Source organism: Paramisgurnus dabryanus, chromosome 7 (genome assembly GCF_030506205.2).
Source record: "Paramisgurnus dabryanus chromosome 7, PD_genome_1.1, whole genome shotgun sequence".
In the NCBI taxonomy this organism is placed as follows: Eukaryota; Metazoa; Chordata; class Actinopteri; order Cypriniformes; family Cobitidae; genus Paramisgurnus; species Paramisgurnus dabryanus.
In genome coordinates, this window is record NC_133343.1 from 29905775 (window position 1) to 30194132 (window position 288358).

Sequence of the window (288358 nt, forward strand, 5' to 3'; positions counted from 1 at the left end):
CTCTCCAATACAAACAAACATCACAAAGCTTTCTTATTTACTGTAATGTGTTTGATTAAAAAATATATTATTATTATTATTATTATTATAAATGTACACATGTTGCATGGTTTTAATTTTTAAATAAATTCTATATAGCTTACTAAGTGGTTATAAAGCACCATATTTGGGTAGTTAACCAAACGCGTAAAATGATGGACAGGGTCCGCGTTTGTTTATAATGGGCTAAAATTCCTGTGACTGTATAGGCCAATCACAACACGTGTGTCACTGAGATCTGTCAGAGATAAGTGGCGCCATTTATGTGCGTTATAAAACAATGTGTGGTTTCAGATCTACAGCTTTACGCGTCAATCTAATGTTGGGTCCACTGGAGGTGTTACCCCAGATGTCTTTCATTCCTCTCACCATCGCCAGAGGTCGCCTGGAATTTGTCAAGGATCAAACCAACAGTCCGAGTGAGTGAGCGGAGCGCATGACTACAACACACACACACACAGAGGGAGAGAGAAAGAGAGAGAGAGAGAGAGAGAGAGAGAGAGAGAGAGAGAGAGAGAGAGAGAGAGAGAGAGAGAGAGACGCAACTGGGCAAACAGATAAACACGTCACCTTCACCATTCAAACCAGTGCTGAATCTCTGTAAACACTGGGATGTATCCATGACAACTCCCATATAATTACAAACTAGACAGTGTTTACTTTGTACTTTACCTCTTAGAGTTAAGTTGTACTGTATTTTTTATTTTTACCATTAAAATCTGCCATTAGGTAAATCTACTGTAATAACACATGTCAAAATATTGGTTTTAATATATTTTACTGCAACATGCATATTATTTACAGTTTCAGGTACAGAAACCAATTAACATGTTTATTTACCTAACATGTTTACAGCGTGCTTAACCCTCTATAGGCGCGCGTAAAATATCCCCCAAATATCGTCCCAGCATCCCTGTACGCATTTCTTTATGGAGCAGAAGCCCGTGGACGGATGTGAAGGGAGCGCATGTAGAGAGACTCAACCCCCTTTTTCTTTCACTCGCTCTGTTGCTTTTTGTTTAGGTTAACAATAGAGTGAGTGAGTGAGAGAGTGAGAGAGAGAGTGTGTGTGAGAGAGAGAGAGAGAGAGAGAGAGAGAGAGAGAGAGAGAGAGAGAGAGAGAGAGAGAGAGAGAGAGAGAGAGGACCGAACACAAGCGCGAGCTGCTCTCCATGCCTTCAGTCTAGCGGAACGGGCGATGGATGTGAGATTTTACCCGGCACCTCCTTCAAGCGTGGGCTCGTGTACTTTACCCACCGACACCAGCCTCTCCTCCCTGGACTATTACCACTGCAACAAGGTAATTAAGTACACCATGCTTCTTTACGCGTCAGCTTACTTTCCTAGAAGAGCAACCTGCATCATTCATTTTTGTGTAGTTTAATGCATTGCAATATGCAGATGATGCTATATGTAGGATGCCAGTGGGTAGTGTTTTAGTTTTGAGTGTTGGATCTTGTGAAACCTTGGTCGTGCATCCCCGAACAGGACATCACATGGTGCTGATGGTGATGGACAACAACTCGAAACTTAGTTCGGTGTTTTGAGAATGATGCACTTGCATCTCGTTGCTGTCGGCAGTGCCTCGAGATCATGGATTTAGTTAAATGTGACAATGCACTTGAAAAACATCAGGTTGAGCAGAGTTAAGTCTATTAAAACACACCGCAAACCTTTATTCCCGAGGGAAGATGGTGCGCGCGCTCGTAATACTGTACGCGAAATATAAGAGCAGTGCAACAAAACGGACGCATGGATGTGTGAGAATTGTAACGCAGTCTTTTTCTTTTCTTTGTTTATACAACTGCATCCCTCTGTGACGTATTGACAATTCCACGTGTTAGGAGTAACGACCAGTTCATTAATTCTTTTAGGCGCGTTAATTATTTATTAGTGAAACTCGCGGTGTTGTTTTCTGGCAGTGCAATGAACAGGACTGCACGAGCAAGTGCTTTTGTGCTGTCGGCGGGCTGTCTGGAATTAAACCAAAGGCTAATTAGTTAGTGGTTATAGAGCAAACGACAGCGCGTAATGCATTTACCTACAACAATAACTATTAAACCTGCACAATACGCATTTGTGGTTTGTGCAAAGTTGAAATGATGCTGCGGTTCGCTATAGTGGGACTACAATGTAACGGGTCGTTATGCGTGAGATACTGACTTAAAATACTGCTTGCATTAAGAAATATTCTGTCCAGAATAACATCAGACGCGGGTGCGATATTTCTAATAAAGTTTACGCGTCTATCTAAGAGTGTGATACTGTGAATTAAAATAGTAAGCCTGCTGAAATTGTGAACCCTATGGCTTTGTTGAGACATTAATTGATGGTTTACTGTAAAATATGGAATTAAGTATTGGCTTGTGATAGCTACTATTTTATGTTTGCTTGTTTGTTTTTATGTGGTTTAGTTTATTCCATTTGTTGTGCTATTGGTCACAAAAGTGCAGTGTTCAGTTTTTGTGCCATTGCCAGAGTACAGCAGTAATCAAATAGTACGTGTTTGGTAACTATTTGTAAAGCTTAATGCTTATTTGAGCACCAATCCTGTTTTAGGACCACATAAATTATATTATTAGACTCATATCATTATGCTATAATCTCCAAGATCCAATTAGAACTAAGAATTACAAAGCCATTATTGTAAAACTACAGTATATGTTCCACAACTTTATACTCCTAAAATATAGATCATTTTTAAACCCACAATCACAGAGAAAAACATTTTGGTGAAGATCTGCGATGCTTTTGACATAGCTTTTAAAGTCAGCTATCCTGACAGCGAGTAACTCATAATTTGCTGATGGCTGTTTATAGAAGGTTGTCACAGAGTTAAGCTTGTGGCTCAGAGCATATGGAAAAGATCAGCCGGCAAATGGAGAGCAGAGTAATCCAAGCCAACTCCATACGTTGAAAAATGATCCTTTGCAAGTGGACATTATGAAACAAAATTTTAGGGGGAAAGCCTGTGCTCTCCTGCCACAATGGCCCTCTTTATGTGCCCCAGCCTTAATAATGCAGTATTCTCCAACATTCTTGAGAGGCCCCGATTGAAGGTCACGTATGGAGGTCTCGCATTAATATGTAACGTCTGAGAGTTCACGTAAAAACGCGCGGCGGTTTACAGTGGTACGGCGCGAACCGGAAATTGTTCAGAAAACTAGGCCATCCGTGATAAGTGAATATCATTTCCTGCTGCTAACATACAAACACACTACATACTGTATGCTTGTGGCTGTGCATTGCATTTGTCATACTAGAGGTAGACTGGAAGTCATTTATTTTCAATGTTCAGTACAACGGCTAAATGAATGAATGAGTGAACGATATCGAAATACTTCATATTGTGTAACCATCCTTTTAGTAGACACATTACACCCAGTTCCTCCTCCCATAGCAGGAACCTTGGTTTAAGTGCTCAGTGATGTTTGATTTATTACCAGCTGAGCATTCGTACTATCGGTTAACATCATGTATTATTAGATAACTAAACCTCATGCTATTTTATCTCAGTAGCCCTTTGAATGGTGTCTTTTTACTAAACAATAAAGTCCTTCATGTGGTGTTGCTTCCACACCTATAGATGTCAGTATGTAGTCCAAGATCATGCCGAAATGAATAAGTCAGGCGAGACACAGAAATGCAATAGTGCACACTAAATACTAAAATAGTATATGAAACAGTATGCAAAGATAAACCATTTCGTTCAATGAGTGATTTTCATCATGACATTTTGAATTAAATTATGTGTAAAAATTTTTTTGATCAAATAATATGTCACAAAAATGGTCACACTGGAAATGTCAGGTTGAGTGCAATGCATTGTGGGATACAGTTCTGTATGGAGTGCATTTACATGCACAGTCTTAGACCAATTATGCTAAAAAAACTGATAACGGGTGGGGTCATGTAAACGTGTAAAACGGTTTTCTTTTATTGGGGAAAGCCCATAAATGGCTTAAGCAAAAACATTCGGCACAGGTAGTTTTTTGCTCATTCACGTTGCATGCATTTGCGTTGGATGCATTTCGCGTTGCATGTAAACACCTTAACTGGCTTTCTCGCAGTTTTGTTAATGTGCGCGACGTGTGAAAGATAAACGTCACATGCAGAAGCGCAAAGTAACACAAAAGTCTGCTGTTTTCTGCATTTATTGATTTTCAAATAAACAGGTTGCTATAATAAGCAGATTTTTGATAGTTATCCGCTTATTTTGTGTATATAGACGCACTCAATGTGCACATTTTGCGCAGTTTAGCTTTGCATTTTGCCTGATTCAGATATAAAAAACTTGCATATAGTATAGTACTGCTTCAGACATAGTAAAATTGTATTTTTGCACATTTAAGACTGAAGATAAAGTATATGCTCTTCAGACGTTTGCCTTTTTTGTCTGCCTTTTAAAATACCTTGTAAAAATACAGTTTCCAAATTACGTTGGTTTTGAATAATATGAACCATGTGTTGGGGCAGATGCCTGGTGTTGTAAGTAGTTAAGAACAAGTCACTTTAGAATAGGGAACCAACTTTACAGCTGTCACAACCTGACAATCGATAATACATTAACCAGTGCCATCATATTGCCTTGCAGCAGACCTGACACATCCATACCCCCAAATCAAACACAAGCGTTACGCTAGTGGTTACTCATTGGTGCTTCAGTTCTTTAGCATGTAAGAGTTTTAATGGAAATGTGCAGGATTAAGGCTTGTACAATCTTCTCTCATGTCTTCATGCAGAAGTTTCACTTGAGCTGTGACTCATTCTCACTTTAGCACACTAAGTCTGTATCTCTGGTTTTTCATGAGTGGGTGTATTGTTTGTTAAGCATACGCTCTGTGCATTTCTCTTCTAAAGGGCATCTCTTCATAAATGCATGTTTCACCCAGAGAATATTTGTCGAATGCATTACGGCTTGCGCATTGCCCCGGGCTCATTTACAGCGTTTAAAATTGAAGTTGGATAGGTTAAGAGATGATGGACCTCTTTCCCGTCTTTTTCAACATTTCTGTATTAAAAGAGTTTGCATGCTCAACGTGACTCATATATGAGTTTTAAATTCAACCATACCACTTTTGACTTTTAGATGAAGTAAATCTTTAGCGCTCGATGTCAAACAAAGTTTGATTTTCAATGCATGCCTGTTCATTTTCAAAATAATCCAAATTAATGCCGTGATGGATGCATATACAGGTAGATACAGGTAGTTATGTAATATTAAAACAAAATGTCCAATCGTTTTTAATCGAACTTAACCTATTTTGACATATGCGGTCGCTGTAAGATAAAATACTCGTGCTGCGATATAAGATTAGCAGTTATAGTTCAGAAGAATTTGAGATGAGAAAGATTAGTAAAGATGTCCAGACATCCACAGGCCTATAAAACTAAATCTGACTTTCGTCTCTACATCAAAGAAAAAGATACTTGAGGCATTAAGTGGCAGACACATAGTTTATCAGATCCCTGTAATTGTGGGGCTGTTACATATTACCAGTTATGAGACTGCAGAAAGGCTTGATTCATTTTTATAGAGAGTTTCAGCTTTAAACTTATGATTTTGTCTCTCTCTCTCTCTCTCTCTCTCTCTCTCTCTCTCTCTCTCTCATCACTGCTTAAACTGTCTAAAAATAACTTGGAGGCCTAGCAATTACTGGAAATGGGTGCAGAGTGGTACATGTAAGAGTACAACTGTCTTTAGCTTAAATAATACTTTAAACTAAAATGCACCAGTGAGGCATTCACAGTATATGCACTGGAAATTAGAGATTTTCCAAGAAGAAAATTGCACTTATTATTTTTGTGCACGCTGTGTTTATAAAATAGACTACGTTTTAAACTACGTTTGTGTGGGTACGCATGTGTATACGTGAAAATGATTTAATGCATGATGTCTTAAGGCCTGGTCTTTGGAGCATATGATTGGATAAGAACCAGCAGGTGTTGTTAAATTCAGCATGTACAGTCAGGATTTCCTTTAGCGTAAAAGTGTATATATATATATATTGTTTACCTAATGTCAAATATTAACCAGCAATATGCCACACTTGTTCAGATTAGCACATTAGAGAAAACCAAAAATAAATTACAGTCCGTGCAATACGAAAAAAGAACCAGATTGCATAAAGCAAATGCAGATGGTAATTATTTTACAGTGTACTGTGTGAAAATTGTCCTTTTCCCTTGACTCAACTATAATGGAGTTTCGTGATAAAATGAGATGTCAGCCCAGCTGAGCTGTGTTTTCTACACGACTGAGTTAATTTTGTGTAAAGAGACGTCCAGGGTCTAATGTACAGTAAAGCAATCTTTCTAATGGGTAAATGCTTGAAATTTGCATATGCATACATTTTTAGTTTGAGTTTGTGCTCCTGTATAACTCAGTGGTTGAGCAATGTGTTACCACTGCAAAAGGTCATAGGTTCGAACCCAGGGAACACACATACTGAATAAATGTATACATTAATGCAATGTAAGCATATATAGCTATATAAATAGATCAATATATTAGGGCTGTCAAAAGATTAATCGGTTAATCGTTATTGGTATGCATTAATTTCTGATAACCGCACACCTAACTTGTCAAATGTCTTAAAATAGGCACCAGAGCAATGTTTGTGGTAACCGTGGAGGAATAATTGACTCCGGTCATTTGAATTATTTGAAAATAATGCACACTCCGCTTCACGTCATGCCGCATTACACCTTGGGTGTGCATTATTTTCTTATAATTCAATGGCCCGTCGTCAATTATTCCTTATGTATAAACATTTATATAATTTATATTATATATAAATATAAATATTTTATATATAAATATTATACATTTTTCTTAAATATATACATGATTGTGTGTGTTTTTATATATAAATAATAATTATGCACAGTACACACACATTATGTTTTATTATACACAAACTTTTATTTTGGATGCGATTAATCGCAATTAATCTCTTGACAGCCCTAATATATATATACAATGTATATATAATTTTTAATCAAAATCCATTGAAAGCTTTAGGTTTATAAAATATAATTAAATATTAAATGTAAATAAAATATCTAAGATTGCACATCATGTTATGTCATCAGGCAGATTTTCTCAAAAGGTCAGATGTTATTTTATTCTCAGATCCTGCTGGAGGTTTTTTTCATGCCAGCTTGAACGCTGATGTCATAAGAGTATGTCAAATGTATGATGACTGTCTCAGAGCTTGGACAGCACATGTGTCAGTGTCAGGTCAAGATGTAAAATGATGAAAGAGTTCAGATCTGTCTGATGTTGGTGTGACATATGTTATTAAATGTAGATGGAGTCATAGTGACGGTGCACATGTATCACTTTAAAATGTCTCTGCGGTGAGTGAGACCTTTTCAGATCCATTCAGCACTGAACGAGTCAGAACCAGAGAACTGAATCACAAACCTACTGTGAGATATGAAAGTCTTTACAGTATAAAACTGCTTACCTGATAAATATTCATTACATTCACAATCTGTTGTAAACCATACGCTTCATGTTATTGTTAATTTAAATTCATATCAGTAATTGTGTGTTATAACACTGTAATAACACTATAATAATGCGGAAAAGAGTAAGAACCACTGCAGTTTTGACTTTAATCATCATTTCTACATGTATTGTGAACATTTCAGTCCAGTGTTTGTTGAATTTCAACAAAAGCAAACCTCGGGAGTGACATAAAGTCAACCAACAGCAAATGGAACAGACATAGAGCATGACAAGACAACCCATTATCATGAAATTAACTACCTATAGTCACATAATTTCGTGTGTTTTCCGTGATACTGACAAGTTTTTCCACCTATTTGTTACTCAACTGTTTTGTCCTATTTTCAAACCATTGTCGCTTTGGTTTAGGGTTAGATTTACATAAAATAACATCTTTACCCAAACCCAACTCTAAGCCTAATTCCAGGTGACAATGGTTTAAAAATAAAAAATGATCAAAAATAAATAATGAAAATAAAAGGTATAAACCAATATTTAAAGTCATATCCTTACGCAAACACCAAATCTAACCCTAAACCGAAGTGTCAATGGTTTGAAAATATGACAAAACAGTTGAGTAACAAATACGTAAAGGCGGAAAAACGTGTCAGTGTCACGGAAAACACACACAAAATTATGTGACTATGTACGTAATTTCGTGATACAGGGTTGGACAAGACCCATGAAAGATGTTTTTCAAAAAATGCAGGGTTTCTTTGCAGTATTGAAGATCTGAAAACACTGCGTCTTTTTTGTTATGTTGACCTTGTTTTTCCCATTTTACTTTTCAGTAAATAAAAACAGCATTTTTATTAAGAATTTGGCAGAAATGTTGTCATTAGTAGTTTGACAGAATGAAAAAAAATATAAATAGTAAATCTAGAAAAACTAAAAAAGGGACCATTGAAACGTTTTTCTGCGGGTGTATATCATTGTGGTAGTAACACTGTTTCTGTGATCTTGCTCTCCAGATTGGCCTTTAAAAAAAATACGGTCACCCACTTAGAAAATGTAATATCGCTGAATGCTAATAATGGCTGTACATTTATTTTCTTACACACTGAAACAGCTGAGGATATTGGGTGACCATTTTGCTCTTTATCTAGTATTTTTTTCCCACCCTGAGATGAAAAAATTCTGCAGCGCGATCATATTCTCCAGCAGTAATGTAGTGAATGTTGCTGCAGTTTTGTGAAATGCTGTCAGTAGCTGTGGGGGTGCAGGCGCAGCAGCGCGCTAATTGGCCTTGGCAGAGAGAGAGAGAGAGAGAGAGAGAGAGACAGAGAGAAAGAGAGAGAGAGAGAGACAGAGAGAGAGAGAGAGAGAGAGAGAGAGAGACAGAGAGAGAGAGAGAGAGAGATGGAGGTTCAATCCTCTGAATGGCTGCGTGCTGAATAGAAACTGATTCAGTTGTGTAGCTGGTAAATAATAATGATGTCTGATCTGTAAATAGCCTGGGACACTGTCTGATATGACCAGCATTAAACTGACAAAAATATGTGATCGTAGGTGTTGTAAAGATCATCGCAGAGAAGTCCTGCTGTGGTTTGATATTTTAAAAAGTCAACATGAAATCAACCCTGTGTACTTTCCTAATCTATGTTACTAATAATATATTTTAAAAGGTGTTAAATGACTTACAGTATTTGTGAGCACTTTTACATTTCATTGAGATATATTTCCAAGAAAGTAAGTAATGGTCAAATTTAATATAAAAAAGCATATGATCAAAGGGCATAATTAATGAGACCAATTCTTTCTGTAATACCAAAACATATTCAGAAGTTAAACAGGTGTTATAAGAAAACTGATCTGGCTAGAGGAACACATTCATAAGAATTGCATTTTCGAGTCAATTTGGATAAAAGCTTTTGCTTAATAAATAGAAGTAAATATGCCAAAATTTGTATGTTATGTTTTCTTAAAAGGATAGTCCACCCAAAAATAAAACTTCTGTCATCATTTACTCAATCATGTTTTTACAAACAATGTTTTTTATTGTGATGAACACAAAAGATATTTTAATAAATGATGGTAAGCACTAACCCAGTATCACGAAATCACATAAATTTGTGAGTTTTTTCCGTGACACTGACACTTTTTTTCCACCTTTTTGCGTGAACATGTCACGGATTTTTATTTACGTGTCATTGTCATGTATTGGTTACTCAACTGTTTTGTCCTATTTTCTTACCAATGTCGTTTTGGTTTAGTGTTAGATTTACATAAAATGACATCCTTACCCAAACCCAACTCTAACCCTAATGCCAGACGACAATGGTTTAAAAATCATAAAATATAAAAAATAAATCATAAACCAATACTTAAAGTGACATCCTAACGCAAACACCAAATCTAACCCTAAACTGAAGCGTCAGTGAAAATAGAACAAAACAGTTGAGTAAAAAATACGTGACAGTGACACGTAAACAGAAATATGTGACATGTTGCCGCAAAAATTTCATACAATGGTTACAATCAACTGTGTGCTTAACATCATTTATTAAAATATCTTTGTTTGTGTTCATCAGAAAAGAAATTCATACAGATTTACAACATGAGAATGAAAATGATGACAGAATTGTCATTGTTGGGTGCACTATCCCTTTAAATGTAGAAATGAACGAAACTGTACACAATAGCAACATGTATATGCATTTATCACATATGCGACCCTGAACCACAAAACGGTTTTAAGGAGCCCGGGTATTTTTGTAGCAATAGCCATTCCCTCCAGAAAAACATGATTATGCGATCACATAATGTAACGCATAATTAGCCATATTTATGCGGGGACGCATTTTTTCAAATACGCCGCACTTTCACAGCATAAATTGCAGACTTTCGTGCGCAAAATATGCAGGGCTTGCATTATTTCATAATTCCCACATTTTTGTAAAAATCACATATATCTTAGCAAAAAACTGAAAAATGTTGCATTTACCTCACACAAGCGCAGCCATGTCCCCTGTTGCCATGGGAACGTTATGAAGTGACGTGATTGTGTGGCGTGAACATCATTGAAAAGATGCAAAAGCTGAAAACACTTTTTGCAAGTTTCCGCAATTTTTGCGGCATAAATATCCCGCATATTTCATTGCATTTTTTAAGAAAACTTGCCGCAAGATCAAGGATTTTTCCCTGCAACAATAAAAAACGCAGAATTTTTCTGGAAGGACTGAATAGCCAACAACACATTGTATGGGTCAAAATTATAGATTTTTTTGTGCCATTTTTCAACTTTTATTGAGTAAAGATCATGTGCCATGAAGATATTTTGAAAATTTCCTGCTGTAAATAGTTAACAAATTATTTATCTGTAATCATCTGGACAACTTTCTCAGTGTATTGATTTTCTTTCAGATTGCAAATTTTTAAATAGTTGTTTCTCTGCCAAAATATTGTCCTATTTTCTAACAAATCCAAAAATGTATCCTTATGACGGCATTAGAGGTAAATTAAGAATCATATCGAATGTGACCTCAAAGTGTTGAGACGAAAGTAAGGCCAGGCTTAAAAATGACATTATATTCCCTTTGATGAGAACCTGTCAGTTCTTGATGTGGGGCCGGTGTTTCCTACCCATCAGCACCTTACTAAAACAGCGGTATGCCATCCTGCTCGGGTCCACCTGGCCTCCCCCGTTCAGGATGTGGTGGGTTCAGCAGTAGCTGCACCCCCGTAACGCACGCGCATGTTGGCGACGTCGCATTTCGTCTGCATGAATGAGGTGGGGGTTGTAGATTCGGCGATCAACATTATTGTTCAGGTGGTCGATAATGTCAGTCAATGTGGTTTAGAGACCTGAAAACGACCAGATGTATAGCACAGCACATTTGGACCTTCACTTTGAGAGCCAGAAGTTTATTATTCTAGTCCGCTTGACGTAACTCAAACATTGTGAACAGAAAAGGCACATGAGAACTCTTACAATAAAATTTAGCTTTAAAATGTCGTTTCATCCTGGTTTTACTGTTTTAATGGATTTTAAAGTGCATGAATTGGAAATAAAAAAGTAACACTTTTAGCCTTTTAACGGACCAAAAACATGACGGCTAATTCAGAGTGAAATTAAATAAAACAAACTGTAGCAGACTTGATTTTATTTTATTAGCTTGTATTTTGATTATAAAAATATAATCTATAGCAAGGGTTAGGGTTAATGTTAATTGTAAAAAAACAGATCTATAAAAAAAAGAAAAATGTCTGCATGTTCAGTCAGAGAGCGATTGTTTTATATCCCGTCATAAAATGGCTTCTTGTATAAGTTTGAAATAGGAAATATGTTTGTGGCAGCTAACCAAACAGGATGGCATCGCAGAGTTCGCACAGTTTCATCGTCACCCACGTGTGTGCGGTTTCCAGTTTTGCTCTGTTGGTTGGTTAAGAGAAGGTTTGAAGCCCTGATGCACAGACAGCACCTTTGTATTTCTGATACATGTGGATTGACTGATTTTAGTCGTTGCGGATCTGTGTGGATGTTGTTTATATTGGTCAGATGTATACAGTTAATTTCCTGTGTGAACCAAGACCACGGTTCAGGGCCAGATGAGACGGATTTCGTTTCGTTTCTTGTGTTATGTCAGCAAATGTGATTTAAACAAAGATGATATCTGCACAAAGAAACACATCATTCAACAATGAACATTTTATTATTCAACGCAGCATTTTTATATTATACATTACATTATCTGAATACATTTGGATGAACGGTTGAAGGGGAGGAGCTTGATGTGATCATAACAGGTTATTACATTTTGCTGAAAGAAAGATTACAGACAAGTATGGGCAGATTAATAATGCAGGGATGTGTATTAAGGAAGTAAATAAAGTCAGGTGTGATTTCACGTTAACCTTTGAACACATAATAAGTCTATTTTTGGTAATTTCTCATTGACTAACCGGTCTTGTTTCTTTGGAGGTGATCTACAGGCTCACTGAGGGGTTTTTTAAAGGAAGTGTTACATAAATACAATGAAAGCGTTAGCTGATTATTTTTAGAGGACGCTACTGTGACCTTATTCATCTGCGGCTTTCAACAGAGACCCACAAAGTTTTAGTCTCTGAAAACCTTTTTATCTGAAGTTATGAATGCAAAATGTTTTATGACTTCGAACGAATGCTGTGTTATATTGTGAATAGCTTGCTTCCCACCTGATAACGGCACAGATACTTATGTCACATCATTAAGTCAAACAGGATATTCTAAGAGCAATATCAAAATATCTATATATGTGTTGTTTACATAATACAATAACCACACCGACTAAAGAATATAAATATAAATGGAAACTAATGACAGCATGTTTTTTTTTTTCATTTATTAGAATAACATGCACTGCCAATGTGCATTATGTATTTGCAATGCAGTAAATAGTGTACATTTCCGTGTTAACTCAAAGGGTTATGGTGTGGTTTTGTGCGAACAGCTATTTTGGGAGTTTGCAGTGATCTTTTAACATAGCATGACCGTGTGAAATAGACACTCATCAAACTATTTGCTCAGGAAATAAGACGAGAGAGAGAAAGAGAAAGAGAGAGAGAGAGAGAGAGAGAGAGAGAGAGAGAGAGAGAGAGAGAGAGAGAGAGAGAGAGAGAGAGAGAGAGAGAAGGTGCACGGGCAGGGCAACAAAAACACATTTGGTTGAAGTTTTACGAGCTATAAGCACAGGAAACTTTGACAAGGCCTGGAAGTGTGTGATATTGTTTCAGCCCTGATTATCCTCCGGTTTGACAGGGCGATGCGAAGGCCAATTCACCTGAGACCGCCAGTTCAGAACGAGCCGTGGATGAGAAGCTAAAGACTGCGAATCTACCGCAGGTCTTGCAGAATGAACTAAACTGTGACCAACAATCTTATCCCTGTGAGATTTGAGGCACTACTCTTAAATATCTCTGCTTAATCTTGATTTTATGGTTGCATTTTTATAACTGAGTCATTGTGATGAAAATAATGATGCAATATTGTCACATTTACACCGCTCATTTTTATTAAGCCCTTTGCATGGAAAATGCATCTGGGATTTGTCCTGGATCAGTTGAATTTTGGTTCATTCCCACTGCCAATGATATTCCAGAATCTGTGCATGCATTCTCACACATACCGTAAAGATCCCGTAAAGAAACCTGACGGATTTAAAGTTCTGCACTTTGTAGGTTTTTTAAGTTTGCTAATTATCCGTGATATTTTTCTTGAAAAACCACACGCATGCATTTTAGTTTATAATAAGATCATAAGGAGCGCATGATGCGTGATCTCAGCTTCAGTCCAGTTTGCAGACATTTCTCATCATGAATGTAAATCTGCGTTTGTATCAAAGAGCTGAACTTTTTGATGCGATGACACGCACGTCCTCACTACGGCACGCTCCTGTTTCTGTTACTTCTGTAAGTCCTCTTTACGGATCGATCCCAGATCATTTACAGGACATGTTTGTGTTCACACAGAAGCCTCTCTGACAATTTTACGGACATTTTCTGCGACCAAAGTGCTGTGGGAATGAGGTTTTACTGTCATGTGTCAAGACATTTCAAAACAGTTTGTAAATCTCAATAAATGATCTACAGCAGAATTCATGAGAATCGCGCCGTTTGTAATGGTTATCTTCAGTTTGAAAGTATCAGATTGTGTGTTAAACTGGAGGACATGAGATAAATAAACAGTACAGGAGTACAGCGAGGAATGTAGCACAGCTGTATTGAGCGAGAGGTTGGACAAACACAAGCAGTTGTCTGAGGTTCCTATGGTTCGTCTTGAACAAACAGCGTTAAACCCGACGGCTTTAAAACAACCCTCGACTCTTCTCAAACACATGCGAGAAATACACATTCATGCACTGTGGACCCAAAAAGCCTTTCGACACCTACGAATGTCTGAATGTCAAGCCATGAGATACAAAAGACCAAAATGAGTGGCATTTATTTTCAAGACCATACTGGGCTCACTTTTCTATATATTTTTTACTAGGACATTTTGGTTTGAAAAGTATAACATTAATGCGCTGAACTTCACCTGTGTTTACTCTGTTATACACCTGTGAGAACTTCATTCATACACTGACTAACAAATCACACTGACACCAGTTCAGTAAAACTCAAGTGAAGTTATCTGTGAGAAAATATCATTAATATTTTATTATTTAATGCAATTTTAGCTGACTACATCATTATCAGAATGGATATTAAATAATGTTTGTGTGCGAGCTTCGGCCTGAAGTCAAGTCCTCCTCAAATTTGAGATCAAATGTGTAAATAACTAATGAATTTTTCAAGCATTTGGTCCAGGGTGCACAGACATGAAGGGCAGTTTTAGTTTATAAGTGAGTGGTACAGTAAGTGTGAACCATCGCAACACTAAATATTTCCACTGAAACTAACAGGAAGATATGTGCAGGGTTTAGCCGGAGAGTGTGATGTCTGTCAACCTCTGACCCCGTCAGCTTTACTTCAACATCTCATGGTAAAAAAAATATTTCTACACTGTACATTTTAGTTGTACAATTGTAGTTTTAAAGCTGTTTACAGTAACGTACTGTAGATTTAAATTGATGTTATTTACTGGCAACAAATGAACATTAAACATTAACACATTTTTATCTTTACAGAATAAAACTAAAATAACAGCCTTTTGTTAAGCATCCCGGGAAACAAAAATCCTCGTCAATCTTTTTCTGTTTTTTGGTTCCCACGCTTTGCATGAGGCTGTTTTATTCTGTAAAGATAAATGTTTAATATTTATTAATCTTTGAACAAACTGTTGCCAGTAGATAACATAAATATAAATCTACAGTAAGTTACTGGCAAACAGCTGACAGTAATATTGTCATTTCTACAGAATTTTTTAACACTTTCGAAATGTTAGGAAAGGAAAATCACAATTGAGATTTATTCTCCTAATATCTTACTTGTTTTTGCCAGCAATTCATTTTAACAATAAAAATGACCTTGTGTTACATTTATTTTTCCCAAAAAAATCGTTTGTCCTTGTAATATTTCATCAAAATTGAATAACTTGTTTAGAGAGAAGACCCCTTCCATTGAGCCCCCCCCCCATCATATCAGCATCCAACCTTCACATTATTGTGACACATGATATATGTCAGCAATTGTTACATTTGTGTCTTTATGATTCAGGGTGAAATATCAGAGGTAGTGTGTGTGCGTGTGTGTGTGTGCGCACTGATGTATTGTGTTGTTGTAGTTGAGATAATGTATCCCAAAGCAAACACAGAGATCTAATGTTTGACACAAAGACATAAAGTCTCTCTCTCTCTCTCTCTCTCTCTCTCTCTCTCTCTCTCTCTCTCTCTCTCTCTCTCTCTCTCCTCTCTCTCTCTCTCTCTCTCTCTCTCTCTCTCTCTCTCTCTCTCTCTCTCTCTCTCTCTCTCTGTGTGTTTATGTGAGAGATTGGAGGGCCGTGTGGGTTGCACTTGGTAATCACATACACCATAAAGAAAATATGGCAGAGGAACTGACGTCTGTGTTTATCACAGCGTCTCCATGTTGGAAAAGCAATTTGATTTTGTTTCCGTCATTCTGAGAAAGGTGGGAAGCATTTAGGAATTTTGAGTGGAAGAGCGTCACCGGAACGACAGACATTATGGATTTAATTCAGGGATAAATTTAATTAGTATGTGTGTTTGGGTGACAGACAGTTTTATTGCTCAGATCATTTGCTCTTTTATATTTCTGACTTTAGCGTCAACTTTCGATTTCCTTTGCAAATCTGAGCACAGTGTGAGAAATTGTTGAGATCTCTACAGGTGACGTGAGATTTAGCGAAAGTCTTTATTTGCTTCAACTTGGTAAAACATCTGAGATGTTAAAGAGATTTTTTCTTTGGGTTAAAGTCTGCTAGTCATATGGCCTGAGGATAAAGAGCCCAGGGCTGGTAAACCCATGACTAGTTAATTGACTCAATCTGTGTGCGTTGGTGTGTGTGTGTGTGTGCTTGATTTGTAATCATTTAGTTGCTTTAATTGACTGCAGATTTAGAGGCGGGACGTCTAGCATGTATATTACTTCATTCTGTTTGAGGAAAATCCCCAGATTTTATCACATTTTTCCTTTAGTCTTCTGCTCAGATTTCACTCAGATACGAAACTCCAGGGCTGCTAGTTAGCATCAGTGTTTTACAATTAAACGGCAGGCAGGTTACTGTAACTGCAGGACTCTAGTAACTGTAGGCAGCGTGTTTGCAATTATTTCAAACCGCAGGGACTTACGGCATAAAAACCCCTCGCAGTTTCATTTCTTTGCAGCCATTTCATTTAGCAGCGTTTGCCTGAACCTCTGACCCGCAGTGAAAATGAGATAAACTGTTTGTTTTTCCAGACGTGGTTACGACGCAGAGTAAACTTCAAATTAAAAGTGCCAAGTGAAAATGGCATCCTCGCAGCTGGTCTCAACCCGGTCCTCCTTCAGACTGCTTTTGGCAGGCTGTAGCTAAACACGCTGACATCTTTTAACAGTTTTATAATTACGTTGGCTAATCGGCGAGGCCACAAGACGCTTTGGTTCGGACTAACCAGGCGTGTTTCCGGTTTAACTCGAAAATAAACTTACTTTAAAATAAAAAATGCTTTTAATTTGTTCGCCTGCTGTCAGTCGAGATTAGAAAATGTAGGGGGAAGCGTAACACGCAGCATAAATTCACAGATGATGAGGACCGCTCTTATTTTAGGGATTTTTTGCTGGAGTAGGCTCAGGTATACCTTTGCATGAAACGTTCATAATCCATCTGGTTAAATGCCAGTATGCAGAGAGAACTGCAGAGAGAGACTTGATTTATTTAATATACCTGCAGGGTGAAAGTGCAGCCGAATGTTTGTATTGGTGTGTTCTAGTTAGGAGTTTTTAAATGAGTTTTACTTCCTCCTTCATCTTGACATTTCAAAGGAACGAGACGTTCGGAGCTCTGAGCCGCGTCTTACTGTAATCTTTCTATTCCTTTATTTTTATCTGTGCTATTGATATTGTGGTCGGGTTATAAACATTAATGAGAGCAGACTTCTTTGGGAGAATATCGGTTCAACTATGAAGTGATAAATTGGACTGGTTAAACTGGTATTTCCTACAATTAGTGTTTCTTAACTGGTTTCCTTTAGATTTGGACCTAGATTGATATTATTGTGCAAAAGTAAACAAAAATGTCCTTCAAATTAAACATTTAATTTTATGAATATTACCATGAATTGCATATGCCAAAAATATGATAAATGAATTGTAAAAATATTGCTTTATTGCTCAGGCAAAAACGAATTGTGGTCATTATAAATTTGACGTCAGCACAAACCCATGAGCCATCAGAGCCGCTGTCCTGCAGAAAATTCTGTCCCTCAAATATGTTGAATGATTATTAATGGTTTTTTTCCAGTCCGGTGTTGCTCAGTGGGAATATTTTACAGATTAGCAAAAGTGACTCTTAACACAAGAAACATGAATGACAGACATGTGAAAATAAACACAGACTCTTTTTTTTAGTGCCCAGTGTTCCAAAAGTGAATGGAAAGAGAAAGCTTGGATCTAAAACAATGCCCATGTTTTCAAAAAGACTTCAGGAATTTTAAGAGGCAACCAAAAGTGGAAAAACATCTTAGAAATTATAGATATGGAATTGGCACAAATGTGCTTCAACAAACATCGGAAAGTACAGTACATTCAACAACGACAGCATTAAAGGGCACCTATTATACAAAATCCACTTTAACAAGGTGTTTGACATAAATGTGTGTTGGCAGTGTGTGAACACAACCACCCTACAATGAAAAAAATAAAAACCCCTTCTTTTTTAATCCCAATTTAATCAAAACATTCTCATTAGACATGCTGTTTTGATTCTCTTAGCAATGTGATGTCACACTGATAAAGCCCCGCCCACAGTCTTGCATTATTCTGCCTTTAGTGAGTTGGACACTGTCTGCTATTTTTTTTTCTTTGCGAAATCAGATCAATTTTATCCAAAGTATCTCTATTGATAAGGGAGCGAAGCTCATTTGCATTTAAAGGTACACACAAAAATTGCATTTTTACTCCCACCCAAATTGAGTCATTTTGAACATGCTTTAATAAATGATTTTCAGCTGAAACTTCACAGACACACCTGAGACTTATATTTCATCTTTTAAAAATGGGCATATTATGTGCCCTTTAAATGACTTCACAGACTATTCATCAAATATTCAATTCATAAGTTCATTTTAATGACCAAAGAAATTAATTAAACATGTTTAACATTCATTTACTCCCATTAAGACATTTCTTTAGCTTAATATTTTTATAGTTTGCTTTTGATATGCTGTAGCATATGTTTCAATTATAAGATAGCTTTGATAATGACATTTATCCACACAAAGAGTGCAAATGAGTTTACTGTTATTACTTCCATCTGGATTTCTTTCATGAATAAATGTGCTATTAAAAAGATCTTTTCCCCCACAGAGGTTATCCATCATTTACAGATGAATGAAAGTTTTGACTGTGATTATATCTGATTTTAATATAATCATATTGAACTCTGTTACCAGCAATACTTTACAGAAGTTTCAATATTGTAAAGATTTGTTCATCTCTAATATTGGATGCTTTTGTATTTGTCCAAACATACAAAAATTTAAATTAATTAATAATAGTGTGATCACCCTGATAATGCAGTTCACATTATAATGATAAAAATATATCATCATTTTATATTAAAGAGAATAGCGGAGTTCACACCACAACTACAGGTATGACAATAAAAATCAACATCAATGACAAGGTTGAATCAATGTTGAAGAAACTATTTTATTTTATTTTGAACCTTTATTTTAACCAAATTTCAACATTGATCTTTAAGCCTTTTATTAATCTTTTGCAACAATTTAGCATCGGTTTAGCAACCATTTGGGTGGCATCTTTAAACACACATCAAGACTAAGGGGCCCTTACACAATGTTTTCAACCATAAACGAGAAGGTTTTTAATGTGGTTTGGTTGTTCATTGACAGTTTTGGGGTCCTGAAAATGCAAACTTTTGATGATGGGTTTCTCTATATGTAAACTAACCGTGAATACAGCATTTTTGTTGTCGTGGATGTTACATTTTTTTTAAAAAGCGAAAGGAAAAACATTTATGGTTTTTATCTTATTGCTGTTGTGTAAATATAGCCTAATGTGACTGCAGATGAAATAATGTCTTAGTCACATGTTCCAGCAGCTCAAATTAAAACTGACACATGCATACAGTAGCTAAGTGTCCATTGAAACATTAAGCAAATCTTTTGAAAATTTGCAAAAAAAGAACAACAAACAAATACGAATTGGGTGCGTTTCCATCAAGTTCGAGCGAATGTCGGTGGTATTGGTAACCTAGTAACCAAGAGTAAATAAAACAAGGCATGCTTAGAAAATAGAGACAGGGCTGCATTTAGTTACAATTTGGTAAGTTATAAATTAACTAGCAGTGCAGGTTGTAATTGCTAAACTGAATGCTGTGCACGGAAGAAGGAATGCAGAGTTTTTGATGCAGGCACTAACAGCAAGGGCATTAAGACGACGTCGAGCTCCATATATGATAAAGACAATGACAGCTGAAACAGCTAGATGATCAGTCACGTGGGTTTAATGTTCACTACTTTAGAATTTATTTAGCAAATGCATTTCCATCTACCATTATCCACATTTACTCTTTTTTGCATAAGTCAAAAACTTCTCAAGCGAGCGTCATTTTAAATTTTTGAGATTTGGCATTTCCATCACATGTTTCTTATGTGATACTTCGAAATGCCCATAAAATCAGTGTGATGGAAACCCAGCAGTATCAGTAAGTGTAGTGTTGACATTTTAGAGTTTCTGTGTCCTCTGACCCATTTTGGCCAAAATTCCGTCACCTCATGGCCCAATAAAATAATCTGGTCCACTATAATTGTATATATCCATAATCTTTACACAATTCTGGAATGGTATGTGTGGTAAGCATGGTGCAATCTCTAGTTTGTGATGTTCTGGTTAGGGGTTTGTGAGATAAGTAATACACTAATGTTTATCTTGTATATGCAGCTAAAGATGGATCACATCCAAACACCATCATGTGTTTAATAGAGATGAAATAAGTTGTCTGGCACAGTTTTTCACAGCATCTAGTGTTTTATACATCCTAGGGTGTTTTGTGTAAACCAAAAAGCCAGCTTTCTGTACTGTGTATAACCTGTGTGTCCATCCCTGTGTTTAACAGATGCTTTTGGACCAGTGGATGATGTTTCATGAGGCGTTTATGATGTAGCTTTCTCTGTTTTTGTATATGAAATCCTTCGCTGGTTTCAAAGCAGCCCTCGTCTGGAATACCGTGGTAAATCAGACATCAAAAGCATCTTAAAGCGGCTGTCTTTCACACAGAGAACAGCACTCAGAGTTATTCAGAAAGGAGACGTAAAGAAAAAATGAGAGAAAGATCAAATAAAAAGCAGCTATAATGCGCTACAGTGGATGTTTGCCAGCGCCCAGAGGGCATGTGTGGGGCGAAGCTTTCATCTACTTAAACATGCAATGACAAATATACACAGAGAACTCACTCGAATATCCGTGTTTAAGGTATAATTTACTGAAAATAAAGCTCACCTGTATGAGTAAAGGACAACTGAGATGTTTACACACAAACAGTGACCAGAGATAATATAAGACTAAAATAAGACTACAGTGTGTTAAATGTAGGTAAAGTTATGACACTTTAATCTATCACGAAAAACGATATATCTTGAAAACGTCTAAGAATGTAGTTTGTTATATTTACAAAACATTTTAGTAGTAATAATATTGCAGTGACAGTAATTTATTAATTTGTGACAAGAGTATGCAGCGAACAGTTGACACTTAGTGGCCATTGTTGGTAAAACCACTAAAAGTGTAACACAAACCTCAATTTTTGTATAAAATAAATACTTTATTGCATTATTTTATTTATTACAATAAATGTTATAATTTTTTATATTTTCACCTCCAGACACTTCCGTGAAAAAGTGTCTTTTACATGCAAAATATTAAAGTAAACTCAGGGAACAGTGCCAGTTAATGGGTTAATGTTGCATGAACGTTCGGTTACATCTTCTTTAAGGTGTTCATGTACAGCGTTGTGTGCGTGGAAGAGACCCAGGGAAAGAGGTTTAGATGTGATGATGGACAGATTTAGAGATAAGGACACACAAACCGCAATAAAGTAAAAACACAGCAGACACTGTATGTTCAGGATGTGATGCGTGGATGGATACAGAGAATGTGGGATTAGAACGGTAACAGCTGGTGTACAAAGCCAAACCCTTTAACAACCCACTATGCCCATCGTAAGCAGATGTGAGCCCAATGTGACCTTCATCTAGCACTGATATCTGTGTTTCCAGCAGCATCTATCTCATTAAACACTTCTTTATGTGTCCTTTGTGTTCTGAAATGAAAGCTGCTCATTGGTGGAGGCGAGTCGGGTCATCGCAGTACCAAAGCTTATATGGGCAGCTCACATGTTTAGAATTCATAGAAACTGGAAATGTGACCGTCACATGGTCACGTTTTAGCTCCTAGATGTGTTGTTACAGTCGCCCTGTTGATGAAAATGATTTTTCTTAAAGGAAATGAAACTGTTACCCTTGCTAAACTCGCCGCTACAGTGCTAAGAGTGTTGCGGGTGGTTGCTATGACGCTGATACATTGTTGCTTAAATGTTACGCTTGTTGTTATGGTGGCTGCTATACATGTAAGTCTGTATGTATTATGTATCAGCTGTATTAGGGTACTCATTTATTGGACATTTATAGGATTTGTTTAATTATCCACCAGGTAAATCAGAGCTTACTGTAGGTACATTGTTGTGCATTTTCCGGTTGTCGTGATTTCACAAAGTATGTTTTTTTATTGGTCCTGGACCAACGTTTTAATCAAAGAAACCCCAAATTACCATTTATAATAGTTCTTAATCCAATCCTAAACCTAAATCTAACATACACCCCAATCCTAATCCTGCAATCTGATTGGTTAATGAAAATGTTGATCCAGGACCAACAATGATGTTGATCGAGGATCACATCCTACTTGGTGAAATCACATTAACCGCATTTTCCTTGTGTGTTTCCTTTTCCTCGTCTGATAATAAATAATGAATAAAAACAAATAAATAATAGGTCTAGCAGATGTGCGTGCATGGATGTAGTAAGTCTGTGTGCACCGTGTACATATTAGTACATTTAAAAAAAGTGACATCTAATAAGATGAGGAGCTTCAAAGTTTAATTTCACTCATTGATTTGAATCTTTGACGTGATCATACTCAGTCAATATAACTTTAATATAACTTTGTTATAACAGTTTTGTTACAAATACATTAAACTTATGATTGTTTTGTATACACTACATAACATTTTAAATTACTGAATTGTTTTTTTGGGGGGAACCTTCATTTCAATCAGGTTTTATCATTTCTATTAGAAGTCTATAATGCATTTTTTTATGCCTTAATTGAATAAAAAAAGAATTTAAACAGGACCCCCAAGAATACTACCCCGGACCCCCTGTTGAAGTATTATTTAATACTGTATTATATTTTCACTAATTGTTCTTCACATTATGTAGGCTGATTTTATGTAGAAAACCGTAAGTCAACAAAAAATTACTTAATCTGGGTTTCTACAGGCAGTTGCTTGAACGGTGGGATAGGAAACACACATTTAAAGATGAACAGACAGAATAAATGTAGCGTGTCATTTTTGATTTTAACGTTCTGAGATGTCTACCTGTGTTCAAAAACCACACACCTGTGAGCGCAGTCAAACATACCCAGAGGCCATTTCATTATTCAGTATTACAGTATATCTGCAGGCAAACATCAACAAGTATTTGGCGTTCTGTTGATATCTTGTTCTACAGGGACTTGCGTGAATTAACAATGTGTTAAGAAGCAACAAGCTGACACCAGCAGCCGCGGTCGTTACAAATGCATTGAGTTATTTTAGTAATCCTCTGTGATTAGAAACGATAATTCCAGCTAAATCATTTGGTGAATTTACACGTTTTGTTTTATTAAGTCTATTAATTATAGCGAACCTGAAACGCGGCACGGCTTGATTCGATTGTTTTCCCCGCCCGCTTCAGCAACCGCAAATTTGATTTATTTGGCCGGTTGGAATCCGATTACATTCCTAGAGGAAACTAAAGCAAGATGCCAGCTAGGGAGCAAATGACGTCTTAATTTGAAGCCTGAATGTTTTGAGTTTTTATGCAGACTAGTCTCAACAAAGTGAAGCCTTTATCCACACATCCATGAGACGAGACCTTGACCCTTCGGCTTTGCTTTTCTTACCCACCCTCGCTCTTTGTTCTACTCTTTGAACGAGTAAACAATTGTGAGAAAATGTTTACAGACTAAACATCTATAGCATACAGTACACATCAGGCTATACTGTGACATGTTAAGTTGTTTTTGATCATTGTACATCACATTTATACAAACAGAGGATTCTGAACGCTTATTAGATTTCATGTTAATGAACAACGCATGTTTTACAACATGAACATCAGTCTTCATCTCTCCCAGACAGCCGTATTCATTGGTTTGATGTTAAAGTTGATACTATAGCTGGATTACACGCACTTACACAATACACATCTGTTCATCTGTCTGAGTCCTCTTTACTTTCAACAGCAGATTTACAAAAGCCATAGCTGTCAACAAATACCATAGTTTTATGATGTATATTTTGACATAATACAGAGATGTTTTTACAATGCTATCATAGTACTACCATGTTTATTTGCATATGTTTTGTAGTTTTTTGAGCATGTACAATACTAATTCTTTCAAGGAAATTGGAGTAGCATGTAGAAGTAATTCATTTATAGGGTCGCAATGCAGAAAACACGGACAGAATTACAGAATCGAGAAATGAAAACGGAATTTATACTCTATAGTGTGAAATTTTATGGAATTTGCAAATTTTGTATGAATTATTTATTAAAAGCCATTTATTCTTAACCAGCAAAATGATTGAAATGTGTGGAAACATTTCACTGTTAGCGGGACGAAACACGGTCACCGTCAGCTATAAACATTAAAGGATTAGTTCATTTTCTTTAAAAAAAATCCAGATAATTTACTCACCACCATGTCATCCAAAATGTTGATGTTTTTTTTTGTTCCGTCAAGAAGAAATTATGTTTTTTGAGGAATGTTTTTTCAAGAAATTTTAATGGACTTTAATGGACCCCAACACGTAACAGTTTTAATGCAGTTTAAAATTGCAGTTTCAAAGGACTCTAAACTATCCCAAACAAGGCATGAGGGTCTTATCTAGCAAAACGATTGTCATTTTTGACAAGAAAAATAAAAAAATGCACTTTTAAACCACAACTTCTCGTCTATCTCTACTCGTGTGACGTGCCAGCGCGACCTCACGTAATTGCGGAATACCGTGGAAAGGTCACGTGTTACATATATGAAACGCACATTTGTGGACCATTTTAAACAATAAACAGACACAAAGACATTAATTAGTATCATTCAACATACAACAATGTTGAAATGGTCCTCTTTCTCCAGACTTGTAAACACTGGGGCGTCATGACGTATTACGTGAGGTCCAGCTGGCACATCACACGACCGGAGATAGACGAGAAGTTGTGGTTTAAAAGTGCATATTTTAATTTTCCTTGCCAAAAATGACAACCATTTCGCTAGATATGACCCTTATGCCTCGTTTGAAATTCTTTGAAAATGAAATTTAAAACTGCAGTAAAACTGTTAAGTATTGGGGTCCATTGAAGTCCATAAAAATGAGAAAAATCCTGGAAAGTTTTAAAAACATAATTTCTTCTCGACTGAACAAAGAAAGACATCAACATTTTGGATGACATAGTGGTGAGCAAATTATCTGGATTTTTTTTTAAGAAAATTGACTAATCCTTTAATTCTGAATAGATAAAACCATGTCGAAGAGATCATCTTTAACCAAAAAGTCTTAAAAAAAACATAAAACAAGTTAAATGCAGAAGCTGGCTCTAATTTATTTTAATGGCCATCAAGCAGTTTTTTATCTCTACTGTTCACAAAATTTGACAGCCCGTTGTCTGACAAAAAGATTCAATGTTGGATTTACTATTAAATTCTGTAAGCATTACCCAAATATTAAAACTCTATCAAAATGTACTTTTGACCCATTTATATAACCATTTTTTATTGTATAATAAGTTTAATCATTCTGATTACATAAATTTAATTTTTGAATTTACAGAATAGATAAAATTTTTTACAGAACAAAATGGAATAAAAAAAAAGAGTTCAGAAAAATAAAACGGAATTTGGAAAACAATAAAACTGATTTCATTGGGTGCTAGATTTACATTCAAATTTATGCATTTAGCTTTTATTCAAAGTGCATCCCAGGTGCATCACCTTTTTATCAGTATGTGTGTTTTTTGGGAACCCACGATAACCTTTTACGCTGCTAACGCAATGCTAAGCTTTATATGTTTGATACCATTACTGTCCTACAGTGCCTCTTTTAAGCAAAGACATCATACTGTATGGTTTTATATACTATTGTATTTTTAAACACTAATAAAAGAGAAATCTTTTGGCATTTTTGTGTTTCTGTTTATTTGTTCTTCTCCATGACTGCAGGATGAGAGGGAGACGGAGAATTCAACCGCATGCTTCACCGAACCCATAATTCCTGTTTTGATTATTTTTTTCTGGTTGAATGGTGGATGAATGATTGGACATGAATTTTTTGGACAGACGTCTCTCTCTCTCTCTCTCTCTCTCTCTCTCTCTCTCTCTCTCTCTCTCTCTCTCTCTCTCTCTCTCTCTCTCTCTCTCTCTCTCTCTCTCTCTCTCTCTCAAATCTCTTGTTTTTTCACGTGTTGATGTATTTTCTGTTAAAACAGGGAGTTGGGGCGGGATGAATCACATGATGTTTTTAAAGAGTTTTACGTCACAGCTGTGAACATCTTGTATTTCTTTGCTCAATTATTTTAGCGTTGAAACACAAATGAACATCTTTCCCTGTTTGTGTTTGATTGATTGTCTACGTCTGTGTCTTTTCATGCAGTTGTGTGTGTATATACTGTATGTATACACTTTGAAGCGCTCCAGATGTCATCACACTGAGTATGCCTGTGTGTGTGTGTGTGTGTGTGTGTGTGTGTGTGTGTGTGTGTGTGTGTGTGTGTGTGTGTGTGTGTGTGTGTGTGCCTAAAATGGGTCACTCAGTCTGTATCTCCCAGCATATATATATACACACACAGACATACAATGACCTCAGTGTTCCACCCTCATAAAACTTCACCAGGTGTCCCTCTCGAAAACCATGGCCAAATAATTACAGTAACACACACAGATGAGCTCACAGACGTGAGATGATGGTGGTCAACTGATATGGCACTTTGTTAAATCACATCATCTTTGGTACTGTATTTTTAAACGATCGGCATCCGTAACTTCCTATTCGCCCAATAAGCAACAATAATTGTCATCACAGAAGTAGTCTGAGATTTGTTTTGGTGTCACATAAATGTTCATGGCATTAACTGAACTGTATACATATCATATATCAGCGACCCTGCTCTCTACATATCAATATCAGCCTTTGAAGGACTCGTATCAGTCGGCCACCATTAAACACCACCGTACTGTACACAGAGACCCAAAGGACCTTGGGCAGACACAAAAGACTCGACCTCCAGATCTCGCTGGCGCTCAATAGAGAAGTGGAATAAGAGCTTCCGTTTTTGTGTTTTATGTCCATCGGTGAAAAATAGATTCAACTCTCAATTCCCCAAACGTGATTTCCTGCGTGCAGCGTTATTCATTATTAACTCACATTTCAAATCATCTTGTGTTTCTATTGACTTGTGCTGTTTGTGACCTGCTGTATGTGGTAAAACCGTCGTCTGGCTGTGAGCAGAGACCGTAAAATGATATCACACACACACACAGAAAGAGAGAGAGATTTCTATAGGGTAATGTCATTTACTCTTACATTCCTCACAAAAGGTACGATGGAGTACCGTTTCAGATGGTACCATCACTATTAACATTTTTATGTGTCGTCGTGCACAATAAAAACCATAACCATTTTAAATGTCTAACTATATTTTGCTATATTTATGCATGCATTGTGTGGTTTTAAGTTTAAAATGTATTTCTGGAGTTTTAAAACATGCACGTGCGGTGTGCCATTCTTATTATAAACGCTCTTGCGCTTTTTAAACCTTCAGCAGTTTCTCACTCGTCTGTAAATCGCACTGCTGTCCAGTGACCCACAAGCATTCAAAGAGCCAACCGCTGGTTTCTCATTCATACACCATTAAACAATCACTTATTTCCACAAAAATACCACAGACACACTTCAGTGGTGACAATTTGCATTTAGAGAACTGTTACTGGGAAGGAACACTTTGGTTGTGTTGTGAAATATTACTATATTAGAGTCAACAGACTTGAGCAATGTTACCAAAGAAAAACTGAATGTTTTTAAACTGCGTGTTCTTGATATTGTTAAGAAGAGCTTGGAGATGGGGACAGGTCATTTCTGAGATGTGTGGAGTGATGTAGCGTATATCAGATTGAACGTAAAGTGATGTGAACAAATTCCTCGTACGCACAACATTTCCTGAGTGACTCCTCAGAACCTTTGGTTTAGTGAAGGTGCCGTTGGTTTGGCACAGGTTATAACCTTTAAGCACAACACGGTAGCAGTGTTTGTGAATGGCAGGAAGCGCTTGTGTGTGTGGAGGAAAAGCCTGTGGAGGGTATGGGTAAAAAAAGGGGTAAAAATAGGGCATTGGGCAGAAGGCAGGAAACTAGCAAACTGTGGCCTCATGGAGGAATGTGTTCTGCTGTATTGAGATAAGAGGTTAACACACACACACACACACACACACACACACACACACACACCCCTTCAAAATGTCCACACATGTCCAACAACCCTTCAAAACTACCATCAGAAAAGATCCATTTGGTGATACCATTATATTTAATGGTATTCTTTAAAGAACCTTATAAATCACTCACGAGTAGATTATGTACAACGTCAACGCAAACTGACACAGGGCAATGCGAATGAAACAAATCGAAAGGCGCGATTGCCGTGAAAACATGCGCTATTCAACTTAAACGCACCATTGCGCAAGTTGAAAATATTCAACTCAAGCTAAAATTTGTATGAAACAAAGTTAAATCCCGTGAGTAATCGAGAGCGAGGAACAGCATTATGGGGTGTACACACCGAACGCGATTTCAACAATTTGCACGAGTAGATTACATACAAAGTCAAAGCAAAGATGTGAAAATACGCAAACTGGCACGGGTGATGTGAATAAAGCAAATCAGATGGCGCGAATGTTGCAAAAACACGCGCTTTTCAAATCAAACGCATCTTCGTGCAAGTTGAAAATATTTAATTCAAGTGAAAAATTTGCAAGACACAAAGTTAAATCCAGTGAGTAATCTAGAGCGAGGAACGCAATGCTTTGCGTTTGGTGTGCACACAGCATTATGGGACGTACACACCAAACACAAACTCAACGATTTGCGCGTGAAGATTACATACAAAATTGTGCAAGTATATTACATACAAAGTCAACGCAAAGATGTGAATACTGGTGCAGGGTGATATGAATGAAGCAAATCAAATGCAATTGCCGCAAAAACACGCATTATTCGACTCAAATGCATCTTCGTGCAAGTTGAAAATATTAAACTCAAGCAAAACATTTGCATGACACGAAGTTAAATCCAGTGAGTAATCTAGAACTAAATGCTTCGCATTTGGTGTGTATGCAGCATTATGGGGCGTACACACCAAATGCAAATGTAACAATTTACGTGAGTAGATTACATACAAAGTCAATGCAAAGACGTAATAGATGTGAACTGGCACAGTTGCTGTGAAAACACGCGCTACTCGCCTCAAACGCGTCTTCACGCAAGTTGAAAATATTCAACTCAAGCAAAAAATTTGCATGACACAAGTGAAATCCCACAAGTAATCTAGAGTGAGGAACGCAATGGTTTGCAAATTCAGCGATTTACGCGAGTAGATTACATACAAAGTCAAAGCAAAGAAGTGAGTAGACGCGACCTGGCGTGGGCCGATGGGAATGATACAAATGAAACGGCACGATTGCTGTGAAAAAACGTGCTACTCACCTTAAACGCGTCTTCGTGCAAGTTGAAAATATACAGCTCAAGTAAAACATTTGCATGACACAAAGTGAATTCCACAAGTAAAAAGCAAGCAAGTAAAGAGCAAGGGATGCAATGCTTTACATTTGGTGTGCACACAGCATTTTGGGGTGTACACACCAAACGCGAACTTAGTGATTTGTGTGTGTAGATTACATACAAAATTGCGCAAGTATATTACATACAAAGTCAATGCAAAGATGCAAATAGACACAAACTGGCGTGGGCTGATGTGAATAAAGCAAATCAAACAGCGCAATTGCCACAAAAGCATGCGCTATTCGACTTTTTTAACGCATCTTTGCGCTAGTTGAAAATATTCAACTCAAGCAAAAAAACTGCATGACACAAAGTGAAATCCCACAAGTAATCCATGAAAACACTCGAAAACACTCGATATTTGCCTCAAATGCATCTTCGCGCAAGTTGAAAATATTCAACTCTAGCAAAAAATTCACATGACACAAAGATAAATCCAGTGAGTAATCTAGAGCGAGAAACGCAATTCTTCACGTTTGGTGTGAACGCAGCATTACAAGCTATACATTTTTATCAGTATGTATGTTCCTTGCTTTCAAACCCATGACTTTTCTGCTGCAAACACAATGCTTTATCACTGAGCTATACAGGAGCACACTATAAGGGAATTGTAGGATATAAATGTGGTAATAAAATAATGCCAGTCAATGTACTGTAAGACAGTTAATCTCAACTAGTGCATTATACTTTTATATTAAAGTAAAGATTCAACACTGTACCTGTATTTAAAGTTAAACATTAAAATGCATTAATATTCTAAACTTCACAGGCCCAACAATATGCAAAATTATTAATTGGCTCAATAGGAAAGTGACAATTTTGTAAATGTATAAACAACAGCAGAAGCCTGACTAACAGATGGACCAAACTCTGAGCCAAATATTGTCTTTAGACATACTGTATTACAAGTGACAAATGAATTTGGCTGAATGCACCATGCTTGTTTTGCATTAGTAATGATGCACATATATGTTTAGTGCCATTTCAATTATTTGCATTTTTCTATGCCTTCCAAATCTGTGACCGCTGCTGAAAAGCACTGCTGGTATTGTGTTAGAAGCGCAAAAGGTCAGGGGTTCGATTCCCAATATGCATTTTGATAAAATGTTCACGTTCCTTGTAAAAGTTGCATCTGCCAAATGCATGCAAATGTAAATGTTACAAAAAAAAACATCACTATGCACAAAAACTGTAATAAATAATTGTAGTGGTTATTCTGTATACAGTACATACACACACAGATAGATGCAAACATGTCACTATGTTCAGGTAGATATTTAACCAGGATCTGGAATCCCCCAGAACGAGTTTTCTGCATTTGTCTATGTGTGTGTCTGTGTGTATATTTGTGTGCGTTTGTGTACACACTGCAGTCTGACCTCAGTGACCCTCTTATCTTCTCATCTCAACTGTATTTTCATGTGGTGAAAGCTAAACATGCTGCACTTCTCTGGCATTTGGGTCTGGAAATGGGAAATGAATGTTGATGTTGTGTTGTGTGAAAAATGGGAATCCAAACCTTCTTTTATCAGTTGAGCGTTTGATAAGAAGCCATCAGCGACACTAAAGTCAAACCGGTTTCATTTTATTGGGGGGGGGGTAAATCATTTGCTAAATTATAACCACCTTGTCTATCTCATGCCAAGTAAACAGTTAAAGGAGTTTTCGTTGTCTCTGAACGCTGTTTGACTGAACACTGACCCGATCTCTCTTCAGGTGTCATCACGTCATTTGCTTAAACACTTAAAGATGCTTTCACGCCTCGCTTCTAATTCATTTACGCGGCAATTTGTTGTTTTTTAATTTGTAGGCGGGTGTAATTCTGTCATGTTTGTGGTGATATTATTATGTGCTAATAGACTGTAGCGCTAAAGTCCCGCGGGGGACACGACGACCACGAGACATCTGCCTTTCTCGCTCTCTCTCTCTCGCCTGCCCTCCGCTCACGGCGTCTCCGTACGCTCTCCTTCCTAAGGACTTTATTTTACTGTAAAATCTGCTGTCCATGTGTGTCTCTGCCTCTTTACCTCCGTGTGGTGATAGACCCTGCGGCACACCATTACTGGGCTAATGAGGGCTGTCGACAGTCAGCGCTAGACAGACACGCTAACCAACACTGACACACTCATTATACAAACTGGCAAGCACTGAATGAAGGACTCTCTCTCTCTCTCTCTCTCTCTCTCTCTCTCTCTCTCTCTCTCTCTCTCTCTCTCTCTCTCTCTCTCTCTCTCTCTCTCTCTCTCTCTCTCTCTCTCTCTCTCTCTCTCTCTCTTTCTCTCTCTCTCTCTCTCTCTCTCTCTCTCTCTTTCCTTCTTTCTCTTGGCTCCTTGTTCCTTCCAAGCACCCGGTCGCAACTCTGAGCTGTAAGAGCATCTTTGCTGAAATGATACCCAGCTAATACGTCACATGTTTAATTCTTGTTGCTTACACAGAACATCAGCCTGAGGCCTTTACACCGACAACTATTCACAAACAACTTGTGTCCCAAAAGCCCTCAGGCAAAGTTTTACTGCTTCAGGTCACCTTTCATCCCAAAATCAAAAGAAACTGTGTCTGTATACTGTACTGTATCATCCTATGAAACTATAGCAATAATGTATGAGGAGCTCAGATGCAAAAGCCACTAGAAGCCACCTCCATCAAATGCGTTTACATGCACAGAATAAGCGGATAACTCTCAAAATATGCTTATTATAGAAACTTGTTATTATGCGGTTATATGAAAATCAATAAACCAGCTATGCATTTGGAGATTTGTGAGTTTTCCCGCAAGCAGTGACATCTCCTATAGTAGTAGTTGCACCATGCATTTGGAAAAGCGAGGCGCTAGAGAGCATTATTCGTTTTGAATGCAAAATTCAATTTCACCACTAGATGGGGGTAAATCCTACTTTTTGTCCCTATAAGCATAATCGGCTAAATGGTACATTCACACAGGACGAAAGCGTTAACGCTTCTCAATTACTTTCAATGGGTGACGTCATGCGTTGTCAAACTGAATTGTGGATCGGTCAATGTCACATCACTGCCGTTGCTCGCGGCAGAAGTTGAAAATTTCTCAACTTTTCAAGTGCAAACACGTGCGTCAGCCAAATCAGATCGCCTTATGCAAATTACGTAAAAACCAACAAATTACGTTTATGCAAGGCCGTAGCATGTGTTGCGGCCACTGTGATTGGCTGTTGGCCACGCTTCAGACAAGCTTTCCGTCAAGGGTTTTCGTCCCGTGTGAACGTACCGTAAGACTTTGCATGTGAACGTACTCAACGATATTAATCAGAATGCTATCGGCAGGTGTTATACGTAATATGTGAATAGGTACGCAATCAATCACAATTAACAGCCAATCAGAACAGTTATTTGACAGATTATTGAATGAGATCTCCGTGTATGTGGACCTGTCCGCTGCGACATCACAGAAATTGTTTCTAAAATAGAATCTACTGTCGCACATCATGGCATCGCATCGCGACCAGTTAGGAAAAAAACTCAGATTAACATGGAAAAGATCCCTTTTATCACATGTTGTCACGTTGCGTGTCGCTAGATTATATTTAAAAACTGCTTTGTTGTTCTTTCCTTTGAACAATTGTGATTATATAAATATTCTATATCGAAGTGCTACATAAATAAAATAAAATGTAATAGGTAGTACACGTATTAAGAGTCAAAAATGCTAATTTACAAGAAAACATGTCAGGCGCACTTAGAGGGTTTTGCGTCTGAACTCTTCATATCATGACAAACAAATGAATATTTGCTTAATTTTAATTGACATTAAAAATAAATGTTGTCTTAATTCGAAATAAGACTCTGGCATGTTCATGGCACAAGATGCACATCTGCACAACTCTATGTAAGTGTGTGTGTGTTGTGACTGGGACTTTCTCTTTGCTGGGTTGAAAGGTAAACACTACATTGCCGGTTATTGAGCTGCCAGATAATCCGTCCAATCAGGGCGCAGGACCGTTGCCACTGTGAACAAACAGGGAAAGAAGGAGCTGTAAATGAGTGTAGGGTGGGATGTGAAGGGAAAACAGTGGACACCGGGCATCCGGCCAAAGACCCAAGCAGAAACTGATACCATACTGGCAGAGTTTATGACTGGAGAAGCAGCGTATTAAGAGTCCTGCTGATATTCAACACTACATTCTTCTCAGACGTCCCTCCAAAACTAAGCCATTCACAGATATTATTGTCCTTTATTTAACCAGGAGAACATTTTCTCTTTATCAGAAGTGTCCTGACTAAGACGGACAGGCACAAAACCCAACACAAATTTAAAAACACAAATAGATTTTTCCTTTAACAACTCAATCAAAGATTAAAAGTACTCAATGACACAGAGATAAATGTATCTGTACTATATGTTTCAATACTAAACTCATGCAAACTTTACTACAGGTACTTTCTATAAAAAACGAAAATAGTAACTGGCTTGAGGTTATTGACTCTGTTATCTGTAATCTATAACTTTATCCTCTCTATCACCATCTCTGTTGAAAACATCAAACTGACAGATTTTCTTCAAAATCGTACCCCACACCTCGAATTATAAATCATTATTAAAAGCTTACTGTTGTGATTCAGGTTAAGGTAAACAGATGTAATTACTCAAAACTAATATTTGTTTATTTTTAGACAGAAGTGTTACTAATTGAAGCTTAAATATAAATTATTACATTAAATTAATCAAATTAATTAAAACTTTTTCTTGATTCATACTTTTTTACATCTTTAAAAAGAAGTACTTTGGTTGTACTATGGTAAAGTGATGGGAACACGGTAACCATACTGCATATTTATTAGTATTTTTAATGGTCCTCAAAGAATATCCTGGTATTACCATAGTAACCATGGTAATGTTTTGTGGTATTGTTATAATGGTTGTGTAGACACAGTCTGGAGTATGTAACATTTGTTAACATGTATCAGTAATGTGTATCATCTACACACACACACACAACGTTCAGTGTGTGTAGCTGCTGACGCGAGACTCCCGACAACAGCTGCCAGGGTTTTGTTACCTGTAACACAAACCAACGCATGTTGTATCATTTACAGCCATTTTGCATTAGTGGCCCATGTGTGTGTGTGTGTGTGTGTGTGTGTGTGTGTGTGTGTGTGTGTGTGTGTGTGTGTGTGTGTGTGTGTGTGTGTGTGTGTGTGTGTTTCTACATAACATTCCCTTTAGATTAACTGAATAGATGTGCTCATGAAATTCTCCAGTGACTGGAATGTCAGGCATTACCAGGACCCCTTCATCAGATAAAGACAGTCTCTATATTGTGTGCTAACACACACACACACACACACACACACACACACACACACACATGCATACATACACATATGCACACATAAATCATTCTTTTAAAGTCTGTGTTAATGACTGTGTGGTACCACAACAGAGCATTTACACAATATCTTCAAACACACAATCCATTGTCTTAAACTCTTAAAATGTGTATGAATATCATTATGGCTTTATTCCAAAACTTAATGAGCTCCCAACATTTTTAGGCATCATACTGTATTCATACTATATAAGAAACGATATACTACAAGAATAATGCTAATATCTGCTGCAGCGCCCCCTCTGGTCACGCTGAGAATGCGACATCCGCTGGAATTGAATTGTGAATTGCATCCTCCCACATTTCGTAACTCACAATTTATGGCCTAATGAGGTTTTTCCCCGTTAGGATGTTGCCTTTAAGGTCGCTGCCTATGTAGACATCAAGGCAGGCAGTAGGTTATAAAAGTTTTGTTATGATATAAGCTCACAAAGACCTGTTTGCCCGCTGTTAGAATGACTGCCTGGTGTTTTGTGGTGACCACAATATCTTAGCATGCACTTTCAGTATCACACAGAGCGTTTGCTGTCGCGGTGCACAGGTTAAAAAACAATGAATCATCTTTTCGACAGCGATCTCCCACACTGCTGAATGTATAGAGATGCACCGAGATACTGCACTTTCAAAAACGCCACTAACACCTATTCTGAGTAAAAACTGACCTTAGATCAGGGCTAAATAACTTTGTCTTGGAAAGAGGGTGTGAGATGGTTTGCTCTTAGTTTATGTAATTGCATTACTCATAAAGTAAACACACGCTTGCCAGATTCAACATTATTCTGAGCAAAACTGTTAAAGTGTTATTTTTAAAGAATTAATTCTCATGCACACACACACACGCATCCAAATGGCTTTATTCAATGTTATTTGGCTCATGTAACCAATCGTGTTTCCTTGCATTTCATATGAGGATTATGAATATGCATCTTTATGAAGTTTCCTAAACTGTTTCACCTATGATAGGCTTTATTAAAGAGACGTTTCACTTCTGCCGACCAGCTGGTTAGAGATGATCTTTATGGAAAATGAGTTGAAATGAGTTTAAATGTTTTGATACATTCATGCATCCGTCCACCTTTGATCTGAAGCTAAATTTAATTAGATTTAATTGGTTAATATTAATATAAATGAAACGTGTGTGCGTGTGTGTGTTATGTGTGATGTCAAATACATGTTGATCATTCTGTCAGCCTGGACGCTAATTTACTGTGTTGTTCAACTCGAGACATCTGCTGTGGAAAATAAAACCCCATGAGTTTTACACACACACACACACACAGGCACACACAACACACAACACAAACACACACTATGAGATCATACAGTCAGGTCCAGTACTCACAGGCTAAAACCGTCTCCAGTGTTGTCGCCAGTCTAAGTCTCTGGCTACAATAATAAATATGTGACATGTTAGAAAGGTATTAGAGATTCGTACAGAGATATATCAGCTATTTTTGTGTTTACAATCTGCACAAATCCTTACTTGTCATAATAATTGAAGAGCTCAGAAACAAACCCCTCATGTTTTCTTGTAAATGAGCATTTTTTAATCAGACTCTTAATAGATTTTGCCAACAAAGCTTTATTTCTGAATGACCCGAGGCCGGGATTAAGTGGATTTGAAACATTGGATGAACATATCATACGTGCCAAGAGTATTCGGTTAATTGAATTATCTTATTTTTGACACAGATGGCGTTTAGCGCCTTTTGCATCTGAGCTCTTCAATTCTTGTTATTGTCTTTCTTCCGTTCGACTCTGTTAAAGGATTTCTTCAGACAGTATTTATTTGTGCTTTCAGACTGTAAGGTGTTATAAGGTTATAAAGGTTTTCTGTATGACTATTCACTGCCGACTCAACCGCGTCTCTGATCTTCTGCTCCTTCATTCTATTTTATCAAACACAAAGTGAAAACTTTACAGTTGCACAAACAAATATACAAATCTTGACGCCTTATGTTCAACAAAGTTTTATCATAAAAATAAATGTCCTAAGAGGTTATTTGTCAGGCTGTATAGGCTGTATATAAAGAACATTTAGTGTATATCACATGAAAGGTTCTTGGGAAAATGGTATTCCTGTAAATAAGAAAACAGATGTTTTGGGAATCAAAAATAAACAAAGAGCCTTTGTTAGCACCTTAATTTTTAAGAGAGAGTATCTAGAGTTTTTAACAGCCCTTCTGAAATATCCAGCTAAGACCATTATGCATAATGCAGCATAAGCTGGTGAACATGTTTAAGCTGGTCTCCCAGCTTGGTTTTAGCTGGTTTTGCTGGTGTAGCAAGCTGGTCTAGCTGTGTTTTGGTCATTTTTTTAAGCTGACCCACCAGCTACTGCCACCTTAAACCAGCTAAAACCAGCTTCCAGCTTATGCTCTCTATACATTATTCTCATGTTGTATAGATATGTTGTATCTGTTTTTTTTTCTTTAAGGAAGTCCTGCCAATAGGCAACCATGTTTGCAACACCTTCAGACAATTATTTCAAACTAAAATCATATCTACTTGAAGGGGGAAAGACAAATATTTCTAAAATTGCATGCTAAAATCACAATTAAGCAACTTATTTATGACCAACAATTTAACCAGACAACAAGTATTGCATAACTTTTGTTTCTAAGGGTGCACTCATATCATACCTAACTAGGGTTGCCAACTGTCCCGTATTAGCTGGGACGTCCCGTTTTTTAAGCCTAATTTATTTGTCCCGTATGGGATGTCTGTGTTCCATTTTTAAATGCTATGCTGATCAAACCAGTGACTGATACATCAGGCTGTATTACAAAGTTTGGTCTCAATTCTAAAGAGATCGCCCAGACCTGCCTAATAAAACGCCTCAATCTAAAATTCCCCAATGTGTTTCCAACTTTGTTAGGAAATTCTCGTGCTTCTGATTCCCAGCCTGTAAGTGTATTTTAATTAAAGTTTTTGATGTTGAAACTACATCTTACAGAATCTACGTTAGTTTTAGTTTGTCACACGTAAAATGAAAATGAAGGGGTTTTGATTTAGACACATATAAAGGTAATGGTTCAATTAAAGGACCTGCTGTACATTAACAAACTATACATAAACTTACCGTATGTTGCCAAGGCATAAGAGTTATGAATTAATATTTAATTAGGTGATTAGCTATCATTTTGACAAACGGCTTAAATTCAATGTATACAAAAAAAAACATATCCGCAGTACTGTGGCAGGCCATCTTTGGTTCTGTATTTCAGAGTGAGAAAATTGGCAACCCTATACCTAACCCAACCAAACAGTGCCCGAGCACGATTTTCCCCACTCCCTATGCACTCACACTGTACTTTGACCGATCCAAGCCCGGGTTTTAATGACACACATGCCTATTAGGGACGTTCATATCAGTTAATTTTCCCGACTGACAACCGCAGCGGTTGTCCGCAGCGGACAACGGTTGTCTGTGACTTGGTAAAAACAAATCATTTTATTTCATTTGAATGTGCAAACAGCAGCGACAGATCAACAACAGAACCAGGATTCATACATTATCAGATATTCACGCAACATTACCTTATCAAAGAGCACGCGATCAGCCCAGATGATTAATATCCAATAATTGGGCAGATTGTCTCTTTTTCATCTACCACAGTGGCCATTTCTAAAGCAGGACGCATTTCAAAAAGTTTTGCTTTTGCGTCGTCTTTCTCCGTTTGTGCAAAAAGAGACGCCATTAGCGAAGGTCTGTCCGGATGTGGGCGAGACGGAGACAGACCGCGCGTCTCCGTTCAGCTTCCAAACCATATTCAAACACGCACACAAATGATTTCTCGTACAAATGTTTACTTTATCAGACCATCAGGGCAGCAATAATTTGTGTCATTAACAGGACATTAACAGATTAAAGATAGAAAAGTGGCGAAATGTCTGTCAGCATTCGGTTCGATTTGTCATTTTAGCTACTGAGCATGCACACATGTTGTCAAGCGCCTCATGTGACTTTATTGATTAATGATTGGTTATTTGAACTGGAAGGCGGGACTTCCATCGGCAGAGCGGCCATATTGATCATTGCATTGTCCCCTATTCATATTAATAGGAGTGCGTGGTTCTTTAAAGTTCTCCGGTGTCCTTTTTTGTGAAGTGTGTGTTGATTTGGACAGAATAAATGATAATAATTTTCAGCAGTCTGTTATCTGTCTGATTGAATCCAAGCGGGTTTGTTCTAACTTGGGAAAACAATGTTTTTGTTACTTGGCTTCATTCAAACTCCACTGCGTCTCAAATGTGTGTTTGGCAGCAGTATTTGGACGGCCGTTCACTGGAAACAGCACTTTTGATTTAGACGACGAGCAGATGGCTGTAAGGAGATTGCTTTCATGTTAAGAAATGACTTTCCTTCTTTTGTGTGGCCTGCAAACGGAAGATTATTTTAATGCAAGCGTTCTTTGTGTTGTTACCGTGCAGGGGAGGGTGAAATACTGGAACAGCAGAGAAAACTTGACTGTGATTGGAAACCTGTTAGCAAATTTATAAAGAAAACATGACTGCTCTACAGGTCATGTTTTATTTCGTATATCAACTTTGTCTCGAATGTTTTTCTCTTCATAAAAGACACTTTCCATTGAACCTCATTACTGTCTAGGAGAAACATATTAAAGAGATTTTTCTCTGGGTTATAAATGACTCTCAAATTTATTTTTCGAGCATGTGTCATAATGTAAAAACCAAAATGTTGATTGACAGTCAAAATGAGTTTCAGTTTGAATGGTTTGAGCAGTCAGTATCACCTTCTGAGTCGTTTTGAACGTGAGATGAGATAGCCGCCTGTGATTGGCCGGTTTGAGTGTTGTGTTGGGATGTGTTTGAAATGAAAGTAACACGATTGGCCTTCGTTTCTTTCGCTTTGAGTGTGAATGTGATTGACAGGGACTGAAACGCTGATCCAAGCGATATGTTTGCACGTGCAGAGAGATTCAAATGAGACCAAACGTTCACGCTTTATCCTGGCATCACAAGCAGTACAGTAATACCGCAGTAAAATCAGAACACCTTAGCAACTGTAGCAGAGCCCTGGCAACCACCACTAGATCTAGATGAAGACTTATTTTTGCATATATTCAAAGCAGATTGATCTAGTTTTTTGTTTTTTTCATTGGTTTACAAACACAGCTCTTGGAGGTTTGTGAAGATGTTGTGTTCTTCACAGAATTCGGCTGTAGTGTGATGACATCATCAGTCACATGACTCGCATCACTCAATCTCTTTACATTGTTTCTACAGAAGACCTTCATCATCATGTAGAGCTCAGATACTCAATATGTGTCTGTGTGTGTATCTGTGTGCGTCTGTGAGTATATGTGTGTGTGTGTGTGTGTGTGTGTGTGTGTGTGTGTGTGTGTGTTTGTGATGGTGTGTGTGTGTGTGTGTGTGTGTGTGTGTGTGTATGTGTGTGCATCTGTGACTGTGTGTGCATTTGTGAGTATGTGTGCATTTGTGAGTATGTGGGCATTTTTGAGTGTGTGTGCATTTGTGAGTCTGTGTGAATCTGTGAGTGTGTGTGCATTTGTGTCTGTGTGTGTTTGTGCTTCTGTGACCGTGTGTGCATTTGTGAGTTTGTGTGCATTTGTGAGTGTGCGTGCATTTGTGAGTGTGCGTGCATTTGTGAGTATGTGTGCGTGCATTTGTGAGTGTGTGTGCATTTGTGAGTGTGTGTGCATTTGTGAGTGTGTGTGCATTTGTGAGTGTGCGTGCATTTGTGAGTATGTGGGCATTTTTGAGTGTGTGTGCATTTGTGAGTCTGTGTGAATCTGTGAGTGTGTGTGCATTTGTGTCTGTGTGTGCTTGTGCTTCTGTGACCGTGTGTGCATTTGTGAGTTTGTGTGCATTTGTGAGTGTGCGTGCATTTGTGAGTGTGCGTGCATTTGTGAGTATGTGTGCGTGCATTTGTGAGTGTGTGTGCATTTGTGAGTGTGTGTGCATTTGTGAGTGTGTGTGCATTTGTGAATCTCTGTGCATCTGTGAGTGTGTGTGCATTTGTGAGTGTGTGCATTTGTATCTGTGTGTGTTTGTGCATCTGTGACCGTGTATGCATTTTTGACTGTGTGTGCATTTGTAAGTCTGTGTGCATCTGTAAGTGTGTGTGCATTTGTGAGTGTGTGTGCATTTGTGAGTGTGTGTGCATTTGTGAATCTCTGTGCATCTGTGAGTGTGTGTGCATTTGTGTCTGTGTGTGTTTGTGCTTCTGTGACCGTGTGTGCATTTGTGAATCTCTGTGCATCTGTGAGTGTGTGTGTGCATTTGTGAGTGTGTGTGCATTTGTGAGTGTGTGTGCATTTGTGAATCTCTGTGCATCTGTGAGTGTGTGTGCATTTGTGTCTGTGTGTGTTTGTGCATCTGTGACCGTGTGTGCATCTGTGACCGTGTGTGCATTTGTGAGTGTGTGTGCATTTGTGAGTGTGCGTGCATTTGTGAGTGTGCGTGCATTTGTGAGTATGTGTGCATTTGTGAGTGTGTGTGCATTTGTGAGTGTGTGTGCATTTGTGAATCTCTGTGCATCTGTGAGTGTGTGTGCATTTGTGAGTGTGTGCATTTGTATCTGTGTGTGTTTGTGCATCTGTGACCGTGTATGCATTTTTGACTGTGTGTGCATTTGTAAGTCTGTGTGCATCTGTAAGTGTGTGTGCATTTGTGAGTGTGTGTGCATTTGTGAGTGTGTGTGCATTTGTGAGTGTGTGTGTGTCTGTGTGTGTGTTTTTGCATCTGTGTGTGTGTGATGGTGTGTGTGTCAGTGTGTGTTTGTGCATCTGTGAGTGTTTGTGTGTATGTATGTGTGTCTGTGTGCATCTGTGAGTGTGTTTGTGTGTGCGCGCATCTGTGTGTGTGTATTTGTGCATCTGTACGTGTGTGTGTGTGTGTGTTTGTGTGTGTTTTTTAGGGCTTCAAATTAGGATAACAGGAAAATGGGGGTGGGGGTGCTATTTAACAGAACACCTGCACTACAATACTAGTGCTTCTTTAAAGCTCTCTCTCTCTCTCACACACACACACACACAGTCAATGCATCACAAACACACACACACACACACACACACACACACACACACACACACACACACACACACACACACACACACACTCACAGACGCACACACAAAGCACAGAAGCAGTAATACAATTGTCCTTATTTCCATAATGAGCTGGATTCTGTGTTGGATGCGAGGACTCGTGTTTTTTTCCAACACATATGATGATGATGATGATGATGATGTTTCTCTGTGCAACACAATCAGAGATGTTCAGCATGATAGGTGTTTAACTTAAGTTTTGAATATAAGCAAGATTTCATTTTGAGTTGAAAAACATCACAAAGGTTTAAAATGGTGCAGAATTTTCAGTTTGGGGTGAATTGTTGGGTTATGTTGCCAGATTAACATTTATATTCCTGCTGGTCACAGAAATGTATTGCACCTGTAGTGAGCAGAGTTAAGTGCCTGCCAGTGCTACACACAAACACAAACATGGGCTGGTGTTGTTTTTATATGCGCTTAAACATAATATTACACAATCACATTAAAGCTCACACACATGTGCATCTTTTTTTTTCTTCAAACTTTATACTTATATTACAGCGTTATGTTCTGCAATTTTATTATTCCTCCGTCTTGACATTGTGTGTTGTCCGCATTTGTGAGGCTGCTTCACAGAGCTGTCTTGCAGTGTTGCCATGTCCACATCTTTTTTGGGCTTACATACAGTACTGTATAGTTGTGGCGCTTAACCGGTTTTGGCTGTGGCTCATGAAGTTTTTTCTGCACCGCACACCCTGAAGACATTTTCCCTTCTAAGCATTATTGTATCAAAAGTGAGACCTAAATAAATACTGTACGCAGAGTTTCTGTAAATGCGGTTGTGTGTGTACAGAACAGGATTAAGCATTAAAGGTGAAGTGAGCACCGAATTTAGCTGCAGTGTGAAAAAAAGCCCAATATGCTTTTTTCAGTCCATAATTGCAGCTTAATCTCTGGCCAATGTAATTTGCATTGTAATAATATCTAATATTCAAAAATGCACATTTGCATAGCAGCCGGTGCTTTGATGCCTTCCACTTTTGTTTATTTATAGCTTTGCATTGCATAAAAAAATGAATAGACTATTAGTGGTTTTCATACATGTGTGTGTTCTCTCAGTTCTCTGATGAACGCTGCATGGTTGTCACATTGCAAAATGTTAATTAGTATATGTAATCCATTTGGTTGGGTAAAGGAAACCGAGGAATGTGATTGGCTGAAGGGATCTGTCAAAGGTATTTGTAATTGGCTGATAAATGGCCTTTCTTTGAATGATTAATTGTTACTTATACCATTATTTTTAATCATTTGAATCGTTTTATGTAAGGATAATGTAATTTGAATGTGATTGATTTTTACTTCACATTAGATGTTGTAATGTTGTGATTTATCTTGCATGGTTTGGTTTGGTTTGGTTTGGTTAAAAGTATTTGATAGACTGTTTGTTTCTGTCGTGTAAGAAACCAACTAACAGGAACTCTGCTAATGCACTTCCTTCTAATTTTGTGCCAACTGCTAAATGTGTGATGGTGTGGTTTCATTTTAACCATTTCACTTTCTGTAAACTTTTAAAGCTCATGTTATTAAACTTCCAGTCAAACGATGCACCTTAACCTCATTCTGCTCGATCAGAAAACCTCCCCTCAGCTCGATCCTTGCCCACGGTTTACAGTAAAGTTTGCTAAAAATGACAAATTGATTACAGACACGTGCGGCGGTTAACAGGAAAACACAAGGCGCAGAAAACCCCGAGTTTGTTGCTAAGTTTAGCAGCTACACAGAGAGATACGAATCAAGAGAAAACGCATGACAACATCCCTGCGATCCCTTCAGCCGGTCTGTCAGCAGTAAATAGATGTCTGTAGATTCACCTGATTCAGAGTCATATTTCAGATTCATCAAAGTCTTCAGCCCAATCATTGTGTGTGTGTTTGGCACAGTCTCTTGTGTGAATCATTAGATGTTGGATTACTCCGATTCCCAAACCCAGACTGCCAAATCTCCTGCAGGGAGTGTTTCCTCTGACAAGCCTCGCACACAGCCGGAGCGACGACATTACACACAGACACCACACACACACACGCGCAGTAGGATCAGGCCAGCGTGACTGACTGAAATCAGTTCAGATGTCATTATACCTGCTGTGCTCAATATGTTATTAGTGCTATTTAAGATAAACATCACTATTACTGATGCTCATACTGTAGTTAACTTTAGAGATTTGACACTGACCTTAAACCACAATACAGTAAGATAGCAGAATATCATTGAGAATTGGGCGTGAACTCTCGTAAACCACCTTCAGGTAACATTACACACCTGTAGAGGAGAGAGGGGCACAAAGTAATGCTATTTGGCTCTATTATTAAAAACATATTTGAGTTAGACAAATCCATTTATTACACAATCAACACACACATCTCTGCTACAAAAGAACACTAAAAGTTTGTTTGTGGGACCTACCGTTATCGTACAATTACACCGAAAGTGACAGGACGTTAGCCCATAGGTGAGGTTTTGTGCAGTGTGATTTGTAAGAACCTTTGTGTTGCCAAAAAGTTTCTATGTAGACTAGAAAAAGTTCTTTAGACCAAGAAATAAACATTTTTTTTTTTGAGGATTGCATGTTCAAACACCATTTGCAAAAATCTTTTTAATGTCAATGTTATTTATGTGTGAAGCTTTTATTGGTTGTGTAATGATGATGAGTGAGTTTCCTGTGCTTCTGAGACTGAAGGTCTTGTTTGGTCTGTTTTTCTTTCTTCTTCTTCTTCATCTCTGTCTCTGTCCATCTCTACAGAACAGATACAGTGTAGGAGATCGAGGTGTTAGACTGTACAGCGCTTTACCTGTGAGACCTGACCCTGAGGGAAAACGACTGCCCTCTGTAGGGGTGAGAAAAAATCCCTACCTCTCTCTCTCTTTCTCTCTTTGTCTATAGCTCTGTCCTAAAACCTTAAGCTTGAACCCTAAACCAACACACCTGAAGAAGCTATTTGAAATCTACAGGATTATTTGAAAATGACAGGCATGTGTGTTTGTTGGACACTTACCCTTATCTACTGCCTATAGTACATGAGACCCTGGGTAACAAAATCAGTCGCACGGGTATATTTGTAGCAATAGCCAAAAATACATTGTATAGGTTAAAATGATACATTTTTAATGGCAAAAATCATAAGGATATTAAGTTAAAGCAACACTATGTAGTTTCCATGTAAAAATGACTTACAGCTCCCCCATGTGGTTGAAAAGCGCAACAGTGCCTGGTATCAGACACTCTTCTGCAGGCAGGGGGAAGGGCGGGGCTGTGTTTCCTACCCTCCACCGCCACTTTCAGAGTGTGCTTGTAGCAGCTAGGAGGCTGCTCAGGCTGCAGCAACAGTAAAATTTGTCCAATTAAAAGTTGTTCTATCACTGAAATTATTTTAGAGACATTATTTAAAGGTAAAAAAAACTACATAGTGTTGCTTTAAGATCTTTAACATTTTTCTCAAAAATGTATTTATCATTAAAAATATGTGTTGCTTAGGACTTCATCTGGACAACTTTAAAGGCAATTTTCGCAATATTTTACATAGATTCCAGATTTTCAAATAGTTGTATCTCCTCCAAATATTGTCCTATCCTAACAAACCAAACCATTCATCAATGAAAATCTTATTTATTGAGGTTTCAGAGGATGTATAATTTAGAGGTCGACCCGATAGTGGATTTTACCGATACCGATAACTACGTTGGTCCGTACTTGCCGATAACCGATTAATCGACCAATAGTTTTTACAATGGATACTGGATAAACTTGAAAGGACATTTATATTTAACATAACTAAATAGCATTGACTCACTGGAACAGTAGACAGAAAAAAGTTTAAGCTGTGAGTTTATCTACTCGGCACATAAAGAAGCATTTGGGGAAAAACTTGACTATGTATTCTCTGAAAGACATGATTTTGCATGACACATTTATATTTCAAGAGAAATGAATTGCATTGTTGTCCTCAGTTGTCCATCAATGGAAAGCTTATTTATTCAGCTTTTGGAAGATGTATAAATTAGAGGTCGACCGAAAGTGGATTTTACCGATACTGAGAACTAGGTTTTTCCGTACTTGCCGATAACCGATTAATCGACTGATGGTTGTTTTAAATGGATACTGGATAAAACAAACAAAGCACTCAAAGTGAAACAGTGCTAAAATGTATTACACAAGTAATAAAACAACAGCACTGAACCATTAAAATGTGCTTTTTTATAAATAAAAATATATAAATGATATAAATAAGTATTGAAGTAAATACTTTTGTGAAATAATCCCACTACTGACATAAATTGTACTTTATTTGCTTCTGTTTAAACATTTAATAATTATCGAATCAAAATAACAAAAGATGTATTGCAGCCATGATAGAAAAATAACCTAAATCATATTTTGATTTGTTTGATATGTTAATGTAGCCGACAGCTGCATATAGTTGACTTTCTCTCATTATTAACTTAAAATATGCAGCTTAGCCATTTAAATCATGGAGAAAAGCAGCCAGCTGGATATAAACTAATGCAAATAGATAGTTATAATCATGACATTAAACATTTTGGTTGGATTTATCTGTGTTTATTTTTGTGAAACTGTTTGAGGAACTACTAATATTAGCGTCGGTCAGCCTTGAAAACAAACTGTTGTTTTTCTGCTAACGCTGCATAGTCAGTCAGCAAATTAATTCCTTCATAATGATATGAATTAATGGACGAAACTCGGAAAAACTATCGGCATGGATTTTTGCTGATAGCTGTTTGTTCCACCAATGAATTATCGGTGCTGATTAATCAGCAAAAATGATTAAACGGTCTATCTCTATTATAAACCTCAATTTCAAACATTGACCCAAATGAGTAAATGACTTTCAAGACATCAAATAATTAACAGAATGTCAATATAGTGACCAACTATCAAGAAACAACGTAAAATATTACTGAGAACATAAAAGATTTCACTCTCTGTTGTTTTGATAATAAAGCATTACTCTATATTATGCAATTATCTATTTATTTATGCAATTATTTATTGATTTGTCTTAGCTTTATCTGCCATGTTGGATGGCATTTGTTTCACTTAGCTCATAATCAGAATGCATTCTGGGATTGCTGAATCTGTTAAAGATACAAGCACATCAGTTATAGAATTTGATCTTACATAACAGCATAATCTTGCTTAAAAAAAAAAACTTGCATTAATAGTCTAGTTACTATAAAAAATGATGTTTTTGGTATAAAACAACAGAGCTTTATTGCATTGTGTCTTTTATTATCTCGCTAGCGCCCTCTGTTATCTGTGGCTCTGTCTGTTTTTGGTGGTTTTGTGGTTCTCAGTGTCACATGATGAACCGTGAGCCCAACAGTTCTGACACGTCCACATAGGGCCACATTTCACACCCGACAATACCTCCTACACACACACTGAAAAGTCAAGATAAAAGAAATTGGTGGTACATGACCAAATACCATAGTACTCTAAAATTACCATACTCATGTGCCATCTTCACATGACAGTACAAGGTACTTCAATAATGACCGCAATCTTTCTGGGACTTTTTTGTTAGTCACTATTTGATAACATGTTTATTTCTGTTTTACCATCTCATATCAGGCTGCAGAATACAGTTTGTGCAAATCATTTCTGAAAACCGAAATGAGTCTGTTTGTTAAACCGTTTCATGAGAGTTTTGCACATTGTAAAGGTCACTGAAATGTGAATGTTTATCATGTTTTAATATATTACAACAAACTGTGTGTAGTGAGAATGAACATAAATACATACAGAGATTAAAAACCTTCTTTAAAGAGCAGGCGGCAGACATCGGTTTAATTCTGTGCACATGCACACAATGTTTGCAGCTGAGCAGTCACTGGTTTTCTCTGCACAAACAAAGCGATTGTTTGCAATGATGCACACGCACACACACACATATATAAAGAATATGACTCACTAACAAATATGAGCACGTTTGACTCACAATTACCCAAGTTTCCTTTCTCACTTTCCGTTACTTGAAAGGACATTTATATTTAACATAACAAAATAACATCGACTCACTGGAACATCTAGACGAAAAAAATAACGCTGTGAGTTCATCTACCCAGCACATTTGGGGAAAAACCTGACTACACAGCAAAATCCCCAGTGTTAAATTAACACTGCTCCGTGTTTATATAATCCACACCAAGATTGGTGTTAAAAAAACACTAAATTAGTGTTAAAATTAATAAGATAATGAAGTGATTGAGTCCTTAATAGTGAACACCTGCTGGTCATTCCGTGTCAAAAATTCCTGTCTTAAAAATTTTAACTTTTTCTGGAGAAAGGAATACTAAAATGAGGAAGAAAGCCAAAATATTAATTGCAATAGATAAAATGCCTAGAGTTTAATGAACACTATCATCATCTCTGTTTGAAAACTAAATTACAACTTGCTTGCAGAGTTACATGGATGATAGGTTTAACTTCTAAAGAACTGCTGTAAATCTGGTTAATAAAGTAAGTCACCATTGTGCCGATTTCTGGATGAATTCTCTGAAGGACGTGATTTTGCATGACACATTTTATATTTCAAGAGAAACTAATGGCATTTTATCCTCAGTTAATGATCAGTCTATGCAAAATGATTTTTAACAATTGAAAGAGTCATGAATCTGTCGAATGAATCCATTGTAAGAAACTCGATGTGTTTATTAAACGTATTTCATTATTTTCCAGTTAGTTAAAGTTTCATCCCAGCGTCTTGACACTTTCATAAATAAAACTAGAGAAGAAAAACACATTTTTACAATGCCCAGGGTTCTGACGAGTCGTCTAAAAAAAGACGTGAAAGTTCTTTGGCTGAGTTTTCCGGATGCGCGCGTACATTTACATATGAATGGTTTTAAAATTATCTGCCTTGTATCGAGCGTCTCCTCAGCAGTCTTTAAGAAGTCTAACCAAACCGTGGCATGATGGTTGAGCTCAGAAGAACCACTTTAACAGTTCTGAGAGGAAACGTGCCGTTTCTCCTCGGCCCCGTGCGTCAGGTGTTGCGGTGAGGGGAAAGAGCGAGGTTTTGGCTCTTTGTTCGGTATCTTTATATCTCCACACACAGGGTTCAGTTAAAAGTTGGTTCAGTTAAACATCCGCTCACTTGCTTAAATAACCAAACCCCCCCCCACACACACACACACAAACACACACCCACCTTTACCTTTCTGCTTCCTCTGGAAGTGAACAACACATACACATAGTTAAATACAGAGGGGTTTATTTCTCTTAAAACCACCAGTATGTACCAGTTTGCATTAACACTGGGACTTTTCTGCATTTCACTCGTTCTCCCCTCCTACTTCTTTTTGCTCACAGGTTTCTCTTTCAGAACTAATCATGAGACCTGAAGTTGAGAACAGTTAAGATATTAAAGAGATATGGTTTGTGATTTTGTCTTTCTTTTGGGAATATTTGCCACATGGTGCCATTTAATCTCTAAGCCAAATGTTAAGCGCACAAGGACGCGCCTGGCGATGTTAAACCCTCTGAAGGGACGGCAGGATTAACCAAATGAGATCTCAGATTTCCCGCCTCTGTTAAATATGTGCTAATGTAATGTTTTCATGCTAGCTCCCACGAGAGCGTGTAATCCAGAAAACGCTGTGAACGACAAACTAGCAATATCAATCGATGCCAATTTGTGGCCGTTTTCAAAATGGTTTCTGACCTCTCTAATCCTGGTTTTATAATCTCATGTGATTTATAGGCGTCTCAACGGCATTAACAGCTTTCGAGGGAGGAGATTTATTACAACGAACGTCCAGTTTTAATCTGTATATTAGTCGATATGAAGTACTAAACATTTTACTTTTGTACATATTTCCTAAATGAAAAAAAAATATTCAGTAAGTGAATAAGTTGGACCTGTTTTCATGTTATGACCCCATAAGGGGCCATGGGCCCTGCTGAATAAAAATAAATAAAACCATTACAGAAAATTCTAATGGTTTCCATTAAAATACCAATAGGAACCATTAACGTTTACCATTAAAACCACTACACTGTACTGTGTTTTGGGCCATATTCCATTAGAACCAATAAAATTCCCAATAAAACCAATAGTATTTCTGTGATGGTGTCTATATATATATATAAATATAAAAGCAAGTGTTTTTTACAGTGATGTACATAAGGGGAAAAATGCTATATACTATTTACAAAAGACGAACAAATAAACAATAAAGAGGGATTATGGGCAGCGACAAACATAAAAAATGCCCTACCTAACATTACGATAAAACAAGTATTGATTGACAGCTGTGGAAGGGTTTGAATCATGGCAGCTTATTGATGTGTCAGGAAAATGAAAGTTGTACATTTTTATTTGGAAAAGTGACTGATAAATCACAAAAAAAAACACAAACATTATGTACTGTATGTCAATATTTTGATTTGTTATCTTTAAAACACAATTTAAACAGGATAATTGTCGATTGGCCCTATAATGAAAATAAGCTTTCTTTTATAATAGCTTTCTAAATCTTGTATTGCATACACAGCGTGAGTGTTTACTCTGACATGTGAAATTGTCTAGTAAACTTATAGCGGAATAAACATTCAATTTATAATTTCAGTATAATCCAGTGAACTACTTGTTATTAATGCTTTAGTTTATCTGAATGCACAAATCATCTAACGTTCTTATTCGCTGATCTGTGTTTGATTGACACACAAACATTGTTTAATGACTTTCTGTTGTGCATGCATTTGTATGGATTATCATCTGGCACGTTGTATATTTAATTCTTCCTCGTTCGCCGCTCGTCATCTTCTGCCACAAATCTGACAGATTCCCACTTTCTCCCTCTTCCTTTATTTCTTCTTCTCGTTTTCTTTGCGGCCTGATTCGGAGAGACTCGCATAGTCAATTACGTTAGAGTTTGAGAGATGGAGCGTGCTGGAGTTGCCATATTTTTGTATGATATTAATATTTCATAAGTGCCATTCTCTGCTGAATATCAGAGAGAAAGAGAGAGAGAGAAAGAGAGAGAGAGAGCCTATTAGATTCAGCACTGCCAGAATATTATTCATTCTCCCGTGCAGACGAGCGACTTCCGTCATTATTTCTGCCGTTCCCGATTTCTGTCGGATTGTGTCGTGGTTCGGGCGACAACCGAACTGTTTGAAATGTTCGGTCCGAGTTAGTTTGCCAATTGTATTTGTTGCCAGACTGCATTGAGTGAAATAGAAATAAAAAAACTTACACATTTTCAAAGCACCTTTTGTGTTCAGGAATGCAAACTACTCACCTTTAGACTCATTTAACCTTTTTTTGAAGCTACTTGTTCATTAAAGTATTCCACATTTTAACCATAAAAAATATAAACAAAAGCATTACAAATATTTAAAAGAAAATATCTAAAACATTTCACATCTGTCTTCCTGTTTTCCCCTCATAAGTTTGCGCCCCTACTGTACATAATAATGCAGCAAAACTACTATGTTGTCTGACAAGTGCATGCAGTCAAATAGTTTTTTAGTGTTTTATTATTACTAATATAGCAAACTTATTGATTATCCATTGATCATCATAATACTGTGTAATGTTGATTATGGAAACAAAAAGCATCTTGAGGTTGTGCAATATTTTTTTTACCCATGGTAAAAATGAACAGACTTTTTTGTTATTTATTTCTGCATTATGTCATGGTTGAAACTTTCAAAATATGTGACACTTATGTCAAAGTCAGTGGTTGGTTTCTTTATTGAAACACCCATACAGTACAGTGTTGTATACACGCACATGCATGCACATGCAGATGTATGAATGTAGTCTGCAGGTTTTTCTGAAATTCAAATGTAAAAAGATTCTCTGTCTCTCTCTGCCATCTATTAGTGCACTGTAAATATAACATGAGCTCTGGATATTACTGTGTGTGTGCACATGTGTGTGTGTGTGCGTTATTATTTTATTCCAGTCTTTCTTGTTTATTGCTATTGCACATGACCTACTTCCAGCTCTCCATAGTCAGTACGGATCACTCAGACGTGCCCTTCATCTCCACGCTCGTCCCTGCAGAACAATTACACGGCAAAAGGCCCAAATGGAGATGTTTGCACTAAATAACACGTGTGTAATTAAGCGCTAATGAGCTCTTGTCAATGTGGAATGTGCAATTAGACTGCTAATAGAAACGTCTGGCGTTTGAGAGAGAGAGAGAGAGAGAAAAAAAGAGAGAGAGATGAGGTGGTGGGGTGCATGAGGACAGGACCAGTATGCTGTATGCTGGGCACGGTATATATACTACATACTACAGTGGATTATTAAAACACAGCAAACTTTATACTCCACCCCACAATGCAATGCGCTCAACTTAGCCCTCTATTCCTATTCGGCAGATGCCTTAATCCAAAGCAACCCTTAGTTCATCACAAGGTATACATTTTTATCAGTATGTGTGTTCCCTGGGCGCTACTAATGCAGTGCTCTACTACAGAGCTATACCTGGAAGCATTATTTTAACATGATAGACATTATGCATTGAACAGCAGTACATTTTTAAAAATAACAGGATAGTCCAGGACAGAAAGTAATTTAAACATCATCTGTCTCCATGCAGAGAAGATAAAGAGCTAAGAAACATCACGTGAATGAGATCAAATGAATGTTTCTTTCACTATATATTCACCTGAACACACACGCACCGGTTCAAACCCTGATCTCTGAGTATTATTGTGAATGATGCCACACAGCTGTATGAGGAGAAACTCACTGTTACACATTAACAGCCATTAAATGAGTGAAAAACATCCTGATGGAGTGACGTGAGCCACAGAGATGTTAGCAAGTAACCCTAGCAACCACCCACCACACCTTATACCATGTTATCCTGGTGAAAACTATGGTAACCTAGGTAATATAAAGCTACTGTAAGTGAATGCTATATGTCTGGCAAAAATAACTCTCTTAGTTAATGAAGTTGTATAAGAATACATAGAAATACAAATGTCTCATGAGCATAAGTGTCATCACGGTGAAAAAAATAGGATCTGCGGATAATATACCCCTCTATTATACCCCCACAACACACACACACACACACACACACACACATAGAAACGTACTGCCAAAGGGTGTAATTTTTGTAGATGTCTATAGTCTGCTTTTGGATATATTTGCATGTTAATTAGGGAAGGCCTTTAGATATGCTTGTGCATTTCGTCAAGAAGACCATAAACAAAATGATAATAGCTGCCTTACTGTGTATGTGTGTGTGTGTGTGCACAGGCAGTGTGATGCTATAATACTGTATTATTGATGCGGCAGTATGGAATATATAAATGCATGATGGCTCATTAGCTCTTGTGACACACACACACGTATAATAATGCATGTGATGTATAAAATGTCAGTGAAGTCATCTAAGCATGCTCTATATGTTTGTGCATAAGATCTCTCTGTGTGAAGGTTTGATTTAAATGTTTATTTCTGCATTCTGATTCCTTATATTAGCCATTTTTATGGTTTTAAATGTAATGTCAGGAAATTGTGTTCACTGTTTTTTTCTCTCTCTTAAAGGGATAGTTCACACAAAAAATTAAAATTCTGTCATTTTCTCATCCTCATGTTGTTCTGTATGAATATCTTTTTTTTCTGATGGACACAAAAGAAGATATTTTGATAAATGATAAAGAAGATATTTTGATAAATAATGGTAAGTACACATCTAAAAACAAATATTATAGAAGTATTGTGATAAATGATGAAGACGATATTTTAATAAATGATGATAAGCACACAGTTGATGCATTTGTTTTTCCTACTATACTTACACAATAGTGTGATTACAATCATTTATCAAAATATCTTCTTTTTGTGTTCATCAAACATGAGGTTTAAAACAACATGAGGATGAGAAAATAATGACAGATTTTTTTTTTTTTTTTTTTGGGTGAACTATCCCTTTAATTTAACTGTTGACAGTTCTCAGTGCACAAATATAACATGTAAGTGCATTCTTAGGGGTACCACAGGGGGCGCTATAACAGACACCTGCATAAGCTTGTCTTCTTTTACTTTCAGGTCATTATAGAGCAGCAGTTTATAAAGAAGAATAATGTTTATATTTTACTCCCTGAATAAAACAAATGTGTTTTAACTACACAGATGTTAGAAAGACGCTCTATCGCCCCCTTGAGAAGCGAAGTTTTCATCATAATCACAGATGAACACGTGTACGCATGTGTGTTGGTTAGTGGGTGTATGTGAGATGTTCTTGTATAATCAATGGTTCTGTATTTCCATCCCCTGCGATCCCCCATCTAACGTTTATGTCACACATAGACCACATGTGAAATTCCCACAACTGCTTGAATGACTGTCTGCTCAGAGATACAGCGGCTCACATTCATAACCGTACTGTCTATAAAGACATAGGAAATAAACCCATAGACACATCTGTTTGAATTCAATAACAGTGGACTTAAGGGTTAATAACAAAATATTTGTTAACAAGGATGTTGTGTAAAATAGAACAGAAATATTTGTATTTTTATACTAAATAAAATATATTTATAATTTGTATTTTTCTCAACTTTTTGAATGTTTTTTAACAAAGCTTATCAAAATGCATTCTCAGAGGACACATGCCATCCATTAGACTTTGGCCAAATTAAGGAAATGTTTTTATTGAATGTTGACTTTCAACTCATTTGTTATTTACTTTTTTCAATTTTCTGTATTGTCTTATATGCAAATCATTTTCCTTAATTTCAGCTGTGTGACCAATCAAACTTTTAATCTTCTTTCTCTCTGCCCACAGTTTGATGGTGACAATATGTACATGAGTGAGAACAACCAAGAGTTTCTCTCCCCGAGTCAGGTAAGATTCAGATTGGATGTTTCAAAGCCAAAGGAGAGGTTCTTTGTCTATTTTTCTTTATTTACTTCTTTTTTCTTGTTTTTAAAGGTGACATAAAATATAAAACTGTATTTATCTAGGGATAGATAAATAATAAGAGTTGTTTACATGGTAATGAAATTTCGTGATCCTCAAACACGATTGTTTCCTCCTTCTTTTGTAAACCTCATGCATGCAAAAGACCGCTGGAAAACAGACCAATCACAACATAACACTGACTGTGACGTTACAGTCCAGATGTACGGCACAACATTAAATTAAGTACAATGTTGTTACAATGCTAAAAACAAAGTTGTGACTGCTGAGTTAGCGCTATATGCTAGTTAATGCTATATGCTAGTGTTTAGTCTGAAGTTCTTCTATTGACGTTATAGTTACGCTTTGCAGGTCCATACTGAAAAAACACAAACTTACCGCTCAGAAACGTACAAACGAACAAAATGTTGTTCTGTTCATGAGAAACATCTGTGATACTGACGGTTTAAAGTGAACAAACTTTTGCACTTAAGTTAAGGATATTTGCATTTAAACGTCTTATCGTACAAAACAACAGTGGTGAAAGATTTATACTTCACTATCATTATGAGACTTTTAGAGATAAGAAGCTCAACAGCCTTTAAGATATATTGATTCATTCATTCATTTATCTCTCTCTCTTTCTCTGGCTGTGTCCGAAACTGATAACTTCCGTACTATATAGTAGGCTAAAAGCAGTAGGCGAGGCAATTAGTTTGTCCAAATTCAAAGTATGCCAAAAACAGTTTGCGAAAAGTACCCGGAAGACCTACTACTTCCGGCAAGATCCCAAAAAATTAATTTGATGGACACTTTAATATCCCGTAATCCCCGGAAGAGGAATTATCCAAAGAAGAAGAAGGAGATGCATTGTTTTATAAAAAAAATGTAAAAAAGTGGTAACACGGCTTTATTCAAATGCAAATTGCGCCAGTTTAACGTCATACCAATCAATGACTCTCTTGTTATGGTGACGTTTGTCAGATGATGTATCAACAGGGTGGATGTAGTGCATCCAAATGCATTCATACTATCCTTCATACTATATAGTACTTAATGTTTTATTGCTCGATGAGTAGGTACTTCATCTAATTTAGTACCTACTGACACAGTATAATTGAGATTATCAAAGGAATAATGTATTATGCATTTTATCATTAACTGTATTAAAGTAAATGAAACTAACTATAAATGAGTGTTTATGGATACATTTCTTACCAAAGTTAAAGGTTAATTCACACCGATCCAAGAAATGCAAACAAACTCATTTACTCTAAATTATAATGTCAGTGTTTGTTGAATCAGTATGAATTAACCTTAAGACTCAGAAGTATATTTTTGGTTCTTCAAACAACACTATATAAAGTGTTGCACAAAACAAAGCACTTGACATAATTCATAAAATTATCTAGCATAAAAATGATTTCATAGTAAATGCGTTTGCATTATATGAAATACCTTGAATCATCCGGTTTAATTCCTACACTGGATTGGCTGAAGTCTTTTTGAGACCCAGAGAGTCTAAAATTCAGATATTGTAGGATATCTGTGAAGTTTCTATTAATCACAAAACTGCAGACGTATATTCATGGCGGTGTCAGACATTTGAACCCCACTGCATGTGTTATATGTGTGTGATTCATCTTCATTCTCTTTGATTCTATTCAGAGTCGTTCTAGTCAAAATAAATCATAAAATGATCCCGGTTCATTTTTGAATGGCCACACATAAGTCAGTCCATCTCACGGCAGCCCTGGTCTCAGATCAGACGTCTCACAGGTCCCAGGAGTCTTAACATTCACGTTGACTGAACTGTCCTCTGGTGACCTTTGACCTTGTCTGATTATAGGGGAGAGATCGTCTCCGTTTGGCCCCTAACAAGCCTTCTGCGTGTCCGGGGTCACGTAGGATTGCCACGGTAACCACCGTGAACAAAAGAGTCTGGAGTCTGCTGAGGGTTGACCTCCAGCCAACTGAACCGATCGATAGCGGGTGAACAAGAGTAGAGAGAGAGAGAATAGATTGATTACGAAGAAAACCCCTCAATGCCTTTGTGACATCCTGATAATTTTTTATTTTACATCCTCGTGGATGAATTCCAATGCGAGATCATATCGATAATAGTTATTAAAGAATTAACTTCTGTCAATATTTATACACCTTTATGTCATTCAAAACCACACAAAAGTCATACGGACTAAACCTTTATGATAGAAAAAAGGTTTGAAACGACATGATGATGAGTAAATGATCATTTTTGGAATTGATTGATCCATTAAGCATGATCTCATTTTGATTTGAAAGTTAAATCTTCCTCAATCACTGTGTCAATTTACTCATCATCTATCGTTTCGAAGTTCATCTCTATGTGATCGAGCGGCACAAATGTTAGTCTTTACATTTGCATTATTGGCGGTGGAAAGTAGCTGGGACATTTCTTTAATGCACTTGCTGTTTGAGTATGCAGGAGACGTTGCGGTCAAGATTATAATCTCACTATTAGAGTAACAAGGTTTTATTGATTGCTTCCCAGAGCTTTGGTTGCCAAGTAGTTCTGTGATTAGAAGAACAGGAGAGAAGAGAAGAAAACTGTCTGTCTGTCTGTCTGTCTGTCTGTCCGTCTGTCTGGTACTTCAGATCAGGAGCAATGCTGTTTACTGCTAACAACAAGGGTTCAAGAGGATCAGGAGGAGAAAACTGAAAGGGTTGAAACGGCACATACTGAAATATGATGTGTTTACCATTAAAACTAACTACAGGACTGTAAGGTGTTGAGTGTTTGTAGCAGCTATAGGCTTGTTTGAGATGCGGCAACTGAAATACCAATGCATGCATTTACATGAAGATGTTTATAAGGAGAATCAACCAATGTGAAATGTTAATTTCTGGAAAGAAAATGTTGGGATGTATAAATCTAAGTCTAGTGTTAGTACAAATTATTTTCTGCTGTGTAAAATATAAACCTATCCTTCCAGAAAACGCAGTTTTTTTGTGATTGTTGTCGGCGAAAATCCTTGATCTTACGGCGCGTTTTCTTAAAAAATATTTATGCAATTTTATGCAATGAAATTGCGTGAACTTGCAAAAATTGTTTTGCAAGTTTTCATTGATGTTCACGTTGCGTAATTACGTCACTTCCTAACACTCCCATGACAACAGGGAACATGGCTGTGCATGTGTGAAGTACTGCAAATGCAACATTTTTCACCTTTCTGCTAAGATGACTTTTTCCTACGAAACTGCGAGGATTATGAAATCATGCAAGCCCTGCATATTGTGCGAGCAGCAATCTGCAATTTATGCGGCGAATGTGTGCCGTATTTAAAAAATTTGCCCCCCCCTGCATAAATATGCAGACTTTGGCTGATTATGCATTAAATCATGCGATCGCATAAACGCGTTTTTCTGGAGGCACTGATGAACAGCTCACAGTACAAGTAATTCTACACTAATACAAAAGTTATTAAAATATAAATGTCATAAGTCAATAACAAGTTAAAAAAAATATATAAACTACTACAGGTAAAATTAAGAAGTCATCAGCTGACATCCCTGGGCCAATGAGCATTAAGCTGTGTCATCAGCAAATCTTTTCCCATCATGCTTTTTGTCAACGCAGTCGGTGGAGAGCGGAATCTAAAGAGCCCTTCTTGCCATCGCGAGAGTTTTTTGGCACACTTTAGTATGACATCAGAGCAAGTCAGACATAACTTGGACACTTTTTTAACTAGCATGCATCTCGCGGCGATCACCGGTGATTAATTCTGTGCAGAATTCACTCATCTCACACGAGCCTACTGCCTCTCTTCAGTTTCGTCTGCCCCAAAGGTTTAGCACAGATCCCTAACACCATAATGTGAAAACTATTGGGGATGTAACAATACATGGATATGGATCAATATAATCAATCCATATCCACACATAAAATATCGATATGAGCTACCTTTATTTTGACACTCTCTGTGTCCTCATTCTTTGAAGTAACGTCCATCTACGCATTTTCACCAAAGCGCGCATTTTCGTTTATTTTTATGTGCTCGTGTCAGCATGTGAATGCAATGCAGCAACAAAGCAGTTGTAGCAGCGAAAACAGCGAAGACATTCATCAGACATCGTGGGTTTGGAAATATTATAATTGGCTGTGACGCGTACGTGCCAAATACATTGTATACTTCACAAGGTGCGCCCACATACACTTAAAAACAAATTAGTTGGGCACTTACCCCTTTAAAATTGGTCTGGGTCAAACTGATCTAACAAGAAAACAAAACTATTTTACAAGGTGGAGAGTTCAATGTGAAAAGTACGGTTATTAGAAAAAGTAAGAAGGAAGCTCCACCCCTAACCCCACCCCTAAATCCAGTTACAAAGCTGATCATACTGAAATGTAAAAATGGGGGAGTACAAATTTGAAATTGGCTATCTCCTAAAATAGATATAAATTGTTGTGAGATTGTGTTATCTGGGCTAACAACAGTGCAACAAGTCATGTCTATAAATAAAAATATATATTTTACGAGGTGCCCAATTTTTTATTATTGTAGTATTAATTCGTACAACCACATCAGTACATTTTTGTATAATTTGCTTGCCCAGTGATGTTGGGGTTAGGGGTGAATTCTCATTATTGTTTTTTATAATAGTTTTACAATTTTGTACGATTCATTTAGATAATTGATACGATACATTTCCATTGGATCAAGCTATTCTTTCTATAGAAATATCACACACTAATCATAGACTGAAGCTTTGTGATAGAAAGATAACAGCATACGGTTTGAAATAACATGATAGTAAACAAAGACAAGATTTTGTACCAATGAACCGCTTTATAAAATAGATATAAATTGTGGTTGTATCTATAAATAAAAAAATGGAAAGATCAGAGTATAACTTTGATATGAACCGTTTTAAAAGTCAAACATATCATAACCGAGGTCTCTGATTGGAGTTTATGTTCGGCTGCGAAGGCTTGTGATTGGCTGTGATGTCATTGGTTGTTTTTCTTTGATTAAAACATTGAAATGTGAACAGTGAACTCTCTGTATAGATGGTGTATGTATGTAAATGTGTGTGTGTGAGAGCTTCTCTCCCTGCTGTTCTGAATTACAGCTGAGTACATTACTGTGATTTATAACTTCCTCCCGCTGTTTAGATTGAAGAGAGAGAGAGAGAGAGAGAGAGCCCGATCGCCCTGCCCCCACGGCCCGCTTACACCCCAGATCCTTTGTGAAATGAAAACAAAGCACGGGGCTGCCAAAATATTTCTATAGACGATTGCTGAGCAAGCAGAGATTCGGTGAGGAGGCAAAAGATGAGAGCGATGGCTGGCCAAACAGATTTGATGCCACAGCAAAAACCTCTCACAAAATCTCCCAGAATTCTCTGCACATTTGAGCTCAATCTCACCCAGGTCACCCTAAAATTTAAAAAAAGTGAAATTGAATATTATTTTTAGAACTGTTATCGACAACTACACAGCCCTCATCCTCAAACACAACCCAAAACTGTAATGTAAGTGCTTCTCATCTGACCTGCACAGATCCACTGCTGTAGTCCATGTAGAGTTAGAGAGGATAGATTGTGTTTTTATTTATGTACATTGATTTCTTTCTGTTGATTTTGGGCAGAAATATGAGCTGGGTGTGTTTTCATGAGATTCATTCGTCTTTGGCTGCTTAAATAAACAGGCGAGTGTTTGTTTAAGTTGCTGTGGTTGCCAAATCCTCCGATGTTTCGTCCTCATCTGTTCTGTTAGTAAGAGTGATGTCTGTTTGAAACACTTCTTAATACAAACCTGTATTAATCCTCACAACATCTCTCTTCTAGAAAACGGATAGATAAACATTTTCTCAGTCTGTTTGCATCACACAATTCCTTCTCAAAGGAACGCGTGCCATAACACATGCATTAGCAAGAGTACCCATCTCGTTGCCAAAAACAACGAGGTATTTGTGTATTTGCTGTAATACAATGTGTTTGCATGATGGTTCATTATTTTCCACATACTGTATATTATTGTTGCTTCTCTATGCCCTGCCTTCCTTATACCCTCTGATTTTGTACAAAGCTCATCGTTCTGAAAAGCGCAGTGTCCTCTGATTGGCCAGCTAATCTGTACGTTGTGATTGGCCTGAATACCTCTGACGTCAGCCGGAAATGTGATGCTCATTACCATCTCACAATGCAACGCTGAGAAGGAGTTAATATCGTCTTTACTACCTTATCAATACGAGCCAAATCTGATCCAGAAATGCAGATGACCAAGCTGATCGATCAACTTTACCAACGCGGCTTGAGCAGAACTTAACAGATTGGTAAAGTAAGGATACTAAAACATAAAACCAGGTCTGCATTTGTGATTGTAGAAACAACAAGAAGCTCTACTCTACACTGCTCAAAATGTCAATTTAGTTTAAATAGGCAGTAGTTAATTTATTAAATATGAAAACATCGACTACTTTCAGGCTGTGTGTCAGAAGTGGGTGGAGTTATGATAATGAGCATCATGTCCACATCAACAAGGCGAGAAAGTAACTTTTGCCTACAATGTGTGTGCTTGTTGTAGTGCAAGAAAAGAAATTAAAGTTGTAGACAATAACTTGGATTATCGTTTTCTTTGGGATTTGTACCTTTTGCATATCGTTAACATTTCCTAGCACACCAAAAGAACTGTAATATTGTGTATCGGATAATCGGTACAGTTAAATGGGACATACCATGAAAATCTGACTTCATGTTTAAGTGTTATAATTGGGTCCCCAGAGCTAGAAAATGTGAAAAAGATCAACCCAGTAAATTAGTTTTGGTAAACCATTCTCTGCAAGCATGTAAAAAATAGCTCATTGAAATTGTGCTCCCCTTGTGATGTCAGAAGGGGATAATACCGCCCCTTAATCTGCTCTATCCAAACACAGCACTGCAATTTAGTGCAGAGATCAGCTCATTTGCATTTTAAAGGACACACCCAAAACGGCACATTTTTGTTCACACCTACAATACAAAGTGACAATTTTAAGATGTTATAATAAATTATCTGTGGGGTATTTTGAGCTAAAACTTCACATACGTACTCTGGGGACACCAAAGATTTATTTGACATCTTAAAAAGTCACATTGTGAATTGTCCGCTTTAAACAAAGTGTTTTGTTAAGGTAACAAATGAATAGAGAGTGAATGGATGGCGTTGTTTTGAAGTGTTTTTTCGTTCTTCCACCTTTTGTTAGTACTAGCATACTACATAACTTGCTAAGGTCTCCATGGTGGTGTGTTCTTAATGACAGCTTTCCTAAAATTATATCCTAAAATAAGAAATACACCAATGTATCACCATGCTTATAGTGCAATGTATTGCAACAAGCTGCATCGTAACACATATATGTATATCACCAGATTATTGCAAATGCGCAGTACTTTTATAGGACTGTGTCTCTCTCTCTCTCTCTCGCTCTCTCTCTCTCTCTCTCTCTCTCTCTCTCTCTCTCTCTCTCTCTCTCTCTCTCTCACATCATTAGTTTCATCTCTCTGTTATTGTGTCTCTTCCGGTCCAGTGTGCAGTAATAATGACCTGAGAGTGTTTCAGCTCATCTCATCCAGCTCAGAGAAACATACAGAGAGAGATTTAGTTTTATATTTATTGAGTCATCATACTATTTACAGCTTATATATGAATCATATCAGTTTTTCATATTGACAGAGACACAGATTAATGTACATATTTGGTGTGATTAAGTCGTAGTTTACCTGCAGACTTCTTTATATATCAATACTTCCTGTCTGCTAATTATAATCTCCATTTCTCAGAAGAGTCTTGAGTTTAATGAAAATGAAATCACACAAATATAACCCAGTAAGATGCGGTGAAAAAAAAACGACAAACACATTTGTGTTGACTGAATGATTATTAGATTGATGATAAAATAAAGAAAGAAAATAGCTTTGCTGATGATATTTTATTATCTACCCGAGGTCACACAGAGATTAAAAATGAAATCTGTTTCAAATATTTGTCCCAAAAGGATTTGTTGTTGACCTAAAATATTTTCAGATAAATATAAAGTTTATATAAAGAGTTTATTCATATAAAATTCACTTTGATATACAGTACAGTACCCTCCAAAAGTATTAAGTACAATACAAGTATTGTTTTCTGTGGATGAAAGACATTTGTAATGAATATGTTATATATACTTTTTATAATTTTATCAGCGAGAGAGGTATTTAAGCTGATGTTGTGTTTTAGTAATGTTATGTTGTGTGTGTGTGTGTGCGTGCGTGCGTGCGTGCGTGCGTGCGTGCGTGCGTGTGTGTGTGTGTGTGTGCACATTCAGTAGTTACAGACAGTGAGATACAAAAGACCTCATAAAGTATTTCTTTCTTGACTCGTCTTTTCTTTAAGGTGCTATTGAAGTGTAAAAAATCGCCTCTTATCAAACTCCGGTGTAAAGATTTGTGAATATTTCAGACTGTAAATTGTCTCAGCTTGAGCATATGGTGTTTGAATGAACACATTGAAGGTTAAATGTTTCTTCTCGTCCACATGCTCTCAGTATAATGTGGACTATAGCAGATGGCGTGTAGGCTGTATAGACATTCACTTTATTTATGGGTGAATAAGACTGTGTGTGCGTGCCACTGTTGCAATTAGATTTCATTTAGCTGTTTATTTATTCATTATCTCTAACTATATCCAATTTTCACTTTCGATACTGAAATCTCTGCACTTATTTTTACAGCACATTTATTCCGTAAACAGGTTTATCTACAGTAGTGTACATGAAGACATATCTAAGACCTAATTTAACTTATTATAGATGCTTTTTTATATTGTTGGATGAATAAAAATGCAGTTTGTTTGGTGCTTACCAGTTAAAACTCATGGGTACTGAGATGCGATTGTTTTTTTGTCGGGCTGCACGATAAATCGCATGTGATTGTCATGTGCATCTTGTTAGGAAAGCCGGTTCTTTGATAAGTAGTAAATCGCCATCACCTGCTTTCAGATGGAGCCACATTTACTACACAAAGCCGTAGTTTACTGACAATTGGGGCAATTTCGCATTAATTATTGTGGCCGTATCGCATGCGATATGTATGCGATATGGCCCAGCTTGTCATAGAAGTAAGTGTTGTGTCTGTGTAGTAAATGATGCTTCATCTGAAAGCAGGTGATGGCGATTTACTACTAATCAAGGAACCGGTTTTACTGACGAGATGCACATTCCTATCGCATGCAATTTATCGTGCAGCTTAAATTTTTGGGTCCTTGTGTAGTTCTGGGGGTTTGGTTACTACCAAGTCAAAAGAGCTCCAGGTTTCTATGATATTTTCATGTCTAGATATGACACTGGTCCTTCAAAATGATATTTTATACACCCTATTAAATACATGATATACACCTGTTAAATCACCTGCATGTGAGTCTGATCCATAACAGCACAATAAAAAGCTCTCCTTAACAAACTGGGTTATGTCTGTATTACAGATATTTTGGAAAAAAAAATTCGGAGTATAAGCAGAGTCAGTCCCCATGAAATCAAAACTGGAAATTCTTATTTTTTATGTGATAATAAACAATTTATCCATGTTGGAATAATTGTTTTCCCACACATCATTCTCTGATGACTTCAGCTAGACGGCTTGGGTGGAGAATCCGTTAACCCCGCCCCCTCCAACTGTCAGTCTGCTTTGACTTCTATTTCTGAATAAAAATGCCTACTTTTCTATATCCAATCAATTCACAGTGGAAACGCAAGCCACGCCTTCTATTTTCCTTCTTTAATTTTCCAGTTCCCTCGGAAATACGTCACAATAGGGAAGTAAAGTCGATTGTGACTTTAAGGTTCATTCACACTGATGTGTACAGGATGATGACAATGGGTTTCATTTATGAAACATTCGTTAATATACGAGTAAATATGTGAATGATTTGCATGTAAACAGACCTTTTCGAAAACTCTCCTGCCGATTCATAAATACTTCGTAAACTTCAGATTTGATAGTTAAATGTGTGCATTTTAATGAATTTCAATCATTTGTTAACAGGGCACGCATGCACACTCATTCAAAATTAGCATAATCCCCACCTATGCACCTATGAAGCAGCAGCGTGACCTTAAAGAGCACCTATTATGGGATACACGTTTTTAAACATCATTTTGTGTGTAAGTGTGTATTAGTACATGCTAACGATATTCAAAAAGTACATACCTCAAAGAAAACGATGACGCGAGTTATCGTCTCTAACGTTCGAGGACTACAAAAAACACTCGGATTGTAGGCAACAGTTTACTTCCTGGGATTAGTGACGTAGATAAGACCAACATTATCATAGTTCAGCCCTCTCTGCTTTGCTTGGGTACGCCCTCAAAGACGAGGGTGGGGAGCGCCGAGTCAGAAGAGAGCTAAAATGGCGGAGGTTGGGAGTCCCTGCTTTGACTCTGTTTGCAAACTCTTGTTTCATTGTTTAAGCGATTAAATCTCTCGAGTAGACGCTGTCTCTTTAGATGCGAGGGAAAAATAGCACTTTATGGACTTACACAGAGGACATCATGTTTAATACGGTTCCGGAAAAATCCAGTCAGAAGTTGTTCACGGAGTTTTCACAATAACTGCTTCTCATGAACCGAAGCTGGACGTCTCCTTCTGAAAGTTGGATTACTGTGCACTTCTGGATCACAGGCTGTAAGTATTCACGTTTATTATTTGCCTTTTACTGTACATTACGTAACCGGTAACCGGAGATTAACATAATGTGCGTGTAGAGCTAAGCTTGCAAGCTAATTGTCTTGTGTTGTAATACTGTATTTCATAAACAACGTACCATATTTACACACGTGTATGTTGAATTATGCAGACTATCGTTTTTTTATCGATGTTGGTTAAGACATGTTTACAAACTTGCTAAGTTACCAGCTAAACTGTTACCGGTAAAATTTGTTCTCATGATCAAACTCAAGAAACTATAAGTACAGATGATTTGTTTAAAGTTATATGTATTTTACTGTTGTTTTTACTTGAAGCTTTCTTAGATTTTGAAACGAAGTAAACACGTAGCCTAATGTGTGTTGCTAATGTTGGGCCATGTAACATGTAATACATTTACGTTTTAATGAATAGTCTAACGAGTTATAGTCGTTGTACTCTATTGTTATAATATGTCTTTTTGACTGAATACATGTTTGTTTTATTTGTCTATATCTTAGATTCGCAGCTGGACACATCCTTCTACACTGTATGCAAACATGCAACATCATAACACACAGTACAAGGAGTCAGACTGGCATATGAGGAGCAAAGGTGTGTAACACAAATGATGTATTTAGCTAGTGAAACCACTACCAGTCTTAGATGTATAACTGATGATGACAAAGTTTTTTTTCTCTGCATAATCATAGGAACCCAGACAGTAGCATCGTTTCACAATGTTTCCATCACCATCATCAGTGGATGCCTTTGCCGTCCGTAGCCTGAGATTTCAGATTTGCAGCAAAAAAAATTGATTTTCTCATTTATTGGAATGCTATGCAGGTATTTAAGTATTTTAGTAACTGTGTTAAATAAAGTAGTATTTACTTTTACAATAAATTTATGCTTGCTTATATTTTTACAGGTTGTACCTTGCAGCCATCCATTACAATGTCACCAAGCCGTAACAAAAGCAGGAGAGGGAAAGTACAAGGCTATGTTCCCAAAACACACAAATGACATACCGTAAGCAGTAATGTTTTATTTCAAATACATTCATAATTAAAAACTTAATGTATGAAGCAGGGAAATAAATGATCAAAACAAAAGATTTATTGACCGCAATATTTCTACAGTTATGTGGATGATGTGATCAGGCTTGTGTTTGCTGAGGTATTTGAAGATAAGCTGAAGGAAACCCCGATTCCAATGGACCTGGCATCACAGTTTGAGAGACCTTCAAAGGAGGACGTGATTGCATGCCATCTTCAGTGCAGGGGTCGTCGGAAGCCAACATTCCGATCAGGAAGCTCCAAGCGTATCTGGAGAACAACACACGACAGGATGATAACCCTAAAGTGTCATCTTAGATAGCATCAGCTGACAAAGCTTTGATATGCCATTTATCTGAATAGATAGCTGTAAGAAGTGAATTGAACAATTTTGAAAGAAGAGCACAATATGGTTACTAAAGTATGTTTATTTGTATATTGTTTAACATTTAAATATATATTTGTAATAAATAAACTTTTGACTTTTATATTTTCTTTAAAGTTACATCTTTTGTTCTTTTGGGTACTTTGTTACTATAATGATACTTTAGTGTTATTGGTTTAAAAATGTAATAAAACTTACTCTAGTCCTGCGCCTCAAAGGCTTATATTCGGTACAATAAATGTTCTGTGTGTAGGGATTTAGACAATTTGTGCAAAACCTGGATGATGAATCACGCAGGTAAGAGGCCCTGGAACATGTTGCATTCTCCTTAAAACCTAGTAAGTAAAAACATAGCACAGTCTTTCATAATAAAGTTTACCATAGTAAAATAATGTAGAACTAACATTCATTTCAATTAATACTTTTTTTGTGCTACATTTGGTGTTTCCATATAGTTTGCACAGTAAAATAGTATGTAAGCAGTATTTTATAATTAAGTTTACTATAGTAAAATAATGTAGAAATTACCAAGTGAAATCGTTTTATAATCATTTCAACAAATACTTTATATGTGCTACATTTGGTGTTTCCATATAGTTTGCACAGTAATACAGTATGTAAGCAGTCTTATAATAAATTTTACTAGAGTAAAATAATGTAGAAATTACCAAGTGAAATCGTTTTATAATCATTTCAACAAATACTTTCTATGTGCTACATTTGGTGTTTCCATATAGTTATGTAGTACGTTATAATTACCTTTTGGATGTCTTTGCAACACATTTTCGTCTTCGTTTAGCATTCTGGCAGAGCTAAGGACACCTAAAAAAGTTAAATCCAATCGCATTCATTGACGGAGATCGTTTGTATCGTAACGGCCTTCTGAACTCTCTGGATCGAGCTCGAAGTGGTAAGGCAGTACAGACACCATCGTTTATAGAGAAATATAACGCTTGTTTACGATGCCTCTGAGGCTGTGACTCTCAGTCAGAATCTGTGTCAACCCATGCGTAGTCAGGGGCGTAACCTTTCAAACACAAGCCGAACCCAGCTGACCAATAACAGTTGAGTAGTCATCTGACCAATCCGATTACACTAGACATTTTGGGAGGCGGAGACAGGAACTAAACCGAGCGTTTTCCAGACAGTGGGAAATCGGTGAGGTATGTAAGCAATTTATAAGACTCACAATGCATTAGTTCAAGTTTTAATAACATGTATGTACTATGGGATATTGCAATAACGTGCTAACGTGCCAATTTATTAGCATAATTGGTGCTCTTTAAATATTAACATATTACGTAATCACGTCAAAAGGTCATGCGTTAAATATGTAAAACGCACACTTTGGACCATTTTAAACAATAAACTGACACAAAGACATAAATTAGCATCATTCCACATACAACAATGTCTGAATGCTCCTCTTTCTTCACACTTGTAAACACTGGAGCGGTAATTTCGCATGCGCGACCTTTCGGCGATACGTAAGGTCACGCTGGCACATCACACGGCTAGTGCAAGACAAGAAGTTGTGGTCAAAAAGGGTATTTTTTGGGTGAAAATGAGGATGGTTTCACTAGATAAGACCCTTATGCCTCACTTTGGATAGTTTGAGCATTTTGAAGCTGCATTGAAACCGTAAACTGTTGAAGTCCACTAAAGTCCACTATATAGAGAAAAATCCTGGAATGTTTTCCTCAAAAACTTAATTTCTTCATCTTGGATTACAAGGGGGGAGTAAATTATCTGGATTTTTTTATGAAAGTGTAATAATAAAAATTAATTTATTCATTTAGTCATTTTTAATGTAAAAGAATAGCAGAGTCCATATCCCAACTATACTGATAAGACAATACAAATGAATGATATTAGGAGGAGTCATTTTTCCACCGGTGAGCAATAAATCATTGACAGACAATCAAAATCCTTGCAAATTTAAAGTGTGTGTGGATTTAAGATGTGAAACCGCATCACAAGCTTATAATAAACATTAATATCCTCTATTAGTGTGGATGCTAATATCATTATAGTTACCATGCATGGTGTGAATGAGCCTTTAGTAATAGCTTGACTCTTATTATTAGCCTAACTTCTTTACTTTAAAACTTCTTTAGTAACTCTACAACATAAACATCTTTAGTATGATTCATTTTTAGCTTTGAGGACCCCAAAATAAGTTTTTTGTCAGCATAAACTAACTTCTACATATAGTTTTACCCCATAAACACAAACACACAAAGTCTTTCAGTCATAGCAGTGAGTAATTTATGATGCTGGTCTGTCTGTCATCCAAATAAAAACAGATGACGCTCTAAAACATCATCTTTGATAAAGCCTGTCATCCACACACACACACACACACACACATTCAATGGGAATCAGATAAATGTGTGTGCCTTTGTTCTGCAGGGTTTGTGGGGGTTTTAGGTTAAAACTCATAGACATCAATCATTGAATGTTGCTGTAGGCTCTACAGATAAGTGCTTATTAGAAAAATCTGTCATTATGCTTTTAAACACACACTGAATTACATTTGCCTCGCTACACAAAAATAACTTTTAGAGTTTTATTATTTTCACCTGAGTAAGTGTTCCTCTAAGACATATTACTAATTCAGAAATATTATTTTACACAAGAGCTGGAAGTTTGCAGCAGGCAGGGCATATTTAAGATTGAATAGATGTGAATATTAATATAACGTTCAGAGTCATTTGTCTTCATTGTACTGTATATCACAGGACAGAAGTACAGTATATTATAGTTTACACAGATACCTGCTCTGAGAAAGTTTTGTGGAAATGTAAGCATCACAACTTTTTGATTTTTTTTTTTTTAGAAAATGTCCAAATGTAGTTGTGCAGATCTAGTGGTCTTAATAAGGCAGATCAGAATAGATTTACGGCTGAATGACATCTGTTGTGTTAAGACTGAATCTCGCTCATATATGGTGGAGCCCAACAGCGTACAATGGCTTTAAATTGATGCCAGAGATAGTTGGTTGCCTTCCCAATCTAAGAACTCTCTTTGCATTATTTCATGGTTTATATAAACCAAGCGTTCATCTGTTTAGAAGAACAGAAGGCGTTTGGGTTTGTGTGCGTCTGATATGATCATATGTGTACTGTGATGGAGTGCGTTTGAGTCAACAAACCAGTGCCAAATGTTTTCAGCATCCCGAGCGCACGTCGTAAATATTCCCAGGAACTCAATATAAACGCCATCTTGCATCCAATTTCACTTCTAATATCCTTGAAAATTGGACACAGAGAGCTGGAGAGATGAAAAAGAGAGAAACAAAGCCAAAGTCAATGTGTTTTCTGACGAAAAGCAAAACATTTGTCTCATTACAGACCCTGACTGTGTAGACTTGAGTTTTGAAGAACAAGTTATATCTGAATTAAACGTGTAATACACACAATTGCATTCTGAAGTCAGCCTGATGAATTATGTATTTTTTCCAAACATTCAACTGGGCTCGTCCTTGGGATTTACATTTTATCTTCAAGGACGTTCTGCTACTTTTGACAAACATCTAAACCAAATCTCTTCTCCCCTCTCTTTACAGAATTCAGTGTTAACATTTTATCCCTAAAATCAGCTTGAATAATCAAATAGATTACGTATAAACCAGCAACTCTCTAACCACTAGGCTACAACTGCCCCTACAACTTACAAGAATCATACAACCTCCTTGACAAATAATTTTTTTAAACTATATATACAATAAGTTATATCCAATGTTATAAGTTAGCATATTGTAATGATATGAGTGACATGGCTATATAGCCTACATACTTGTATCCTTAACACGTTTCTCGTCTTCTATGTAGTTTACCTGTCCTGGGCACCTGATGTCTAAAGGGGCGTATACACCAAACGTGAATTTAACGGTTTGCACAATTAGTTTAGATACAAAGTCAATGCAGACACGAATAAACGCAAACCTGGGCAGGGCAATGCAAATGGCGCAAATTGGACGGCATGATTGCCGCAAAAATGCGCTATTTGATGCACCGATGTATCGGCCGCCGATATTTATCGGCCAATTTTTAATGAATTTGAAACCTTCGGCATATCAGCAATAGCACGAGAAAGGCCGATACCGATTGTTTATTAATTAACTGCATAAAGAAATCCATTATATGTAAAAAATGAGTTAATGTTGTTAATAAAATAAATGCTGAATAGCAAAAACCACCTTTGAAGGTTGTCATGTTGTCTTATTATATTTGTTTTAGCTTAATTTGTGCCTCTCTTATTATGTTGGTCAGTTGAATGTTAATTAGATTCAATCCATGTTCAGTAAAAATAATTTGATGCAGAAATAAACTAGCAAATAGACCAACTGTATAGTATTGTATACAAGTGTTTAATATCGGCATCGGTAACGGCCAGAAGTTGTCTGTTTAAATCGGTATCGGCCCAAAAAAATCCTATCGGTGCATCCCTACTATTTACCTCAAATGCGTTTTTGCACAAGTTGAAAATATTCAATATACACAAAGTTAAATCCCGCAAGTAATCTAGAGCGAGGAAGGTTATATTTCACGTTTGGTGTGTACGCAGCATTACACACCAAACGTGAATTCAACAATTTGCGCAAGAAGAATACATACAATGTCAATGCAAAGAGGCAAATTGATGTGAATCGCACAAATTAATCGCTTAAGTTGAATATTTTAAACTTGTGCGAAGACACCTTTCAGATGGAAAGCGCAAATGTTGAATTCGCGTTTGGTGTGTACGCCCCATTAAGTTGTGTTTGACTTCACGTGAGGCTGCTTAGACATCGGTATATTAAACGCATGGTGACAAAAAAACAATTGATGCGGCGTGCAAATAGCCCCGCACTCACGAGTGTTAAGTCTACCTTCCGTAGGACACGCACGCGCACTGGCACGAGCGGGCACACTGGCGCATACCAGGCCAAGACCTTCAGCCCATGTGCCAGGGCTCAGCCCCGGACGGCCCCAGGCCAATTTAAACCCTTGTATTCAGTACAGAACACATTTAAAAAAATGTAACATAATTAACATAAATATGTCTTAAAGACACATCATGGTATTATTAGTGTGTACCATAAAAAAGCAAGGTAAATATGAGTGTTTGATATAGTAATGCATTATGGCTATAAAGAGGTTAATATACTTTCCATGTTTTAAAGGTGAATCTTTATTTGTGGCTGTGTTTGAATTCTCCTGAGGATTCAGCGATTCTCTCTCTTCACACAATACCCCGCTCGACCCAATGTTTACAACACACTATTTAGTTTCCTTCCAACAATTATGAGGAAATTGAATTTCAGGAAATGTTCATTTTCACATCTATTGCTGCAGACAATAACAGGGACCCTGAAGCCAACAAAGACATCTGTCTTCAAAGGGACCTATAACTATATAGATGATTAATATCCAACCCCAGCAGCACAAACGCATGTCACAGCAAAATACTTTCTGCAATAGTGTGAGATTTGGTCAAAGAACATGATCTTGAATGAACTTTGGATCTCCTCACTGAAGTCACTTGAGACAGTGAGAAAAAAATATCATCTTATTAATATCTCAGTTGTCTCTTCAAAGCTGCATTAAGACTGAAGGGGTACAAGTTGAGGACTTCACATCTTTTGTTTATCAGATTTTTCAACTCACGGTTGTAGATGTTTGCCTCCTGAGAAAAAGACACCCTGCAGTAATCACACATCTGTCTCCTCTAGAGTTTAAGGGCCAGATTTACTAAACGGCGCAAATAAGCGCGAGAGCGCAATTCTAAAAAAGCGTCAATGGAAGTGGTAATATATGTGGGTTATTTACTAAAAAGGCACAAATTAAATAACACAGGCCCAACAGTTGATTTCCATAATGACCAACCACTCTACTAAGAGTAGCACAAATGTGTTCAGGATCACAAATAAGCAGAGCTGATGAGGTGCGGGTGATCTACTTACACCTGATGAGCTTGAGTTCAGCACCACAGACATCTCAGCTGAACTTTAGGGTGTGAAATCCCAGCTAACGAACATGGCTTTGTACGTTTTAAAAAATCTTGTACCATACACTCTCTGATCTCTGATTTCAGGCACAATTGATTTAAGACATGCTTTTTGGCATTAAATAATGGTGCAAAAACCAGTAATATCACACGAGCAAACATTAGTAAATCACGTTGCGTAAAATCTTTTAAAAAATCTCCACCCATCAATTTTGCGTCTAAAAGGGAAACTGCTCGAAATCGCATATGCAATAAGATCATATGCAAAAATAACTAGACCACACCTTTACAGCGCTAATTATCCACTGTGCGTCTTTTGTAAATCCCGACAGTTGTTTTTATCAACATGATAGTAAATCTGGCCTTTAGAAGAGATCTCATTCATGTCTCTGCGTTGAGAACTACATGGAGTACGAAATGAAATGTTCCTCTGGGCGCTTACAGTCTCTTTCTTAAAATATCGCTTAGCGTTTTAGCCTTGTGGAGAACATCAGACAGGTAATATATTTAGGAGATCTTTATGATTTGAGTAATGCACAGCAACAAGGTGAAATCTGACGTCCCACAATGCTTTTCTGTCCTCTTCCACGGCCGCATATTTGCTAAAAGTATTTGTTTGCAAGATAAATGGCCGTTCTCCAGGCGAAGATGACAGGCAACACAAAGATGATATTGAATTGATTTCTGAAATGTTGCAGAACGGACTGTTTGATGTATACGGGCAGACATGAATCATAAAAATTCTATTAAAAAACCTCTTGAATGGTTGACAGCGGAATATTATTTCTGATGATTAATTTGAGTCAGTCATTATAGACGAGCTCCAGTCAAATCGCCTCCCACAAAATTGCTTCTCATTCCCTCTTGAATACCTCAGCAATCTTTCTCTCTCTTTCTCTCTCTCTCTCTTTCTCTCTCTCTTTCTCTCTCTCTCTCTCTCTCTCTCTCTCTCTCTCTCTCTCTCTCTCTCTCTCTCTTTGTAATGTAACGTTACATGCTTCCTCAATCACATTCAGAGTTAGATTGACACAGCCGACGAGAGGATTGAGCATCAATACGGCCGGTGTGGAAATGAGAAAACATGAGAGCTAATCAAAAACATGCCTTTCTCTTGCAGAAGTTGATTGTGATAATATTGCATTTCCACCAACTTTCCGTGATATTAAAGCCACGTTTCCAAAGAAAGTGATTCATGCTTGTTTCACTGCATCATGTTTATGTGTCTCTGTTCACAAAGTCATTATTAGGGTTTGCTGGGATGAGCAGCTGCATAGTAACAACCACTCTGAACGCCTTAGCAACCGCATAGCAACACCATGGCAACATCATGGCACTTGCATTACCATCATACAATGTTTCAATCTAATTATTCTCTCTCTCTTTCTCTCTATAGCAGAATTACTCAGGTCAGGGAGGGGGGACCGGGAATGGAGGTGGTGGAGGTGATGAGGATTATGAGATTCCCCCTATAACCCCTCCAAATCACCCTGAGCCGCCTCTACTGCACCTGATGGACCCTGAGTCTGGTTACCTGTGTCACTCTCTGCCTCACAACGGTCTGATCAATCCGTACTCTTACCCCGAGCTGCCCGCCCTGATGATGTCCAACATGCTCGCCCAGGACGGCCACCTGCTGTCCAGTCAGATGCCCTCGGTGAGTCAAATGCTTCGACTCTGTCCCGAACTGCAGTAAGCTGCCTGCCTAGACAGCATTTTTTAGACAGTACATACAGTTTTTGGACATGTACCGTGTACTGGCACGTTAGTTTAAACAGCACCTATTACATTGCTAACAACAACGTTATGTTGTGTATTTGCTGTAATACAATGCGTTACCCAGCCCCTAAGGTGACATTGGAGTAAAAAAATCTAAAGTTTAGTTTCGCGTGCTCATGTGAAACCTTCATGTGCAGAATTTTTTTTTAAGTTTAGTTTTGCGTGCTTTCATGTGCGCGCGCGATAGTTTCACGTGCGCACGCGAAACTAAACTTTAATTTTTTCTCCATGTCCCCTTAGGGGCTCTGTAATGTGTTTGCATTGTTTAGGGTATATTATTTTCCACATAGCGTACATAGTTGCTCCTCAATGCCCTGCCTTCCTGAAACGCATTGATTTTATACAAAGCCCATTGTTCTGAAAAGTGCAGTGTCCTCTGATTGGCCAACTAATCAGTACATTGTGATTGGCTTGAAAAGTTGGAGACAATAACTCACGTCATCATTTACATTTTGGATCTGTTCCTTTGCATATTGTTACCAAACTAATACACACTTACACACCATAGGAAATGTAAAATTCTGAATAGGATAATAGGTGCTCTTTAAGGATGGGTGTGCACATGGCTCCACATGTATGTGCATTACAGACGCCTTGTTTTGGTCAAAATTTGAAGCAGAACTTGAACATTTCAGATCGTATTGCGGTGAACTATGTTGTATGGAAACATTGAGAGTTGTTATATTCAGTACTGAAAGGATGGAAAAGGTCCACCTAATTAAAATTGATGATTTCACCCAGCATTTGTGTTTGTGCCAAGCATATTTGTCTTGCTTTGTTGCAAAAGCTTAGCAACACGGTTTGCTCATCAGTGTATTGTTATTTTAATGACATGCTAATGTCAGATGGTATGGAGGACTTATTCATCAAATTAGAAGTACAGATTTTCCCACAATAGTTTATAAATCTTGCATCTATACTTGTTCAGATTCACGGCCCAGTTGCCTTGTAAAAGTGATTGGCTGAGGACTTTCGTTTTATAAAGCTGTCATAGTGAACGTTGGGATTTCTCACATTTATTTTCTACGTCTCCTCAGAATAGATGAAGCGATGGCTCTTTATTGACAATGAAACACAATCGATTGTTTTCTCATCCTAACTAACTGACCACAGCAGACCTTTGACTCTACTTACAATTCTCTAATTGCATTGTAAGACAGACAGATGATAATGACTGAGACGAAGACACATCTATCTTTCTGTGGTGGCCACTGTGTCAGCAGTGATGCTAAAGGAATTATGAGTAAATTCATCAGCATCCTTATTCTCTGTCACTCCATATACATAGTTGTTAAAGTTATATTAGTTGTATGTTGTTGACTATTGCAAATTCCATTAAATCACTAATGTGAGAGACATCCCAGCAAGTCATTTCACCATCTAGGTTAACTGAAGACCAGATATAGTCCGGCTATGAGTGACCCACTTCTAGCCAAAATATTCTTGAATTTGGTTACTTTTGCCAGAATAACTTGCAAGTCAACAGTGATTACAAGGTGTTTGCTTTCCTTTATTGAATGTATTTCATTTACTGGTAACACTTTACAATAAGGTTGTATTTGTTAAGAATTAGTTAATGCATTAGCAAACATGAACTAACAATGAACAATGCTTCTACAGTGTTTATTAATCTTAGTTCATGTTCATTTTTGCATTTACTAATACATTTATAAAATCAAGAATTTAAACTGTTAACATTAGTTAATGCATCATGGACTAACATAATTAATACATGCTAAACAACTATATTGTGCAATGCTTGTTCATGTTAGTTAATGCATTTACTAATGTTTACTAAAACAACCATATCTGTATTGTGAAGTGTACCCATTTATTTTTGGGCTATGGTTAGACATCTATTCAATTTTAACTTTCAATCCAAATTTCACCTTGTTTTAGCCTAGATGTATGAGTTGTGTTTGGACGACTATTAAATGACTTCTTTCAAATGCAGATTTGCTTGCTGGGTTATACCAAAAGGAAAACATAAAAAATCAATTAAATGTATTAAAGCAACACTATGTAGTTTTTTTACCTTTAAATAATGTCTCTAAAATTATTTCAGTGATAGAACAACTTTTAACTGGACAAATTGTACTGTTGCTGCAGCCTGAGCAGCCTCCTAGCTGCTACAAGCACACTCTGAAAGTGGCGGTGGAGGGTAGGAAACACAGCCCCGCCCCTCCCCCTGCCTGCAGAAGAGTGTCTGATATCAGGCACTGTTGCGCTTTTCAACCACATGGGGGAGCTGTAAGTCATTTTTACATGGAAACTACATAGTGTTGCTTTAAGAAAATATATTCTGCATAAAAGACTTGCCTACAAATGTACAAATATTTATGCTCCTAAAATAATTGTGACATGTTTTTTATTAGAAGTAAGCTCATTTTCCTTTCCTGTATTCAGTTTATTACATCAATAGTATGCTGTAATAAAAACTATAGTTTGGATGGGAATATTTTGTTTGAGTTTCATCTTATTACTCATGACATCTGTAATTTTAGGTACGGATTCATACAGGACTAAAATTCAAGCAGCTTTAAAAAAAGGGTTTTATCCAATCTTCATTGGTTCTGTTTATATCACCTCTCAAATATGGGTAGTTTTTTTTTTAAATGAGCAAAAAGCTGAGATAATAGCATTTTTCTAAAGGACTTTTGTTAGAGATTCAGAGTGATTTTTTTTTTACAGTTTTTGGATCAGTGGATGCTTTAATGTTTTATAAGCTGGGTAAGAGCACCACCTACTGGATAATAGCGGAAATATGGATTGTTGTAAAAACTCGTCATTGACAGGGAAGCGTTTTCTCTTAATTAGCAGAAAAATAGTTAAATACTTTTGCTTGAAATCTGCTTAAAGGACAAGTTCGGTATTTTAGACTTAAAGCCCTGTTTTCAGATTGTTTATGGTCAAATAGAATGGTTTTGACTGAAATTTCGACATTTTCGGCTGCCCTGAGAATTTTCGCGTGTTTGTGTTTCAGCTCAGACCTCTACAATGGGTCTATAGGTGCACTGGAACAATCCTTCCTAAAATGCATTAAACTTTCGTTTACAAAGACGTGAAACTCACCGAGTGGTCAGGGGTGTTCACTGGTATGCTCACACAAAAATCGCTGCAAAAGACGCATTCCAACAGGTTTTATCGTAGTTTTTACCAACTCCATTGACTGTATTAGACGTCCTGTGAGGTACGGTATTACTCCGCGCCGGGAACTTTGTTTCTATTCTTGCAATTGGCAAAGGCGGATTAGCGCCACCACCTGGGCTGGAGTGTTTATTATTCAAGCTCTAAGCGGAAGAATGTACGGGTGTGAGGCGTTTGGGGAAATAGGTCCACAAGTTAACAACGAATGCTAAAACAGCTGTTGGAATGCGTCTTTTGCAGCGATTTTTGTGTGAGCATATCAGTGAACACCCCTGACCACTCGGTGAGTTTCACGTCTTTGTAAACGAAAGTTTAATGCATTTTAGGAAGGATTGTTCCAGTGCACCTATAAAGCCATTATAGAGGTCTGAGCTGAAACACAAACACGCGAAAATTCTCAGGGCAGCCGAAAATGTCGAAATTTCAGTCAAAACCATTCTATTTGACCATAAACAATCTGAAAACAGGGCTTTAAGTCTAAAATACCGAACTTGTCCTTTAATACTGGTCTCAGACCATTCAGAACTGTGGATCACAATCAAACTTGCTTCCCTTGTGAGAACTTGAACCTAAATACAACCTGAATGTGGCGGCCACATGCATCATAGCTTCAGTTTTTTTCATTTAGAATTCTGACTTTCAGCATTTGCATTGTTTCTAATTGCATCTTTAGTGATTTTGCAACTGTTTACTAGGTCTTGTCTAAAGAAGTGGATTTTTTTAAAGTAAAGGTTTTTGCCTAAATGTTTGCATGCACTTAGAGGATTTTACAGCGAAAGACAGTCTATTACAGCGATGGGAGTGTCTGTTTAATTTTTCATTTTATTTTTGCATTTGGGCGTGAAGAAGATCACGTGCTTTGGATAAGCATGTTTGTGATGTTTGAAATTTTGTTTTAAATTTAAAATAGTTACAGAACATATGTAATTTATTTATTTAATTTGAACTAATTAAAATAATTTAGCCAAATCCTACGAAAGTAACCTATGTGTTTTATATAACTGTCTGCTTATAATAAACTCATAGAATTTAAAAGAATTGATTATAATTTATTATTTCCATTAATTAACATTACATTATAAAAATTTCTGTAGAAATTACAGTATTACTGGGTATTACTGGTAAGTAGCTGACAGTAACTTACTGTAGATTTTACATTTATGTTATTTACTGGCAACAGTTTGTTCAAAGTTAAATGAACATGAAACATTTCCAGTCTTTATCTTCTACAGTAAGTTACTGGCAACCAGATGCATAATTACAGCTAATTTTTTCCAATGTACCATTCTGGAGTGAAAAAAAATAAGTCTTAACAGTGTACAAGATTTGTCTCATCTTGATTTTTTTTATTCCGCCCAATGGAAAAAGCATCCATGTCTGAATGAATGGGATGCAGGAAGTACAATATACGTGCATTAGTAAGACCTTACAGCAGATCACATTGGCCAAAACATGAAAAGAACCGTGTTTTCAAAAGATATTGCTGGCGAACACAGACATTCGCATTGGGACAGGATACAATTTCTCAGAGGACCTCTGAGTTTGTCACAATTTAATGTTTCATCAAACAAATGTAAATATTAATCAAAGATAACACAAGTAAACACAACATGCAGTTTTAACAAAATCCAACCACACATGGCCCTGTGTGAAAAAGTGACAGACTACAGTAGCATTTTCTTTCCATGTTTTCCAGGAAAATCTTTTTAACCACATGCAGAACCAGGAATGTTCAGTAGTATTTGTGGATGTTAAATTGTAGTGGACACCACAGGCTGTGGGGTGGTTTCATGTCTACTGCACACACACATACATGAGTCAATCTAATAGTGTTTGTGTAAAGCTGTGTGCTCTATGAGCTGTGGAAATGAGAATAGATGTGTTTTGTGCCCTATTCATTGTCTTGATAACATTTCATGCTTTACTTTCACCTTTTATGACCTTTGCAAACATCAGCGATTGATCAAATGAAATTGTAGATTTTGTGTTGTTTGGTAGATTAATGTTATTAGCAGACTTACAAATGATGAATACATTGTGAAATAGACACAAGAAGTCCTCACAATACAAGTTTCAGACTTGGCTAAGAAACGCATAAGATCGAACAGGGAGGGATTTAAGGAAGAGAAAGGATTTTTGTCTGATATTCAGGAAGCATTGATTCAACCAATGGCATGAGTTTGGGGGCGGGACTACAGTATCTGTTTTTACAACTAAGGAGTATTTAGAAAACTTATTTAAAATACGCACTTCATCTTTATTATGCACAGCACATGTGTTTATGTGTAGAGGATGATGGGTTTGTCGTTGTGTAGTTGTTTTAAGGACGTACAACTATAATTTTTGCCCGAGCGTCAATGGAAACAGACGCTTTATCTTCAGAAATAAATGCGTGGCGTCAGGGGGGTCAGTGCATATATATTCCATCTCCAAAAGAGAAGAGAAAAAGCCATTAGGTTTCATCTTTGTTCTGGAGCAGAGGCGCTGAGGAGATCTTTTTTCATTAGTGCTGCCGAGCATCACACTGTCAGAGAGATGAGATGAGCGAGATACACGAGAGAAGCCGGGAGACTGATCGAGCAGAGATGGAGAAGAGCAGTTCAAAGATGTTGAGTGACTGAACCCAGCAGTGGGATAAAGGGAAAACTGCTTTGAATGAAATGTCATCCATACTAAGAGCTTTTTAAAGTACATGAAACAATTTAGAGAGTGTCTAGTGCTTTACGAACAAAACTTCCATCTCAAGAACTGCAGTTATACTCCTGGCTTCATTATATTACTGAGAAATGTTGCTGATGTAGAATATGAGGAACTCAGATGCTAAAGCCGCTAATCGCCACCATCGTCCCAGTCCCGGTTTGTTCTTGCCTTTCATTGTCATTGGACTTCAAATCCCATAATCCCTCACTCTCCCTCACCTGATCATCGTCTGTCGTCATGGCAGCTGCCACTCATCACCCTCATCAGTTCATCACTATTTAAGTCTATTGTGTTCTCCAGCCTTGGTCCGTTCTCATGTTTGTTGCGTTGTGTATTCCAAGAGATTGTTTATTAAAAGTTATATGTTGATCTGTCGTACTCTCCTTTGTCCTGCACCATATGCCCATAGCACTCGGCACGTATTATATGTTTATTAACTCTTTCCCTGCCAATGTTTTTAATAAAAGTTGCCAGCCAACGGCAGCATTTATGATTTTTACAAAAGTTTAATGCTTTCCAGAAAACTTTATTTATGTAAACATACTATATATTAAATTAACATATATTACATGTTTTGCTTTCAAAAAAAAAAAATGTTTCATCCTTTCTACATTTGTTCTGTTTATATCTCCTCTCAAAAATGGATAGATTTCTTAAAAAACACAAAATATTTAGCAAAAAGCTGAGATAATTGCATTTTTTTAAAGGACTTTTGTTAGAGATTCAGATTGATTTTTTTTTGTTTTTGGATCAGTGGATGCTTCAGTGTTTTATAAGCTGGGTAAGAGCACCACCTACTGGATAATAGCGGAAATATGGATTGTCGTAAAGACTCGTCATTGGCAGGGAAGCACTTTCTTTTAATTGGTGGGGAAAGAGTTAAATACTTTCACTTCAGATCTGCTTAATCCTGGTCTCAGACCATTCAGAACTGTGGATCACAATTAAACTTGCGTCCCTTGTGAGAACTTAGACCTAAAATACAACCTGAATGTGGCGGCCACATGCATCACAGCACCCCCTTTATTTTGAATTCTGACTCAACATTTGCAATGTTTCTACTTCTAAATCTATATTTAAGATCCTGAAAAAAAATGCTCATTTACAAGAAAACGTGTGTAAGTGTAATCAAGTTTACAAGTGTAATCCTCTCCAAACAGACTGATGTAAAAGTAGTAAAAGTCAACATGTGCAGAAACGACTGATATGACTTGTTTGTGTTTAGTCGCTGTATTTGAATGCAAAATGTCCTAAATATGAAACATTTCAAGACGTTGAGTATTTAAGTACACATGCACAGTGCATTTAGTAAATGGTCATGTTCAGACAGCTGATATTGCTTTGAAATCCAGTGTGTGGTATTGAAAGCATCTGGTCATTAACTAACAGGACTGAAGTTTGTTCAGGATCAGATGTTTCCAGAGGAATATCAGCTCTTTCTTGATGTTCACCATCAAGTGTTTTACTGTAGACCAGATGCTTTTATTATTTAATTATCAGTTTTACCTGACTACTTTCTCAAATGCTTTAACTAAGGTGCTCAGTTTTGTATGTAGAAAAATGGTACAAATTTGGGCAGGGTAGCAGATGTGAATTTGGCACGCAACATGTTTCATTATTGAAATGTCACATTTCGTTAAAATTTCAAGGGCAATCAAGCGGTGAGAAAATAACATCATTAGCATAAAGATTTTTTTGCAGTTGCAAACATTTGTAGAGATTAAAGTACTGAAAGTGTCCTTGAGTAAAATGCATTTGTTGACAGTTTTATGTTTGAGACATTTGGTATTTTCATGATTTTTCTTCCACTATTACTGAAATGTGTCTTTTATAAAACTGCAAAGCTTTTAAAGTCACACGTATTTGAGTTATGATGTATATACACTGCAAAAAATTATTTCCAAGAAAATAAAATCGTAGTATTTTTGTCTCGTTTTCAGTAAAAATATCTAAAAACTCTTTAATTAAAATGCTTTTTCTTGATGAGCCAAACAACACAAGATAATAAGTCCAAAAAAAAATGCCAATGGGGTAAGCAAAAAAATATTGAAAATTTTTCTTAAACACTAAATACAAGAAAAATTCAAGAAAAATTTTCTTACCCCATTGGCAGATTTTTTTGCTTGTTTTATGCACAAAATCACTTAAATTTGATATTTTTGGTCTATAGACATATTTTCTTTGTTGTTTTGCTCAAGAAAAAGCATCTTAATTTAAGAATTTTTAGATATTTTTACTGAAAACAAGACAAAAATACTAAGAATTTTTTTTTATCATTTTTTTTTTTTTTGCAGTGTATAATCTTTTTAATTTTTTATTTTATATATACTTGTTTTTAAACTGGGTGATCATGCAACTCTAGTGCAGATCAAATCCTACACTGCAAAAAATGACTTTTTAGTATTTTTGTCTTGTTTTCAGTACAAATATCAAAAAAGTTGTATTTTCTTGATCAGCAAAATTACTTCAGAATAAAACCTTTTTTTAAACAAAAAATATAAAATTTAAGTGAATTTGTGCCTACAACAAGCAAAAAATCTACTAATGTGGTAAGAAAACATATTAAAATAAGTTTAAGAAAAGTTCAAGAAAAATCAAGAATATATTTTTTGCTTTTTTTGTTTTAAGCACAATGCACTTTAATTTGATACTTTTTGTCTAAAAACTAGACTTATTTTCTTTGGTCATTTTGCTCATCAAGAAAATGTATCTTTATATTTGTGCTGAAAGTAAGAAAGTCATTTTTTGCAGAGTAATGTCCAGTGTTAGACTTAAATTTTTATGCTGATTTTGTAAATGTTAGTTTCACAGTTTTATATATCCTTCTCTCAAAAGCACACACTCAGTAGTGTACACTAGAGTACATGTTCAGCTGGGCTTGTAGTATGTATGTGAATGTAGTAATGGTTTTGCAGTGGTATTCTTGGACCGTTAGATTCATCACTGCCTGAATGAACCGGACTGCGGTCGGTACTGAAGCAGAAATAGTCAGAAGATGATGGCCTGCCTTAACTCACAGGCTATTTGCAGACCTTAGGCTTTCAACCAGCTTTAATCAAATGTGTTTTTGTTGAATTCCACCCAAGTTTTCGATATAAATGCCCGCAGTTTATGGCGTTTGTCTGGTTTGATGTGGCCGGTTTTGTCAGAAACACGAGACCGCGGCTCGAAAAATGCGATTCCTCCAAAAGAAGGAACAGTGCATCGATTCATCAGGATAAAGTGAAAGATATTTGCATCGTGGCACAATTCAAGGATTACATTTGTAGCGGAAATGCTTTATGGAACTATTAATATCTTTTATTTTCTTTCTCTCCATCGCAGTTCAAAGAGCATAATAGAATGCATTTCCTGCGAGGAATATTACACTCGTGATTGATGGATCCGAAGAAAACCGAGGAAAACATTCAGCTGTTCAATAGGCCCTGTGAAATCTGGCCCGAGAAAAAGGCCGAGAGCATACGTGAAAGAGAGAGAGAGAGAGAACCCCCCTGGTTTTTAAACAGCTTTCTTTTCACCTTTGCGATTATTTATTTTCAAATAGTCCTTCAGGGTAATGTACCATTTTCTTATTTCACAGTGCTATTTCCCATAAATGAGGAGAAAGTGCGATAAATCAAGAGCCAAACACAGAGTCGTGCGAAAGCCGGAGGAGCGCTAAAGATTTATGTAACGCATTCATGTTTCTGCCTCTTCTTTTAGTGCTGTACTGTGAAAGCCGGCCTAATAAAAGCCCCTATTAATATTTCCTGTTGCCTAGCAACCGCAGGCAGCGAGTAATAGCATTCCGTGGAAAAATAGATGACCGGGCCGATAAGGAAAAATTCAATTCTTTTATTATCTCTCGGGAGAAGGTGCCTTATTTCCTTCTGCGCAATATGATACGAGAGCGGCCTTGTATATTAAGAAATGTTTTAAAGAAATAGAATTTATTTTCCAATTTCATTATAAAAAATGGCTAAGGAAAAGAAAGAGGATTTCAGATGGTATCTCTTCTAATAAAGTCTATTAGGTTTAGGGTCGTGCTTAATTTAAAGACATCTTTTGCATTCGTGTACTCTTGGTCAGCATTGCAAAAGTCTTTAACCCCTTAATATGTTTACTGTAGGGAAAATATTTCAGATTTAACATATTTGCATTTAGAAATTATGATGGTGTTTGCAGACAGAGCTACTGTATACTTCACGTCTCGGGTTCATTCATTTTCCGATTTATGATTTGCACTGAAATAAATAAGAAAAGCACTATATCTTATATATGAATTGAAAACAGATTACAGATCAAATGAGTTAGTTTCCAAGCAAAAGCACTGCGCAAAACCCAGCAGCTACAAATAATTGTGCTTTATTTTTATGAGTAATCCTGAGATGAGTTTTATGTTGTCGTCAGCGTTATTGTTTTGTTCTTTCTTTAATGGTTGTCTTCTTATTGTTTACTGGGAAAAGAACAGCGGCGATGGGAAGGACATTAGTTGTTGCCTGGAAACAAAGTGATTCGATTTGAAGTCAGCATATCTATAGTATATCCACAATGTTCTTATCAGAGCGAAAGAGAAACAGAAAGAGAGACGGTGGAGGAGAGACAGTGAGGCGTCTGTCTGATACAGCACTAACTGCAGCAGATAAAGGACTGGTTTATGTATCTCATTTTGTCACCGGCTTCTATATCTTATCAAAGCATGAAATCGCCTCCATATTCCCATGCGCTGGGTATCTGAGCACACATCAGCTGAGTTCGACTCATTCACAGCTCCCAACGAGACGAGGATGTCGTACTGCACAGAGGATCTGTTAATGCTCAAACGTTGCTCTTTTATTGCTCCAGAAGTTTAATGAAGCTCTCCGTTATATTTTATACGACACAACATTGATTTGAACATAAATACCCCAAAGACTTTGTTGTTTGCCGTGTACCATTTTTTTATATCTTAAAGGTGCTATGTGTAGATTTTAGTGGCATCTAGTGGTGAGATTGTGAATTGCAATCAATGATCCTTTCAGAACGCATAGAAAAAGCTACGGTTAGCCGCCACAGGACAAACAAGTTGTCGTCTGAGACAACATAGTGTCGAAACGTGCTCTATAGTTTGTCCATTTAGGGCTACTGTAGAAACATGGCGACACAAAATGGCGACTTCCATGTAAGGGGACCCTCTGTATGTAGACCCCATATCTGTATGTAGATATAAATGGCTCATTCTAAGGTAATTTAAACATAACGATTTGTTATGTGTAAGGTCTTTATACACCCCTGATAATATAGTAATTTATATAATATTGCATTTCTGTCAAGAGATCCTCCTAAATTTTACACACTGCACCTTTAAACATCATTGTGTGTGCCAGTAAGTGAATCAGTCACCAGTGACTCCAGTACAGATGTGTAACATATAAAGAATATAATGAATAAATCTTTCTTGTCATATAACAAGATGAGATGAAGTGGAGAAGAAGCAGAGCAGATCTGAGCTAGCATGACTCTGTCTAAAAGCCGCTGTCATGAACACGTGCCGAGCATGTGTTAAACATTAACACACTTACTAATCATCCTTAAATGAACCTAATTGTTGCCTCGACACCCTGCGGTGTATTGTGAGTGTGTTTTCACTTCTGACGGCAGGCTTCTTTTCTCATTAGCTGTTGAAGGAATCTTCTGTCTCTCCCATGTGTTGATACCAGCGTCTCTCTTCTTCTAAAGTCATTCCAGAGCTGTCATGTCAAACAGCGTTCACAGCCGTTCGACTGAAACCAGAGAGTGAAAGAGATGAGGCTCTGTTCTGAACTCTTCTCAGTTGTTTAGTGTCTATATGGACTGTTACCTTTAAAGGGCTGAACACACAGGATACACTCGTGCAGGTTTTTAATTCTGGCTCTTTGTACATGTGTATCCGAAAGATGCATTGCTGGAAATTAGGAATGCACCGATGCTTAATTTTTGTGCTGATACCGATATTCGGTAACTTAGAACGATACCGATAGTTTGCTTTTTACTCCTTGTTTCAAAATATTTTTAATCCTAGATGTGCAAAGTGTACAAACTACAATTTTGTTGTCTTTGTGACTTTTGATTGTCAGGATATAATCTTTCATGATCGTCGGCTGGTTTTAAACAATCGGCTGATTTCTGATAGTGTCGATACCGATTATAGCCCAATTTATTAGTACATCCCTGGATATGTTAAGAATATAATACTGTAGGTTGCTGTGTACTAAATGATTTTTATAGTAAGTATAATAATACTGCATAATAAACAAAACTGCAGTCCTTAATGGAGACTCAACTCACAGTTAAAGGAATAGTTAACCGAAAATACATTTTGGTCCAAAAATAACAAAAAATATGACTTTATTCAGCATTGTCTTCTCTTCCGCGTCTGTTGTGAAGTGCATGCACAAGAGTAAAGTCATGTGACTGCAGTGACGCGAAAGATGTGTTATCCTGAGACATGTTTGCAAAGTTTTTTTTTAAACTCCCTCAGACTGTAAACAAAAAAAACAGCTGGGGCGCACCAGATAACACGTCAGCCGCGTCACTGCAGTCACGTGACTTTAGTCTCACGCATGCGCTTCACAACAGAAGCGGAAGAGAAGACAATGCTGAATGAAGTCGTAATTTTTGTTACTTTTGGACCAAAATGTATTTTTTCGAAGCTTCAGCACATTCTAACTGACCCAGTTGCTCGTTGTTGTGAAGTTTATCATGGCTGTATTGTAAAGTCTGAATCATTGCAGTGCTGAAGAATCGTATTAAACGCATGAAAGCCGGTTTGTTGTTTTGGCCCAGACTACAAACATCTGTGTGTGATGGCTTCAGTTTTAAACGAACGTACAGTATAAGCGTGCATGCTACTTTTGTGACAGTACTAAAGACGCTCGGCTTCTTTTCACTGTTTCTCTATAGAGTCGTGTACTGTAGATCACTGCTCTCCTCAGATTTACATCCAATCTAATTGAAAGGGAATATAATGCAATAAAACTGTCCCAGCTATGAAATAAAGGTCCAATCACATTATTTCAATGCTTGCCTCAAGTATCCGTTTTCTACGTTAAAGACCGCATGAAATCTCAACTAGAGTTGTAGTTTTTAGTCCATTCTGGATGTGTCTTATTCCTAAATGATATCTGTAATTTTAAACCATAAAGATGGGAAATAGGCTGATTGTCCTGTCCTTAATGTATTAATAGGAAAGAAAGTACAATAAAAATATGTCTCACTTCAATGTTTAGAGATGAAGAGACATTTATGCTAAAGAATAAAGAGTTGATTTAATTGTTATGTGTCTTGTTGACATGCAGTAAAAGCACAAAGCTAAAATAAAATGATTGTTGATGCTTTAATTTCTTGTTGCGAGTGATGTTGAATTTGTTTTTGTTTTATTTATCTGAAGCAACAAGAATCTAAAGGCGAAATCTCCATTTTATCTCACTGTTGTCTAGAAGAAACAATCGAGATGTTTTTGTAGAGGATTGATTTGTGAAATCTCCTTCTTATGGGCCGTTAGATCTGATAATAACATCATTCATCTGTGTGCTTTTGCATCATCAGTTCTGCTGTAATGTAATGCAGGAATGGAAAATCTCTTCAAGCGTCAGCGTGCAGTTAATGCGTAATCTGTGGATCTGGCCGAGAATGGTTGTGAATGAAACAGCCCGGCTGTGACGCTCTGTGATGTGGTGCGTTGAGGTTTTAGTTCAGCTTGGAGTTCAAAGACCGGTGCTTTGTAACCGTCTTTCATTTCCACACGTGCTCATTTCCACACGCTCGGTCTCAGAGATGAAACTCGAGCGTCTTCAGGGACGACAGGTTCCGTTTGCTTACAGACCTAACCAGCGCTTGATTTATAAATTGGAGCCCTTATTAGCACTCGGAGCGGTGTTATAAATGACCCCCGAGGGCACGCCGCCATTCACAGCGCCAAAGATGAAGTGCAGAAGGAAGAGGGAGGTGAACGTCAGTGCCGGGTTTTCATGTTCTGCCCTCGAGGAGAACAAGGAGTCGCGTCGAGGGCAGGCCGCGATGAGATTCCCCCGCCCTCAGCTCGTTGTGTTTACAGCGAGCGCAAGAGAGGGAGATCAGTCTCCAGTGCTCGGCTAATTAAAGCTGCCATGGCCGCGAGCCTGCCGGGATAATGTTCTATTATTATAGTCATTTGTTTCAATTAACCGCTCTGTGATTTTACAATAGCAACTGTGAACCTGCGCCGAGTGAGCCATCACTCCCAACAAGATGTCTGTGATCAGAGAGAGAGTCTCTACTTGTGATGCCTCGAGTCGTGGCTTCGGGACACGCTACCATAGCTGTTCATTAGGGGTGTCACTTTTCTTCAAATCCTCGATTCGATTACATTTTCGATTCTAAGGCCACGATTCGATTCGATTCTCGGTTTTGAAATTATTAATTTTTTTTTAAAGACAAAAATTATATGCCTTTATTATTATTATTATAGTTTCACATTAACATGCCCATTGCGTGCTTTTCCTCGCATGGGGGTTTGTGGGCTTTACTTTACGCGAGAGAGCATGTATGTAGAGAGAGGATTCCTTCTTGCACGCAGATGGACTTAAAACACGCGTCTTGGACTCCTCCTAGCATCTGAAATAAAACCGGTGCGTCATAAGCAGCTGTGCTTCTCTCTGTCTCACGTGCACGTGCTCTCGCATCTGTCAAAAGTCTAAACATAAACTAAAGTAGCAATCCTAACGTATTTGTTCAGTTTTATGCGTTTTATGCAGACTAAGGCAAACTATCCCTTTTGTTTAAAATATAACCCGCTGCATCTTGGCGGCTCTCTCACGCACATTTTTTAATTCGAAGTTCGAGGTTGTGACTTAATTTCGATCGATTTCGATTTAAAATCGAAATCGTGACACCCTTACTATAGTAATCATGGTAAATTTAGTAAGGGATGTGACATGGGGGCGTGGCAACATCGACGATCCCGTTTTTTAATTCGAAGTTCGAGGTTGTGACTTAATTTCGATCGATTTCGATTTAAAATCGAAACCGTGACACCCTTACTGTTCATGCATAAGTAAACAAATATCCTGAGTCAAACGTTGATGTATTAATACTACCATGAAACGCACAGGCTTAATACTATACGCAATTATTGAAATCTGCTGAAAATGGAAATAGGTGATATTTAATGAGTTTTTATGTATTTATGTGTATTTATTTCCATACCTTTTCTGTTGAAGAGATGAGGGCTTGTTTAGTTTGGCATTTATCTAATATGCGTCACTGAAAATAGAAGGTCAAGTTGAGTGCATTGCGTGACGTAACGCTGCTTTGACAGTCTGCTACGAAGCTCGCACAAGTGTGGGCTCAGGGAAAGGTGGCGCCCACGAGCAGTTTTTTGAAACGTAAAATGACAAATGGGACAACCGCAAATCCACATAAAGTGCACTATTTGGGACGCAGCCATAAATGCAAACAGTGTGTGCTTTGGTAGTGTGCACACTACACACTACTCTATGACGTGACGCAAACACAGTGCACTCTAGAAGAAAATGTAAATTATACATTAGATTTATCTGCTATGAAAGTCAGCAGTATGCATACAGTATGAGTTTCAATAGCAAACTGGAGGTTTACTATAAACATTGCTTTGCTTTGGTCAGTCCAGCTATAGCAAAAGATCAATCACAGTCTAAACAGTGTGGATTCATACTTAACAGTCTCTTGCATTTTGGTCTCTAATATTCGAGTTTGATGTACATACAAAGTGCACAAGACATCACCTTGAGAACAGTAAAATTAAGGTTTTTAATGTTTTTATTGCTAACAATGAGAGTCTTTGTTAAAAGAGCAATTCACTTTATGATATAGCCGGTAGATAAGGAATTTATGGTGGCTTAAAAAGTCTTGTTTGATGTTTAGGATGAATGTGAGACACATATGGATTTAGCTTTAAATATTTATCCGAGTATTGGCATATCAGTTAAGCCTCTATTGAATATCATTGATCAGTCTTGGTTTAAAAAGAGAATAATGGCCAAAATTAGTTTAGTAACTAGACGTGAGATATATGACCCGAAACAAACTATACATTTTGAATAATGTCGCAATATACAGATAAATTGAGAAATTACTGTTTTATTAAAGAGTAAATGATAGAAATGTATTGCACAGTAGTCAAGTCCATTTAAGTTTGTTCATATAGCAGTTTTTTGACAATGTTGCAATGTTTTTAAGCAGCTTTACATGAAAGACAAAGAAAAGAAACCACAGAAAACAGGACAATTAATAAGTAGAATTTACAGTTTGGTGGTATTGCAAATTGTATTGTCTTCAAAATAGATTATAAACTCTGCACTCATTTGTTATCATAAATAATGTTGGTTCCCTTTCGAGGGAACTCGCGCTGCGTCGCCGTACCGACGCTTTGGGAACTCCTCCAGGCGTGAGTGCGTCTGAATGTGTATATCAAATTTAACCAATGGTGGGGCGTAACGTTCAAACCTATTAGCTCTTCTCAACGTGAAGTTCACCATTTTTGATTGTTTTAAAAGTGCATGCGTAACAGGGACGCAGGAAGTATGACAAGGGAGACGCAGCGTCTCGTTCCCATCTCAGGAAACATTTTTATTACATAATATTTTTTTAAATAAAACTATATGTTTACTTTGGGGTTGATACTTTATTTGAACCAATTATTAAACCAATTTTAAAGGTTATTGCTCACTTATTACAAAAAAATATCAAATTTATTCATTATCAATTACAAAAATAATTGTTAGTGACAAACATTTCAAAATGATTTCTGTTGAATTAAAGATGATAAAAGTGTTAAAATCTCATCTCATGTCTCACATCTTGTGTCTCGTCTCGTGGAGTAAGTGTCTCGTCACACCCCTCATTTATATGATAAATAATCAGATCAAACTTAATGTGTATTTCTATCTTACATGAAAACTTTCTCTAGCTCACAGTAGCTATGTATGTGGAAGTTATATTTACCGTGGTAGAAATGGGCTGACACATTACAGGATATGGTATTAAATCATTATAATTAACATATGGTATCTATGGCGACCATTAACCTTTGCGAGATTCTGTATGATGTTCACAGTCAGCTTTCTATAGTCTGAGACAATCACTCATCTGTTAAATGCTTTCCTCATTTTAAACTCTCTCTTTGTATTTCTTATTGATCAATTTCTTTCTCTCGTTCTGTCTCTCTAAAACACATTCTCTCTCCATCTTTCCTCAGCACAGAGACATTTGCAAACAGCCAGCATTAAAAACAAATATTCAATATGTCATCTAAATGTGCAGTAAGCAGGGCGCAGGCGATATATTGTTTGTTTAACGATTCATGCCGACTGCTTTGTCTAAATTGACAGTAAAGAGTGAAGCCGTATGCCGAAGGTGCTCGTCTTTATTATTTTGATTATAACCGTGACTCCAAATAAATTGAAAGCAAATGTGGTTTGGAATAACAGGACCGGGCACGCTCTCACAAAACGCTTTTCATTCGTTTACTGATTTGTTCGGTTAGAAATTGCTTATTTAATGTGAAATATGAGAAGAATAGTGTGAGAAAGAAGCGAGGTGTATTGTGTTTGTAAAGATACTAAAATTAAACAGTACAGTGATACTTTATAAACAAAACTGCAAAAACATGCTTAAATCATGCTTAAGTCTTTAAAACCCAATAACTCAAGTCAACGCTATTGAAATGATATTCAGAATTGTGTGTATGATGAGGGCATAGCAATGCTGATTTAGAAACAAATATAAATTATTCAGAGAGAGATAGAGCGAGTGGGGGAAACTGTGATAGATTGGTAGTTTCACATGTGCCTATAGAGTCAGGACGATAGCTTTTATCCCAAAAACAACAACAACAAGAACGGATCCGATCACAGAATTCTTCTCCAACCTTAATATGAAAATTCTCTGGATGAGCAACCCATTTGCTTTGCGGGTCCACACATCTCTTGTGTTGTTGAGAAGAAATGTAGTGCTTCAAGATTAAAGAAACAGGGTGATGCTCTTGGCCGGCAGCGGTTGCTATGGAAATGGGGTTGCCGTCGCTATGATAGGCCATTCATGTTTGATTAATTGGTTTTTCAATGCTTCTTGGTTTGTGAAAGCCCTTAAAGAGCAACTCCACGGAAAATGGAAAATTAATGGATTCTCTGTCGCTCGCTCCCCGACATTAAAGCTATTCTGCTGCATTTGAAAATTGAACTAATGGTGTTGCTGAAATTTGATTTGAGGTGGGAGGTAGGTTGTGTTTTGGAGGGGACGAGTGAAGCCTTTTGTTACTATTTGCACATAGATGGATGTCCTAGAGTGCACACTTCATATTAAACATGTGTATTTGTGTTTCGCTGCTAACATTTCTCTCTCTGCAGTCATTTCTTGTTCAATTTCCTCTGTTAGCGATGTCTTGAGAGGTTAATTAGCACCATTACAAGCTCTCGCAAAGATCATAGCCTATACTGTGTTATGTTTACCGTGAGCCGCTCGGCCAGGACTTCGTGAATCATTATTAAAGCACACAGATTATATGCAATGTTTAATTCAGTTGCATGCTGCTAATAAACGCTAGTTCATCAACTTTTTTCATCTCTTTCTTTCTCCTTTTGATTTGTCCTTGGCTAAGTATTCCTATTCATGTGTAAATGAATAGATCCATTCTGCTGCCGACATCCGCTCGCATCTGATGAGATGCTTTTGAACGGCAGCAATAAAAATGAAACATGGTAAAATATATAAAAAAAGAGTTAAGTTTGCTTTAGTTTAGAGGTTCAGACGATGTTGTGTTTTAAAAGAAATAAGAATCGCAAGTTTATAGAAAATTAGTCAATTGATTTCGTCTTGTGAAGCTACATTATACGGTAACAGTTTACAATAAGTTTGTATTTGTTAACCTAAGTAAATGCATTAGCTAACATGATGTGCCAATATAATTTTTCAGTATTTATTAATCTTTGCTAATGTTTGTTAATGTCAATGTTAGTGTATAGTGCATTAACTAATCTTAACAGTTACAACTTTTGATTTTATAAATGTATTAGTAAATACTTTAAGGGGCAGTTTCCTGGACAGGGTTTAAATCAGGGGTGTCAAACTCAATTTCATCCCGGGCCACATCAGCATTACGGTTAATCTCAAAGGGCCGGTTGTATTAGAACGACTGTATGAATGTATCAACTCTTATTACTGTACATTGCATCATTTTCTCTGCATTTGCTTACTATTGGTTTTGTTAATAACCTTTGACCTTTTATTTTATTTTGACCTCAAAGTGTATAGAGTACAACTATTCTACAGATTATTTCAAAAATAATTGTAGTGACAAAAACACATGTTCTGTTATCCTTCATTGTGCTGGTAAGAAAATGAGAGGCATTTTTAGATACTAATAAAGAATTTTACAATCTCCACCACAATATGCACTAATTAGACACATCTACTCTCACTTGTCATTTCTTGCCCTCTTAACAAAAAAGCTGTGATTTACCACATTTAAGCAGTTTTTACAAACAGCTTTCAAAAATCAATACTGTGTGCATTTTGAGACAAAACAATGGTAGTGATATGTTAAAATTCATCAGTGCAAGACGTTTTTAAAGCCCGGTATACACTGTGCGATTTTAAATAGTCTTTTAGGATTGTTGCTTGCCACACTGTGCGATTAAGATCGTAATTAAGTCCATGTCACACTATATGATATCAGTTTCCATCAATGTCAGACTGTACGAGTTTAAAGACTTTTAAAAATCGGACGCACGCAAACAAACGCTTCAGCAGTTTTACGTCATCGATTGACGACGGCTGGGAAAACACACGCTGAAGCGAAGGCTAACAAACCGAAACAACATCTACTGTTCATTTTAATCATGTCTTGTCTCGAGCATAAAAAGAAGACAAAACGAAGGAGACGAGTACCTGGCATTGAATTTCCAGCGCGATTTCTCTCCAGGCTGCTTCATTTTTATCCTATCGTGGTACAGTGGCGATGACACGTTGTACAAACACTCTTTATTGTTTCCATAACTCCACAAGTTTCTCCTCCTGCTGTACAGTCTACCTGGTTCTTTTTTACATTTGTCTGCGTTGATATGTTGGTGTCGCCGCACTAATTGTGTCATTGGGTTCTGTGCTTCTATTGGTTATTGAGCTGCCGGTTGTCGTAGGGAGATGTCACACAGCAGGATTGTATCTTAAATTTCTGACACTGCCAGAATTTTGTCGGAGGATAATTTTGATCGCAACGGTCATTAATCGGCTGTCTGTGAACATGTCAAACTAGCGATCAAAGACTGCAGATTTTAGCCTGGGATTCCAGAAATCGTTTAGGATTTCAAAATTTGTCCCAGACAGCTAAATCCTGGCTGAAATCTCACAGTGTGCACCGGGCTTTAGTCTGGGACTAAGACAAACCTTGTCCGGGAAAACGTCCCTAAAATTAAGATAAATAAATGCTGTAGTTTGCTCATTGTTAGTTCAGCTAATGCATTTATTAATGTTAACAAATACAACTTGATTTTAAAGTGTTACCAATTATACCTGTATCTTTATTTTATTAACTATGATGAATTTTACGAATGTGAATAACCCATTGTCCTCCTTTCTCATATTTAAGTTGTATTGGGTTATGGTAGTCTTTTGAATCTTTAAAAGATGTGAAATTGCTTTATGTAAATCATATTTGTTGGCTGTACATACAGTACGTGCTGTTATTTTATTTGCATAAAATCTTTCATAGAGCGCATTTACTTTATATACAGTCTGGTTATTTGCTTAATAAATGTTTGTGTACAGGTCGTTTCTTGACTTTATGTGAAGGTCTTATGTGGTTGAATTACTGCGGTTGATTCTGGATGGTTCCGGGTCGAATACCGATGGTGTTGTGGCTTTGTGAAGAAGCTTTGATATTCATGCAGAAAGACTTGTGGTTGATGACTTACTGTAACTGGATGCTGATCAAGATCTCACACCAATCTTTTTGTCGTGTTAGTCAGTTTAAGCTTTCAAGCAATAGATGTTTAATGGTTAGTATATGTGGTTGGATTGTAAGAAGTGGAATGGAGACAGCTGAGTTATGGAGATTCAAACCATTAAGTGAACATTAGTTTCTTATACGAAAAAATTATCAAATTAGTTTCATAAGTAGTTTGCTCGTCTACTGTATTATCAGACCGTCGCTTCAAGGGGTGAAAGAAGAAACTAGAATCTTTCCACCACAAATAACACTAATCTTAAAAAACGAAATCTGGCTCAATTGGTTATTTATTTTCAAAATTACACCGAGTAAAGTGTGGTCTTCTTCTCTCACCCTTAGATGCCGGCGTTTACGGGGCAATCTGGCAGTCATTACCCCCGTGCCCATCACAGCCCCATGCTAAACAGATCTGCCCGGATACTGCCCCACCCCATGAGCGCCCTCTCACAGCTCAGCTCTCAGATTGGTCAAGGCTCCTTTACCCACGGTTCCCCATCATCATCAGGAAGTCAGTCAGCCACGCCCTCCCCCTCAAGCTCCGCCCAGGAAGAGGAAGCAAAATACCACTCAAAGGTACAGGAAGCAATTTTCCTGTCAGTTTCCTCGAATAGCTGACATATGAAGGAACCATTAGGTTCATGTAACAGTAAAGCTTACTGCACAACAGTAAAAGTACAACATAAAACAAGTATACAAAAGTATATACTAAAGAGTAGAGCTGCATAACGATTAATCGCAACTAATCGTTAAAAAAGAATAAAAGTTTTTGTTTACATCATATGTGTGTGTGTATAATAATTATGTATATATAAATACACACACATACATATTAAGTATTTATATATAATATAAAATATATAGAAATATATATGCAATAGTGCTGGGTAACGATTAATCATGATTAATCGCAAAGAAAATAAAAGTGCATTTTTGCATAACATATGTGTGTGTACTGCATGTAATTATTATGTATATTTAAACACAAACCCATACATATAAAAATTTCAGAATGTATATATATATATATGTATATATATACAGTTTTTTTTTATTCAGAATGATAATCAATAATAATAAAGAATATATATATATATATATATAGATATATATAGATATATAAATACACATGTAAATGTTTCTTAAATACATACATGAATGTGCCTGTATCTATATATCCATAAAAATTACAAACAGCACACACTCATATATTATTTAAAAAAAATCACTTTTATTTTGTATGTGATTAATCATGATTAATCGCGATTAATCTTTGCCCAGCACTACAAAAATATACAAGCATGTGTGTGTATTTATACATATTTATTATACACAGTACACACATACATATACACAAAAAACTTTTATTCTGCAAACGATTAGTTGCGATTAATCATTATGCAGCCCTACTAAAGAGTAACTTTCTAGTTTTATTTGCAATGCTTCATGGGAGTGGGAGGTCACTGATAACTGTTTGTTTCCATGGTAACTGTGACCTTCTGGATGGCACTGTAGGATTATGGGTAATGTAGTTCTACTTTGATTAAGTCGAATTGAAGTTTACAGCAGCATATGTCATCTCTATGAGGTAGAACTGTTGCTGTCGATAAATAAACATAAATGGCATAAAAAACTCTGAGAATAATAAATCTTCCTCTTTATTTGAAGCAACTTTTGTTAAATACTTTCACAGGATTGAGTTTCTGTATGCCTCAATGCTGTTTACTGTTTACAAATCTCGGCATTTTAACTTCACATACTGACGGCTTTTGTTCACAGAGCCATTTGCTGGCAGACTCTCTCTCTCTCTGTCTCTCTCTGTCTCTGTCTCTCTCTCTCTCTCTCTCTCTCTCTCTCTCTCTCTCTCTCTCTCTCTCTCTCATTGTCCCAGAAAAGCAATTACTTCTGCTTGTCTGTCATCCTCTGCTTTTATTGGAAGTGTCAGTTTGAATTTAATTTGAATGTTGCATGTTATGCGCGGGCAGCTCGAAATCCCTCATTATCGCAGTGCTGCATGCTTAATTGGATTGAAGAATACAAAGAGTGAATTAACTTACATGATGTTTAAATTGCATTGTTCTGCAGCGGGCTTACGGACGGTCCGGCCTAATACAGCACAGAGTCCGACGCAATTATACCTGCGGCGAGTTGATTTAAAGTGCCGTCTGTTCTAGTCGAAATAAGTGAGAAGTGTTTCTGTCAGACGGTATTCAGTCCCAGTGGACTTTAATAATAATGCGCTCTGAATAATAGAAACAATTAGCACATTTCATTCTCACAGGTGTATGCACGACTGGAAAACAAACAAACAGATTCAGATGTCTGTTATGCATTAGTGTGTGTATGGTTTTAAGCATTTAAGTCTCTTATAAGGACATAAACACATCCATCTTACGTTTATTTTTTCTCTGGAATGCATTGCGGACTCACGGAGAGCATTTGTGTGTTTACACTTAATGAATTTAAAGTCTATAAATCTAAAGCGGGACATTTAGTGGCGAGTTTCCAATTCATTTCTTGGGAGCATTTGCTTGAGGTTGTGCATGTGTGTAGTTAATATATGTAGTGTATATACTGTATGCATTCATGTGTGTGTGTGTGTGTGTGTGTGTGTGTGTGTGTGTGTGTGTGTGTGTGTGTGTGTGTGTGTGTGTGTGTGTGTGTGTGTGTGTGTGTGTGTGTGTGTGTTTATGCACTTTAATTGGATCTGGGAGTCTTGAGTTTATAAACATACAGCTGTGCTCACAGATACAAACACACATGCATGTATGCACATACGGTACGAGATCCACATTTTTATCATAATTATATAGGAAACGCATTTATGTTAATGTACAGCCTTTCATTTTGCGAACCACTTAAATACGTAAAATCTATTCCAGGACCCACCAACATAAACATAACATTGTTTAATTAAAACACTATTTTTTAAATATTTTATAAATGAGTAGTTTTTATTTTCCTTGTCATTTTATTCATGAGTTGTAAGTTTGCTTGTAATGTCAAAATACCTTATGGTATATCATATTAAAATCTGTTTTAGTGTCATCCGCTACAGCCAAGTGATTTTGCTTAGCCAACCTTACGCCACTGTGCGACCCACAGTTTGATGTAGAGAATAAAGCTTGAAACACAACAGGACTGAACACTTTAAACTCTTGACTCATTTTGCTCAGTCTTTACTGTATGATGATGATATTCTGAGTGACTGTACTTTAAAATGAAACATAAATGGAAAGTAAAGTTTTAATGCTGCATCAGGGAACATTTCACTTTTCATCTTTCTTGAAATGAGTTTTGTTTTCAGTACATTGAATATGCTGATGAGTGAGAACTGAAAAGTGTTATCTAACCATTTAAATCTGACCTAGAAACCTCTTTCACTCTTTAACATTCTCTGTCCTCTTCATTATAAACATGTTTTTGTTCATCTGTCTTACAATCCTTTTTGTCTCTCTTTATCTCTCTTTATGTTCATTTCCACTCATTTAATGATTTTTTTTTCAAATGCACCGCAGCAGTTTTAGATGAAGAAGCAAATATTAATGTGCATCAAACATGTGATGATACAGCACTGATTTAGGCTGGATATTAACATCGACTCTCTACATTAAGAAATCAATTTGAGCGCAGTGTTTTTCAGCTCTGAAGAGTCCATGAGCTGTCACAGCAGATTACATAGCCACGGCTTGACTAAAAGCGTCCCATTTTTATTTCATTGTGTTTGCAGATAAAACTTGCATTTGCATAGCCAAGCACGCACATTAAACAGCAGTGCATGCTGGGATACATCAGAAGGAAGCATTCGAAGTCTTAACTGAGTACACTCGTATTTCATCTTTTGATTTTAGTTTATTTTCTGGTTCTTGAAGAAACTAAACCTAAAGAGCTTTGATCTTTTGAAATGGGCCAGTAACAAGAGCACTGTACCTCTATAATAACACCATGGCAACCACAAAGAACACTGTATAGCAATGCCATAGCAACCACACATAACATTGTATAGCAACACTATGTCAACCGCACAGAACACTGTATAGCAACTAGGCATGGGCCGATTACCGGCTTCAAGGTATACCGAGGTTTTAAACAGTCAAGGTTTCAAAACCACTGAAATATTCTGTGATACCGTCTCCAAGGTATGAGCTGTGTTTATACAAAATTCATTAAATCATTAAGTCATGTGATTGATTTGATGTTTACATTTAATATACATTACAAAAATATTATATATTTTTTGAAAGCATATTATAATTTAAAGGCTTTATTTTTACCTGGCATTTAAAAAATAACACATTTTAGTGTTGCAATGGCAAAACCGTAACACCGTGAAACCGTGGTATTTTTGCTAAAGGTTATCATACCGCCAGAATCTTATACCGGCCCATGCCTAATAGCAACACCATGTCAACCACATAGGGCACTGTATAGCAACACCATGTCAACCTCAGAACACTGTATGGCAACAACATGTCAACCACACATAACACTTTATAGCAACACCATGGCAACAACATAGGGCACTGTATAGCAACACCATGTCAACCTCAGAACACTGCATGGCAACAACATGTCAACCACACATAACACTTTATAGCAACACCATGGCAACAACATATGACACTGCTTAGCAACACCATGTCAACCTCAGAACACTGTATGGCAACAACATGTCAACCACACATAACACTTTATAGCAACACCATGGCAACAACATATGACACTGCTTAGCAACACTATGTCAACCTCAGAACACTGTATGGCAACAACATGTCAACCACACATAACACTTTATAGCAACACCATGGCAACAACATAGGACACTGCTTAGCAACACTATGTCAACCACACAGAACACTGTATAGCAACACCATATCAGCTACACAGAACACTGTATAGCAACACCATAGCAACCACATAAACACTGTATAGCAATACCATGGCAATCACACAGAACTCTGTACAGCAACACCATGTCAACCACACATAACACGGTGTGTCGGCACTATGGCAACCACACAGAACACTGTATAGCAACACCATGTCAACCAGACAGAACACTGTATAGCAACACCATGTCAACCTCAGAACACTGCATAGCAACACCATGTCAACCACACAGAACACTGTATAGCAACACCATGGCAACCACACAGAACACTGTATAGCAACGCCATGGCAACCACACAGAACACTCTATAGCAACACCCTGTCAATCACACAGAACACTGTATAGCAACACCATAGCAACCACATAAACACTGTATAGCAATACCATGGCAATCACACAGAACTCTGTACAGCAACACCATGTCAACCACACATAACACGGTGTGTCGGCACTATGGCAACCACACAGAACACTGTATAGCAACACCATGTCAACCAGACAGAACACTGTATAGCAACACCATGTCAACCTCAGAACACTGCATAGCAACACCATGTCAACCACACAGAACACTGTATAGCAACACCATGGCAACCACACAGAACACTGTATAGCAACGCCATGGCAACCACACAGAACACTCTATAGCAACACCCTGTCAATCACACAGAACACTGTATAGCAACACCACAGCAACCCCCAGAATCCTTTATAGCAACGCTATGGCAACCACACAGAGCACCCTGGCATTGTTGAAGTTTTATACAAACAACTCTTTTTTTTTTGATAATCTAAAAACAGTTACTATAGTGTGACATTTCAAGAAATTACATAAATAAAAAATGTAATCCAGTGCTTTTCAAACAGCTAATGTTTATGTGATGTTTCCCTTTAGATCACGGGTGAGAAGAGGCCTTCCTCTGACATGATGAAGCCCAAACCCAAACCTCAGAAGAAGAAGAAGAAGAAGGACCCCAATGAACCACAGAAGCCCGTGTCAGCATACGCACTGTTCTTCAGGGATACACAGGCTGCCATTAAAGGCCAAAACCCCAACGCAACCTTTGGAGACGTTTCCAAGATTGTGGCATCAATGTGGGACAGTCTGGGAGAAGAACAGAAACAAGTCAGTTAAATCTCATTGCTTGATATGTTATAGCACTGCAAAATAGAGAATATTTCCATTCAATATATTTTCATGCGTAGACAGACAGACAGACAGATGGATATTCGTGGTTTCTTTGTGTCATTGTCAGTAAATTATATATCTTTATTTGTTTGTGTTCACACATATGGTTTTGTGTCAGTAATAAGCTTTGTATGAACTCAAAGTGTGTGTATATGCATGTGTGCACGTGCGTGTGTGCGTGTGTGTGTGTGTGTGTGTGTGTGTGTGTGTGTGTGTGTGTGTGTGTGTGTGTGCGTGCGTGCGTGCGTGCGTGCGTGCGTGCGTGCGTGCGTGCGTGCGTGCGTGCGTGCGTGCGTGCGTGCGTGTGTGTGATGGTCGCATTATTTTTAGAATATCTTCTATAACACACGGCAGCTATTGCATGTCAAATAAGAGCCACCTGCCTCCATGACAGAGTACGGCTTGCTCACCCCTTCACCACCTGATATTTCTCTCTCTCTCTCTCTCTCTCTCTCACTCTCACTCTCTCTCTCTCACCGCTGTGTCCTTTTATTTGCAGTTAATTTTTGCCTGCTTCACTCTCTCCTCTTCACCATGAATCTTCATTTTGCCGCTGACACCCTTGAATGTGAATTCCTCATTTCCAGAGCTCTTTTTATTTATATCTGTTGCCTGGTGATTCGATCATGCTGAGAATACGAGATTAGCCATCACCCAGCGCCCTTCAATTCCCCCTCAAGGACATCTGCTCTCCCAAATGTTATTGTTTGTGCGTTTTAACCCTTTGTCCACTGGAAGGGAACCATATAGGCTTTAAACCTCAATCTCTTGTTTGTTTTTGTTGAAAATTATTTCGTTCTTTAGCTATAGTGTGAAAAATTAACTTCATCCGTAGGAAGTAGTGTCTGTTTTTTAGCAGGGAAATGCTTTTTGACATCGGATAGAGACTTTTCATTTATGTTTATGCGTTTGGCAAACAAAGTGACTCACAGTGCATTCAATTTATACATTTTATCATGTGTGTATGTGTGTATCTTTGTGAGAACCAATTTTTTGTAAGACCATCGAAGTGAGGACAAGGAGAGTAAAGTGAGGACATTTTGTCCGGTCTTCACTTTCTGGCACCCCTCTAAAGGACTGTTTGAGGGTTTAGACTTGGATTTAGGGTTGGGGTTAGAATTGGGTTATGGTTGGAGATAGGGTATGGGTTAGGGTTGGGCACTTAGTTTTGCACTGGATTTGCATTAATGCCCAAAAGTCCACTTGTAGTCGAGCATCTTTGAGTATCAAAACAGCACATTTAAATGTGTTTTTTTTTTGTGATGGTAATTTCTTCCTGCTTTAAAATAGCTTAAATGTAACTCCACACACTGTTCTCATTTAGTATGTGGATCTATGAATATGCAAATTAGTCCCCGCCTCCACTCGATAGCACCAGCTCGGACCATAGATCTATATGTTTATAGACGCTACAACAACCATTGGTTAGGGTTAGGGTTAGCATCGATGTTAACATGTTAGACCATTCACACTGCATGTGTCAGCATCACAGAAGTGTCGAGTCTATGCTGCATCCATTCTTAATATCTATGACTCGAACTCATTTAACATGTGTGTGCATATTAAAAACACAACATAGAAATATAAACAAAAAAACGATTTTCACCACAGGGGGACTTTAAGGAAGATAGCAAAACATTACACATCTTGTATGGACAGTCTTGCTTGCAGAAAGCCTCTGAAAGGCCCATTAGTGGAAGATTGATAGACTTCTGCTAATGCAGATGAGTGTCATTTCTTTTAGTGATGGCCCTGGCCTGTCACTCATATCAATGATGAATATGTGAAATGATGTAGAACCACAGTGACAGAATGGGCATCATTTTAGCTCACCCACTTCACCACTGGTATAACCCCTCAATCACTAACATTTATATACTGGTTAAAAAAACACTTGAGTTCCAGTCACACCCTGGTTGTTAAACACTGGTTTACAGTCCTTAAAGAGTGTTGATGTTCATGCATGAATTTTCTTTTTTGTTTTCAGCATTCTATAGATTTCAGATGTTTGGATATTTCTCATGTTGTGGCTGGCCCAAACCTTTATGGGGCCATAAGCAGAATTTTATTTGGGGGGCCCTTGGTGCCCTCAGTCCAATTGCCTATTGTCAATGGTTGATTATTTATCAATGTAACATATATAATATCAATTGTATTAACTGTTGCTGTGTTTGGCATGTAGTAATAAGATATTAGATGGCACACACACACACAAACTGTGCATTACAAGTGTATTGTGATTTGATAGCATAATTTCAGTACTTTTAATTTTAACTGTTCTTTTATATTTTGAACACACAGGGACTTATCATACAAAAGTTGCTGACATTTAGAAGATCTTAAAAGAGAGAAAATTTAAGAAATAGGCCTGAAGAAATGGACAAATAAAGAAAAAGTTTCTCCTACAATTTATTGTTAAACTATTTTCAAAAAGACTTTTATTTTAATTGGCTTAACCTATAAACAAACTTTTAAAGCCACAGAGTTTATCAATTTAGTGAAGATGTGAGGACTATTTAATTATTTTTTTTTCACTTCGGCAATTTTTACTTGATAACTATTACTTTTATTCACATGCACACTTTAATGTCTATCCCTATTCAAACGCTGAAAAAGGCTGCATTACTGTTAAAGAAAAAATAATAATGGTTATAGTAAGAAAGTGTCCATTTAAACGAATTAAGACACTCAAGACATTAAAATGTTACTAAAAAATTTTTTTTACGTTTGTCTCTCATCGTCATCCTTATTCTTTATCCTTTTCTGCACCTGAAACATAGACTTGTTTCATTTTTTGCGGTCCAAAATAAATTCAGTGAAGGGAAAGGTGACGGCATTGGAAAAGGTATTTATTTTATCTCTATAGGCACACACTATTTAAACTCATGCATAACATGTTTTTCCAACCCTTTTTCCAACCCTTTTTAAACCCATTTCCGCTTAAATACTCTAACTATAACTAATGAACGTGAACCTCAAGATCATTCTATTCAACCAGCAATAATAAGTTCTCACTGCAACTGTATTGTCCTTTTGTAATCTGTCTGTTATTTTGTTTTATGTATGTTATGTGTTACACTTTTACGTGGTGCTTAATCCCCCTCCCCTTATGTGCACTGTAAATAAGTATTTCTCCGAAAAGTTAAAAGTTGTCCTCCGAAGAGGGGGGGTGGTGGCGGGCCAAAAAAAAAAAAAAAAGGAAAAGGTCGTATTTAAGCGGCAATGCTGGGCCCAGGCTTTGCTACGGATGTAATGTAGGTCATCGTTGTCGCCAGTTTTCCTTCAACACACACACTGTAAAAAATATATATAGCATTTTTCATGTTACTTTAACTTAAAAATTAAGTTAAACAATTTGAACTTGATTTTTTAAGTTATGTCAACTTATCAGACTCCAAAGCTTAAAATATTGACTTGCAAAACCAAGTTGTTTTAACTTTATGCTGCCCCTTTTTTTACGGTGTACCTGTCAACATTGTGATTTGAAAATAAGGGAAATTAAGGGAAATTTCTTCATCTTAATTCAAGAAAAAATGTCTTACCCCATTGGCCGATTTTTTGGCTTGAAGCACAAATTCACTTAAACTTGAAATTTTATCTTTTTTTAAGGTAATCTTCCTGTTAAGAAAAATGCATCTTGATTTAAGAATTTTTTGATATTTTCTGAAAACAAGACAGTAAGAACGTCATTTTTGCAGTGTATCTTGTATCATTGTTTGTATTGCTCTCTTGCATCTGCAATATAGGTGGGCAATAAAGCAGTTGGTATGATAAACCGGTAGAAATGAGACAACTGGTAGAGATTTTGGACTATCGTGCCCACGTCACTTTGATAATTGTCGTGTAGGGAGGGCCGGCTCTGGTGCGTATATACTGTAGCTGACACCTGTCAATAACATGGAAAAACAATATTTGAATGAACAAAATGTTGCTGGCATAGATAATAGAACATCAAACTCAATGTGTGTTGATTTAAACTTAAATGTTTATCCTGTTACAGTCCCATGTTATCTCTCACCGTTACCTTTACAGACGCCTGGCCTAAAGCGCTGTATATAACTCCTCATGTCAGCTGGTTTCAGCAGTTATTGTTTGCGGTAATTAACAGGTTATCAAACAAGAACATTTCATTAGGTTACAATTAGAGTTAATTCTGCGTGGGGCGAGCGAGCGACGTGTGGTGATTAAGATTAGTAACACATGCTCTTTGGCACCAACACGCCTGTTGCTCTTAATTCATAGCGCCGCGCTCCTCTCCGACGGCTTCAATTGCTAATGAATCTGCTCACTTTAGAATAATTAGAAATCCTCAGGCATGCTAATTTATTTAAAAGCCGCTGTGTGTTAAGGCCACTCATTAGTGAGGTTAAATTAATTTGAGACTAAAGCTGCTAGGCTTCTCCTCTGGAGTTCATTACGACAAAGAGTAACGACATCTCGTTCGATAGTTAAAGATCACCGCTACACAAACTAACTACGACTGTGTTTGTGTTTACTGAAGACGATGGATTTCATCTTGAAAGTGATCTATCCATATGTTTAATAGCTATGGATATAGCTTGGGTATGTGTAGGGGTGAGCAGGCACAAACTAACGCGGGGTTAATTGTAACACGGCTACTTTACATATTAATACAGGGCTGAGCAATCTGTTTCTCTTACTGTCAGAAGATTTTGTAAAAAGTTTTGATGTGTTTTGGTTAAGATATTGAACAAAGAGTGTTTTGGAGGCATGAAAGTTAATTTCTTTTTTTTATTTCTGAGTTTGGTGTGTAGTCACCAAATCCAACCTTATATTATTTTAATCACTGTCTTGTTGTTACCTAAAACATAACAGCATTTAGAAACATGTCAGCAACTCCTACTAACTGATAGCTGGGATTGAAAACATTTTTACACAGCGGGGTTAGTTGTCACACAGTATTACAATGAAGCCTCAGGTAAACAATGATAATGAAATATTCATTAAAATGATAACTGTTAATACAATATCAGGGGAAATAACTCACAATTATGATTTTTGTCCTTTCAAATAAATCTATTTCTATGCATTGCTTCATAATAGAATCATGTGTAGATGAAGGATGTGGATGTCTATCTATTATTGGCAGAAATATAAACAATATCCACCTTTAGTATAAAGACAGAATTTGATTGAATTATTTGTGTTTAAAACTACATTTTCTAGCAGGTGTTACAGCAAACCCTTTGTTTGTTACAATGAACCCCACCTATAGGGTAACGTTTGCACTAGGGATGTCCCGATCCGATCACGTGATCGGAAATCGGCCCCGATCACGTGGTTTCAGACTCGATCGGAATCGGACGTTACCTTCCAATCAGGACTCGGATACATATGCAGGGTTTAAATTGCGCCAGGACCGCACACTGCGCTGGTGCGTGTGAACTGACGCGAATAATGACGTTTCATTCATAGGCTTCACACACTCGTGCATGCGCGACAAAACCGGGTTTTTCCCGCTCATTTAAAGGACGCGTCAATCGTTTTTGTCACTATGTGCTCAGTTAACATCAGTGCGCAGCTCCGTGTCTCACTCAGAACCTCAAGAACTCGCATTCGCGCAGGAGGATCACATTACACATTGTAGAGATGAGAGATAGAGAGATAGAGAGGTAAGAATGGTGCACACGTCAAAAAAAACTTAATAGAAGTCTAGAAACAAAGTATTAAAGTATGTATAGCCATGTCAATCATCTTATTACAATATGTTAACTAGATAACTGGATACAACTTACTGTATAGTTTAATAAAATGATGTATTTTGATTATACAAATCAATTACGACCTAACTATAGTGATTGTTTAACTAACTGCTGACCAGCTTAGGGAATCTCTATGGCTAATTTATAAGACATAGCCTATTGCTGAATAAGTATGTTGTTTTTCTTGTTAATTGAGTCTATTTATCTTATGCCTAGAATTAGTCAAGGCGGTTGATTCTTATAACTTCCTTCAAAGTTTGATCAATAGTGCATAATGACATGTGCAACAAATGCATATAGGGTGTCAGACTCATAGATTTGCATAATTTAAAGTTCAGGTTTTAAAGTTTGGGTCAACCTGTGGCACAGCTTTAAAGCTGAAACTTTATAAAATCCTATCAGAGGTCCAAAATGTCATTGAAACACACCAGTGGCTTTGCTGTCATCAGGATAAAAACATGTTACCCCTCGAACCCTCCCTCCTAACAGAGCATCCCCACAAAACAAACCCCAGTTTAACCCCTGAACATATATACTATATATTCATTATTTTTTAACACATCTGTAGTTATGCGCTGGCTCAGAGTTAGACTCTTTTGACTCCACACAGAAACAGCAATGCGTGCGGCATGACATAAGGAACATCCTGGACTGGTTCTGTTTTTTCGCTCTTCTTTATTCTTTTTTTACTTATTATAGAAGTATCGGATCGGGACTCGGTATCGGCAGATACTCAAAATCAAATGACTCGGACTCGAGGGCAAAAAAACCTGATCGGGACATCCCTATTTTAGATGGTTATCATTCACAGCTTTCACCAAAATAATATTGCAGCGTTATGTTTTGAAATAAACCACTGTCTTGGCATTGCATGTTGTATGCATTTGTGAGGCTGCTTTTCTTCTCTTGCAGTGTTGCCAGGTCCTCGTCTTTTTTATACTTACATACCGTTGTGGTGCTTAAAGTTTATGGCTTTTGTCTCATGAAGTGATCAAGTGTTATTAAAGTGAGAAGCTGTCGGTCCCAATATTTAGATCTTTGAGGTAAAGCATCTGGATTTATTTCGGTTTATTATAGTTTTATCTTGTTCGCTGTAGATCTGGCAACACTAGTCAGTGAACGCTCGTGCCTCTGTTATTTTCTGCACCGCGCACACAGAAGACTTTTTTCCCTTAGGCAGAGAAGAGAGACCTGTCCATGATGCACATAAATACTTCATCAACAACTAGTAGTTAAAAGTGAAGTGACAACCAAATTTAGCTGCAGTGTGTACAAGGCCAATGTGAGGAACCTTTTAAGCACCTTTATTTTTGAAATGTGTGAACTTTAATATTGGCCATCCATGAATTATAATTTAGGGATTTGTTACACTGTAAACCTGTCAACAGCCATCACAGTAGTTCACCTAAAAAAGGAACCTGACCAACACACTGCTTTTTAAAAAAAAGATGATACAAAAGGTTCCTAACAGCGATGCCATAGAAGAACCATTTTTGCTTCCCCAAAAACCATTTAGTAAAATGTTATTCTAGGAATAATTTCTTTCATACTCGTTTATCATTTAATGAACTTTTTACAAAACAGAAAGGTTCTTTACAGAACCATACAACCAAAAATGGTTCATCTTTGGCAACGTATAGAAACTTTATATTTAAAAGTGTTTGATGATGTTTACGCCGCTTTCTGCTTTAGAGAACAAAGCACATATTTTTGTTGCATTATGAATGTATGCATTTCTGAATGCATCTTGTTTGTGTTTCACAGCGAACACTTGATGTATAAGGTTTAAGACTTGTCAACGTGACACACGTCAGATACACAGATAAGGTTAAGTGTGTGCCGAATAGTGTGGTGTTTGTGTCTCTAATAGCAGTTGTGTTTCCTTCCCTCGCAGGCATATAAGAGGAAAACAGAAGCAGCCAAGAAGGAGTACCTGAAGGCCCTGGCGGCGTACCGAGCCAGCCTGGTTTCCAAGGTAACGGGACGGGTTCACATGACTGATATCTATGGGTCAGCAGTAATGTTAGAGGGGTAAACATTAGACTAAAATCTCACGGGAAGAGCCATCAACAAAAAGTGTGTTTAAATGAATCGCTCACTCAAAAATGTAAACATTATTTTTTCAGCCACACAAAGCCATATAATGAATGGACATTTTAAAGACGAGATTCGACATTAGTCTATGCGTTTATTCTTTTTGCATTTTCTCCAAAGCTATACATATTATCAATATGTTTGATCCCCGGAGATCAAACCCATAACCTTTTGTTCTGCTACCAGCTGAGCTATGGGTTGTTTCACAGAAACAACATATGGCTTTTAAAAATGCATAATTAATCATTTTCATTTAAACCCAAACCACTTTCTCTTATTCTGTGTTTGGTTACCCTACTATACATAATTACGTGAAACCCTTATACAGTATATAATGAATAATGTTGTTACGGTGATATTTATCTCTGTCATATTCCAGCAGACCCTTCATTGTTCGGCTAATCTATTAGATTGCAGCGGCCGCCTGCGTTTCATGCGATTACGCATGTGCGATCTATAAATCGATAGCGAATTTCTGAAAGCGATTTGACAGATTTAAATCATCTGCATAATAAAACACGCCAATTTCAAACCACTAATTTTACCTTCATTGTTTCGCTTTTCAAAAACGCAAATTGCATTTTCATGCTAAATACTCTCTCTCTCTCTCTCTTTCTCTTTACCTCGCCATCTCAGCTCCTCAGACCAAAACAAGAGCGTTGATTAAGCGGTGAATACAGTATTCATCAACCTCACAGGCTTTTATTAAACGCCTTTCTCGTCATTCATTGCGTATAATTAAATATTTCATAAAATCTGTTTTTGGCAGATGCTGCGATTGATGTGTTCACATGCTCTCGTGTATTGAAAAGAGGAAAATATGATGGAGAAAAGTGTTCCTCTACACTTATATAAAAGCAAAGTGACTCTTTTGAAGCATAAATGAGGTTTTTTATGTATTTATGTTTTGCTGTTGGAGAATGCGGAGCGTATTTGAGACTGACATTAAAGTTTGTGTTTCATTTTGTTTTTGTGCATGCACCTGCTGATATTTTGTAGCATAATCCGCAATTGTATTCAGATTATGTAAAAGAAGTTTAATCAGAGAGCATAGCAACGTGTTTAAAACCCTGTGAGTTTTATAATACTTATTTTGTTCACATAATGTCAAACTTCATTCTGTAACGTTGTTTGGAGGGTTTGTGATATATGTCCAGGGCTAGTCAACTGGCAGTCATCTTTATCCGGCCCGCCGGTCATCTTTGTTCGATTTAAAATCAGTTTGGTTACTTTAAAGCAGCCGATACTTTTTTAACAGCCGATTACGGCTAATAAACTGGAAGGTGAATCTCAAGCGGGCTGCGTGGGGTGCCAACCATCTGTGGGTGCGTAATTATCGGATCCAATTTGAGCTTTGGATTAATAAAAAAAAACTTGTGCAAGTGTGTTCCAATCAAAACACTGTGTGCAAGGTAAAAATTATTAATCCTTTTTTGTTTGACTTTATCAGTAACACTTGAATCCTTTAAAAATTATACATTTCCATACACAAGTACATTTTTAAGTAAATATATTCATAGATTAAAGGCTCTAGCGCTGGAATGAGTTTCTCTTCTAAGTTGACACGGATTTACGACTAAACTGAAATTTCTGCCACTAGGGGGCGAACTCTGGCAGTCGTGTTCGAATGTAGTAGGGATGCACCGATACCGATACTGGTATCGGCCTCGATACCATATTTTCTAAAGTACTCGTACTCGTTAAAAGTCCCCCGATACCTGGAATCGATACCATGAGAAATGTCTATGTTTGAGCGGCGTGTAAGGGGTTAATGCCTCTTGTGTTGTCCAAAGAGGCAGAGTTTACAACAAACTGGAAAACTAGTCCTTTGGTTTTTTTTTGTTAAATTATATGACTAAAGCTGTTACCTGTAAATTTAAATCATGTTTTTTATTAAGTACTCGGTATCGGTATTGGCAAGTACTCATACTCGTACTCGTATTCCAAAAAAGTGGTATCGGTGCATCCCTAGAATGTAGTGTACAATACAAAGGCGTTTTAGCCGATATATCTTTAAAATATTAAAAAAGAAAACATGAAGTGCAATTTTAGTCATTAGGAGAAGACTGGCTATATGTTGTGAATACTGAAATCTAACAATTTCTGAAAGTTAAATAAAAATGTTATTCTTTTGTTATAAAAAAAAAAGTTTAAGAGCTCTGCGTTACAGTTAGTGCTATACAAAAATACATGTGTTGATTTATTTACCCTTGCACTTTTTTGTGCAATGTTCATAGTTTAACTATTAACATTTGTCTTTTGCAATGTTAAACTGCAATTGTTTTTAAAATATTAAAAAAGAAAGTTTGAGTTTTTAGTAATAAAAAGCAAAATACTGGAAACAAGAAATGTACATCTTTTTTGAAAATGCTTGTTTTTTTAATATATGAACTATAACAAAAAGTAACAAAAACAACATAAGTTATAGCATAGATTTTATATTAACATATGTATGCGATTAATTGCGATTAATCTTTTGACAGCCCTAGCTAAAATATATATGTTTTATCAAATGCATTAGTTACATAGTGTTATATATATATTAAATATAAGTAAAAGTAAAAATATTTATATAAAAGGTAAAAATAAAAGTTTGGACTGCATCATATTTACATTTTTAAAATCTGGTCCTCGAAGAAGAGTAGTTGATTATATATGAGATGCTTAATGAAGTCAGTTTTTATAATCTTTTCGTAAAGTGAATCATATTCAGGTCCTGGACAGTCTCCAAATGCACTTGTTTAATTTAAAAGTGAAATGTTTGAGAAGCAGATGTTCTTTCATAAACACACACTGACTTCTTCATTCTGGACCGATCTTCATTCTCTTGGCTTTGGATCTTCTGCTTAATATATGATGATGTATGAAAGCGGTGTGCGTTTGTGACGCTGATGAACACGACTGAGTTTCTGTCACGCGCTGACATTTCACAAACATATTGCCATTTACCATGTGTGCGTCCATACGCAGCTGTAATGAAACAATGCGTGGCTATAAGCACTCGCTCTCAGTTTGACAAATCACACCTAGACGTGTTTGTGCGTTTGCTGATGTTAAGTACTGAGATTCAGATGAAGATTTTATTGCTCTTTCATAGATCATTGATCAAGTTTTCTTCAGATGTTAAAGTTTCTTATGGAACTAAGACATGAAAATAATCACAAATGAGTCAATTGTTGTCACAAATGTGTAAAGCTAAAATTACGGCTGTCGAACGATTAATCGCGATTAATCATATACAAAATAAAAGTTAATATTTATTTATTTATTTATCTTACATTTTTACATGCATGTGTATATGGAAGGTTTTTTTGGTCTTTTTTAAATTAATTAATTAAATTATAAAATAATTAATTAAATTATAAAATAAAAAATAAAATCGCAAAATATGTCCCAAATTTGAAAATTAAATGCTAAAATAAAAATTAAAACATTATATTAAATTATTTCATTTTCATTTTTAACGTGATGAAGCATCATTCTGGCCAAATTAAAAAAGAAAATTAAATTGATGATTTGACATTTCATTTTCAATATAATCTTGAGTCAAGACTGACAATATTAAAATAAAAAGTCAAGCTTGAAAAGGAATCTGTAAATACATTTTTAAAAGGGTTTTTATTCATACCCAAGCAATAATAGGGACAAAATTAAAATGTAAAGTTCAGTTTTAATTTTATGTTCTCTTTAAATTATTTGTTTTCATTTTCTTTTTCGTTTTCATTTTCTTTTTCATTTTCATTTTCATTTTCATTTTCATTTTCATTTTCATTTTCAACTTGTATGCAAATTCAATGTTAATCAATGGGTGGCGTTTACTTGCTTAAAAAAGGGGGATTGGCTGAAGCAGTGTTGCCAACTCAGCGACTGTGTTGCTAAAATAGCGACTTTATTGCTACATCTAGCGACTTTTAGGCCCATTTAGACAAACTTAGCGAATGTTTGGATGAATCTTAGCTTCACATCTGTACAGATAGTACTGTGTCGCTTGTACTGGCCCACGAGTGCCGGGTGGCGCTGTCCCGGTGAAATGTGCGTCTGGTGTCTCTGTGCATGGAGCTGGGCAGTGTAGGAGCTGACGCGTGGATGAGATTCGTGTACATTGTTTACATTTCAAAGGAGGAACAAACAATAAAAAGTGGCTGGTCCGCTGTTATATATGTGCGTATTTTTACACATCTGATCCAGTGAGGCGTCAGCCATTCTCATGAAATGCATACACATAGCACAGTGTGATTATCGTGCAATGCATAATTATGCCAAAATCCGTGAAGGACTGGAGTATCATATGCTCGCAAAATTTGCGTATATATAGCACTATAATCACACTGCGTGTTATTTGTATGCATTTCATGAAAATGGACATACACCGTGACCAGTCACTTACTTTTGCAGCGGGCACACTGGCAGAGCAGACCTTCAGCCTTTGTGGCATAAGTGGTCCTCATTTGTAACGCTGATTTGTGAGTAGGGCTGTGACCGTACGGGATTGTATTTTACCGTGGTGAAGAAGCAACAGAATCACGCGGTTAGACTGTTAGCACAACAACCCACCCCATATTATTAAAACAACAAATTATATTAGCAATAACAATGTGAAATAATATGTATTTCTATATGTTAACTTTTGTTTTTTATATCTTTTGAATATACTATGATTTATAGACCTTTTATGTCATCGTTTATAACCCATTTTATACAATACATTTCATAGAATAACAACCTGAAAACCTGCAGAAAGAACATGCAGAGTTTAAGATTGTTTCTGATGAGTTGTGCAAAACCTGATTCCTATTTCTTTAGACATTCATTTTCGGTAAACTCTCCGTGAATAGAAACACACTTCTCCAAACATGTTGAAACTCTTAATAATTTATTGTACAAAAAATGGGTTACAAACAATGACAAAAACTGTTCCATAATTGATATTAAACTCAAAAGATATCGAAAATAAACATTATTTAATGTTATTATTGTTAGTATGTTTAATTAGATTTTCTCAAAGTGGTTACAAAACGAAATCGACAATTGCATCATTACGTAAATAACTGCACAAAACTTATGGATACTCCAATCATTGCTTTCAGAAATTCGCTTACAGTAGCTCCAGATATAAGCACAGCATTCAACCAAATAACGAGTTGTGCTGTCAGTATACGCGCTCCTGGCTTCATAACGATAGTTGTCATGTTTGCCCATTATAGTTTTAAATTATTATTATGCTATCATTATCATCACCAGCACAGTGCCTGCTTCTCCTTGAACGAGAAAGCATGCGTGTGGCTCGGACTCCTTGCACATGAACTTTCATGGGCATGGCTCTGACATTTCCTTGCAGAGATGTTGTTATTCGCGCAGGGGTTTAAAACCAGGGAGTGAGTTGGTACAGTTCAAGAAATCAGAGCACTTGGGCATGACGCGCTTTATAAGGTTGCGGCCGTGACATCACCGCAGCTGGCATCTTATTACAGCAGTGATGCAGTATTACTGTGATATCGTCACAGCCCTTATGTGCGTAGCTCGTCTTCCACGCTTCAGCTATGGTCAGAAGAACTGTATGTTGTGTCCAGTGCAGTGTACACAGAAGACTCCGAGAGACTCGCATTTCACAGAGGACGCAAGTTCTGATACTTGTACAGACAACACATAGGCTAAATAAACAGATAATGTTCATTTAAAAGTAAGTGACTGGTCGGTGTATCAGCTCGTTAAACTTACGCCTCACCGGACCAGATGTGTGAAAATACGCACATATATAACAGCGGACCAGACACTTTTTATAGTTTGTTACTCCTTTGAAATGTAAACAATGTACGCGAATCTCATCCACGGGTCAGCTCCTACACTGCCCAGCTCCATGCACAGAGACACCAGACGCACATTTCACCAGGACGTCAGCGCCACCCGGCACTCGTGGGCCAGTACAAGCGACACAGTAGCCTATCTGTACAGATATGAAGCTAAGATTCATCCAAACATTCGCTAAGTTTGTCTAAATGGGCCTAAAAGTCGCTAGATGTAGCAATAAAGTCGCTATTTTAGCAACACAGTCGCTGAGTTGGCAACGCTGCTTCAGCCAATCCCCTTTTTTTAAGCAAGTAAACGCCACCCATTGATTAACATTGAATTTGCATACAAGTTGAAAATGAAAATGAAAACGAAAAAGAAAATGAAAACGAAAAAGAAAATGAAATCAAATAATTTAAACAAAACATAAAATTAAAACTGAACTTTACATTTTAATTTTGTCCCTATTATTGCTTGGGCATGAATAAAAAGCCTTTTAAAAAAATGTATTTACAGATTCCTTTTCAAGCTTGCCTTTTTATTTTAATATTGTCAGTCTTGACTCAAGATTATATTGAAAATGAAATGTCAAATCATCAATTAAATTTTATTTTTTAATTTGGCCGGAATGATGCTTCATCACGTTAAAAATGAAAATGAAATAATGTTTTAATTTTTATTTTAGCATTTAATTTTCAAATTTGGGACATATTTTGCAATTTTATTTTTTATTTTATAATTTAATTAATTATTTTATAATTTAATTAATTAATTTAAAAAAGACCAAAAAAACATTCCATATGTGTATGTATTTATGAATACATATTAATTTCACACACAAATATATTATGCAATGCAATTTTGTATGCGATTAATCGCGATAAATCTTTTGAGAGACCTAGCTAAAAAAATAATCAAATTTTACCAAATGCATAAGTTACCTTTTTCAGTCACAGTGTTATGCTGACATGTAAATACATATTAAATAAATAAAAAAAAACATAACAACTGGAATAGTTTTCACAAGTAAACCTGTTTAGATTTTTTAAAATAATAATGTGCTAATCTTTGATAATTTTTTTTTCTTTCAGAGCTACAATGACCCAGTGGAGAGTAAAAGCTCTCAATCGAGCCAACCTTCTCACATGATGCCCCCAAATCCTTCTCTGTACAGCGTCCCACCTCAGCCCTCCTCCCCGTACCTGAGCCCCGGTCCCTTCCCTTTGTCAGACCTCCAGAGTTACGCCGCAGGAGCTCCCAGACACGGCCTGTCCCGATCGGCCATGCTGCCCTCGCTCAGTGCCTCGCCACCGGCATCGTTTCAGATCAGCCCTCCTCTTCATCAGCAGCTCTCTCTGCATCAGGGCTCCCTCCTCAACCAGCCAATCCGCATGCAACAGGTTCAGTCACAGCCAATCATCTCTCACCAGATGGGTCTCCAGGCTCCGCTCCACTCCCCGCCTCCAGGACAGCAGGTTAGTGTGCATGCTAGATTCAGGGGGTTGTGCAGTATAGAGCTAAAAGTGCATACTGTACAATCCCATAATGCATTGTGTTTGATTTTACTTTCCTGACCATATTTCTGAAATGAAAACATATGCAACATAAGGTCATGCTTATACTTTGAATACCGTATGCAGTTTGCATTACTTTGCAGTATGCATTAGTATTTCCTTTTAAACAAACCCATAAAAACATTTAGCATTGTCTGTGTAGTCAGAAAACAGTATATATATATATATATATATATATATATATATATATATATATATATATATATATATATATATATATATATATATATATTGCACTGGATGTGCGATATTTCACTGCTGATGAGTTGATTTTTACCAAAATAGACATAAGCATTTAATCTCCTGGAAGACAAACGCAGTATATCACCTGCTCATCGTTTATATTTAGGATGATCTGATATTAAATAAAATCTTGCAGTGTGTGGAAAGTGTTACCAAATAAACTAGACAACAGTACAGTAAATAAAGGATAGGTCACGAGACGTGTACTGTTTGCGGCCACAATGTGCTGTAAAATGAGCTAAAGTGAGAAATAGGGTGGAGGATGTGTTGTTATAAAGGTGTCATCGCTTCACCGTAAGACAAATGCTGTGTGTGAAGATGAGTGAGAGAGTTTGATTTTCCAAACCATCATCGGTGTTTAACACCTTCATGCAGTTACAGTAAAAGTAAAGATTTCTGGTGAAGTGAGAGATCTAAAGACTGAACAAATGTACAGCTTTTACATTTCAGATAATGTGTTAGATTTATTAGTAGACTCAAATAACACAGTGTTCTAGAATTTAGCTACCGTAAAAAATCGTAACAAAACGCTTTTAGAAAAGGGAGTCGGGCCGAGTACCAAAACACACTGGCAGCCAATTAGCAGTAAGGGGCGTGTCTACTAACCAACATTCTTGCCTGGTTGTGTATGTGTGGGGCGGGTCTATCAAAATAAGTTCCAGATTTTATTGGGGTAGGGGCGTTATTGTTTAGGTGATTTCAAATATCAACATTGGCTTACATAGATCATGCACCCCACCTTTAAGAGATATATTTTAAATCAATTAAAGAGAATGTTTATCCTTAAGTACTAAGATTGTTGTAAAACACAGCATGCCACGCTTACAACAGACAACCTGAGCATCACATTTGTGTCTGGCCTTAAATTTGATACAGATGAGATGCACCGATACGGATTATTACTCATATCTGCCGATACAGATAGTTTGGTTGTTAGATTAACTTGTATTAAGTAAATTCATGACATTTATAAATGTTATTCATTCTTATTACACGGCTTTTTCTGATTGGACAGTTGCGACATTTCAAGGTTCGTACTTTTTTTTAGAAAATAACCGCCTGAAACTGCTAACACACGGTAAACCATTATGCTGCAAATCATTTTGACAGGTACAGTTTAATATTACACAAAATGATTAGTGCTGGGAAAACATTAATCACAATTAATCGCATACAAAATAAAAGTGATTTTTTTTTGGCATAATATATGTGTGTGTATTGTGTGTAATTATTATGTATTATTATTATGAGCATTAATATTGAACATTAAATAGTTCTTTTTTTTATATTTTCTATACACAGAGCTCAAATTTATTAATTTTCCTGTTTTCTTTTGATTGAAAGGATATATCGGCCATAACTATTGGCTGTTTTTAAACTATCAGTGCTTTTATCAACCGATGCCGATTATTGGCCGATATATCGGTGCATCTCTAATAGTAATATACAGTATGTGTGATCTATCTCTTTCTCTCTTTCTCTCTCTCAGGGATTTTCTCACTTACAGTCCGAGTATCAGAAAAGTGTGGGGGGATCTCAGTCTCCAGGAGCTCCGAATCCAGGGGGTCAGAACCAGGACTGGGACAGCGAATACTGTAACCGGGAATGTGGTGGAAACCACTGCAGGTAAACAGTGAATGTGGTTTTATGTCATGAATATTTTATTGCAATGCTACAGTACAGTGTTTTCAAAACATACATAAACAATAAGAGACACATTTCAACTTCTTATTTTTGTTTGATTGCATTGGCACGTGTGTCATGTGTTCACTGATGGAAGTTATATATTATATAGATATAACTCCAGAAGTTATATATTTGGCTTTACATGGAAACTCAGACGATTTCCTGAGGTTTGTTTGTTTTTGTTGTTGTCATTACAGTGGCAGTATGATAGGCAGGGACAAGCCGCTCTACCTCACTTGAAACAAAACAAGGAGACCAGATGAACCAACACCAGGGAGTCCCAACCACCCCTCCCAAATACCATCAGTTTAACCTCAGTGTCATTTTTCATTCGTTTTTAGAGGGATGTGTGTGTGCGCGTGTGTGTGTGTGTTCTGAGACTACTAGCGATTCTTTCATTTTTGCCGAGCACTTATAATGTACAGGCGTCTCTGTCAGAGACCTGCAGGAGCACACAATCTGTCTCTGAATACTGTTAACAGAAAAAAGACAAAAAAACAGATGTATATAACAAAAAAGAATGGCAAAAAAATAGCAAACTACCATTAAAGTGGCCCTCAGGGCAACATGAGCTTTAATTCAAACAGAGGACAAACTTTTCTCATACTTTCTCTGTTACTTGTCTCGGTTTCATTTTTATCGTCCTTTTATTTATTTTCTGCTTGCAACATTGCGCTTTTTTGTCCGAAAACAGGCTATTTTATTTCGACGACGATGCTCACCTGCTCACGATGCTCTGTGAATTTTTGGTAGAAAGGGCAAAAAATATAGAAAGAAGTAAAAAAGCGAAAACCGATAACTTCTTTTGTAATTTTAAAGACCCTGTCGGTCTTTACCGCTCTGTCACAGTGTGATTGTAAATATCACTTTTTTGAGGGTCAGATTTGGAAGATGAAGTCTAGATATTTTTTTCTTCTTTAATATGACTTATAATTCATTGATTTGTATTTCAAAGGGTATTTTGTGAATGGGTGCCAGCGTGAATGCGTGTGAATGGGTGAATGTGTTTGTGTAGCTGAACAGCCTGTGATATCAGAAGTGTTTTCACACGTACACAATCTTGCATTAAAATCTGTGTGCACTGCTGAGAGAAAGAGAGAGAGAGAGAGAGGAAGATCAATGACAAAAGCCATGACAAACTGCATGACCCGGCTCTCCATTTCATCAGGCGTGTGGGAACCTCGATTTCAGACTGACATCACAGACGTAACGTTTTCCCAATAGTGCTCACAACCATCAGTTAATTTACTCTCAGGTTATAAACATGACCACACAAAAAAGCATCTTCAAACTTTACGTGAGTGCACGATTGTCAACGCACTATTAAACTGGATGGATCAAGTAGCTTTAAACAAACTAACGGGTTAACTAACTTTTCTTTGAACCTCTCAAACACATTTTGCAATGACACATGACGTCGAGCACACACAACCGGACGCGTCTGCATTCACAAACTTGTGCACATTTTCAGGTCCTACTGTATGGAGAGGTTTTGGGGGTCATGTGTTTTGCCTGAGGTTAAATCCATCAAAATAAGATGATGTAAAGAGGAACGATGATGTTCTGGATGTGAGATATTACAGCACACAGTTAAACAACAGTGGGTCGATAGTTTTCTAGTAGCTTTTGCTAGATGTTTTATTGTGTTGATTTCATCTTTTAAGTTCTGTGGGAATAAACGAAAATACATTCGATCATTTAGTCAAGCGTTTTATTTGAATCTTTATTTTCTACTGTAGCATATTATTTTTTAGTTGAATAAAAGAATAACTTCTAAGACTTTTAATTTGTGTACAAACCTGCCAATTGTAGTTATTTTATTTGTAAAGTCAGCAATGATAATTATTTGAAAAATGTTATCAGCCCATCAGTTAATATTTAATAATGTTTAACAGGTTTCTATTTATGAACAAAATGAGATCGGTTTTGCTTATAACTACGATATTTGAATTCTATCGTTTTGTTCTTTTCGTTGTTGTTGTTTGTTTTGTTTTTTATGATGATGATGATGAAGATGAAGACAATTGCTATTTTTTATTTACTTTTTGAATGCTGGTTTATTCTTTCATTACCAGCCAGGTCATTTTTGTGTCACTTTGCCTTTTTGTTTCTTTTTGTCCGTAATAAAAACGTTAAATGAGAGCTCTGTGTTTGTTTTTTGTATGCACACTACATTCAAAGGCGTAAATATAAAGCGATCTGTAAGATGTGTTATTTTTAGACTTATAGTCCTGAATGTCAAGTGGTCAATATGACATTAAATTGAATGATGTATGGCTGTGATATCTCACAGTAGGGAACTTGAATGTTCAACGTTTCTTTATGTGTGTCGATTTTAAATCCATACGGTCTGTGTCATTATACTGACCTGACATCAGATGTGCTGTTGTTGTTTTTTTAAGCTATAGCTACATTTATAACATTTCCCATATTCATTTTTCACAAACAGTTCACAAGCGACGCTATACAGTAAAACTGCCTCGCCTCGCTCCATTTGTATGTTTTATTCATATTGTGTCAGGCATTTCTGCCAGCATTGAATTGGCAAATAGATCATTATTGAACAATTGGAAAACTGAACCTGCCAGTACGTGCAATGACACACATTATAAGAAACCTGAGATATAAATTCTTTATGAAAAACCCACAATGATGGAAATAGAAATGTGTGATGTTTTTTCTGATTTTGTGCGTGCATGCGTGTGTGCATGTGCATGCATGTGTTGCAATAAAGCAAGCTGTGATATTTAGTTGTGATGAATCCTTTAAAGGGGGGCATTTCACAAGAATTTTTAAGATGTAACATAAATTTTTGGTGTGCCCAGAGTACATATGTAAAGTTTTAGCTCAAAATACCCCACAGATCATTTATTATAACATGTTAAAATTGACACATTGTAGGTCAGAGCAAAACATTTGCCGTTTTTGGGTGTGTCCATTAAAATGCAAATGAGCTGATAATGCAAACACTGATCACCATAATGGTGGTTTGTTGAAATTGAAACTTAATTGTGCTGTCAATTGTATTTTATTTTTCTCTCTGCACTAAATGGCAGTGCCGTGGTTGGATAGTGAGGATAAAGGTGTGGTTTTGTTAGAATAAGATCCCCTTCTGACATCACAAGGGGAGCCAAATGCAAACTTCCTACTTTCACATGCTTACAGAGATTGGTTACCAAAACTAAGTTACTGGGTTGATCTTTATCACATTTTCTAGATTGATAGAAGCACTGGGAACACAATTATAGCACTTACACATGGAAAAAGTCAGATTTGCCCCCTTTAAATCAGTGGTTCCCAACCTGGGGTCCGGGACCCCCTAAAATAAAGATGCATAAAGCATTCCAATAATAATTTTATTTTAAAAAATATATGTTGCTTACAATGTATGCCAAGATTAAGTAATTAACACACTCATACGTAAAATATAAAAATAATTATTAAAATCAACATATGGGCAAAATCTAAAGAAAAGATGGATGTGGAGGGTTGGGGGGCTCAGATTTTCATATATGTACGTGGGGGGCAAAGAAAAAGGTTGGGAACAAATACTTCATAACAATTGTTTCTCGTACACAGCAATGCCATTTTGCTAGAGAAATCTTAACACTGCCTCAAACATACTGATCAAAAGTCAGAAGTCTCAAGATGAACTTAAGGATTTCTCATCAAACATCATAGCTCTGCATTCTTATTGTATATCAAATGTGCCTGTTTGAACATCAGTTGAGGACTTTTAACACTTTAATGTAAACTGAGGTTTCCTAAAGTATGAATGAGAATAACATTTCAAACTGTATTTTAACACTTAACTCTTGCATAGTTGTTGTGTAAGGCCGACCGCCACACAATTTACTGTGCAAAGTGTTTGGTGACGTCTCCAAAAATGGAAAGTTACGGGAAATTTGATGAAAGACATCTGGAAATTATCAGGGAAATGTGCAAAGTTATGCACAATAAAAGCAGGAATGCATATTAAAAAACATATATATATATACACAGATAAATGGCCATCAGAAGTAAAGAATGGTCTGTGATGTTAAAACAGGAGACAGTTTATGACCTGTTACACAGAAACTTTCCACTGGTGCGGTTAAAACCTTTGCGGTACAACGTGCGCTGAACAGAGCTTTTTTCTTTCTTTCTTTCAGTTTCTTGTCATTTTCTGTCCCTTTGATGTTGCACATGTAACGTTTGTATGATGGTTTCCATGTCAATATTTTTAGCTAATGAGACCACATGTTTAACTGGTCTGCAGTTCTTTAACAGATGAGGATACTTCAAATCTTTTTCCTCTTACCTTTGTCTCAGACCGTTCTTTTGTTAAGAGAGAGAGAGAGAGAGAGAGAGAGAGAGAGAGAGAGAGAGAGAGAGCTCAGGAAGCGGGGGTGGATTTGACAAGAAAACAGTTACCGTTTTTCTCTTATATTACAGGTTTGCCTTTTTTTTCTTGCCTTTTTATTATATATATTTATGTACAGCAGTATGAAACATTTTAGGAATGAGATTTGTGTAACCCAGATGTCTCCTGACCCTTAAACACTCACACTGTTCTTATTCATGTCACAAAAAAAAATTTCAAATGAATTCTTTAATATATATTTGCCTAAAAATCGTTATTTTCCCAGCAGTTTTATTTTCAACTTCTCATTACTGCAATGCATCTAAAGATTTTTATTTTAAGACCGTTTACTTTATTACAGAAACATGAATTACAGTCATTTTATTTTAATCTGCATAAACACCGTACAATAATGATGCATAGATAAGTCGCAATGGAATTCAAATGAAAAACTGTCATTTGTTTTGCAATATTGTGGTATTTATTATAAATGACTTATCTGTAAGCTTCATTATTTTTAAAATATTAATGTGCCCTCATAATTTTTTATCAAAAATGCAAATCTCCTTCCCTCCTCAAAACGATCTCTCTTCACATGCCCTTATATGGTATGGCAGGGGGGCGGGGTCCGGGAAAAGGTTGCGGCGATTAGCAAATACACTGTAAAAAGTAATACCTAGATCTAACTTATAAAAAGCGAGGCAAGTGATTGCATAGGAAGTTTTAGGTTGAGTCAACTTCCAACCTTTTTTTACGTATAATAAATACTGTAATATTACTTAATACGAATGCAACAAAATTAAGTTTAGTTAACTAATAGTTAACTAATAGTTAATATAATAGTTAACTAATAGTTCTAGTATTACTCTGTTATTTTAATTTATATTTATGGCACGAATTGTTTATTCAATCAATGTCCCCACCCAATTTCCTTTTGGGCAGCTGTAAAGTATGCAGTCTATGCACAAGCACCAGTATTCTGAACAATGGTAACTACAACTCAAAAGAGGAAACAAAACTCTTCCAAATCTCGAAGATAAATGAACATTAAAAACTAAGTCTTTCTTTTTAGTTAAAAACACATCAAATAGAGTTTAAATTCAAATTATACTCTCAAAATGTAGTCCCGTGCAAAGCATGCTGGGGGAACAACGAGTCAACTGCCTAGTTAGTTATGTTTAATAATAAAGTCACGTAGTTTCAACACAAAATTATTAAGTTTATTTCCTTCTTACAAATTTAAGTGGATTATACATGATAAAATGAAGTTGAATTTACTCAATGATGTGTTCATTTAGAATTACTCAAATTATTATGTTATTTTAACTCATATTTTGATTAAAAAAAAAAAAAAAAATTTAACACAGTTTACTCATTTTATTTAGTTAAATCTACTAAGGCACAGAAACACTTTTTACAGACATGACCCAACTTCAAACAATCCAATCAATTCTCGATGGACGAATTCAAGTCCAGCCCTAACTTTTCTCATGTCAGAAGCCATTTGTATGAAAACTTACCACGGTGGGAAATAAGACAAATGCTACTTCCGTTTCATGGCGACTTTAATAATGCATCTTTTTTATATTACAGCATTGAGGACTGTGGCAAATCATTATTTTCCTAAAATTGTCTAAAAATACAGATGGTCGTGAAAACAGATTTATTTTCTTGAAGCAAATTACATGTTTTATTATGTTAGAGTTTTTGATTTAGGCTTTTGTTTTTTAATTGGGTAATGAAACACTAACAAAGTTGTTTATTTTGTCTGTTTACTTTTGAGAATCTGCCCCTGGTAAATAATGCGTGCACTGTCAGAAAAAATTGTCAAAATATGACAGTCACTGGGGTGGTACCAACCATATTAGTACCTCAGAGGAGCATAAAGGTACCAAATGTATGCATATCTGTACCTTTTTAAAGGGTGCTGCCCTTTACATTACATACATTGGATTGTTTTTTTCTAACAGTGTGGGTGTGAATCAAATGAAAGAGAGCTGTCATCGAATTCATGTCTCAGGGATCTCCAGCTGAATTTACTGTAACATCAGTTTCACATCTCAATGTCCAGATCGTGATGGAGATAGTGTCATGTGAATGTGCTTTCCCCGCACGAGAGGAAGGCGGTGTATGAGTCTCAAAGAAGTGATTGACTTTTTCTTCATCGTGGTACGGTTGGCTTTCACCTGCCCACATCTACCCAGATAAACCACAAATGCGGCTTCGCCCGTAACGAAACAGCGGATGACTTCCAGAATGTTAACTGATCTTGGGTCAGTTGTACCTGGAGAGTGAGTCAAACCTCCAACGCAAAGCTGCTTCTTAAAGTTTTGTCCCATGAAGCGTGTTAAAGTCAACGTCAAAAGTTAAAGAGGTCACTGACTTAAAGGGTTCCCCCTCCTCGAGCGTGTGAATTTCACAAATGACGATGCTTTTCCATCTTGACACAATCAGGCATGAGTGTCTTCTAATATTAAAAATGAAAAATTACACCCAAAAAATATTCTGTCATCATTTTCTCGTCCCCTATGTTGTTCTAGACCTGTATGCATTTTTTTTTTTTTTTTGATGAACACAAAAGAAGATATTTTGATAAATGATGGTAAGCACACACCTAATTTGTGACCATTGACTATCATAGTAGGAAAAACAAATATGATGGAATTCAGTGGGTACCATCGGCTGTGTGCTTACCACCATTTATCAAAATATTCAAATTTATCACAATACTTAGCCTACGTATTTTTTGTTTTTCCTATTATGATAGTCAATGGTTACAATCAGCTGTGTGCTTACCATCATTTATCAAAATATCTTTCTTTGTGTCCATCAAAAAAAAAATCATACAGGTTTACAACAACATGAGGATGAGAAAATGATGACAGAATTTTCATCTTAACAAGAAGATGATTTCAAACAGTGTATTATTGGGTATTAATAAACATTAGGTTAATAAAAACCTAAATAAAACGATTATTACCAAGCTCTTGATAAACAGGAAATTGTATTTTGTAAACAGGATGTCACTAAAAGCTACTTATGATCTTAGTTTGTTTGTATAGCATTGCTATACTAGAGAAAAAATGACTACTATTTGCTTTGAATGTGTAAATGTGTTACTTTTTCAGTTAAATGGCTTATGGATAATGAAATGGTTTATGTTTTTGTGTTATTTTTAACCAGTGAAAGGAAAGGCTCGAACAAACATGAAAGGTATTTGCTGACCTTCGCCGTTATTTTCTGTGGAACATAAATGAAGGAATTTGCCGATCATTTCCATACACAGTTCATAATCCATCAATCTCCAAGGGAATAAAAAGCACAGTGAACATCATATAAAAGCAAGAACACAAAAACAAAAAATAATCTGGGTTTGTAATGAAATGAGGATATGACAAAATGTTCTGTTTTGGGTGGACTGTCCCTTTAAATTTCCACTGTGAAAGAGCATTAATCTGAAATACTGAGAGCAATCTGAATATCTCATTCACACACACACACACACACACACACACACACACACACACATACACATGCATGCACTAAAATAAATGAAAATCCTCATCTAATTTAATTAAATCTTTATTAAAGGAAAAATCCAGTGTTTTCCCCTCCGTTGAGCTTTCAAACAATGTGATAATTGAATAAATGAGGGAATGTGTCTTCATTCTGTCAGATGGCTCATTTGTGTTATCTTATATATTAACCTGATTCAATGAATCACACAACACACACACAACTCTTATTCACTTTGACAGTGGAGATTTTCACGACACATAATTGAGTTGTTTTTGCTTTGGAAAGAGATTGAACACATATATTTTCCAGTCGTTTAATGTTAATGTGCTGTAGTTTACATCGAAATGTTAACAAACACTTCCTGTTTTAAGAGGAAACAACAACACATGCAGGAAAGAAAACTTAAACTGCGCTTGACAAAACACAACACTATAGAGTTCACAAACACACACAAAATACACACAATCATAGCTCTTGTGTTTCTAACTCTGTTTCTTGTGAGTTTAAAGAGAGGATCTATATATGTTCCTCTTCACATCAAACAAGAGAGAGAGAAAGAGAGATAGAAGGTGATACGAAGAGATGAAGTATTTTTGGAAAGCTTGATGTAAACCAGCCGCTCTAATACAACCTTGTTGCTCTTCCAATCCCCCCCCTCTCTCTCTCTCTTTCTAAAACAAGAAATTGCAATCTCTCTCTTCCAGCATTACTCAGAATTCTGTTCACAATCTCTCTCCCCTCCACTTATAACAGCCTACTTTAAAATTCATAACTACATTTGCCCGAATAAAAGCAGCTAAGATGGAATATTTCCAGTAAGCTTACTTGTGCAAAAATACAATTGGCCCTGGCATATTTAATAACCCTAACCTGCCTCTTTAGTACAGAGAGTCATAATAACAATCATAAAAAGAGTGGAGGGAAAAAATCATGTCTTAGTATGAAATGACTACCCATAATTCCAGCCTGCGGCTCAGAGCCAAAGAGAGAAACTGCTTCTGTTCAAACCGTTTGTCGCTCTTTTATAACATTCACCAAATGTTACTAACTAACAGGCAGAGTTAGAAAATGCATTGATGTGAATGTGAGTACAGATCTATAGTGTCTGAATATTTATGTTTACATGATCAGACACAGTTGTAATGTTGTGAAACCAAATAACCTTCACAACCAAATGCACGAAAGAGTGTTGGGTCGCACAATGACACCTTTATCACAACATATTTCATCTTGTGTATTAAACTATGTGTGTGTGTACATGAGCATTATGGGACGTCCTGAGTTGAATTAGGTCACCTCTTCAATCATCTCTCACTCCACCCCACAATCCATCTGCATTTCCTCACAGAGACACAGCGCCCCCTATTGACTCAATCCAGCTGTTCCTCTGATTTAATTTCTCACATTCATCTTCTTATTTGCATTCGGTTTGTGTTTTAATTAAATACAAAAAAAATTGAAATAATGAAATTAATAATGTAAAATAAAGTCAGTCAATAATAATACTCTGGAGCCTAAATTATAAGCATATGATCAGATTATTTAAAAAAAGAAAAGAAATAAAAAAGCAAGAAAAGTAAAGGCCAAGAAATAATGTGAAGTCCAAAGAGAATGGCTGAGCCAAAATGTGTGTTTAGACGTCTAACTAATATTTATATTTACTGTGAGTGCAACCATCTGTCATGAAGGTTTACAGTACAGCTGGATAATCCTCATTTAACATTACGCAATCAAACATATTTAAAAGTGGAAATGAAAGAAAATCATCCACTGGGTTATTTTCTCTCCATCATTGGGTCATTGAGATGAACACAACTCGTTGGGTTACAATGTAACTTGTGCTAGGATGTTTTAACCCATTGTACAATGATAAAAAATATATATAGTCCTACTTTTACATTACACAACCAAACAGATTTAAAAGTGGAAAGTAGAAAATAAAATAATCCTGTCAGATCGGATACAGTAGAGGATATATTAAAGGAATGTTTTTCATTAACATCTGTAAATGATGATTATAATTTCAAAAGGATCTGTTTACTCATGAATAAATTCATTTCAACCAATTTTTTGTTTGTTTTGTATTGCCCCCTGGTGTATGAATGTGAAGTTACCTATGATTTTATACTAGAATGCACATAGATAATGCACGCACACAACCTGCAAAATTCATAAAATACAATGAAACACAACACACAATGTTTATGTACAACATATGTAATTAACTCAAAAAAATTTAATAAGTGAATTTTAATCCTGTTAGAGTCAAGAGGCTAATTGATTATATATTACAATGAATTATATATTATACTGAATATATATTACAGCATATCCTTTTTTAATTAAAAGTGCAACTTTACAGTGGTTGACATTTTTAAGATATGTACCCCAGAGTACGTATGTGAAGTTTTAGCTAAAAATATCATAGAGATAATTTATAATAGCATGAGCATGTTAAAATTGCCACTTTGTAGGGGTGAGCAAAAATGTGCCATGTATGGGTGTGTCCTTTAAAATGCAAATGAGCTGATCTCTGCACTAAATGGCAGTGCCCTGGTTGGATAGTGCAGATAAAGGGGTGGTATTATTATAATGAGATCCCCTTCTGACATCACAAGGGGAGACAAATATCAATGAGCTATTTTTCACATGCTTGCAGAGAATGGTTTACCAAAATTAAGTTCATCTTTTTCAAATTTTCTAGGTTGATAGAAGCACTGGGGATCCAATAATATAAACATGGAAAAAGTCAGATTTTCATCATATGTCTTCAATAAACATAAAAATAGGTGCTAATTTTAAATTTATTTGAAAAAAAAAAAAAATAATCTGAAGAACTTATGATATTTAGATTGCTTGCTTGTAGAACACAGTAGTCAATGGATCAAAAATTGTCATAAATGTTGTCTTAAATTTTTTAACAATACCGTTCTTGTCTTAGGACAACTTTGATTAACTTTTTCGATCCATTTCAAATGTTGAGTATATTAATGCACAACATAAATAAAAAAACAGACACACACAAACGCACACACAAACACACATCACACTGTGCAAACATAGATTGATTTCATTCATCTACAGACTGCTGACAAACTCTTAATGCTTCACCCGCACCAATTTTCTCTTTCACTTACATGGCTTTCTAGTTTCTTATCTAATCAAAATACATTCAGTCCATCTCTCTCTCTCTCTCTCTCTCTCTCTCTCTCTCTCTCTCTCTCTCCCTCTCTCTCTCTCTCTCTCTCTCTCTCTCTCTCTCTGTGATGTAAAAGGTTCATTGAGTGAACTAATAGAAGACAGAGGCCTGCTGCCAATCTCTGTTGCCATGCCAGTGGTTGCCGGGTTAAAGATGTTTACTTGGAGTTGTTTGATTATATCGGTGGGTCTGATAACACTGAGATCTTTTCCATTTGGGTAATATTGACACAGAACATCAACATCCGTTCATTGTTCGGAAATAATAATCCTGCAGAAAGTAGACGTCTGTATTTCCTTTTGTGATTTATAACGTTGTTTATGATTATATTAATAAACCTATGGGTCATGACCTACAGTACTAATCATAATAATAACATAACACTGAACTATGTGATATAAAAAACATGTAATATATTTAACACTTTTTTGAATGTGATGCAAATAAGCCTTTTGAAAAATAAATGCCACTTATCTGGTATTTAATGAAGTAAAAGTCTCTTCAGCTTCTCAGATGTTTCTCTAAAGATGATAAAAGTTAAACTAAATAAAAAATTATTTTGGCATTGAGTTAGTATGTATATGAGGTCGGGGAGGAGATGTTGATGTAAAATGTAAGTCCAGAGAAACCTTTTGGATTTTTTCTTTAGACACTTTGGGTCAGTTTCCCAGACAGGGTTTAGATTAATTCAGGACTAGGCCTTAGTTATATTAGGACTTTTAAGTCATTTTTACAAACATGCCTTACATTACTGTTGTGAATCTTGTGACAAAACAATGTCACTGATATATGTTAAATTAAGTCAATACAAGTTTTTTAATGAAGGCAGCTCAAACATGCATTTTAGTCTGGGACAAGGATAAAGCCCTGTCCGGGAAACCACCCCATTATTTCCTTAAGGGCTTAATCAGGATATTGATTATGTTTTTAAACTTGGGTTTAGTCTCTCTCCCTTTCTCTCTCTTATTTTTTTCTTAATTCCATTAGAAAACCAATTTCATAATTAGTAATCTGAATGAAAAAAAACATCTGCTGATTGTGTGTGTGCTTGTGTATAAAGGAGTGTTTGTTTACCGTTGCTCTTGATGTCTCATCATCACTGATTTTAAACTAATAAAAAGTTTCATTCTTTTCAAGAAAAAGTGTTGCACCATTGTTTTCATTTTGTGTGGTTTTATGAATTTTGGTTGCACTTCTTTACTTTGATTGTTGAGCATCTCATTTGAAAATATTTTTGTCTTTAGTATCAGAGAGACCCATACAACAAAAATACATTTCTCAGGGAAAAACATATTTGTAAATATATGCAAAAAGTATTTTGTAAAAAGTAAAGCTTGATAAAAAATGTTTTTGAATTTGAAAATATATGACATTTTTAACCTTCATATATTAACATATTTCAAAATGCATTTCAGGGGCAACAAATGTCAAAAACATTTCTGGCCAAAATATAAATGAATATAAATATGTACAAATATATTATTTTTTTTAAATATATATAAAAAAAATGGCCAAATAATTTTTAATTATAATTACATTATATTTAAAAATATATTTTTTTGTAGTATGAGGTTCATTGAGAAAACCATCAAGTTTCTTGAATTATAAAAAAGCAACAGCCAAAAATGAACAGAAATGTGAAATATGTAAATGTTACAATGTTTTTTTTAACTCAAACTAACACAGATAACTCTCAGATCTCATCATCCGGGGTCTCATTTGTAAAACTGTGCGTAGGATCCTTCCTTAAAGTCAAAACATACGCCAAAAAATATTAAGACTTATAAAAAAAGCAATGTTCCCTTAAAAATAAATCACAGATGACCTGCAAGTGTGCGTACATGAATCATCCTCATGCAGATCCCACCCTGCAAGCCCATTCTCCCGTCAAGTTTGTTTTTTACATCACAACATTTGTGTGGGAACTGGTGTACGCACGTTACTTTATAACTGAGACCCCAAGTCTTTGGATGATTCAAACACAGTTTATTGTAAAGTTTTGTTTGCACTGCTGTTACACAATAATCACTCTGTGAGTAAAGTCAAGTTATATTTATTGCAATTGTATATACAAACAACCCTAGAAGGCACTCTTCTGTTTAAATAAGGATATAATATGATTTTCTTTTTAAAGCTAACGTAGTTTGAATATAGCGTGAATTATATATTAAACTTTAGTAGAGTTCAGCAAGGCCACAGAAAAGATTTTCCACTTCACGTTGGGACATTTTCATCTAAATGTTCCTCTGTAAATGAAACCTCATACATCTTGTTATGGTTACAATGAAGTGGGAATCAAACTTGAATTGTTTCAAAGGCAACAAAATGCACTTAAACAATAAGGCTTAAAAACAAAATGGCATACTGCTGATCCAATACTGTATAGATGATTCAAACTTAAAATAACTAAAACTGAACAAAACGAAAGGCGGCTTACGTGTTAAAAGTATGATTTATGCAACAAACATTACAATAACACAGATTTGTGACATGTTTGATTCAGAATTCTTTCATTCATTAAATAAAATATTGATTTATGTCAAATATTTCTGTTCTATAAAAGATTCAGATTGGAAGATTCACGAGCGCAATGCATTGTGGGATACATTACATACACACTTTTTGTCAAATCAACAGATATTTTCAATATACCTTTAACTTAACAAATTAAGTTAAACAATTTCAACTTGTTTTTATAAGTTGTCAACTTTTCAAGTCAAAACTCTAAATAGTAGGTTGAATTGACTTTGTTTTAACTTGCATTTAAATTGCATTTTTTTTACAGTGTAGTGTTTAGACTGATCTCATGGAAAGTCGTGTTATAGTCACAAAAAATGTATCAATTTATTCATGTCCTTTGTACAAAAAATTTTTTTTCGTGCCTTGAGCATGAATGTATTTTTTGTATCACAAACTCAAATTTCTATAAATAGTTTTTCATGTCCGTTGAACGACTTTCTTTTTCGTTTAATTTTATGTATTGTTTTCTCAATGTTTTTTTTCCCTATTTTCTTACCATTGTTTACATTTTTAGACATCCAAACCCCAACCCCAAGTGACAATGATTTAAAAATAGGGAAAAAAATGGGAAAACAATATAAAATTACACGAAAAAGAAAGTCGTGCAATGGACACGAAAAACTACACGAGGCACGAAAAAAGGTGAATTTCGTGCCATTGACATGACATTGAAATTAATCAAATTTTTCATGCATATAACATGACTTTCTGTGAGATCGTGTTGGTAGTGTTAAGTATTTTTGCAGCACATTTTGGAAAAATTATTTCTGCATTACAAGAGAAAACTTGCATGCTGTGTGCAGGAAAAACTGCAAAAATAGTACGATTATTAGTATGGTAGTACGCGAGAAAACTGCTTATTTGTTAAGTAGGAACTCATTCAGTAAAACATTGAGTACAAGCATATGCATGCTTTCTGATTTATAATTCCCTTAAAGTTTTCTTTTTAGGTTTGCAAAATTGAGATGACTTATAAGACACATTTATCTTCCCCTTACAAAAAATGTACCACAGTGTTTTGTACCACAGTATCGTTTTAGAGACAACTATAAAAGTTTTCCATGATTTTGATGCACCTCAGAACTGAGTATATATTAAGGTGTATGAAAATAATACATTACCATATCAAAATACCACAGTATTATCATCTGATAGTGTGTCATGATGATACCACAGCAGTTTTTTATTGCAAAAGTTTAAAGTCTGGCAAGTTTAAAGGGATTATATTCAAAGGAAAAATATTAGATTATTATATACTTTAAAGGTTTTTTCCTTAATACTTGTGTTAGTGAGTTTCTTTTCACAGCTGCTGTACATTAAAAGCCCTTTAATGATGAGAACAACGGCTGAATAAAGAAAATAGCAGCTCGGTTTCAAACCCTAGTTACTCAACTAACTAGACAACATTCAAATATCATCACAATACGGTTTGAGACCGAGACGACATTTTTTTTCTCATTGCCGTTCCAACAACACACAAGTTTTTAGACATTTAAAAGGTTTAAGTAATAAACGAACAAATAAACAAACAATTTAAAGGCCAGACCTGTGAGAGAGAAAGAAAGAAAGAGAGGTTTCATTGAAAGGCTGAAAAGCTGAAAAGAGAAGCTGAACGCTGACTCCTGACAGTCTGTGCTGAAGGTTTGGCTCGTTGTCCAGTGGTCCTCCGTTCACTTAGTCGTCATGGCGATCGACCTGTGGAGGCGAGGTCGTCATGCCAACAGTCCTAGCCGCTTGACCTTGGCCGAGAGGAAGGAGTGGATGATGAAGACGATGGTTTTAGGACAGGAGTGAAGGTCCAGTTGCTGAAAACGACAAGAACAGAAAGAAAGTGACATTGCGGCCTCAAATCAAACTAATAAAAGTAAAAAAGTGAAAATCTCTCTTACAATCTCAGATTCTGGACTGCCAAAATCCAGGAACATCATACGGACGCCGTCGTCTGAGGACATGCGCAGGCGCTCGAACGGCTGCTGGAGGAGGACGTTTTTCTTGACGCCGGACTCCTCCGTAAACAACGAGAAGCCTTTGTCTATATGAACGCTCAACAGACACGACTTCCCATTCCAGCTACAAGCTACAACACACAGATCATGAGCACTTTAATAATGGAAAGGCAAAATCTGGAATCAAGTTTTGCATTTCATCTTTTAACCAAAAGAGGGCGACATGAACCCAGACAATCTCAGTTATTTCTCTGTCTATGTTTACATCATTCACCTGTAGTGACTTCTTGTACGAGCTCAGCGGCGCTGTGACAGCCGTCCACCAGCAGATGTGTCCAGGTTGAGAGATCTTTAGCTGTGTCTACTCTGAACAGATGGGTCTCCACACCCTGTTTAGTGCCCAACCGCAGTCCAAACGTCAGCTCTGAGTCGTGTAAAGATGAACTCTTACCAGGTCCAGAATGAACCAGCCTGACAACACATATAACACATATGCTTATTGTTTGTAAACAACAGACATCCAGTAAAATGTAAAAGAGAAGAATTATAAGATTTGTTGATCATATTAAAATATGGTATAATAATAATAATAATAATTCGTTACATTTATATAGCGCTTTTCTCAGTACTCAAAGCGCTTTACATATGAATGGGGGAATCTCCTCGACCACCACCAATATAGTATAGTCTGTTCTGCTTGGTCAATTATTGTCCACACAGCAAAAAATAAATCTAGTTTTTAGACAAAACAAAATCAAATTTAAGTGAATTTGTGCATAAAACAAGCACAAAAAAATCTGCCAATAGGGTAAGCAAAATAAATCATAAACTTTTTTCTTAAACACTAAATTCAAGAAAAATTCAAGAAAAATTAGCTTACCCCATTGGCAGATTTTTTTGCTTGTTATTTTTACTGAAAACAAGACAAAAATACTAAGAATTTTTTTCTTGAAAATCTTTTTTTGCAGTGTACACTGCAAAAAAAATACTTTTTTTACTTAGTATTTTTGTCTTGTTTTCAATAAAAATATCTAAAGATTCTTAAATTAAGATGCTTTTTCTTGATGAGCAAAATGACCTAGAAAAATAAGTCTAGTGTTTAGACAAAAAATATAAAAATTTAAGTGAATTTGTGCATAAAACAAGCAAAAACATCTCCCAATGGAATAAGAAAAAATGTCTTGAATTAAGTGTTTATGAAAAACTAAACTTATTTTTCTTATTCCATTAGCACTAATTTAAATACAGTTTATATTTTTTTCTAAAAACTATAAGTATTTTCGGTCATTTTGCTCATCAAGAAAATACATCTTAATTTAAGAATATTTAAATATTTTTACTGAAAACAAGACAAAAATACTAAGAAAGTCATTTTTTGCAGTGTACCCCATTCACAGATTTTTTTTTAGCTTGTTTTAAGCACAAATTCATTTAAATTTAATATTTTATGTCTAAAACTAGCCTTTTTTTCTTAGGTCATTTTGCTCATCAAGAAAAAGCACTTGATTTAAAAAAATGTAGATATCCGTACCATAAGCGGAGCTTGTGGGGGGCCTGGCTCTCCATTGGCTAAATGATTTTTATAAAAATATTCCACAACAAATCTACATTATTAATTTACATTTACATTCTTATACATAAAATGTTAATTTAAGATACTTTGTAAAACAATTGTTTATCTGGTAGTAATATCTGTATATATTAAAATGTGGCGCTCGGTAAAGTCTGAGATTAACTTTAATATAGTTGTTTATATTTACCGTCAAACTGTAGTTCAGTATGACTTAAAGAGACATTTCACACAACGTTTTTAAGATGTCAAATAAATCTTTAGTGTACCCAGAATAAAGTTTTAGCTCAAAATATCATATAGATCATTTATTATAATTGGTTAAAATTGCCACTTTGTAGGTGTGAGCAAAAATGTGCTGTTTTTGGGTGTGACCTTTAAAATGCAAATGAGCTGATCTCTGAAATAAATGGGAGTGCTGTGGTTGGAAAGTGCAGATTAAGGGGCGGTATTATTATAATAAGACCCCCTTCTGACATCACAAGGGGAGCCAAATTTCAATGAGCTATTTTTTCACAAGCTTGCAGAGAATGGTTTACCAAAACTAAGTTACTGAGTTGATCTTCTTCACATTTTCTAGGTTGATAGAAGCACTTGTGACCCACTTATAGCATTTAAACATGGAAAAAGTCAGATTTTCATGATATGTCTCCTTTTAGATGCTTCAATATTTGATCAATGCATAAAAATGGTTAGAGTGAAAGTCATTTAACTGATTATAGTATTAATATGATTAATAAAAGTACAAATAATGGTCCTGTGGATGTAACTGTGTATTATCATGTTTCATCTTTTCTAACATTCAAGCTTTGTTATTTTAATGTAGTCAATGAATATGTTTTTATTAATTTTAATGATCTAGTTTGCAGTAAAAATCATAGCTCTGGTTCTGGTTTAGATCCTACACAGCAAAATTACTAGTGTTAAATGTACACTCCTGGTGTATATATGGGTACCACCAGGTCTGGTGGTACCCATATAAAAACCAGCAGTGTACATTTAACACTGGTGATTTTACTGTGTATGATAGACCAGGCTGGCCCCCCAAACTCAAATGTCAAGCTATGCCTATGATTTGCACTAAAAACAAGACAAATATGACAAGTAAGAAAGTCATTTTTTGCAGTGCATTAGTTATTGGTGCACCTGTGTTATGTGTTAACTTTAACAGTCCAGGTGTAAATGTGCTGGTAGATGACAGATGTGTTGTTTTTGTACCTGGTGGTTATTAATGGATAGCTCTTATCAGGATTGTTTAGAGTTTCTCTGCTGTCTGGTAGAGATGGGTACAGCAACAGATCTCTGTCCGTCAACACCGCCACTATTGGCCGCTCTGAACCCTAACAAGACACGCACAGACGCCGTTATAAACATCAGATGAAGTGAATTTGTCTCTTATTTGTTTCGGCCGGTATCGGTCACCTGCTCGATGATCCAGCCGATGTGTTTGACTTCCATGTTGGGATCCAGTGCTGTCAGATCAGTTTTAGCACCGGACAATAACGCTGAACTTCCTGTCTGGATGATGTTGTACCAGGACTGAGCCATGGCGTGATCTTTAGCCCGCAAAAACACAGACTTCTTTCTGTCTGATGAGACAACCTCAAAATACCTGCAGAGGCAGAGAGAGATAGAAAAACAATGTGAAAGAGAGAGAGAGAGAGAACAGACAGATGCTGAATTTGATACACTCAGCAAAACATTACTGGACAATGTCTGTGTCTGTGTGTGTGTGTGTGTGTGTGTGTGTGTGTGTGTGTGTGTGTGTGTGTGTGTGTGTGTGTGTGTGTGTGTGTGTGTGTGTGTGTGTGTGTGTGTGTGTGTGTGTGTGTGTGTGTGTGTGTGTGTGTGTGTGTGTGTGTGTGCGTGTGTGTGTGCGTGTGTGCGTGCGTGCGCCTGTGTGTTTACCTGTCTTCTGTATCAGGTGGACACTGTTTGCGTGTAACATGACACATTTTGAGTGGGATGGTTCGTGTCTCTTTAAGAGCAGGGTCCACCTGTTTCTGAGGCGTCGATGGTGGAGAATCAAGAACAGGAGGACCAGATGTAGATCCACCCTTAAAAAATGCTGACATCTCCTTAATGTACTTCACTAGAGAGAGAGAGAGAGAAAGAGACTTTTAGTTTGTGTATGTTAGGGTGACCATACGTGCCATTCTTCCCGGACGCATCCCGTCCAGGATTTCGGTGCGTCTTCCGGAAGTCGTATTTGTTGACCGCATACACCATTTGGTTAAAAACATAAGATATACAATCGTAGTTTCATTCTTACCTTAAAATGTAACGGTTGCTTTTCTGTAATAAAAATAATAATCCTCTATGACAAATGCGGTCGACAAATATGACTTCTGGAAGACGAACACAAAATCCTGGACGGGAAGAATGGCATATATAGTCACCCTATTGTATGTGTAGTGTAGTTCAGGACTGGTGGAGTCTTTGTATCCACCGGTTTTAAACCAGAAACATGTTTAACCCACAGCCAATATTATGTTATATTTTCCACAGATTTATTAAAGGGACAATGCTCATTTTCCAGCTCCCCTAGAGTTAAACATTTGATTTTTACCGTTTTGGAATCCATTTAGCTGATCTCTGGGTCTGGCAGTACCACTTTTAGCATAGCTTTGCATAATCCATTGAATCTGATTAGACCATTAGCATCGCGCTAATAAAATAACCCAAAAGTTTCAATATTTTTCCTATTTAAAACTTGACTCTTCTGTAGTTGCTAAGACCAACGGAAAATTACAAGTTTTTTGCGATTTTTTTAGGCAGATATGGCTAAGAACTATACTCTCATTCTGGCGTAATAATCAAGGACTTTGCTGCTGTAACATGGCTGCAGCAGGCGTAGTGATATTACGCAGCAGCCGAAAATATAGTCCCCTGCTATTGAAATGAACCATGGGGACTATTTTCGGCTGCTGCGTAATATCAACTCTTTGGATATTTTTTAGCTAAACTCGAAAAGCTAACCAAGCCAAAGTGAGGTGAGCTGACCCGACCTGACCCAAACTAAACCGTGGGGACCTATGCCATTATATTACATCTTGTAAAATGGGCATAATATGTGCCCTTTAACACAACATAATGATTTATAAGAATATTATCAATCTGGCACAACATCAACATTTTAAAGAGCAGCAATGTTTGTGATATATTAATGTCTCTTAAAAACATTTCTAAATATATATTGCACTGTATAACATTACATGCTCTGTTCAGGGACATCACAGAAAAAATTACATATTCTGCTAAGACACAGACAGAAATAAAAGTTTGAGCTCAACATGTAAATAAACTTTTTTCAGTGAACTAAAAATCAAGACTATAAAACTATACACCATAAAATAAGAGACACTAGATTATAAACCCACATATACTGTAGTAACAAAAAAAAAACACACACACACACACACACACACACACACACACACACATTCTGGTTTCCATGTTTTGTGGGGACATTCCATAGACGTAATGCATTTTATACCATACAAACTGTATATTCTATTCCCCTTACCTGCCCCATTCCCTAACCCCAACCATCACAAAAACCTTTCTTGTACCTTAGATTTTCAATAAACATCATCTTGTTTGATTTATAAGCTTGTTTCCTCATGGGGACATCAAAATGTCCCCACAAGGTCACAAAAACACTGGTATTCCTATCTTTGTGGGGACAATTGGTCCCCACAACGTGATAATTACCAGGTACACACACACACACACACACACACACACACACACACACACACACACACACACACACACACACACACACACACACACACACACACACACACACACACACACACACACACACACACACACACGCACACACACGCACACACACACAGACACACACATAATGTTCATAAATAGAAGATGCCACTATGGGAGATGATAGAGTTTCATTAAAACACACCCTAGTCTCTCTCTCTCTCTCTCTCTCTCTCTCTCTCTCTCTCTCTCTCTCTCTCTCTCTCTCTCTCTCTCTCTCTCTCTCTTTCTCTCTATGGTTTATAAATAAATTTGTACAGTAAGTACATTTGACAGTGTGCTCTGTCTCTCTCTCTGTCTCTCTGTCTCTCTCTCTCTCTCACACACACACACAAACACAAACACACACACACACACAGTTTGTATTTTCAAACATGTTGTCTTCACCTGCTGGCCACACACATGCACACACACACACACACACACACACACACACACACACACACACACACACACACACACACACACACACACACACACACACACACACATACACACACACACGCACACTCAGCAGATCTGTACATACACACTTCTGAAACACACTAACTAAAATCATTTCAAAACATTTTAAACTTGTTATGAGTTTTTTCAGATACTGTTTAAAACATATTTTTCCTGTATTCTCATAATTCCAGTATTCAGTCGTCTCAAAGTAAACATGAATCACATCAACACAACACTTCCCAGTCAGACTTTTAGATGAGAGGATTTCAGAAACTATTTATAGAGGCGAGGACTCCGTCAGCACAAAAGCCCTTCACGTCTGATCCTAAATGGCCTTTGTGGAATTAAAATTGCTATGCAATATGCATTTCCCAGAAACATTATAGTGGTTTCTCTGTCAGAGACTCAATAGAGATTTAAATTATGCATTATATATACTGTTCAAGATGTTCCCTTTAAAATTCTTAAGGAAAAATCTGTATTTAAAGACACATATATAAAGTATATACACAAAGTAGCTCAGAACTATAATTTTAATTTGAATAGCACAGCATTTTAAGGTTTTTTTGGTATCTGATCACATTTTTAGGCACAATAAAGATCTCTTAGGAAACTTTAGATGAGACCCAAGTTATCATTACCTACTGAAAAAAACAAACAAAACCAGCCCAAGCTGGTTGGCTAGTTTTATCTGGTCTTCCAGCCTGACCAGCTAAGACCACCCAAAAAATTGTCTAAAACCAGCTTGGCTATGCTGGTTGGCTGGTCTTACAGTTTTTTTCGATTGCTAAACGCCAGTGGGCACAACTGGAGTCACATGTGCAAAACTCTAACTACAGTCTGCACAGCAGCAGTTCTTGTGGACCAAACTCTAGTTCGTTTTTCATTGCTTGAACACAGTTTTCAAAACTTTACACACTTATTCCATGACTTTAATCACAACCTGCACAACACTGTGGATTTACAGCACTTTGTTCAAATGCTAACACACTGCTGTCAAAACTGTGAATCACACATTCAAAACACAATTGATTTCAGCATTGTGCCTTTCAAACACTGCTGATTGCAATTTCATAAAAATATAAATTCCAATTTCATATATATATTTCATTTATATATAATATTACCTTTCATGTACTTTAAGTTTCTACCTTTTTTCTCATTACTGTAATTCCGTAAATTACTACAGACAACTGAAGCAAACTGCTAATTTTCATTTACCCTAAAAAATTATGATATTCTAAAAAAAATATTGTGATAAATCAATAAATAAATCATTCTTTAAAGAAAACATTACTTGGTGTGACATCACTGAAATTGTTAAAACTGTAAAGATATAAAGTTAGTATTTTGTGTATTGGTGTTTGATGTTAGTGTTTTTCCTCTCAGTGTGTTGTGAGTGACAGTGTGTGTTATCTCAGTGAGGGTTGTGTTTAGTGTTTGGCTGCACGGAGCTGTTTTGAGCCATATGTTAAGAGTTGTGCTCAGGTGACTTTTGGTAGTGCAGACTGTAGTTAGAGTTTTGCACATGTAGCTCCAGTTGTGCCCACTGTCGTTTAGCAATCGAAAAAAACTGTAACTGGTTTATGATGGAAGTAAGTGGGCAAGCTAGTGGTTCAGCTGGTCTTGCAGCCTGACCAGCTAGGACCAGTTAAAAAAACTCTCTAAAACCAGCCTGCTAAACCAGCTAAAACCAGGCTGGGAGACCAACTAAAACCAGCCAACCAACTTAGGCTCAGTAGGGTTTGCTCTCTATTTCATCACACTGTCATCTAGGACATAAAAGGAAACATGAAAATAAAATTGATCCAATTTATTTATTTAAAAATTATATTTCAGGGACTTTTATGTCTTTAATTCGATGTATTAGAAAGATGACAGGAAAGTGTTGGGTGGAGATAGTGGAGCAGGATCGGCAAAGTTTTGCACTGCTAAATTAAATGTGTTGCGAAAATCTTTTTATGTTGACTTTAAAGAGAAAAGCTTCAGAACAGAGAGAGCCGTGATCTCCATACAGATGACAGCTGGAAAAAAACAACCTCATCTCTGGATGATATCAATTCAACCAAACCTCATGTTTGCAAGCTAGCTAAAGCCGACAAATTGAGTGTATTCATGTCTGAATTTCACAAATGTTGAAAACTAAAAATGTTCAAGCGCTCAACTACGCACAAAAAACGCAATTGATTTGCTTCTTTTGCAACTGGTATGAATGCTGTGTAGACACCAAACATGTAGCATCGCGTTCCTCGCTGGATTTAACTTTGTGTCATGCAAATTTTTCCCTTGAGTTGAATATTTTCAACTTGCAAAAAGAATCCAATTCGCACTATTTGCATCGTCTACTGGCGTCTTAGCATTGACTTTGTATGTAATCTAATACTGCAAATCGTTGAATTCGCGTTTGGTGTGTACGCCCTATAAGAGCTCAACCGCTGAGCATCACAGTTTCTCTTCAGGTTTCTCAACAGTCTTTCTTCTCTCTGTGTAACTAACTACTGTCATGACTGAGTAAGAGTTTGTAGACACAGTGAAGAAGAAATTAAAAGCAAAGAAAAGAGGGTATAAATCCTCTTCTGAATATAAATCTGTCTGTTATCTAAATGTGAGCATTCCTGCCTGTTCTGCATCATTTACAAAAGCTTTGAGACAGACAGCACATTAGCATCTGAGAACAGACGAGCTACAGATTCTTCTGGTTGTTTGGTTCGCTCTGCGGTTTCCAGGTACAGAGGCCCGGATCAGATGAAAGTCTGACACTTCTCCCGCCGCCTCATTGGCCAAACACAAAACTCTGCAGTCTCGTCAAAGACAACAATTCCCAGCAGCGGAGCTTCATGCCATCCGGTTGCCGTGGGAGCATAAAGAATCTGTCTGATTGGCTACTTGTTGACTCCCGAAGCATGTTGTGCCCGGAATGTCAGTCGAGTGCCTACGCAAAAATGTTTCTAAAATCACACAGCAAACGGCTGAACTAATGCATGTACAGTGGCCTCGAAAAGTTTGAAAGACACAGCGTCATAAATGTGTGAATAAAAGCATCTGCTTGTCGGAATGTCAATGCATAACAAATTATCAAAGCAAGCATCATTACTTTTTAAGGAAGACTGAATATGCAGACTTCTTTTGACATAAATATATTGGATGTTTGTGAAAATGAAAACAAAAATCACTGGCATTTGTGTCTATGAACCATTAATATATGATGTGCATAATTAATTTACTAAACTTCACCTGTGTGAACAAATCACCATGACATCAGTTCAGTAAAACTCCTTGAAAATGTGGATAAAAAATATTTTCAGATATTTTCTATATTATACAATGATACTTTCTGTCTCTAGTACTTGTCTTCTTAGTATTCTTATATTCATAAAAAAGTTTTATGAAAGCAATGTGTGTCTATAGATTATCATGTAATATGTTGTAGATTTTCAGCTTGTGTTGAAAAGTGACAAATACAGAATCTTTTTTTTCTCTGAGCAGAGAGAAACATCATCATGTAGAGTGAATATTTCACTGTGTTAGAGATACAGCAGAAGCTATAAAACACTCTTAAAAGGGTTGAGATTTTAATTTAGTTAAGTGGAAAAGCTCAATCTGTACTCAAGCATGAAGTCTGCAGGACTGTAAGGACTTTTCAAGCCTTCAGTGAAATGAGAGAGATGTTCTGAATAACAACACTTCTGAAATATTATTTCTGCTTCACAGACTTGGATATTAAACATCAGATAAGATAAAATATAGTCTGTGTGGACTACTAACTAAAATGTATGTAGCTCGATCTGATACTGCTAAAAAAAGAGATGTTTCTGGGTCAACACTGCTTGCATATCACTTCATATATATCAATAGAAAAAAAGAGAAAAACAAAGACAGACAGACGTGTGTGTGCGTGTGTGTGCATGTGTGTCTGTGTGTAATCTGGTCTTTCAAACGTGCTTGGAAAAGCTGCAGTGGATGACAAGAATTTTCATGCTTCCAAAATCTCAGATAACCCACATCTGGTCTGATCTCTCTCCCTCTCTATATATATACATATCTATCTTTCTATCTATCTATATATATATATATTGTAGGCAGATAAAGAAGAAAATGATATCAGTGAGATCTAGACTAACTTTATGTATTGTTGGAATGTTGATATTTAAGAACCTTGACCTTTGGAAGCAACTGAATTAAAAAAGTCACTTAATTCTTGATCACAATTCACAAAGTATTTTCTGTTGTTGAAGAACTGTGAACTGTGTACCAGCTCTCATAGCCATAATTCACACAAAAGTACAAACTACAAAATGATTAGTATTTTTTCGTTTTCCAGTAAAATCTCAAAACATCTTTTAGCAAAATAATATAAGCTATAAAAACTTGTTAATTCTTGTCTTAACCATAATCATAATAGTGTTATGAATAATGAGGAGCTCAGAGCATGATAGCAACATAGACACAGTTCATGGTTCCCACTCGGAGTCAAATTCCCTGACTTTCACTGGCTAAAATGCAGAATTTTCATGACCTATGTCCGGGATGCCGTGAGCCTGGATAATGAAGTGTACACTGTGAGTTTATATAAATGTAACTTAAATGCGTGAAATGAATAAACAATGCCAATAAACCATGGACTGTACAAAAAAGATAGACGACGCGACGTCGCCTCCCTCCATTGTAATGAATTGAAGCCAAAAATGTCCGGCCATTGCGCCGCCATGTTACGTAAAAACGTCAGTTTGGAGCCAAGGCATGTGCAGAAGGAATCGTCAGTGGAACCAGAGGCGGAGTCTCGATATCAAACTTCTGCCCAAACGCCCGCATGACCAATTCAAACACGCCCCATTTCTATAGCATCAAAAACTTTTATTGGAAGTGTAAATATTTTTTTTATTTAGAGCAGTGTCCCATTCGTTTAAATGGAGAGGGATGGGTTTATGCAGCCAAATCCAAATCCGGCTTCACTTTTCAAGACTTATGAGGCACACCCCTAATAAACAGCTGTTTAAATTGTAGGGTTACTTGAAATCAGCGGAGGCAGTATTTCTTATGTCACAATTTAACAAAGAAGACTACATTTTGATAAATGCAAACTAATATTTAAAGCAAAATACTAAAATCCCTGATATTTTATGACTTGGATAAAAACATATAAAATTCCCTAACTTTCAATGTTGGGAATAGAGTTTTTAAAATTCCATGATATTCCAGAAGTTCCATGATCCGTGGGAACCCTGACAGCTAAGCCTGATTTATAGTCGTGCGTAGGTTCTATCCGTAGCCTGTGCGTAGCCTGACGCGCACCTCGCAAAAATTTTAACAGGGCGCCAGATCTACGCGGACCGCAAACGCTGTGATTGGTCCACCAGAACCCCTCCCGTCAGGTAAAAAAAACTGCGTCATAGGTATTTCCGTTTGTGAAGATGAAAACAAAGATGAGCCAAGTTGAGGAGTGATTTAACTCAAACTGCAACAAAAGTCACTGTTTATTTACTTCCATCATTGCTGTTCTTCTCAAAACATACACAACAAGTTGCTGTTTCTTCTTCGTTTGTGGGTTAACTTGCCAAGCTTCTTCTTCTCTGACGGTCGCTCTGCTACTGTGGTTACACGCATGGATACTGCCTACCAGCGGTTTCCACGTGTGTTTGCACGTCGACACAGATGACGACGCAAAAGTATAAACAGAGATGTATAGTAACGAAGTAGAACTACTTCACTACTGTACTTAAGTACTAAAATACTTTTACTCCAATACATTTTTTATGTGCTGCATAGTTACTCGTTACTCTCAAATGTTACGAATCATGGTCACATGGTGGTCTGAACCAATTGGAGATAGTAAAGGGCGACCCCTCCCAACCTCTCACTCACAAATATGAGCCAGGGTTGTTGACAAATGTGAAGCGAAGAGAGAACCAAAGTGCGCGAGAAAGACAGAGAGAGAGAGAATGCGCAAGAAAGGGCGAGTGTGCGCGAAAGAAGGAAACCTAAATTCAATGAAACACCTTGTACCTTTACCTATTACCATTTTATCGACTAATATTTCATTAATTCTGAATTCTCTATCGCCATATCAGTTAAATTAATCTGAATTATCTGAACATTCATGTCCTTGTACTCCTGCTACAGCCAAAGGAATTGTAAGTGTCCTTTAGCTTAAACATTTGAAATAATATAAACAATATTATATTCAAACTGTTGACTGTTTCCTTTAATAACTACATTACACAATACTTGTACTTTTACTTTCAGTACTTGAGTAGTATATTTTAAAATAAACTACTTGCAATACTTAAGTACAAAGCATGTTTAATACTTTAGTACTTCCACTTAAGTGCTGTGCTTAAAGAGCACTTCAACTTCTACTCAAGTCACTTTTTTGATAGAGCACTTGTACTTTTACTCAAGTCTGGGTCGCTAGTACTTTATACATCTCTGAGTATAAATGAAAACCGACGCGGAACCTACGCCGTCGCGGCTACGGCGTAGGACCTTCGCACGACTATAACGAGCCCTTTATACATATATACAGCATTAGCAGTGTGCATAAAGAGAAGTTTGGGAAAAGATAAAAAACTGATGATGTTTGTGATATTTATGACCCAAAAATCTAAATAATGTCATCATGAGTCAAATATATATATATTTGACTTATGATGACATAATTTAGATTTTTGGGTCATAAATATACAGTACATAAGCTGTATAATCAAACCCTCAAAGAAAAGTTTACACAGATGTTCAAGTTACAGATCCTTCATAGTAATTCATCTTTAACAGCCGCGATGAGAAAGAGGATGGGAGACAAAATAATGTCATGGATCCAGCACTGGAAGAGGAACTGAAAGCTAAAAACCACAGTGGTTCAGATGGAGGACTGTTCAGAGTTTTCTCATACATTCACAAGCCCTTGCTTATTTTATCAAAATGAAATGGATCTGACATGCATACCTTCCAGAATGACTTCTTTGCCTGTTTTCTTCAGGGTCTGCACAGCTTCGTCGTGCGTCGCCTCTCTCAGGTCGTAGCCGTTTACTGACAGTATCGCATCGCCGACATAAAGAGCGGCCGTCTGGTCGGCTGCAAGCCCTTTGAAGATCTTTGAGATGAGAATGGGCATCTTATTCTCCTTACCACCTGTAAAACATGTAAAAAGGATGTGGTAAAAGAAGTTTATCAATGTGAAATAATAACGTCAAGGCTATGCTACCTCAAAATAATTGAAAATAATACGTGATTGTCTAGGCCTATGTAAGCAACACAATTCACACATCCACACACACACACAAACACCTCCTATCTTTTGCAAATCAAAACACTTAATTTTATAAAATGTAATAAAACCCAATGTTGGCACTGTATGGCACACAAATGATTCATACAATCAGATTCTGTTGTAACCACTTACACACTGCGGTGCTCAATCTTAAACACTTCTAACACTTTTATTTTTCTTATGATCTATAGTCTGGAGATATTGTAAAGTAGAGATGTGTGATTAGTGTTTCGCAATACACTGTGTGTATTGTTTTGCAAAAAGTGTAAGGCTGAGAATGTGCTTAGTTGTGCAAATCTGGGCCGAGGTTTCAGAAACTGTGTGTTATTTATCATTTTAGTGTAAACGCATCGTAAAAAACAAAAAGTCAATTTTAATGCAATGAAATAAAATCACTAAACGTTCTCTGGCTTCCGCTGGATAAACTAGTCCCCGATCGACCGTGAAAAGTAACTGAATGTTTGACATACGTTCACATTGTGCAGTGATACACACAGAATCATTGAGTACAGTGGTCATGGATGTGTTTTATCATAAGTAAACCACAGCTATCAACCAATCAGAATCAAGCACTAATGTTTTATTACAGCTGATTATTTTTTGCCCCGCCTATCTAACCTTTTCCAGTGTGGTCAACGTGTTAAAAGAGGTTTACACGTAGTCACCATGAAATCATTGTGCTTTACACCCGGCAGTTCAGATTATCATCTCAGAGGAAACGTATCTCAGATACGTTGAGACACACTAACCACTCTTTGATTTGATTTGTCTGCAGCTGGAGTATATGGACCTTTAAGGTATAGTCTTCCACATATACTCAAAATACTGATGATAATCTTTATTTATTGCATTTTCAAGTGCATTTCACTCTGTAATTTTATCTAATCTTCTATCTATCTAGAAGGATTTAACCTTCTTTTGTGGTTCCCTTTTTTTTTTTTTACAATGAATCTCTTCTATTACTGGTTCCAATTGTGTATTATGTCAATTGTGTATTGTGGTAAAGGCGATGTGCTTTCTGTGACAGTTAAAACATGTCAGGGCTATGTTGTGTCTTATGTTTAGGGTATTGGTGTAGACTGCCTAGTTGTTGTTGTTTTTTTTTTTGTTTTTTTTTATGTTATGTGTATTTGGACCCTCTTAATAAAAATGAGAAGATGCATCTCAAGGGGCTATCCATAAATTAATCAAATGTAAACGTCAAATATAATCTACTCCAATTATATAAAAAGGAAATATTAAATAAAGTAATACAATATAATACTGAAAAATAAAGATTTCACATTTCTTCTGTTTAGTTTTTCAGTGCTAGATGTTAACTGTGACAAACTAGATTGTGCATGTCATCACAAATGTCTTGTTTGCACTTCTTCATCATACAATGAAACATGAAATATTTAGACTTATATCTATTTTTCTAAATATGTTATAAGAGTAAACACTATTAAAGTGTTGTAAAGTAGCCTCTCCCATTGAAAAACTAAAATGTGTCTTAGGGGAAGGAGAGGGGTCAAAACTGTGAAAAATAAGGAAGTGATACTTTTTATTGCTCTTGTGACTCTTGTGCTCTTTATCTTCAGACTGTTTAACCACAAGAAGACTTTCAACAAAAAGTATGGGTGGAAAAAGTGTCCCGCTTCACAAACATCCTGCATGTTTTCTAGTTTTGCTCTTCTGTATTCACGTCATCCCAGCTGATGGATTTTCATTTAACAACTGCACGATCCCTTACCCCTTCAGATACTCTGCTAATCCTAAGGTGCTGTGCAATAGGATGGGCTACAGACACGTTCCTATACCCCTCCCCAACAACACCATCCTTCTGGATCTCTCTTTCAATTCCATCACCAGCGTTCTTCAAGGCGATTTCATCCGACTGTCAAATCTGATCAACCTAAATCTATCTGACAACAGGATATCTGAAATACAAGGCAACGCGTTCAGTACCTTAGGAAATTTGGAGGAGCTTAACCTCTCCAATAACAAATTAAAAACCGTAACGGTAAATATGCTTACTGGTCTCATCAATCTCTCTCGATTAAGTCTCGACTCAAATTGTATTGAGACGATAGATAATCGGTCTTTTGTATCTCTTTTCAATTTGAGATTTGTCAATTTGACTAAAAACAGGTTAGGTCACATTTCCAGACTCGACGCTGTGTTTCGAGCACCGTATTTGGAGGACCTATATTTGGGAAAAAACAACTTCACGGTTTTTGACTCGAGTGACGTCCCATCAGCACTCCATGCTTTGAAAAAGTTTGATATATCTCGGAATCCTTTGACGATGATTAAGATAACGGAAAACATCTTTCCTAGCCTTGAGTCTATGGACTTGTCGAACTGTTTCGACAAAGGATCTGTGGAGTGGGTCGTTTCAGACAAAGCATTTCTTAACACCGTCAAGACTCTTAATTTAAGTAAAAATCATATTTCGCAGGAACAGCTGGGTAGTATAATGCAGAGTTTCTCCTCTGTTACCTGGATGGGATTAGATCGTCTGAATAGCTTGAAAGTACGGCGAACTTTACAGGAGGCTTGTTCTCCCCAACTGAGAGGTCTTCACTTTGAAGAAAACAGTTTGTCTGTACTTACTAATGGCATATTTAGACCATGTGCTTTCCTGAATGAGTTACACCTAAGAAACAATAAAATATCAACAATGTACAGATCATCTTTTGAAAGTTTACAAAACCTGACAGTGTTACGCCTTCAAAATAACAAACTGACGCAACTGAACCAAACTCTTCAACACCTTCCCAAGTTACAGTTACTCGATCTTCATCTAAATGACTTTGAAACTCTCGACTGTCCTGATTTTGCAAATCTAACACAATTACGGCAACTGTACCTGTATAAGAACAGAATTGTGACGATCAAGGCATGTCTATTTAAGGATTTAAAAAATCTAGATGAGCTTATTATGGACAGTAACAGGTTGATAACAGTCAATAAGGTCTTTACGTTTGGCCCCCAAAATCTAAGGTACCTGGATTTGAAGAGAAACAAGTTAAGTTTTATCGAAAACAATGCATTCAAAGCGTTACGCTCCCTTCTTGTCTTAAACCTCGCAGATAATCAAATATTAGAGATTCAACCACGTGGTTTCGCAGGAATTATGAATTTAGTAGAGCTTTACCTTTCATCAAACAAATTCAACAAAAGAACATTTAACCACTCAATCTTTTCTAATTTAGGCAATCTACAGAAACTGGATTTGAGCAGCAATTATTTATCATACGAGAGTCACGACGAGCTACCAAAACCACCGTTTGTTTCTTTAAGTAAACTGAAATTGTTGCTTATTAATAGTCAGCGGCGAGGTTTACAGCACATGCCTTCGAACTTTCTGAAAGGTCTGAAACATTTACGAGCTTTTCTTTCTGGTAATCTCAATTTAGAATCCTTGCATTACGACACATTTAGTCACACACCCAATCTTAACATCTTAGATTTGTCTGGTAATAATTTTGCAGACAGAAACGCCCTAACAGCCATGCTTTTTCATCCAATACCTGGACTGAGTAAACTTACACTGAGCCGAACTCATCTTCAGACGTTGGACTTCTTAATCGAAGCGAATCTCAGCGGTCTTATAACTCTACAGGCCGGAGTGAACGACCTACAGCTGATAAACCAAACCGTGATCCAGTCCCTTCATCAGTTGAAGATCCTCAATCTGCAGAACAACAACTTCGCGTGTGAATGTAGTAACGCTTGGTTCATCGACTGGGCCATCAGAAACAAAGACACTCAGGTGATTTACCTGAACAAGTACAGATGTCATTACCCTCTTTCTTTGAGCGGTTCGACTCTGGACACTTTTGATACGGAATCTTGCAACGTCAATTACGACTTCATCTGCTTCATTTGCAGCTCTTCTGTCACGATTTTTACTCTGGTGGTTTCGTTCATCTACCACTTTCTAAAATGGCAGGTGGTCTTCGCGTATTACCTCTTCTTAGCTTTCCTCAATGACAGAAAGAGAAGGCAAATCAAAAATCAACCCGGCTTTCAATTCGACGCCTTCATTTCCTATAATGTTCGAGAAGAGCCCTGGGTTCTGGAGGAGCTCGTACCAAACCTGGAGGGTGAACACGGTCTGAAACTGTGTATGCATCACAGAGATTTCCAGCCGGGCAAGCCCATCATCGACAACATCGTAGACGGAATATACAACAGTCGCAAAACCGTTTGTCTGATCACACAGAACTATCTAAAAAGCGTTTGGTGCTCACATGAGATTCAGTTGGCCAGTTACAGGCTTTTTGATGAAAAGAAAGACGTTTTGATTTTAGTTTTCCTTGAGGATATTCCCATACACCAACTTTCCCCATATTACAGAATGCGGAAGCTGGTTAAGAAACGAACTTATCTGCAATGGCCCAAACCGGGAACCGATACGAGACCCTTTTGGCAGAAACTTAAAATGGCCATAGAGACTAAAGAGACCATGGAGGAAGAAACACAGATCTTGTCTGGACAAGACAAAGGTCATTTTTAAAGATCAAAGCATGAGATGTTCTCACCACTATAACAACAGTGATGTCAATGCAAATAAAACATTATTTCAACTAATCATCAGGTTTTGTTATGGTTTGTTGTCTGCATTCAATTTCTGTTTAATAAAACACAATTAAGTTTTTAACACAGCTACGATTTGTAACCCCACATTTATAATGTATGTAGACACCTTGAGCATCTCTAGTGATAAAAGAGTTAATGAGATGTTAACTTAGTTAACAGTCTAACCATTTCCACCAGTTCTACAAAACCAAACTAGTTTGTGCAGGTATATCGAACAAGTCATCAGATTTCTACAGTGAGTTTTACACCTTTTAAAACAAACTAGTTGAAAAAGAAAATGTTGCTGAATAAAATACAGTACGTTAGTACAGTAACTTAGAAATAACTTTTGTGAAACCCACATGCGTTGATCTCATTGGTTTGATTAACCGGATGTAATCATAGACTGTATAAAACAATGGACGTGCTGTCCGTGATGTCAACCATGAGTTTCTGAGGTGCATTTATGTGGGCAAAGCCATCTTGGCAGCGAATCATTGCACGTTACTCACAGATAACCACAAATGGGCAAAGAGGCGGGACATGGGTGGATCATGGGTGCAACCATGCCCACCTAGGTCGATGGTAGAGACAGCAGCGGCAATCCACCTGTCACTCAAGTGGCCACGCCCTTAAAGGCGAGGTGCATGATTTTTGAAAAACACTTTGGAAAAAGGAGCCGGGCTGAGTACCAAAACACACTTGTAGCCAATCAGCAGTAAGGGGCGTGTCTACTAACCGACATTGTTGCCTGGGTTGGGTATGTGTGGGGCGGGTCTATCAAAAGAAGGTTCAGATTCTATTGGGGTAGGGGCGTGTTTGTTTAGGTGATTTCAAATGTCAACACTGGCTTTCAGAGATCATGCACCCCACCTTTAATTATGCAGAACTTTAAGGCTTCATATAATTTTTTTAAAGGGTTACAAAAAATTTCACCCCCTCACAGCTGTGCAAAATTAGCTCAAAATTAGTTCACCTTCCCGCCCATGGTCTAGCCAGTTCTATAACAGTATAAGACCTACTTGGCGTGTATTTAGTAAGGCAAAGGCGAAAGTACTATTTTTCAGAAAAACTTCATTTAAAAAAAATTATGTTTTAGACAGAGAGATATTTTTTGCTGTGGTCAGTAACTCACAAGTGTGGTCTATCAATATCAGGTGGATTTTTGATCAAATGTAAAACTACTTCTGTATAATTTCACTTTAAACTTAAGTAGTGAATTGTTACTTTTGACCCTGTCAGCTGGGACAAAGTAACACACAGGTGGGTCAGAAGTAACACAACAAAACAAAAAAACAAAATTGTGTTACACTTGTTTTTAGTAAATATACATGACTAAGAGCTTGTTAATATGTAACTGCAAACTTATTTTGTCATTTATCTTTGTAAAAATAATGAAATGAATTTTTTATTTAAAATTTTTATAAGTTTTATCAAATGTTTCAAAAACAACCAACAGTACAAACTTAAATTGTTGAGAATAAAACATTTTTAACAGTTTGAACACTATGAAAATGAAATTAAATCAAATTACAATAATATACATTTTCAACATATATATCAATATTAGCAGCGGGAAAAAAGTAACAAGTGTTACTTTCGACCCGACAGGATCTCTTCACATTTAAACCCGATTTACTTTTATTTTGAAAAACTCTGAGAAGTCAAACTTCAGGATGTGTTAGGTCACTAAATAACCTGTAGATTGATCAGTACTGTACACATGAAACCAGAAACACAATGCGTTATAAGAAAAAAATGACAGCTTTTGGAATTTACTTATTATGGTTGAAAACGGCGAGTAAATAACGCGATAATTGTCAGGTCTGTCAAGGGTTGCGTGCTAAAGATCCTGTAATAGTTTGGGATGCAAATGTTATCAGGGTTCAGAGAAAATCACTTTGTTACTTTTGCCCCGGTTCTTTCCTACTGTTTTCACGATAACTATAATTTTTGATATATTGTGCAGCCCTATGTCAGGTTGGGCATTTTAACATAAGGGGTCTATGGATTGACTACTTGACTGTCTGTAGTGGCCATTCAACGAATTGCATTTTAAGTCACTTCCGTGTTGGATTCATGAGAGGAACGTGTACTGACCGGTGCTCATCTATCTTCTTCAGTATGAAGGTTCATTGGTATTCTTGGAGAAGATGAGCATCTAAATTACATTTTTAATGAAAATTAAAAAGTTGGTATTGCTGCTCATGACCTTACTTATTAAAATCCTTATAATCAAACATGTATTAACATGACATTGTCTAATTGTCTATTTCCTTTGAAACAGGAAGTTGAGTCAGAACGTGTCTAATGGTTTGGCACTCATCACCATTAAGCTCTTTTCAGTGACCTTTTGACTTTTAAGGACACATGTGTGACACACATGCGATGCGGGTGGGTGGCCGACTCCTGACAGATATTGTTGGCAACCCTTTTGGTCTTTGATTGCGTCTCAACACGTCATCAATCAATCATTTTTTACTCTTCAGCCCCTGCCGGGACGTCCAACACAAACACACAAAAGCCACAATGTGCCGACCTTCAACGGATTACATCATTCATCTGCAAATACATCGCTGTGTGTCACACTTTCCATAGAAACACTTATGTGTAAAAGTCCTTACTCAGCACATCTACAATCGATCCGGTCTAACCATGATAACCAGTAGCTTACATCACACACAGGATATTATATCAATAATACTGCAATAATCCAGCACTACTATGTTTTGTAAACTAATGAATTAATTAAATTATATAAATGAAATGATGATTTGAGGTTAACTGTCTAAACAGCCTGCTCAATGTACAAATAAATAAAAGAGAAGAGAAGTTATCAAGAGTTTTTTCTAGGGGCGTTCACAAGTGAAAGGGCGACAGGCCTGAAGACTCGCACCACAGTAAATATAGACTTAGAGCAAGGTCATCTTTCTCTCTCTCGTTCCCTAAAATAAACAGCACCATACTTCTCCCTCTGCTCTCATTCTACAGCTTTCATCTTAGCCAGTGACAGGCCGCTGAGCATGATGGGTAATTCTCTGGTCAGCTGTTGGTACAGGGGTGCAAACGCCCTCCCCCAGCACAAACCAACTAGTAAATTTTACCACAACTCCGCATTGCTGTATCATAGATTGCTTTCACCTTATAAATCACCTTATATTGCTTTCCAAATCACCATTTTGGAAAAAACGGACATTAATTGTACATGCTGTGTTAAAGGATTATATTATTTGAATCACAAGTATTTCAGCTTTCCAAAGATATGTGACACGTTAAGCTTTTTCTTTTTGAGTTGTTGTATATCATGAAGTTTTCTGTCAAATAATACAATGTTCCTTCCACAGTGGATCGCTAAGGGGTTAAAGTTTCTGTTAAAGTCTTTTCAACTGCTAAAAATGTCTAACAACAGTACATTATGTCGAGTTATACCACAGGTCTGTTTAATGCTTTATTCTGATTGGCTGAGAAATGTTCCATGTGTGTTGATTATTTTTCTGAACCACACACTTAACTTGTCAAATGTCTTAAAAATAGGCACCAGATGAATGTTTGTGGTAACCGTGGTATAAGAGGAATAATTGACACCTTGGGTGTGCATTATTTTCTTATAATTCAATGGCCTGTCATCAATTATTCCTTACTTATCTCACACGTGCACACAGACATACATACATGTTGAGTTTTACATGTAATTAAACAGCTTTGATCTCCTAGATATTTGCATGTAACAGATACGAAATAATGATTGCGTGTGTGATAGCAATAACTTTTAAAATGTCATTTTTGTTTCTTGACTTAATGATATTCTTGACAATGATATGTTGACACTTAATTTGACAGCTGTTTGTGTGACAGCTGACTTTGTTGTCTGTATAGATTCTCCTGTCTGCCATACAGCACAGCTTTCTTACTATCTTACATGTACAAGACTTAAAACACATAAAAGTCCTTCTACCGAAATGTGTTCAAAAAAATGACAAACTTCACAATATTTCTAAAAAACACAAAAACACATTTTTGGTGAATTCTTGGTACAGTGATAGTGTCACACACATATAAATCATTTGCTATAGCCTATGGCATGATACTGAATGACTCTTTTCGTGTAGCCTGCAGCTGTTTTTACACACAGTAGCTTATGTACTCCATGTTATAAAAATAAATACTACGGTACTCCATACATGTCCAAGAAGCTGTAATACTTCTAAATAACAAAGTATTACTATTTTAAAGTATAGGCTACACCCTCATCATGAATGATTTGAGCTTTAACCAAACATTATGCTTGACCATTCTGTACTGTTATACTGCGTCTGTCTGTACTGTAGTGTTACAAAGTATCACTTCAACAAAAGATTAAAGGTTAAAAGTTACACAAGTTGAAAACTTTTTCTACCTTTAATACTTATTCCGAGTCCTCCGACTTCTTGTTTAGTTACTTTCACGGTTCTCTTGACGTTAGTGATGGTGTCCGGTACCAGGGAGGCGCTGAGATTCGCCGGATCCCCGTTAAGCGCTCCGCCGGGCGCGGGACCGCCGCTTCTCGGGCATTCTTCCGCATGTTCCCCGGGGCTGACGGTGAACGAGTCTCCGCTGAGAGTCGCGAGGACGCGGATCCAGTGATCGACGGTAACGCGCAGCTCCAAGAGTCCGCTCTTCACGGGCTTCACAGCGGCCGCCATGATCAACACATTCCTGAAATACCAGCGGACCGCACCGAGACACTTCACTTCAGTCACCCCCTCCTCCACTCACTAACTCTCTCTCTCTCTCTCTCTCTCTCTCTCTCTCTCTCTCTCTCTCTCTCTCTCTCTCTCTCTCTTCACTCCCTCCCTCTCTTAGTTTTACTGGCATGGATCTTTATATTGAATATAAGAATAGAAACAATCATATGTTAAAGGTGCCAAAGAATGCATTGTAATAATCTGTTCAATTGTTCTTTGATATCTACATAGAAGGTTTGTGGCTTTATTAAGTGCAAATTATCAAATTTTGGCCCATTACAACTTTAGGACTTGCACTTTGATTGAAATTATCTATTATTACCTTATTTGATAGGGTCATGAATGATAATGTTAAGCTCTGCTCTGATTGGCTGTTTCTCCTTCAGTAGCTCTGTGTGTGTGTGTGTGTGTAAACAGATCTGTCTGTATCAGATTTTGAGGAATAATCAATTATTTGGAGATTGTTAATGGACGTTTATGAGTGGTAAGTTTGTATTTTTTTAGTATAGACCTGCAAAATGTAACCGTAACGTCAATAGTAGAACTTCAGCCTAAACGATAGCATATAGCATTAACTAGCATGTAGCGCTAACTCAGCAGTCTCAACTTTGTTTGTAGCATTGTAATAACATTGTACTTCATGTAATGTGTAATTTAATGTTGGGGGGTACATCTTAGAGGTCTTCACAGGTACACTAAGATCCGAAAACCCGAGGTCTGAACCGAGACCCGATCAGGTTCGGGTCTAAAAGTTTCACATGTGCCTCGGACACGGGTCGGGTACAATAATAGTGGCATCTGTTCTCGGGTAATTAAAAATGAATGTGTTTTTGCTGAACAGACCCGGGAAGACCCGAACTCTCTCGCGTGTGTGCATCAATGTCCTTTCAAACCTCTCATCTGTTTGCCAAGAGCGCTTGCGACATTGTATTGCTGGCGGTAGGTTAATTTTCGTTGAGACAGACATGTCAGTCAATTTTAAATGTACATTTTAGCGGTTACCTTGGTGCCGTCGTCAGATAAGTAAAACAAATGGAGCAGCTTCCTAAATGGTTGCATCTTTTGCATGCATGAGGTTTACATAAGAAGGAGGAAACATCTGTGTTTGGACTCACTTTATTACCATATACAGAACTCTTATTATTTATCTATTCCAAAATAAATACAGTTTTACATTCTACGGCACCTTTAAAACAAGTACATGTTAAAATAGATATAAGCCTAAACAAAAATGACAGAATCTTATCAGTTTTGTTGTTGTTTTCTTTATCATTCATTCTTAACTCAGCTTTAATGTTTATTTTCAAATATTTTAAATAAATATGACAAATTTCTATGCAATTGTGCTTTATTGGCATGACTAAAACTGTACATTTGTATTGCCAAAGCATTTGCAGCTAGGCTGCGTAGTGCGAATAAACTTAAAAAGTAGGCCTATATAGTGCAGAGTTAAAAGTAAAATAGATGTCGAAAAACTTGTTTATTTTGGTAAGAAGGATCATATTTGTGGTAAATGTTTTTATGGGTATATGTTTACTTTAGGACATATGACTAAAGGTCAGCTGCCAGAGTTTTGTTTGAGTTCAAAACAACAGAAAGCTGTAAAAGCAATCTATCTGGAAAGTTTTGGTTTTCCAGACTCCTGCTAATGTTGTGCAGGAATTTCATGTTTACAATGACACCAGTGCGAGACCATTTGACTTCATTATGTGACAGCGTCTCTAATGAGTGGATTTATGTGTGAAACTCATTCACATTCAGTCTCATTTGACACTATAATGACTCCAACAATGACCTAAATACACACGAGTAAAAATCAAACACACAAAAAGCCACTTATAAAGATCAGACTACAAAGTTTCTTTAACTTATAGAGTTTCAGTACAGATATGGATGTGTCTCTTGACCGGGTCAGTCTTGTTAAGCTGTTTCTTGAAACTTTGTCATTTTAACAGGATAGAAATAAAGTACTAAACTTAGCACATTACTCAGTAAGGGACTGACAATTAAGTCACATGAGGTTATTAACTTTTATTTGAACAAATGTTGATATTATCATACCAACTAGCATTAAGGCATTGGATGAGAATCAGACACGCCAACTAAACCCACAAAAACATCAAATCATTTCTCAAATACGATAATAATAATTATACTACAATTAATGGTCTATATTTGACATGAATATGACAGGAACATATTAAAGCATTAATGTGACCCGACATCCTTTCCCATACAGGGACCGTTTTATAACATCACACGGCACATTTAATACCTCGCTGGCCTAATTAGTTGGCTTGAGAGTTTATGACTCACCCATCATTTTGTTCAACCATTTCTTCCTAAGTAGGTTGTGTCTAATCCCTAAAGAGCAAGAGATGGTAAAATGCTCATCTATGGTTTACCATGTGTTGGCCTGCCATTGCAGCTACATTGTACTATGATTTTACCATTGTTACAGAAGGTAATATGGTATTTGTGAAGAATGGTATATTTTTGTAGCACTGAGGTAAATGAATGGGATAGTGAAAGTCCCACTGAAATGTGCAACATTATTTAATATGGTGATGTCAGTTTTACTAAAACAACATAACTATCGAGAAGACCCTCCCTCTTTTTATAAATAACCAATAGCGTTTCATTTATGGCACAGTCCAGCAAAGACTTATTTGGTGCCAGTTGCCTGATAAGTGTTGGTCCCTTGACAACTTGCCTGGCTTATTTTATTGTTTGGGAAATCAAAACAGGATTTGCTGATCTATTTTGTTGATCTAAAATAGTTTTTGTAACAAAATGTAGAGAGGGGACACTTCAGCATCTAAGAGAATTTGATTGGAAATTTGATAAGAAGTTGAAGTGTAGAGAGACTTTTTATGTGCCAAATGGTAGGTTTTGCATGCTTATATGTTATATACTTATATTTTGGACCATAATAATATATTTATTCTTAAATGCATTTATACTAAAAAAAAGTTTCATTTTAATTTCTTGTGGCTTTAACATTTCTGTTTCAATCTGATATGAAGCATTCACTTTTGCTACACTGTACAAAAATGATGTGATCAACTTTGACTGAATTAAGTTAACTATCTTTCACTTTTGTGTTTTGTAGACATCTGCTGTTAGCACTCAGATTCCTTTATTGAATATATTTGACTTTGTCTTTATCTTCTGTTAAAGTTTATATATCATTTTACATCTGTTTATGATTTTTGGTTAATATTAATTAATATTCAACAAATAATATTATTTAGATGTTTGACAAGTACTTTTTCATTCCAGTAGATGGCACTGTCGTTTATGATCAGGTACAAAACTCTGTTGATTTCATTTCAGTTCAGTTTCAAACTTTTATTTGGTTTAAATGTAGTTATTAATAATAATTATGCCAAACTATAAGAATAAGTAAACAATAATTGTAATAAAACAGAATTTATACATAAGCATAATACAATCTGATTATGTACAGACTACCAGGGGTCTCCAACCTTTATCAGAATCAGAATCAGAAAGAGCTTTATTTCCAAGTATGCTTGCACATACAAGGAATTTGTTTTAGTGACATAAGCTTCCAGTACACAGAGACACCAACACACAGACAAATAAATAGGTGTATAAACAATTGTGCTATAAATGACAATGGAATAGGATTGAATAAGATGCAGGGATGTACTAGAATGGAGGGGTAACAAATAAATAAAGATATTGCACTTTTTTTGCATAAGCATGAGATTATTTGAGCAAGGTTACCACATTAGATAGCTGGATAGCTACTTTTTGGCTATTCAAATTTTTTTGTTTTACTTGATGATTTTATTTAATTTTACTTGTTAATTTGTCTTATTGTCTTACTTGTATATTTGTCATTGTTTAAAATGTTAACATAAATTGAAGAAGCCAAGCTAATACAAAAATATATATTGAAATTGAGCCTATTGACAGACTCTGTGCGGGCAACCAGGTGCCCGCGGGCACCATGATGGAGACCACTGGTATAGACTGGTATAGACTATGAGAACTTAACATTTTAATAATTTTAATCTCACCTGATCTATAAAACGTAATGCTTTGGCTTTGTTATTAATGACCAAAGACACAATTACAAATTGAATTGTGGTGGTACTATGGTACAGTAACAGATAATAATACCATGGAAAAATATATACCATAATATACGTCATATGCCACTGTTTACATGGCCTAGAAATATTATGCATATTTGCACAATGGCTTGTGCAATTACACCATCTGTTCTTATAATCCTTTATGTCTGTCTGGCCTCTTAAACTTCTATGCATCTGCTTTTGTACATTTGTTGTGTTTTGTGTGTCTGCATTTGTATATGTGTCTAAATAATTGTTAGTCTATATTTTGGTCATTGAAATTTACACTATACACAAACTTCTTTTTTAACATTAAGATTGTATGTAAAATGTATATAATGTTATAATGGGTATTGTCTATTTATCTGTAATAACACAAAATGATCCTTTGCTGTAACAAAAATATTTCATGAACATATAAACTGCATGTATGAATATAAAAATTCTGTTATAATATAATATAACGTCACAATGAAGGACAGGGACTTTGTGTATTTCTGTGTATGTGTGTGTGCTTGTGTCTGTGCATTTCCCTGATAAAATGTAAATATATGTATTTGTGTCGAGGTGCTGTTTATAAGTGGACACCATCACTGGCTGCCATCTGCTCATATATAATCTTAATGTGTAAGTGGCGCGTGCGTGTATGAAGATGTCTTTACCCTGGAGGGTTAACCAGGCGTCTGCCTGCTGACCTTTGTGACCTCAGCCTTTTGCTTAGATCTCAGGAGAACAGCAGGTACACAATCACACGCACAACACAGAAACACAACAGCAGGAAAAGCAGTTGAACAGGCCGCAGAGGGAAGCAGACGGTCCTTTTGTTGTGATGCTGCTGCGCGCGCCCGTGTGTGTGTGTGTGTGTGTGTGTGCCATTCTCAAGCTGTTGCATTGTGAAAGACCTACTTGTGTGCTAAACCGACCAGTGACTACACACACACACAGACTGAGACACAAGCCCAGCTGTCACACACAAACACACGTTGCCACGAGTCATATCAGCAGGGTAACTTGTGTCACTCTGCCTAATTCATGCCTGTCTTTGTTGATGTAACACATGCTCACCCTCTCAAAAACGCTGCTTCATTTGCCCGTTACTAATTATCATGACAAAGACCTGATGGGTGTCATACAGAGGCTGTGTTTATAGACGGCACACTTACAGCTCTGTCTGTCTGCAACGGCCTTTCATTACGTTTGTCTGAATCTTCAAAGTCTTGCTGATTTAAAACAATAGCAGTGAAACCGAGAAGGAAATAGTGTCACTTTCTCATCTTCCCTGGACAAAATATCATTGCATTACATCACAAACTAGAACTTTACATTTATTGTCAGAGTTAAAAGGAGCTTGACCCTTAGTGTGATGAAATCATTTTCAATTTGAATTTATTTGCATAGCGCTTTTTATGAAATAATGCATCCAGCATGCTTCTACATTACAATTAATCTGATATTGGCTGTGACAAAACACCATCCGTATTGCCTGTCTCCTCAAGTGACCACAGGTGTAGTTTTTCACATTAACTATAAATGATTATTTACTAACATTCGACAACCACAATATCTGTCTTTATTTACATTTATGCATTTAGCGGATGCTTTTTCTCATCCAAAGTGACTTACAGTGCATTGCAAGGTATACATTTTTTATCAGTATGTGGGCCCCCTGGGTTCAAACCCATGACCTTTGGCACGATTAATGCAATGCTCTACCACTATTTTTAGTTTATTACTTAAAACAAGTTTTTGTCAAACATTTTGCTTGCCTGATGTGAGCATGTGCTGCATTTAAAATAAACAACTCTTGCATTGATATTTATTACTTATTATCAATAACCATTTTTCTAGGTGGGATTAACCCCCCTCTGATCTTTATATCCCTGCCTCTGATGAATTATTAAAAAAAATATATGTATCCCCCCATGATCAATGGTCATCAAACGGCCTAAAATAAACATTATTTAATATAAGCAAACGCTTAAACATATAACTGTCAGCGCTTCCACTCCTGTGAGTGACTAGGTGACAGCGAGTCTAGGTTATGTCATGATCATTTTTTAATCCATGCCCAGATTTTCCAAATGTCTCCAAGCACCAATTTCAGCATAAAAACAGCTAAATAATACCCAGACAGCAGACAATTTCGTGCCGGATTTGCACCGCAACTGCTGACTTCGGTGCAAATCTGATGCGGTTCTGGCCCAGAGTTGTCTGCTGTCTGGGTAAAAGAAAAGGAATTCAAGCAGAATATCAGACATTATGATATTGACTAACCATTAGTAGACACAAATACAGCAGGTATGAGGAAAGAGCATCATTGATAAAACGGCTCCCGGAGGAGGAGGAGGAGGAGGAGGAGGAGAATCCCTCTTCACTCCAGGATGATGGGTGGGTGTTAAATTGTTCTTGCCGGTCAGCAGCTGTGTCGCACACACACGAGCAGGTGGCGACTCATGAGGGGACGCAAGAAAAGAACGCGTGGCATGTGTGAGTGTGTGTGTGGGTGTGGGTGGAGAGTTTGGGGGCAGGGTATCATCCTGTTATAGACATGAACAATGTATAGACCTCATGAAGACCAAGATACTGATGCTGAATGATTTAGACCTTATAGAGTCATGGTGATATAATGTGCTTTTACAGCAGCCGTGTCATGACATAACATTTCTTGATACTGTATAGTCAAAATAAAGATAAAACTGATATAAATTGCAATCTTAAAACCAGGAAGTAGTTCCTGTAGCTCAATTGGTAGATCATTGCATAAGGTTTTTGGGTTCGATTCCCAGGGAAAACACATTGAATGTCATGTAAGTCGCTTGGATAAAACGTGTAAATGTACCATCATGTAAATGTAAGAAAGGTCATTCTTTACATGAATGGGTAATTGGGTAAATCTTACATGGATTATATGGGTCATTAACCACACATCATTGTGCAGTTACAAACACCTGCCTCTGTTTGAGTGTTTTATGCAAATATCCTGTAACTATCAGTCATCTGTTTGCCTCTCTGCAAAATGTTGAATGTGTGATCTAGAATAAAGAAATACATCTATTTTAATGCTATTTTCAGCGTTTTTAGGGCACTGACTTATTTAAAATCTAGACCAGAGTTCTTCAGCCTTTTTTAGGCCAAGGACCCCTAGAGAGGAGGAGCAAGGACCCCCAGTACATTTATCAAATTAAGACTGGATTTACATTCTTTGTTATAACAGTTACTTTACAAATATATAAAATAATCTTTTTTTTCTATACACAGAAAGATACGTTAACATACTAAATAACATTTTACATTTACTGAATAGATTTTAACAGGGTATATTCATTTAAATCAAGTTTTTTATCATTTCTGTTACTAATGCATTTCTGTTGGATGACTAATTTCATTTTTCTATGATCTAGACCAGGGGTCTCCAACCTTTTTGTGAGCAAGGGCTACCACAAAACCATTTGTAGGGCTATTTTTTGGACATAGTCTACTTTCACCTTTTTTGTTTCACTTTTTAATATGTTTTATGATTGTTTAAAAAGTTATGTTTAATGCACACAAAGCGCACAAAGAACACAAAGTTTACAAGCGCAGCCAAAAAGATGTGTCAAATAATAACTAGGTATCATTCCCATAAGGCAACAAATATATTTTCAAATATAATTTAAAATACACTTCAAAATATACAAAATTTTTTCCTTTTTTGTATATTTTGAAATATGTGTTAAAAATAAATGTATTTTAAAGCATTTTAAATAAAGAAAATTCAAAAATATATTTAATAAAGCCTTACTTTCTACAAAATGTATTTAGAATATTTTAAAAACGAATAATCTTTTTTTACGTATGGGTTGTTATGTTGTTCCATAAGAAGTCATTTGAATCACCATGGAAGTACCATGGTAAATTAATATATAAGCTCCACCTCCTGTGGACCCTCTGCACACAGAAGAAGAAAAAGAAGAGAGAGAGAGAGAGAGAGAGAGAGAGAGAGAGAGAGAGAGAGAGAGAGAGAGAGAGAAAGGTGAAGAATGAAGAAACAGACAGACACAGACACAGACACACACGTGAGCGGCGCATGAGGAGTATGGTCGGGCTTCCAGTGTCTTCTCAGTGTAAGTGCACGAGTGTTTGTTGTTTATTTTTTATTACAGACTGCTGTTGTGTTATAATAAACCATCTTAAAGAAGCATCATGACCAACACGTGTGTCAGCTAATATAAATGCACGTGTTTGTCGCAATAACGTCAGTAGTGTTGACAGAGAAACATCGTCACATTTTCTTTAGTATTTCATTTGAATTTAACTAACGTTAGTGCTGTCATCTAAACCTTTAACCACATGCTAATGTTTACTAGTTTATTATTGTCTGATCGTTTATTTAAATGCTTTATGAGATGTGGCATTCAGTGCAAAATCTTAAAGTGACAGTGTCATTGTATAGTAATTGTATCATACGAAGTCTACGGTCTATGTGTATGGTAATATTCATGTACACTATTGTGTAATTTATATGTTCATATAAATCATTTGTTGGTTTAGTTTAAGGTCGATGTAAAACTTCCTCCTGTTTGGTTCTCTGTCTTTTAAAATAATTCGTTACTGTTTTTATTGTGAGAAACTGCTGCAAACGATTCAGTCAGTCAAAGTGCGTCAGAGTGATTCAAACTGAACCATTTGCTCGTATGATCAACGAAAGAACCGACTCATAAGATTCAATTATTCGCGAATCGTGGTGATTAGTTCTGATTCTAAACAGTCGTCAGAAACCCACCTGACAGGTAACTTCCCCTCAACTTTTACTAACTTATGTAAACGTCTGGATTAAACGTTATTATCATGTTAATATACGAAGAATGTTCTCAAAATTATAAAATTCTTGTTTCTTACCTTTTAGTAAAATAGATTTATATAACGTTTCCAGAATGTTGTGTTGGTAATACGTGGAAAGAATGTTGCAGGAACATCATGCTAACCTATAAATAACGTTCTGCTCATTTTAAGCAAACTGGACATTTTCACGTTTTTAAAACAAACAAATCACTGTTCCTGCAATCCAAACTGTGTGTGTGTGTGTGTGTGTGTGTGTGTGTGTGTGTGTGTGTGTGTGTGTGTGTGTGTACAGGTTGTCTGTTTGTGAGTGTCAGATGATGGTAAGCACACAGCTGATTGTACCCATTGACTTCTTTAGTAGGAAAACAAATATTCCTACTATGGAAGTCAATGGTTACAATCAGCTGTGTGTTTACCATCATTTATCAAAATATTTTCTTTTGTGTTCATAAAAAATAAATAAATTCATACAGGTTTAGAACAACATGAGCATGAGAAAATGATGACATTATTTTCATTTTTGGGTGAACTATCCCTTTAATGTGATGTTGGTTTTCACCACTAGATGGCGTCACAGGCCATCAATTCTTCACTTAATCCAGTTATCATTACAATTTCTTTACACATAACCACCACAGTGATAATTACATTAAACAATTACCGAGTAATCACTCTATTCATGTATTTTAAGGCAGATTATTTTTGCATTTTGCTATAAAACACTTAAATATAGTCTTACATGCGCCACTGTAATTGGATATACGTATCTGACAAATAATGTAAATATGTTTCTTAGTTGTTGCCTCTTAATGTTTTAGGCATCACAATGTTTAATACAGATAAACTATGGTAACACTACCATACTTAGTTATTTATTTGTTATTTGTGTCAAATAGGGCTGCGTAACGATTAATCACAACTAATCATTTGCAGAATAAATGTTTTTGTTTACATCATCTGTGTATCATAATTATTTATATATAAATACACACAACACATGCACATTCATGTATAATTTTAAGAAAAAAAAATCTATTTATATATAGGTATTTTCCTAAAAATATACATGCATGTGTTTGTATTTATATATACATAATTATTATACACATTACACACACACATATATGATGAACAAAAACTTTTATTCTGCAAATGATTAATCGTTGTGCAGCTGTAATGTCAAGGAAATTTTCTGCGTTTGTGCATCTGCACATACATGAGGCTTTTGGACTTTCGGCTAATTTTCCTTCAGCTTTGGCCGGTGTGCTTGAAAGAGATGAAGTTTGTGTGTTTGTTGGAAGTGGGGGTGGTTAGATTCCTATCCTCTGATTCGAAGAAAGGAAACTCAGGACAAAAGGGCCCTTCAGGTTTGAATTAGCACTTTAATTGGTCTTGGCTCTTACTGCTGGGGTCTCCAGCGCTGGCAACGCGGCGCTTGGGTCGCGTGGGAGAGTTTGTGCACGTCAGAAAGAGAGAGTATGAGAGCAGGGTATGAAGTATGGATCTCATCTCTGGTTTTAGCAGCTGTTAGCGTTTAAGCGAGCCCCAGGCAACAGCACTCATGACCCGCATCGGCTCCACGGTTCTCTCCTTAAAGCTGCAGAGATCACTGCTGTGTCCTATTAACTATTAACCAAACAACATGAGTCGCAGTCATAATAAAGTAAATGGTGACCGCACGATCCATCCTGTAGCTATCCTCAAACTACTTTGTGCGCTTGCATTGATGAAGAGTAGGTTTGTTAATAAATTTAACCACGAGGACTCTGAATGCGATTGACCTCGTTCTTCTGTTTAGCTGCTCAGCAGGCCGCATGTTCGCGGTCCTGGGTTTGTGTGCATGTGTGTGTTGGACGGATTATCTACGAAGGCAAACACAACGCAGTAATTGTCATCAGCTCGGCCAGATGTTTCTCGTCGCCAACCGCTGTGTGGACAGACCGAGGAAGATTGAATCCAGATGTCGTGGCTCCAGAGCGAGCAGAGTTCTCACCGCCGGCGAATGATTGTTGCCCAGAATGTCAGTTTGCTGGAGACATGGATTATTATGAGACTGGACCTCCAGGAGTCGAGTCTCTGACCCTTGTTTAAAGAAACTCCATTCCAGATTTCCATATATGCCGATGCCGATGGCTGGCTCCAATCATAAAATGTGGCTTTTAGTTAACCTGATGAGCTTTGGCTCTGTTGAGATTAGGGTTGCAAAGGGACAGAAAGTTTCCAGTAAATTTCTGGTAAAAACTTTCCATGGGAACTTAATCTACAGAGTTTTGGAAATATCGCAGATTGGATTTTTTTGGGACGTATTTGGAAATTTTGAAACTGCAGCAAATGTTGTTGTTTTAAACAAAATGATGCTGCAAGATTTTTTTTAAAAGTTCCCTGCTATAGACAACTTTGCAATTGTTTAAAAATTGCCAGCTTATTCTCGTTAATTCCCATATATTCCCATAAATTCCCATGTATTCCCGTTAATTCCCATATATTCCCGTTAATTCCTATATATTCCTTTTAATTCCCATATATTCCTGTTAATTCCTATATATTTTCGTTAATTCCCATGTATTCCCGTTAATTCCCATGTATTCATGTTAACTCCCATGTATTCCTGCTAATTCTCATATATTTCGATAATTCCCATATTTCCGTTAATTCCCATATATTCCGTTAATTCCCATATTTCGTTAATTCCGATATATTCTGTTCATTCCCATATATTCCCATTAATTCCCATGTATTCCTGTTAAGTCCCATGGAATGTTTTCAGCATTAAAAATTTCTGAAATTTTACAACCCAAGTTCTGATACCAAAAATGAAAATTCTTTCACCGTACTCACCATCTTGTTATTTCAAACATGTGTGTTATATTTATAGTAGAGTATGAAAATCTCACTTTCAAGATGTGTAAAATTCCTTTAAAGGCCTTTTGGCTTGTTTTTTTGTTAGCAGACGTGCCCGCAGGGTTGAAGATCCCTCGAGCGTTGATGCGTGATGTCTTTGTTTGAATTGTTCGTCAGATTGGTTCAAAGTGGCTGATGGTTATCGGTTCGGCCAGCTGAGCCTAAAAGACGCTTTGGAAACAAGAGATGAATGAGCAGAAGCATCCTGATGTTTGGAGTTTCGAGTGCGTGTGATTGGTGGGTTTGTTTCGGTACGGCTGATTGGCTCTGAACCGTCTGCTGCTTTCTCCAGCGGTGAGAGTATAAAGAAGGACAAAGACGCAGTCATGGAGTCTAGTATCCGAGGGAGGAGAGTTTAAAAGCTTGTGAAAGAGGCTTATCACACCATCAAGCTTTTAAAGACCCCCACCATTTATATACACACAAACCTATTCCTCAAAACAAAACTGTCTGATATTATTTACCTATCTATTAAACATTTCTATGTTGGTTAGCAATATTTACAATAAAGTTGTGCTTGTTAAAGGAATAGTTGACCAAAAATGGAAATCCTGCCATCATTCAAACTTTTAAATTTCTTTGTTCTGAAAAACACAAATTAAGACATTTTGAAAAATGTTCACTGATCTGGGGCACCATTCACTTCCATAGTGAATGGAAGTAAAAACAACATTTTATGCATTTACTCTGTCTCTCTTTCTCTATCTATCTCTCTCTCTCTCTGGTTGATGGGAAAGCCAGCTGTTTTGCTGCTGTCAGTGGTCGGTGAACTATAAAAAAGGATCAAAATGTCATTGAGTGCAGACTGTGAGAACCTCAGCAGAGCGTTGACATTGAGACCTGATGTATGTGTGTTCACAGTGTTTCCCAGGCTTCAGGCCATACAGTCACATTAAACTGAACGTCTGTCACCATTCAATGATCCACTATAGATTGCTTATGTAAAAGAAAGTTGCCAGTTGTGCTTAGGAATGAATGAATGAATGAGATTCTCTTTTTCTGTATTTGTAGTTTAGCAGCTATAATTTTTCTCCCATGAACTTCTCTGAATATAACTTTCATCATCAGCCTTTCAAGTCATTGTTTGTCTATCATGAGAGCAGAACACTTGATCCCACAATGCAATGCGCTCAACCTGACCTTGTGACAAATGATTTTTACATCTTTCTTGACTCATTATTCCATCGGACTGCAAGAAGTTTTTTTCACACTTTATTTTACGGCAACATTGTTACAGTGTAATAATACATTTAAGTACTAAGTAATAACCATTAACAACATGTACTTACTATAGGGTTGGGGTTAGGATTAGGGTTTGGTTTAGGGTTAGTTGCATGTAACTATGCATAATTAACTGTTTTTACTATAATAATTACATGTAACATGTGTAACAAAGACACCGTAAAATAAAGTGTTACCGAAGTTTTTTTGATTGTTTTTAAAATGCAAAATAATCACACTGTGTAAGCAACCCAAACTCAAGGCATTTTCAAGATTTATTTATTACTGTGGGTTTACACCAGACACGAGTTCAATGATTTGCGTGAGTAGATAACATACAAGTCAATGCAAAGAAGCAATTAGACGCGTCCTCGCGTGGGTCGATGTGGATGACGCGATATCGGTGGCGCGTTTACCATGAAAATGCGCTATTCCCCTCAAACGCGTCTTCGCCCAAGTTGAAAATATTCAACTCGAGTGAAAAATTTGCATGACACGAAGTTAAATCCCGCGAATAATCTAGAGCGAGTAACGCGATGCCCCGCGTTTGGTGTGTACGTAGCATCATGGACACGATTATCTGCTCTTTTTCGCGTCAATAAGCACAAATTTTTATTAATAGTTTTTGTGTCTGTAGCATGACATTATTTTATTTATGACTTTATTTTTTTATTTGTTTTCTCTTTTTTTGTACCATTTTCGCTTGGGGTTAGAACGACTTTCTGTTAGACATTCTAACCCAAACCCCAAATCTAACCCTAACCCCAAGAGACAATGATAAAATAAAGTAGAAAACAATACATAAAATGACACGAAAAAGAAAGTCGTGATACGGACATGAAAAAACGATTTATAGAAATTTGTGCTGAATGACGTGAATATTTTTTGAAATGCCTTGGAGTGAAAGTAGTAGGCAGTATACATTGTAGTAAGCTTCTTTTCTGACGTAACCCAGGACATCCCAACACTAGTAAACATGCCAGAGGGATTGTGGGAATAAAAAGTCCCTACAAGCCAGAACAGATCCTGCAATCCAACCTCAGGGAATGCATACACACACACACACACACACACACACACACACACACACACACACACACACACACACACACACAGAGTGATATCTCCTTTCGCTCTCTTATCTGCACAACTATAATTAAGTCCTTAGTATACAGAGTTTAGAGCCCCGTGGGTTTAATCCCTCTCTCGCCCACCCCTCTCTCTCTCTCTCTCTCTCTCTCTCTCTCTCTCTCTCTCCAGGTGTTATCTCATATAGCAAGAGAACCACCTGCAAACACAGGTGTGTATGAGTCTGTGTGTGTGCCAATAACACAGCTGCTCTCTTGCCTCGAGGTCGTCCAAAAACGGACTGAGCGTTCCGAATAAAACACAGGTGTGGTGAAAGAGAGCGAGAGACATGACAAGCAACATACGCTGGCCAAAACAAGCTTCACCCCGTTTTCAAGCATTTTTCTCACTGGACATATCGATACTGGTTATAGTCATCATATCAGATTCGTTTTGTTTGACATTTAAAAGTATGCAGAATATGTTGCACGGTATGCATCATGCACTTTTGTCGTCGTGTATTACTTTTCCTTAAGCGAGGGTCCTGCACTTGACGTTCAAACACATCAAGCTCTTTGTATCTTCCCAAGTGCTTACATTGTCCTTCCTGTGTTTTCCCAATCCAGTGTTATCTTTCCTGTGCTTTCATCCTCCGATATCATCAACAAACTTCAGATCCGATTCATTTCGAAAGCACAGATAACTTGGGGCAAAGATTAACCAACAAATGCATTAAACAGGGCATTAAAAATCATCTTCTGAGCATTTGGACACCAGAGGCGCTTATTAAACTGCCTGAATGTCACGGCGTTAGATATCAACATCAAGTGATTACTTTGAATTCTGTCTTTCTTTAAAAACGCAGCTGGGTTTAAGGTGATATTTAGTGCATGTAGGTATTTTGTTATGTCATGAAATGATTTTCGGACATTTCTACACAAAGCATAAATGTCTTCATACTTTTGGTGTCACTTTATATTGATTATTTGTATATGGATTATTTGTAAATGAAATGAGGCCGTGTGTATGTTTTGTGTTTATAACCAATAGAAAGTTTAATTATAGTTTGGAGTCTGTTTACACTTCACCAGATCTGGTTTTGGATTTGACCTCTTTGGTATGGAGCAGTGTGTGCTTCTATCTGTCTCCTCCCCTCCTCGAAATGATCTCTCTTTACTTCCGGTCATATGGTGTGGCAGGTGGGCAGGGCCTGGGAAAGGATTGCAGTGATTAACAAATAGCAACATGACCCAACTTCAAACAATCCAATCAGTTTTCAATAAACAAATTCAGGTCCACCCCTAATTTTTTTTCATTTCAAAATCCATTTCACTCGGATATACGTCACCACGGGGAAATAAGACAAGTGCTACCTCTGTTTCATGGCGATTTAATTATTTGATCAGACTTGCAAGTTTAAAGCTCGGTACACACTAAGCCTATTTTTTTTGGCTATCCCCTGTGTTGAATCGGCAGTGGCGCTTGTATACGAGTCGGATCATAAATGGAAATGACGAAGCAAGCAAACGACAAAGTCAGGAGGGAAGACTGCTCTCATTTTTGCATCTCTCATTCAAATACGTGAATATTTTAAAAAGATACGACTCATTGTTCACAAATCCGTCTGTGTGAGCAAGATTTATGTGAAAATGGTAAGCGAGAGCTGCTTTGTTTATGTTTTGTATCACTGGAGTCACTTCCGCTTTGGAACTACTGCCACCTGCTGGTATGGAAAGTTATCTTACGCAGGCGCACAACTAATGTAATGTTTGTCTGCTGTACATTTGGTGTGCCAGCACAACTTTGGACCCAGAAGGTGCCAACACACGGCAATGTGAGATGCCCTACTATGTTGGCATCGGTTTGGTGTGTCACTACCTTAACATGCAGGACTAAAGCCGCGGTCAAACTTTGAGCATGCAAATATTTGTCAAATAAGTGAAAATTTTAAAAAGATACTACTCATTATACAATACAGACAGAACTATCACAAATTCATCTGTGGTGTGTGAGATTTGTGTGAAAATGGTAAGCGAGAGCTGCTTTGTTTAGGTTTTGTATTTCTGGAGTCACTTCCGCTTCGGAACTACTGCCACCTGCTGGTATGGAAAGTTTTCTTACGCAGGCGCACAATGATGTGATATTTGTCTGCCGAACATTTGGTGTGCCAGCGCAACTTTGGACCCAGACGCTGCCAACACACGGGCAATGTGAGACGCCCTACTATGTTGGCATCGGTTTGGTGTGTCACTACCCTAACATGCAGGACTTAAGCTTCGGTCACACTTTGAGCATGCAAATATTTGTCGGACGGGGAGCGGTTCGTCAATATAATCATTGGCTTTGTAGAGAGAAAAGTCACAACGCTCCACGCAATACGAATTCGCACATGCAAAATATCAAAATACCTAAACATTCCGTCACACAATCTTGTGTTTCCGGTCTGATGCATTCGCATGCATATAAATTAAAGGCAATGGAACAAAAAGTCTCGTGTGACCGGCCCTTTAAAATGAAGTGCACTGTAGTGAGGTCATGTGACTTTTTCACAGTATGCAGTACACTTGTATTTCATTTCAAACACAGCCCAGTTATAGTTTTTGTTTACTAATTTACTCAAGGGGACAAACTTGAAGTCAAATAATAGCTTTAACCAACATGACGATTACATCATGTTTAGTGTCGGTAATGTGTACAGTTACTGTATTACGGTTCGCTTATATTACGGTATATATAAAGTGTTTGTGTGTGCATCGTGTTGTCTCACCTTTTGGCTCCAGTACTGGAAACTTTAGGGTAAAGTTGCCAGAGAGCTCGTGACACGACTCAAATAAATTGTAAGTACAGACTTGTGTGTACACAAACTGCACATACAGACGGATACACAAGTGTTGGGGATGATAAACTAACCAAGTGTTAGTGATGCTAGTAAGCTCACATTAAAGTCAGAGCACTCCGTCTCTGTTTATTAATGTCACAAGTCTAAATGATTTTCAATGCAGCCTTGTGTTAAGATGCTGTGCCAGGTAAAACTGCTATCATGGGATTATTGTACCCAAACTAAACCCCTTCCTATACACACACACACACACGATTTCATGCACTCTCTCCCAAATCACACACAAACACACCCCGTCTGTGAGTTCATGTGTGTGTCGGGCTTTACTTAAACTAATGGCTCCCAGGCGTGCAGCGGGCCAGACACACTGGAGCCGAGAGTCGGGCCGAGGAATGCCACTACAAACACACACACACACACAGAGGGAAAGACATGGAGAAGTGGTTGGAAAGAGATTTTGGTGTGGAGCAGATTGAATGTGGATTTGAAACAGTTGTGTGTATGTGTGTGCGTGTGTGTGTGTGTGTGTGCACTCACATCTGCCGCCCTGATGCAATACATCAACAGATGGTTGAAACCTCCTACAGATGGAACTGAATGATCCGATCGATTCCAGTTCAATCGGATCAAATTTGTCAGGACATAGCAACATAACAACAACACAAAATAGAAAATAAATAAGAAATGAAAGATTTAAACCTCAGTTTATTCCAGTAGAGTTTAATGATAATGTTGCCAAACTAAGACACTTAGCCCTTACGAAAATTAAAGGGATAGTTCACTATAGTTTAACATGAATGGAGATATTTTGAGGAATGTGTGTGAGCCCCATTCTCTTCCATAGTATTCTTTTTTCTACTATGGAAGGGAATGGGGCTTAATAATTTTCATTTTTGGGTGAACTATCCCTTTAACCATGTTTTTTGTGGTAAAAGTGTAGTAACCGTGTTGTTTTTTGGTGTATTGATTACTATTAGCAAAAGTGTGGTTTTACTACAGTAATCCTGGTTTAACTAAGGTTTTTGAAAGCCATGGTTATTTTGTGGTCACCAAAATAACCAGAATCTTAATGGATTCTGTCTAAAAACTGTATTTCTGAATGACTTGAGACTAGGCATGGGCCGATTACCGGTTTCAAGGTATACCGAGGTTTTAAACAGTCAAGGTTTCAAAACCACTGAAATATTCTGTGATACCGTCTCCAAGGTATGAGCTGTGTTTATACAAAATTCATTAAATCATTAAGTCATGTGATTGATTTGATGTTTACATTTAATATACATTACAAAAATATTATATATTTTTTGAAAGCATATTATAATTTAAAGGCTTTATTTTTACCTGGCATTTAAAAAATAACACATTTTAGTGTTGCAATGGCAAAACCGTAACACCGTGAAACCGTGGTATTTTTGCTAAAGGTTATCATACCGCCAGAATCTTATACCGGCCCATGCCTACTTGAGACGGGGATTAAGTGAATGTGAAGGAAAGTTTTTGATGAACGGATAGTACGTGTTGAGAGCATTTAGTTATAATCATTATTTCAGGTTTGACGAAAGTGCCGTTTAGCAGCTTTTGCATCTTCATTTATCTTGTAATGCAATGTCCCATATGCCAAAAATATATATTTTTAAACATAATTTGAATATATTTTAAAATATATATAAAATGGCCTGAAAATATGTGTACTGAAATATATTTTAAAATGAAAAAAAGGAAAAATACATTTTTGGCCATATTTTGTAGCAATATATTTTAAAAATAAATATATTTTAAAGCATTTATATTTACGTCGCAATGGAAGAAAAATTTAATATATTTTTAACTGCAAAAATATACTTATAATTTAATATTTCATGCATGCGTACACATTTTATACAAATATTTTGGCCGGGTGAATATATTTTTTGGAATGGGTTGTAAAATTAGGAATGTATTTGTTGCCCCTTAAAATCATTTAATATATTAAGTTGTACTTTTTACAAAATGTATTTAGCATATATTGGCCAGAGAAATGTATTTTTGGATGTATGGGGAAAGTCGCTTTGGATAAGAGCGTCTGCCAAATTTATAAATGTATATGTAGTAAACATTTCTATACAGGACTACAGTACTCATCTATGGCTTATTGGGTAAGCTGTGCAAAAGGTTATGGGTTTGAACCCGTGCATACATACTGATAAAAATGTGTCGCTTGTAATGCACTTTGGATAAAAGCATCTGCCAGATGTGTAAATGTAGTCAACATTTCACTCCTGTAGAGTCTTCTAGCGTCTCTCTGTATGTGGTGTAATGGACACTCTCACTCTTTTCACATGCGTGTAGTGTTTTTATAGATTGTATTTAAATGCAAATGAAGTTGAGCTGGTGTTCACATTCATGCACTCAGTTGGATGCAAAGCCCATTCACATCACTCTATCTACCTCTCATGTGATATTTGAGATGTTTAAACATTCACAGGTGGTGGTCTTACATGATGTGATGATATTATATTGATACAGACATAAAACAATTGGACCACATTGGTTAATCGATCAGTTTCACTGTAAAATTCCTTTGTTGCGCTTGAATATTTAAGTTTAATCAATCAATTCACTCCTCAAATCAATGACTTTATTTAATCTAGAAAAAGGTAATTTTGAGTGTATATGTGTATATGTGGATACATAAACTGTGTGTCAGCCATTGCCTCATTTGTGTTATATTTATTTCCCTCTTGGGATTTATGAGAAACATCTGAGACAAAGTTAGCAAAAACATGATTGAATCTCCCGAACTATGTAAATATCCAGTAGGGATTCGAGCACTAGTACCTTAAGTTGTAAATAAGTCAGACTAGTAGCTTGAGGTGTTATGGATAACTTAATCCCTCTCAACCCATCACTTGGCATTCACTGTGTTTAGCCTTTGACTGCCAGAGCAGTTAGTTATGTTAATGAGCAACCTTCCCTGCCTCAATGCATTCAATAGCTCATCAGGTGATTGGCCAGAAGCCATAGAGTGGGCGTGACCTGGGGAGTGACATCAGTCCTGCAGACAGCACTAACAGAGAGAGAGACTATTGATATGCAGCAGACTGTGAAAGAGAGAGAGAGAGAGAGAGAGAGAGAGAGAGAGAGGCGTGGAAGACTTTCTAAATCCCTGATCCCATCTGGAATCCATCTGTGTCTCACTGGCAGGAGGAAGGATTCAGACTGCACAACTCACATATGTGAGGGAGTTTAAGACACATGCCTCACATATGAGACACAGAGAGAGAGAGAGAGAGAGAGAGAGAGAGAGAGAGAGAGAGAGACAAACACACCAAAGGAAAGTGATTTACATTGTTTGGAATAAGACACGAGTGAGAGTGAATCGTCACTGAGAAGAGGTGAGTGAGATTCGTGTGTGTTTGAAATCTTTCAGCTCTCGGTTTGTGGAGGTTCGGGTTCCTCCGGATTTTGTTTGAATGTTTTCTTCATGTTTGTATGCAAAGCTTTGTGCATGTACACTGCAGCTATGGGATTGTTGTGTTTGTACCTACACTAGTGTCTATCTATCAATGCATTTAGTGTGTGATTGTGTTGTTTTTAACACATTTGTTTTAAGAGTGCACTTTTATGAACCTTTAGGCTACATTAGATAGATAGGTAGATAGATAGATAAAAATATTGGGTGTTTTTAACCCAGGGCTGGGTAACTACTGGACAGAACACGTTTCTGGGTTAAAATGACCCAAATAATGGGTTGTTTTTACCCAACTGCTGGGTTATTGTAAATCAACCATGTTAAAACAACCCAGCAGTTGGGTTAAAACAACCCATCATTTGGGTCATTTTAACCCAGAAACGTGTTCTGTCCAATAGTTACACAGCCCTGGGTTAAAACAACTCAATATTTTTTAGAGTCTATCCATCTATCTAGCCTAAAGGTTCATAAAAGTGCCCTCTTAAAACGAATGTGTTAAAAACAACACATTTTGTGTTACTTTTAAACAACTTGTGTGTTATTTTAACACAAGACGACACATAATGTGTTACATAACATAAGATAAAAAAAATGTGTAAAAAATTAACACATCTTTTCTTAGAGTATGAAAGGAAAGTTGATAACTTTGATATAATGCAATTTTTATAATATTTGAATATTGTATTTATTTATGTAATATTAATGAAGTATTAGAGTTAAACTCTAAAATAATGATAAATCGTGATAAGGTGTGTGAACGTTCACACCAAATCCACGTGGCAAACACTTCAGAATGTAGAGCTGTGATAAGATGCCAGCTGGAGGAGAGGATGGAGAGCTTTGTGTTTGTGCGTGCATGCGTGTGTGTGTGTGTGTTTGTGTGTGTGTGTGTGTGTGTGTTTGTTAAGGACTTTTTTAACTATTGAATAAAGGTGAACATATAGAGAAATGTAGGTTTTATGAAAGAGAACGTGAGCAATACCTTCTCTGTTGTGTCTCTTTAAAGTGTGAGCATTGCTGGTCTTCTCATTTCTTTATTTTTATTTCTCCTAAGCAAGACATTTGTTGACTTACAGTAAAAGTATAGAAGTATAAATGTACGTGGATAGCACAAATACTCAGATCATTCATGGTTGGATGAATTTGAGAAGAAATGTTTGAAATCATACACTTTGCAAATCTGAGAATGACGTAAAAACGGTTGAGGTTTGAAGATGAGACCGGATCATTTGCTCTCCATCTTATTGCTGTCCAGAATCAACAGATATGAAAGAGATTTTGGTGGATTTGCTTTGGATGTCTTACTGTGTTCAGAGACTAATGTGCGTCTTTGAGTGTTGGGTGTTTCTGTAGGTCTGCTCAACATCACCTTAACACAATCTACAGCCAAGATCTGACAGACACACACCAGAAAACACAACTGCACAACATCACACTGACAGTATAGCGTGTGTGAGTGTGTTTCTTTTGTAGGGCTTGATCTTCTTCAGTGTTTTTTACTTCCATGGCACTTTTTATTTCAACACAGTTTTAATGGGGTACTTTAATACTTTACCTAGTTTATGTTTCAACAAAAATAACTATGAAAGTACCACGGTACAGTACCATAGTACTAACATGTTATTTTAGACATCTAGTACCATGTTTTTGAAAGCAGAGTACATATAAGCACCATCATACACACATTTTAGTACTATAGTAAATATCCAGGGTGTGATTTGCTGGGGGACGGGGGGATTATTCCCCCCCCCTGGTTTTTATATCCTTTCGCTTATGAATTATTCTTTATCCCCGGTGGGGACAAAATTTATTCCCACCATGAATATTGGTCATCAAACGCCATATAACCGGCTTAACATAAAGATAATTCAATACAAGTAAAAAAAGCCGCCATGCAATAGTGAAAACAATAGTAAAATTAGGAATGGAGTATTACTGTCAGCACTTTCCAGGGTTCCCACAGGTCCTTGAAATCCTTAAAAGTTTGTAAATCTGGGGGAAAGGATTCAAGTCCCTGGGAAGTTTTTGAAAATATACATACATAGATACAGGTCTTTAAAAGTACTCTATTTTATTTTATGGAAAAAAAATCCATATTATTCCCTGTGGAGTGTAGGATAACATCTAGACTTTTTAAGCACACATACTAAACTGTTAGCTTTTTTGCATAGTTGTGTTTGACACATGAAAACATCTTGGGTTACGTATCTAACTATTGTTCACTGTGAAGGGAACGAGACGCTGCGTCTCCCTTGCCATACTTCCTGCGTCCCTGTAACGGCATCCATGGCAATATTTCAGATAGCGATATACTTCCTGACTCCCGCGTCACTCTGTCTTTGTCATTAAGCCTCACCATTGGTTGAATTTGATATACACATTCAGACCACTGGAGGCGTCCCCAAAGTGTCACAGCAGTGACGCAGCGCGAGTTCCCTCGAACGGGAACTGTAACAATGTATCTTAAAAGATAACACAATGTAACCTTGCTCTCACTTGAAATCGGTCCCACATTTAGTCCTTGAATTTGAGGGTACTGGATCTGGAAAGTCCTTGAAAGGTCCTTGAATTTGAAGTTAACTAAGGTGTGGGAACCCTGCTAGGTTATGTCATGACCCATAATTAATCCATGCCCAGATTTTCCAAATGTCACCATGCACCAAACAGCCAAATAATAAATGAAAAGGATTCCAAGCAGCATACCATCGTAGTTTACAGGACCGTCACAAAACAAATCCAAGAAATATAACTGATACTATCACCATACTACAGTACTGTCACAGTAGCTATTCGCAGCCACACAGACACAGACACATCCATAAAGCAGCTGCTGAGGTCACATTCAGGAAGTTCTAGATTAGCCAAAGCTACGCTAACTGTCGTCGTGTCATCAAGACAGCGATTGATCCAAGCGATTAGCACTAAAACAACCGTTTAACTGTTTCGTCTGACGGAGGTTTGTGTGTGTGGCCCGCGCTCAATCAAACCATTGTCCCTCATTCTCCCAATGGCTTGCCGTTAAAACCTTTGACCTCCTGTGTGGCCGGGTAATAAGGGTCTATTGGACATCATAGCACACTATGAAGTCGTAGCGATGGGTGGCTGAGGCTCAATGACCCCTGATGGCACTTTTTGGTCCTAACTGGGGTCCCATGAGAGCCCCAGAGCGTTCTAGATAGAGACGTTTAATCTCAACATCCAGCAATTGGAGAATAAACGCGGCTCTCATGTGAAAATACTAAAGTGGTACATAGAGGAATTTGTACAGTATATACCATGGTACTTTAGTAGCACAACAGCACTAAGTTTTGGCAGGTGTTTAATATAATGAGTGAGTGAATGCAGTTGGATGGTTTTGACTACTAAACTACACAGAGGAAAGATCAGTGTCAAAAGCTTTAGCAGCCCTGTGATCATTTCATATGAATATTTCAACAGTCTGTTATCATGTGATGCAGTCTAAATATAATGAAGCTGAATGAGCCAATCAGAGCAGCTGCTGAGTGATTGATTAGTCAGACAATCAATTATCAGTCCCACTGAGGTCAGAAGGGCAGCAATTCATTGAGTGGATAAAGCTATTGATGAGCGATCACTTTAGACTACACACTGCACCGGATATCAGTGCACCGGATGTTGCTTGACCAATATTTCAGATAAATGTCATGCTTCAGTCTCTCTGACCTTGTGTTCACACAATCTGACCCAATTCACTTCACAAAGATCCTTAAATACTAATGAAGTTTTGTAGTTTGTTTGTTTGTTCATTTTGTTTGTATTTATTCATTTTTTGTAGAGATGCACCGAAATTAAATTTTCCACTGATGCCCATGGCTGATTATTCTGTCTGATATCTGCCGATAGTTTGGTGGTTATATTAACCAAATTCTAAAGATAGCATTTTCTGACTATACCGATTAGTGGCCGATATATCGGTGCATCTCTATTTTTTGCCCACAGTTTCAAATCAATAGTATTACAACGTAACTGCGCTCTATTTATGTTACAGAAAATAAGTGAAAAAACTAGCAAACGAATATCTTAATACGTCAACCAATAAGAAGGTCAAATTTTTTCAAAGCATTCTTTAAATAGGACGTAAATTTAGAGGATATTAAAAGCAGTTCTTGTATGATCGTTAAGAGAGCTCTTTTAATATATTATATATAGTCCTGTAGCATAGATAAACATTTTAATACGCATTGGTGTAAGATATTTCTTATTAAAAAAATTGAAAGTTGGGCTCATGGGTCCCAAGGGAAGGTACCCTTAGGCTACACATGATCACAAACAACCCAGTCATTTTCTTCAATGGTTTGACTGAATTGCGTTCTCGTGGACATGCTCAAAGGGTTTAACCTGTTGCTGACACACACACACACACACACACACACACACACACACACACACGCACGCACGCGCATGCATGCACACAGTGAGAGAGGAACAGATGTGTGTGTATTGTCAACGTGTGTTTGGACTGATAGGCACCAGGTGCAGCTTTTGTTTTGCCTTCCTTTATTTTCTCTCTTGCTCTCTCTGATTCTGTCAAACCTCTTTCTTCCTTTTCCCTTCCCAAAGGAAGATTTTATTGCTCTTTCATAGCTCAGGAGACTCACTGGACTGGAGTTATATGTAGTTAAGTAAGTTTAAGTAACTAGTTAAGCAAATTTGACTCTGATTATTCTCTTAAAATCCATTTGCATGAATTACAACAGACACAAACAGTAAAAGTTAAAAATTATTCGTTTTTTAAAGAATTGAATGAGAGATGTTAAAAATCGAACCTATGGCATCTTCAATTTAAAATGCTGTTGAGAGATTTTGCTCATGAGAAAACAAAACATTTTTCTTTGAGATCAAAACTAAATTTGCTCTCTTTCTATGAATTTCCGGTGTCTAATTGAGATATGAAATAAATGTCATCATTTTTGTTCTGCTGTGGGTCTGGACCACAGGTGACTGTTGGAGAATCCAGCTGTCCTCTGGCACCCCATCAGCTCCATATGGTGGAGGAACAGAAGGACACAACACACATAATGATCTGATAGCTTAACCCTTTTGTATCCGTGACTCGAAGCATCTTTCTCAACCCCCACGTCGGTCTGTTTCGCTGCTCTTGTGGCCAGAGGCGGGACGATGCTTTCAATGCTTTTGTCCCCGGCCTTCCAATGATTTCTAAACACTTAGCCGAGCTGCATTGAGGCGCTCTTAATGGAAATTCATATATCATTTTAAACAAAGACAGGCCGGGCTTTTAAATTGATCCTTTGTGCTTAAGCGTTTAATGTTTTTTGGGGGAGTAAACTTTATTCAGATGGGTTTGGTTATATAGTCAGTCACAACCAAATCAGCTCGGGTTCATTTATAAGTTTCTGGAAAAGTACAAGTAAAGGTTAATTTGGTAATCTTTAACATACAGTATATACTTAATTAAATCAGACATGTCTTTGCAATACATCAGAAGTTTCTTTGATGCAATTACGATTTGATTCGATTAATTTATCAATACCTTAATATTACAAACCCATTTTTAATAACTTAAGAATGCAACCCAAATATATAACATGAATGTAACTTTTCGATCATTTACAACAACAAACTAAGAAAAACATTTTTTTTATAATAAAAAAAGATAAATAATGAGAGAAAAATGTCATCATGAAATCAATCTTATGATGGCAACAGTCAAAGTCTTTATTGTTTCAGCTGGTGCTGGCAAAGGTTTTCTGCCAAACTGTTTGTCCAATCCATTTTCAAAATGCAAAATATTTCCAAACCCACAATTTGCATCCAATAGCAGTCATTATTATTATTATTATTATTATTATTTATTGTTATTATTATTTATTATTATTATTATTATTATTATTTGTTGCGGCATTGCATTCATTTGCTGACACTAGCAGACGGAAATAAACAAAAATGCGCACTTTTGCGGGAATACCTAGATGGACATTACGTCAAAAAAGAACGAGGACACGGAGAGTGTCAAAATAAAGGTACCATATCGATATTTTATGTGTGGCATTGAGGCGTCCTATCGTTAGAATTTTAATCAATGCATGATCCATATCGATTTATTGTTACACCCCTAATATTAATTTGGTTCCAAATTTTGGCAGTGATCTTTTAAGCTGTCATTTCTTACATACAGTATTATGGTTTTGTAACAGGTGGTGATCTTTAGGGAAGCTGCACGTCTGCTTCATGTGAGTCAATATCGATCAGGACAGATATCTTCTAGCTGTGCTAACAAACCTGTGTACTCTGTCTGACTCTTCAGGTTGATGAGCACGCAGCGCACCTGCTCAGATTCGTGCCGCAGCTGCGTGTTTGCAACTGTGTTTACTGCGCTCGTCTCCCAAATGTGATGGTCACAGGTGGAGAGCAAAAATGATTTCTGCCTCATGGTCTGTATTCAGTGAAGGATAACCAAGGTGTTACACCTGCCATATGTCTCCAAAAATCGTTCATTTTCCACGGACATGGAAACTACAGGCTAATATTGGTTAATTCTGTTCATTCTAAAATGGCAAATTAGCAGTTATTGCCCATGAATAAAACATGAATCTAACATTTAATACATGTGTGGTCACAGCCTGGTCTCACTGTTAATACAATAGTCATTTAATCGTAGCGTTATTACGTTTCTACAGCTACAAAACGTAAAACATTTACAATCTTTCATACAAAAAAAGCTGCTGTATAATTTCCCTTTGAGTATTTTATTTGTAGTGTTACCACCATAACCCTTCACCAAACCTTACCCTAAACCCAAACACTTTTATACAAAAATATTCTGCAATGTAATGGAAAGAAATGTATAGGAAAAGTTTAGTAACAATACAGCATTTAAAAGATATTTTAGCCGCTAACAGTCTTACCCCTCTCTGGAGTTAAATTTTTAAATCCACGAAAAGTTAATTCGGCTTCTCTTCATCAAGGCGCGCATTTCCAGCCCAGTCACACAAAATTTCATGATATAGTCACATAACTTTTTGATTCTTTTATCGTGATATTGTCAGGAATTGCTGTTTTTCATGATATTGACAAAATTTTTCGCGTTTTTTTGTGATCTAGATTAGATTTACATAAAATGACATCCTTACCCAAACCCAACTCTAACCCTAACGCCAGGTGACAATGGTTTTTGAAAAAATTGTATAAACCAATACTTAAAGTGACATTCTAACGCAAACACCAAATCTAACCCTAAACCAAAGGGTTGAAAATAGGAAAAAGCAGTTGAATAACCAATACGTGACAATTACACAGAAACAGAAATTCGTGATACAATCACAAAAAAACACGGAAATTTGTGACAATATCACGAAAAAAGAATCAAAAAGTTACGAGACTATATCATGAAATTTCGTGAGACTGGGTAGCTCATTTCAAATTTCAAAAGTACATCGATTGAAAGACGGCAATGTCGTAAATCTGTGACGTAGCACATGAGCTTTGATATCACTGCTGTAAAGCAATGTGTCGTAAAGCTTCACGAGGCACAATATTTAAAATTGAATCCATAACGAACGCCAGATTTGACGTTTATGGTTGCTGATGAACGCTCGAGGGTGAAAACATAAAAATATTTAATCGGATGTGCCTTTCGTTTACACAGTGATGGCGTTTTGTGGGCTTAAAAACGCAAAATGCACACAGATTTCCCCCTCAAAACGCTTTTATAAACGCGGAATAAAAAGTGATAACGCAACGCCACTTTTGGGTTTTCTTTTCAGATCGTTTCCATGTAAACGTAGCCTAAAACACCTTTTGTGTGTCATGGCAAACCCACTAAATATTACAAAATGGTTAATGATTACAGAAATGTTATTGATTTTAAGGTTTTAAGTTTAGTCTTGTTTAATATTGTGTAATTATCTGAAAGTCATGAACATTTCATTAGGTAAATGAGTAAACTGTCTTTAAATAAATAAATATGACTGAAAACATTTTATTAATATAAGTAAGAAACCCCAATGCCTGTGATTTTAATATTTATGAATAGGAATGCATACAAATGTGTACGTCTGTAAAGCTGTTAATATGTAAATAATTAACGTATTAGTCCTGTCAACACGTCGATATTATATATTTCAGTGTGTATGAAAACATAAGTAAATGTACGTCTGGTACAACCATACTTAACCTAAAAATACACGCGTATTCTCATGAGATCACGTTGGGAAACAGTATATCAGCTGTTTTGCGAACATAACATGGCCTATGAGTCAGATCTTTCATTTCTAAAGTATGTCTTACAAGCTTCACAATTCTGCACTTATTAGTGATATAGTAGAAACTGTGTGTTGGCTGTCTATGTTAAATCTGTTGGTTGTGCTGTAGATCTCCACAGGTTTAATCTCTGCTAACAGAAGGCGGATGGAGAGAGTTTGTGTACATCCTACGGTGTGGCATAAACCCAAATGGCTCGCTTTCCTGTCTCCATATTTCTCCTGTTTTCTCGCCGTCCGTCCGTGTTCTTCTCTTCCTGCCTCCTAGGAAGGAAACAGGTGTACATAAAAAAAGATGTCATGTGATTTTTCAGTCAGGCGTTAAGAAGGTGCGCCTGAAGGACCCAGAACATAGGGCTCAGGTGTTACAGTGAACCACAAGATTTGTGTGTTCGTGTTTGTAAAAGTGTGTCGCACCTGTGACTGCGGCCGTTTCGTTCAGTGGGATATGAATATGATTTCATTTGGCCTCTTTGTTTGTAGTTCACAATAAGAAAGATCGGTTTTGTTTATAGGTGAATCTTGCAAAACTCATCCCAAAAATTAAAGAGAAAAATAAGATTTTATAATTTGCAGGGACATACAGGCTGTTTTGCATTGTGTAAATTACTGTGATGTAAAAAAACAAACATATGCATAGGACTGCAATGTATAAAATATCAATAGAAAATGCAATGATGCATTGAATTTGGAGGAGAAATTGGTAACATCATGCAAAAAAAATGTTTTGTTTTGTCAAAATAATTGTTTGGGTGAAATATGATTCAGACATTTCGTCGTGAGATTCATTGTCTTCTGTCGTCGTATGCATGCCATTTCTATCGTCTGGCATGAAACATCTCGGGCTCGGTCTGGCTGGGGCGCCTTTAACAATCCCATTAAAATCTGCCTTGCATTTCATTGTTAAGTTAAGAGCCCCATTTAAAAACTATAGGCATTAATCCCTCAAGAAGAAACACATTCACTGCATTAGCTTCCCATGAATAAACATTAAACAAAACAGGCTTTTCACGGAAAGAAGCCCGTCCGCGCATGAAAAGTCGTCCCGTAAGAAGCGTTTCATGACCTTTGACAACTCGATCTGTGTGGGTATATTAGTCGTCTTTGTAAAAGTAGTTTCGGCGGTCTGATATACTCAGAATGAGGCCGATAGTGCTCTCACGGCTCTTTTTGAACAAAAGATCCTCTGATCTACGACTTTTGGGCCCGGTGGCCCATTCACAGGCGACGAGTATTCGTTTAGCTCTTGACGGCTTTTGTGAAGGCTAGTTAGCGAGCGTGAAATGGCCCGATTCTTCATTCTCAAACCGGCTCAATGATGATCTATTCTTCCCCGGGACAAAACCTGCTTCATTTGCACTTCAGCTGTTTGGGAGTAGAAAACATCTGGTGTCCGGCAGAAAGGAGATGATGGGTTTAGTAAGGGAGGTCTCTACATATCGGTTAAGTCTCTGGTTTGGATAGCCTGACAATGTATGCAGATTTTAGGCTTTGGATTCAATTGGATTGTCTTGCTTTCTTTAAAGCGGAGCTGCATATCAATGCATCGATTGCATATCAATGCGAAGCGCCGTTAATTGTTTTGCCTGAGACACAATGGCGCCGTTTGTGTGCCTGCAAATATCTCAATTCCATCTCTGGTGTTTGTGCTTCTGGGAATGTTGGAAAAGATGATAATGTCATGATGCAAACACAAGATGGATCTGCTCAAAGAGTTATTAGATTGTAATCACATGCACTTTTATCTGTGGCGAGGTTTCGTCAGGCTAGATGAGATCACAGATTCTTTTGCCCTGAATGTAGTTTATTCGATTTTAATGGAAATTTCCAAACAAGCAAAACGAAAACGTTCATGATTGCAAAGAAAATAAGATGTCAATCTCTATCTCCTTGTCTGGCTCTCATTTTCAGACGGCGTAGAGAAGAAGGTTCCTGCCATGCCCGGTTCCCCAGTGGATGGAAAGACTCATTCAAGACCAACGGTGTCCGTTATGCCTCCATTACCTTCAGTAAACCCCAGCGGCCCGCGACCTGCAGTGTTTTCCACCACAGCACGTAAGCATCGCACATACACACTCATATTTGTATCCCAAAATTAATTTGATCCTTCCTATAAATCGCGTCTGAGATTGAGAGTCTTGGACTAAACTTAAGCCCTTTCCAAAAAAACACCCCTTAGTCATTTAACAGATACATTTAAAGTTGACTTACAAACAAAGATACAGCAGGTTTCCTATAGATGAGTGACATCATTTGCAGTTTTAATAGTAAACTAAAGAAGAATAAAAGCTAGGGACAAAGTATACTTTTACTATTTTATAAAAACAAAGTCAAAGTCAAAGTCAAAGTTTATTTATAAAGCACTTTTTAAAAACAGCAAGTGTTCCCCAAAGTGCTGTACACAAGCAGAATAAAATATCAAAGATACAAACAGCTAACACCATAACAGAAAAACATCAAGAGACAGTAAAACAATAAAAAATGCAGCTCTCACATAGCATCAAATGCCAAACCATATAAATAAGTTTTTAGGTCCGATTTAAAAGCAGGAAGAGTTCGAGCCTGTCTAATATAGAGAGGTAAGCTGTTCCAAAGCCTCGGTGCCATTACTGCAAATGCTCGGTCACCCCTGCTCTTCAACCTAACACGTGGGACAACTAGAAGCAAATGATCAGCAGACCTAAGTGCTCTTGTCGGGGCATACAGATTGATCATATCAGAGAGATATCTTGGTGCTAGGCCATTTAAAGATTTAAAAACAAGTACTAAAATCTTAAATTGTGTCCTGTAGTGAACAGGTAACCAGTGGAGAGACGCTAAAATGGGAGTGATGTGATCCCGCTTTCGTGTGCCTGTCAACAGGCGAGCTGCCGCATTCTGGACCATTTGCAGTCTAGAGAGAGAAGCCTGACTAATACCTGTATAGAGGCCATTACAGTAATCAAGGCGACTGGAGATAAAAAGATGCACAACTCTTTGAAAATCTTTAAAAGACAGGAAAGGTTTCACCTTGGTGAGTTGTCTCAGTTGGAAAAAACTAGATTTAATTACAGAATTAATCTGTTTTTCAAGTTTAAACTCACAATCCATGATAACACCCAAGTTCTTTACATGAGGCTTCACAAATGAATTCAGTTCACCAAGTTCAAAATCTGTTGGCTTACAATTACCCCCTGGCCCAAACAATATAACTTCTGTTTTATTTTCATTAAAAATAAGGAAATTTCCTGCCATCCATGCCTTGATTTCCTCTAAACACTGTACAAGAGGAACCAATGAGCAGGTGTCTGTTAATTTCAAAGGCAGATAAATTTGTAAGTCATCTGCGTAGCAATGAAAAGAAACGCCAAATTTCCTAAAAATCTGTCCCAAAGGGAGCATATACAGAGAAAACAGAATAGGGCCCAAAATGGAGCCCTGAGGGACCCCACACGTAAGAGAAGCAGTAGAGGAGACAAAGTCACCAACATGAACTGAGAATGATCTTTCAGCCAAATAAGATCTAAACCATGCCAGTGCAGTACCCTTAATGCCTATACATTGTTCTAGCCGTGCAATCAAGATCTTGTGGTCTACCGTATCAAATGCTGCCGAGAGGTCCAATAGGAGTAAAATCGCACAGTCCCCTGAATCAGTGGCAAGTAGCAAATCATTAAAAACCTTCAGGAGGGCAGTTTCTGTACTATGTCGTGATTTAAAACCAGACTGAAGCACCTCATGAATACCATTTAAGTCAAGATATGAATTCAATTGCCTAAATACAACCTTTTCCAGTAATTTAGAGATAAATGGTAATTTCGAGATTGGTCTAAAATTAGCCAGTACTGATGTATCCAAATTTGATTTCTTAATTATTGGTTCTACAGCTGCATGTTTAAAAGACTTTGGTACAACTCCTGAAATAAGGCTACTGTTAATAATTGCTACAATTTTTGGACCAATGGATTCAAATGACTCTTTTAAAAGACAAGGAGGAACAATATCCATCCCACATGAAGATGGTTTCATTTTCAAAATGATCTCATTCAAAGAGTCCAAAGACACCATTTCAAACCGATCAAAAACAGCAGGGCACTCAGTGGGGATAGATACACACATTAATGGCAGAGAAATGTTTGCTTTAACAGCCTCAATCTTACTAATAAAAAAATCTAAAAATTTCTCACACTTTTCATCCGAGGGCTCCAAGCAAGTAGCTTGGGAAATGTTCAAAACAGAGTTAATAGTACTGAACAGCACAGCTGGCTTGTGTGAGTTATTACAGATGACATCTGAGAGATACCTAGATTTTTCAGATCTAACAGTTTTCTGATATTTAGCTAAACATTCCTTTAAAATATCACATGAAACCTGCAATTTGTCCTTCCTCCAGCGGCGTTCCGCCCTTCTGCATTCCAGCCGCACAGCTCGGGTAGTAGCATTTAGCCACGGTTGAGCTCTAGGTTTATCTCGTATTGTCTTAAAAGGGGCCACAGTGTCCAAAATCCTTTGACAGGTCAAGGAAAACAGTGACGTTAATTCATTGGTGTTAAGTCCCTTTGATGATATAGAAAACTCTTCATCAATGGCGTTAAAAGCCTCAGAAAAAGAATGAGCAGTTGAGGGGTTAATCATACGACGGCGACGTGCTGGAGCAGGCACTTTAGAGTCGCACGTTAAGCAAACCTCAAATAAAACAGGCAAATGGTCAGAGATAATAGAATCACAGACTTCAATATTATCAATCGGCAAGCCATATGATAAGACCAGGTCTAATGTATGTCCACCTATATGAGTAGCCGTAGCCACGGACTGAGTTAGATTGAAAGACTCTACAAGATTTAAAAAAGCTGTAGCCAAAGGCTTGGCTAGACAACACACATGAATGTTAAAATCGCCAACAATTAAGATCCGATCGTATTTAGGCATAATACCAGCCAGAAAATCAGAAAACTGATTAATAAAATCTTTGTTATATTTCGGAGGACGATAAACAACAGCACATAGCACTGGACAGCCGAGACTCATTTCAAAAATATTGAGTTCGAAGCTGGTGTAGGAGTAAGATGGCAGCTGCCGGCAAATTAAGTGATCTTTAAAAATAGTTGCTACTCCACCTCCTCGACCCGTGAGCCGTGGAGAGTTAAAAAAAGTACAGTTCAGCGGTAGAACTTCTGAAAACACGCTCGACTCACCAACGCCGATCCAGGTCTCCGTCACACACAACATGCTCAGATCCTTGGAAGTGAAAAAGTCATTTACAATAAACGACTTATTGGCTAGTGATCTAGCATTCACCAAGGCTACCCTCACCGGAGTTGACACTTTTGCCGTCGGAGGCTCCCAAACAAAGGACCGTAGGAGAGAGGCATCCACACCACCTCTTCTAGGACGGGGAGGCCGATAAAACATAGTCGAGGGCTCCTCCACGCCAATAACAGGAACCAACCACTTATAGGCATGAACCCAGGAGCGACGAGGCAGGTACCGGCAACAATCCACATCAGATTCAGCTAAAATCCAGCGTGGGTCGGCATTTGGAAACAAAGCCACCAAAGTCCTCACCTTCACCAACAGACCACCTCGTTTACCGCGGCGCCTGAATCGCTTCTTTCTCACAGGGGGGCAAAGGGTCCGACACAGGTAAGCAGGTAGTTGACATAGCGGAGGGGGGAGCGAATTGTTGTTTCCATCCGGATTAATATTATAGATCGCTGTGTTTTCCACCGCTGATCTAATGCTAAAAAGAGTCTGGCGATCATACACCAATAGAGAGTCTGCAGCTTCTAAAACAATCAATAAAAACAAAACAAACATCCATACAGCCGGGAGCAACAGACGGCCAGCCGCATACATAGGCGCCATCTTGAAGCCAGATGGAATAATAATACAAAATAGGTACAAATGAATATTCCTCATCTACTTGTGTTCTGCGATATAATTTGAATTTTTGCATGCCTGAATTTTAAAGAGTCATCTACCCACATACTTTAGAGTAAATTGATAAAAAAATCTAATTTTACAGAAAACTTTGTGCTCCACAACTTATCATATATATATATATATACACCCACTGGCGGGTCCGCAGAATGTAAGGGGTTAAATAATGTTTTTTTCTTTCTATAATCGTGCTTTTATTAGTACTCACCTTTAACCTCATTTCCTCTTTCCTGAAGTGACCCATGGGATGAATAATTCCCCGCCAACCCTCAACGCCATCCCATCTCCACCTCAACGCTACAGTAATGGACCATCATCTTCATCTTCCTCACTGCTGTCCAATCAGCAGCTTCCAGCCACCTGCGGCGCTCGACAGCTGAGCAAACTGAAGAGATTTCTCACCACGATACAACAGTTTGGCAATGACATCTCACCTGAGATCGGAGAGAGCGTTCGAAACCTTGTGCTCGCTCTTGTGGTGCGTCTCTCAGATGTTACGAGTCAAGTTCAGATGTGTAGTTTGGTCAGATTTAAGGTGAATTCATTTCTTCTTGTGATTTACAGAACTCAACAGTCACCATTGAAGAGTTTCACTCCAGACTGCATAAAGCCACAAACTTCCCATTAAGACCCTTCGTCGTTCCCTTCTTAAAGGTAAATGACTAATAAAGGAATTATTTAGTTCTCGGTCTCATCTGTATGACGACAAAATATGACATTTTAAAGAAACTTATTTTGATTTTATTTGAATTTTGCTGAACAAGATCGGGAACAAGAATCAGAAAGTTCAGGTTTAACTTTTCATCTTCTTTCTGGATTGTTGAAGTGGTGGAAATGATATAAGTCAGCAAGCATTTTGCGTTTAAAAAACGTCTGGTAGGCGCCCAAACACAGGCAAGACGTCTAGGCAAAGCGAGGCTAAATCTGAGCTCTCAGTGAAAATGTATTGGATGTCTAACTGTAGCCCAAAAATAAATGAAATAAACAAATAAAAGCAAAGAGTTTGTAATCACTTTTGACTTTGCTTACAAGATTGAATATCACACATCTCATCTTAAGTTATTTGCAAAAATGACATGTAACCAAATTCAAATTTATTTTGGCTACAAGTGGATTACTCATAGCCAGACTATGAAATAGCGTAAATGAAGACCCCGCTTTATTCTTGATTTACTTTTTTTGTTCAAGGTTATCATCTCATCATTTATTAAAGTCAGTATGTGACGGTTATATCATGGTACAAAATTTAAAAGAGTAAAAGAAAAAACATGCAGTTCATATTTCTGTCGGTAATTTATGACGGCGTGTCTGTAAAGTTTAGTGTTTCTTTTCTCAGAAACGTTCAGGCGGTCAAAAGGGTGAAACACGACTATAAACACACAAAATCTTTTATGGGTCTGTGTGAAGTTGATCACAATTAACACGGCTGTCTGGATATTCTGAAAAGTTAAAGATTATGAATGACAGGCAACATATGTGAGAAAGAACAGGGTTAAGTTAAAACTAAGAAATACTGATCAAATCCAAGACATAAAATACAGGATACATATACATAATTTTAAATATATTTCAACATATACAAGAAATGGTCAAAATTTACATGGACTGAAATATATTTTCTGTATATTTTGAAATATATTTTAAAGCATTTATATTTGCATTGCATTGGAATAAAAGCTTTGTATGTAACAAACCTATTTGTTAACAAGTTTGAAAAGGTTAAAATTAAATATATTTTCAACTGCAGAAATATACTTATAATTTTACATTTCATACATAGCCTACTTTATATATTTTATACAAACTTTTATACAGTGTTCTGTCCAAGAAAAAAATATATTTATTGCCTTATTGGTTGTAAAATTAAAATATATTTGTTGCCTCTGAAATACATTTTGAAATCTATGTTAATATATGAGGGTTAAAACTAAATATATTTCAATTTCAATGAAGCTTTACTTTCTACAAAATGTATTTGGCATATATTTAAAACGTATTTTTTAACAAAAGAAATGTATTTTATCCCGTATGTGTGTTTTTATAGTTTAAAGCTCTGTTTTGAAACAATGCTATTAAATCCTGTAAATATGATTCATATAAATCATTGATACTAATTATAAACGTGGCATCGGATACACAAATAAATCAGAAGATAAATGTATCTGAATAAACAAAGTGACAGAATTTAACTAAATATTTAACTGCAAAAAATGCTTAAAAACTAAAAAATGCTTAAGGATGTCTGCAGTACTCTTGAGCGATGACTATAAACAAATCAGTGAGTCAAGCTTCACTGAACCTGTTCAAATGAACTGATTCATTCATATGAATCAGATGTAGATTACTAAAGAGCTTTAGGTTTAATGGAGATCATTCAGATTTATCTAGGTATCAAACCACCTTTCGACAGCTTCTCTGTAACCTGTCAACTTTAGCCAAATGGTTTAACAAAACACCGTCTGTTAGATGTATTATGTGTGTTATTAATGTTTAGATTCACATGTTTAAAGAAGTGACCTCTTTTTAGTCTTGAAAATCATTTCTCATCTCGATTTTCACATTGGCCGAATGATTTACAGACCGTTTCGATGGTGATGTTAGTAAAAGCCGAGGTCTTGGGTTTAATAGCAAACAGAAGATTTAGTGATGTCGAACAGATGCTTCAGGTTTGTTTGGAGTGTTCGTGTGAGTTAAAGCCTCAGCGGGTCTGTGGAGAAATGAACCCTGAGCTGTTCTTCATCTGAGCTGATATCTGAAAAATGCAAAACATGTCCTGGTCAGTCATTAGTCAACTGCATTGAGTTTAAGCCACATGATGAGTAAATCTTCCTATAGTGAATAAACGCTTGGCCACGTTAAACCGTTTATATAAAGTACTGTATATGATAACCTATCACGTCCCAAGATGGTCTAAGGCAACAAGTTTCCAATAACCGCCGGAAACTTTGAAAAGAGCCGTATGGACTCTTAAGTGCATGCACGTGAGGATGCTATGGACATAATTATAGCAAAACTAACTAAATTTGAAATATTAATCACACCAAAATTCTTCCTTTTACTTCAGCGCAGATTGGTTGCATTTGTCCCATATGTTATTAAAGAAACACAAGTGTTTACACTTAGTATGTGTCCAAACTACTTCAATCTCAAAACACAATCTGTCTCTAACGGTACATTCACACGGGACAGAAGCGTTAACGCTTGACGGAAGGCTTGTCTGAGCCAACAGCCAATCACAGTGACTGCTACACATGCTCCGGTCTTCCATTCACCTAATAGACTCTGCCTAGGTTATCTGCATAAGGCGATCTGATTGGCTGACGCAAGCGTTGCCGCTTGAATAGTTAAGAAATGATCAACTTCTGCCACGAGCAACGGCAGTGACGCGGCGCAGACGGATCCACAATGCAGTTCGGCAACGCATGATGTCACCCATTGAAAGTGAATGGGAAGCGTTAACGCTTACGCCCCGTGTGAACGGACCGTAAAGCATATCGGAATTATTGATGACGAGCCGTTGAGTTGTGTAAAAATAATGCACACCCAAGTTGGTAATTCCGTTACACAGCGGATGTGCATTATTTTCAAATAATTCAAAGGACCGGAGTTAATTATTTAGCTTATACCAAAGTTACCGCAAACATTGCTCTGGTGGTTATTTTAAGTTATACCACGGGTTTGTTAAATGCTGTATTCTGATTGGTTGAGAAATGTTCCATGGGTATGCATTATTTTTCCATAACCGCACACCTAACTTTTCAAATGTCTTCAAAATAGGCAACAGAGCATATAAGTGAATATGGTATAAGTGAAATAATTGACTCTTTTGAATTATTTAAAAATAATGCATACCCGCGGTGTAACGATACTCCGCCTCACGTCGTGCCGCATTACCACCTTGGGTGTGGATTACTTTCTTATAATTCAATGGCCCGTCATCATTAATTATTCCTTACACATTTAATAATCAACACCTTTTCTCAACCAATCAGAATAAAGCATTCAACAGCCCCGTGGTATAAGCAGCAATAATGCACATGGGGATTTGATGCATACAGAAAACACATAAAAAAACACACTGCAGAAACACTAGGATTACTGTGGCGGTATAATATTCATGTATTCATCTCTTGATGTTTTTCAGGCTAATCTGCCCTTACTGCAGAGGGAGCTGTTGCATTGTGCCCGGGCGGCTAAACAAACTCCAGCTCAATATCTTTCTCAACATGAACACCTCCTGCTCAGTACCACGGCACCGTCACCTCCCGACTCGACTGAACTACTGCTGGAGACCAGCGATAGCTCAAAACGACACAGCCCAAACAGGTACGATACACTCTTTCATACCCTATACTCTTACTCTACTGATGTGGTACAATAAGCTTTCAAATGATGCAACCATAGCACTGCATGTATAAGTTATATACCTTGGTCCTGAAAGGGAATTACATTGCACGAATGTAGAAACGCATGCCAAAAATCCGGTTTTGATTCCTTTCCAATCAGAAGTAAAGAAAATGGTTTTCACGAGCGACCCCCTGCCACCCTCGAACCACCGGCCAAACGAATCTGCACCATAAGCCCCGCCCCCAGACACAGCCCGGCCCATCCCCTCCAGATCCCCGCCCAGATTCACCTGACTCCGCCCCCTCTCCAGCACTACGCCCTGGATGACGTCACCACACCTCACCTGTACAGAGAACCGCACCGTTTACTAGAACTGAGAGAGCTGAAGGACCGACCGCGACTGCCAGGTAAACATCAGCACATTAGATGTACGCACCCCTGATGTGTTTGTGTTGTGTCTGACGTGTGTGTGTGTGTTGTGCTTTTCAGGCACTAACGGCAGCTACCGGGAAGAACCTGTGGACCACAGACTCACGGAGAGAGAATGGGCCGAGGAATGGAGACACTTAGATCATGTAAGACTCAAAAGTCACAACACGACTGTATGCATTTACATTTAACCCTTATACTGGCGCGGGACACCTGAGTTTACTTTAATATTTTGCATGTAAATTTTAAATCTTCATGACAAACTATATATTGTTAGAATGTCGTTTCAAAACATTTTTTGCTGTAATAATAATGCAGTGACAGTAATTTTTAATGCAGCAAGATTACGCAGCAAACCGTTGACACCTAGTGGCCATTGTTGGTAAAACCACTACAATTTTATGTATAAAAAATATACTTTGTTGCATTATTTTTATTTATAAATGTAAATTGCTGTAACATTTTTTGTTTATTATTTTCATCTCCAGATACTTCTGTGAAAATCTTAAAAGTTTCTTCAAGATTAGGCTTTCAGACCAAAACCATTATATTAATTTGAATGTGTACTTCACTTTTTCACCCCTAACTCATAAAGGGCTGCACCAGCTAAGGGGTTTTAAATGTATGTGTAATATGTCACGATATACAAGTAATACAGGTTGATTGCTATTAAAACACCATATGATTATTTTCAGTATTTTTGAATGTCTGGCACCATCGGTTATAAACCGTTCCAGATTATTATTCACATATTTAAATGTACATAAGAATACTGTGGTATTACCATGGTTAACGTGTTTGTCAGTGATGTTAAAGAAGTGTTTCCTGTTTACAGGTGTTAAACTGTATTGTGGATATGGTAGAGAAGACGCGTCGATCTGTGAGCGTCTTGCGGCGCTGTCAGGAGTCCGATCGCGAGGAGCTGAATTACTGGAGGCGACGATCCGGTCCACATGACGACGGTCGCAAGACCGGAGCAACGTCAGGAGGCGTCCCATTCGCCAAGACGCACAGCCCGCTGTCCACAGACGCCATCCACACAGGTGAGAATATTTACATTTTTCATATTATAGAAAATTGTGATCACTTTTGCCTTTTAATCTCAGTGTGTTGGGTTGGTGGGCTTCAATGAGCTGCTGCCCCCTTGTGGTGATGATTGTTATTTCCTCAGCACCACAGAACAGAAATGTTTTTGTGTTTATACATGTGTGTGTGTGTGTTTGTTAATGGTGTGTGTGTGTGTGTGTGTGTGTGTGTGTGTGTGTGTTTGTTGTGTGTGTGTGAGCCTGCTGATCGAGCAGGTGTCTTGTATTTGGGTCCAGACTCCTACAGAACGTCAGAATGTTGTTTTAAAGCCGAGCTCTGGCCGCATTTCTCACCGCCATCTGTGTCCAAACGCTGCCCAACACTTGAACCAAACACAGCCCATCAGTTTCTCACATGAATCCCTCTTTACATCTTCTTTAAACGTTTGCTCATAATAATATGTTTGTGTTTCTCACAGACTCTCAGAGAGAAGTCCCACCGCGTGCCGGCTCTGGATACGTGCCTGATGAGATCTGGAGAAAAGCCGGTAAGGTGCACCCCTTTTCTTGCTGAACACCTGTTTTGCACTTTCACCATCACGTTTCTTATTAATCAAAACATTGGACATAAAAACAAGCTTTGTTAAATACATCAGACAGACAATAAATGCACACAGCAGTCCAGAAAAGTTATAAATTGTTGTTCATGATGTGATCTCCGCAGAGGAAGCTGTGAATGAGGTGAAGCGTCAGGCGATGGATGAAGTGCAGAAAGCCGTGGCTGAGGCCGAGCAGAAAGCTTTTGAGATGATCACAGCTGAGCGAGCCAACATGGAGAAGACGCTCGCTGAAGCCAAAAGAAAAGCAACGGAGGACGCCATACAGGTCATCAATGAACAGGAGGACTCCAGTGAGGTGTGTGTCTCTCATACACATAAATAAATACACATAAACATTAGTAAACTTTACTCTCTCTTAAACACACACATTAAAGGGATAGTTCGGCCAAAAATGACATTAAACCCATGATTTACTCACCCCGAAGCCATCCGAGATGCATATCTCCATCATTTTTCAAACGAACACATTTTCAGTTCATTTAGAAAATGTCTTCGATGTTTCAATTAAAATGTAAAGTTACAGGGTCCACGTCCTTCAAGTCCAAAAAATGTGCATATATCCTTCCCCAAAGATGATAAACAAAGACCTTCTGCACTGCAAAAAATGATTTTCAAGAAAAAAAATTAGTATTATTTTTGTCTTGTTTTCAGTAAACATGTCTAAAAATTCTTAAATTAAGATGCTTTTTCTTGATGAAAAGATTATTTTCTCCAAGTAAATAAGTCTAGTTTTTAGACCAAAAATATCAAATTTAAATGATTTTGTGCATAAAACAAGCAAAAAAAATCTGCCAATGGGGTAAGCTAATTTTTCTTGAATTTTTCTTGAAATTAGTGTTTAAGAAAAATGTTCAAGATTTTTTTCTTACTCCATTGGCAGATTTATTGCTTGTTTTATGCACAAAATAACTTAAATTACATTTTTTTGGTCTATTTTCTTAGGTCATTTTGCTCATCAAGAAAAAGCATCTTAATTTAGGAATTTTTAGATATTTTTACTGAAAACAAGACAAAATTACTACAAACATTTTTCTTAAAAATCTTTTTTTGCAGTGTGAGGGTAATCCGCGAAATATCCACATTTAAAACTTTATAAGCGAAAATAACTAGCTTCCGGTAACGCCGCCATCTTACAATTAGCAATACAATTATTTTGTGAAGGATGGATGCACATTTTTTGGACTTGAACCCTGTAAATTAACATTTGATTAATTGAAACATCTAAGACATTTTCTAAAATAACTGAAAATGTGTTTGTTTGAAAAATGATGGACATATGCATCTCGGACGGCTTCGGGGTGAGTAAATCATGGGTTTAATGTCATTTTTGGCCGAACTATCCCTTTAACATGATTACTGTCAGTCAAAGCCACTGCTTTTGTTTATACTATAGTAAATTGTAGTATACTATAGTATATTATAGAAATTACTACACTTTAATCCATTCCCAAAGCACTTTGGTCCCAGAAAAATTCTGTAAAATTGTCAGAAAGGACAAACACGTCCCGTAAATGTTCTGGGATCGCTCGCGTATAGAGGACCTACAGTAGTAACATTGACGGAAAGCATTCTGTGTGAACAAGAGGCAAAAACAATGCCATAGAAATCATATTAAAGTTTTCCATAGTAAATACTAAAGTAAACTTCAGTATTTTTGTGAGGTCGTGTGCTTATCTCTTTATAACTTTGTGTCCGTTAAACATTAGCTTACAATGTTTTTCTCTTTTTCAGTGTTGTTGGAACTGCGGACGCAAGGCCAGCGAGACGTGCAGCGGATGCAACGCGGCGCGTTACTGCGGCTCTTTCTGTCAGCACAAAGACTGGGAGCGACACCATCTCATCTGCAGCCCAGGACTTCAGGCTCAGCCCAAATCCATGTCCGCCCTGAGCACCCGGATCCTGGCCAAAGCTCCGGAGAGCAGCCCGCTCCTGAGTCCCAGTCTGGAGAAAACCTCCAACACGTCCAGAGCTTCAACACCGGCAACACCTGCGTCCTCATGCACACCTGACGCCAACGGACACTAACATGATGGACCAGATAAACACTCAGATGTGAAATACTCATGAAAGACACTGGATGTGATTAAACTATGGGAAGCACATGCTGGATATCAAGATCACAGAGAGATTGGATGCATGATGTGGTGTTTAAGGAACAATTTACCCAAAAATAAAAACTGTGTCATAATTTATCAAAATTGATCTGATTTTCTCACCTTTGTTTGGTGTCATCTGTTCAGTGTTTTTGGGTGAACTGTTTCTTTAACATTGTTTCCTGTCGGCCGGCCATCAGCTGCAGTAATAAATGCGACAGACACATGAGGACGTGCTTTGGCATCGCTTGCTTATTTGCTGCAAATCTTCTTGTGTTGCGATCTCTCTACACGCACAAACTGTTTTGTGAGCGTGTTTATGTACGTGTGCATGCATGCTGGTGTCTGTGTCCATGTGGTTTCTCTCATGTAAATATCAGAGCAATACAATAACAGAAAACCAATGGACTGAAATCACCAAAGCTCTCAATGCTGTGACATCTTTACTTCAATGGTTTAAGATAATCAGAGTTAAGATGGAAATGAACCGGATCTTTATGGAAATGTGGCTACCAAACTCTGATCGTATGGGATCGGATTGAATCAAAGTTTGTTTGTACACCAGACAGCTTTTAAAACAGGGACAGGGTTTCCAAAAATATGCTACAAAAACACATTAGTAACATAAACTATTAAAAACACTTTAAATCTACCAAACACAAGCAGGTTTGGTAAATCGATGTGAATGGTTCAGTTTTCTGCTATTTCTGAAATCTCAGGAGCATTGTTGTATGTATATAGCTTTATTTGTTTTTCACAGTTAGAGTCGAGCAGTCATAGTTTCTTTAATTTACACATCGATGTCTTCTTTGTTTCATACGGTACACTATATGTTGAATTATTTTTTCATCATAAAAAGTTCATATGTGTAAAATATAAGTGAGCGAGAGAATCTTTATTTTGTTTCTTTTCAAGAATTCCTCCTGGTATGAAGTAGACATTTAAAAATTAAAAAATTTAACATTATTTGGACTTTGATGGTTGTTATTTTAACATGCAAAATATCAAAACGCTGTTTTTGCCAACAAACATTGAAATTAAATACGTTTAAACTTTTCCCAAACTTATATTACAGGGTCTCTCCATTAGGAATCCACTGCTCAGTATTGATAGTTTTACCATATGATAAAAAAAAAAAAACATTTATTTTAATGTTATTATGTTTATAAAATTATCTTTTCTAATCTTATTTTAAATATACCGTATCTTAAAATATAAAAATGGGCAAAAAAATATATGTGGTGAAAAATATTTTTCACAAATGGCCATTTTTGGTATTTTTTAAAATGTATATATTTTAAAGCATTAATATTCATGTCGCATTGGAAGAATTGTACTACAAACCTCAAAACATAACATGTTTGAAAATATTAAAATTCTATATATTTTTAACTGCAAAAATATACTTGTAATTATATTATACTTAATTATACATTTTATATTTTGACTAGGATTATATATATATATATAAGTTTTATATATATAAAATATATTTAGTTTTACCATTCACATATTAATATATTTTAAAAAATCTATTTCAGGGCAATATAAAACATGGCTATATATATATATATATATATATATATATATATATATATATATATATATATATATATATATATTGCCGTATGTTGTAAAATTAGAAATGTTTTTATTGCCCTGAAATACATTTTTAAAAATATGTTAATATGTGAATGGTAAAACTAAATATATTTTTTAAAATGTAAAAAATATATTTTATTAAGCTTTATTTCTACAAAATGTATTTAGCATATATTTAAAACGTACTTTTTGGCCAAAGAAATATATATAAATATATATATTTTTGCCGTATGGGTTCACGTGACGTCACGCACTCTCGTGCCACTGGAGGGCACGAGAGAGTTATCTACCGGCCGCAGTGATTTCTTTAGTTTAGCCTAAATACTGAAAAGCTGTTGTGCAATAAAATGCACTTACCAACGAGGAGACAATCTTGGGCTATGTTTTTACAGAATTCCGCGATAGACGAAAAACCCAGAAAGGAGGAATTTGTGAATTTTGTGCCATTAACTCTGTCCCCAATGAGGCAATGAGGTAAACAATTGCAGCCACCCATCAATATGCACAATTTATTTTTCAGTGACCACTTCATCAAAGGTAAGCTCATGTAAACACTTGATATTTCAATCATCGCCATTTTAGCCATAAATCATATTATCTTCGCATAATTTTCTAACCTGGATTGTTATCAATCAACTACAGTGATTAGTTACACTAACTGCTAAAGTTAGCAAAAGAGTTGTCATGTGAAAATGCAAAAGTGATGTGAAAGAGTAAAAATTATTTGTATTTGAGTATTTGTTAAACTTGTGTTTAGACTTAACTTTATTGTTTGTTTCGTTGTTAGTTTTTAATATATTATAATACAATGCAATATAATATCATATTAATTTAATCCTTTAGTCAGTAGAAATTTTCCAAGAAATAGATCAACATCGCCAAAGTGAAGGTTTGTCAGGAATCTTGATTTATTGCCTTGTACAACCATGGTGGGTCACGTGACTGAAAACAAGGTTTTTCTACTTTCTACCGCCAGATGGCAGCAACATTGTTTCCAAACTTGATACTAGAGGTTTATTTTGACTCATATTAAAAAAAACATACAAATAAATAAATAAATAAAAAAGCATACAAATTAAACAATTTTATTTTTATTGTCTATTATTGCATAGATAAGATTTAAAATATATGAATTCCTCCTTTTACAAAACAGTGCTGTTGTCCCATTTAAATTATATCAGAATAAAAAAAACTGTACTTTTTATTAAGTTTATGAGAGATATAAGGAAGTATTTGTGCTTTCTCAGTAATGTGTACGGTGAGTTTGTGTGTATTTAATAGTCTGTATTGAGGATCAGAGAAAATCACTGCTATCTCAAATCATAAAGACTGAATTCAAAGTATTTCTGTCTTCTGATGGCAGTGATTACTAATATAAGGTTAACACATATTTACTGAAGTGTGTTTTTAAACATGTGCAGTAACACCACGGTATTGTCTTAAAATGATCTAAATAGCATAATACATGACTTGAGCATTCAATAAAATAATATTACCATCTGAAACCATTATTGTACCACTTAAATACTTTTTTGTAGAAGTGAGATAAACAGCATTTTTTCCCCTCAATATTTTCATCTTTATATTTAGGTTTATATCAAAGATGTTACTCATCAATCTGTAGATGGAGGATCAGTTATTATATTTAACTCCATCTCTACACGCTCATCACAAACATCTTTTCTATTTTGATGATACTATAAAAAATTTGCCTGACATTTAAAAGTGTTTTGCAATGACGCATTGATTAAATGCACAAATTAAAGCTGTTATGAATTGAGTCACGACACTGAACATAAAAACAGACAAAAATAAAACATCTGCATTAAGTGCAATGTAACATCATATCACTTTATTTCAGACAGCAGTTTTGGTATTTAAGTCCTCAGTGGGCTTTAAAAAAAGGCTCTGGGACACAGCACATCCAACCACATACTGGAAAATCCTACACACACACACGTGGATTTGGGAAAAGCATTTTTAGTTTAATGTCAAAACAGGAGTTTTTAAATTATTAAAACATCTTTGCCAATTTTTGCTTAATCTTCCTCTGGTATTTTTATATACACTGCAGAAAATCTATGTCTTACTGAGTATTTTGGGCTTGTTTTCCAGTAAACTATTCTTATATTGAGATGCAATTACTTGATAAGCAAAGTGGCTTCAGATTTGAAGTCTTGTTTACTGAAATAAATTATGACATTTAAAAGGTCTAGGCTTAAAACAAGTAAAAATATCTGCCAGTGGGCTAATAAAAATAAGTTTATTAAATTAAGTTGAAACTGGAATTAAGTTACCCCACTTTTACTTGTTTTAAGTATAAACCTCTTGATTTTTATAATGTATTTCAATAAATAAGACTTAATGGGGTGGTTTCCCGGACAGAGATTATTTTAAACCAGGACTAGGCCTTAGTTTAGTTAGAAAATATAACTAGTTTTAACAAACATGCCTTACTAAAAACATTACTTGTGTGCATTTTGAGACAAAACAAAGAGCCCTGATGTATTTTAAGATATGTCAGTGCAAGTTGTTTTCAGATTGGACCGTTCTTACATTTATTTTAGTCTAGGACTAGTCTAATCCCTGTCTGGGAAACCACCCCAATATCTTAACCCACTTTGCTTACAAAGTAAATGTATCTCAATTTAAGAATTTAAAACAAGACAAAAATACTAATTAAGACATTAATTTTTTTGCTAATTTGGATGAATACTTACAAAGTTTATCATGCAAAAACATACGATTATCATAAAAAAAAACCTAACAAAAACCCTGCCCCTAACCCCAACGTCACAGTGAAAAGGCAAAATGTGCAAAATGTATGAATGTGGTCGTACCAATTCATATGAATTAGCCACCTCGTAAAATACTTACAAATTGCCATGAGATAGCATAAGAATGCACAGATATATCGGCCTATAATCGATATCGGCAAATAAAAGCATTTTTGACCTCTTTCAGGTTTTGCGCGATGGTTTAATTAGAGCCAATAATCAGGGCAGATTATTATTATTTCTATTATAATACTATATTAAAAAGCTAAATTATCAGTATCAGTAGAAATTTTGTATCTGTGTATCTCTAAAACTAACATTTTATAATCATTAAAACATCACCAACAAACACTTTTATCATCACTATTTTAGGTATTCATGTGCAAAATGTTTGTACGTTTTTAAAATGAAAACAAACCACACACAAATACAAAGTATTATTTCACAATTTCAGTTTAATTTTCATTCAATGGAGTAAAAGGCAAAAGATTTGTTAAGATGCATAAACAATACAATGTCTAATGGGTTTTTACATCAATCGAACAACAGGAAGTCAAAGCAGCGTCTTATCTACAGAATAAAAATAACATGAAAAGTTTCACACCTCCTTTAACATATCTACTCTACCCGAATATTTCAGACTTAATTGTTCAGAAACGTTGTCTGATAGCAAACACTGATGTTTGAAATCATCTATCTCTTATTTGCATGCAGTTTTAAACAGAAGTCCTTACGCTACCCACAAGAGTTTGACTTGAAAGCATTTGTAGCAGATTTTGTTTTGTAAGTGTTTTTAAATTATTTACAAGTCTTGAATTTCATTCGTTGAGTTGCAACATTCATTGCATGGAGCAAAATCTGCTTTGACATGCATGTGAGTATTATTACAATCATGCCTGTGTTATTATCACAGATAAACTTCTTTTAGGATTGAGCTTCATTTCAATTCATGACTTTGAATTTGAATCGGCCACACCCACATGATGTTGAATTGGAATAACAGGAAGAAGAATTTAGCTTATTTATCATACACATTTTCCACTGGATCTAATAAATAACACAGCCATTAAAGCAATCCATATTTAACTTTTGCACAACTAAATAAACACCACACTGCTTTAAAGAAATGAAATAAATATTGAATCACATTTCAAATGAATTGATTCATACTGATAATTGAAATGCAATGTACAGCGTCATAGAAATCTCTTCAACTTCCTTAAATTACAATTCTGCAATCTGTTTGCTACCCTTAATTCAATTTCATAAGTTTCAGGTTGTTTTATCATCGAAGCAAAGTGGCAGATAAAACTCAAGGCAAAAACCGCACACGTCTGTCATCTGTATAGATGTTTCATCAGATGTGTTTTCTAGCTAGTTATTAGTTCACACGAGGGTCGGTTTTATGACTCAGGTTCAGCTGTGAGTTGTTTTTAGTTGTTTGTCATGATCCACCAGGACGCTGTGAGAGAGAAAGAAGAAATAAAAGCAATGAGGTCCTCATTAAAGAGAAACCGGGTTCAGCTTTGGCCCCACGGGGTCCGTATTTCATTTCTTCTCCTTTAAAGTTAAGACCCGGGGATTTAAAACTATAAAACTAGTAAACAATAATCACTCACAGTCTCTTACCTGGCATGAGCATGGTGGACACCACTTCTGGATCCTCTAGCAGGTCTATAATACAGCGCTGAAACATCTTACTGCTGTCAGACTGCAGATAACTGAGACATATTAAATCAATGAGCATCAAGATCATACACATACATTTACATTTATGCATTTGGCAGATGCTTTGTCACTTTTAGGATATAACGCTGCCATCCAGAAACAATATAAATACATGATGGTTATCTAACTGCAGTATCGATCAGACTATAAACATGTTTGAAAGACTTGTAAGTGAACAAAACCACTAAAGCATGAGTTTTTGAAAGCAGAATTTCTGTAATGAGATGTAATTATTTAAAAAAAAGTTAAAACAGGACGGCGATAATAAAACCCTTTCTCCTCTACAGCAGCTATTACAGACAGCGAGCCGCGCAGGAGATAATTACATACCCGCTGTTTTATTCATTACATCATAAGGTGTCATTTACATTCGGTTTATTATTTACTTCATAATTAAGCTCTAAAATTAGATCGATTTTATGAAAATGAAGTATTCGAACAGATCTCATTAGAGATTAAATATATTCACACTTCAACATTTCTCTCACTATATAAATGACACCTCTGCCCAATGGCCTGACCTCAGAACTGTTAATGCATGCTGTCAAGAAGTTTGATCATATAAACCATCTGCTCAGTATTGTCTTGTGCATTTATAAATACCTCATCCAGGAGATACGGTCCTGCCAAAACTCATATATGATGTAGCAGCTTTTCTCAGGCAGTTTCTGAATGGATACACTGAGAGAGAGAGAGAGAGAGAGAGAGAGAGAGAGAGAGAGAGATGTTGTTAATGTGAAGGTCATGCCATGAGTCAGACACAGTTAAATGTTGAGAGGAAGAAAATTAAATATATATAAAATCATCACATATAACAACAATACAAATTAAATGTTTCTCAGCGTTTGTTGACATCAATTTAGCTTAAATGTCTTAATTTATAGATTAAATTTAAGTTTCTGTAGATTATTTCAGTTGTTAATTTGTAAAAACACGTTTAAAGCATTGTGATAAACACATCTCTCATTGACTCCCATTAACATCGCCTGATTGAAAATGCAAATCTGTGATCGTAACAATTTAATACAATCAACCGTGAGGAAGGTTAATGTCATTATATCGCTGTTTTATGATCTTTATAATCACATCATGGTTTGTCATTTAAGTGCATTTGAGTGTTTGTCTCACTGTAGATTGTCATTCTGATTGGAGGTGGAATGTGCATAAGTCTTCAAAGCCTTCTGAAACTCTTCTAGATCATTCTCCAAAACCATCATCTGCCTCTGAACCAGCAGAATGTTCTAGAGAAACAAACAGTAGGATAAACAAAATCAATGGTAAAAGTAAGACAGGTTGATATAATGAAGTTCCCTTTTGAGGGAACTCTTGCTGCGTCGCCGTAGTGACACTTTGGGAACGCCTCTAGGAGTAAGTGCGTCTGAATGTGTATATCAAATTCTGGCAGGGGCAAAGGAGGTTTAAAAACCAACCTGATAACGCCCTCTGTACCTGAAATATGGCGAAGAAGGCTTAACAGGGACTCAAAGTATGGCAAGGGTGACACAGCGTCTCGTTCCCTTCTTAGAAATCAAGGGTTACATTCGCAACCCGAGATGTTATTGGGTTCATGTTCTTAGAAAATTGAAGGGCTAAACAATCACTTTTCTTTCATTTATGATGAATTATAAAGAGGCGTTAGGTTGTACTAAAGTACTTAAATGTACACATGCTCACGGATTTATATGTGCTGGCCAGTGGATCTTCCTTCAATGGCTCCAACTTTGGACTCTAGAAAGAAAAAATAAACCAGAATTAATTTGTAACAAACCGGTTGGGTTTGATAGATGGGTGATCGAAGGATATGTGTAATGGATGGATGGAAGGGTGATGGATAGGTTGATTAGATTAGTTTAAAAAAGTAGAGTTCACCTGGCACTCCAGTTTGTCGATGAGTTGCTGGAGTCTGTTGATTTGAGAGCACCAGTGTTCATCTGTATCTACAGTAACACCTGACACACAACACATGTCAACTGTGAACACAACTGAAATGTAAGCAACACATATGTGCATCAATCTGTGTGTGTGTGTTACCTGTAGTGAGTATGCCAGAGTATGGATCAGTGGGAGACAGACACATGTTCTTCTGCACTCGACGACCACATCTTCTGTTGTTCTTCTGAATCGCCAGATGATCTGGAACATTAACCTCAACTCTAAACAAACAGAGAGAGAATGAGAAAAAGAAAGAGACAGAGAAAAGTTAGACAGAGAGGGAGACAAGGAAAGACAAAGAAAAGGTAAGGCAGAGTGAGACAGAGAAAGTGTGAGATAGTAAGACAAAGAGTGACAGATAAAAAGTGAGACAGACAAAGCATGGGTGAGACAAAGAGACAGAAAAAGTGTGAGATAGAAGGACAGAAGGGTAGACAGGGAGTAAGACAAAGAGAGAGAGAAGAGTAAGACAGAGAGCGTGGTAAAGAAAGACAGACAAAGAAAAGATGAGGCAGAGTGAGACAAAGAGACAATGAAAGAGTGAGACAAAGAGACAGAGAAAGTGTGAGATAGTAAGACACAGTGACAGACAGGGGGTAAGACAGGGAGTGAGACACATAAAGAGAAAGAGTGAAGCAGAGTGAGACAAAAAGTGACAGACAGAAAAAGAGTGATACAGAGAGTGAGACAAAGGGACAGAGACAGTGTGAGATAGAAAGACCGAGTAACAAACAGAAAGTGAGACAAAGAGATAGAAAAGATTGAGACAGATAAAGTGTGAGATAGTAAGACAGAGAATGAGACAAAGAGAGAGAGAAGAGTGAGACAGATAAAGTGTGAGATAGTAAGACAGAGTGACAGACAGAGAGATAAGACAGAGAATGAGACAATGAGAGAGAGAAGAGTGAGACAGATCAAGTGTGAGATAGTAAGACAGAGTGACAGACAGAGAGATAAGACAGAGAATGAGACAATGAGAGAGAGAAGAGTGAGACAGATAAAGTGTGAGATAGTAAGAGAGTGAGTGAGTGACAGACAGTGAGAAAAGACAGGGAGTAAGACAAATAAAGAGAAAGAGTGAGTAAGACAAATAAAGAGAAAGAGTGAAGCAGAGTGAGACAAAAAGTGACAGATAGAAAAAGTGTGATACAGAGAGTGAGACAAAGAGACAGAGAAAGTGTGAGATAGAAAGACCAAGTAACAAACAGAAAGTGAGACAGAGAATGAGACAATGAGAGAGACAAAGTGACAGACAGAGGTAAGACAGAGAATGAGACAATGAGAGAGAGAAGAGTGAGACAAATAAAGTGTGAGATATTAAGAGAGAGTGACAGACAGAGAGACAAATAAAGAGAAAGAGTGAAGCAGAGTGAGATAAAAAGTGACAGAGAAAAAGTGATACAGAGAGTGAGACAAAGAGACCAAAAGTGAGACAATCACAGCTGCTAAAACAGAACCAATGTTAACACTTTAACATCAATGCCAAAAAAGGTGCAAGAGACAAAAATGTGAATATTCTGTGAATCAAACGCAGACAGAGAGAAGAACAAAATGCTTTCATTTATTGAGCCATTAGTAGCAAACAAAAACATATGAAAAGATTTTCACAGATGCAGAATAAAACCTCATGTGAGAATAACAGCAGATAAATGTGAGGAAGACAAGACTTCATCATGAAGATAACAGAGAACACAGATCTGATCTTCTCAATGTTCCTCCTGTCACTCACACAGAACACTGACAGGTGACAAATGAGACTTTAGTCCAAGAGATAAAACCAATCTTCTCTTCTTATCAAAGACCATTTTCTCTGAAGCTCACTGTTTGGAGATTAAATATAAAATGGTTCTCCTCCGGCTTCAATGCATTAACATTCCTTTATTCAACAGACACGTTTATCCAAAGCACCTTACAAACATTTAGAAGCATTGGACGCTTGAACATTTTCAGTTAACTCGCATGAGAAATTCAGACACGAATACGCTTGATTTGCTGTCTTAAGCTGGCTTGTATTCTCAATAGATATAGCTCAAATTGAGTAAAGAGGTTTTTTGACAACTTACCAGATTGTCCGACCTCCTCCCTCACTTTCTTCCAAGCAAGATAATTTTATTCCTGTTTCTATTAAGGTACAAAGATGGGTCGTGCACCTCCAGGTGTCCACATGCAGCAACAACGATTTTGTATTTCTGCCTCCATTCGCTATGTTGTAATCACATCACTACTAGAGCAAGCTCCTGATTGGTTAACGGGGTGCAAATATCCGCCAAAGTTCACATTTTGCAACTCGCGCCATCACATGCACGACAAACGCCCAAAATGCTCAATTCGTGCCAAAGGATGTCTATTGCATCTTTGCATTGACTTAACATGTAAATCACTTGCGCTTAATGCTTTATTTGCATCTGATGTGAACACACCATGAGACTACATTTATTGTTCTTATCATAGACAAAATATTGTGTGTGTGCCCGTGTGTGTGACTCACGGAGTGGTGCTGCTTTGCGCCTCCACAGCCTCCATTGCACACTGCAGAGACATCTGGAGAGACAACAACTGAGAAGATGTCTCACGCAACATAAAACGGGTCACAAACTGACCCAAAACTGATGATTCCTGGTACTCCTGTAACAAGAGAGAGAGAAAGAGACCCACACGATTAACCCCATCAACGGATTTACTGTGCTCTTAGAAACATTCAGTAAACAAACTTAATCCTGCTCAAACACAGACTGCATACGATTACTGATGTGAGTCATGACACAATCTGAGAAAACGTTTATAATCAGTAAAACACATAGAGCACTGCTGAGAGAGAGAGACATTTACATTTCTTTCATTTCCCCAATGTCAAGACACTTGTCATATCAGATACTTTACACCGAATATATTCATCCATAATGTGGTTATCAATGTAGAGCTTTATTCTCATACTGTCTGTCTTGTGTATAATTCATATCTCCGTACGCTGACAAGACATCACATCTGAAAGATCTTGTGTTGCCCAGGGCTACCTGTACATAGTCAAAAATAGGTCATTATATGAAACATTTAGGTATGCAGATACATATGCATTTAGCACCTTTGAGGTATTAATATAAACACTTTAGGTGCAAAGGCAGGGTGTGATTTGTGAACAAAATCAAGGGGGATATTCATTTTAATTTATGAATATTATGAAATTGATTAAATGATGAACCACAGGCTTATATTGATTATTCAGGTTGTTTCTTGTGACTGTTGAAATAAAATGTGTATAAAAAGGTAACCAGTCGTACTCACACCCACACTGAGCGAGATTTGAACCGCTCCGGTCTGCCATGGGAGTCGCTCTAATGGTGCATTCACACCAGCCGCGGTAGAGGCGGCAAAAACCCGTTATTCGCGCGTAGTTGGACGCGTGAATGTTTGAGTTTATTTGCGTCAATCACGCGTTAAAGCCACGCATGAAATTCTAGTAATTCGAGACATTCACGCGGAAATTTGCATCATTGAAGGGGCTTCTGAAATCCCCCCCCAACAAATCATACCCTGTGCAACGGTACACTTTCTGAAAGGGTACTGCACCCATTACTACTAGTAACCATTCTTATAGTAAAGGTAAAACTCATTGAAACTCCTTAATCTGAGTCATTCTGCCCTTTCTATATAAACAGAACACATCAAATATTTTAAATGACTTTACCTCCTTCGTCTTGTCCATTGCCTTCAGAACAGCAACGTTGAGCTTTTCTAATGCAGACAGAACATCCAGATATTCTCCAAGATGCTGAGAAAAGTAATCTGAAATTAACAGAGAGGAAGGATTATAAACCAGTGCGCAATATATATATGTAACCGACCCAAGTGGGAATCTAACCGGCGATTGGTCTGGCATTGGAGAATGGCGCTCTTACAAGGAGGCTAAAGACCATGACCTCTAGCATCTGTCGCTAGAAACAAAAAAATAGATAGCAAATGGATCATTGCATGCTTTTGAGCTAATATATTACCCACAATGCTTTGGACAACAAAAGATGAGTCATGTTGTAGATTTTAAGTGACTCACATATTAGTCACAAAGATATTTTAAAAAAGCTGAAAGTAATTATGTCTGAAATGGTCCAACAGGTAACTGTCTTGAAAGAGACCATGATACGCTCATCTACTTAACTTTAAATATTAACTTGAGAATATGAATCAATGAATTATGCATCTAGATTTCCTCTTTACAGATTATTGCCTGCTGTCCAATATCAGCATATTTAGACTTGGGCTGCATCCCAATTTGCATACTTATACTATAGACTATGCTTGACCATTGATGGGAAAGTCAATACTTTTTGGTACTATAATGATGCACTAATATTGGTCTTGTCATACACATTAGGCTGCAATTATATCATGTGACCACTGATCTATATAAATGAATGGATTGCGTATAGAACGCTTAACGTAATAGCGTGAGTTTGAGCGGCCATCTTGATACACCCAACCGGCAGAGGGCGTCATTGACTTACATTTAAAATCATGATCTAAATTCACCCGGTTTACAGTGTGTCAATTCATAGGATATGTGTGACGTCATGCACAATACAGTCATTTGTTAAATCAATATTAGCATGTAATGATTGATCATTAAGATCCAGAGAATAGAGTACTTCATTCCTCAATAATTTCTGTTTAGTTCTGCAACTAGTAGGGCTGTGCAAAAAATCGACTGCGATTATCATGCGCGTGTCATCAGTAAAGCCGGTTTCGGTGATTAGAAGTAAATCGCCATCAGCTGCTTTCAGATGGAGCAGCATTTGTTACACAGACCCGTAGTTCACCGAGAAGCTAGGCAAAATCGCATAGAAAATCGGAAGCGATTTTCCTCGATTATGAACCCGAATTTGCCTAGCTTCTCGGTGAACTACGGGTCTGTTTAATAAATGCCGCTCCATCTGAAAGCAGCTGATGGCGATTTAATACTAATCACCGAACCGGCTTTACTGATGACACGCGCATGATAATCGCAGTCGATTTTTTGCACAGCCCTAGCAACTAGAAATACTTTCTTCACTCTCTGTTTTTGTCCGTATAAGCAAATTAATTATTAACACCCACCTGATAGTTTGTCTGTATCGAGGTTACTGGAAAAGAAAGAGGAGAGAGAATAAAATGAGAAACAAGACAATGAAGCATTTAATTGAATTGCGAGTGCCATCAGTGTGGAGGACGTTCACAGCTTTGTCTGAGTATTAAAGAGTAAACAGTCCAATTACTCTTATTGTGTGAATATCTCAGGACTGAGGTGAAGAATTCGCAGCAGATGGCAACATCCAGACATATTATGATCTCGCTAAAGAGGTAAAACAAGAGTATGACAACGTATAACAAAAATATTACAGACTTAAAAAACCTTTAGTTGTATTTAGACGCCCAATTCTATTTCATACCCCTATGCCTACTCCTCACCCCTTCCCCTTGAAACAGAGTGGAGATACGTCTTACTTCAAAGTAGATGCAATGTTGCTGCCTTCAAATGTAGTCATATAAGTTTAGATACAGCCTAAAAAGTGGCCCTGGAAGCCCAAGAGCCTCACACCACACACCCCTCTGTTGATGACTGAGGGTGCTCTCCCCCTACGTCTATTCATGTTCCTGTTCCCTGGTCTGTTCGCAATCATTGTAGTTGACTGGCAATCTGAAGCACTGGGAATATTCCCTGGTGGCCGCCTCCAGAACGCGATAAAACCAGGACATGAGCAGACCAGGGGAACCAGGACATGAGCAGACCAGGGGAACCGTAACACGATCAGTATGGGGGAACCAGGACATGAGCAGTATGGGGGAACCAGGACGTGAGCAAACTGGGAGAACCATGATGCAATCAGACTGGGGGAACCGGGACATGAGCAGACCGGGGGAACTGTCACATGATCAGACTGGGGAAACCGGGACATGAGCAGACCAGGGGAACTGTGACATAATCAGACCGGGGGAACAGGGACATGAGCAGATCAGAGGAACCGTGACTCAGAACGGGGAAACCGGGACATGAGCAGACCAGGGGAACCCGGGACATGAGCAGACCAGAATGCAAAATTTCTTACCCCTTCATTTGAATTTGGGTTGAAACAATTCAGCAAAGGTTACATTTCAGCCTAAGGGGTTCGGTTTGTCCCTTTTAGAAAATAACTGCATTTTTGTTAAGAGTATACACAGTATCTACTGGCAAAATGTTCTGGCCTCAAAGTCAAACACACACATAAACTTGAGCATGTTTAGTTCGAGCAGTTATGAGGGCGGAAGAACAAAGCTTGTGAAGTAATACCAACTCACATCTACTAGTTTGCGTCTGCATATTTTTCTGCAGACACAAACACAACCAAAATTTGAGCCTATAGTCACATGCTAAAACCCAATTATTAGAACAGAAAGATTTCAAATGCATGCATTTTGTACATGAGGCAGTATCCTTTATTGTAGACTTTAAGCAATTACTAAATGTCCAATCGGCCTGATTGCACAAAAGTGTTTTAGGGAAAAGCTTGTCAAGCGTTTTGGGAAAAATCTAAGCTGGGGACTTTATGTGTGTGTGATGAAGCTCTGCATTGCGGCTCACTGTGAAGTCACAACTGCTTCTTTTTTCTATTAACGCTACGTCTTCCTGGTACACAATTTTCAATTCTTTGAATCATACGCCACCCCGGGTACCACTTTCATCTTCCTGTACGCTCGGTCGCTTATTCATTTTTGTTGCAGATGCGTGAGAAAGCCACAACATGCAGTGAAATCAAATCTCCTCTAAAAGACGACTAATTAGGGAATAAAAATGTAAGGTTGCCAAGGATACAGGTCACCTTAAACTAAAAGTCTAAACTGTGGGAGGAATTCACTGAGAATAAATCAAGATCACTTTGTGCTTTGTTTTAGCACTTAATTCATTCAAGGATTTATGCAAATCAGGTAATGCGTCAGACTGAATGTAAATTCTTCACTGGGACTCTACATCAGTGGTTCTCAAACTATATGAGATATGGGGGGCCCCAGGTTAATAACATTTTATTATAAATTCTATGTAATAAACACTCAGAAAAATAAGGCTACTAACCAACAGCACTATTCTGTATAATTTAATGTTTTATTTAACTAAAATTTTAAGTTTTGGAATGTTTTGTCATACATTTTTTGGGGGGGAGGGGCATGAAGGGATGCAACGTACACAAGGGGGGCCGCACAACGAAAAAGTTTGAGAACCACTGCTCTACATCATCAGCACACATTGTGATCCATACATCTGAACCCACTCTTTCAAATGTGTGCCCTCGACTAAACAGCACATCTGGATAGAATCAGTTCATAACACTCAACCATGCAGGCAAATAGCAAATAAAGAATTTTTTGTGCTCAATTCCCATTAATAACTAATACTATGGAAGTCATTGGGTATCGACAACTATGTGGTTATTATCATTTATCAAAATATCTTATTTTTGATCAACAGAATAAAAAACTCATCCAGTTTTAAAACAACACAAAACGAATAAATGATGACAGAATTTAAATTTGAGCAAAAGTATGGCTGCTTCCCAAATGGTGCACTTCATGTAGAGTTGCAGTCCTGTGGACATATAATGGTGACGTCCACAAGACCGTAAGGTGTCCCATTTGACATTTTAGGTTTGAAAAGGGTGCTCATGGGCGCCCCCTTTATGTTCAATATGCACCCTTGATGTGCACACTACAGGTCTTCTTAGGTCCAATGAAATGAACCTGACCCAAAATGACCCAAATCACTTTTTACCCGAGGTGCATAAATATTTATTAATAGGAAGATCCGACCGGAGAGAAAATTAGACTCGAGTCCCAGTGGCATTTTTTTCTTTACCCGACTGGACCCGAATGTACACAACACTGGTGTGTGTGCAGTCTGCAGCCCCGGAGGCACAAGTCAGACAGAAAGAGACCCCGGAGGCCTCGGAACGAATTTGGCCCACTGCTCCATTTATTTTCCTTTGATATCTGACGACGACACCAAGGTAACTGCCAAAATGTGCATTCAAAATTGATTAACAGGTCTGCCTCAATAAAAATTAACCTACTACCAGCAACACAATGTCACAAACGCTCTTGGCAGAGGAGGGGTCGGTGCACACATGCGTTAGTTCAGGTCTTCTCTGGTCGGTTCGACAAGAACACATTCATTTTAAATGACTCGAGACCTGATGCCGCTAATATTATACCCACACATGACACTTTTTGACCCAAACCTGTTTAAAGCGTAACTAAACCCTAAACCAACTTTTTTTAGTTAATGATCTGTAAGAATAATGCTTTATTAGTGCTGTTCATTGATTTTAGTAAGTTTTTTGACATTTGGATATAAAGTGTTTCAATACTACAATATATGGTGTAAAAACGTCTGAGTGCTGCCCTCTTCAGGTTGAACGGTGGCTACTGCAGTTGAATTTTCCTATTGGATGTTGGGTCCAAGAAATAACTCGTGACGTAAGCAGGTCCAAGCTCACCACGCCCTTGTTACGATCTCACTACACACTTAGTTCGTCCCCTCTATCTCCGTTGGGATCTGCCCACTTTTCTTGCATTTTTCAAATATTGCAGTGGGTGGAGTCAGGCTCTGACCAGGGGTTAAGTTACTCTTTAAGTCTCGGGTTGGACCTTGGGTTTTCGGATCTAAGTGGACCCGTGAAGACCTGAGCCCACACTTGTGCGAGCTTCGCATCAGACTTCTTCCCAGCAAATCAAAGCGGCGTTACATCACAAAAGTGCGGACTTGTAGGAGTGTTAAGGGTGCCATTTGGGACAGGGCCTATTACATCACTATTAAACTAGACTGTGTTTGGTTGGGAGATGCAGGTTTTTGTCTCAACTGATGGTTTGGTGGTGATGGAATTTACTTTGTTTGTCGTCCATCGATGGAGTAGAAAAGTTCTCGTAGTTCATCGGTTGTTAAAATCCCATCAGCAAAGTAAGCTTTAAACTCCTCGAAGGACAGTTTCCCATCATCTGTAAGAAAAACAAAGAGATTATCAGGAACACATCTGTGGAAATACTGAATGCTGCTGTTTACCCTCAGCTCACACAGACAGACATTTGACTATCATCATAAAAACATCTAACACACAGCTTCTGGACAAAACAAACATGTAAACTGAATCTGTCAAAGAAAAATATACATTTCTATTTAAGGATATCTGTTTGCCAAAACTCTTCAATGATCTGGTAGTTTTTCCTGGTATCAAAGCCTTGGCTGCAATTTTGCTTAGTCAGTTTTGTGGTCAGACTGACTTTAGGTTTATCCTGACTGTCTTTACATCCCATAGTCTTTAGGAGGTACTTTAAACACCTGCTGAAGCATTTTACTCGTAACAAATATCAACTTTGAACTATCATCTGGTGTTCATTTGTTTTATTCAGTTCATCTAAATCACTTCATCCTTTAACACATCACAGTACATCTCTCTATCTGACATTCTTCAGCCTCCTCAAAGATCTGAGGATGTCTTGAAGCTTTTCGGATGAGATTTAAGGTTGATGCCAGTGGTAGTTTGTCTTTTAAGTACATTAAAATCCATTAAATATGTTATTGTAAGGCTTCTGCAACATCACTCAACTCATTTAGTGAGGACTTAAATATAACTTTACCCTGAAAATGTGTTGCATTAGCATTAGAATATCAGAGAGAAATATCTACTCTGTATCATCTGATAACTGTGTGTGAACTTTCATTTTGAAACAGCCAAAAGTTTTAGACCTAAATCAAAGAAAGATTGAAGAGGGAAAGACTTTCTCAGGGCGAGAGACGGCGGAGATAAGATAAGATGAGTGTAATATGGTTTGCCAGTTCAATCATCTTTGAAAACACCTACCGAATAAAGATTAAAGAATAAAGATTCTTATTATAAGTCTAATTCTGTATTAGGGGTGGGCGATAAACCGGTAGACAAAATTAACCGGTAGAAATTTGTCAACCGGTAGAGATTTTGGACTATCGTTTCTATCGAGGTTACGTGCCCACGTCACGCTCCTGTGCGTGTGGTCGCGAAAACGTAACGTTTGTACACGTATTTAAGCACTGCAGTTTTAAAACAAGTTATTTTAAGCCATTGAAACACAGACAACAGATCTGTATGCGTGCGTTCTTTCTGTGTGTCAGGAGCGGACAAGTCGCGCAACCGCTGCTCTTTCTGTCTGTGAGGAGCGCGCAAGTCGCGCGACCTCTGCTTATTAAGCTCGTGAGCATTTTTCCCGCTTTATTGGCCTTAAATACACATATGCGTCAAAATTCCCGTCTTTGCAAGCATCATCATAAACACGACCAGTAAGGTCTTAAGAGAAAGTAAACAGCTAAAAGAGAAAGCGCATATGTAACAGTGTATTGGATCCGGACTTTGGTCTTAAAGGGGAAGTTACCTAATTTTGCTCCTGTCTGTCACTCGTGTTAATCAAACAGCATTGAGAAAAAAATCTCTCACTGCTCCTGATTAAATCACTTTTCTACCTTAAATAAAAATATATATAGGCCTATACATACATGCATAATTATTTATTATCATTCTTATTGACTGTGTATCTTCAGAGAGCTTGAGTTTTGTTTGTTTTTATCTTCTTTCTATGCTTGTATATGTTTTTTGTGAGAATTATGAACATTTCTATGGTATTAAAGATTTAAACCTTATTAAAACATAAAAAACTCTACCGTGATACATATCGTTATCATGATATAAAATTAATCCTATCGTGATAGAAGATTTTGGTCATATCGCCCACCCCTATTCTGTATTTAGTTAAGTAAAATCACCATCATTTGTAAATATATAAGATACTTGTACATAAAATGTATGCAACATAAGAAAATGTTCTTTAAATAAACATTAATACATTGAATGTTGTGATAACACTGCTGTAAGTCTTCTGAGGTCATACCATATAGCTTTGACAAATATTTTAGACTAAACACTTGATTTAAGCAGACTAGAATTATGTTCGCTCTTGCATGGATTGGATTGTAAACATGGCTGTATAATATTTGTCATCCTCTTGACAGTTTTAGGTCAAAGTTTTCTCTGAAGTGATATCTAGAGTAGGAGCTCTTATGTGGTTAATGGAGATGCTGGAGGAGAAGGGTTCGGTTCTCTGGAGACTCCGCTGCTCTGCCTTATTTAGACTCAAACTGATGTGCTATTCAGTCTTAACCTCTGGAGATACACAGACTTAAGAAAATCCCTCTACCTACTTTTAAACATGTGTGGTCATTGAGGTGAACAACAGTGGGACATTGCCTGGTTCAGGAGTTTATTTTGTTTAAGGCTGATTGGCAAAATTAACTCTTTCCCTGCCATTGACAAGTTATTTCGTCAATTAAAGAAAAAAACGCTTCCCTGCCAATGACAAGTTTTTATGGTAATCTACAATTCCGCTATTATTCACTAGGTGGCGCTCTTGCACAACTTATAAAAAACTGAAGCATCAACTAATTCAACAACATTGTAAATTCTGTTTATGTTTTGATAATTGTTCTGCATCTGATCTTTAACAAAAGTCCTTTACAAAAATGCAATTGTTTTAACTTTTTGCTTAAATTTTGGTATTTTTAAAGAAACCTACCCATAATTAATAGATTATAAAAAGAGAACAACTGAAGATAGGATGAAACTTTTTTCCTGTTTTCTTTGTTTGTTTGAAATCAGAGGGTCTGTTCTTTCATTTGATTTACACTCACCTAAAGCATTATTAGGAACACCATACTAATACTGCGTTTGCCCCCCTTTCGCCTTTAGAACTGCCTTAATTCTATGTGGCATTGATTCAACTGAAGGTTCAAGGTGCTGAAAGCAATCTTTAAAAATGTTGGCCCATATTGATAGAATAGCATCTTGCAGTTGATGGAGATTTGTGGGATGCACATCCAGGGCACGAAGCTCCCGTTCCACCACATCCCAAAGATGCCCTATTGGGTTGAGATCTGGTGACCGTGGGGGCCATTTTAGTACAGTGAACTCATTTTCATGTTCAAGAAACTAATTTGAAATGATTAGAGCTTTGTGTCATGGTGCATTATCCTGCTGGAAGTAGCCATCAGAGGATGGGTACATGGTGGTCATAAAGGGATGAACATGGTCAGAAACAATACTCGGGTAGGCCATGGCATTAAAACAATGCCCAATTGTGACTAAGGGGCCTAAAGTGTGCCAAGAAAACATCCCCCACACTATTACACCACCACCACCAGCCTGCACAGTGGTAACAAGGCATGATGGATCCATGTTCTCATTCTGTTTACGCCAAATTCTGACTCTACCATCTGAATGTCTCAACAGAAATCGAGACTCATCAGACCAGGCAACATTTTTCCAGTCTTCAACTGTCCAATTTTGGTGAGCTTGTGCAAATTGTAGCCTCTTTTTCCTATTTGTAGTGGAGATGAGTGGTACCCAGTGGGGTCTTCTGCTGTTGTAGCCCATCCGCCTCAAGGTTGTGCGTGTTGTGGCTTCACAAATGCTTTGCTGCATACTTCGGTTGTAACGAGTGGTTATTTCAGTCAAAGTTGCTCTTCTATCAGCTTGAATCAGTCCTCTGACCTCTAGCATCAACAAGGCATTTTCGCCCACAGGACTGCCACATACATACAATTCTTTGTAAACCCTAGAAATGGTTGTGTATGAAAATCACAGTAACTGAGCAGATTTTGGAGTTTGGAGTTCAGGAGATTGTCTTGACCAGGACCACGCCCCTAAATGCATTGAAGCAACTGCCATGTGATTGGTTGATTAGATAATTGCATTAATGAGAAATTGAAAAGGTTTTCGTAATAATCCTTTAGGTGAGTGTATTTGTATGTTTATATTAAGAAGAACTTTTTCTGGAATGTATTTTGTGTAAAATATTGTTGTACCAGATCAGATTATTATAATAAATATATATATTTTTTTAAATGTGCATGAGTAAAGATGAAACCCATGAGAAATGTATTAAAGTGTTGCTGTGGAAAGTCGTCAGGAGTCGATGCTGCCCTGAAGCTGAATAACAGTCAGTCTCTCTTTATTTAATCTTGCCAACTTCTGTCCTTCACAGTAAGAATTCAAAATAATAGCGCAGTGTGTCTTTGAGACAGAAACATACGTCAGGGCTGAACTCTAGAAAAGGGTAAAGTCAATGCCTGAATGAAGGAAAGATAAAAATGTCTGACAAAATAAAAATGATGTATAAAACAGACGCATGTTTTGGATCTCTGCATGACACATCAATAGATCTGCTGTAAATAAATAAAGCATTAAACTATATAATACTTTAACCAGAATAGATAGCAAAAAAGTACCTGTTAGTGTATAAGCAAACATTTTTAACAACCAATGATAAAATATGGTTTGCTTTGTAATCATCTTAGCTTGAGGACATATTATAAAAGGGTGCTGTTTCCTTTGAAAAATGATGATATTGAATGTTTTAATAAAAGCTTAAATGAAAAGTATTTAAAAATGTAAAAAGACATTTATGTTCATCATCTGTGTCTTTGAGCTTCTCAGGCTGACAGGTCATAATAACATCAGTACGCAGTCTGAGTCAAATACTTCATGCTACCCAAAATGATAAACGAAACAAAAATGTTTAGAATGAATAATGAAATGTTACTGCATCATTAGAGACGGTTATTATCAGTCATGAAAATGCACATTTTCTTCTCGACATTCAGTGAGTGTTTCTCGTCCTTATTTCTCTTCTCCGGTTCTGCGAGCTGCTAACTCAAGCACCAATGCTGTCAGATTGAGTCGACAGATGCAACATGAGCAGACAAACATTGAGAAGCACGACCCAATCTGTCTGTCCGTCTGAACTGGAACGCAGCGAGACAGAAAGCATTAAAGGAGATCAGATCAGGAGGACGAGAAGAAATCGGGTGGAAGAAGGAAAAGCGAATGAACATAGAGACAGACGGACAGAAGATTAGCACACAGGCCGAGATGTGGCAGAAGAACACAGAGGAACGAAGAGCTCGCGGTGGGCGTTCACAACCTGTTCGGTTTCTCTTAGGTCCTTCTCAATCCCATTCTTCTACATTACAGTATTATCTCTCCTCCGTGGCAACACGGGTATTTCTGGCCCTGCCGAAGGGGGCGTCAGATACGCTTGACGTGATGTTTGTGGTGTGACTGGCCAAAAGTGACAGGCTGAGACTGAACTGCCCTGCTTTCTGGTTCTGTTATATAACGGGGTGATGGAGACGAACAGAACCGATATCTGAACATCTGAAGTGTGCTTTGGGTTTGAAGGAGATGATCTAGGTTATAGCGTGAAGAGAGACAGGCCGGTTTTAACTCATCTTCAAATAATTTCCCTTCAAATCACTGAGCTTAGAATCCTCACAGGAGAAATAAACCTCGACTTAAAAGATCTGCTTAGTCTCCAGAGGTGAAAAGAAGCCAAATTCTGTGTTTATTTGCCTCAATGTTCTACTTAGCAGCAGATGTTCTCCAAATTGACACCACAGAAATGATGCCGAATCGTCCACATGCTGCCTGTAAAGTCAATCTTGGAAATTGTTTCTAAACACATTATAAAATGTTAGAAATGTTTTGCTGAAACATTACCACAAAGACTGTGAACTTTGTAGTACTGAATTGCTTAGTTAGATTGCATAGTCACCATTTCTGAGTTGGATTTTTTTAAACAGGCCTAAAATGGTGGCTCGATTAATCCCTAAAGTTGCATTACCTTGTTAATTTTGCCTTTCACAGCATATATACAACATCTCTCTCTGTGGGCTGCTCTTCTCCATCTGTATTTTCTCAGTATTCTTCTATCTTTGGGTCTGATGACAGTATGATTGAAGTGGCAGGAAGGTAATTGTCATTTTGAACAACAGTAATGACCTCTGAAGCACCGGGCTGCCCCAGCAACCAGGTCTCATCTGTGATTTGTTTGGACAGCACATCATTTCTCTCTTCCTTCTCAAGCAACTTTTCAGGAATCAACATGTTTTGTGTGACAGGCTGGACATCGGTTCAGGCCCAGATTTATTGACGGGGTCTAGGGGTCTACAAATACATGGCAGAACCAAACTCTATTTTCTGCAGTATCAGTTTTCATTAAATCGTTAAACAAAAAAACTTTATGTTGGCTTGACAAAGCCTAGTCTAAAAGTTTAAAATAGTATAACCCTGCTGAAAAAAACAGCATCAAACCAGCATGGACCAGCATGGGAATTATGCTGGTCTATGCTGGTTTAGCTGGTGGTCACAGCATACCAGCACCAAAACACAACATATGCTGGTATGACCAGCATGGGATGCTGGTGCTAATGCTGATTTGGTGCTGGTTTAGCTGGTGCTAATGCTGGTGCTGCTGATGCTGGTTTAGCTGGTGTTCACTAGAAAACCAGCACCACCACACAACATATGCTGGTTTTGCTGGTATGCTGGTTTTTTCAGCAGGGAAAAAGCAGTAAGTTTGAGGAAATATTATGATGCTATCACGCATATACCATTATGCTAAGATGTTTTAACATGATTTAGCATAATGCTAGCATGATTTAACATGACTCCAACATAATGCCAGCATGATTTAGCATGAAGCTAACATGTTTCTCAAATGATTTCGCATAAAGCTAGCATGATTTAAAATGATGCTAGCATGATTTAGTGTAAGGCTAGCATGTTTTAGCATGATACTGGAATAATTTAGCATAACACTAGCATGATTTAACATGATGTTATCATGATTTAGTGTAAGGCTAGCATGTTTTAGCAAGATACTGGAATAATTTAGCATAACACTAGCATGATTTAACATGATGTTATCATGATTTAGTGTAAGGCTAGCATGTTTTAGCAAGATACTGGAATAATTTAGCATAACACTAGCATGATTTAACATGATGTTATCATGATTTAGTGTAAAGCTAGCATGTTTTAGCATGATACTGGAATAATTTACAATAACACTAGCATGATTTAACATGATGTTATCATGATTTAGTGTAAGGCTAGCATGTTTTAGCAAGATACTGGAATAATTTAGCATAACACTAGCATGATTTAACATGATGTTATCATGATTTAGTGTAAGGCTAGCATGTTTTAGCATGATACTGGAATAATTTAGCATAAAGCTAGCATGATTTAATGTAAAGCTAACAAGTTTTAACATGATACTGAACATGTTTTACATAAAGCTAGCATGTTAACATGATGTTATCATGATTTAGTGTAAAGCTAGCAAGTTTTAGCATGATAATGGACATTTTTTACATAAAGCTAGCATGTTTAATATGATGTTATCATGATTTAGTGTAAAGCTAGCAAGTTTTAGCATGATACTGGACATTTTTTACATAAAGCTAGCATGTTTAACATGATGTTATCATGATTTAGTGTAAAGCTAGCAAGTTTTAGCATGATACTGGACATTTTTACATAAAGCTAGCATGTTTAACATGATGTTATCATGATTTAGTGTAAAGCTAGCAAGTTTTAGCATGATACTGGACATTTTTTACATAAAGCTAGCATGTTAACATGATGTTATCATGATTTAGTGTAAAGCTAGCAAGTTTTAGCATGATAATGGAAGGACTTATTATGAAGTTAGGATAATTTAGCATGTTTTAAGGTAACAATGCATATATTTGAGTGAAGTGGTGGGCAATTGCAGCTGACCATACCAACGTTGGCCCAACGTTGTATTTCTGTCAGATAGGTTGGGCCAACGTAACCAACCAATATTGACGTTGGCCCAACGTCTGTTTGCTACCTGGGGCCAACAAACTTTTGCAATCTATATGATAGAAAATTGACAAATGATGTCTAAACCTTAATATCTCAACACTTTTCCTAGACAGGAATGAGTTTAAATTGATTGGTTAAAACCCATGGTTAAACCTTTTGCTTGAATAAAATTAGGGTGACCATACGTGCCATTCTTCCCGGACGCATCCCGTCCAGGATTTCGGTGCGTCTTCCGGAAGTTGTATTTGTTGACCGCATACGCCATTCAGTTAAAAACATAAAATATACAATCGTAGTTTCATTCTTACCTTAAAATGTAACGGTTGCTTTTCTGTAATAATAATAATAATAATCCTCTATGACGTATGCGGTCGACAAATACGACTTCCGGAAGACGAACACAAAATCCTGGACGGGATGCGTCCGGGAAGAATGGCACGTATGGTCACCCTAATAAAATATCCCAGTAATCTGTGATGTATCTCACAGAAAAATTTGCATCTTGGGAAAAAGTCTGATTCTAACTTCAAATACTCTGAGCTGTGTCATTCACATTAATTTATAAGGCAATAAAGTTAAAAAGTCAATAAAACTAAAACCTACATCAAATTTTATGAGCAATAATATAGCAATAAAACAATTCCCTTGTTTGTTTTCTAATACTATTTTCTGAAATTCATGCAACCACAGAGAGAAGGTCAACTGGTCAACTAGCTTTGCAAAATAATGATGCAAAGCATTTACTTATAAGCAAACAAACAATACAAAGGACAGTCATCATGACAGAAAACAATACACATTGTGATTCATAAATGCATTCTGAAATCGAAATAACACCGGAAAATGCTCATTTAAAATAAATACTTATACAGAGAGATAAAATAAAAGATCAGGGATTCAGACTCACCATTTTTATCAGCTCGACGGAAAATCTGTGAGGGGAAAAAGAAATTCAGTTTATTAGAGCCAAGAGCTTTCATAGTCATTGAAAGAACTGCAGTGATATTGAATATCAATTATCTTGAATGTCTATAATGAACTCTCTCTTTAGGGCTGTTAACTGTCAACACAACGATTAAACGGCTATAATGTCTACACGCGTATACACACAATCATCATCTTTAAAACAATGATTGATTTTTCTTTTTCCCATTTTCATGAGAAATCATTTTTGTTCTGTGTGAGCCCTAACAACCCAGAGAAGATGCATTGACCTGCCTCACACTCTCTCTGTAGATCATCTAAATGGAAAAAGGTTTTTGCTAACGGGCAGCTCGCTCTGTTATCCGTGCTTTGCCTGTAGCCCTCACACATCTCATGGTGAAAGTTTGAGAGTTATTATCCACACTCATCTGAGACTCAAGGTGAGAAGGTTTTCTCGACCATGACTAAGTGTTGACAATGCAATCATCCAGCGGGCAAACATGCCCATTCACATCTGGACAGGGTCAACAACTATTGATTTCTCAAGTGCTTTTAACACCATCTGGCCTTTTCATTCGGAGGTTCAGGTTGAAACAGAGAGGTGCAAAATGACATATTTTCAACATCGTATACGGTCGGTGGGTTTCTTGAATGACTCCGATGCCAAATCAAGCATCTCTTGTAAAGTCTCACGTTGAGATTTAAAAATAGTTTGCTGGTATCTTTGTTGCCAAAATTGAATGTGTGTGTCCTAAAAGAAATGTGATGCTATGAACGTTTTAATAATACAATATGTAAAAAATAAAGGAACAACATCAGTTCCATTTGATAAAAAAGGCATTTAATCTCCAGTCTGTAAAGCCAAAATCACTCAGTATTTAGCATGTACACAACGGCCTCAAAACCATAACTGGCCTCCAAAACTAAAATGTCACTCAGATGCCCAGACGCAACTAAACCAGAAGCTGCAGTCGCATGCAAACTGAATCTGGCCCAAAGCCACAAACATCCGAACCAACGGCGACCGATCCCAGAGCAGATTCATCTCAGCATGAGAATGCAATAAAACCTTAAGTCAAAAATACAGTATATGTTTATAAATTGTTGGGCTTTATATTATTCAATACACTTTGCAAAAGCCAGATATGTGTAGGATAATGTGTCATTAACAATGTCCTTTAAAGGTCACCAAAGATTCAAGCTGAGAGATCATCTCCAATGGCTCTCTGGCAGGTGTTGAGCCAGTGGGGGGACAGGGGTCCAACTGACTCCGTTCACAAGAAAGAGCAAGAGATACCGAGAGGAAAGAGATCCAATAAAGGGAACAAACGTTTGCTTTAAAGCACAATATCAATTGAGTCATGGCTTATAAATAGACCCGTCAGAATCTTAGTTATTAAAAATCTCTTTTTCTGTCTGTGGACGCAGTTTGGTCTCTGTAAGAGTCGAGAGGTCTGTGAGTATTTCTGGCTTGATCAATTTTCGATATTGAGAAAAGATGATTAGCATTTATCAAATAAATAACTTTTGGAAAAGTCGTTTACAGAAAATGCATTATTTCCTTAACAGATTATGCACCTTATTTGTTTTCCTTTAAAATCAATTTCCTCTAATGTTCTCAATTTGACGGTAAACTTTTTTATTGTTGTTTTCCGCAGCAGGCACAACTATCATTATGTTTTATTCAACTCGATTATCCTCCAGGGATTATTAAAGTACCATCCTACTCTCGCTCAACCTTATAATGATTTGAACAAAACTCTTACCCGACCCATACGTCTATACTTATGTCATGAGATTTTCCTTTCTGAGTGTTTTGGCAAACAATAACATCTCATACACTTACATTAAGAAGGACTTGGAAAGGCTAGTAACCACTCAGCAACTACACTGCCAAAAACACTCAAAAAAACTTAGTAAACAAAATGCAAACTCATGAATATTCAGAAGATGTAGTGATCTTTAGTTTGGTGCTGCATGAGAAATGATTTATTGGCATAGCTATATTTAATAACTTCCTGTATAATTTTACTTCAGGTAGAAGCAATTTTAAGACATGACTTGAACTTTGTACATTTTTGAGACAATAGATACCTTTGATTTCTTAGCATCCAGCCGAGGGTTAAACAAACTGAATTTTATCCAAGCAGAACAACATGAATCATGCTATTGTCAGAAAACTGCTTTGTAATTACTAGAAAAAGATTTTTCCCCAAGCAGCTGTTGAAGGATGAAAGCTAAAGACACAAAACACAATTTTGAGTTTATTGTATCTGTCAATTTCATGTGCCGAGCTGTTATTTTCCAAACTATAAAAACAGGATGAGTCTGTGTTTCAAAGTGAACATCTAATGACATTCAGAATCTGTTTTATCGTCCAAATGTATTTCTGAGCACAACACGACTTTCAGCAGAATAAAATAAAAGATGAAACCACCAGCAGCCATTTTTGATGAGATTTTATAACCAAAATATGAAGGCTGAAGGTCATCCATCAGTGCATCTCCACAACACTTCATTTTCAAATCAATTATTGCTTAAGCATTATTATATCAACTACTCATTTCTACTCAAAATAATTTTTTTTAACTATAAAGAACCTTTGGTGGTGTATGTTAAAGGTTCTTTATGGAACCATACAGGTATAAATGATTCTTCTATGCCATCATGTAGCACCTTTATTTTTAGTGTATATCATTTATTCTTTTATTTTTGTATAATGTGCACTGATGATTCATGCAACATAAGAGTAGGAATATGTATTAATAAAGTAAACATGGTTTTATGTTTAGAGAAAGTCCCAGAGGTAGACAAGCACACGTATGCTTACTGTCGATGTCGAACCTCCTCTGTAAAAGCTTACTAAACCCTGCTGAGAAAACATCTGCAGCTTCTTATCTCGCACTAACACTTCTGCACACAGCTCTATACAGCCCACTGAATGTGTCTTCTTCTATACAACACACATGCACACACACATAAATACACCTATCAGTTAAGCTACAGGAATCATATACAGCAATTAGAAATACATGAATCATAGATTACATTGTGATATTGATTATGCGCTTAAACTAAAGTTTACAAATTATGTTTTTGTTATGACTTTGAACTAAAACACTAGATACTTAATGATCATATGCCTTTAAGCTGTTCATACTTTTTGTCTCCTGGCCTGACCCAGTTGTGTGGTGGCAATAAACATTCATTTCCTAAAGCCAGGCTTGTTTATTTGAGATATATATATATATATATATATATATCCACTGTATATTGGTTATTATTTCATACAATGTATGTATGCATTATGCATACACACACACACTCACTCACTCACACACATGTTTACAGTATGTGCATACATTATTTTGAATGTAAGAGTCAAAATAAGGCATCCACATAAATTTTAAAGTTATGTTGTCCACAGGAAAGGAAGACACAACATTCAAGACACAACAATTTAAATGGATTTTCTCTTTGCACTTATTTTGCTTGGGCAAATAAGCCCAAAACGTATAGATACATGCTATATATTGCATAACCTTTTGTAGATAAGACTAGTTTTTACATATGAGCATAATCAACATCCCTGTCTTATATTCGTAATAGTGACAATGATTTAGAGAGACATCAGGATTCAAAGTGTATTGTGACCTATAGGCAGGTTCTCTGACCGAATGGAAGCTTTACTCACGTCGTGAAAGATGGACAGCCCGTGAGCCGCATCCTGTATCTTATGCTGGTGCTGATGCTGCTGTTTGGAGCGCAGATGCTCGCGCTTCGCCGACTGGAGACACATCGTGATCATTTCAGTGCACGCCAACATCTTTAAACGACCCGTTCGAGACTTTACGAGATGATGTATGCTGACTTCTTACGAAATGGGACCGATAGATGCAGATGTCTGAATGAGATCGAAAACCGGTGTGTGAGCGGATGCAGCAGTGCGCTGTGAAATAGTGAACTCAACTGAATCATTATTTTCTTTAAATCGTTTCAGTCGAACCGATTCGCAAAGCTTTGCTAAATCAATGTAAGGAAAGATTGAATCGAACGAAGCGTTCAAACGAATCTTTTTGGTCAAATGAATCATTCTTCCCCCCGCCCTTGTGGAAGTTTTGGATCTCTGTATCTCACATCTGATTGGTCAAACACAAGTTCAGTTCCTTTCTACTGGAAAAATAATGCTTCTATTCATCATCATTTTAGAGAATCAGATTCGCTCAAAACCCTGACTGGTTTTTATATGTATACGAAAATGAAATGCTTGTTTATTTAATCTTGCTGTTTGTCATGCTAAGCTGTTGTTGTCGGTTATAACAACAAAAAACTAGCAAGCTTTAAAATATAATATCAAATTTGTAATATCCCAGCTAACAATTTTTGTTCCCAAAACGTTCTCTTAACGTTAGTTTTTGGTTCTAGAACGTTATTTCCCAAGGTTTTGGTTAGCCAGGAAAGTTACTTTACATGAATATAACTATTTTAAGTTATTTAAAAATAACCACCCTGCAACCATATTTTATGGTTTCAAAAAATAACCATTAGATAAAATTATGTATATGTTATTTTTAGGTTATTTAAAAATAACTACCTTGCAACGTTATCGGAATATTATTTATTTATATAAAACCTAAAAAGAATGTTTCCAGAATGTTATTATTTGGTTTGTAAAATAACCAAAAACTAACGTTAGGGAAAATTACAGAACGTTCTGTGTTTGCTGGGATTTAGATATCTGGTACCTTCTTAAAAACAGTGTTTACCGATTCTACACCTAAACTTGCACAATATAATAGAAATTGGTGAAGGTCCTGTTTGGCAGGGTCCTACTTGTTGTGTACTGATAAATGGCGCCATCTGGTGAACAAAGTTTAACCATTTTTAACATGCATTTATAATGAAGTTAAATTGAGATACACCCACACATTGTTCCCACTCTAGTATATGATGAGAAATTTTTAGGTATTTCTGTGTTTAAAGTAAAAAATACATATGTATCTGACCCTGTATAAACATATGTGGAGACGCGTCACGGCACGTCACGGGATCTCGCGCAGTGACGTCACAGCGAAATGGAGTCCGCGCTGGTGGCGGACCTTTGCTCACCCGGATGAGATGGAGCGAAGTTTGATGCATTGACGGAAAGTTTCCTTCAAACCCCCTTCATCCCGAGGTCTATATACATTTCCAGTTACCGTAACGCGGTAAGATATAAGATAAACGAGGGTCCGAGGGGAAATGTGGATGAAAAACGGTCGTGTTATGATAACGCGTTAGCACCGGTGACTATGTGACGGGTGTTTTGACAGCTCAGTGGTTTATGGTGATAAACTGTCATTTGAAACGTCTTAAACAATCGTTTTGCGATAGTTCTGTTAAGGGTTAAACAAATGTCTTGCTAGTTAAGTTGACTAATCTGCGACACTTTCGCTAAAGAACGCAATCTGACGTCACTGCCTCACAGGACTCGTCGCAACTGTGCTGCTGTTGCGTTGTTTGCGTTTATTATGAAACTCTTCATGCTGTGTTATTGTAAAGGATCTAACGTTGGTCTGTAATGGATCTTATTCAATTTACTGTGGCTGTAAAGTGGTACAGCAGTGGTATCAGGTTATAAATGATTGCTATACTTCGAAGAACAAAAATGATTCTTCCTCGCCTATGGCATCACTGCAAAGATCACTCTATTTAGCACTTTTAATTATAGTATTGTATATTTACATATTATTTACATACTGCTTTGAGGAACTTCAAGAATAACCTCAATGGTATTACCATACTTGTAGTGTCACTGTGCTCACAAGTAAAAAAAAAAAAAAACATGTTGTACTGTGGTACTTTTTGTAAATGAAAACCACGTCCTTTTTAATATATGTTGTTGTCAGTGGACAACCCTTTCAAAAACTTGATCAACCTTCTTATTTCATGCAGGGAGCTGCAATTGTAATTCTGGACGTGATGCATGGTTCAATAAGTATGACAGTACTATGACTATTTTAACCCTATCCAAAGAATCAAATAAAATTACATTCAGTTAAAGGTGCAATGTGTAGATTTTAGCGGTAAGATTGTGAATTGCAACCGACGGCTCTGTCCACCGTTCAACGAAACGCACAGAGAAGCTACATCAGCCACCACAGGACAAACTCGTGGTCGTCTTGTACTGTGTTTACACCAGTCGCAGTAGAGGCGGCAAAAACACGTTATTCGCGCGTAGTTGGGCGCTTGAACATTTGAGTCTACTCGCTTCATTCGCACGTGAAAGCTGCACGTGAAATTCTAGTCATTCGAGACATTCACTCGGAAATTCGCGTAATGAGAGGAGCTACTGCGACTCCGCCACTCCGCTCGCTTCTTGTAATCACGTCACTACTACAGCAAAGTCCTGATTGGTTAACGCGGCACGGAAATCTGCCGAAGTTCAGATTTTTCAACTCGCATGTTTCCCGCGTCAACGCCTTTGCGACGGGCTTACTGCGTGTACCACGCTGCAGGATGTCTAATTGTATCTTTGCATTGACTTAACATGTAAATCACTCGCGCTTGCCGCCTCTACAGCAGCTGGTATTAACGCAGCATTAGACAAAATAAAGTAGTCAAGATATCAGAAATCAGATTTTTCTCAACATCGTGGTGCAGAAAGAACACAAATACATCTTGTGGCAGATTATACGCTTAATTTCATGTTAAAGTGTGGCACTATTCTTGACTTCATGTAAAAAAAACTATGCGTGCATGATTAAAATCTGAAAATCTTCTCAGAATCTCAAAAGTCCCAGTATACTCTTTTTAACCTTGAAAATCCTGTTTTAAATGCCACCATCTGAATGTTTTCATATGAAACTGATTTGATGATAATATGTGCTTATTTATTTCAGATTAACCTGAGCCACAGGACGTTCTTTAAATGGCTGTATAATGAAGGCCCAACTGCAAATAACCAGTAAGCTTTTACTTTAACCTCATGACATTACATAAGCAGTGGCAGTGTTCAAAATTTAAATCTTTACATCTTATTTGCATGGTATCATTTTGTAATGTTACCACGTCAATACCTGTAGTAGATGTATGATTATATTTATTTGTGCTTCATCAGTTTTGTCCGCCAAGCTGCGGGAGAATAAGAAAAACTGGTTTGGGCCCAGTCCATATGTGGAGGTGTGTGTGGACGGCCAATCCAAAAAGACAGAGAAATGTACCAACACAAACAGTCCCAAATGGAAGCAGTCGCTCACTGTGTAAGAATCACTGATTTATTAATTTTGTAACTTTGGAAACTTAAAGAAAATTATTTGTAATTTTGGGTCATTTTTACAAACTGTATCTCATGCAAACATTAGCTTCCTTGACATCTGACTTGTCTTCATCTGTCACAATTCTCATATTTTCCTATTTTATTTCCATGGAAAGTTTCCAAAGAATTTTGCAACCCTAGATATAAGTAAAGACTCCTATCTAAAAAAGTCTCATACCACAGTCACACTAGACTATCAGCATGCAAAATGTCTTCCTTATGTGGGCAGGTACTGGAAATGATCACACGCTAAAGTGTTGTTTTTTCACACATCATGGATTCTGACATGCTTGCACTTTTTTAGTTGCTTTTATTATTTTTGGACAAAACAGGATTGTACGATATACTGTTATTTTCAGTTTTGAACTTGGGAACGCAGCAAGATACAAAACATTTTGCGCAAACTTTGCGAATGGAAGTTGGTAAAACAAAAATTGCTGTGTGACCGCACATTTAGAGTTCATTATGTTGTTTATTATGTTATTTATGCTATATGTCTTTGGTATTTATATTCCCTGTAGGATCGTCACCCCTTTCAGCAAGTTAATTTTTCGAGTTTGGAGTCATCAGACCCTGAAGGCAGACCTTCTGCTTGGTATGGCTACTTTGGAAATCAGCGAGACCCTAAAAGCCAACAACATGAAGAGTAAGTTATGTTCTCCACTTGTCTGAGTAAGATTACTTAGAGTTTGTGTTTTATTGTGTGTGCGTGCTTGCATTCGAGGCAGGTGAACTGACTTAAGTCTTTTCTCTGTGGCTGTGTGCATATGAGTCCCACGTAACCCTACTTGGACTGTTTATGAAAAATATACATGTATACAACTTCAGATTAATATGCCCTATTTGATTCCCAAAGTGCCCTTTTCACAAATGGACGAAGAGGGACTCATGGTCTTCACGAGTCCACTTAGATCCGAAAACCCGATGTCCAATTTGAGACCCTTGCAGGTTCGAGTCTAAAAGTTTTATGTGTGCCTTGGACACGGGTCGCGTAAAATTAGCGGAATCGGGTCTCGGGTAATTCAAAATGAATGTGTTTTTGTCGAACAGAGGCAAGAAGACCCAAACTATCTTGCGTTGGGCATCAAGGGTTCCCTCTGTCTGGTGCGCGCGTCGGTGCCATTTACATTAGGGTTAAAAAAATTGCAACATGGGACGGGTCAGACTCATGTCTAATTGTCTCTGGTTTGTCTTGGGTTGAGTCTTTCTTTTAAAAATAAAATGTATGCATCTTCAGGAAAAAGTGATTAGGGTCATTTCGGGTTGGGTACATTTCTTTGAACCCTGAAGACCTCTATCATACAGGCGGCAATGCAATCACGAATACGACCGGCAAAACGCAATCAAAAATGCCAGAACGTGATCGGTAAATCTTGAGCTCATGCCCCTCCAAAGATCTCTGCATGGCACTGATTTCCTTTTCCTGTTTTTAATTTCTGATGTTTTTCAGCTCTGTTATGATGAAGATTGTATGCGTTTTTGTCTTTGTGTGTCAGTTTGTGAGGTTGTGCAGTCCCTGCAGTTGAGCTCAGACAGAGAGAAGTCAGATGTGGTTGGAGATCTCTCTGTGTGTTTGGATGGACTGCAGGTGGATCCTGAGACGTTCGCTTCTGAAGAGCAAAAACATAGTAAGATTTTCTATTCCTTCAAAATATTTTACACTGCACTTGGATTATTGATTCAGAATCAGTTCCTAATCTTCATATAATGCTATTTCGTCATTGCCCATCATTCACAATGTTAACATGATTCTGCTTCCCACTCGTTCATGAGCCTTTTTGGATAATTTGATACTGATTTCACCAAGAGTAAAGTGCTTTCTGCTTGACATGTTTAACCATATTTCAATCCATCTCCCACATAATCACTGTGAAAATGTGTAAGAAGTGTGCCGGTTTTGTGCTACGTCAGATCACAAGCCACTCTTGTGTGATGATGCTGGTCTCAGATCAGAGCAGTTGTAAAATGTTTCTCTAATCACAGATGCTGTTTTAAATGGAGAAACCACTTTGAATGGGAATGTAGCAGTAAGGTAAATATTACACACGACTGTACTATGATGTTACTATTTACATAAATAGCATAATTTTGCGTCTTTGCATTTGTTGACATTAATGCCGTTTTTGAAAAAGACAACAAGTTTTTTAAAATCAGGTGCCAAATCATTGTTTTCTTTTTGCTCTCCAAAGTAATCAGACATTGATATTTTCTTTGTGCGTTTTTTTGTCATTCTAGTCGAGATTCATCTCCATCCAGTGAAATCATCGATGACGCGTCAGTGCCCAATGGTCATACGTTAGGAAGTACAGGGTCTGCCTCCCTATCTACAGGGGCTCTGAGACCCCCGCGGCCCTCAAAACCCCAGCGACAACCACATATACCTGCTTCCTCCACAGGTACAGACTTCTAATCCATGATTAATCGTGACTAATTGTGACTAATCGTGATTAATCGTTTGCAGAATCAAAGTTTTTGTTTACATCATTTATGCGTATGTACTGTGTATAATAATTTTTTTATTTATATATAATTATATTATATTATTATACACACTACACACACATAAATTATGTAAACAGTAGGGGTGTCCTCGACTAAGGATTTACATATTCGAATCAGAATTGTCGAATCTTTCCATAGTCGACCGATAGTCGAATCATAACTATGTTTGTTTGCATGGGTTGGGAGGGGGCCAGACCAGGTACAAATTGGTAACTTTTATTTTCTTTCACAAGCAGCACACATAAACAACTTTCTGTTAAAGTGACCAAAACTTTCTTTCAAGTGATGAACGAAGACAAAACTGACGATGCATTTATATATTAATTTTTTTAAGGTAAAATATATAAGGCAACATTTGATTATTTATTCCTCATAACATATTAAAGCCACGATCACACAAACATCACACAAAAATACATTTTGATAACTAAACCTAAAAAAAATAACAAAGGTGATTCTGCCTTGTAAACCTCGGCTAATTCAGTGTTTTTATTTAATTTGGAGATATAGCGCGTCAAAGCAGTCATGACCAAAAAAAACCCGACAAATGAGAAATGACAAATAATTTGTGATTGTGACTGTAAATGATAAAAACTAATCTCTATTTACAATTCATTAAACGTTAATTTATAACAAGAAAAACACTGAAATTAATGATTTTATAGACACTACACGTTATTATTTAGCACAGAAATACCTGCTTGCTTGCTTTGACTTTGATCATCTCTGTATTCACTTTAGATACAGAAAGACCTGATGATATTATTTATTTCAGGAATCTCTTTGCTATCATTTAAAAGTGAACACCAACCATAATATTAAATCACAAAAAAGACATTCGTGTCAGGCAGAAATGGGTTCGGTGCAGATATTTTCAGTTTCATCACCGAAATTTAAAGAAACGGCTTACCTGTTTTGTAGTTTAACTTTTGACAAGATAACCAAAATGTATGATAAATACATTTTAAAAACTTATACCCGTCGAAAAACATCCGTTTTTTAATGTTTAGTTTGATGAACTCCTAAATATGAGACGCAGAGCACCTAGCCTGTTCGGCTAAATTACATGCGCAAGCATGGCCAGCACGCAATAGCGCAACATCCATACAACGAAAAGCTATCCAAAATTTACATACTTAAATTAGATCAGAATTTACGTTTATAATAGATACATTTTTTAAATAAAATAAGGTCAGAAGTAACAAAGTGTAGAACAAATATGCAAAATGCCTCAAGTGCACAGAAACAAAACACAAGCCAAATAGTTAAATCAGATAACCCAGAGTGATTTATAAATAAAATAAAATAAATTATTAGAAGAATAGAAAAGTATAGCCATAATATAATTGCCAGCTTTGTCTTTTAAATGTAGAAACAAAGAGGCAATGGTTTATTAACATAGAAACCTCTTATGGACGTGTAGCCCGGTCACAGGGGATGTTGGATCTACTTCACATATTATTTGCAGCATTATCATAATATGCAGTATATTAATATATTGGGAGAAAGCTGTTATATCTGAAATCTGATAATGTGTGCACCCATATACGGCCAAAATTGAATGATCCTCATTTCATAACACATCTGCGACGATTCGACTGTGAGATTGGTAGTCGAATCAGGCTTCTCCTATCGATGCATCGAATCTTCGACTATTCGGGGTCACCCCTAGTAAACAGTAACTTTTATTTGGCAAACAATTAATCGCAATTAATCGTTATGCAGCCCTTGATCAAAGTTGGCTACTGCTTTTTTCTAGCGTCCTCTGCCGGCTCCACTCCCACTCACAGCAGCAGCGCTCCCAGTCCTGAGACGTCCCCACGAGTGTGCGTGAATGGAGAAACAGAGAGTCAGGGGTCAAGCTCTGGATCAGGCACAGGATCAGGGTCAAATCAAGCCCCCAGAGCGAGTCCAACGCCCCCCAGAGCGAGTCCAACACCCCCCAGGTCATCCATGATCAGTAACGGTCCTCTGCCACCAGGGTAAACCACACAACAAAATTATTATAATGCACATAAAAGTTATAAGACGTTTAAATACTGAAAGAATATTATCTGGTTGCGTTCAGCTGGGAGCAGCGAATCGATCAGAACGGCCGTGTTTACTACGTAGATCACATTGAGAAGAGAACCACATGGGAACGTCCAGAACCACTTCCACCAGGGTAACGTCGTCTCCTTTACAAATCACTTTTTGCATTTATTTTAAGGTAATGGATTGTTTTTTATTTCGTGCCATAGAAATAAAGTTTTTCATAAAATTTTCATTATGAAATTGTTTCATTATAGTCATATTTAGTGGTTGTTGTGTGTTTGCTTGGTAGTTGGGAGCGTCGCGTGGACCCGATGGGCCGTGTGTACTTCGTCGATCACATTAACAGAACCACCACGTGGCAACGCCCCACGCTAGAGTCGGTCCGAAACTACGAGGAGTGGCAAAACCAGCGCAGTCAGCTGCAGGGAGCCATGCATCGCTTTAACCAGCGGTTCATCTATGGGGTCAGTTCACACACACACACACACAGATCACTGAACGTGCCTTTATGATATGGGTTGATGATCATCAGCTTTCAAACCGGTCTGACTTTCTTTTTTCTTGGAATGGGACTGAAACAAAAGGAGGCAGAGGTTTCTCCTGCTGAGCTCCAGATATGACAAAATATGACTAAAGCCCTATTCGCACGGGATTAGTATTAACTGGTGACCTCTAGTGATTTGTAATAATTCCGGAGGTTGTCTGTGATCTTAATTCTTTGCAAATCTGCCATGTCTGTAAAAAGTCCATATTTTGCAGAACACTGAGGTCCTGGGATAACATTAATGCTGTGTCGTATATCATTTTCAAGGCTTTTGTTAACTGTGCGCCTTTTATTATTATTTAGTTGTTTCACTTTATATCTGAAAGATACAGTAAGTCAGTTCATTTAAGTAAAATCACAGGCTTTGCTTATGCCGTGCAAACCGTCCACATGAAACTCAGATGTAGGGAGGTAATTTCTAAATCACACAAGGTCCCCAGATAATACTAATCCTGTGCAAATAGTACTTTAGTCTATGAAACCCCAGCTTTTTGTTATTTACTGTTTTGTGTTTTCTAAATAAAATCATCTTACATGATGTAAACAACATTCTGGGAAAAATATAATCTTGATATCTTTTTTATTAACAGAGTTTGATCATATCAAAGATTAAAATCGATTGAAATAGGGCTGCATAGCGATTAATCGTTTGGAAAAAAGTTTTTGTTTACTTCATATATGTGTGTGTACTGTGTATAATAATTATGTGTATATATAAATACACAAACATGCATGTATATATTTAAGAAATATAACATACATGGTACACAGACACATATGATGTAAACAAAAACATTTATCCTGCAATTAGTTGCGAATAGTTGCGATTAATCGTTACACAGCCGTAGATTAAAATCAAACTTTGATGTTTCAAATCTCTTCATTACAGGGTCACAGATATTCCTGAGCCTTATATTCAAAATCTTAAGAGCTTAAGTTCCTGCTTTCTTCTATTATTTGAAAAAGAGCGGCCAATGAAATATTCTACTGCCGAATAAAGTTATATGAGTTTGAAACAACACAACAGTGAGAAAATAAATAAATTTAAATAAGAACAAGTGCTTTAATCTGAAGGGTTTTGGAGTTGATGCGTCGGGTATTTTTCCATGTGGATTCACCTTCTAAATGTTTGCCTTTCTCATCATCTCTTCAGCTCCAGGAACAGCTCGCGCCCACAGCTAATAAAGAGTTTGACCCTCTTGGACCTCTGCCGCAGGGATGGGGTGAGTCAGCACACCTCTTTTCTTCATGTTGTCCTGCAGATAGAGAATATCATATATACATCAAACACGTCATGTCATCCACAACCGTCTGCATGTGTGGGTCCACAGAGAAACGGACAGACAGTAATGGCAGAATGTATTTCGTTCATCACACCACGAGATCCACTCAATGGGAGGATCCTCGTACGCAAGGGTGAGACACAGTCACGTACAAAAACACAACTGTAAACGACTACAAAATTAAAAAAATTTAAATATTTACCTTTATGTAGTAGCACAGCGTTATGTTTGGTTATTGTGTATAGTGTTTTGAATGAAATTGTTTTGGTGTATCAGGTTGTTAAATGAGAAACCTCTGCCGGAGGGCTGGGAGATGAGATTTACTGTGGATGGGATTCCGTATTTCGTCGATCACAATAGGAGAACAACAACGTACATCGATCCTCGTACAGGGAAATCTTCTCTGTGAGTCCTCATCTATAAAGAGAACATTCATTTAATATGCATTACGTTACAAGCTATCGACCACAGCTACATAGCATCAAAATTACTTAATCACGCAGTAAAGATTTAGTTTCGCTCTAGTTTAATGCTTTGTGAATGTTACTTAATTTTGTTATTGTTTATTGTAGTTTTACATTGTTTGTGTTTTTGTGATGTCACAGAGAGAACGGCCCTCAGATCACGTATGTGCGAGACTTCAAAGCTAAAGTGCACTACTTCCGCTTCTGGTGTCAGGTGTGACCTCACAGAGAAGTGACTTTCATTACTATCACAGTAAAAACTTTAAAGGTGCCATAGAATGTAAAACTGTATTTCTCTAGGCATAAATTAATAATAAGACTTGTGTACATGGTAATGGCATATCGTGAGCCTCAAACTCAATTGTTTTCTCCTTCTTATGTAAACCTCATGCATTCAAAAGACCGCTGAAAAAAAAACAATCTCAACATAACACAGTTACAGTTACAGTCGAGATGTACACCTCAACATTACATTACACATAAAATTAAGTACAGCGTTGTTACAATGCTAAAAACAAAGTTTTTAGTTTGCGCTACATGCTAGTTAATGCTATATGTTATTGTTTAGGCTGAAGTTCTTCTATTGACGTTACAGTTACGCTTTGCAGGTCCATACTGAAAAAAAATTACAAACTTATCACTCAGAAACGTCCATTAACAATCTCCAAACAATTGATTATTCCTCAAAATCTGATACAGACTCAAACATAAGATCTGTTTACACACACACAGAGCTACTAAAGGAGAAACAGCCAATCAGAGCAGAGCTCAACATTATTATTCATGACCCTTTCAAATAAGGTAATAATATACCATTTCATTCTAAAGACAAATCCTAGGGTTGTAAATGGACATCAAAAAAAGTAGATATCAGAATATAATTGAACACATTATGACAATGCATTCTGTGGCACCTTTAACAAGCAGTGTTAGATTTTTTGACTTGAAGTTTTCCTATTGTTGACACAATTGACTTTTCTTTGTTGTTGTTTTTTTATACAAAAGCAACTAGCAATGCCTCAGCACCTTAAAATTCATGTCAGCCGTAAAACACTTTTCGAGGACTCGTTTCAACAGGTGAATGTAGCTTTTGTGCACATACTGTACTTGACATATGAATCCTGTTTTATTTGGTACACATGAAATTAAGTGCGCATCTGAATGTTTGAAAATATTTAATTTGATAGATTATGGGTTGTCATCCTCAAGACCTGAGACGAAGACTGTGGATCATTTTCCCAGGGGAGGAGGGGCTTGACTATGGAGGCGTGGCCAGGTACATTATACAGTATACTGCACAGAACGAGTATGGTTGAGCAAAGTGGAATTTATCAAAGGCAGTGTTTTCTTCACTTTAGCTTACAAATTAAAAAAATGCCCCTTTAAAAAGTTCAGGGCCAGAACAAGAATATCGTAGAAAGAATTATCATAGAAACCACCGTACATCTGAGCAAAAAATCTGCTTTCGACAATGCTCACGTGTGATTCATTAAACTTTCATATGCAACGAATTCCGTCGGAGGAATGAACAGGTGTTGATAAATGTAACGGCTGAAAACAATCGTCATTTGAATATTACGCCTATATAAATGAAGCCTCGCCCCTAGAGTTAAGAAACATAGCCACGCAGAAGAACATCTTCATGGATACTGATCTTTGACCTTTTAAGTTCAAACAAAATAGCTTGAAAAGCAAAATAAAAGTCAGGAAAATGCAGTGTGTAATTTCACTTTATTTATTATGACTCAACTTGTATACTTAAATGTTCTGATTTCTTTGTATGTATTCAATATTTGTATTCAATATTTTGTGTCAATAGCTCACTTAGAAATCCCCTTACTGATAAAAATGCTGATGTGACAAATAAAGCTGTGTATTTACTATAGTAAAATGTTTAGATAATAAAGTTTTTAGACTTCTATATTAGAGCTGTGTAGCATAATAATTTTTATATGATAAAATATTCTGCATTAATGCATAAAAATATAAATAAATGTAATTCATGCTGTATATGTGAATTTCATTGCAGGTTTTGCACATAACAGTGTAGTTAGAATTAGTAAATTTTTGACAAATCCACCGCTCAAGTCCATATTGATAAATGCCAGGTCTTGCGTGGAAACAGCCGTATGCACAGTTTTCTGTCTTAAGCTTGCTTGTTAAATGCCGGCAAATGATTTAGTGGATATAAAGGCCTTTTTCACACATCCTTGAGTAGACAACAATAGAAATGTGTTTAATAAATTACTTATTGTAAAAATGTATATTAATGTTATGAGTAATAGTGACTTTTGTTTGTAATATTCAAGCTGCTATTGTTGTGTATCATAGGGAATGGTTCTTCCTGCTCTCTCATGAGGTGTTGAACCCCATGTACTGTCTCTTTGAATACGCCGGCAAAGACAACTACTGCCTACAGATAAACCCCGCCTCATCCATCAACCCTGACCACCTCAAATACTTCAAGTTCATTGGCCGATTCATCGCTATGGTATGACAATTCTGTAGTAAAGTTGATGACGTGATGGAAAGCAGACCCATGTCTTGATTTTTTAAATATACTGTAGCGAGAGTAACGGTCCTGTTCTATTTGTCAGGCCCTGTTTCATGGAAAGTTCATAGACACGGGCTTCTCTCTGCCCTTTTACAAGCGCATCCTGAATAAACCTCTGGCTCTCAAAGACTTGGAGTCCATCGACCCTGAGTTTTATAACTCTCTCATGTGGATCAAGTGAGTGGGGACCATCAACGAGTGTTTTTGATGTTGAAGTTGTTTAGATGGACATTGATCATAATGCTTTTTTTAGGGATAATAATATAGAGGAATGTGGCCTGGAGATGTTCTTCTCAGTGGATAAAGAGATTCTGGGAGAGGTCACCACTCATGAACTCAAACCTGATGGAGGAAACATTCAAGTAACAGAAGAAAATAAAGAAGAGTATATCAGGTACCATGCAGTTTAGTTATTAGGATTTTAATGGAAATATTTATGCCAGTGAATGTTTATCAAATGTTTGTGTATGTGAGACAGGTTGGTCGCTGAGTGGAGGTTATCCCGAGGGGTTGAAGAACAGACCGTGTCATTCCTCGAGGGTTTTAATGAGGTTTTGCCACAACAGTACCTGCAGTACTTCGATGCCAAAGAACTAGAGGTACAACATGCTTATGTTAAACATCTTCAATGATACAATATAGTGATGCACCGAAATGAAAATTCTTGGCCGAAACCAAGGCCGAAAAACCGAAACCGAAACACCGAAAGAAATTATTATGCCAATTATTAGTACAATTGCATTTATGGCTTTTACTGTGTACTAACTAGGGGTGTGTGACGGATCAAAAAACTCACAGTTCGGATCACATTACAGTTTTTGAGGCACAGAATCAGATTATTTTTCCGATCAGCAAAAAGCGGGTGGGAAAAATCTAATAAACAATAAAGAAATTGCAAACATTTATAAAAAAGAACAAAGTTGTACATTAATAAGGTCTGAAATTAGCATTACAGAAATCAAATTAAATGAATCATAACACAATAAATTAAATATATTATTATTTTTAGAGCTATTGGTCTCTTTGTCATGGGTTGTTTGATTAACATTAATGACACAGACTTAAGTAGGTTAATCTGACTGTAATCTATACATACATTTAAGACATAAACACATTTTTTTATTAGAAAAAGAATACTGTGGAGAGAATTTTGTTTATATGTGCCCTATCAATAACAGAGAGTTTTTATGTTTGATGTTTTTTTTTTTAAACGCGTCTCTCTAGTATGTGCACTACCAAGGGCACTTAAACGCGAGTGCTCAAAGAGAGAAGGAGGGTGAATCTCAAACAGCGCAACAGTCGCTCCACATAAAAACGTTACGTTGTGTTTCATTGCTTTATTCGCCAAATCAAATGTACGTTAATGGATTACAGTATGAGACACATTAGCGCGACTCTCTCTAAAGTTTACACATCAAGACAGCTTAATCTTTGCAGACGCGTGCAAACGGCTCGACCCTGAGTGAAACCTGCTTGAGCACGAAGGGGAGGGGTGGGTGACGACTGGACTGATCACCGTGAGTGAAACCCAAGCGCTACCGCACAGATGGGAGGGGCGCGGTTGACATTCATTTTCGGTTTACATTTTCGGCTGGATTTTTTATTTCGGCCCGAAACCGATAATGCTATTTTCGGCCGAAATTTTCGGCGACCGAAATTTCGGTGCACCCCTAATACAATACATACGCACTACAGGCACATCCGGGAACTTGACTGTAAATTTCATCACCGCCCCTTTTTGGGGGAAAACAAACTAGTCTTCTCATAGACTTCAATACAAAATAGCGGAACAAAGCAACGTTTGTACACAGCCGGCAGGCGTAAATAACTTAAAAAAACACTCAGATTAAACATGTTGAGTAATTATCTGTCCACCCTGCCTGCCATACAGCGCAAAAGATACATTAACACATTTCATTTGGTCAATATAAAAACATGTCCCTTTCATTCTCCCAGCGTTGAAATTTGTGTAACAGCGCTATCCAGTGATTGCTGGAAATATCGCTAAGCCAGTAAGTTGTATGGATGGACAGAAAAGTGCACTCAGTACTCTAAATATAAAGACATAATAAATAAATACGAAGTAAAATCATTCACTGACTTCCCTGTTGACTCGATGAGGTACGAATAAATGGTTGGGTAAGACACCTCTGGCCAATGGGGGGCGTTCTTACACAAATTTGATGCTTTGAGAATGAAAGGGACATGCATCTCGCCAGTTTAGACCACTGTTAAAATAAAATCATCTGTGTGTTGTTTTAGATTTGATGTGAACGTCTGGATGTGTGTGTGTATAACTGTTGTGTAGGTGATGCTGTGTGGAATGCAGGAGATCGATTTAGGAGACTGGCAGAGAAACACCATCTACAGGCACTACGCTCGCAGCACCAAACAGATCGTCTGGTTCTGGCAGGTCAGTCGGAATAACTACTGGTTATCACAAACCACCATTTACATTAAACCTGAATGATCAGAAATCTGAAGTACATTAATCTTTCTTTGTGTGTGTGTGTGTAGTTTGTTAAAGAGATTGACAATGAGAAGCGTATGCGCCTGCTGCAGTTTGTGACCGGCACATGCAGACTTCCAGTTGGGGGATTCGCTGACCTCATGGGTAAGAGTTAAAGCTCACTAACTAACATCCAGACCAACTAACAATGCTTCTTGAAATCTTCTTGTGGTATTGCTGTTATGTGTCAAGTTTACTATTGTGGTGTAGTTGAACCCAAACAGACGCTAGTGGTTTACTGTACTGTGAATATTGTTTGTGTTTTCTGCAGGAAGCAATGGACCGCAGAAGTTCTGCATTGAGAAAGTTGGAAAAGAAAACTGGCTGCCCAGGAGCCACACATGGTAAGATCAGTATGAGATTATGAGACAATTAAGGATTATATAACTGATTACTGAATTCATCCGTTGGTTCAGTGATGTGATGATCATTAATTAGTGGTAAGTTTATTGAATACACTCACATTTAAAGTATAACCTGTTTTGTCTCACTAGCTTTAACCGTCTGGATTTGCCGCCGTATAAAAGCTACGAGCAACTAAAGGAGAAGCTGCTTTTTGCCATCGAGGAAACTGAAGGTTTTGGCCAAGAGTGACGCAGAAGCGAGATAGCATCCCGAAATATGTTTCCATGACAACACACATTAAAGCTCCCGCTGCAGCAGCGATGGATGAGCAGCGTTTCTCTTTCACACGGAGGAAAGTGTCTGTCCGTGTTTGTTGGCATTGACTTCCATTTCTTGTTTTTTCGAGACCCACTTTCTGCTTCATGATGCTGCTTTACTCATTGGTCATCAACACACATGAAAGTGAAAGGACTTCAGAAACGCTTTTCTCTATGCACACTGTGTGATCCTCATATAATCTAATATTGACTGCGGCCCGGCTCTACTGTAATGATGCACATGCAACAAACTCTTTTATTTGTCCTTTACAACTTGAAATGTGAATCTGCACAGTGTTTGTCAGAGCTCCTCTCTGTTGTGTGAAAGTGTGAGACGGTGGAAGTTTCTACCATCTGTGTTCCTGAGATAGCTGGAAGTGCGTCATCATTTCATGAGGTTTTTATTGCCAGTCTGTACATGTAATTTAAACTGGTGCAAAAGATCGTAATAGTCCTAACAAAGGGCTTATTTTATGTAAACTTTCATTTCTGTATTATTTCATAGCCTGTCAAAAAAACCCCCAAAAAACCATCAAATGTCCACATCATCTCTGACTCTGTAAAGAGACACAAAATACTAAAGCTTTCACTAACAGGCTTGTAAACTATGGATGTTAAGCTTATTTTAGTTTAAACAAATCTGCAGTCAGACATCTTGATCTTTTTAAGATGAATTTTATTCTTTAAAAAAGTCGTTGTTTCGAATAACAAACAACAAAAAAATCACAAAAGAATGAACTGTGTTTTACAGTATTTGTTAAGAACATGTTTTTAGGTAGATGATTTAGCCCTGACCTGTAGGATGTTCTGTATGTTTAAAAAAAAAATACCTTGATACTTGAATATAAAACATGCAGGGCTAAAGGACAAAGCATAAAGAAACTATAAAAGCTGAATAGGTTAGAAACTGAATAGAAATGTTCAGTATACTTGTGAATACATTATTGTAAGACACGGTCAGAATTTATTTTTCCCCCAAAACAAAATGTTCATTACTATGCACTAGAAATATTTGTGTGCTCTCAAAATGATGCTACATTTCGGAGATTTCAGTTTTTCTCCAAAGTGAATGAGTGCATATCGAATAAAACTATTCATCAAGATTTGAGACATTTTAGGTTACTGTTTTTAGGGCCCTTATTTAATTGATGCTTAAATTAAACTGACCCTGAGAGATTAAGAAAAGTTGTGTTGTCATGTCTTAAAACATTTTATAGCTATAATAAATATGTAAAGGCCAGATGGATGGCTTACCACTTTATTTTCTTAACACTGTAAATTATTTATCAATTAACCTGTAATCTATAATACATTAACATTTAGTTGGCAATAATTATTGATTTAAATTATATTTATTTTTTAAGTGAATGTGTACAGTTGGATGATTAATATAAAGATGCCAATTTATTCTCAGCTGAAGAAATAAAAAACGTTGAAAAATATTGTTGCTTTTATTCGTATTCATTTTCATTTGATGTATTATTGGTGCAGGCTGTTATACAGATTTTAATGTAACACATAATAAACGGCAAATGATTGATGTCATGTTATAAGAATAGTAAACTAATGTGTTTGAGAAGGTGTGATTAGTATCTCAAAATAACATATCGACGACTAAATAAACATTTTAAAGTTAGAGTTTGCCCTTTTTTTAACAAATAAAGACAATCATTTTGTGATATATTATAAGCGGAACTGAATGCCAGCAGTAGTGGGGCCGTTACTCTGTGATTGTTGTTTCCGGTCGGACTGTGTTCGTGTCGCACTCTCTTCCGCTTTGCTGCCAATAAAGAAGACTCAGCGGTTCTTCGCGGGTCAATTTTTTTTAAAACTTGTTTGGCAGAATCCGAGTAATATCGGAGCCATCCTAACAGTAATCATGGTAAGATTTCATTATTTAACACTTCTGTACGATATCAAGCGATTTTTTTTGTAATATGTCGGATGTTTGATGAAGATTGTGTAATAAATAGGCTACGTTCTGGTTACGTTCATGTGAACAAACCGTGTTTGTACTCTTTGCATTCGCGAGATAATAAACCGCGTTTTGCAAGTTTTACAATATGCCTAATATGGATAAATGCATGTATGTTTGTTTTAAAAAGGTTTTGATGCAAAATTTAGAGCATTTACCAAAGTTGATTAGCAATTGGTTTGTGCTAAGTGCTAATGAATGCTAATGGTGTCCAGCATTTTGCGCTTTGTAGGTAAGTTAATGTTAGAAGCAAGTCATGCATGAACTTTTGTTTGATTTCGTTGTATATTTGAGTTAATGCTGTTTTTATTATTTTAAGGCATTGTGTTATTGTAAATCCGTGTTTACGTTAGCATGTTGACTGCTAGCCTGTGAGACTTGAATGGAGTTTGTTTGCTGAGGAATCATGGACGGGTTAACTTACTTCCTTGTTGAACTCCTATGTTCTTCAATCATGTTAGAATTTAGCATGCAGATGGTAAAATAATAAACCAATATTGGTGCATGCTTGTTTAACAGAGACTGGTGCCTATAGTGGAAAAGCACAACTTATGTTTGTCTGGTGTGGATGTTGATTAATGTGATGCAAGTTATCTTTAATTTGACATTAATTTTCTCTTGGTTTGTTTTTCAGACGGTCGGAAAGAGCAGTAAGATGTTGCAGCACATCGACTTTCGGATGCGCTGTATCCTGCAAGATGGGCGAATCTTTATCGGCACGTTTAAAGCTTTCGACAAACACATGAACCTGATCTTGTGTGACTGTGATGAGTTCAGAAAGATCAAGTAAGATCTTCTCAAAACGTAAAATATTCCCCAACAAACATATTTGTGGGTCACACATGTATTTCTGGCTATTTCTCTTCACAGACCCAAGAACTCCAAGCAGCCAGAACGTGAAGAAAAGCGGGTGTTGGGTTTAGTTTTGCTTAGAGGAGAAAATCTAGTTTCTATGACTGTAGAAGGACCTCCACCTAAAGATGTAAGTGGAGAACTGTGAACACTTTTGATTTGCTTTGTAAATCCGATTATTTTCCTAACCCTAAATTTTGACTTCTCTTTGTTACAGACTGGCATTGCCCGTGTACCCTTGGCAGGAGTTGCTGGAGGTCCAGGTGTTGGCAGGGCTGCGGGTAGAGGCGTACCAGCCGGCGCACCAATGGCCCAGGCTCCAGCTGGTTTGGCTGGACCTGTTAGAGGAGTTGGTGGCCCATCACAGCAGGTGAGCTCCGTATTTGAGGTTCTTTGTCCCAGTTTACAGTTCCTGACTTCATTTAGGTTAAAACGATTTGTTGGATGTTTTTTCTCAGGTCATGACCCCTCAGGGTAGAGGCACAGTCGGAGCTGTGGCTGCAGGTGCCAGTATAGCTGGTGCCCCAACGCAGTATCCCCCGGGCCGAGGTGGACCCCCTCCACCAATGGGCAGAGGAGCTCCTCCTCCAGGTGCCGTCTTTATTTTTGAGATTGATGTTTTGGTTCGCTGTGATGGTTCAAAAGCTGTGATGACGACAATTTTACTGAATCCTATGATGAATCTACATTTTGTAGCAGGATTACGCTGAGCTCAGAATCTCATGGCCATGTACAAATGTGCAGATATTGTTTGATGCTAGCAAATGTTCACTCCTGTCCTTGTGCTTCTGCTCTGCCACAGGTATGATGGGACCTCCTCCAGGCATGCGGCCACCCATGGGACCACCGATGGGAATGCCACCCGGCCGTGGCGCTCCAATGGGAATGCCGCCTCCTGGCATGAGGCCGCCACCCCCTGGAATGAGAGGTAAGACTTATTTAAGAGATCAGTAATGAGGTGTGTTGGTGTTACTTGACTGGTTGCTTCAGTGGTTTAACTTGATTTTGTTTTCCAGGACCTCCTCCTCCAGGAATGCGTCCACCCAGACCTTAAATCCTTCACACTGGATATGGATGTTTGGAATGTTTTCTTTGTATAGGAAATGTTGGCTGCAAGTTGTTGTATAGTTTCAAGTTAATTTTGTATTTTTCTTTTTTAATAAAGTGTCAAATCGACATTGTTTTAAAATGGCTTGTGTGTTTTGTCTAAGACTGATGTGTTGATTTTTGACTGTAGATGCGTATGACACTTAAGTCTGTTTGTTAATGCATTATGCGTTTCAAGAAATTTGCAACTGAAATGAATACAAAAATGTAATTTGTTAACATTTGTTTAGTAGATTTTTGTTATCTACGGGGTAGACAGGGCTTAAAGTTGTGACCAGTTTGTTGAAATTTAATTGCTGCGACCTCAATGTATTTGAGCGTTTGTGCGTGTGCAAGTGATTTTTGTGGGCCGACCACTTTTTTTTTTTTACAAAACGTTCGCAGATATTCTGGAATAGTTGGCGAATTTCTTGTAGAGATCAATTAAACTTTACACGGATGATGGGTTTTTGCTGTTTCATTTGTATTCGGAGCTGCTGTCAGTTCACGTGAATTTCATTGAATGCAATCGTCAGATGCACACTGACAACCCATCAAAATAAGTGTTAAACGTGAAGTTGACATGTATTAATATTGTATAGGGAAATCTACTTTAGCGATTAAAATGTCAAATTTTTAAGTAATCACAGTCAAGGTTTGTTTCATTTTTAGTTTAAACAGTTTTGTTATGCAGCACAAAATTTTTATTTAATAAAATTAATAATGCAGATGCTGTTTGTTAAGTGAAATGTAGGTGACCATTAAAGAAAATAAAAAACAGAAAATGAGATTTGTTCAAATAAAGAACTGAATTTAAAATGACATTAAATGTGTTTTAGGGCCTTGTGAATGTACATGTTTCAAGCATGAGAGCTTGCTTAAAATTGGGCCAAGCTCAAGTGAAGTGTGTGGCAAATAATTTAAGATGAAGTTTGATTGTTCAATCTTTAAATCCTCAAAGATGAAGTTGTGGAGCTCCAATATTTTTCAATGGATGCTCCTAATTTTTGCTGGTGCTCCTAAATTAAATTTGGAAGCACCAGTGTTATCTACTAAAGTTAATTTCGAGCACTGGGTAGATTAGGGGCCTTTTAACTTTTATCCTGATAAAAACAGTCAAATGTGTTATCAAACTTTGGGTAATATATGGTGTGGTGTTGCAAATGTGTGCACATTGAAATACATCACGTCATTGATTTATTTTGTTTCAGATCCTCTGCAAGTTTAAATAGCTTCATGTTTTATTAAGTGTATATCTAGCATGATTGTTTTGCAAAGTTAACATAGACACAGAGAGAAAACTTAGCTTTGTATGCTTCGCATTATTTTAAGTTGTGTGAGTAGTGCAGGACATCTCTTCAGATATCTGCCTACATCTAAAATAAAGTCCTATAGATTTCCTAAGATGGCTAGTTTAATATAAATATTTCATAGATGTGTGTTTGTATTTATTTTAATGCGCAGAATGTTGATGAGAAGTTGGCGGTGTTTTTCTCCTCACCTCTAGATGGCGGTGTTCACGCTTCAGCCGTCGAGCATGAGCTGCGTTACCGATGACGTAGTTCCGCAAGCTCCGCTTCACACGTGTTTATATGCTCGTGTGGTAATGTTTTTATGTTTATAACACTGTAAGATTACATTTCGCCACAAAATGTTTTCGGATGATCTGATCAGAACTATTGATGATAATGATGACGTACCAGAGGAGTCAGACTCAGCGTCTGATAATGAAGCTGTAAGTTTTAATACTTCCACATCCACATAATAAATTAACTTACTAAACATCTGCACCACTAAGTTAGCATGTTTTTAGACATTCATTTTGGGTGAATAGTTACTGGTTTCTGGTCACATAACTTACCATAGTAATATTCTTTATAGTGATATTATTATTATTTTTCCTACTTCTTACCTTGTCATATTATATGTACACAGTTATGTACCATAGCTCCTGTAAAAATCACAACAAATGTATTGTTGCATGTGTGTTTTGGTGAATAAACCTAATTTTGATTCTGATATGGGGTATGAAATAATAAATGCCAAATGTAAAACTGATAATAAAAGAGTACCATGGTATAACTACTATCATGTGGTACTGTCATCAGGCATGGTTTTATATTATATACGCATGTTTGTCACCATATCAGATACAAATGAATGCATTTTCTTGATTTCCAGGATGAGCCGATCGTGTTGAGTAAAGAAAAGCGAGCACTGAAGGGCCGAGCGACAGGAGATTTCTCTGTTGACTTTGAGTTTGGAGAGAGAGATGGACTTTACAGTGATGACTGGGCTATGGCAGATGTTATGGCTCAGCTCAAGAAGAGGGTGAGGATCAAATGTCTTTATTAAAATATGCCTCATATCACAGAGACACACATTTGAGCTCCAAAAAAGACTTTATTCACTACATTGCAAATGGAAAAAACCTTTAACATCATCGCCGTTATATATGAAGGGCAAAAGTTTTTGGGGTGAATTGTTTAATGAATGACGAGGTAGTGTGGTTTTAACCCATGATTCATTAACAGTTGTTGATCCTGGATGTTAAAGTTGTTAACCTTTCACTTTTTCTGTTTTGTTTTTTAAGAAAGCTCCCACTACACTGGATGAAAAGATTGAGAAAGTGCGGAAAAAACGCAAAATTGAGGTAGGATCATGTGTAATTTATTATTATAGGTAATATGATTCCATCTGCAATTCTGCATGTACAGTACATAATATTACCACTTATGTGTGTGTAGGAGAAAAATCAGAAAGACAACAAGAAAACAGAAGCTGTAGCTTCTAAAGAAGGAGATGATGAAGAGGGAGAGGAGGACGATGACGATGAAGAAGATGAAAATAATGACATTGATGAAGATGAGAATGATGTTGAGGAGGAGGAAGATGAGTTCTCATCAGGTGATGAAGAGGTCCTTAAAAAAGCAGGTATGTTTTAACAGCGTTTAATGAATAAAATGTGTTTTTAATCAATTTAATACACTGCAGTATTTATGGTTTATCATTAGGGCTGTGCAAAAATATAGATACAGTTAACTATCGTGATACATTTTTTCACAACAGTATATCGATATTTCAATCTCTACTATCAATATTTTTAAAAACCCATCAAATCCCTCTGTGTGCATCAAACAACCTCCACTGCTGTAGTTGTCGCTGTCCAGTTGTCTATCATAAACGGCCATTTGGCCAATGTCTCAGAAGTTAGCGGGAGTGAGAAAATGGCAGAAAATTTAAAAACACATGCTGCTTTCAAAGTCAACGTGTGGAAGCACTTTGGCTTAAAAAAAGAAAAAAAAAAAAGAGTTTGCTCTATTTTTTGCATTGTTGATATGAAATAATAAAAGGTATTGCAATGTAGCACAACATGCAACATATTGTACCGTATCGTGATACATCGCATCACGGGCCATGTATCGTATTGAAAGGCCCTTGCCAGTCCTCTGCCCTATTTGTCATTGAATATGGTGTATTTGATTTATTAGCTCTCTGACTCTCTCTCGCTCTCTCTCTTTCTAGACACTTTGAGAGAAAAACAGAAGAAAGGCAAAAGGAAAGATGCAGAAACAGTAAGTGTGACATCAATATTAAATTCTCTCACTATATTTGGTATAATTTGTAATGTTTAGTAATGTTGTTGAATGCTCTTCCAGGCTGAAGCGTTCTTTGAAGATGCATCTCATTATGATGAGAATCTCACTTTTCAGGACATGAATCTTTCCAGACCTTTACTGAAGGTGAACACATCAATACATCACAGTCTGTCTTCATTTATTCACTAAATCTGTGTGATCTTGAAATATGGATAAAGATATGTCATTTGCATCTCAATATTGAAACTGTATATGTGGTCTAGACATGAACGGGGCACAAACTAACGCGGGGTTAATTGTAAGACTTTACATATTTCTACAGCGCCAAGCAATCTGTTTCTCTTACTGTCAAAAGATCTCTTATGAATTTGTGAAAAGTTTTGATGTGTTTTGGTTAAGATATTGAACAAAGAGTGTTTAAGTAAATTTCTTCATCTTGTGTTTTTTTATTTCTGAGTTGGGTGTGTAAGTCACCAAATCCAACCTTATATTATTTTAATCACTGTCTTGTTACTTAAAACATAACAGAAACACGTCAACAACTCCTAGTAAGTGATAGCTGGGATTGAAAACGTTTTTACACAGCGGGGTTAGTTGTCACACAGCCTCAGGTATACAATGATAATGAAATGAAAACAATGTAAATACTATTCATCAAAATGATAACTGTTAATTCAATATCAGAGGAAATAACATAAAATTAATATTTTTTTGTCTTAAATCTATTTCTATGCATTGCTGCATAACAGACGGATGGTTAAATGAAGGATCATCTAACTTAAATATTTGTTGAATGATAGAGCCAAAGCCAAAAAGCGTTACTTTGTTCCCGCTCTCCCATACTAAGTTTGACTGTGTTTTTCTTCTGTTTCTTCAGGCTATCACAACGATGGGATTTAAACAGCCCACACCTATCCAGAAGGCCTGTGTTCCTGTTGGATTGATGGGAAAAGACATCTGTGCGTGTGCGGCCACCGGCACAGGTGAGAATCAAACTGATATCTGTGTTTATTGATTTGAGACTGAGGCACAATAACACACAGGTTTATTAATGTTGTAAATCCTGTCAATATAACCGCTGATGTGATATCATTTTGGATTTCTCTCTCTCTCTGGTGTGTCACAGGTAAAACGGCAGCGTTTATGTTGCCAGTACTGGAGCGTCTGATCTACAAGCCGAGAGAGACTCAGGTGACCCGTGTGCTGGTTTTAGTGCCAACCAGAGAGCTGGGCATCCAGGTGCACACAGTGGCCCGTCAGCTGGCACAGTTCACCAACATCAGCACATGTCTGGCTGTCGGTAAGTGTTGCCATGTTTTTATTTCTCCCTCCCTGATTTGGAGTCTCATGCGAATCCAGCGTATTGTGTTAGGACTGCTGTACATCTTATTTTGTTGTTCCTGTCAGGTGGGTTGGACTTGAAGTCTCAGGAGGCGGCGCTGAGGGCGGGGCCTGACGTTCTGATCGCTACGCCCGGACGATTGATCGACCATCTGCACAACACGCCGTCCTTCGAGCTGAGCCAGATCGAAATCCTCATCCTGGACGAGGCTGATAGGTGCGAGAGGCTTTGCCGTGAAACTGTGACATCACTTCCTGAAGACTTGACCACTTAAACTCTCCGTTTCTCTTTTTCTTTCAGGATGCTGGACGAGTACTTTGAAGAGCAGATGAAGGAGATCATCAGGATGTGTTCATACCAGAGGCAAACTATGCTTTTTTCAGCCACCATGAGTGAAGAGGTAATGATGTCAGTAGTGTGTATTTTGTAAAGATACGTGATGTTATGAAATGGGTAATTGTTTACTGGAGGAAAATACATCATTTAAAGATGAACTAGTTAAAGACTGCTGCACATAACTAGTTATTCAAGCTGTTTCTCTCTAGAGCCTGGACATTTCTGTATCTGTGAATATTTTGTCTTTCAGGTGAAAGATTTGGCCTCGGTGTCATTAAAACAGCCCGTGAGGATCTTCGTAAACAGTAACACAGATGTGGCGCCGTACCTCAGACAGGAGTTTGTCAGGATCAGACCGGCGAGAGAAGGAGATAGAGAGGCCATTGTAGCAGGTACTGAAGTTATTCTACTTCCTTTAATAATCAAATATACATTTGTGAATAAAACCCTGACGTGTTGTCGTGTATCATCAGCTCTCCTAACCAGAACGTTTCAGGACCATGTGATGGTCTTCACACAGACTAAGAAACAAGCTCATCGTATGCACATTCTGTTGGGTCTGATGGGGTTAAAGGTCGGAGAGCTTCATGGAGACCTGTCACAGACACAGAGATTGGAGAGTCTGAGGTGTGTTTCATTTTGATAAGTGGATCACGGTGTCTTTGTGTTCTGCTGGATTTAAACAAAAATGTTTGTTTGTTTCAGGCGGTTTAAAGATGAACAGATTGATATTTTGGTTGCCACAGACGTTGCCGCTCGAGGTCTGGATATAGATGGTGTAAAAACTGTAAGTTTAGATCAATTCTATCTAGGCTTGCAAAATTCTGGACATTTTTAAGGTTGGAAACTGAATATATTGGAATTAATGGGAATAAACTGTGAATTTGAAAAGATTTAAAAACAGATTTAATGCAAAGATTTAAAAACGAATTTAATGCAAAGATTTAAAAACAGATTTAATGCAAATATTTAAAAACGGATTTAATGTAAAGATTTAAAAACAGATTTAATGCAAAGATTTAGAAACAGATTTAATGCAAATATTTAAAAATGGATTTAATGCAAAGATTTAAAAAAGGATTAAACAGATTTAATGTAAAGATTTAAAAACGGATTTAATGCAAAGATTTTAAACCAGATTTAATGCAAAGATTTAAAAACAGATTTAATGCAAAGATTTTAAACCAGATTTCATGCAAATATTTAAACCAGATTAAATGCAAAGATTTAAAAGCAGATTTAATGCAAAGATTTAAAAACAGATTTAATGCAAAGATTTAAAAACAGATTTAATGCAAAGATTTAAAAACAGATTTAATGCAAAGATTTTAAAAACAGATTTAATGCAAAGATTTTAAAAACAGATTTAATGCAAAGATTTTAAACCAGATTTAATGCAAAGATTTTAAACCAGATTTAATGCAAAGATTTTAAACCAGATTTAATGCAAAGATTTTAAACCAGATTTAATGCAAAGATTTTAAACCAGATTTAATGCAAAGATTTTAAAACCAGATTTAATGCAAAGATTTTAAACCAGATTTAATGCAAAGATTTTAAACCAGATTTAATGCAAAGATTTTAAACCAGATTTAATGCAAAGATTTTAAACCAGATTTAATGCAAAGATTTTAAACCAGATTTAATGCAAAGATTTTAAACCAGATTTAATGCAAAGATTTTAAAACCAGATTTAATGCAAAGATTTTAAACCAGATTTAATGCAAAGATTTTAAAACCAGATTTAATGCAAAGATTTTAAACCAGATTTAATGCAAAGATTTTAAACCAGATTTAATGCAAAGATTTTAAACCAGATTTAATGGAAAGATTTTAAACCAGATTTAATGCAAAGATTTAAAAACAGATTTAATGCAAAGATTTAAAAACAGATTTAATGCAAAGATTTAAAAACAGATTTAATGCAAAGATTTAAAAACAGATTTAATGCAAAGATTTAAAAACAGATTTAATGCAAAGATTTAAAAACCAGATTTAATGCATAGATTTTTTTAACCAGATTTAATGCATAGATTTTTTTAACCAGATTTAATGCATAGATTTTTTTAACCAGATTGAATGCATAGATTTTTTTTAACCAGATTGAATGCATAGATTTTTTTAACCAGATTTAATGCAAAGATTTAAAAACAGATTTAATGCAAAGATTTAAAACCAGATTTAATGCAAAGATTTTAAAACAGATTTAATGCATAGATTTAAAAACAGATTTAATGCAAAGATTTTAAACCAGATTTCATGCAAATATTTAAACCAGATTAAATGCAAAGATTTAAAAGCAGATTTAATGCAAAGATTTAAAAACAGATTTAATGCAAAGATTTAAAAACAGATTTAATGCAAAGATTTAAAAACAGATTTAATGCAAAGATTTTAAAAACAGATTTAATGCAAAGATTTTAAAAACAGATTTAATGCAAAGATTTTAAACCAGATTTAATGCAAAGATTTTAAACCAGATTTAATGCAAAGATTTTAAACCAGATTTAATGCAAAGATTTTAAACCAGATTTAATGCAAAGATTTTAAACCAGATTTAATGCAAAGATTTTAAAACCAGATTTAATGCAAAGATTTTAAACCAGATTTAATGCAAAGATTTTAAACCAGATTTAATGCAAAGATTTTAAACCAGATTTAATGCAAAGATTTTAAACCAGATTTAATGCAAAGATTTTAAACCAGATTTAATGCAAAGATTTTAAACCAGATTTAATGCAAAGATTTTAAAACCAGATTTAATGCAAAGATTTTAAACCAGATTTAATGCAAAGATTTTAAAACCAGATTTAATGCAAAGATTTTAAACCAGATTTAATGCAAAGATTTTAAACCAGATTTAATGCAAAGATTTTAAACCAGATTTAATGGAAAGATTTTAAACCAGATTTAATGCAAAGATTTAAAAACAGATTTAATGCAAAGATTTAAAAACAGATTTAATGCAAAGATTTAAAAACAGATTTAATGCAAAGATTTAAAAACAGATTTAATGCAAAGATTTAAAAACAGATTTAATGCAAAGATTTAAAAACCAGATTTAATGCATAGATTTTTTTAACCAGATTTAATGCATAGATTTTTTTAACCAGATTTAATGCATAGATTTTTTTAACCAGATTGAATGCATAGATTTTTTTTAACCAGATTGAATGCATAGATTTTTTTAACCAGATTTAATGCAAAGATTTAAAAACAGATTTAATGCAAAGATTTAAAACCAGATTTAATGCAAAGATTTTAAAACAGATTTAATGCATAGATTTTCAAACCAAATTTAATGCATAGATTTTAAACCAAATTTAATGCAAAGATTTAAACCAAATTCAATGCAACGATTTTAAACCAAATTCAATGCAAATATTTAAAAACAGATTTAATGCATATATATTTTAAACCAGATTTAATGCAAAGACTTAAAACCAGATTTAATGCAAAGATTTAAACCAAATTCAATGCAACAATTTTAAACCAGATTTAATGCAAATATTTAAAAACAGATTTAATGCATAGATTTTTTTTAACCAGATTTAATGCAAATTTTTAAAAACAGATTTAATGCATATATTTAAAAACAGATTTAATGCATGTATTTTTTTAACCAGATTTAATGCAAAGACTTAAAACCAGATTTAATGCAAAGATTTAAACCAAATTCAATGCAACGATTTTAAACCAGATTTAATGCAAATATTTAAAAACAGATTTAATGCATAGATTTTTTTAACCAGATTTAATGCAAAGTTTTAAAAACAGATTTAATGCAAAGATTTAAAAACAGATTTAATGCATAGATTTAAAACCAGATTTAATGCATAGATTTAATTTAGGCAAGATCATTTAAAGAAAGTACCCTAAAACCACCTAACATTACTATTTTTAATGTTTTTAACAGAAGTCTCTTATGCTCATCAAGCCTGCATTTATCCGATTAAAATAAATCCAGGCTTGATGAGCGTAATGCTACGTACACCCCAAAATTTGCAAAACCTTGCATGCATGTCTGCGTATGACCAAACAAAATGTTTATTTATGTTTGTACATGGTATAGTTTATATACATTTCCAAATAATTCCCATAAATTCCCATTAAGTTCCAATTTGGAATATTTTCAACCCTAAAATATTCCAACCCCCTTTGCAACCCTAGTCGAACTATATTCTTCATATTCTTTCTGTCTATGTATGTTTTTGGTCTAACTAAACATGAATGTCTGTATGATGTGTTTGTAGGTAATAAATTTCACAATGCCCAACACAGTGAAACATTACGTGCACAGGGTGGGCCGAACGGCTCGCGCGGGCAATGTGGGCCGGTCGGTGTCACTGGTAGGCGAGACGGAGCGAAAGATGCTTAAAGAGATTGTAAAGAAAGCCAAAACTCCTGTGAAAGCTCGAGTGCTTCCTCAAGGTTTGTCTCTTTTAAAGTGTGTCTCTTTAACAGGGTCATGTCTGTCGTGTTTAATAAACTGTGTGTTTGTGTAAACTATACAGAGGTGATTTTGAAGTTTCGTGATCTGATTGAGAAGCTGGAGAAGGACGTGTACGCAGTGTTGCGGTTAGAGAAGGAGGAGAAAGAAATGACACGATCAGAAGCACAAGTATGACTTTAGGATATGTTATATATGTCAGAAACCTGATTGTTTCTTAATAATCACCACGTCCATCTGTGTTCAGATCAGCTCCGCTCAGAGGAAATTAACCCAGACGCCAGATGAAAAACAAGCTCCCAGGACGTGGTTTCAAACGCATGAGGAGAGAAAGAAAGATCGAAGTGAGTTCCCTTTATTGGGTGTGACACGAAGCCAGCATTGCAAGTCTTGATTCTGATTGGTTGACTACTTTGACCGCATGTCTGTGAAGTTGGTACAGCAGGATTCAGTCAGATACGGAAAGCTTGGAAAATCAGGGAATTTTTGGGAATGTGTGATATTTAAGTGGAAGGAAAAATTTAAATTATTTAACATTTCTTGATCAAATATTTCTTAAATGATGTTGCTTTAGTAATTATATGATGACATCACGTTCAATGTTTTTGTTTGACAGTGTCGAAAGCTCTGCAGGACTTTGATCTGGCATTGAGAGGAAAGAAGAAACGAGCTCAGTTCCTTAAAGAGAACAAGAAGAAAGTGCTGACGGTATGACCGTTTACTCAGTAACGCAAATCTCACATGATCAGAAATGCTGTACGATTTGTACATTTAGTCATAAATGACAAAATAAATCATTCATAATTATAAAATGTTTTAACTTTGTGTGCCCCAGGGAGAAGAACGAGCTCAGTTTGAGATCTTGAAATCTCAGATGTACGCCGAACGTGCAGCTAAACGTGACCGCAAACCGAAGCGAGCGAGAGCCGTTCCTGAAGCTGAACCGGTTAAGAAAGGTCAGATTTTACCCAACGAATGTGCCCGTCTTTAGTTTTGTAAAGTTGTGTTTTTCATTAATCTTTGTCATGTTTCATTTGTAGATGTGAAACAAAACAACAGCAAATCTGGGAAGAAGTCTGTGTTTGACAAAGAGCTCACAAACACGAGCAAGAAGGCACTGAAGCAGTACAGAGCCGGGTTCGTCTCATTTCTATCATCTAGTGAATTTGAGCAGGTTTGTGTTGTCGTCTCAGAGATTAATGATTGTGATTTACTTTATCTAGACCTTCGTTTGAGGACAGAAAGAGACTCGGCATTTCAAACAAGAAGGGAGGACGCTTCAAATCCAAATCCAAGTAAGATTTATGAGTCTAAGTGATATTGTGCAACGCAAAGCCAAAACTACTTGAGTTTCTTTTGTAGTTTAAGGTTTAATCCTCTGTTTTAACATAAAGCTGAACCAGTGGTGTAGTCTAGATTTTTGTAGTGAGTATACTGTGATTTTTCCCTCTCACCCTTATGCTTGAATGTGTTATCAACATGTCAGTTTATAAGAAAAAAAGACTTTAACAGCCAATGGGTTTACAGCTGGGGAAACTGGACTGATTTTTAGACTGGTTTAGTGTTAATCAACATCTAACTCGGGGACAAAAGTTATTTAACTGTTAATTAAAATTAAATAAATCTTCAATCTGTGGCTAACACATGCATTAAAGGAGAAAAAATATTCAATTCTTTCAATAGCTATTATCTGACAACTATTAATAACATTACCATGTGTAATTTAATGGTGTAAATGTTTTTAATTAATACACATTTAAGATGACCATGAATTAACTCTAATTTGCATAGTCATTGATATAAAAGCTTATTTTTGCATATAATATAAGCATTGTCTAAAAATGAAAATAAATGGCATATACATAATTATTATTACAAGACCATCATGTAGCCTAATATTAGACACCCAAACCAAACAGAAGTTTAAGATCATATACATCTTGAACGTAGATATATAAATGAACACAGAGAAGGGAAGTTTAACACTGTGAAGCACAAGCAAACATGCAGAGGAACTGAAGGCAGCTAAAAACCATCAGGGTATAATCACGGGCTTATTTTATTGCATTTGGAGCCTTACCTCCAGATAAAGTAATAAACTGGACTGATGATTTAAATGTTGTTTACTCACATGTGCGTTGTAAACTCTATGGAGTTTATGTTGCAGCACTCGTTCACTTCTCTGGACTGTTTGTTTACAGTGTCGCGTGAGCAGCTACACTGCAGGTTCGACTTCATTTGACGCTAAGCAGACCTCTTTGTGATGTCAAAGTACCGCGAGAGCGAGTCAAAGCAGATTTTTCCATGTGATAACTGGAGTCTCTCTCGCGGTACTTTGCTGTCACTCGCCAGTCTGCTCCCCAGTTACTTTCGCGTCACTATAGTAATCTGAATTCATAGAAATTCATACGCCGATCGGATCGCGCAGTTCGGCATGAAGTATATAGCCTAATATGTATTTCAACCCGCTAAAGTAGCAAGTGTAGCATGCTAATGGTCAATGCTTCACATCTATATTATGACTAAATTTTAAAAATGTCACAAAACCATGCTGTTACGCATCCTCGCGCTATTTTTAGTGGGTATACGGAAATCCTTGACAATTTCTAGTGGGTATACGGCGTATACCTGCGTATCACGTAGACTACACCACTGAGCTGAACAGAGCAAATAAAACAAAATGAGATTTTCCTCAGAATCTTAAATTTTTGGTAACATAGTGGGAAACTTGTGTAGTAAGTTTGTCCACTAAACAAAGTTGAAGTGGCGTTGAAAAACCGAGGCTATTAAATGTTTACATGTGTTCAGTTTCTCTTAGATAAACAATTGTTTCTTGCCTGTTTGTTTTTAAAGTTATTTGTTCATCTTTTCAGGTTCAGAAGAAAGTGAAGCGTTGACCGATGTCATCTGCCCCCTGATTACAGCTTTTATAAACCATTCAAATAAAATCCTACGAAACCCTGCTACCGTCTTTACAGTAGTTTTTTGAAGTTGATTTATCAGAAATGTTATGTATTCATTGAAATTAATTTATCAATACAGAACATACTGAAGTGAAAAGTCTCGTTTTACGAGAAAACTAAATGTAACATCAGAAAACTAAAGCAACCTCTTCACTACACGAAGAAGGAATTGCAATGTTTTGTTTCAGGAAAAATAACTCTGCCTGTTATCTGTCCTTGAACTTCAGAGAGACTCAAAATAATGAAGATTAAACGCATGGTGTGAAAGTCACACAGGGACATTAGACAAAAGCTATCCATTTTGTATGTAAAATATCAATGTAAATGTACATTTGCAGTGAAATAAATATATACATTCATACAGACTGTCTAAATGTCAGGTGGAATTTAAACATTATGATACACTTTTGGGATTTAAAAGTCATGGCATGAAATTTTTTTTATGTTTAAATGTATTGCAATTTAAAACAAATGATGCATGCTTTATTTTACTGTTTATATTTTGTATTATTCATATAAGAGCTGTTGCATGAATTCATGTGTGTAGTGTAAGTTTATGTTAACTAATGCAATCATCTATATGTCTAAAGGGTTAGCTAGCTCATTTGTTTTCCTACTATGGTAGACAATGCTTACCATCATTTATCAAAATATATTATTTTGTGTTTATCAGGAAAAAAGATTAATACAGGTTTATAACAACATAAGAATGAGAAAATTATGGCCGAATTTTTATTTTTTAATAAATGAAACCTTATTCTAAAGTGATGACACTTTAAATACTGTATCGTTCAAAGGATGAGCAAATGATAAATATAATAATCTTCACCGTGTACAGGTGTTGTTATGGGTGAGTATTTTCGTTCCCAGTGTTTGTCAGTGTTGTTTTTCTTCTCCGGTTGTTTTCATTCAGTTTCGGTTCTGACGAAAGCGGCTGATTCACGGTCACGCGAGAAACGAAACTAAACATCGGGTATTTAAACACAGACACAGATGATTCAACAGCAGAAGACATTAAAACCCGGTGAGTTGATTTTATGAAACAAACGTTGTCTTTATCGTTGTGACTCTTATATGTACGGTTGAATTGTTTGCTTTCCGTTAATTCTCTTGTTTCTATTGTCGAGTTTATTTCTGACACATCGAGCCATTTCCGGTATTATGCGTGTAATGTTTAATACAGGATACAGAGTGAATTATTGTCGAAAGTATTAAGAAATAACGAAATGATTTATTTAAAATATTAAATCATTATTAAAAAATGTAATGTACTGTGATCATGGATATTAAACTGTAATAATATAAAACTGTAAATTAAATAAGGCAGTTTTACATCACAAATATTTTACAGGCATCTTCTAAATGTCTAACGTTATGACATCTGTCATATTGCAGATAAGCACAAATAACGTTACATGTTGCAGATGTAAATGCAGACATCAAACAGACATCTCCGAGCTGTAGACTGTGTCCTATCTGGGTTGGATCTGTGTTCTTAAATCATTTATGAATATTTGAAGATATTGGACTATTCATTAAAGGACAATATCGTTATTGGTACAACATGTAAACTATTTTCAGTTGAAAGATGTGAGTTTGAGTTTAGCGTGTATGTGTGCGCGCGCGTGTGTGCGACTGCGCGCTTCCCGTGTGAATATGTAAATATGCAAATATCGCCTATATGTTTTTTTTAAGTGAATCATGAAACTACTTTAACAGGTATCTTTACACTTTAAAGTTACAGTTTATATGAAATAAAATAGCGTGGGGTGTAACAAGATTTCTGGCAAAGCATTGCATAGCTGTCAGGCAAAATATTTAAATTACTATACTACGTTGAATGCTTTGTTCTGATTGGTTGAAAGATATTTCACGGGTGTTGGTTATTTTCTGTAAACCGCACACCTGACCTGTCAAATGTTTTAAAATAACCACCAGAGCAATGTTTGTGGTAACTGTGGTATCCCTTTTACTACACTAACCATGATTTAACTATGGTTTTTGTTAACCATGGTTGTCAAAACCATGGGTATTTTGTGGTTACTATGGTTTTACTACAGTAACCATGTTTTTTGTTTTGTTTTAACTCTAGTAATACCATGGTTAATTTTAGTTAGGGATAGGAAGAAGAATTTACTTCAGTCCTTTAAATTATGTAAGGAATAATTGACGACATGCCGTTGAAGTATTAAAAAATAATGCACACCCACTTCGCGTCATGCCGCATTACCACCTTGGGTGTGCATTATTTTTTAATAATTCAACGGGCCATCGTCAATTATTCCTTACATAATTCAAAAGACCGGAGTTAATTATTCAGCTTATACCATGGCTACCATCACAAACATTGCTGTTGTGGTTATTTTAAGATATTTGACAGGTCAGGTGTGCGGTTTACACCCATGAAACATCAAAATTAAGCATTAAACAGGCCCGTGGTATAATTGAAAATAATGCACACCCACAGTGTAACGTGTACATTATTTTCAAACAATTCAACAGCCTGTTGTCAACTATTTCTTACATAATAATATTAGATAAAATAAAATAAAAATTACAGTGACACTTTGTGAAACATGATAATAGTGAATTTGCTGATCTACATCTGTGTGAACTTCAGTATGGAACAGAAAACATTGTTTTTTTAGAGAGAAGCTCTATCAGCATTTGTTTGCATAACATTTGCTTTTATATTTGTTGACATTTGACATTCAGGCAATTTTAAGGTTTGGCTGAATAAATTTGTGTTCCATTGCATCTTTAAATAAACATTTAATACAGGCCCATACTGATGAATGATGGCATGACAATATTTCTGCTCTACAGAAATCTGATCAGGTGTAAAATGTTCAATCCAAGCAGAGGAGGAGGGCAAACAGGACGAGGAGGTGTCCAGCAACGAAGAGGTGTTCATTTTACTACTTGCTTTGCTGATCTTTCCAATCCCTTTTTAAGCCATCAGTAAACATTTTGTGAAAATCTATTGTGTTTAACAGATGCTTCTCGGGCTGGTCAAAGACAAAGGAGTGGGTCTCCTAATCAAGGCAGAGGAAGAGGAGGTGGTCGAGGGGAGGGTGGAGGAAGAGGAGGTGGTCGAGGGGAGGGTGGAGGAAGAGGAGGTGGTCGGGGTGAGGGGGGAAGAGGAGGTGGTCGGGGTGAGGGCGGAAGAGGAGGTGGTCGGGGTGAGGGGGGAAGAGGAGGTGGTCGGGGAGAGGGAGGAAGAGGAGGTGGTCAGGGAGAGGGAGGAAGAAGAGGAGGTGGAGATTGGAGGAGTAGAGCACCAAGAAATGGAGAAGCCATTGGAGATACGAATGGTCAAAGAGAGAGACATCAAAGCGGAACAAGGAAAAGTGCAAGAGGAGGTGAGCAGGGAGGACGGAGTAGAAGTACAGGAGGAAGAGGCAGAGAAGAGAGAAGAGGGCATCATTATCAGGGTCATCAACAGGGCAGGACCACTAGGAATAGCATCCCGGGTATTATGCCCACAGGGAGCTATGTCCCATTATATTTTAGCCCACCCCCTCAGAACCAACAAGCCAGTGAAGATAGGACTGGCCTCAGGGTGAGTCCCCAGGGTGAACCTCAAAGAGGAAGAGGAGGTCATGGGAGAGGAAGAGATGGTGGTCCTTGGGTACCCAGACTAGGATACAAAGCATTCGAAGCGCTTGTGGATAAAGAAGCATCTGAGGTGGCCATCACCCTTTCATCCAGCCTGGGGCTCAAAACTCTACTTGATGACAAGAGTATGAGTAATGACCTGGTCCAGCTTGTCTGTCAGGTTCTCTGCAAAGCTTTTCAGTCTAGAAATGACCGCAAGATAGTGTTGCATTTAGCTGGCGTGGTCAAGAACTCTGGGTTTTTCTGTAACATCCTTACGCGTTACGTGACCGGCGTGATGTCCGAAAACAAGCCAGATCGTAGGCAGCAATATCCCCAGCATTTGGGCAACGTCATCAGTCTTCTCTCTGATGTCCTCAACATGTTTCCTTATAGCTCTGTCCAGCCTGTCTCCATGCTGGTGACTCTTCTGAAACCATCTGTCAACCAGTTGCGTGCCTCTGGCGTAGATATTCCCAATAGCATTGACGAGGACTTGGAGAGAGTCCAAGGTTTGGTGGACCATCTCCAGGAGAAGTCTAGAGATGGAACTCTACGATCGGATAAGTACTCGTTTCTAGCAGCTGATGAAGACGCACCACCTGGGGAGGAAGACTTCAGGACAATGAGCATCTATCCAACCCCAGAAGAGTTCCACCTAGACCACAATCCTTTCCTAAGGCCCAACATAATCACTCAAAAGTTCCCTAGCTCTCGCATCTATCTGGATACACATTTCCGTCTTCTCCGTGAAGATTTCGTAAGGCCACTTCGAGAGGGAATTAGGGACATCCTGAGAAGCCAGCACAATGAGAACCTGAAAAAGAAGCGCTTTGATGACATCAGAGTCTACTTTGACACCCGATTGGTTGTGCCGCTTTGCACGCCAACAGGCATTGCCTACACTGTACAGTTTGACCCGAGGCCTCTTCAGGTATGACTTTATTGCGATGCTTGACTTCGACCACAACTGTTATTTTGTTGTACAATAGCCATGATTATCTTCTCTTACAGTTTGTCCGGTGGGAAAATTCTAAGCGGCTTCTCTATGGATCTCTTGTCTGTCTGTCCATGGACAACTTTGAAAGCTTCCTTTTTGCCATTGTGAATGATCGGGATCCTAAATTACTGAAAGAAGGAAAAGTAGATCTCTGTTTTTCATCTGAGAGCAGAGTCACTCTGGCCAAAGTTGAGCCCTCGCACTCCTTTCTGATGGTGGAGACCACTGCTTACTTTGAGGCCTACCGATATGTTCTAGAAGGTCTCCAGGAGCAAGACGAAAATGATCTTCCCTTTCAAAGGTACGCTGATAAGAATCAAAAGTAGGTTTTTACAATCACAGTGATGGGGTGGGTGGTTAATTATTGGCCTAAAAACAAAGTCTCCGACATTCTTGTCTCTAGATAAGGATTAGGTTCCTCCTTTAATATAAGTCTAGGGTTATATCGCCCAGGAATGTTGTTAGTCTGTTGCTTGCAAATCACTCCACATCGAACCTCCACATGATTTGAGGTATCATTCATGTCTGTAGCCCAAATGCGCTGAATAAGTTGCCAAAGTTTAATACTCTTCAAAGTAAGATACTTCTAATGACTGAATGTTTTGGGACCAAGAATTTAGAGGTAAATTAGGCTGCATACTGACGGAGAACATGCGTTCCATACATATTTGTCATTTCAGGTACATAGTGGAGTGTAATCCAGATGTTCATCCACCAGCTTACCTTCAGATGGAGGGACAGAGTTACGATCTGTCCAGCATTGTGGCAGAAGGACAGGGAAAGATTCCCCCTTTCAATCCTCTTATCCCAGAGGCCTGGCCTGATGAGGAGAAATTGGGTCTTGATGAAAGCCAACTTCAAGCACTAAAACTAGCCCTAACCAAGGAATTGGCCATCATACAGGGGCCACCGGGCACAGGTAAGATAATTCCTCATGTTATCATCATTTGTGAAAGTAATTCTTTAGTTTCTGAATTTACACGAAATTACCCAAGTTGCTGCCTCTGAATGTATTATTTTAAAACGTAACATCACTGTTAAAATAAAATGAACACTGATGGAAACCTAAAAAGACCAAACTTTTGTCAAACTCCAACAGCAGGTTCTAAACCCATTATCTATTAAACTGGGACATTTCTAGGGTTGTTCGGTGCTCTTAGTTGTCACAATCATATCTGGACATTTTTTCATTTAAAAGTATTGATTTGTAGATTCTGTTGTTTTCATCTTTGAAGGGAAGACATATGTTGGACTGAAGATTGCTCGGGCGTTGTTAGATAACCATAAAGCCTGGTCATGTGGTGGCCCTATGCTGGTGGTCTGCTATACCAATCACGCCCTGGACCAGTTTCTGGAAGGTACACTATAAATTCAATTCAATTTTACTTATATAGCACTTTTCACAATAATTGTTTCAAAGCATCTTAACATTAATACAGGAGAAAACACAGAAAAATCAGTAGACAACATATAAGCAGCAGAATACAGTGGCTAAGATTAAACTGTACTAGCAAGCGTGGTAATAATGTAAAGTATATAAGAGGGTGCTAAGTTAAGCCAATGCCAGCTGACTCCCTAGGGGTTGAAAGAACCTCCTAGGAGAAAAAAACTCCCGGCTGTTTTTAGTCAGGAGGGAAAAGTCCTAGAAGGAAAATACCCTTGAGAGAGCCAGACATAGCTGATTCTATAGAGGATATATTATAGGTACGATTTTATAAGATAAACATCTAATGCATAACAAGTTTATTAGATCAGTACTCAATGTAATGTTTGTGTCAGCTGTAACAGTGTCGATGATAACCAAAAATGATCATTTTAAAGTCATTCTGTTATGTTTGTGTGTTAACCTCCTAAGACCCGAGCTTTGGTTTGGCTTGCATTTAGATTTCCTCCAGCTATTTGGGGTTAGAAAGAACCAATAAATATAATAACCAAATATTTTTCTTTGAACATGAAGCAGTGTAATTGTTCTTGTTTGTGCACAACAGGTTCCAGTTGCACAAAATTAAGTATTATGGTGCAAACAACAAATATGTGATCCCAGGTTTTAGGAGGTTAATCCAGTTGTATGTGTAAAATGATTGGTCACAGTTGTATTTCTAATGCTGAAATATAATTATTGTTTTTATCCATGAATTTATACATTTACTGTACAGCAGGAAAGGATTTTTTTTATTAAATAATCAGAAAAATGTCAAGAAAATAATCACATTTACTTAAAGGGACACTTCACCCATTTGCATTAAGCTTTGTATAGTTAGAACCCCAGTCATGTTTTTGAATGGTCATGCATCATTTCCTCAGTTGCCGCTGAGACAGGAGAAATACAGATTTCAGTGTTGCACTTCCTTCTTTCAATGGCATCATTTTGCATCATTGAAAGAAGGAAGCCCAATATCTTTGTTGAGGGAGTGAGACTACAAACACCCCTTTTCTCGGTCAAATAGGCACCAAATTCTAAATGTATGTTACATTTCCACTATAAATATGACACACTTTCAATAAAGAATCATGTTTCCACGGGTGAAATGCTCCTTTAAAAATATGAAATCAAATATCACATTTTAGATACTTCATTAGTTTGTCTTTTAACGCGTACACACCAAAACGAACTAAACGATTACATGCAAAGATGCGAATACATGCAAACTTGCACAGGGCGATGCAAATGACGTGAACTGAGTGGCGAGATTGCTGCAAAACATGCACTTTTCGCCTGAAACACGTCTTTGCGCAAGTTAAAAACTTTGCATGACACAAAGTTAAATCCTGCGAGTAATCTAAAGAGAGAAATGTGATGCTTCATGTTTGGTGTGCATTAGAGCTTATGATTTTAAACACTGACCTGATTTATGAGCTCAATGAGGATATTAATGTGTACCTATATTAAACCTTTTGACAAAATCTGGATTTCATAATATTCTATTCTACCACTAAGCCATAAAATGTTTTTTTTGTTGTTGTTTTTATTTATTTATAAATTTTTTCACAGGCATTCACAGTTTTTTAAAAGAGGGCATCGTAAGAGTAGGAGGTCGGAGTAACAGTGAGATTTTGAAGCGTTTTTCTCTGAGGGAACTCACCAGGGCTGCAAACTTCCGCAAAAATTTACCACCTCACCTCAGGAGAGCCCATCATGAAGTGAGTCCTGTATAACAGTGGTTCCCAAACTTTTTCAGCGTGCGGCCCCCCTTGTGTACAGTGCAGTTTTTAAAATGTAATATTTTATTTAAACAAAACATATAAAATTATACCTAGTAGTGCTGTTGGTTGGTTGGCTTATTATTTTTTTAGGTTTAATTACACAGAATTCATGATAAATGAATGTATTTTATAAAATGTCATAAAACTGGGGCCCTCCTGGCACCATCTCGCGGCCCCCCTGGGGGCCCCGGCCCCCAGTTTGAAAACCACTGCTGTATAAAACACATAACTCTTCTTCGATTAATAGTTTTCTGTATTTCTTGTACTTTGTTTTTTTATTTAGTACTTTTTCTGGATTGTCCAACAATTGAAAAACATAAACTACTTGTGACTATCTGTTACAACTGAAATAGATTTTGGTCACACTTTATTTTACAGTATCACTGTTGCAGTGTAATTATACATTTGAGTATTAAGTAATAATCATTAACAACATGTACTTACTACAAGGTTGGGGTTTGGTTTAGGGTTAGTTGCATGTAATTATGCATAATTAACTGTTATTACTATAATAATTACATGTAGCATGTGTAACAAAGACACCGTAAAATAAAGTGTCACCTAGATTTTTTTTAACGTTTACAATGTAGTAGTATAGAACAGTTTTGGGTTGAATGTTTAAAAACTGGTTTGTCTTCAGATTTATACTCAAATGAAGAATGCAGAGGAGCTTTTAAAGCGACAGTCTGCCCAGCTGAAATGCATCTTGAGTGGAGTCCTAAAAGTCGATTTTCTAGAAAACCACATGTCTTGTGAGCACTGGGACAGCCTGCATCAACAGCAGGTCAGTCTACTGTCATGTAAATCACCTTGTGCCATTATTTTATGTCCATTATTTTATTTCCTGAACATTCACTGTATCATACCCACCAGTGCTGTATGTAAAATACATCATCTAACACAACCTGAATTTGCAGTATTGTGGAAAACCTAAATTGAACCTATATCTCAGGAGAGAGAGAGAGAGAGAGAGAGAGAGAGAGAGAGAGAGAGATTGCAGTGGGAGGACTGACCCAAAAGCAAATCAGAGCACACATCATATGTGACCCTGGACCACAAGTCATAAATCACACAATTTATTTGTAGCAATAGCCAAATATATATTGTGTGGCTCAAAAATGTCTAATTATCAAATATTGTATGCCAAAAATCATGTTTAAATGTTATTCTGAAAATATTTCATAAATATATGAAAGCAGTTGCCGGTGACTTTTTTTGAGGGCGCACGATATTTAGCCCATCATGTGTGTGGCTCGTCATGTCAAAATATGTGTTTGGTGCGTCATGTGAACCTATGTGTGCATCATGTGTCATGTCAAAATCAGTGCCTGCTGCAAACACGTCGAAAGGGTTTATGATAAAAGAGACGCTCGCGTTTGCCAGATCCTCACTTAATCTTATGTAAATTCAGATTTTAGTGTTAAGTGTCTTGTGAGACTTTTGTGACATTCACACTTGTTTAAAATTTTCCAATATATAATTTCCATCTCATGTTCTCAAAGACCAGACTCTCATATTTAATTCATGATTTTAAAGATGTTAAATAACAGTCTCTCACGTTTGATGTGTGGAGAGCGTTCATAACAGACCCTCATGAAGGATTCAAATGTTTATGCTCAATTAGTATTCAAACATTAATATCTGTGTTTGTGTCATAGATGTGGGATGGATTTGATGGATTTGAGAGTGTAGGGAAGAAGTCTTCGATCATGGATGATTGGTTGGGCTACGGGTCTTCAGTGTTTCAACAGTGGTCACGGCAAACTGAAGGAGCAGGTGAGATAAACCAATGCATTTTTATGTTGTGTTTAAAGGATTACTCTACTTTTATAAAAAAAGTCGTTTTGCATACGTCATGCGTGACCTTTGGACATAATTACGTAAGGTCGTGCTGACAGGTCACACGGCTAGTGCAGGATGAAAAGTACTTATTTTTTGGAGAAAATGGCTATGGTTTCACTAGATAAGACTCTTATATATCGGTTGGGAACATTTAGTCCGTTGTAGATGCATTGAACTGTAAACTGTTGAGGTCCACTGAAGTCCACTATATGGAAAAAAATCCTGGAATGTTTTCTCAAAAAACCCAAATAAATTCCTGAGTAAATTATTGGGGAATGTTTTTATTATAGTAGAATATTCCTTTATGTTTTCCGAAAGTTATGGTAGATAATTATGCTTTCCTTTAGTTTACAGTACTGTCCATCTGTCTCTCTCTCTCTCTCTCTCTCTCTCTCTCTCTCTCTGTCTCTCAGAGGCAGCAGATGTATATGGGCCACAGGAACCGGAAGAGGAACTGTTGAATATTGCAGAAGAAGCAGATCTGATCCAGGCTGAAAGGATTCTGGTGGATGCAGATTACCAGGACAGAAATGGACATAAGAAGCAGAGCAAGAAGGAAAATGATGAAGTGATGGATGCCATGGCTGAATTCATGCTGTCCATGAACCTCAATGACACCGACTCAAGACAGGATCAACACGAGAGTCCGGCTGATGAAGAGGGCTGGCAGGTATGAATACAAGAGTTGTGGCTTGTGTTGAAGTACATTGAGCTGTGGTGCTTATCTGGGTAATGTGAGTTCAGATCTGGCTGTGTAATAAATAGTGTATATATGTATATTATGTGTGTGTAATTGTTTTCTGCCTTCTGTGCATGTGTGCATTCAGATGCAAAAGCACCAGAAGAAAAAAATCAAGCAAATGGTCAAACACGAACTAATGAAGAGTTCAGTCATGAGCGATGAAGAGGAAAGGCGTGTGCAAAATGTGTGGAACTTGGATATGAAAGACAGATGGAGATTGTATCGGTAATATACTTCATACTATTGGTTATTCTAAAAAAACGCACGCGCGCACACACACACACACACACACACACACGCACGCACACACACACACACAGGCATTTTAGAGCAATGCAGATTGCATCCACTAGATGGCAGCCTCAAACCACTGATTATTGTAATCGGCATCTATGCAGGAGCAGATCTAGAGTCAGATCTTAGGCTTAGTTAGACATCTGACTTAAGTTAAATCTGCAAGAATCGTTTTTTATTAAAAATAAAATATACTCTTATGTCAAACACAGGCTGGCCACAGTGTATTAGATTCAAACTGTAATCTGTTTTCTTCTTTAGTCTGTGGGTTTTGCGTTATCGGATTGACCTCCGTTCCAAAGCTCTCAACGCCGAGCAGATCTTTCAGGAAGCAGCGGAGCGGCTCAATGAAATTCGTCGCAGAGAGGACCTGTGCGTTCTGCGGGACGCTCGAGTCATCGGCATGACGACCACAGGAGCAGCTAAATACAGACAGGCCCTTCAGGAACTTCAGCCCAGACTGGTGGTAGTGGAGGAAGCTGCAGAAGTGATGGAGGCTCACACCATCACCACACTGAGCCGAGCCTGTAAGCATCTCATACTGATCGGAGATCACCAACAGGTAAACAGGATTCATTGTTTGCCACAGTAATGTGAGGAATATTTCTGCCATGATCAGATGATAAGGCCTGCCGCCATTGTCTTTTTCGCTCTTATATTCGCATATATTAGCATCACTTAAGTGTTTATGCATTTGTTCATAAATAGCTGAGGCCAAGCGCAACGGTGTACGATCTTGCCAGGAACTTCAATTTGGAGGTGTCCATGTTTGAGAGACTTATCAAAGTGGATTTCCCATTCGTACGGCTCAACTACCAGGTCAGTTTATGTACCATTACGTCTATTCTGTCTTTTCATCTACCACAAAATCAACAATTTTCTGTCTTCTGGCCGTGTATCTGTAGCATCGCATGAGGCCGTGCATCGCTCGACTCTTGACACCTCACATCTACAGCGAACTGGAAAATCACCCCTCTGTCCTGGAGTATGACAATATAAAGGTGAATAAATATACACATAACACAATATATACATGTTAATGACCAGCATATCTGACTCGCTTCGTCATTTTGACCTAGAAATGCATTAAATGCATGAATTTTATTATCTCATTTTATTATATCATGAGATAGTCGTTTATATAATTTGCTGATACTTCTTATCGGCGTTTACCACGGTGCACAGCAGCCGCAAGTGTCTAGTTCATTTTCAATAAGAGATGTGCAGAGGGTAGCAAAACTGGGGCGCTTAGAGAGGTGAAGCAGAGTCGGTGCACATTAGGGCTGGGTATTGGCAACATATTTTTGGGTTTAGGCAGCTCAAAATAATGAAGCAGATATTTATCCTGGTCTGTAAAAAGAGTCCTATGTACTTGAAACAGACATATATGTAACATTTGGTCTGCAGGGTCTCCTGACAAATCTTTTCTTTGTGGATCATCGTCACCTTGAAGAAGAAATTAAAGATGGGCGGAGCCACCAGAACCCTCACGAGGCTCGTTTCGTGGTCGCCCTTTGCAAGTATTTCCTGTGTCAGGGCTACAAGCCTTCCCAGATCACCATTCTCACCACTTACACTGGGCAGCTCTTCTGCCTGCGAAAGCACATGCCCACTCCTCAGTTTTCTGGTGTCAAGGTCCACGTTGTTGACAAATATCAAGGGGAGGAGAACGACATCATTATATTGTCTCTAGTACGCAGCAACCTCGAGAGAAGAGTCGGTTTCCTCAACATATCGAATCGTGTTTGCGTGGCACTCTCTCGTGCCAAGATGGGTCTCTACTGCATTGGGAACATGGATATGCTCGGCTCAGTCAAGTTGTGGAGCAACATCCTTCACTCTCTGAGAGAAACCGAACAAGTAGGTCCTGCTTTAACATTGAGCTGTGTTAACCATCCTGATAAGAAAAGCCTTGTGTCTTGTGCTGATGATTTCAAGAGTGCCCCTGAAGGTGGCTGCGATCTGCCCTGTCAGTACCGTCTGGACTGCGGACACGTGTGCACCCGAATGTGCCACCCTTACGATGCTGAACATAAGGAATACAAGTGCACAAAAGACTGCCCTAAGCTGCTGTGTGAACTCGGACACAGATGTCAGAAACGCTGTTACCAAGAATGTGGTAAGTGTCGGGTTCTCATAGAAAAGGTAATACCGTCTTGCCAGCACACCCAGAAGGTTCCCTGCCACCAAGATCCAGTTGAGTTTGTGTGTCAAGAGCCCTGCCAAAAGACCCTAACGTGTGGTCACCCCTGCAAGGCAAAATGCGGTGAATCGTGCACAGCTCGGTGCATGGCGAAAGTTCCCGTGGAGCTGAAATGTGGCCACACCCAAAAAGAGCCATGCTTCATTTCCAGAGATCCCAGGAAAGAGATACAGTGCAGAACTAAATGTGGCACCACCCTGAAATGTGGCCATCCCTGCTCAGGAACTTGCCATGGATGTTATCAAGGTCGCTTGCACAAAGAATGTACCCATAAATGCCAACGAATCCTTGTGTGTTCCCATAAGTGTCGGGAGCCCTGTGTGAGAGATTGCCCACCATGTTCCTTTGACTGCGAGAATCGCTGTGTACATAGCGTTTGCAAGAAGACTTGCGGCCAACCTTGTGCTCCTTGCAATGAACCCTGTGCATGGCAGTGCCCACACCAGCGCTGTACCAAACTGTGTCACGAGCCATGCGACCGACCACCTTGTTCTATTCCCTGTAGCAAAACCTTGCCCTGCGGACATCCCTGCATAGGTCTGTGTGGAGACCCTTGTCCCGACAAGTGTCGCGTCTGTCACGCTGATGAAGTCACAGAAATCTTCTTTGGCACCGAGGAGGAACAAGACGCACATTTTGTGCAGCTAGAAGATTGCAAACACTTGTTTGAGACCACTGGAATGGATCATTACATGAGTCTTGATGCAGACCAAAAGGCTGACCTTGATCAAATGGCCATACAACTCAAGAGTTGTCCCAGGTGTCGTACTCCCATCCGTAGGAATCTTAGGTACGGCACTCATATCAACCGCAGCCTGGCAGCGATTGAGATGGTCAAGAAGAAGATAAGGGGTCTTCCTGCTGTTATCAAGCAAAAACAAGATGATCTCAACCTTGAACTGGATGGGAAGACTCATCTAAAGCTATACTTACCTGAAGAGTTTGCCTTGGTTAGCAAAAGGCTCAGCGTGGCTGACATTTCACTCCAGCGCCTTTGGGAGCTTGAGAACTTGATGTGCTTCCTCGAGAGGTTCGGAAAACTGGTAAAGATGCAAAAAGAGTGCATGTCTCCAGAAAACAGCGACGTTTTCTCACGGAGGATTGGTGAGTGCGTAAAAGTTTTACTACATTCAGGTCAAAAGTTTTCAGACCAGCAGGTGGAAGATCTTGAGTGTCAATTGAAGAGACTCAACCATCTGGCCGAGCTCAATGCCCGTTGCCATGTGGCTCGGTTTAAGGTTCTAGGAGTCCAAGTCAACATGGAGATCAGACAGTTGAGAGAGATCCTGGAGGACACTCTGCCTTTCTCCGAAGGTCTTGAACTCACAGTGAAGCGGATGTTCGAAGATCTTGACACCAAGCTACCACGCAGTGGCCTGGGCGTCACAGATGAGGAGCGAGAGATGATAGTTAAAGCCGTCGGTTTGAATAAAGGCCACTGGTACAAATGTCCTAACGGCCATGTGTATGCAATCGGTGACTGTGGAGGCGCTATGGAACAAAGCAAATGTCCAGAATGCAATGCCACAATCGGAGGAGCTAATCACAATCTTGTTCAAGGAAATACTCTTGCGTCCGAGATGGATGGAGCTGAACATCCGGCCTGGTCAGATGGTGCCAACTTGGCAATGCCTCCTAACTTTTAAAATGCCTTGAGATTTCATTTATCTGCAGATATGAACCAATTTGTGCTTTTGTGTGATTGTAATTTTTAGCCAACAATAATGAATTGCTGTTTTAAATCTGATATGAGGTGCAGTTTTACTTTTTCGCTGATCATGTTCTAAATCAAAGATTCTCAACTTGAGATCCACTCTCCTGCTGAGTTTAGCTCCAGTCCTGATCAAACACACCTGAACAAGATAATCAAGGTCTTTGGGAATACCAGAAAAGTGCAAGCAGGTGAGTTTGATCAGGGTTAGAAAAGTGGCAAGAAATGGACAAGTAAGTGCATTACATTTACTCACCAAAGATGCTTTTCGTTCACATTAAGTGCAGGGCTCTGGTTAGAAATACCAAACTATAAGCTTGAACACTTTTGTATCGATACTGTTTCAATGTTGTTACTATGAATGCACTTGTTGTTGCTTTCTGTTTTTCAGTGTTACACTTTGACTGCTAATAAGAAAGCATGGTTAATGATGAATTGCATTTAAGCATGCTAAAATGGCACAATATAGAAACAGTTATGACTTGTAACACCAATTTACAAGAAACTGTTTATATAATTGTAAACACCCACAGAGACCAAATAATAATTGTTATCCATTAATTTTTTATTTCTTTTACAAGGCAAAAAAAGTAAAGCACTTCATAGTTTTATTCAAATACTCAGTTATTTACTTGCAATCCTTGAGAAAAATAAGTTTCAATGGTTGCTTGTTTTGCTTGATTCTTTTCTGACTTCTGAGATTTAAATGTGACAAATGTACAAAAATGATGAAATGTGGAGATCTCTCTGAACAGGAAAGAGTCCACATATAAACACTTCAGGATGCTGGATATTCCTTGAGACAAATAGGTCATGTAATGAATTTGTTAAGCACTGTATATGGCTTTTCATGAATTTACTTAATAAAATAAAGTTTTATAGAAAATTTGTGTTTGTTATTTTTTCTAATAACAGCTTATAAAGGGGTCATATCATGAAAATCTGGCTTTTTTCATATTTAAGTGCTATAATTGGGTCTCAAGTGCTTCTATCAACCTAGAAAACGTGAAAAAGATCAACCTAGTAACTTAGTTTTGGTAACCATTTTTTTGCAAGCATGTGAAAAATTTGGTCGTTTAGATTTCACCTTTTTTGTAAGATAGCAAGGCCAATTACAATAATACCGCCCTTTAATCTTCACTATCCAACCACGGCACTGCCATTTAGTGCCAAGAGAAAGTGAGAGATAAAAAATAATTGACAGCACATATGAGTTTCAATTTCAACAAACCACCATTATGGTGATCAGTGTTTGCATTATCAGCTCATTTGCATTTTAAAGGCACACCCAAAAATTTTTGCTCGGACCTACAAAATTGGGAATTTTAACATGTTATAATAAATTATCTGTGGGGTATTTTGAGCTAAATCTTCACATATGTACTCTAGGGACACCAAAGATTTATTTGATATCTTAAAAAATCTCATAAAATGACCCCTTTAAAGAATAAGGGCACGCTGTGACAATATTAGCAAAACTCTCAGCTTACTATTTGAATATATTCACCTCCATCCTTTTTATATTTGTATTATTGCCTTACTTCCTTTAGGGGGCAGGCACGTACTGTTCAGAGACCCAAACTGTGATGGTGTCAATAGTGTAAAATTAGTTATACACACACAATACATTAGGGCTCTCTCTTATCTCATGTACCTCAAAAAGAAACTGAACTTACTGTCATGAGGTGATGTGGATGTTGTGCAGGTCTCATTGAAAACACTGCACACAAAGAGATATTAATAAAACATGACCTGATGTGCTCTCAGCCGAAATGACCGGACCCTCCGCCAATCTGTTTGTTGCTGAGATGGCTGCTTTTCAGACTGTTTTCTAGCAGCTTACATTAGTTCATTATGTGATGAATGTCGGCGTGTCATAATGTAACTCGAATGCAGACTCGGCACTTACTGTACGGAAAATATGGGTGCATGGAGTAAAGCAGAGACAACAACAACAAAAAGTGTTGTGTCAGTAGCAATTTTAAGTATACCGGGTCAAATATGTATGGCCAATAGTGTAATGGCAACATGAAAGCAGTCTGACAAAGCAATTGTTGTCATCTTTGCATTACTTCAAAGCTTTACATAAAACACACATATTATTATGGTGCACCAAAGGAAGAGTTTTATCTTTTATCTTTAAAGTAGTCTGTATGATTTGAGAACTTCTTTTAACAAAGAAGTCTTTTAAAGCTATGCACTTTTAGAACAAAAGGTATAAAATTTGTCATTGATGTAATACCTTTTTAAAAAGTACACTTTTGTAGCTAAAAGGCGCATACTGGTACCTCAAAGGTTGGGGAGAGCGGAACATAAAGTAATGCTTTTTGTCTTTGATTAAAAAATATTTAAGTTAGATTAATGTTTTTTTACACAATCAACAGAGACATCTCTAAACACTTAAAGTTTGTTTGTGGGATCTACCGTTATCGTACAATTACACCAAATGTGACAGGAGTGCAAACGTTTCCCAATAGGTGGGGTACATTGTAACAAACAGAGGGTTTGTTGTAACACCTGATAGAAAATTTTGTTTTAACACAAATAATTCAATCAAATACTGTCTTTATACTTAAGGTGGATATTGATTATATATTTGCCAGATAGATATCCACACATTCATCCATCCATCCATCCTTCATCTAACCATCCTTGTGTTATGCAGCAATGCATAGAAATATATTTTTTGAAAGGACAAAAAAATGATAATTGTGAGATATTTCCCCTGAACTGAATTTTGATGAATAGTATTTACATTGTTTTCACTTCATTATCATTGTATACCTGAGGCTGTGTGACAACTAACCCCGCTGTGTAAAAATGTTTTCAATCCCAGCTTTCAGTTACTAGGAGTTGATGACATGTTTCAAAATGATGTTATGTTTTAGTGATTAAAATAATATAAGGTTGGATTTGGTGACTTACACACCCAACTCAGAAATCGAAAAAAAAAACATAAGATGAAGAAATTTACTTTCATGCCTCCAAATCACTCTTTGTTCAATATCTTAACCAAAACAAATCAAAACTTTTCACAAATTCATAAGAGATCTTCTTACAGTTAGAGAAACAGATTGCTTGGCCCTGTATAAATATGTAAAGTAGCCGTCTTACAATTAACCCCGCGTAAGTTTGTGCCCCTCTCACCCCTACCCATCTGTACCTAAAAAGTGCATATTTTACCTCCTAAGATCTGGTGTGTCTACATACGTGGACATCAAATTTTTTGTTGTTTGCACCATAATACTTAATTGTGTGTAACTGGAAGCTGTTGTACACAAACATGGACAATTACACTGCTTCATGTTCAAAGAAAAATATTTGGTTATTATATTTATTGGTTCTTCTTCCTAACCCCAAATAGCTGAAAGAAATCTGAAATGCAAGCCAAACCAAAGCTCGGGTCTTAGGAGGTTAAAAGTACCGTCCCAGTAAAAACTTGTAATGACACCTTGACATTACTGTAATTTCATTACAAAATTGGTTCCCAATCATTTTCATTGTACACAAAACCAACAGGTTGAAAATCTCATTTTGTGTTTCCAAGAAAATAATTTCACATCTGAACAGCGAGGGTGAGTAAATTACAGTAATTTTCACTTTGAGTGAATTTTGTCCTTTAAAGTCTATAACAGCTGGTGTAAGGTTACGTGTGCATGTATATTGGATTATCCAATCAGTTGAGTTGACTTACCAATGGCTTCACATTTGTTGGATAATTTTGGATTTATTTTCTCGTTAAATTCAAGGGCACACTGCGAGAGGACACAGGCACGACACATGATTGGGGAAGAGGTTGAGCGTCTATAGACGGTTGTTCTTTACAATTAATCACTGTTATTGGGTTTAATGGAGAGTCCACAGAGATCAGGCTGTACCCTTACGAAAATTAACCATGTTTTTGTGGTGAAAGTGTAGTAACCATGTTTTTTTGGTGTATTGTCTACTATTAGAAAAAACATGGTTATTTTGAGGTTATCATGGTTTTATAACCATGTTGTTTTGGTTTTAACTGTAATATAAATATGGTTAATTTTCATAAGGGTAGAGTCTACAGCAGGGGTCACCAATCCTGGTAATGGAGGGCCGGTGCCTCTGCAGAGTTTAGCTCCAACCTTTATCAAACACACCTGTAGCAACTTATCAAGGTGCAGAAACTGCTAACTAAGTTTGCAGAGACCCGGCACTCCAGGATCAGGATTGGTGTCCCCCGAAACTCAAAAACTGCACTGTGTGTGTTTATGATGTAATCATATCTCAAATGTGTATGCAAATACAAATAGACAGTCAAAACACTTATTTGTATTCGAGTTACATTTTGCACTAAACTTTTGATATTGTTAGATGCAAATGTAACCAGAATTATAGATTTTTTTATTTAAAGTGCCGTGAATAAGTGTAAACGATTTATCAAGTTCACTCACACTATATTCAATAAAAACTACGTTGGTTAGATTATATTTGTATAAATTATTTTGGGTATTGTACTATGGTAATACCACAGAATGCTTTAAAAATACCAAGGAGTTCCGTAAACCTGCGGCCACAGAGAGTTGCTCATAGACTTAAACTAGACTAGATTACAATTATAATGCACACTGTAGACCAAAAACACAACAAACACTAACTGACAGTAACTGCGCTTACAATACCCTTCAAATTGCGCAAATTGACATTGCAAATTGAAAATAGGGCCAATGCAAACACGGCAATTGGCAAAACCTCCCATTTATCACAAGAAGATTTTATGCTTGCAAGAGGTTGTTTTCATGCAGTTCGGAAAAGTTGTATTTACGCAAAAATGCAAAGGTAACAGTTTATTTTTCATTTCCAGGTCAACTGATGCAAGTAAATCACATAATTATTATTTGAAGATGACGCAGTATCTACTAAAACCTCCCAGAAACACCTCAATACTTGATACTGCTCCCAAGTATAAGACGCTTTTCTAGCCAATAATGTTTGGATAACACTCCTTACATCTCTTTTGATTTAAAATAAAGTATACCTATGGGTTGCCGCTCCTAACTATAAGGGGCTTTCCTCGGTATTAATGTTTGAATAATACTCTTATGCCTTTAAAATAATGCCTAGTGCGATGGATGTGATATTAGTAAACTTGCCAACATCAGTCGACGTGATGTTTGGAGAGACTTATCTTGAGAGAAAAAACTATGTTTTAGTCGCATATCATCCGTTAATGGAAATTAATTCATTTTGCAATAGTTTTTTGTCAACATTTAAAAAATAACGTTAAAGTTTTGCACAAATCTGCAATAGAAACACAGCTACAGGGAGACGGCCTTTATCTTTCGAGGTATAACCAATGCATTAAATATTTCTCCTTATGTTACTTATGAGCAATTAAATTTAACACAAATTGTTTGACATACTATAACACCATAGAGCTATTGACTTACAATATTGGCTTGCAAACATTGTTAAGATTTTTTCATGAAACTTCCAGAAAAAACATGTGAGGTCTCAGGTGACTTTAAAGTTTGCCTTTGCTCTTTATTTAATCTCACTGCTGTCTAGGTTAAATAAAGAGATCTCCTCTGGAAATGAGTGGTTTATTTATTTAACACGTACACCTTCTTCTCACTATTAGCATGGGTTGGTTCTCCTTGATAAGAATGATATCTGTGGCTGTTTTTCCATTACATTCATCAAGTCTGCCTGCTTGAAACGAACTGATTAAAATTTCATTGGCCCTGTGGTGACCGGCCTTCTGTTTTCATGAAATGATGTGCACCAGCAAATGCAAATATAGATCTGTTAGGGATAAAGCTTTGCCATAAAGTCATTTAAAAGCTCTCTCGTACTCCATCTATGTGAGATCTGCTCATTTCAACAGCATTAGCTTATATCCAGTGCACTTACGTGCCCTGCAATACAGACGCTTCAATTAATGTTGGATTATGTGTCCTTTGAAGACTCATATATTCATGTTCAAAAGGAGGTTGTGTGGTTGTGCAATGAGTTGTAATCATGAGTGTCTTATGTGAAACTTCAAACTTTTAATCGTGTAATTACTAATGGGAACAGGAAAGAAATGATTCCCCTGTTTAATGGGTTTTACCATTCCAGACCTGATGACAAACCAAACCAATAACATTAATCTACTTCAGCCATGAACCCAATATGAGTTTTGGTGAAATTAGGATTTCCATCAATTTTAGATTAAGGCTGAGAAAAATCATATGTTGATAAGATATGATGAGATTTTTTTCTTGGTAATTGATGTATTTAAAAAAAAACGTGGTTTCATTTAGATGAACATTTTTAATATTTAAAAAACTTTTATGTTTTGTTTAATGTATACTCAGGCAACTACTTGCAAGAGGAGCATAGTAACATGTATACTAAAAAACAAAACAAACGTATGGGATAATTATTTAATGAATATATTTAATGAAATGGTACGAGCGTGCACTACCAGTCAAAAGTTTGCAATCACTAACTCTAACTCTAATTCTTTATTCATATATATTTTTTCCCTGCCTGATTTCATCATAATTCATATGCATTTTACAAGTTGGCTAATTTGTATTCATACAAAGTGAATCGTACAAAAATGAAACCCCACCCCTAACCGTAACGATACAGGGGTGAAACCAAATCATATAAAATGTACACGTGTTCGTACAAATTCATACTAAATAGCCTACTTGTAAAATACCAACACAGTCTTAAGGCAAGTCGTGTTATTGTAATGGAAATTTTTATGAATTTATTCTTGTTTGATGACACGAATTTCCACAGTTTTTTTCGTGTCTCTGGAAACGAATATCTTTTTGGTCCTTCCCAGCACGAATTTCTATTAATGGATGTTCGTGTCTGTGGCACGACTTTCTTTATCGTGTCATTTTATATTTAAAGAGTTTTGTTGCAAAACGAAATAGCTCCGTTTTTTTTTTTTTTTTTTCAGAAATCTCGTTTTTTTGGTTGTGCATTCCAATTAATATCAATTTAACTGCAGTTGGTTTATTTTGATTTAAACCTTCATAACTTAAAAATACAGCTCAATAAAACAAAATAATAACATGATAACATAATAATAAACATGTTTCGACAAAAATGTTAAAAACGGATTTATCTCGTTTTGCAACAAAACTCTTCATTTTGATTTCTCATCGTTTTTTCCTATTTTTAAAGCATTGTCGCTTGGGGTTAGGGTTAGATTTGGGGTTTGCGTTAGGATGTAATTTTATGCATTGGTTTCTATATGTTTTTCATCCGCTTTTAAAACTATTCTAGCCTGGAGTTGGGGTTTGGGTTAGGAAGTTGCAGAAAGTGATTCTAACCCAAACCCCAAGCAACAAAGGTCAAAAAATAGAAAACATAGATGAGAAAACAAAATATAAAATGACACGATAAAGAAAGTCATGCCACAGACACGAACAGCCATTGATAGAAAGTCATGCTGGGAAGAGCGAAAAAGACATTTGTCTCCAGAGACATGAAAAACAGCGGAAATTCGTGTCATCAAACACAAATAAATTAATCCAAATTTTCGTTACTATAACACGACTTGCCTTGAGACTGGGTTGAAAATACATACGGATCGCATTGAGATAGCATTGTATTTCCACATTATTAAATAATACTAAATTTATTTAAACCAAAACTCTGTTATCATTTGATGCTTCGTCAACCATTTTCTAGAATTTGCTAAATTTTACTCGTTTTCTTGCGGTTTCTCAACGTGTGTGAAAGTTTTGTGTCCTGATAATCCCTGTGTTTGTACTACAGTTCTTTAATAATTTACTCTTATTTCTTCATTCCTCTCTCTCAATGTAGGGCGATCGGCTGCTGCCGTCCAAACAGTCTGATAAGAAATTCTGTGTGAACATTAGAAAGGCAAATCAAAGGGTTGTTGTGTCTCCTAATGGATCTACAGTAATGCACATGTGTCCTAAGACTGTGAGATCTCCTAATACATCACTCTCACTCTTTCTTGCACTGATTTAACCTCCATTTGTAGTTGTAGTCCAGTTTTCTATCTATTATTGGCCTGAGTTCTGCCGACTTATTTTCTGAAACTACTTCCAATTACAGACTCAGCAGAGCATGTTTTTAATAAGCCGTGTTTTCCTGTGAAGGAAAAAACACACATCAACATGTTTTTATGAGAGGAGAAACTTCTGAAAGTTGCAATTAAAGCCTGGAGAAGTTTTGGGAAGTAAGCGTGTAAGAATCAAGATTGTGTGACTTTTTGTCTTTTAAAACGAGAGTCATTTCAGGATAGAGAAAAGTATTAATAGCGCCGACGTTTAATAAGTTCACCAGCTTTGCTATTTACTTTTGAACGATTGGTCTCGTCAGATGTCAGTCATGTTAAATGGAGTTTTCCAAGCTACTTTGAATTTGCATAACATGTCATCATGTCATAGAAAGCGATCTATATTTTTCATTTTATTGAAGTGGTGCTTGCTCAGGCGATGCTGAATGCTTTTCTGGTTATTGTAAGGCTGTTGCTAAGGTGTTCTTATTGGTTGCTAGGTGGTTGTATATATTGGTATATACATAAGTCAGGTTAAAGGTTGTTTCTAAGTCAAAAAATCCCACTTCCACTTCTTTGACATTCTGCTCTTTGAATATGGATTGACTTGAATCTACATTGTTAAAGGGAATTTTGTGTAAAACTGTAGGCTATTTATGTAGGCATATGAATAATAAGATTTGTGTACATGGTAATGACATATCGTGAGCCTCAAACATGATTGTTCCCTCCTTTTTATGTAAACCCTGTGCCTTCAAAAGACCCCTGGAAAACAGACCAATCACAACATAACACCAACTGTGACATCACAGTCATGCTGTACGCCCCAACATTAAAATACACATAAAATTAATTACAATGTTGTTACAATGCTAAAAACAAATTTGTGACTGTTGAGTTAGCGCTATATGCTAGTTAATGCTATATGCTAGCGTTTAGCCTAAAGTTCTACTATTGACGTTACAGTTACATTTTGCAGGTCCATACTGAAAAAAACCCACAAACTTACCACTCAGAAACGTCCATTAACAATCTCCAAACAATTGATTATTCCTCAAAATCTGATACAGACTCAAACATAAGATCTGTTTACACACAGGGAAGCTGCTAAGGATTTTGGGCCCCATGAAAAGAATCTTGACAGGGCCCTCAACACAGCCGAGACTTTTTTCATATTAATTTACATAAAATCATGTGCTTTTATGGTATTTTGACTACCAATGGGGTGAGAAAATTTTACTTAAGTTTTTAAGAAAAAATAAATCTTATTTCACAAGTTTTTTCTCACCCCATTGGCAGATCATTTTACTTGTTTCACTTAAATTGTATATTAATTTGTCTTTAAACTAGACTCATGTACTTATGTAATTTTGCTCATCAAGAAAAAGCATCTTCATTTAAGCATTTTTAGATATTTCTGAAAACAAGACAAAAATACTAAGTAAGAAAGTCATTTTTTGCAGTGTTGAATGCTTAACTAAAACTGTGTTTTGTTATTTTTTCCAGCGTTTTCTTGACCTAACATGGGGATAAAATTTAGTTCCCTTATCATGCCCTTTTAACACTAGAACGGCCACCAGCAGTCATTTTAACCGCAACATTTAAACTTTTAAAACATTTAAAAAATGATTTTCAAGAAAAAAATTCTTAGTATTTTAGACTTAGTAGACTTATTTTCTTGGGTTGTTTTGCTCATCAAGAAAAAGCATCTTAATTTAAGAATTTTTAGATATTTTTACTGAAAACAAGACAAAAAAATAAAAAAAATTCAGTTTTTGACTTCCAGATTATTGAGGCATTTTCACTTCCTTGTCATTCAAATTGATATTCTGCCGGCGCTATAAGTGAGGTCAAGCTGTGTTGCCTGGATTTTACAATTTGGGTGGACTGAACCATTTTATGATAATTGAGAGGGGGGAACAACACATCCTCATCCCATGGCGTCAATATTTGACGCCACTTGACCATGCGTCAATATGTTACGCGGAGGGTATACCCTTCGCGTCATTTTTTGACGAACTGGGGACTTCAATACTATTAGGTACGCGAAATTAAACAGTTGTCGCCTGACATTGGGGTTAGGGATAGGTTTGGGTAGGGATGTCATTATGTAAATCTAACCCTAAACCGACGCGAAAATGGTAAGAAAATGGTACGAAAATAGGAAAGAGAATGCAACGGACTCAATAGTATTGAAGTCCCCAGTTCGTCAAAAAATGACGCGAAGGGTATACCCTCCGCGTAACATATTGACGCATGGTCAAGTGGCGTCAAATATTGACGCCATGGGGTGAGGATGGGCTGGGGGGAAAGGGGCCCACGGACGTTTGTGTTTCCTAAACAAATAAATTTAAAGTTAATAATTTTTACTATTGAATATTTTTTAGCACCACAATTTGGGGGGCTTCTCTGGGCCCCCTCTTACCAGTGGGCCCCGAGAATTGTCATTGTTTACCCCCCCTTTACAGCGCCCCTGTTTACACACACACCGAGCTACTGAAAGAGAAACAGCCAATCAGAGCAGAGCTCCTCATTATTATTCATGACCCTTTCAAATAAGGTAATAATAGATCATTTCATTCAGGGGCGCAATGAACAGTTTCAAGGGGGGTGTGCAAGACAGAATTTTGGGCCCCTTTCTTTAGATGATTGTTTGATTTTCATACCATTATGTGTGGCTATATAAAATAACTCAGTTGAGTGCGTTTATTTAATTTTACAGGTCGCATTTGCAACTAAAAATAAATGCATGAAGCAAAAAAAAAAAAAAAAAAAAAAAAGATTTATTCGAAAAACGAATAGCCTATCATTTTAATCTGGAAAGGCAGAAAACATTCATGTGATTTTAAATAGATCACTAAAAGAAGAATAATGCATAAAGATGCATTTGTGAATCTATGGAAATCTCTGGAAGGAGCTTTGAAAGTCGCGGCAGTCGAGTGTTCTGCGCGGTTTTAGAAGCGAAATGTGTACAATTACGTTTAGCCTATAATAGTTCATTCTTCAGAGTTCATATTGATGATCTTATAGTCCATTTAAAAATGTTCTTACGAACTGACTGTATTCGTCAGAAAAAGACTAAATAACTTCTATTCTCTTTATGTTCTCTGCGTGTGGTATGTGTTCCGTCCTCCGCTCATGACAAAAAGGGTGGCCGGCAAAATTAAAATAACGCCCTTCGCCAGTGACACTGAAATTGCAAAAAAAGCACAATCGGCTAAAGTTTTAAATATGACGTTGATTTTTAAAAGTCAAAAGCATGCCGCAATCAAATGTGCTGCTGATGGGCATACAAATTAAATTTCTGTCCATTGAAGGCTGTTTTTTGAAAAGCGATTAAAGTGATATGATTTTGCACATCTAACAACAACTATATCATTACAAAGATAATACTGCATGTTTTGGCATTTGGTAGTATATTGCAGTAGTTTATATTTGTTACGTAATGAGATGCACGGTGTTCTTTTTAATTTTCTTTTTCTTTAATATTCACAACACTTATCAACAAAACATTGATTAAAACTAAGAGACAAATTATATTAAACGAAATTCATTTGAAGCCAACATTTGAAGCAAACAAAACTTAATTTAAACTCGAAAATTATGTCACTCCATTTGTACCGTCATATTAGCCTTCAATCCATT

General features: G+C 36.9%; 9 protein-coding genes and 2 long non-coding RNA genes across 23 annotated transcripts; 8 read left to right on the plus strand and 3 right to left on the minus strand.

The window, feature by feature from the left end:
* The first annotated feature begins 1109 nt into the window (after positions 1 to 1109).
* On the plus strand, positions 1110 to 121167 carry tox2 (TOX high mobility group box family member 2). Of its 7 annotated transcripts, none has more exons than XM_065272421.2 (10): positions 1110 to 1339; positions 44998 to 45090; positions 55032 to 55091; positions 74656 to 74913; positions 96181 to 96414; positions 101625 to 101855; positions 109536 to 109616; positions 116614 to 116997; positions 118829 to 118965; positions 119223 to 121167. In XM_065272421.2, the coding sequence occupies exons 1-10, from the start codon at positions 1238 to 1240 to the stop codon at positions 119263 to 119265; spliced, it is 1623 nt and encodes a 540-aa protein (XP_065128493.1). In that variant the 5' UTR covers positions 1110 to 1237; the 3' UTR covers positions 119266 to 121167. The 7 variants fall into 7 exon arrangements, with proteins under 7 accessions (XP_065128493.1, XP_065128495.1, XP_065128498.1 ...); XM_065272420.2 differs by having other exon boundaries at positions 1114 to 1339; positions 74653 to 74913; XM_065272423.2 differs by lacking the exon at positions 44998 to 45090.
* LOC135757763 (uncharacterized) lies at positions 65297 to 67108 on the plus strand. The gene is made up of 5 exons (XR_010536331.2): positions 65297 to 65828; positions 66350 to 66443; positions 66542 to 66674; positions 66757 to 66857; positions 66968 to 67108. It is a non-coding gene; the product is annotated as an uncharacterized lncRNA (long non-coding RNA).
* On the minus strand, positions 66859 to 68555 carry LOC135757764 (uncharacterized). Of its 2 annotated transcripts, XR_012337057.1 has the most exons (3): positions 68028 to 68555; positions 67467 to 67603; positions 66859 to 67153 (listed from the first exon to the last, which is right to left on the minus strand). It is a non-coding gene; the product is annotated as an uncharacterized lncRNA (long non-coding RNA). The 2 variants fall into 2 exon arrangements; XR_010536332.1 differs by having other exon boundaries at positions 67467 to 68555.
* Positions 121168 to 132122: 10955 nt separating the features above from the next.
* snta1 (syntrophin, alpha 1) lies at positions 132123 to 156948 on the minus strand. The gene is made up of 8 exons (XM_065272527.2): positions 156584 to 156948; positions 147297 to 147482; positions 138030 to 138213; positions 137544 to 137733; positions 137340 to 137461; positions 134826 to 135022; positions 134495 to 134682; positions 132123 to 134410 (listed from the first exon to the last, which is right to left on the minus strand). The coding sequence occupies exons 1-8, from the start codon at positions 156867 to 156869 to the stop codon at positions 134318 to 134320; spliced, it is 1446 nt and encodes a 481-aa protein (XP_065128599.1). The 5' UTR covers positions 156870 to 156948; the 3' UTR covers positions 132123 to 134317.
* On the plus strand, positions 149284 to 152173 carry LOC135757732 (uncharacterized). Its single transcript, XM_065272408.1, has one exon. It carries the CDS (start codon positions 149396 to 149398, stop codon positions 152123 to 152125), a length of 2730 nt encoding a protein of 909 aa, XP_065128480.1. The 5' UTR covers positions 149284 to 149395; the 3' UTR covers positions 152126 to 152173.
* Positions 156949 to 165021: 8073 nt separating the features above from the next.
* On the plus strand, positions 165022 to 200954 carry cbfa2t2 (CBFA2/RUNX1 partner transcriptional co-repressor 2). 3 transcript variants are annotated; one of them, XM_065272397.1, is made up of 11 exons: positions 165022 to 165117; positions 187467 to 187610; positions 191711 to 191952; positions 192039 to 192128; positions 195619 to 195800; positions 195981 to 196228; positions 196311 to 196396; positions 197086 to 197293; positions 197755 to 197823; positions 198000 to 198190; positions 199627 to 200954. In XM_065272397.1, exons 1-11 carry the CDS (start codon positions 165081 to 165083, stop codon positions 199918 to 199920), a joined length of 1791 nt encoding a protein of 596 aa, XP_065128469.1. In that variant the 5' UTR covers positions 165022 to 165080; the 3' UTR covers positions 199921 to 200954. The 3 variants fall into 3 exon arrangements, with proteins under 3 accessions (XP_065128469.1, XP_065128470.1, XP_065128471.1); XM_065272398.1 differs by having other exon boundaries at positions 195984 to 196228; XM_065272399.2 differs by lacking the exon at positions 165022 to 165117 and adding an exon at positions 176983 to 177238.
* A 3848-nt stretch (positions 200955 to 204802) lies between these two features.
* On the minus strand, positions 204803 to 229657 carry necab3 (N-terminal EF-hand calcium binding protein 3). The gene is made up of 13 exons (XM_065272401.2): positions 229358 to 229657; positions 225647 to 225671; positions 216913 to 217021; positions 213116 to 213141; positions 211713 to 211810; positions 210516 to 210652; positions 208127 to 208248; positions 207965 to 208044; positions 207770 to 207823; positions 207224 to 207336; positions 206699 to 206776; positions 205997 to 206088; positions 204803 to 205829 (listed from the first exon to the last, which is right to left on the minus strand). Exons 1-13 carry the CDS (start codon positions 229487 to 229489, stop codon positions 205801 to 205803), a joined length of 1095 nt encoding a protein of 364 aa, XP_065128473.1. The 5' UTR covers positions 229490 to 229657; the 3' UTR covers positions 204803 to 205800.
* Positions 229658 to 230730: 1073 nt separating this feature from the next.
* itcha (itchy E3 ubiquitin protein ligase a) lies at positions 230731 to 246954 on the plus strand. Of its 2 annotated transcripts, none has more exons than XM_065272395.1 (24): positions 230731 to 230870; positions 232545 to 232609; positions 232763 to 232904; positions 233482 to 233606; positions 234457 to 234588; positions 234944 to 234992; positions 235196 to 235356; positions 237222 to 237444; positions 237531 to 237626; positions 237786 to 237960; positions 239194 to 239263; positions 239372 to 239456; positions 239600 to 239728; positions 239929 to 240001; positions 240793 to 240864; positions 240975 to 241063; positions 242119 to 242278; positions 242385 to 242518; positions 242595 to 242735; positions 242820 to 242940; positions 244650 to 244754; positions 244859 to 244955; positions 245122 to 245194; positions 245345 to 246954. In XM_065272395.1, exons 2-24 carry the CDS (start codon positions 232585 to 232587, stop codon positions 245442 to 245444), a joined length of 2577 nt encoding a protein of 858 aa, XP_065128467.1. In that variant the 5' UTR covers positions 230731 to 230870; positions 232545 to 232584; the 3' UTR covers positions 245445 to 246954. The 2 variants fall into 2 exon arrangements, with proteins under 2 accessions (XP_065128467.1, XP_065128468.1); XM_065272396.2 differs by having other exon boundaries at positions 230752 to 230839.
* A 297-nt stretch (positions 246955 to 247251) lies between these two features.
* Positions 247252 to 249528, plus strand: snrpb (small nuclear ribonucleoprotein polypeptides B and B1). Its single transcript, XM_065272459.2, has 7 exons — positions 247252 to 247394; positions 248122 to 248273; positions 248358 to 248469; positions 248557 to 248709; positions 248798 to 248930; positions 249142 to 249267; positions 249356 to 249528. The coding sequence occupies exons 1-7, from the start codon at positions 247392 to 247394 to the stop codon at positions 249391 to 249393; spliced, it is 717 nt and encodes a 238-aa protein (XP_065128531.1). The 5' UTR covers positions 247252 to 247391; the 3' UTR covers positions 249394 to 249528.
* A 1438-nt stretch (positions 249529 to 250966) lies between these two features.
* Positions 250967 to 262478, plus strand: ddx27 (DEAD (Asp-Glu-Ala-Asp) box polypeptide 27). Its single transcript, XM_065272469.2, has 21 exons — positions 250967 to 251160; positions 251607 to 251756; positions 252019 to 252078; positions 252173 to 252359; positions 252951 to 253000; positions 253085 to 253168; positions 253902 to 254007; positions 254151 to 254324; positions 254432 to 254582; positions 254667 to 254766; positions 254953 to 255094; positions 255176 to 255329; positions 255408 to 255489; positions 258956 to 259133; positions 259217 to 259323; positions 259400 to 259496; positions 259769 to 259860; positions 259988 to 260108; positions 260193 to 260289; positions 260376 to 260447; positions 262026 to 262478. The coding sequence occupies exons 1-21, from the start codon at positions 251077 to 251079 to the stop codon at positions 262039 to 262041; spliced, it is 2304 nt and encodes a 767-aa protein (XP_065128541.1). The 5' UTR covers positions 250967 to 251076; the 3' UTR covers positions 262042 to 262478.
* A 481-nt stretch (positions 262479 to 262959) lies between these two features.
* Positions 262960 to 277594, plus strand: znfx1 (zinc finger, NFX1-type containing 1). Of its 3 annotated transcripts, none has more exons than XM_073815227.1 (15): positions 262960 to 263139; positions 264942 to 265021; positions 265112 to 266646; positions 266727 to 267013; positions 267393 to 267631; positions 267948 to 268070; positions 269705 to 269853; positions 270557 to 270700; positions 271575 to 271692; positions 272172 to 272428; positions 272586 to 272725; positions 273056 to 273356; positions 273503 to 273613; positions 273700 to 273795; positions 274202 to 277594. In XM_073815227.1, the coding sequence occupies exons 2-15, from the start codon at positions 264961 to 264963 to the stop codon at positions 276641 to 276643; spliced, it is 6003 nt and encodes a 2000-aa protein (XP_073671328.1). In that variant the 5' UTR covers positions 262960 to 263139; positions 264942 to 264960; the 3' UTR covers positions 276644 to 277594. The 3 variants fall into 3 exon arrangements, with proteins under 3 accessions (XP_073671328.1, XP_073671329.1, XP_065128540.2); XM_073815228.1 differs by lacking the exon at positions 262960 to 263139 and adding an exon at positions 263502 to 263705; XM_065272468.2 differs by lacking the exon at positions 262960 to 263139 and adding an exon at positions 263502 to 263672.
* Positions 277595 to 288358: the final 10764 nt, after the last annotated feature.

Excerpts from the sequence above, each read along its gene's own strand:
- tox2 (XM_065272420.2), top strand. The coding sequence starts at position 1,238 with ATGGATGTGAGATTTTACCCGGCACCTCCTTCAAGCGTGGGCTCGTGT. Across the intron at positions 96,415-101,624 it reads AAGCAAAATACCACTCAAAG|ATCACGGGTGAGAAGAGGCC; the intron begins GTACAGGAAGCA and ends GTTTCCCTTTAG. Across the intron at positions 116,998-118,828 it reads CCCCGCCTCCAGGACAGCAG|GGATTTTCTCACTTACAGTC; the intron begins GTTAGTGTGCAT and ends TCTCTCTCTCAG.
- LOC135757732 (XM_065272408.1), top strand. The coding sequence starts at position 149,396 with ATGGGCTACAGACACGTTCCTATACCCCTCCCCAACAACACCATCCTT.
- snta1 (XM_065272527.2), bottom strand. The coding sequence starts at position 156,869 with ATGGCGGCCGCTGTGAAGCCCGTGAAGAGCGGACTCTTGGAGCTGCGC. Across the intron at positions 137,462-137,543 it reads TCGGCTGGATCATCGAGCAG|GGTTCAGAGCGGCCAATAGT; the intron begins GTGACCGATACC and ends GTGTCTTGTTAG. Across the intron at positions 135,023-137,339 it reads TATCCATTAATAACCACCAG|GCTGGTTCATTCTGGACCTG; the intron begins GTACAAAAACAA and ends ATGTGTTGTCAG.
- cbfa2t2 (XM_065272397.1), top strand. The coding sequence starts at position 165,081 with ATGAGGAGTATGGTCGGGCTTCCAGTGTCTTCTCAGT. Across the intron at positions 187,611-191,710 it reads AGTGTTTTCCACCACAGCAC|TGACCCATGGGATGAATAAT; the intron begins GTAAGCATCGCA and ends TCTTTCCTGAAG. Across the intron at positions 191,953-192,038 it reads ACCTTGTGCTCGCTCTTGTG|AACTCAACAGTCACCATTGA; the intron begins GTGCGTCTCTCA and ends TGTGATTTACAG.
- necab3 (XM_065272401.2), bottom strand. The coding sequence starts at position 229,489 with ATGTTGGCGTGCACTGAAATGATCACGATGTGTCTCCAGTCGGCGAAG. Across the intron at positions 210,653-211,712 it reads CAATGGACAAGACGAAGGAG|GAGTACCAGGAATCATCAGT; the intron begins GTAAAGTCATTT and ends CTCTTGTTACAG. Across the intron at positions 205,830-205,996 it reads GTCCACCATGCTCATGCCAG|CGTCCTGGTGGATCATGACA; the intron begins GTAAGAGACTGT and ends TCTCTCTCACAG.
- itcha (XM_065272395.1), top strand. The coding sequence starts at position 232,585 with ATGAAGGCCCAACTGCAAATAACCA. Across the intron at positions 240,865-240,974 it reads TCGAGGACTCGTTTCAACAG|ATTATGGGTTGTCATCCTCA; the intron begins GTGAATGTAGCT and ends TTAATTTGATAG. Across the intron at positions 244,956-245,121 it reads GGGATTCGCTGACCTCATGG|GAAGCAATGGACCGCAGAAG; the intron begins GTAAGAGTTAAA and ends TGTTTTCTGCAG.
- snrpb (XM_065272459.2), top strand. Across the intron at positions 248,710-248,797 it reads TTGGTGGCCCATCACAGCAG|GTCATGACCCCTCAGGGTAG; the intron begins GTGAGCTCCGTA and ends GTTTTTTCTCAG. Across the intron at positions 248,931-249,141 it reads CAGAGGAGCTCCTCCTCCAG|GTATGATGGGACCTCCTCCA; the intron begins GTGCCGTCTTTA and ends GCTCTGCCACAG.
- ddx27 (XM_065272469.2), top strand. The coding sequence starts at position 251,077 with ATGTTTTCGGATGATCTGATCAGAACTATTGATGATAATGATGACGTA. Across the intron at positions 253,169-253,901 it reads TTTCCAGACCTTTACTGAAG|GCTATCACAACGATGGGATT; the intron begins GTGAACACATCA and ends CTGTTTCTTCAG. Across the intron at positions 255,330-255,407 it reads CAGAGATTGGAGAGTCTGAG|GCGGTTTAAAGATGAACAGA; the intron begins GTGTGTTTCATT and ends TGTTTGTTTCAG.
- znfx1 (XM_073815227.1), top strand. The coding sequence starts at position 264,961 with ATGTTCAATCCAAGCAGAGGAGGAGGGCAAACAGGACGAGGAGGTGTC. Across the intron at positions 268,071-269,704 it reads CCTGGACCAGTTTCTGGAAG|GCATTCACAGTTTTTTAAAA; the intron begins GTACACTATAAA and ends ATTTTTTCACAG. Across the intron at positions 271,693-272,171 it reads ACGGCAAACTGAAGGAGCAG|AGGCAGCAGATGTATATGGG; the intron begins GTGAGATAAACC and ends TCTGTCTCTCAG.